The following is a 284549-nucleotide window of genomic DNA, read 5'->3' as shown; positions in this document are numbered from 1 at the left end:
GGGGGCAGTTCTGATGGGAAGGGGGATGCTGCTGTTCCACAGTCTAGGAGCTGCAACCGCAAAGGCTCAGTCGCCCCTGAACTTATGCCTAGACTGCGGGATGGTCAGTTGCCCCAAGTCGGCCGATCTGAGGGACCTGGAGGTGGAGTGGTGGGCAAGCAGACTTTTGATGTAGGTGGGGGCAAGCCCATTGAGGGCTTTGTAAACATAAAGAAGGATCTTGAAATGTATACGGAACCGCACAGGGAGCCTGTGGAGAGAGGCCAGGATCGGGGTGATGTGGTCCCTCTTTCGGATGCCCGTCAGGATTCTCGCTGCGGCGTTTTGGACCAATTGCAGGCGGGACAGGGAAGATTGGCTGTTGCCAGTGTAAAGGGAGTTGCAGTAATCGAAGCTTTAGGCAGTGGTTCTTGCAGTGCCTGCAGTGGTTCACATCTGTGGAAAAGCCTGGGTTGATGTTTTCAGAAATGTCCTGCACCTGATTGAGTCCGTTAACACCGCCTTACCCGTCTGAAGAAAAGACACTCAGCGGGTCAGGCAGCATCTCTGGAGAACATGAATAGGTGACGTTGCAGGTTGGGATCCTTCCTCAGACTAATTGTGGCAATAAGTGTGTGAAAAGGAACTGCAGGTGCTGGATTATACCAAAGATAGATACAAAGTGCTGGAGTAACTCATCGGGTCAGGCAGCATCTCTGGAGAAAAAGAATGGGTGACGTTTCAGGTCGGGACCCTTCCTCAGACTGATCAGTGGTCCTGGGGTGAACTCCCTCACCATTCCACTTTCAATCTGAAGGATGCCGTACCGAAATGCCACCCATCCTTTCCCTCCAGAGATGCTGCCTGACCCGCTGAGTTACTCCAGCACTCTGTGTTGTGGCAATGAGTTGATTGGTAAGAGGCATGATGTATAGGTGATTGATAGATAGGTAAGAAGGTGAGCGAGTGGAGTTGAAATTGTCAGGGTTGAGTTGGGAGGAAATGTTTTTGGAAAGTTGGGTGCATTCCAATGGGAGAATGGAATGGCAATTTGCCAATGAGAGCGTTTCAAGGATCTTTGGAAATCATGGAGGTGAATTGCAGGAAAAGGCCGACTAACTTCTCAGGAACGTTTCTACGGCTGTTTGGGTTCAGTTTAACTGTTCTTTTGGGTTAGAAATTGGGATTTTGTTTGTTGCTGAGACTTAGCAGAATATTAATGCTTGAATGGGAAATAATTTAAGGAGTTCCTGTTCTTTTGGATAAGTCTATCTTCCCATTGAAAAAAACACACAAAGTGCTGGGGTGACTCAGCGGGTTAGGCGGCATCTCTGGGGAACATGGATGGGTGACGTTTTGGGTCGGGACCCATCCTCTGACTGATTATGGTAATATTGATCATTAGTCTGTATGTGGACCCCTCACCATGGCTGAGCAATGGGGCAAGAGACATCCATCCACCTCTTGCTTACACTGCCCAGTGTGCAAGAGGCTTCCTTTCCCCTCCCTCCAAACCCCACACACAAGTGATCACCCTGCGAAATAAACACTCTTTGATTGCTGGAACAGGTTGTGTGATCGGGAAGATGTAGCTACTGAAGGAACTGGAGCCAATTTTGCTCCCGACCTTCTGATCATCCCTTTGGGTTAAGCACAACACCAAGCTGGGGAACGTGACGCAAAGAATGGAATGATATGAAAATGTTTGAGCAGAGATCAATGTAAGATCTACAGTATACAATGCATTAAAGAACCTTCTGCTTCACCTGGACCATGTTTAATGCTTGCTATGCAGGGGCAGGTGGAAACTAGAACCATGTTGGACATGCAACACCTTTACAGCATTCTTCTTCTTCTTGCGTATGGCGAGCACAGCCTAAAGTTGTAGGTCAACTTGTTCTATTTGATTGCATTTGTCGAAACAGGACGGACCACGTGAAGGTTGCAATCTGCCCCCCCCCTTTACAGCATTGATATTAGACAATAGGTGCAGGAGGAGGCCATTCGGCCCTACGAGCCAGCACCGACATTCAATGTGATCATGGCTGATCATCCCCAATCAGTACCCCGTTCCTGCCTTCTCCCCCTATCCCCTGACTCCGCTATTTTTAAGAGCTCTATCTAGCTCTCTCTTGAAAGCATCCAGAGAACCGGCCTCCACCGCCCTCTGAGGCAGAGAATTCCACAGACTCACCACTCTCTGTGAGAAAAAGTGTTTCCTCGTCTCCATTCTAAATGGCTTACTCCTTATTCTTAAACTGTGTGTGGCCCCTGGTTCTGGATATTACCTGATTGAATCCGGTGTGTCATTTATGCTTTCCATTTGATCTATTTGTTTGTGCACGTTGGGTTGGTTGCATTAGTCGAAACAGGGTGGACCACGTGAATGTTGCAATCTCCCTGCCCAATGCTGGAGTAACTCAGTGGGACAGGCAGCATCTCTGGAGAAAAATAATCTAGTGCTGACCCAAAACGTTGACTGTCCATGTTCTCGAGATCAAGTCAAGTCAAGTCAAGTTTATTCGTCACATACACATACGAGATGTGCAGTGAAATGAAAAGTGGCAATGCTCGCGGACTTTGTGCAAAAAGACAAACAAACAAACAACCAAATAAACTATAAACACAATCATAACACACATATTCTTTTACATAATAAATATTGGAAGGAAAAACGTTCAGTATAGTTAGTCCCTGGTGAGAAAGGCATTTACAGTCCGAATTGCCTCTGGGAAGGAACTCCTTCTCAGCCTCTCCATTCTCACCACATGGCAACGGAGGCGTTTGCCTGACCGTAGCAGCTGGAACAGTCCATTGCAGGGGTGGAAGGGGTCTCTCATGATTTTATTGGCTCTGGAGTTGCACCTCCTGATGTATAGTTCCTGCAGGGGGGTGAGTGAAGTTCCCATAGTGCGTTCGGCCGAACGCACTACTCCCTGCAGAGCCTTCTTGTCCTTGGCAGAGCAATTCCCAAACCAGATGGTAATGTTCCCGGACAAGATGCTTTCCACCGCCGCTGTGTAGAAGCACTGGAGGATCCTCGGAGACACTCTGAATTTCCCCAATTGCCTGAGGTGGTAAAGGCGCTGCCTTGCCTTACTCACGAGTGCTGAGGCATGTGATGACCATGTCATATCCTCGCAGATGCGGACTCCCAGATATTTAAAACAGTTCACCCTATCCACAGGATCCCCATTTATCCTCAATGGAGTGTACGTCCTCGGATGATGTGCCCTCCTAAAGTCCATGATCAGCTCCTTCGTTTTTTTGATGTTCAAGAGGAGGCTGTTATCCTGGCACCAGAGTGCTTGATCAGCCACCTCCTCCCGGTAGGCCTTCTCATCGTTGTCTGAGATCAGGCCCACCACCACAGTGTCATCAGCAAACTTAATTATTGAATTGGAGCTGAACCTAGCCACACAGTCATGTGTGTACAGGGAGTACAATAGGGGGCTGAGGACGCAACCCTGGGGCAATCCTGTGCTCAGGGTGAGGGACTTTGATGTATTCCCTCCCATCTTGACTACCTGGGGCCTGGCGGTGAGAAAGTCCAGGACCCAGGCACACAGGGAGGTGTTGAGCCCCAATTCCAGTAGCTTCCTCAATGCTGCTTGACCTGCTGAGTTACTCCAGCACTTTGTGTCTTTTTTTTGTAAACCAGCAGAATTAGGCCATTCAATCATGGCGGATCTATCTTTCCTTCTTAACCCCATTCTCCTGCCTTCTCCCCATAACCCATGACACCAGTACTAATCAGAAATGTTCACCGACCTGCTGACCTTCTACCGCTCGTCCATCGAGAGCCTGCTGACATACTGCATTACAGCATGGTATGGCAGCTGCACCATGGCAGACAGGGAGAGGCTTCAGAGGGTAACCAGGACAGCGCAGAGGATCATTGGCTGCCCTCTCCCCTCCCTGATGGACATCTACACCTCCCGCTGCCTTAGCAGGGCAAAGAAGATCATCAAAGACAGCTCCCATCCTGCGTTTGGACTGTTCGACCTGCTGCCCTCTGGAAGGCGCTATAGGTGCATCAAATCCAGGACAAACAGACTCAGGAATAGTTGCTTTCCGAGAATTATATCTACTATAAATTCAAATTCACACATGCACTGACTACACCGCCCAACACGGACTTCCATCTGTATATATGTATATATGTATGTAGCGCCGCAGAATGTGTGCACCTATTCCCCCCCCATCTCCCTTCTGTTTTTTGTTTTTTCTGTTTCTTGTTTTTTGTGCTAAATTGTATGTATGCACTGAGTACGAGCAGCTTTCAGTTTCACTGTACTTGTATAGTGACAATAAATCGCATATCTATCTATCTAAATCTAGCTATCACTGTATCGATCTATTTCTTGTTTCTATATCTAGTGTTAAACAGCAAGAATGAGCATTTCGGCAAGTTGCCACATGGATACTGTGGAAACTGAGGAACTGGACGTTAGCATGAATCCTGAAGTTTAATTTAAAAGCCAACACTAGGTTCCACTCCACTCCACCATATAGACAGAAAGCCCTGGACCCACACAGGAGACTCCCAGCTTCAGGATCATTGTGAATTAGGCATTGTTTGTCTTTTTTAAACTCTCAGACAAAGGGAGGAATTAGCTCCAGCCTCCACCTAAGGAATGATGTACATTATCCGCTTCTGCCCTGGGTTTCCCAATACATCTGCCAAGACAATCTTTAACCATGAATCAATTCCAAAGCGTGTCTGGTGCCTGATGTGTTTTTAACTTCACCTTTAGTGAGCTCAAAACACGTGGCCCCAGCTTTGCCAATACAATGCCGGTTGCAATCCAAACCGGTTACAATCAGCCGACACCAACAGCATCATGGTGAACTTCACACGGAATCACAAGGTGGTGACATTTCTTCCCCCACAAATTAACAGGTTAGCGGAACAGACTCTGTGCGAGCAGTTAAAAGGTGCATGAATTAACTTGGTTAAATGAGAACTGCACTGATATTGTGATTGAATATTAGAAGAGACTAATGATCATTATCTGGCAAGGTGAAGTGTCGATGGATGGTGTAATGTGCCTCAGGGTCCAGGAGTTCAGCTGTACAGAAAACAGAAACTAGTTCAATCAATCGTCCTGTCTGTAACCAGACACACAGGGTGAGTAGTGTAGCAAGGAACTGCCTGCGTTTGGTCCATATCCCTCCAAACTTGTCCTATCCATGTACCCCTCTAACTGTTTCTTAAACATTGGGTTAGCCCCAGCCTCAACTACCTCCTCTGGCAATTGTTCCATGCACCCACTATCATTTGTGTGAAAAAGTTACCCCTCAGATTCCGATTACATTTTTTCCCCTTCACCTTGAACCTATGTCCTCTGGTCCTCTGATTCCCCTACTCTGGGCAAGAGAGTTTGGTTTGTGGTCTGTAGAACGGCATGCCAGAATAACCCCAGGCATAACCAATAACTGAAGCTACCACCTGGCACAGCTACAATACATCAACCCTGAAGAGAAAAACAGGATGCAGAAACAGCATACAATACCACGACCAGCAGGCTGGATACTCTGAAGACATAACATCTCATTATAAACATTAGGAGGGAAACACGAAAAATAGCCAACAAGCAGAGGAGACTCCAAGGACATCCCCACCCTCAATAATCATGGAACTGTGAATGGTAAGCCTGAAAACATGTGTAGACATTTACAGCCAAGGTATGAAGCGATTCCTCCTGAGCTTCCCACACAATTGGCCACTGGCCAATTAAATTCACAGGTGTCAGAGGTTATGGGGAGAAGGCAGGAGAATAGGGTTAGGAGGGAGAGATAGATCAGCCACGATTGAATGGCCCTGTAGACTTGATGGGCCGAATGGCCTAATTCTGCTCTTATCACCTACGAACTTCAAGTGAAACCAGGAAGTGTGAGAGAGCAGGGGCCAGAGCTAAAGATCCAGCATCACACAACTTGTATGTTACAGTGCTGAAGACTTGCGCCTGAGAATGAGCTGTGTTAAGATGCTCAATACTGCTGGTGCCATTTTAACAGGCAAAAAAACAAACTGTTGGAGGAACACAAAAAAGCTGGAGAAACTCAGCGGGTGCAGCAGCATCTATGGAGCGAAGGAAATGGGCAACGTTTCGGGCCGAAACGTTGCCTATTTCCTTCGCTCCATAGATGCTGCTGCACCCGCTGAGTTTCTCCAGCTTTTTTGTGTACCTTCGATTCTCCAGCATCTGCAGTTCCTGCTTAAAAACTGTTGGAGGAACTCAGCGGGTCAGGCAGCGTCTGTGGAGGGAATAGGCAGACCCAATTTAAGGTCGGGACCCTTCTTCAGACTGAAGGAGATGGGGAATAATGGACAGATGGAACTATACAGGATACTGAGTTGGATGATCATATTGAATGGCGGTGCAGGCTCGAAGGGCCGAATGGCCTACTCCTGCACCTATTTTCTATGTTTCTATTTAGGGGAGGGGAAGGAAGAGGGGTTTGATTTAACAGCCTGTTGTTGTGATGGAACAGTTTACAAGTTACAGGGCACCAACTGATATATATTGAGAACACATTGAGGACATCTCTTGTCCAGAGTTGTGGAACCGAGGTCCAGAGAACATCGTTTCAAGGTGAAGGGGAAAAGATTTAATAGGAATCTGAGGGGTAACTTTTTCTCACAAAGGGTGGTGGGTGTATGGAACAAGCTGCCAGAGGAGATAGTTGAGGCTGGGACTATCCCAACGTTTAAGAAACAGTTCGACAGGTACGTGAATAGGACAGGTTTGGAGGGATATGGACCAAACGTCGAGACCCTTCTTCAGACCCAAAACATCACCCATTCCTTCTCTCCAGAGATGCTGCCTGTCCCGCTGAGTTACTCCAGCTTTTTGGTGGGACTAGTGTAGCTGGGACATGCTGGCAGATATGGGCAAGTTGGGCTGAAGGGCCTGTTTCCACAATGTATCACTGTATGACACATTGGGGAAGCCAATGAGCCCGAAAGGTGCCATCGTTAAGTGTAAGACAGAAACAAAATGCTGGAGTAACTCAGCGGGACGGGCAGCATCTCTGGAGAGAAGGAATGGGTGTCGTTTCGGGTCGAGACCCTTCTTCAGACCCAAAACATCACCCATTCCTTCTCTCCAGAGATGCTGCCTGTCCCACTGAGCTACTCCAGCCTTTTGAGTGTGTCTTCGGTTTAAACCGGCGTCTGTAGTTCCTTGCTTCACTCTTCTCGCACATTCATTGACGTCTGGAAAGTGCCGATGTCAGCTGATTGTGCCGAGCGCAGTCGGACCGTGCTCTATAAAACCGCGCCGAGGCCACCGCGGCCGGGAGCTGGGACTCACACCCACCGACAGCACTGGCCATGGCCACTCGCTGGGGCATCTGCAGCGCCGGCAGAATCTGCCACGACTTCATGGTGGCTCTGAAGACCCTGCCGGACACCGACCACCAGGTACAGAGAGGGGAGAGGGGAGAGGGGAGAGGGGAGAGGGAGAGGGAGAGGGAGGGGAGGGGAGAGGGGGGGGGGAGGGGGAGAGGGGGAGAGGGGAGAGGGAGAGGGGAGAGGGGAGAGGGGAGGGGGGGGGAGAGGGGGGAGGGGGAGAGGGGAGAGGGGAGAGGGAGAGGAGGAGAGGGGGAGAGAGGGAGGGGGAGAGGAGAGGGGAGGGGGGGAGGGGAGAGAGGGGAGGGGAGAGGGGAGAGGGGGGAGGGGAGAGGGAGAGGGGGAGAGGGGAGAGGGGAGAGGGGGGGAGAGGGGAGAGGGGAAGAGATGAGAGGGGGGGAGAGGGGGAGAGGGGAGAGGGGGAGGGGAGAGGGGAGAGGGAGGGAGGGGGGGGAGGGGGGAGAGAGAGAGAGGGGAGAGGGGGAGGGGAGAGGGGAGAGGGGGAGAGGGGAGAGAGGGGGAGAGAGGGAGGGGAGGGGGAGAGGGGAGAGGGGAGGAGAGAGGGGAGAGGGAGATAAGGGGAGAGGGAGAGGGAAGGAGGGAGGGAGAGTGAGAGAGAAGGAGAGAGGGAGAGAGAGAGAGGTAGGGGAGGAACTTACCAATTCAGGAAGATCCAGTTCTAACAGGGAGATGGTGGAGTGGAGAGAGGGGAGAGGGAGGGGAGAGAGGGGAGAGAGGGGGAGAGGGGGAGAGGGAGGGGGAGAGAATCAAAAGGCAGAGATAGGGAGAGAAGGAGAGGGGAGAGGGGCCACACACGCTCTCCCCTCTCTACTGAAAGGAGGGAGAGATAAGGAGAGAAGGAGAGGAGGGAGTCACAGGATGGGCGAGAGCAGAGGAGAGTGGGGAGAACGGGTGAGAGGGGAGAGTCGGAGAGAGGGAGGAGAGAGTGGAGATGAGGGGAGTCAGAGGAGATGGAGAGAGAGAGAGTCAGAGGAGGGCCCAGAACCAGGGGCCACACAGTTTAAGAATAAGGGGTAAGCCATTTAGAACGGAGACGAGGAAATTGTCCCTAGTGTGTGTAGGATTGTGCTGATGAACGGGGCTCGGTTTCCGCGCTGTATCTAAACACCATTTGGCATTTAAGACACTCTTGGCTCACCGCCATCTAAAGACAGCGACCGTGGAGAGCTGGAACTGAGCAGTTGCTGTAATCATGTCTTGTGTAGGAAGGAACTGCAGATGCTGGTTTTCACCGAAGATGGACACAAAATGCTGGAGTAACTCATTGGGACAGGCAGCATCTCTGGAGAGTAGAAATGGGTGACGTTTCGGGTCAAGACACTTCTTCAGACTGATGTCAGGGTAGAGGGAGAGACATAGTTAAGGAAGTGTAAGGTGTGAAAATGACAAAGGGAATGGAGATCAAGGAATATGTAGAATAGATCATGGTTAGCTGGGATTTCCTTTAACCCATTCCCTGTCCTATTTTCGCACCTTACACATCTTCAGTCTGAAGAAGGGCTCTGACCCGAAACGTCACCCATTTCTCAATAGACAATAGGTGCAGGAGTAGGCCATTCGGCCTTTCGAGCCAGCACCGCCATTCAATGTGATCATGGCTGATCATCCCCAATCAGTACCCCGTTCCTGCCTTCTCCCCATATCCTCTGATTCCGCTGTTTTTAAGAGCCCTATCTACCTCTCTCCTGAAAGCATCCAGAGAACCTGCCTCCACCGCCCTCTGAGACAGAGAATTCCACAGACTCACCACTCTCTGTGAGAAAAAGTGTTTCCTCGTCTCCGTTCTAAATGGCTTACTCCTTATTCTTAAACTGTGGCCCCTGGTTCTGGACTCCCCCAATATCGGGAACATGTTTCCTGCCTCTAGCGTGTCCAAGCCCTTAACAATCTTATATGTTTCAATGAGATACCCTCCCATCCTTCTAAACTCCAGAGTGTACAAGCCCAGCTGCTCCATTCTCTCAGCATTTGACAGTCCCGCCATCCCGGGAATTAACCTTGTAAACCTACGCTGCACTCCCTCAATAGCAATCCTCCTCTCCAGAGATGCTGCCTGTCCAGCTGAGTTTCACCAGGTTTTTGTGTCTATCTTTGGTTTAAACCAGCATCTGCAGTTCCTTCCGACACATCCTTATCTATGTATCTCCCTCTCCCCTGACATAGAATAGTAGAATAGTTTCTTTATTGTCATTGTAACATGAACCATGTACAACGAAATTTAAAAATGTCAGCCAGTCAGTGCACCATTCAAACATTTCTAAAAGCTAACGATATATACAAGGTAAAATATTAAAAAAAGATAAACAACTAAAATAAATATCATGAAAATAGCACGCATAAACACCCAACCCTCCATCCTTCTGTCGATTTCACAGTGTACCACAGTCCCTTAGTATGTATCGCCCCTGCGTTCCTTGGCAGCTACATTCAGTGCCTATATAGCAGTGGGGTAAAAACTGTTTTTAAGTCTGTTTGTCCTTGTCCGTGTAGATCTGTACCATCTGCCTGACGGCAACAGTTCAAACAGGGAGTGTCCGGGGTGGGAAATGTCCTTTATAATATTCTGGGATTTTTTGGTGCAGCGGGAACTGTGTAAGTCCTCCAAGGTAAGGAGAGGGCAGCCGACAATCCTCTGGGCGTTGTCAATGGCCCTCTGGAGCGCTTTCCTCTGAGCCGCTGTGCAGCTGGTGTACCATACGCATACACAGTTGGTTAGGATGCTCTCAATGGAGCACCGATAAAAGGACAGCAGCAGTCTCTGAGTGATGTTATTCTTCCTGAGCACCCTCAGGAAGTGCAGTCTCTGCTGGACCTTTTTCAGCAGCGCAGAGGTGTTCACTCTCAGTCTTCAGACATCAGTCTGAAAATGGGTCTCGATCCAAAACGTCACCCATTCCTTCTCTCCAGAGATGCTGCCTGTCCCGCTGAGTCACTGCAATGTCTTATTCTCTCCCCAGGCTGTGGCCGTGGCCTCCCGAGACTCATCGCGAGCTCGCGACTTCGCAAAGCGGCACCAAATCCCCAAGTGCTACGGTTCTTACCAGGAGCTGGCGAATGATCCCAACGTGGGTAAGGACGATTGGGACCTCAGCAATGCCAGAATATCTTAGAGGCCCCAGGGATTTGGTTAAGCACCTTGGGTTTTACTCATTCACCAGCTATGGGAATTGCTCGGGTAAGCCACGGTTTTGTACAGTGGGTGGCTGGAACACGCTGCCTGGGGTGGTGGTCTGGTAGGGACAAATGCAATAGGACTTCAGATAGGCACATGGATATACAAGAAAAGGAGCAGTGCAGACCAAGTGATGGTAGATGGTTTATGGCAAGTAGATGGGTTGCCCCTTCCCATTCCCACACAAACCTTTCTGTCCTGGGCCTCCTCCACTGTCAGTGTGAGGCCAAATGCAAATTGGAGGAACAGCACCTCATATTTTGCTTGGGCAGCTTGCACCCAAGTGGTATGAATAACTATTTCACTAACTTCAAGTCACCCTTGCATTCTCTATCCCTCCTCATCCTACTAGTTTCATTGTCATCCTCCTTAATTTCACTGTCTGTATCCACTCGTTATCACCTTCTCCACAGCCAACAATGGACCATTGTGGGCTCCACCTTTATTTGATCATCGTTGCTGGCTTTGATTTGCTGGCTTCATACCTTTCATTCATTTGTTCTTTGTACCTTTTCATATCTCTAGTCTTCCTCTCCCCCTCTGACTCTCAGCCTGAAGAAGGGCCTCGACCCAAAACGTCACCTATTCCTTTTCAAGAAGGAACTGCAGATGCTGGAGAATCGAAGGTGGACTAAAGTGCTGGAGAAACTCAGCGGGTGCGGCAGCATCTATGGAGCAAAGTAAATAGGCAACGTTTCGGGCCGAAACGTTGCCTATTTCCTTCGCTCCATAGATGCTGCCGCACCCGCTGAGTTTCTCCAGCAATTTTGTCCACCTATTCCTTTTCTCCAGAGATGCAGTCTGACCCGCTGTGTCCCTCCAGCATTTTGTGTCTATATATTTGGGATTAGTTAAAATCTGTACCATAGTCAGCATGGACAATGTGGGTAAGGGGTCTGTCCAGTGCTGTTCAATGTTTTATTGAATATCCATAACTTTGCACTACTTGAGAGTCACCGTGATGAAGCTCCACTTTCCATGATGTTTGACTCTATGGCATAATGTTCCACAATGTCTTTGGCAGACATCGTCTATGTGGGGACCATTAACCCCCAGCACCTGAAGGTGGCCCTGCTTATGCTGCAGGCAGGCAAGAATGTCCTCTGTGAGAAACCCATGGCCATGAATCTGAAGGAGGTCCAACAACTCATCTCTGCAGCCCGGAAATGCGACCTCTTCCTCATGGAGGTGAGCGCACTCGCAACAGCCGCTCAAAAACCGCTACGCCGGAAACAGACGAGGTGGGAGCTAGAAGTTTAGTTTAGAGATACAGCGCGGAAACAAACCGAGTCCGCGCTAACCAGCGATCCCCGTACACTAGCACCCATCCACACGCTGGGAACAATTTACATATTCATCAAAGCTAATTAACCTACAAACCTGTACGTCCTTGGAGCACAGGAGGAAATTGGAGCACCCGGAGAAAACCAACGCAGGTCATTTTAATATCCGGAAGTTCAATAATTTCCCAATTTCTAGTGTCTGGAACTCACTAACAAAGCAGGAATTAGGAAAAAAGAGTAAAATATCTATATTATCCCATCATCCATCCCCATTGTTGGTGCTGCAAGGGGAGATTACATAGCTTCCTTCCTGCCAAAACAGAAATTCAACATGGGTTAGATTAAACTGTCCATTGCTCCCTTGTGCAAAATAATTAAGTTCTGTATCTGCAACATCCTAAACCTATTGTCAATGTCTGTCCCGCTGAGTTACTTTTGCAGAGATGCTGCCTGTCCCACTGAGTTACTCCAGCATTTTGTGTCTATCTTCGGAGTAGCAAATGTTCATACACAGCTGCTTTGTAGATTAGATTCCAGAATATCAGAAATCAGAAAGATTATGTGCTGTATGGGATGGCTGATGGGGTGCAAGACGAGGACGGGGACACACACACACACACACTCTGTCCCTGTGACGAATGAGGGGAGGGGGAGCAAGAGCGGAGCTGCGAGATATCGAGGAACCCCTAGTGGGAGCCTCATCTATAATGGAAGAGGTGAACCCCTGTTCCCTAACGAATTAGGACATCTCCGATTACCTGGTATGGAACGTCACCTTGGGCACAGATGCAGTGTAGATGGAGGAATTGGAAGTAGGGGATAGAGTCTTTACAGGATGGGGGTGGGAAGAAATATCATCAAGATAGCTATGGGAGTCAGTTATAATATACGTCAGTTGATAGTATGTCTCTTGTGATGGAGACGGAGACATTACGAAACGGTAGGGAGATGTCGGAGATGGTCCATGTGAATTTTGGTGTTGGATGGAGATTAGCAGTAAAGTAAAGTCGGTGAGTTCTGCATGGGTGCAGGAGGCAGCACCGATGCAGTTGTCAATGTAGCGGAGGTAGAGTTTGGGGATAGGGTCAGTGTACGCCTGGAACAGTGATTGTTAGAAGTACCCTTCAAAGAGTCAGGCATAGCTGGGGCCCATAGCTACACCTTGGATTTGGACGAAATGGGACGAGAAGTTGTTATGGGTAAGGACCAGTTCTGCTAGTTCAAGGAAAAAACAGAGGTTTTAAGACCGTCCTAGTGGGGCATGGAGGTATTACAGGCATCAAAAGCATCTACATGAGGGATTTCCCCCAGCCAGGCCATGCCTTCTTCTCGTTGTTACCGACAAGCAGGAGGTACAGAGGCTTGAAGTCCCACACACTTAAGTTCAATGACACCAGTTAGCCTCAGTAATCAGGTTCTTGAACCCACCTTCATAATCTTAATAGGTAGACAAAAATGCTGGAGAAACTCAGCTGGTGAGGCAGCATCCTATCTCAGCAAAGGAACACTAGACCATCTCTTGAACTACCTTGGACTAGTTTTCTAATTGTTGGAGTAAAGAGGTCCTTCTGCAGTCGTACAGGGCCCTGGTGTGACCACATCTGGAATATCGTGTGCAGTTTTGGTCTCCTAATTTGAGGAAGGACATCCTTGCTATTGAGGGAGTGCAGCATAGGTTCATGAGATTAATTCCCGGGATGGCGGGACTGTCATGTGAGGAAAGATTGGAAAGACTGGGCTTGTATTTACTGGAATTTAGAAGGATGAAGAGATCTTATAGAAACGTATAAAATTATAAAAGGACCTGACAAGCTAGGTGCAGGAAAAATGTTCCCCATGATGGGAGAGTCCAGAACCAGGGGCCACAGTCTTAAGAATACAGGGGAGGCACCATTTAGTACTTAGACGAGAAAAAACTTTTTCACCCAGAGTTGTGAATTAGTGGAATTCTCTGCCTCAGAAGGCAGTGGATGCTGAAGGTTCACTGGATGCATTCAAAAGAGAGTTAAATAGGGCTCTAGGGGCTCACAGCATCAAGGGATAATGGGGGAGAAGGCAGGCACAGGTTACTGAGTGTGGATGATCAGCTATGATCACAATGAATGGTGGTGCAGGCTCGAAGGGCCAAATGGCCACCTCCTGCACCTATTTTCTAAGTTTCCAAGGTACACCAAAATGCTGGAGAAACACAGCGGGTACGATTTTCCAGCATCTACAGTTCCTTCTTAAATTCTATGTTTCTATGTTTTCTATTTCACAGTAATGCTGTGATTTTTTTCTTGCAGTCTTTTCTTTTGGATTTACATGCAATTTATGTTTTTGCGTGGTGTCTGTATGTAAATGCTACAAGCAAGATTTTTATTGACCCCGTACCTATACAATAACAATGTGCATATGACAATAAACTAGACTTGGGATCCAATTTTCTCAAGACATGCAAGACTATGGCATTGGGATCTGGAACCATGCATGGCTGCAGGTTACAATTCAAATGCTAAAGTAAATTTCACTCGTTAAAAAAGGTCACAGGCTTCCATTTATTACATCTTCCTGACACGGGTCCTTTTGAGTTTTGTCTGTCATGTTTACAGGGTCTTTGGACACGGTTCTTCCCGGTCTCCCACAAGATTCGAAGTCTACTGTCTATCAATAATGTTGGGGAGATTAAAATGGTGAGAGCAGAGTTTGGCACGTGGATGCTGGGAACACCACGGCTGGTGGAGAAGGAGTTGGGTGGAGGAGTACTCTTGGACATTGGCTGCTACTGCCTACAGTTTGTCTGCATGGTGTACAATGGCGAGAAGCCAGACTCTGTCCACGCCACAGGATTCCTCACAGAGAAAGGCAAGTGTGCAATGGACCGCTCTACAAAGAGCAGTTCAAACCAAGCTCTCCCTTCCTCCATCCATATCGCTCTGAATCTGATAGAGTTGAATCTGTCCACTGGGAGCAAGCTTCCTGATGCCAGCTTTCCTTTTGTATCGCTGCAGGTGTTGACGAAACAGTGACCATCATAATAAAGTACTCCAGGAAACGCATGGCCATAGTAACTGTAACAATGGCATCACAGCTTCCCAACCAGGCAATCATCATTGGTACAAATGGCACAATCACGGTAACTCTCTCTACCTTTATACTGTGTACAATACCATTCCTTGCTTGTGATGATGGATCCGTGTTGCTCTTACCCAAAACTGGCAGCTGCAACGTCGGTTGAGATTTGATGTTCTTTTCCCAAGAGATCATTAGGCACAAAGTTCACTCTGTAGGACAGTTTTAGTCAGTGTCTGGACACATGAATGCCATAGAGTCATCGAGTGACAGTGTGGAAACGAGCCCTTTGGCCAACATGTTCCAGCTACACTAGTCCCACCTGCCAGCATTTGGTCCATATCCCTCCAAACTTGTCTTTTCCACGTACCTGCTTCTTAAATGTTGGGACAATCCCTGCCTCAAATACCTCCTCTTGTTCCACACCATTTGTGTGAAAAATGTTACCCCTCAGATTCATATTCAATCTTTTCCCCCTTCACCTTAAACCTATGTCCCCGATTCACCTACTCTAGACAAGACTGTGCATCTACCCGATCTATTCCTCTCATCATCTTATACACCTCTATAAGATCACCCCTGAACCTCCTGCACTGCAATATATAGAGTTCCAACCTACTCAACCTAATTATCAATTACCAACTTGCACGCAGTCCCCAGTTTACAATCGACTGTCTTATGTACAGCCTGTTGATACAATCAAGTGTTTGGGCCACCTGCAGGATCAATTTGCCAACTGCTGTGGGGCTGCAAGTGACTGTTTCTGACACCAACTGAATCTTGCAACCTTGAACCCAGGAAGAATCCATTCTAGTTAACACTTTTACTTCAGAGATATAGCGCAGAAACGGGCCCACAGGGTTTTCACCGACTAATGACGCTACATTTATGAAACTATATACCTGCACCCCTCGTGTCCTGTTCTACAACAGTTCCCAGGGCTCTATCTTTACCATGCAAGGCCTGTCCTGGTTTATCCTACCAAAGTGCAACAGCTCGCATTTATCTGAACCTACCACTTCTTACCCCAGTTGATCCTGATCCCATTGTAACTGTAGAAAACCCTCTTTGCAGTTCACAATACCACCAATTTTAGTGTCATCCACAAATTTGCCAACCATACCATCAACATTCACATTCTAATTATCAATATAAATAACAAACAATAGTGGACCCAGCTCCAATATCCGTGGTACACAGTAAACACAGATGAGAAATATTAATTTAACATCTCATTCAAATGGACTCATTGATCTTCCAGTGCAACTACCCCATTTAAATTGTAATTCACAAAATACTCCAGCTGTGGCCTTAGCAATGTATCAGAGTTTTCTCAATACCTCCATAAAATGTGAGTAGGATATGTGAAAATGGGAAGGCTGTGGCCTAGCGTTTGGAAGAAGACAGGAAAAGCAGACTGACACATTGTGGGCAGACACACAGAAATAAGACAAGACTTTTAGTTATATAGATGGCCAAAGGGCTAGCTTGCATGGGCATCTTGGTAGGCATGGATGGGTTGGGCCAAAAGACCCGTATTTGCTCTGTAAGACCATGAATTCAGCTTGGTCTAACCAATATTTTATACAATGTCGGGAATGCTACATCTTCTGCTCTGCCATTTATATTTTGTTCCAAGGTACCAGGGCACATGTGGTGTCCCACAAGCCTTATGGTCAATGGAGACAGAGAGGAGTTCCCACTGCCAACTCCATCTCAGCCCCTCAACTTCACTTCAACAGTACAGGCCTACGGTACGAGGCTGAGGAAGTACGGCAGTGTCTTAAGAAAGGTAAATGAGCATCTGCCAAATACCACTTGCCAGTGCCACTAAACATGCCGCACATCCTGTTGGATTCCCAGCACACAAACTGCCCTGTGCACCATAGGGAGACATTCATTGATTTAACAGGACACATTTCCAGTGGTTTGAAGAAATTGGGAGGAGGGGGGGGGGGGGGGGAAAGAAGAGAGGAGTGATAGAAAAATGGGATAATATGAATCAAAGCTTCAATATTACTAGTCTACTGAACCACCAACATTATAGAGAGAACCTTTCCCATTTTTACTGAACTACCAGATTCAGATTGCGTTCCCGGATTTGGTGCGAGTTAGTGCTCCCTGCTTGTAAAAGGAACTACGTGCACAAGATATTTTGAGAGCAACTGTGTTTCTGTTGTTTTACTTGCAGGACTGAAGGAGTGCCCCCAGCTGACACTGTCCGACAGCGAGCTGATCATGAGCATTCTAGACGAGGCTCGGCAGCAGATCGGGGTTGTCTACTGTCAGGATACAGCTTGAAGGCAAGAACTCAGCTGTGTAGTCACCAACTGTACTGGGACTGGTGCGCACAGACACCATTAAAAACAGTCACATGTCCTTCATGCAGATTTGTGTTGCAATGCTATTCTGAAGACTGCGAATCTCCTGGCAGGCAGCATTGCTTCAAAGATGTAAAGTTGTATAAAGAAATATCAAGTATGACCTGAAGATTGAATTCATCACAATAAACTGCACCAAACATGCGAACACTGCACTGATTTGATCACCAATCACTGCATCTCACAACAGCTGAGGAAACCGAGAGATGGGTCCCCATCTTTTCCCCATCACTACCAGCTTCTGGTACTTCAATGAAATTCTGGGCAACGTGTGGCATTTTCTCATAAAGGCTTTATTGTAGATGATTCACATTACAGCCACCCTTAAAATTTCTGGAACTGTTTCTTGGCTCCTGCGGCCTTGGTGACTTTGAGGACGTTGAAACGCACTGTCTTACTGAGGGGCCGGCACTCCCCAACAGTCACACTGTCTCCATTCTGCACATCCCTGGAACAAGCAACAAAGCAGTCAGACCAATGAACAAACCTAGCCTTGGTTAATTACACAAAAGCTCAATATCAGGACTAAGCAGAAAGGGGCACGGGCTCATTGGATAAATTATAAACTCATGCCAGCAGGATCGCCACAGTAATCAGGAATTACATCCATTGCATTTCTTCCCCAGTCCATAGACTCTTCAGATGCTATTCTCCCCAAGAGCCTTTAAACTCAACATTCACATCACTAAAGTTAAAAAACAAAACAAATTACTGAGTAAACTTAGTGGGCCAGACCATCGTGGAGAGAAAGGATTCTGATGAAGAACCTCAACCCAAAATGTCACCTATTCCTTTTCTCCAGAGATGCTGTCTGATCCACAGTTTACTCAGTAATTTGTTACTCCAGCATTTTGTGTCTATCTACAGGGAAGTGGTCAGGTGAGGTTTCAGGTTGGGAGCCTTCCTCATACTCAGACACTCATACACAGATGCCGAGTTTCTTTGCTCATGACTCCAGTGTTTGCAGTCTTTCATGTTTCTATTCCTATCACCACCCTTTTGATGACTGGGTTACATTAGTTCCCACATTACAAGTCTACAAACCCTCGGTGCAAAATTAAGTGTGGGGGTGAGAGGGGAAAAATTGAAAAAAAGCTTTTAAGTTTCAGCTGAGGGACCTTTTGGTTAATTGCACTGCAGGATGCAACCAGAGTCAAAAAGGCTGATCCCAACATTAATCCAGTTTGTGGAATTAGGAGATTCCATTCAGACTTGGCTATCCCTGCTTTCGTCAACTACTCAGCATAGAAACAGCACTGTAAAAGAAATGCAGATCTGGAAAGCAACAGGAGTGGAATGCACAGTGCTTGGGCTAACACCAGTACCCCCCCCTCCCCACCACTTAAATGTCTGCCGACTAATTCTCTCTCCTCTAAACAAAAGTATGACCATAAAACAGAAGCAGCAATTGTGCACAGTACAACCAGACAAATAAGAGTGTACCTGAAGCAAGGGGACAGGTGCACAGACATGTTCTTGTGTCGCTTCTCAAAGCGGTTGTATTTCCTGATGTAGTGCAGGTAGTCTCTGCGAATAACAATGGTCCGTTGCATCTTCATCTTAGTGACTACACCTGGGTAAGTAGGAGATGATGGGTAAAACATCCTTAGAGTCACACCATGTATTACAGAGGCCAACAGTATTTAGTGACTTAAATGTAGGATACAGACTAGAATCATAATCAGAACTACGTTGTCCAACAGCTCACAGCCTCAGACTTTTCTCCTTCACCAACCCCCGGGCTGGAGAGTGCAATCACTAAACACAACCCTCTTCTCCAACTACACCAACCGTTATTTGTGATGATCCCGCAGTTAAAGCTCTAGACTGGTTTCCAACAAGAGGAACTTAAAAAACCAAATAACCCTGACAACATAACATTCCCACAAAAGGAAGCAAAAACCAATATACAGCATAGATTCTGATATTTTCTCCCTTGGAGAGGAGTAGTCTTTATGCTTGCTTGCTTATTTCTATCCCCCATAGTTAATGAGCAAAAGCAACCCCACTCAGCACAAGACGTGGATACAAGGAATTGCAGATGCTGATTTCCCTGTACTGTAGTAAGTGCTGGAGTAACTCAGCAGGACAGGCAGTATCTCTGGAGAACAAAGCTAGGTGACGTTTCAGTTTGGAACCCTTCTTCAGACACTCAGCACCAAAACAGATATCTGGGTGACACAACAGGGTATCACCATACCAGAGTCTGCTGGAAAGCACCAAGTTACTCTCCAACCAATCCAAATGACCACCTTTGCATGCAGTTTTCTAACCCCACCCAGAATACAGTATGCACATTGCTAGTCCTCATGGGATGTCCTCAATAGTCGAGATCCTGCATTGAAAGGACCGAGAGTTAAACCAATCCACAGCCAGGGTCAAATTACCTCTTGCATACACTTCCATATCAACTGTTCCATTTCAGATCAGGTACAGGGCCAGTTCATACACCCACATCTACATATTACCAAATAGCTTTAACCTAATATCCACCCTACCTGTCAGGATGCGACCTCGAATAGACACATTCCCGGTAAATGGACACTTCTTGTCAATGTAGGATCCATCAATGGCCTAGGAGACAAAGGATCATGCAACACATTACTGGGGGAGGAAAGGTAAATTGTGCGGCAAATAAGCCCAATTGCAACAAAGTACAAATGTTGCGAATCAGGCCTGCGTGAAAATCAAATGCCAATTGTGTTTCAATACGTAATAGCTTAGGTTAAGGAATCAAGGGACGTGGAGTTAGTGCAGGAAAGGGCAGTGAAATAAAAGATCAGCAATCATCTCACCAAAGGACAGTGAGGCATGAGGGGTACAGGGGCTCAGTCTTGCTTCTTGTAGATGGCAGGAAGAAAATTTAGGTTAAAAATCTGAACATGAGACTGCAGAACAACAAAAAGATTCATCACGTAATTAGAAAGACAAGAGGTACATTGGCTTTCAGTGCAAGACATTAATGGAATCAAGGAATAAATGCTCGAAAATGTCGTTGATTAACTATGATCCTACTGCATGGTGGGTCAGATGGAAATCTAAGAACTGCAGATTCTGGTTTACAAAAACAAAAGGCACAAACTGGTGGAGTAACTGAAAGGGTTGGACAGCCTCTCTGAAGAACATAGGTAACTTTTTGTGTCAGAACCTTCCGAATGAAGAAGGGTTCAGCCCTGAACATCGCTTATCCATGTTCTCCACAGATGCTGTCTGACCCGCCGAGTTACTCTAGCACTTTGCGTCTGACTTTAAAGAAGCAATTGAGATCAGACCAGGCGCTATAATTTAGAATTTCGCCCAGAGTGTTGATCCTAATGTTACTTCTAGTGCGAGAGTGTGCAGGGGCCGCATCAGTGAAGCCATTAGGCTGTGTCTTCAGCATCTCGGTGAGACTCGGAAGACCATCGTGAGAAATACCATCATCTGCTGCCCGGCACCTCTCATATTAATCCCTCTCGAGGAGATTGCGATCAGCACCGCCACAGACCGACCCACCCACCCCACCGACCAAGCCCCCGGCCTCACCTCCCGCGGAGTCTTGAAGCCCAGGCCCACGTTCCGGTGGTAGCGCGGCACCTTCTCCTTGGAGCCTTCGGCCGCCAACACCCGCTTCTTGTTCTGGAAGACGGTCGGTTGCTTCTGGAAGGCGCGCTCGGTCTGTGGAGGGGATGCAGGAGAAAGTCAGCGCGGTTACAGCCTTGGGCCTACACACCTCCCCATACATCCACCCGGCCTTGGCCTTGGTCACCGCACACACTGTCCCGGTCCCAGGCCCGGCCCAAAACACAAAACGCGCCCCGGCCTCGACTACAGCCCAGGCCCCACTCACACACACACGGACTTGGCTGGATCACCAGGCCCGGGGTCCGGCCACACATCCCGTCCCGTTCCCCCCCCCCCGGCCTTGGCCTCAGCTCCAGCCCCACACACCGCCCCAGACTCCCCCCACCACACACACACCTCCCCTCCCGGCTCCGGCTGCCCTCACAGCCGCCCCCTCGCCCCCTCCCCGGTACCTGGTTGTCCGCCATCTCGGCCGCCGCGCGTTGACGAAAGAGAGCGAAGACAGGCCACGGGGTCGCTTAAGCGCCACTGCACGGAAGGAAATGACGCGCAGTGTGGGCGGAAGTTCTCATTGATCTGCTGGAGTTTGGGCAGATTGGGCGCCGCCATGTTGTCTGCCCCGCTTTCAGCGTATGAGTCAAGTAGGCCCAGCGCCCATGCAGAACAAAGATCTCCGCTATAGCATCTTTGATGCAGAAGACCTCCAAATAATCATCATCATCATCTCCAGAAAAAGAGAGAGTCCTACAGCATTACTTAAGGATAAGGGGGAAATCCTTTAAAACCGAGATGAGAAGAACTTTTTTCACACAGAGAGTGGTGAATCTGTGGAACTCTGCCACAGAGGGTAGTTGAGGCCACAGTTCATTGGCTATATTTAAGAAGGAGTTAGATGTGGCCCTTGTGGCTAAGGGGATCAGGGGGTATGGAGAGAAGGCAGGTACGGGATACTGAGTTGGATGATCAGCCATGATCATATTGCATTTCGTTGTCTCTGTACTGTACACTGACAATGACAATTAAAATTGAATCTGAATCTGAATGGCGGTGCAGGCTCGAAGGGCCGAATGGCCTACTCCTGCACCTAATTTCTATGTTTCTATGTCTACTATTTCCAGTGCTGATTTGTGGGGTTTGTGGAAACTGAAGGAAGTGAGAGATTCAGACATGTCTACGGATGAAGCGTGTAAGGGAAGGAACTGCTGGTTTACATCGAAGATAGACGCAAAATGCTGGAGTAACTCAGCGGGACAGGCAGCATCTCAGGTGTCGATGGGACACCTACAACAAAGATACCATATCACACGGGACCAAAAACTGGATAACTCAATAACAAGCAGTTGAAAGACAAAAACTGCCGCTGCAATTACAGAAAATACTGGAAATGTTAATGGATTTACTGATGAAAAATTGTTTTAACTAAATCTCCTTTGACAAATGTTACATGACCTGCTGAGTATTTAGCATTTTCTGTTTTTATATCAGCGGTAAAGTAATTTCACTTAATTGCCCTTTTCATTTTTTCCCCACAGTGGGGTACAACATGGGATAGGTACAGAGTATAGCTTCTACTGTACTGCCTAAACCACTCCCACAGGACGATAGACAATAGGTACAGGAGTAGGTCATTCGGCCCTTCGAGCCAGCACCGCCATTCAATGTGATCATGGCTGATCATCCCCAATCGGTACCCCGTCCTGCCTTCCCCTGACTCCGCTGTCTTTCAGAGCCCTATCTAGCTCTCTCTTGAAAGCATCCAGAGAACCCCTGCCTCCACCGCCCTCTGAGGCAGAGAATTCCAGAAACACATCTCTCTGTGAGAATTTTTTTTTCCTCGTCTCTGTTCTAAATGGCTTACCCCTTATTCTTAAACTGTGGCCCCTGGAGTTGCAGGATGAGTCGGTTACAGAGTAAAGATTTCTCTATAATGTCCCTTCAAACACTCCAATGGTAAAAAGGGCAGGTAGAACACAAAAAATGGCAGGGGGAATCACTTATTCAACCTTTGGTGCCACATAATGACCATGAGCAGTGTCAGCATCGTGACCACTTGGAATTAGTTATGGAAAAACGTCCAGACTCCTTGTGTGCATATATGTAGTGTCAATCTCCCACGATAAATGGATTTGATGAATGTGGTCAGATTGCCCTGGGGCTCAACAATGCTAAATATCTGCTTCCAAAGAATGAGCTCTCAGTTATCCTGTGAGTTTTCAACAAAATACAGACGATAAACCACTTGGATTTTGAGTCGGGCTTTAGTGCAAGATCAAATACAAAGCTACTGTAAACATTAAAATTCATCTCTCACTTAATCATTTCTTCCTGAATAACTCCAGGTCCTTTGTTATATCACACATTGTGAATCCATTCAACATGTCTGCGTTTACAACATTTTAACTGCACATTTTATTCTTTGCTTTATTTTGTTTAAGAAAACAGCTACACATACATGAAAATGCTCATGTCAAGAGTGCCTTGACTTTCTGTTAAAGTGACATTGATATTACTGGTTAATTCAAGTTCAGCAATGGAGCAAATAGTTAAAAGATTTGGTAGTGTTTTCAGTTACATCAGTCTTCAGTTATTTCAATAAAGAAGAAAGGATTAAGTATGCAACATGTGGACTCTGGCCAAATTGAAGCAAACAGTTGAACTGAGAAAAGAATCTCGTTACACCTGTAAGATTCACACGAGGGCATTGATCAGAGAGTCCTGAAGATTAAGAAAAGTATGCTCAGATGACTAAGGAAATTCAGCATTCTTTCTCACTTGACACATCAATATTCTATAGATGCACATAGAAAGCATCCTATCGGTATGCATCACAGCTTGGTTTGGCAATTGGTCTGCCCAAGACAAGAAATTGCAGAGTTGTGGACAAACATAGTGCATCACGCAAACCAGCCTCACCCCAATGACTATTAACACTTCACAATGTCTCGGGAATGCAGCCAACACAATCACATACTGCTCACTCTCCAATCATTCCCTCTTCTCCCTTTGAGCAGACGATACAAAAGCCTGAAAGCACGTCCCACCAGTTTCAAGAACAGCTTCTTCCCTGCTATTATCAGAGTCTTGAAAGCACCTCTCATTAACTAAGGATGTGTTCCCAATCCCTCTATCTATCTTTTTACAGCCCTTAAATCCCTTCTTTTGTTGCACTTTGTATCTGTAGCACTACATTTCTCATGGTTATTTGTATTCATGTATAGATGTTTTACTTGGCTAGCACACAAAACAATGTTTTACACTGTATCTTGGTATATGAAAATGATATAAACCAAACTAATGTGTATGGATACACAAAATAAACCTGGTGTTAAGACATCACATCCTACCACGTTGAAAATCATGGACAGGAACAAACATCTATCTTTAAATATTTTCTTAAGAATTATTTAAGGGTTGTGCACTTGAACAGGAGAACATTCCATTCATGTACCTTGTACTGCATGGGTTCATGTCGTTTGTGGAATGGAAACTTATTACACACAACATTGCAGAATATGCTTGCATGTACAATAACTCCATTCAAATTCTAGCTCTTGTACTCCGTGTAAAAAGATAAATAATCCGATCAGGATCACCACATTCCTCATCTTGCACGGACAGTCAGATTCATGTAGGTTCCCCAACAACTCCTGTGAGATGTGTCAGATTTTATAAGGTTGTATTTCGCAGTCAAACTTTAATTTCCCCACTTCCTTCAGTGCTTGATGTGGCCTTCCCAGGGCTTGGGGCTGTTTGATGAAGTTCAGCAGCAGCAAAGCAAAACGTAACCTCGAGCTCCTATTCCACACCTATCTAGTCAGGAATGGGCATCATGATCAATACACCACTCGCAGACTGACACCACCAGCAAGTGTTGCAATTTACTTAAAAGATAGATGTCTGGCCAGCCAGCCAGAGGCACTGAAGACCATCCCTAACATGGGCAGCTTCACCCCACAAGCTATTGCACATTAAAAAATCCACACACTCATTACTACCAATAGTCCATAGGCAGAAGCAAATGACAATGAGCCAGCTGCATATTACTCTGAGAAAGAAAATTGATCACGTCATTAAATATTTTAAAATCCTCTTTGCGAGTTATAAACATCCAAACCTATGTAAAAATGTTCTCTAAAAAATCATTTGTTCCACAATAATATTACACACATGCTGTCACAAGTGGATTCCTTGCACTGAGGCACTTAAATCATCAACACACACGCACACACACACTCTATAACTGCTTCACAAGCCAATGCTTATATAAACTAATTCTCTGTCAGTCTCCACAAGTTAATTTTTCATCTCTCGATGAAAACATTTGTTCAGCTGGATACTTGTATTTCCCCCCTCTCCCTCCCCAAATATGTAGACATTCCTCTTTGGGGTACAGTCTTGAGGTGCAGTTCCTGACTCTCTGGGGTACAGTCCCAATGGTGTTGACTCTGAGAGATAGTTTTTGTCTCTCCTGGGGGTACAGTTTTTGAAGGTGCCAACTCTCTGTGGTATAGTAACTAAAGGTACAGAGCCTCCCTGAAGTGTTGATTCTCCCCGGAGGCAGTACCCTCTGTCCCTTTTAAATACAGATGTTTATCTCAGCAAATGTTACTGTTTTAAATTTTAAAGCTGAACACTGACATGCTCACATATAATTTTTAATCAGGAATCCGTGCCAGAGAGTGACTGGGTACTGTAATCAGGAGTTGGTAACCCTGGGCAGTGAACAGGATTAGGGATCCCCAGGCAGTGATCATGAGCTGAACTTCCAGGGCAGTGATCGGGAATGGGAATTCCTGGGGCAGTGATGTGGATCAGGAATCTCTGAACCATCTCACCTCCGTCAACCCATACTCTAATGGCAGTTCCATCACTGACAGCTGCCAAAAACTACCCCAAATACACCCTCACCCTATCCCCGCAGTCTTTCTCGCTTTCTCCTCCTACCTGGTCTCCTTATTGGAGTCTCATCCTTGCTTTGGATTCTCCTTTTCCCAACCTAGCTTTGTTTGGAAGCATTCCAAAGCCTGAGTAAGATCCCAGGATCTACACTTGACTTGCAATCTCAGATTGGGAGTTGCAGTTCTCATTAAACAATGGCAGAGGATGCTTTCCAAGTTAAAGTTCATTGCACCCACTCCTTAATTCACCACTGGTTTAATTAGAAGGCTAGCATCAGGTTCAGTTATGACACAAGGGAGAAAATGTAGCTGGGGCAGTCCAGTAACCCTCAATTAATTCTCTTCTGAGTTTAGAATCAAGCTCAATCCAAAACCGCCTTGTCAAGAGGCAGGTTTGCTCAGTTCTGAGCAGGTGGACTGGGAAAGACTATTACTTTCTTTTCCAGTTTGTGAATGAATAGCCCACGAGGGCTGTGCTCACTCCTTACCCAACCCCAGCCTTACTGACACCAGCATATTGATCAATGGATGGAGATTCAGAGTAGATAGCCCAACAATGAACATCAATAAACCCTGCCATTGGATTATTTCTAAAGCTAGAGGCGCATTCACCAATTGAGACAGAGGAGGAAGTTGGTACAATATCTGTGGCGGGATCACATTCTGGATTCAGGATCCGAGAATCTCAGACGGACCAACAAAATGATGCACAGACTGCTAACAAATAGGGCAAGGCAGCATTAGTAGTGAAGCTATTAAACAGATCTCTGGAGGATTTCCTCCCGAGAACTCCTGCAGCAATACATTGCTTGGCGATAAGATGCGCTCCAAGTATACAGGCTTGTATAGCTGAAAATATGAAACATGATAGCAGTGTTCTTGACAGTATTTTGGATCCTTTTGACGAATGATTAGAAACAGGCAGGGTATTTTTTATTTCACAGCACTGCCTGATCCTAAAGAGTCCTACACAGAGTATTCATCTCTTAATAGAATTTGGCTTCCAGAGCACACGGGCAATTGTTCCACCCCACTATTGAACTAATCATTTTTTAATCAACAGTTAGCACTTGACAGGGATCAGTAGTGACTCCACAGAGGGCAGCCACTGTTCCAGGATCGTCAGGTGACACTAGATCAGACATCAAGCTCTACACAGGATTCTGGCCAGCCATCCTACACGGTATGCCAAATCTGGCAAAAAGGCATGTAGTCCCATAGATCAAGATCATCACTAGCTAAAGCAGTAAAAGGAAAGTCAGTTATACATTAAATAACACCCCCTCACCTGTATCCACCTATAACTTGACTTGCCCCCCCCCCCCTCCCTCCCCACCTCTCTCTCCCCCTTACTACAATCAATGTCCCGATCCGAAACATCACTATTCACTCCCTCCACAAATGCTGCCTGACTTGTCGAGTTACTCCAACATTTTGTGTTTTGCTAAATTTTGCTGGGCTCCATATCTCATCAGCAATCTCATGGACACTCTGTTTCTACTGGAGGGAAGCTGGAAACCAGGGTGGTAGCTTGCAATGTTGTGGCTTGCTCCAGTAGCTGGATCCAACTATAATTTAAAGATAACTTCAGCATACTATGCAACCAACATAGGCAAAGATTTATCCCCCCCCCCCCCCCCCCCCCCACCACTGAAAACCAAGTAGGTACAATTTTAAATTCTCTACAATGGGATGAAATTGTCCTAATTCTTGCCACAAGGTCAATTTATGACACTCAGCTTAGTAGATAGCACACTCATGTGTTTGAACCGTGACAAGCTGCTTAATTGCAATAGGATGGGAATAGAGGTGATCCTAGCTTGCCATCACATTGCTTTTAGACTGGGTCCCTGATAATTAATCTGCAGCAGAACACTGTTTGACTTTCATCGCAATCAGGATGCCAAAATGAGCAATATCAGTCTGCACAAGGTCAGCTAATCTATCGCAGCCTACAAACTCCTGGAAACCCTTGTCTGATCAATATTGCCGGTTTGTCTGAAGCTACAAAGAAGCTGTGATAAATATATATTCATGATCTATAAATAAAATATAAAGAAAATTCTTGGCTTTCTCAAACCAGCTTCATCCCAATATACAATGTCTGCATCTTCCTGTGGCCCCAGGTAGGAAATACTGCCAGTCTCAGCCGACATAATGGCTGATCCTGGGGGAAAGGACAGAGAATCCCTTTGGGCTGCCCTGGCTTCAACATTCAATTATCATGATAGGGGACTAGGATTATCTGAGGATGAAGGCAGAATAAGGAGGGCATATCATTGAATGAAGCTCCACTTACACTGAAAGATCATCTGGAACAGTGGTGGGTGATGGAGTTTGGGGAGGGAAGGTATCCTGACACAGTGTAACCACTGTGGTACTACCATCAGGCACAGGCAAGACAAGTAATTATTACAGCAGCTTTATAAAAATATGACATGTGTGAGGATGGAGACATGTCAAGCTACCAGCCTGGATTTCATGCATACAGCAATTATATCCAAGCACATTTTATTAAGTTTGAAATAATTCTGAAATACTTCAGACAGTAGTTAAAAATATTAGGATCTGCATAGCTAAAGCAGCTGGTTGTCCAATTATCAGCTGAATAATAAAATCCATCGCAAATCAAGCCTGGAGGAGGCTGGAAATTGCAGACTGAGTCCCTTTTGCATCTTTAACAAAACATATGATTAGTCGGCTGATGAAAAACGGATCAATGAGAGTGTATCAAATTTAAACAATATCATTAATTAGATTATTTTCAAAGGGGTTGCGACTAATCATTTCAATGCACTATATGTCGAAGATACTATGCTAGTTAGTTTACCCCCACACGACCTTGGATATATTATTCAATTGGGATTCTTCATTCAAGGTGGGCAGAGAAAAAACATGGGTTGTTAACTCATCCACTATTGTGTCTGGAATCCAGAATCTTTTCCTTTATTGGCTGAGCCAAAGAATATAAGAGCCAGAAAGGTCTATGTTTAGGCCACAGCAGGGGTATTTGTACAGATATTGTCACCACACAAAAGAACGAGAGGCTGGAGAGGATATTATGAGGATATTATAAGAGCTGAAAAAATTATGATTATGAGGCAAGTGCGACTAAATTGGGTTAGTTCACTTTGGAAAAGGGGAGGCCAAATGGAGAATTGACGGAAATAAAACAGCGAAAGACCAAAATATGTTGGATAATGAGAACCCACCACACCCTTTAACAGAGTGGTAAGAAGGGGAATAGAAAATACAGGAATAGGCTGAAGGATTAAAAATAATTGCAGATGGTAGTGAATTCACTGCATTTAAATAGCAAAGATAGACACAAAATGCCGGAGTAATAAATAGCAGTTGGCTGAGCATTCGGACACTGTCAGTCTCAGCTGTGGAAGTTCTAGCCGTGTCACTTGATTCTCCTGGCTGGCCTTCCATGTAAAACTGGGCCCTAACTCACACCGACTCAATTCACACTCATCTCTATGCTTGCTGACCCACGTTGGGTCCCAGTTAAGCAACGTCTCATTTAAAATTAACTTCTGGTTTAAAAATCCCACGGTTTTCATTCCTTTTAAATCCCATTCCCTCAAGAGATTTCTCTGCTCCGCCAGTCCTGTCCCTCTGATCATCCCTATATTTAATTGCTCCTCTTCCAGTAACTATGACTTCAGCTGCCAAGGCCTTAAGCTCTGGAATATGCACATCTCGTATGTGTATGTGACAAATAAACTTGACTTGACTTGACCTAAATCATTTTTTGGCTTCTCTCTCCTCCTTTACGATGCTTTGTTGACCAAGCCTTTGGTCATTTGTAGCAAAATTTGCGTATGTGGCTAAGGTTTCAGTTTTTGTTTAAAAACACTCCTGTGAGACACCCTAGGATATTTTGCTCCAATGAAGGCACTATATAAAGGCAATATGCTTTTGTATTGTAATAATACAGAACTCCGGGGCAATGTTCTGTGATACACAAATCAGCTGGGTAGCCCTTTATCCCTCTGTATAGGAGATGATGGGTTGAATAGCCTTTTTTAGTGACTATTTCTGGGGCGGAAGATTGCAACCTTCACGTGGTCCGCCCTGTTTCGACTAATGCAATCAACTCGACGTGCACAAACGGAAGATCAAATAGAACAAGTTGTCCAACAACTTTAGGCTGTGCACGCCACACGAAAAAAGAAGTGACTATTTCTATTAACTGTTCTGGGCCATCACGGCCAAGGCAATCTCATCAGAACATCTACTAATGGCTAGTGCACGCTGCTGGATGTTCCTCTTTCTGACCGGTGGATGTGGACGGTGGCTCAGATTAGTTACCTGAACAGAGACCCAGGAGCCGGGTCTTTCCTGCTCTGGGGTGCCAGAGTGTGATCCAGGCTGATGCAGCCACTCCGAGCCGAGTTTGACAACTACTTGCAGGGTTTGGAGGAAGTTCAGCGGTGGGGCATGGAAAACGGAGGAAGGTTAAGCTGTTCCCACCTTTATGGTGGCTACCTCTACCGCACATTGTGTTCACTCAAAAGCTGGTTCATATTCCTGGCTAAACACTCGTTGGTGCGTGGGGGGGCTTGGGTTTGCAGAGTACGTCGATCTTCCCCAGGCAGAACTGGTGTGGGGCTTGTACGGCTCGGGCTCAGTGCACCGGCAGTTTATACGACGTGTGTGGCCATATGCCTCTCCAGCAGAGTCTTGTGCGAGAATCGCTTGTTACACACGTGGCACTCGAAGGCCTTCTCGCCACGGTGGAGCCGCATGTGCACGTTAAGGGAGCTCTTTTGGGTAAAGCGTTTATTGCACACAGGACACTGGTACGCTCGCACGCCTGTGTGCGTCACCATGTGCTTTATCAAGTAGTCCCTGAGCGAGAACGAACGCCAGCACACGCTGCACTGATGAGGCTTCTCACCTGCGGAGGAGGTGGGGAGAGGAAAGACATCAGTAAATCAGAGACTTCAACTGCACAAAATGAACAGTGATTAAAACCATTCAGTAAGCAGCAAATCAGTGGAAAACTGGTGTGATAAAAGGAGCATTCTGCACACATGTTTACACAACCCTTCGTAGCCTGAACCCAAGGCTTGCAAGCGATATTATTAACTCCAGAGCAAGGGAGAGAGTGAGAGCCAGACAGACCCTGCTCCTGACCACTGCCCTTCACCTCAGTGGGAATGTGGCCATCATTTTAAGTCAGCTGAGAGATATTTAGTAGTTAAACACCGAACTTCAGCATAGAGTAGTGACTCGACTGAATAGACAGTGCTGACTTTATGGATTCCAATGAGACAAAACATCTTCAAAAGAGGAGAGGGAAGATACTAAGAATGTACACAATTAGTACTAGGCAAGACCTGCCAAGAAGCAAACATAGGTAGTTCACTTACCAGTCAACGAGGTAAGTGCCACAAATGTGGACAACTGAATTAAAGGGTGTGATGCCTTCTAATATTTGCAGAAATGAATTTGATTATTTCCAGGAATACATTATTCTATGTGCACATTCAGTTGCATTCTGGCTGCTGCACATTCTCTTTACATCATCCAATGGTTAGTTCTCTCACTTGAGTCAAAAGGTCAGGGATTCAATTCCCACACCTAGAAACATAGAAAATAGGTGCCGGAGGAGGCCATTCGGCCCTTCGAGCCAGCACCGCCATTCATTGTGATCATGGCTGATCGTCCCCAATCAATAACCCGTGTCCCTGGCTTCTCCCCATGTCGTTGGCTAACACTCCAGTGCAATTCTGACGGAGCAGAAGATGGTATCTATAAAACAAAATGTTATGCTGAGGCTCAATATGCTCATCGAGAGGACTGCAAAAGCTCTCATAGAACCAGCTTGAAGAGCATGGTGCTTTCTCCAATATTTATCCTTCAAAGAACTCGGAGGTATGGGGAGAAGTGGAACTGGCTCTGGTAGAGTTGGCGCGGACATGATAGGGCCGTTCAGGACTGCTTTCTAGTTGTGCTCGGATGATTCAGTTGCCTGATAACAGCTGGGAAGAAACTGCGTTTTCACACTTCTATACCTTTTGCCTGATGGTCGAGGGGAGAAGAGGACTTTTCAAAATATTGATTGAGCTGTACAATGGCTTCAGCACTGAAGCAGGGCATTCAGCTCCTATCATGTCCGTGCCAACTCTACCAAAGTACTTTACTCCCATTGTTCTATTTTGATGGCAATTTTCTTGTTGATAGTGCTGTGACAGGCACTATCAAGATGTACTAGTTATTTTCCCACTATTGCTCACGAGTCTTTTCCTCAATCTGAGACCGAGGAACTCCAGTCTGAAGAAGGGTCTCGACTTGAAAAGTCACCTGTTCCTTTACTCCAGAGATGCTGCCTGACTCGCTGAGTTATTCCACCACTTTGTGTCTAACTCCTCACACATTTCCGTCTGTGCTTCCATTCATTCAAATATCAAGTATCCTCTGCTTTCCAACCGACAATGCAGCAATGAATGGTTTCATTGTACTGAGAACAGGAGCACACTGCCAAGGTGGACTCTGACTCATCCCCAGACCATGTGTAGTGCTTGCTATAACCCATTTGTGGCAAGTCACATTACTCCTTAATCATTAATCCTGTCCACTAACGCCGACAGTTATCTCTTCATGTCCGGTTCCAGCCCTATGTTATTTATTGCCATCTGTAACAGGCACACATTACCCAGAACCCTTACATTACAGCGCAGTAGTAGTGAACCTTACAGAGCCAGCTACCTTTGGTAGATATCCACCAACTCAATTTGGGAACCAGATACTTAATGCATAGAAAACATATGGGGTGAGCGATTCCTCAGAACCACTCAAATTACCTCATCTCCTCACAGACCACTGACCAAGAAGAGCAGATGCACACAGGAATAAGGTTTCCAACCCAACTCACATTTTAGTCTTTATTACACAGAGATGTTAGCTGCAGCATAGCCTGGGCTCATGAAGAAAATAGATCAATGCCAAGTGGACTTATACAATAGAATGTCACACTCCAAGGGGGCTGTGGACCTCCAGCAGGACCAAAAACAAGACCTGTCAAAGGGCAGATGAGCTCCTGGCGAGCCAACGGCCATCCACACTTCAGTAGAAGTTGCGATCACTATCGTACACGGCATTGTAAGGAACCGTGCCCGTTAATGCTTTCAACGGTGTTGATGATTAGTAGATGATTGGGTGAGTGCGAGGACAGAACTCAAAGTAATAGGGCAAATTCCAGATGATGCAAAGGCATTGTTTTCTCTCTAAAAATACAGTGATTATGATTTTGAACACAATCTTTAAGGAGGGTGTAAATGGAGGTAATCAGGAATTTTTGAGAGGGAGATATACTTTTGGGGAGGTAATAAATTGCAGTGCTCTAGGGTAAGAGGGGAGATATAGGACTGATTCTTATTCAACAAAGGAATTGGCAAAATGGCTTCTGTTTGTATTATAAAAATGTTATTAAAAAAAGAACCTGAAAGATTGCATTTAATAAAAGAGAACAACAATGTTGAACCTACCGGTGTGGACAAACATGTGCTTGGCATAGTTCTGTCTGGAGCTGAAGGTTTTCCCACACTGCGTGCATCCGTAGGGTTTCCTTTCGGCATCACCGGGATTCGCTGGAACTGCCTGGCTTCCATCTGGGAATAACGGGGCATTCTGGCACGAGGGCTGTGCCGGAATGCTGGACACACACGTCTGAGAGGTGGAGGCCAATGGTGGGAGATGATGGGACTGAGGAAGGCCCATTTGGTAAAGGCTGCGGTGAGTAGTTGCGCCGGCTCCAGTGGGGTCTTCTTCAACATCATATTGTGCAGAACAGCCCTGGTTACGTAGGTTGGATTGCATGGTCGATCCTGGGAGAAAGTCTTGCATGAATGTTGAAGGCCGCGGAAAAGAAGCATCAAGCTGCGACTTGCAGTCCGCTTTGCGATTTTGCTGTACGGCAGTGTCCTTCTCCTCCTTCTCTCCTTGCCAAAAGGACTTCAGTTCTTCTGGTAAGAGATCACTGGCATTGAAAAATTCCATCTCATCTCCTTTGCTGCTCAAACTCAGATGACCAGCAGAGTCTCGTCGGTCCTCCATTGCACTCTGGTTGGGGTTAAACGCATTCGCCTCAGTGATTTCCTCGGTCTGTTCATCTTGGTTGCTTTGCTGTGCGATTTGGTTGGAGACGGTTCGGACAGCGATGCTCTCCCCACAGTAAAGGAGATCATCGTCTTCTTCTTTGATGGTCACTTGACTTCCGTCAGCCATTTGAAGTCTGATTGGCTGCCGTTGCTTGCGGCTGTGACTGCCCTGTGACAAAAGCCCCATCTCGGGCCGCTGGTTGGCTGCAGTATTGTACCAGATTCCACGCACCTCATTATTGCGGCCAGTCTCCATTAGAGTCAGGTTCTCCTGGTCGGTTATGGCCTGCTCTCCAACTCCCTTCTGACGTGCTAATGTTTGTTGCCTGCACAGAATGGGGACCATTTCTTCTGCCTTGTACCCACCATCACCTGTGGCTGTGTTCTTTGAACCTCCCTGTACAAAGTCAAACTCTCTCTCAGCAGTGTGGGGTGACAATGCTGTTTCAATAAAACCCATGGGAAACTTGTGGATCTGGTCGCCAGTGTTCTGGCAAAGAACTGCTTCCTTCTCATCGGAGAGGTCCATCTTTTGTTGGTCCCCCTGAGCCTTTTGTAGGGCATTTTGTGAAATGATCCGTGTGCACTCGTCGATTATGGTTTTAATCTGAAGGACACTCGCTGCCGTGAGGATCTGCAAAGCCTCCACATGAGAGACCATCAGTGAGCCACTATACATAAAATCCACTAGTCGTCGCAGAGTCTGGGCTGAGACCAGAGGTGGGACCTCAATCTCGCTGTAGCCCAACAAGAGTTTATCGTGGAAAAAGGGGCTAGCTGCAGCCAAGACACAGCGGTGGGCTCGGAGAGCTGTGTTATGGATACGTACGGTTACATCGCAGAAATGACCACCCAGGCGCTGCGAGTTCAGCGTCTCCAGAAGGGACCTGCTGAAATTCTGGAGGTTGATGCTATGAAGTTGCTCAGCCATTCTGCTCTGTTTCACTGCACAAGTCAACCTGCAAACCAGAATCATAGAAATCACAGAAAGTTTACCATGCAGGCTATACAGCCCGTCATCTGTAAAATCCATTAAATGTCAGCTGTAAAAGAACTGCCCAGTCTAATCCTGTCCTCCAGTACTAAATCGGTAGTCCTACAGATCACGCCTCTTCAAATGGATATCCAAATTCTTTATGGCTTCTATTTCCATCTTCTTTTCAGACATGGAGTTTCAAATTTTTAACATACTAACATTCCCCAAAGGATATTCTATCTTATAATTCAACATTATCTTACCCAACAGATGAGGAAAGAGGGAGTGGAGCAGGATGGGAACAGGGCAAACAATAATAGCATGAATGGGAGGGGAGATTGTAAATATAGAGAAAGCAGTGGGGAATAACGAATTAGGTGGGAGAGTGGGGCAAAGCATGACACGGAGATGCTAGATATAGGGCAAGGCCTGCGATCACAACCTGCCATCAGATATTAGCAAATCAACTTCACTTCAATTTCATTTGCTGGATGCATTTCCAATAAACACTGCCAATCAACTTAAGCTCAAGGTAGACACAAAATGCTGGAGTAACTCAGCGGGCCAGGCAGCATCTCTGGAGCGTAGGAACGGGTTAGAGAGAAGGAATGGGTGACGTTTCGGGTCGAGACCCTTCTTCAGACTCGTGTCAGGGGAGGGGGCTTTCACAGACATCAGCCTGACCCACTAAGTAAATCCGGCACTTTTTTTTCCTTGTGGATCTTCTGCACCAAGGCTGAGGACTCTTTACTGAGGCTATGGCAGTGCCACCCGTGCCCTGGCTGCCATCTAACAGAGCCTCTCCTGGGCCATTCATGGAGGTTGCAATTGGACAATAAGCTGCAGACCCATAAGGAGGGATAGGGAACATTTAACAGGCCGGTGGATTAAGTAGGGATATGGACCCTTTAACATGTCAGTGGGGAGGAGGTTAAGGTGGGATATGGCTCCCTTTATCAGGGTGGATGGGGGGGGGTTAAGGTGGGACACGGGCCCTTTAAATCCGAGACGAGGGCAGCGGGGCCTCTGATCACGTGTGTGCTGCGGCCCATTGGTGCCATTGACCCCCCTGACCCGCAGAACTACGTACCTCCGCTTTCTCCCGCGGTGAACCGGCGCTACACCTCTGCGGGCGGCCCTCGCAAGCCTCACGTCAGACGTGTGGGGGATGTGGAGGTCCCGGTGCCGCCGCCGCCGCCGCCGCCGGCGCCGATCACCCTCTCGTCTCCTCTCGGCATCGACAACCCCTCGGGGGGGGGCGGGTCGGTCGGACCTGTGCGTCATCACGCAACGCGACGCGTGTGTGGTTCGGCACGCATCCCACGCATGCGCTGTTCACGGCCGGCCGAAGATTTTTTATGGGGGGGGGGGGGGGTTGCGACTGTGTGATGACGTCACGAGGAGCCAATGTGGCCGCCATTTTAGTGAGGTCGACTGGACAGAGTGAGGCAGAGAGCGCGCAGGGAGGGAAGGATAGAGGGAGGGTGGAGGCTGGCAGGAGGGGAGGGGAAGGGAAGGATGGAGAGAAGTGGGAGGGAGAAGACAGGCAGGAAAGGATGTTGGCAGGAGGGGAAGAGAAGAAGAAAAATGGGAGGGTGAAGGATGGGAGGAGGGGGAGGGGAGGATGGGGAAAGGAGGAGGGGGAAAAGGAGGAGGAGGAGGAGGAGGGGGGGGTGGGGAGGATGGGGAAATGAGGAGGAGGGGGGGAGGGGGGAGGGAGGATGGGGAAAGGAGGAGGGGGGGATGGGGGAAAGAATGATGGGGAAAGGAGGAGGGGGGAAATGGGGGGGAGGAGGAGGGGGATGATGGGGAAAGGAGGAGGTGATGATGGGGAAAAGGAGGAGGGGGAATGGGGGAAAGGATGGGGAGGAGAGGGATGGGGAAAGGAGGATGGGGAAAGGAGGAGGGGAGGATGGGGAAATGAGGAGGGGATGATGATGGGGGAAGGAGGAGGAGGGGGGAGGAGGGGGGGGGGGATGGGGAAAGGAGGAGGGGAGGGGACGGAGGGGGGGGGGGGATGGGGAAAGGAGGAGGAGGAGGGAGGGGGGGATGGGGAAAGGAGGAGGAGGGAGGAGGGGAGGGATTGGGAAAGGAGGAGGGGGGGATGGGGAAAGGAGGAGGGGGGGGGGGGAAAAGGAGGAGGGGAGGATGGGGAAAGGAGGAGGGGGGGAAGGGAATGGGGAAGGATGAGGAATGGGAGGAGGGGGAAAAAGGAGGAGGGGGGAGGGAATGGGGAAAGGGGAGGGGGGGGGAAAGGGGGAGGGGGGGGAGGAGGAGGGGAGGATGGGGAAAGGAGGAGGGGGAATGGGGAAAGGATGGGGAGGAGGGAGGGGAGGATGGGGAAAGGAGGAGGGGATGATGGGGAAAGGAGGAGGGGGAATGGGGGGAAAGGATGGGGAGGAGAGGATGGGGAAAGGAGGATGGGGAAAGGAGGAGGGGGAGGATGGGGAAAGGAGGAGGAGATGATGGGGGAAAGGAGGAGGGGGGGGATGGAGGAAGGGGGGGAGGGGAGGAGGGGGGAAAGGAGGATGGGGAAAGGAGGAGGGGAGGATGGGGAAAGGAGGAGGGGAGGATGGGGAAAGGAGGAGGGGAGGATGGGGAAAGGAGGGAGGGGGGGATGGGGGAGGGAGGAGGGGGGGGGGATGGGGAAAGGAGGAGGGGGGGATGGGGAAAGGAGGAGGGGGAATGGGGAAAGGAGGAGGGGGAAGATGGGGAAAAGGAGGAGGGGGAATGGGGAAAGGAGGAGGGGGGATGGGGGAAAGGAGGAGGGGGGATGGGGAAAGGAGGAGGAGGAGGGAGGGGGGGATGGGGAAAGGGGGGAGGAGGGAGGGGAAAGGAGGAGGGATGGGGGGGATGGGGGAAAGGAGGAGGAGGGAGGGGGGGGGGGGGGGGAAAGGAGAAAGGAGGAGGAGGGAGGGAGGGGGGGATGGGGAAAGGAGGAGGGGGAGGAGGGGAGGAGGAGGGAAGGAGGAGGAGGGGGATGGGGAAAGGATGATGGGGAAAGGAGGAGGGGAATGGGAAAAGGAGGAGGGGGGGATGGGGAAAGGAGGAGGGGAGGATGGGGAAAGGAGGAGGGGGGAGGGGGGGAAAGGAGGAGGAGGGAGGGGGGGGGTGGGAAAGGGGAGGAGGAGGGAGGGGGGGGTGGGGAAAGGAGGAGGAGGGAGGAGGGGGGAGGATTGGGAAAGGAGGAGGGGGGATGGGGAAAGGATGATGATGGGGAAAGGAGGAGGGGAATGGGGAAAGGAGGAGGGGGGATGGGGAAAGGAGGAGGGGAGGATGGGGAAAGGAGGAGGGGAGGATGGGGAAAGGAGGAGGGGAGGAGGGGGAATGAGGATAGTAGGGCAGAGACCAGAGCAGGGAGGGGGGCTTGCGGAGAGCAAATTACCCTTGTCATCATCACCATATCTGCCCCTCACCCCAAACCCCCCTTCTGTCTTTGGCCACCCCTCTCTTCCCGTTTGGTGCCCTTCTCCCCCACACCCCTTTGGTTGCCTCTCTCTTTCCCACGCCCCACTTTGCTGTCCTCTTGACTCCCTGTCTATTGCCCATGTCTCCCCTCCACCGTCGCCTTCCCTTTTGGCCCCATGACCACTGTTGTCTCCTGATCTTGGTTCTCTTTAATGGCCCATTTGGGGAATATGGAAGAATGTGGAATGATGATCATTATGAGACTGAAGCCTCTGTGGTTTCTCTCAGGCTGCTCCCAAAGTGCCTGCCATGCCTCGTCACTGCTCTGCTGAGGGATGCAGATCTAGGGACACAAAGGACTCACGAATTAATGGCATCACCTTTCACAGGTCAGTACAGCAGCACCAGCACGCCTGGCCTCATTCCTCCTCAGCATGCCTGCAATATTCCATGTCACACTACTTCAGTATGTTGTTTGATTTGTCTTGGTTTACACAGGTTACCAAAGAAAGGGAAAAGTCAGCGTGAGATCTGGTTGCTGAACTGTTGTCGAAGGAACCCGGATGGGACTGTTCCCTGGACTCCTTCATCGCAATTTGTCTATTTTTGCTCAAAGCATTTTGAAAAACAGTGCTTTGAACTTGTGGGACTGAGGTAATATGCAGCATCAGTGTGACTGCTAATGGCTTAAGTGTTTAAAAAAACGCGGTAGAATAGAGGATTGACTGTTCAAGGGGGTCTGAAAGCTCAATGGCCGTTTCTGGTCGTGTTATTTTAAGTCTTTCCACCTCCACACTGGCTTGTCTGTCCTGTACCTTCTCCGTTGCTACGTAGAGGTCAAGCGATAACTAAGAACAATACCTTAAATTCTGCTTGGGCATCTTGCAACTAAATTTACATGAAAGTGGAATTTTCTAGTTTCAGGCAACGTCCTTTTGTTTCCCTATCTCTAGCCTTTGTCCACCATCCATGCATCCACCTATCACTTACAGGCTTGTCCTGCCCCCACCTCTCCTCCAGCTTTCTGCCTCATACTACAAGCAACCGAGAGGTATATCAACCTGAAACATCACATATCCATGTCCAGAGTAGCAACCTGGCTCCAGCATGTTGATTTCTATGCAAGAATCCAGCAGCTGCAGTTCCTGATGCTGCAGTTCCTGATGTATCCATGCTGCATTACTCTGTTCCTTACTTAGATAAAGATGCGCAACTCTACCTAAGCTGACATATCCCTGGTTTCTGTCCTCTTCCACATCACCTGGAATCTCCTCGTCCCCAGCTCTCATTATTCTCCTCTTGTCCAACAATGGCGTGATAATTACTTTGACCCTGATCTTTCATACTTGGACTATGATGTCTGACCTCTGAGTCTGGCACTTCTGCACCCTCTCGTGCTTGTTGCAGTCCCTCAATTAAACAAAAATCGTCTTGGCGTAATCTGTCCATTTTCAGTCTTGTTCCATGAAGATGACACAAAAGGAAGAAGGATCTCGACCAGAAACGTCACCTATTCTTTTTCTCCAGAGATGCTGCCTGTCCCGCTGATTTACTCCAGCTTTTTGAGTCTATCTTTGGTTCCTTCCTACACAGAAGGATGTTGCAGTGTTGTTGTGTTCTAGCCTGTGACATTCTGGTTGTGGGGAGGTCGGGGTCGGAGTTCATCGTTCACCTTCTGTTTTCGCAGTGGTTATCACCGGCTGCGCGATGACGCGGTCCCCACGTTGTTCCAACCGAGTCCTCGAGGAAAAGTGAAGTCGACCAGAGCAAACAAAGAAAAGGCAGCAGCACCAATGGCCACCGGTGAATGGTGAGGGGTTGGTGCTTTAACACTTGATTTTTCACCAAAAATCTGAGTCCTTTGCTCCCTTGTTGGCTCTTAGTGCTTTGAATGGCAGCAATCAGATGGCCAGTCCATAAGAGTGCGTCCAGTCTTTACCACCACTGGAGCAGAGATAATAAGAACCAATGTCCCCAGGCTGGCTATGTAGCAGATTCAGGTTTTAGTGTTGATGCTTTCTTGAGTGAATATCATTGAATATTTGCTGTCAGATTATATCAGGACTTGAAGGCTTCAGCTTTATTCCATGGAGTGCAGAAGGCTGAGGGGTGATCTTATGGAGGTGTATGAAATCATGAGAGCAATAAATAGGGTGAATGCACAGTCTTTTACCCAGAGTAGGGGAATCAAGAACCCGAGTATATAGGTTTAAGGTGAGAGGGGAAAGATTGAGGGGGAACTTTTTCACAGACAGGGTGGTGGCTATATGGAATGAGCTGCCAGAAGAGATTGTTGAGTCAGGTACTATAACAACAATTAAAAGGCACTGGACAGGTAAGTGGATGGGAAAGAGTTAGAGGAATATAGGTTAAATGCGGGCAAATGAGACCAGCTTAGAAGGAGCATCTTGACTGGTATGGACAAGTTGGGCCAAAGGGCCTGTTCCATCAGAGAAGGGTCATGGGTGAGCTATTGAGAGTGGCTGTGTGTCAGGAATAGCACTTGGGAAGGGGAGAAAGTTGGCATTGTTGCCTTGTGTGCTCACTGTAGCGCTTCCCCTGTGTTTAACTCCCCTCTTCTATCCATCTCCAGTCTCACTAACAATGCTGCTTTACCCGACGCGGATCTCGGGGACCCCACGTCCAGTTTGGAGACGAGCTTCAGCAGTTCCCAGGATGCTTCCACCTTTGTCCTAGATTATTCCGTCCCCCAGGCGAGGGTGAGTGAAAGCATTTGCTCAAGCAATACGCTGCTCACCGAGGCCCCGCTGTGCTCGAGCCAGGCTGAGTTGGAGGCTTCTGTGCCCACTGTAATTTACCTGGTGGACACCGAGTCAGAGCCGGTGGAATTGGACAGCACCGAGAGTGAAGAGGAAGCCTGCATGAGCATCCTGTTGTCTCAGCCCGATGTGTTGACTGACCTCCCGGCCCACAGCCAGGAGGAGCTGCAGGATTTTGGGACCCTCATTCCCATCGCGCTGTACATGGCACGCCTTCCCAGTGCGCCCATGAACCCTGGTGCCCACGTCACGGTCGAGCACAGCTATACCGTGGGCTGCCCGCTGGTTTGGAAGAAGAGGGCGGAGGTCCTGAACGAGGCCTTTGAGAAGGTCAGCAAGGAGCTGCGGGCCAGCAAGAAGCGCGAGAGCCGGCTCAGGTCCCGCATCACCTCCTTCCTGAAAACACGTGTCCGGGGGCGGCGGGTGAAGCTGGGCTTGCCCAACCATCTGGCCCAGCCGGTGGAAGTGTTTGAGGTGCAGGTAATAAACGACGCTGTTGAACTGTGCAACCCAGTGACCAGCTGAACAGAACCAAGCCTCCAGGATGGTGCCCAGAGCAATGAAGGTGAAGAGCCGTCACACACAGAGGAGAGGTAGGGAGGGAGAGGTGTGCTTGGAGTTGAATTGATCTACAATGAGGGGAGAGGACTGAGAATTATGGGGTTTATGGGACGGGGTGGCGTCTGGTGGGGAGGTAATCAGTGCATGAAGAGGAATGGTTGGGGAGGAGAGTGCTAGGATAGGTGGGGTAGGTGGATAGAGGGGATGGGATGGGATCTTCTGGGATGGACAGAATGGGTTAGGGAGAAGCATGAATCCTGACTGAGAGAAGAGAGATTAATGGGAGAGATAAGATGAGGCAGAGAAGAACAGTGTGAGATAAGTGGGTAGGAGATGTGGAGTGGTAATGAGACCAGGGAAGAGATTAAATTAGGTGAGGTTGAAGTGGCTGGGCAGGGAATTGAGAGGGAACTATATGACAGCAGTGTGTGGTGACTGGTGCCATTGTTCTGAGGCACCAAGATGTGCAGGAGGGCATTTGTTCGCAATCAGTTGTTGATGTTTGCCTGACATGAAATGTAACATTTGAATATGCTGCCTTTTTAAAATAAAGTAACTTGGATCATTACTATGGAGCACTTCAGTTCTGTAAAACGCTGTTAATCCCCTTATGTAGTTACAAACTTGACTTTTCCTTGATCAGATCTTTTTTCTTATTTTGATCAACAACGTTCAACATCATTGGGCATCATTGACCATGGCTTCTCCTACCATGTGTTGGCTCGGGTAGGGTCTGACGATGAAGAATAGGATTTTCCAGGGTGGATTTTCTTTTGTTGCTCTGCCTTGAGGGTATCTTCATTATGTGTAAACAAATTGGATCTGAGCACAAAGCTGGATTTGTGCAAGGGAAGATTGGGGAGGTAATGGGCAGAGCTGGCGTGGGTGGGGAGCGAGATGAGAGGAAATATAGCACAGAACAGTAAACAGTACAGCACAGGAACTAACCCTTTTGCCCACAATGTTTGTGTCGAGCATGAAGCCTAGTTAAATTGATCTCATCTGCCAGTACATTAATCCAAACCCCTCTTTTCCTTGCATTTCCACATGCCTATCTAAAAGCCTCTTAAACGCCACTATCGTATCTGCCTCCGCAAATGCTAGAAAACTAGAAAACTATTTTTTAAAACGTGCTGGTGAGCCGCCTTCATTTGGGAGTTCCACCGATGGTGCTGTGCCTCATTGCTGGGAGAAGGATCGTCCTGGCGTCCACCCTGACGAGACTGCACCACCACTCGCCCACTGGGGTCCGGAGAATGTTCAGCCCATCAAAATAAGTCGCAACAAAGCAGTGATTAAAATGTCACAACTCCCCCCCCACCCCCCGGGGAAGAACTTTAATACTTTGCTGTAATAGGAAATATTAGAGCAGATGTCCACAAGTTTGGTCATTGAGGAAGAGTTAAGGAGTTTCTTCAGGGAGATAGAATAGTGACATAGGTTTAGGACTGGGTGAGGTGATGGGCAGAGCTGGTGGCTGGGGAGCATGGTAATAGGAAATAGAACATAGAACTGTACAGCACAGAAATGGGCCCTTTTGCCCACCATGATTGTGCTGAGCATGATGTCTGGTTTAAATTTATCTTGTCTGCCAGTACGTGCTCCATATCCCACTATTCCCTGTACTTCCACGTGCTTATCTAAAAGCATCTTAAACATCATGATTGTATCTACCTCTGCCAACACCTCTGGCAATGTGTTCCAGGTCCCCACTGCTCTCTGTGTGGGGAAAAAAAAACCTTGCCTGCACATCTCCCCCTTCCTGCCTTATAGCTATGACCTCTGCTGTTGGACATTTTCACCCTGGGGGAAAAAGAGGTTCTGACTGTCTTATCTATGCGTCTCATAATTTTATATACTTCTATCAAGTCTCTCCTCAACCTCTGACACTTTAGAGCAAACACTCCAAGTCTATCCAATCTCTCCCCGTGAAGGATAAGGAGAAAACTGGAAGAAAGTCTGGGCAATGGAATGAAAACGGCTGAGCCTGAGGGACCAGTAATGGGGAAAATGAAGTCCATAGACCAAACGGTGGAGGTGGAAGATGGAGGCAATAGTGGAGAAATTTAAAGATGTAGATAATACAAATGAAACAATGTTTGAGAGGGATGATCATGGGATTTGGTCAAGGTGGGGGTTGCAGAGTGATGGACATTACATGTGGGTTGGGAACCTCAAAGGGAAATCAGGAATGGAAAGTTAGAAAAGCTTTAGGAAAAAGAAGTTGATGGTAAGATAAACTCATTGCAACAGGAATCAAAGCACTATGAAAAATAAGGATCAAAGAGATTAATGATACTAATAGTAAATAGTTGTAATCTTATTGCCACTGTGAAAATATGGCTATAGGTTGACCACAGATGGGAACTAAACGCTGAGAAATAATCTTACCACGATAGATCAAGATATACCACAAGAATCAATTTGGGTCAATGCTAAGAAATAGTAAAGGGCTGAAAATACTGGTAAGAGCTAATTATAGGCCAATAAGTAGTGGATGTAATATTGGATGTGGAATTAATTGAGAAATTAGAGGTATGTGTGAGACAGGAGTAATACAGTAATCATGGGAAACTAACCTATATTTATACTGGATGAATTAAATTGTTCCAACAGGGTGAAAGGTGAATGCCTAGAATGTTTTTGAGATGCTTTTCTAAATCAGTATGTTGAGGAGGCAAGTTGGGTAAAGGATATTTTGGATGTTGTTTTGTGCAATGAAAAATGGGGCCCTTTAAGGAGGAGTGACTAAATATGATAGAATTTGACATTGCGTTTGAATGCCATGTGGTACAATGCAAAACTAAGATTTTAAATCCAAACAAAGGAAATTGAGAGCATGAAGAGTAATCGCTGTCAATACGTAATAGAATCCAGGGTAAGTTAATGTGAATGTATAGAGAATAAAGTGTGACTAATATAATATTATTGTTTGTCAGCATGATTTTTTTTAAGGCATAAGGGCCAGTTTTGGTATTATATGAATTTTAAGATGATGATCTCTCATCAGAAAGTGTCATTCTGACAGTGCAGCTTCCACTTGATTCTGTTCTTGAGTAACCAGGTGGAATTTTGTGCTTGCGTCTCTGGAGAACATAAGAAATAGAACAATAAGTAGGCCATGTGACCCTTGAAGCATTCTAATATTCAATAAGATCAGGATCTTATCTTCACTTTCTTTTGCTAACCCAAGAGTCACCGACACTTTCCCTAAATTTGTCTTGAAAAATTGTCTGAGCTTCCACAATTTCAGTAACATTACCTCTTATTTGAATAAACTCTCGAGAGTAGAGGCTCTTCGTAAACCTCCTGGAACTTCAAGTATACTGTTCTCAAGTATGGAACCCAGAACCTGTATACACCATTCTAGGCCATGTGTAACAACCCAAAGAAAAGAGATTTTTTATATACAACAGTCTATTGGTCCAGGGTAGAGTTTGTATGTTATCTTTTTGACTGTTTGGGTTTCTCCATGGGTGGTCTGATTTCCTCCCACATCCTAAAGATGTGTGGGTTGGTAGTTTACATGAGCTCTGGAAATTGTCCCTTGTGAGTATTAGAATCGGAGGGGAGGAATGAATGTGGAACAAATGTAAAAAATCGGATTAATCTAAATAGTCATTAATTACTTAAAATGTATGTAAATTAATGGAGTCCAAAGAAGGGTTCCAACCCAAAATGTTACCTATCCATATTCTCCAGAGATGCTGCCTGACTGAAGAAGGGTCTCGACCCGAAACGTTGCCTATTCCTTCGCTCCATAGATGCTGCCTCACCCACCGAGTTTCTCCAGCATTTTTTGTCCACCATCGATTTTTCCAGCATCTGCAGTTATTTCTTAAACACTGAGATACTCCAGCACTTTGTGTCTATTTTTGGATTAAGATTAATGTGTGAGCAGGTGCTATAGACCTGCACGGGAAGATATACGCTCCAGTGCCCACGAGTCTCGGGCAGATGGGGCTCATCAGCCTGGGAAGGCAGTCCATCTAGGAGAGGGAAAACTGATTCAAAACCTGCTCTGCCTTGTGGCCATATCCAGTCATGGAAAAGGCTCCAGGTGTAAACCTCAAGAAAATCTGGAGTCAGAGCCCCTAAGGCAGTTCGTCGTTGTCTACAACCTCGCTCTGGCAGCTCCTGCGACGGTGCTGCTGCCAAACTGTAACAGCCCTGCTGTTCCTTTGGATCGATCAACGACGTGCTTCATGGGCAACAGCCTGTCCTCCATATGACATCGCCCAGGCTTGCATCTGACCAGGATGCATCACCCATGGTCAGTCATGACCGAGCGGCCTACTACTACTACTACTTGGATTAATGCAAATGAGTGGTTGATGGTCAGCATCAACCTGGTGGGCCTAAGGACCTATTTCCATGCCTTATGACACTGTGACCTTCTGAAAATAGGCGCTCGCAGAGAAACCTAAGCTAGCCGACTATCCAAGAGTGAATAAGATAGATGGTTGGAGAACAAGGAAATCGAGAGATGGGGGTGAGATGAGCCATAAGCTTGATGAATGGTTCAGCAGGCTCGAGGGGCCGCATGGTGAAGGTTGCAGCCTGGCTGGCCTGCAGTGCCGGCTCCGGCCCGTGGCGGCGCCCGCGCTCCAGTAAACGGGGCCCGGGGAGCGTTCTCCCATCACCACGGCAACGGCTCCCTCGTGTCCCCGACAACGAGCCCCTAACCCCGGGGGGCCGAACTTTCCCGAGTCCCGGCCGAAACGATTGAACTCCCGCCGATCCAATACGGACTCGTTATGAGGATCGGAAAAATCCAAAGGGTTTCGTTTTCTTCCCGCATCTGCAGGTCCTTCCTACACCATTTCGTTTTTCATTTTTTCGCCCTCTCTATCTACTCGGTGACATCCCTCGCTCGCCAGCTTCGGAAACACTCGGCTGCCGAAGGCTCCACAGGCAACGAACTCCTCTTTCCCAGCGCGCGCGCGGGGGGAGCTGCTGCTGCTGGCGGCGGGGGCTCGTGCATGCATGCGCGGCGCCGGGCACCAGCACGCGCCGAGTGGGGGCTCGTGCACGCGCGGGCGCGCCAAGCTAGGCCATTTTTTTCAAAGATTGTTTTCCGCTCCCGCTCCCCAGCGTCTCTCTCTCTCTAGCTGTGTTCTGTGTGTGTGTAGAGTGTGAGGTAAAACTCGGCGCCGTCGACCCCGCACTTCTGCGTGAGATTGCCACGCCGTGTTTGGTGTGAAAAGTGGTTGTTAGTTTTTTTTTAAATTGTTAGCCCGAGGGATATATTTTTATTTTTTTTCCCCCCAACCCGCGCGGTCGTCCGGTTTCATCGCGCTCGGCCCGTCCGCCGAGTCCGGGACCACCACCTTCTTCTCCTCCACCTCCTCCTCCTCACCTCGAGTCCCGAGCCCATGGCGGCGGAGCCGGTGGCCGGTGGCGACTTCGGCCCCGGGCCTGGCCCCGAGCGAATGCTCCGAGGTCTGAAGCGGGACGAGCCGGGTGATGAGGCGACGGCCGAGGCGAAGAGACAGCGGCTGGAAGCGAGAGTGAACCCCGGAGAGAACGGGATGAACAGCGAGGCCGCACAGGTAAGCAGGAGAGGCGGACATGGTGGCTGGCGACCCCTACCCCCCCCAAACTGTGACTGGTCTAGAGCCACCGAAGTGACCCCGCCACCCGAAATCCCCCCCCCCTCCTTAAAGTACCCCTCTCGATGTGCCCCATAACCCCCTTAAGATACACACTCTTCCTCACCCCCACCCCTCAATTTTATCTAAATCCCCCCATCCCAAACCCTCTCCACTGGATCCGAGGTTCGGTTCCCCTCGTCCCCTCTCACGGTGTGGCCTCGGACACCCCCTCCACAATGTGGCTCCGGACATCACCCTCCCCCTCACAGGGGGCCCTCTCCAGAATGGGCCTCCGCTCCATTTTGGCTTCGACGTCGTGATGTACTTGACTGCCTCCCACAACCTTCATTCAGTGAGACAGAAACGGTCTTGAAACAGGCGAAGCCCTCAGAGACGCCGCGAACAATACTTAACCCAGCGCCTGTATCTTTCACCCTTATTGGCTACCTCGTCCGCTGAAATATCCCGCTGCTTTAAAATAGTGGGTAAACTATGCCCTGTTCCCTGGACTGAGTTGGAGTTAAGTGCCTTGAAGAGGGCTGGGGTTGATGTTAGTGTCAAGAGTGGGGACAGTGTTGGGAGTAGGACCTACGATTTTCAGAAATGACAGAAGTTCCCATTTCCAGGGATAGGGTCAATGTTATGCTAGGGCCAATTATGGGGATGGTGGCAAATGTCAGGAGTGGAACATTTCTCTGTAACTAGCGTCAGGCTGTGTATGGACTTGGGAATAGATACATTTGTCGAGTCTGGAAGCTTGCGGCGTTTTGTTAGTTAGTTAATGTCTCTTGACTAGCTCGCCATTGAAGCTGTGTCCAAGGATATTGTCAAGGTTTGTTAGTCGTTCTCTTGGATAAGCTGACAAGGACGAGGTGTGGTAAATCCAGCAGTCTATATTATGTGATGTCAAATTTGTTTTTGTTTTTTAAACTTCTATTGTGGCCAGGAAACAAGTCTGGAAATGATAAAGTACTGTGTTGTTTTAGAACTTTGGACCAAACTGAATTGGAGCTGAATATAAGTTGATTTGAGAGTTACTATTTGAATTAATGGAAGTTGACTTCAAATTTACAAAAGGACACAAAGTGCTGGACTAACTCCACAAGTCAGGCAGCATCTCCCTGGAGAACATAAGTGGTTTTGGGTTGAGGCCATTCTTCGGACTCTATTTACCCAATTTACATTGTAGCCAGGAATTATGTTAAAATCAAATCGATAAATGTGGGGAGATGAGTGAAGTAATTTTAATTTATAGGTGACATTTTACTGGTGTAAATTGAATGGCTGTAGTTTCAGAACATTCAAAAGGAAAGTGAATTGACAGACTGCCTCATTTGATGTTGCACATTGTTGATTCCTGCATTCCAGCCAACAGCAAATCCCCCCAATTATCCCACTTTTTCAATCTAGTAAGAACTTTAAAGACAAGCTTTGCTCTGCAGATTGATCCCAGTGTTGTAATTATTGTGCATGCCATCCAAATCGTGAATCGTGTTGGCGATTACACCTTATGAAAATCTGCAGAGATTAACGCAAAATTAATCTTCAGTTTTCAGTGAATTGAGAATATATTGGTTCATGAGAATTAACATACACTAAATGTAATGATGAGAGTGCAAGGTGAGTGACAAAGCAATAAAAAGTGTCAGGGAAATAAGAGCATCATATTGCATGATGTGACACAGCCGCTGTGGCAGAGTACTTGTGTTGCCATTTGGCTAATATAGGAATCTGAGGAAAAACAATAATATTTATAAACTTGCATTTAGATTTTGCTTTATTGGGTGTCACTGAATGCTCCATAGCAAGTTAGTAAAATGTAGTCTCTTATGTAGACATATGCTGCAGATATCTTATGACCGGCAATATTGCTATATCAAAGTCTGGTCAGTCATTTATATTAACATTATTTCATTGTGGTAAAGTAATATTAGAGAAAATTCTCTATCTTCAAAAAATTATGGCTGATATCTAACATTATTTGAAGCCATTAAGATAGAAGATATGGCTTTGGGTTAAATATATGGGAAGGATAGAGAATCGTTGTAAGTGATTTGAAAATGTAAGAGTATTGAGGAATGTGGAACCAATGTTAGTAAATTAATGACACAATCAGCCATGATTGGTTTTCCAAGGGGGAAATATATCCTGGAACCTGGCTTACTTCTGTGACTGTCTGGTCTCAATACTGCAATGCTAGTCCTGTTTATATTATCAAATCCTGGAATGGTGGTTGAATCGACATCAGACTCTTGGCAAAAGTAGGTAAAATCACCTCTTGTGAAAAGTTCTTAAATGCTCATCAGACATGTTTCTTGGTGTGAACATAATCAGTTATATGTGCAAACATTAGCGATTCATCCTTGCAAATGCTGTATTTGTTCAAATTTGCCAAAGCAAGCTGTATATACCAGCTTGTGTTGATATGGTAACTGCAAGAGAGCATCCTTGTAAAGAGATGAAAATTGACTGAACCAATAAAGGAAATAAAAGAGTGATTGACAATTTTTTTAAATTAGATTCAAAAAAGGGAATTTCAGGCCTTGGTCGGTATGCTGTGATCTAGGTTGAAGGATGGCTATCTAGGTAGCTGTGATCCGTGGTATTTACTTTTCATTTTATTGCTGAACGTGAACATGTTATTTCGTCTAAACAAATTTCATGCTAACCATCAAAATTCTGATACAAGAGAAGATCATCAGACAGGCAGAGGAAATTATTCAAGGATGTACTCGGCCTTCTTGAAGGAAAGAACCATCCCCACTAATGATGGGAAACCTATGCCCATGATTGCATAAGGTGGAGATGGAGCATTCATGATAGTATGGAAGGGTCCATGCATCACGTCCGCACCATCTAAAACCCACCTACTTACATGCTCTGCCAGGCACTACCTACCCCATGTGTGGTAAGTCTGCATTCCCAAATTGGCCTCATCAGGCACTCAGAACAGGAGTAGAATTAGGCCATCCTTGAACTTCAGGAACTGTCTAAGGAGAGCCACATTTCCCAGCTCGATATAATATCAAACTATTGGAAGCATTGTGAAATGCAAATCAGTGAACAAAGCTTTGTTTATCATTTAAAAAAATACTCCACTTTATGTTGTAGTGTCTCCAGCAGGAAAATACGTATGGTTAGGTTAACTCAATGAATTAGTCCATTTTTATAATTATGGACTAACTGGACTAAAACTGTTGACTTTTCATGCTATGATGCAATGCTGCATATTAAGTAACAATTTCTGATTTATTTCAGCACAACTGAAGTACTGTTGCACACCTGTGTGGTGGGTAAACGTATGTTCTGCACGAGTTTCTAATACTGATCATTGTCAGGTACATCATTTGGAAGTACATAGGTTAGATGTGGAAAGGATTGCACTGAACTGTCATTCCCATGCACATTGATCTTCATTGTTCTGGTGAAGCTTGCAAGGCATGTATTTAGGTTTGGTACTGGAGAACTATATCCTATGGATAGTTAACACTAAACTTTTTTTGTTCCATAAGCTACTGTACTGTAACTCTAAAAATATAGTAAATGGAAAAAAAATAATTGCTTTAAACTTTGTGTAATGTGTAAACTTAGAGATACAAATGCATCATTGTATAACTTGGAGTGATTTAGGTCTGCAGTTGAGAATAATATAAATTTAGTATCTTGAGAGAAAAACTGTGCTCTCATGTCTGTTGAATTGGAAAGTGAACACACATCAGCAGCTGCCATTGTAAATATTGAGTAAATGCACAATGATTCATGAAAGTGAAAATAATAGGTTTATCAGTCAATTATTTGAAAATACATGTTGTAATTTTCAGAATTAATTTAATGTTTACTCAGATTCTACATGGTTTAGAAATGGCCTGCTGCAATAAATAGTATGTTACTGATGATGGTGAATTCTGTGTATCCTTTTACTTGCGATGTTCCTGTTGTAAGAGAATGCCCAAGAGGAATAGAGATTTCAGCCTCTGGTAAATCAGTTTGATGTGAAAATAGTACTCTAGTTAGATATTCTTTGTAGAGGGCCCTTTGACTTTCAAGATATGGCAGGCACATTTGGCCATTGACGTTGAGTGAGTAGAGTGGAGCTGGAAAAAGGAATATAAGAATTTAAATTCCCTTCATGAGTTAAACATTCAAAAAATTTCTCAAATAAGTTGTCAAATTAAATCTTTATCTCAAAATTAAAAGCAAAATCATAGATATGAACAAAATTAATGAAAAGTAAATTTTAGGGTAAATATTACCTGGTTTACTTGATTTCGAATGATAACAACAAACAGCAATGTGAATGGGTTGAGATGTATTGTTGAGACAAGAAGATGGCCTTCTATGACTTTGGTTTAAATTGTTAATAATTTTGCATACTCGTGAAAATAATCATATACCTGTTTCTACAAACCATAATGAAAAATTCTAATCATGCAATTGACAGTGCATGACCTTGCAGGCTCTTGACGTCTTTTTTAATGCAGATTTTAAATCCAGTGAAATTCCGTATTGCTTTTGGCATTTGGTGCTTTTTCTTGTTATATGATCCTGGATATATTATGCCTTTTTGTTTAGTCCTTGTTTGCAGTTCCCAAAATTTCAGGAAATGGGATAGTGATACTTTGTATTGGAAAATTCATTTTCCACACTATTCCTTAAACATAACCCTATTCTATGTAATTATTATAGGTTACTTTATGATTTATAACTTTGCGAACCTGGTGCATTCTTTTTAGCATTTTGTAGAATCCAGAAACATAGTCTAAGTAAAGAAAAAAAAATAATCTGCTAAAAAAACAATTACATTAGAAGGAATGCTGGTTGGTTTCCTGTGATTTTTTTTTTTCCTTTTAAAACCTGTTAAGTAATTTGGGAGTAGTGTGGCGAGGAGCCTGCCTTGAACATTCTTTATAAATTGGATGAGATTTGCCTCATAATGCTCCTGGGTCCAACAGCACTTAATCTGTTCCAGATCATGACAGATAAAGCTTGTTTCATTGCTGCTTATCCAGTTTAGAATGGACAAAGCTGCTTTAGTTGGATTTGTATAAATCAGATTAGTGATATTGTCATTGGTTTCTGACATTTGTTCCTTCTGCTTAGTCATAAGTTAATTTGTAAAGGTATTTTTGTTGAATGAAATACACTTATTATTTTATACACCATATGTTTCATTTTGCCAATGCTGCTGCTGCTCAATGTCTAATATTTGAAATATGATTAAGCTATTTAATGTTATTCGGAGAGGGGGACTGGTAGGAGCAAGGTAGTAGAGGAAATCAGCAGCCTCTATTGAACAATAGAGAATAGAAGCATATGCAATTTGATTTGGTGCGTGTGTGACCATGGGCTGAAGTTAGTCCCGTATTCAGCAGCAGCGCAATCCTTTGGTTGATGTGACTTTGTTCTCTGAGTACTCGATGGTAGAAATTGGTTTTGTGAAACAAAATGTGTTTTGCTTCCATTTATTCGGCCTGCCAGAACATCTAGCCATGAGGGACACAATTTGATTCATTATGGAAATGCCTTAATCCTTCCTAGTTCTCAGTCCATAGTTCCATAGGTTATGGCACCTCCACATCCACATACATTTTAAATGTAGTGAAAGATTTTGCCACCCTTGCTTCTATCAACGAGATTTAAATCCTCAATTCTCTGGATCGATGGGGGTGGGGGGAGGGTCAAATGTTTTTGACTCTGCGAGCCATGTCTTGAATCTATGTCCTCTAGTTGTTTTTCTATGAGAGAGAAATACAAAAGTTATCCTATAAACCATCGGTTCAATCTAAAGTGATGAAGGAGTGTTATTGGAATGGTATGAGGACATTTTAGTGTAAGGAAACTGAAGAAGTGTTATTGTTATCTGCAGCATAGAAGTGTAAGGAGAAATGTTCATAATTATGAAAGATTTTGATCATTATGAAGAGATTTGGTAGTCAGCACAGTTTTAAGGTAAATGACAAGAAGACCTACGTAACATAAGAAAACTTTTTAATGCATTGAATAATTTCAAAGGTGGTGGATGTTTAATTTGATTGAAATGTTCATAAAATAATAAAATTGTGAACACAAAACTTGACTGTGGGGAATGAACTGAAAAATAGGACTGTTTCGATCTCGTACCATAAAGCCATGACTGGCATCAATTTTCAGTTGCATAATTATGGATTATCTAGGTATGCGTTCACAATTAAAATATTGTACAACTGGCACAATACATTCAGTCACTAATCATTAATATAGAATGTAAATAGTTAAATATTAATCCCACTGGCACATTACAGTTTACCAATGTGTAATTTACCAATATAATCTTTGTCCCCACTGTTCTTTTTCAATACATAACATAATATAGTGACATTATTTGTTGTCAACATTTCTATCTCGAAGAATAATACAAAAATAGTGTTTTTCCATGTACAATGCCCTCCATAATGTTTGGGACATAGACCCATCATTTATTTATTTACCTCTGTACTCCACAATTTGAGATTTGTAATAGAAAACATCATATGTGGGTAAAGTACACGTTGTCAGATTTTAATAAAGGCCATTTTTATACATTTTGGTTTCATCATGTAGAAATTACATTTATGTTTATACATAGTCCCCCCCATTTCAAGGCACCATAATGTTTGGGACACAGCAATGTCATGTAAATGAAAGTAGTCATGTTTAGTATTTTGTTGCATATCCTTTGCATGCAGAGACTGCTTGAAGTTGCTGGGTGTCTTCTCTGGTGATGCTCTGCCAGGCCTGTATTGCTTATGCTTATTTTGGGGGCTAGTCCCCTTCAGTTTTCTCTTCAGCATATGAAATACAAGCTCAATTGGGTGATTGACTTAACCACTCAGGAATTTACCATATTTTAACTTTGAAAAACTCCCTTGTTGCTTTAGCAGTATGTTTGGGATCATTTTCTTGCTGTAGAATGAATCCCCAGCCAATGAGTTTTGAGGCATTTGTTTGAACTTAAGCTGATAGGATGTGTGTATACAGTTCAGAATTCGTTATGCTACTACCATCAGCAGTTGTATCATTAATGAAGATAAGTGAGCCAATACCCTCAGCAGCCATACATACCCAGGCCAAAACACACCCACCACTGTGTTTCACAGATGAGGTGGTATGCTTTGTGTCTTGGGTAGTTCCCTTCAGTTTTCTTTTCAGCATATGAAAGACATACTTTGCCTTTGCCATCACTCTGATATAAGTTAATCTTTGTCTCATCTGTCCACAAGACCTTTTTCCAGAACTGTAGTTGCTCTTTTAAGTACTTCTTGGCAAACTAACCTGGTCCATCCTATTTTAGCTGCTAACCAGTGGTTTGCATCTTTCAGTGTCGCCTTTGTATTTCTGTTCATGATGTCTTCTGCGGACTGTGGTCATTGACAAATCCACACCTGACTCCTGAAGAGTTTCTGTTCTGCCGGACAGGTGTTTGAGGATTTTTCTTTATTATAAAGAGAATTATTCTGTCATAAGGCTGTGGAGGTCTTCCTTGGCCTGCCAGTCCCATTGCGATTAGTAAGCTCACCAGTGCTCTAATTCTTCTTAATGATGGTCCAAACAGTTGATTTTGGTAAGCCTAAGGTTTGGGTGATGTCTCTAACAGTTTTATTCTTGTTTCTCAGTCTCATATTGGCTTCTTTGACTTTCATTGGCACAACTTTGGACCTCATGTTGATAAACAGCAATACAAGTTTCTAAAGGTGATGGAAAGACTAGGTGCTGAGAGCTCTTTTATGCCCGTATTAAGGAGTCATTTAAACACACCTGAGCAATTACAAACACCTGTGAATCCATGTGTCCCAAACATTATGGTGCCCTGATAATGGGGAAACTATGTATAAACACAGCTGTAATTTCTATATGGTGAAACCAAAATGTATAAAAAATACCCTTTAATAAAATCTGACTGTGCACTTTACGTGATTTTTTCCTATTACTAATCTCAAATTGTGGATTGCAGAGGCAAATAAATAAATTATGGGTCTTTATGGAGGGCATTGTATGATGCATCAATTTGCAGATGTTAAAATGTGAAATAAAACGTTGTTGTTTGCGTTTCCATGTACCTGATATGAAAATAAAAGAGAAAAAAGGGAGACATGAGAACTGAAACGGTACAAACTGAAACGGTACAATATTTGAACTGTGTTTTTCTGTGTTTGAAATTGCTGTTTTATATTATTGATATCTATGATGACTTAGTTGTGCGTTACAATTGCACAACAACACCCTTTTAATGCAATTGTGAATTTTGAGGCTTCAGAACGGGAAAGGTGGTGTGAACTACAAATACCTTCTTGATAACATGTAATAGAAGAGAGGTGTATTACATTCAGCAGGTCAACTTTTTTATGAATACCCTTTTATATTCTTCCCCAGCCATTTTTCTCCTTTCTCCTGTAGATTTTCTAATCTGTTTACTGATTTAATCTATTTAAAGCCCTATTTAATAATGCATGTGTTAGTCTTTTTTAAGTCCTTGTAAGTATTGCATTTATCCCAGCTATGATATTCTATTACTCCACCTGGTACATTTGCTTAAGCTCTTTATTCTGCTGAGGTTGACTCTTTTATGCCTAGGTATTGGTTTATCTTGGATCAAGCCAAATTTAATCAGATTATGGTATTACCATCTCAATGTGATTTACTTGATATTTACTAAGGCACTGGGTTGAAATCTGTTTCGCATTACGTTTTCTAGTTCACTTCCTACACTAATGGATGTTTCTTGTTTGTTTTTGTAGAAATAAAGGTAGCTTAAAGTGATCTTATACTTTCTTGAATGAAATTTTGATTTTTCTATGTTCCAATGTAGTCAAACCTTTGCTGGTTCCCACAATTTTCGAATTATATATATAAAACACCTCATTTAAACTAAACCTAAAACTTAGCTGTGTGGGAAAGAACTGCAGATGCTGGTTTAAACCGAAGATAGACACAAAATTCTGGAATAACTCAGCGGGACAGGCAGCATCCCTGGAGAGAAGGAATGGGCGACATTTCGGGTCAAGACCCTTCTTCAGACACTGCTCTTTCTTCCATAATTTTGTTCTTTCTTTTCCCTGACTAGTCTGAAGAAGGGTCTCAACCCAAAACGTCACCCATTCCTTCTCTCCAGGGATGCTGCCTGACCTGCTGAGTTACTCCAGCATTTAGTGTCTATCTTCGATTTGAACTAGCATCTGCAGTTCCTCCCTTTACATGACTGAGGCCTCTCCCTGGCCATACACACATTTTGGCCATACAACATCTCGATAACAAGGACACGTGTTAAAATTCTATTTATTGTCTATAACCGAGCAATTTTGGGCACCATAATCTGAAGGATGTGCTGACCCTGGAGAGGGTTCTGAGGATATTTACAAGAATGATCCCAAGAATGGGTGGGTTAACTTATGATGAGCGTTTGATGGCACTGGGCGTATACTCGCTGGAGTTTAGAAGAATGAGGGGGGGGGACCATGTTGAAACATACTGAATAGTGAAAGGCTTGGAGAGAGTGGATATGGATGTTTCCACGTGTGAGAATCTAGGACTAGAGGTCATAGCCCCAGAATTAAAATACGTTTCTTTAATAATTAGATGAAAAGGAATTTCTTTAGTCCGAGGTGAATCTGTGGAATGTTTTGCTGCAGAAGGCTGTGGAGGCCGTCACTGGATATTTTTAAAGCAGAGCTAGATAAATTCTTGATTAGTTTGATGGTAATCACGTGATGTTGGTTTGGAGTTCATGTGTCTGAAAGGTGCTGAAATATTTACTCTGATTCTTTTTTTCTCGTGCCAAGTGACCCCTCATTTTACATGCTGACTGACCTGCATAGTTTTCTAGCATTTGTTTAAATCACAGGGAAAGAAATTAGCCCATTGCTGCTGACCTTCAGAACAGTTACATTTGTTGTCCATTTTAATGCCCCAAAAGAATGTGAAAGTGGATGCGAAGCCAATGGATGATACAGCTTCCTCAGTTAATCAGAAAGCACGAGAGGTGGTCTCTTGGGATTTGCAGGACAGAGTAGTAATTTTCCCTGGATCAGTAGAATAAATGGTTGGTGTGAGAAAGTCATCTGACAATTGAGAAGTAGAATGAAAAGCCTCTTCACTGTGGATCGAGAATCTTTGGAACTGTCTAGTCCAGAGTTCGCTAGACCTAGAAATTCACAGTGGGTTAATGCCTGTTAATTGAGTGTGTTTTATAGAATCTAGGAGCCGAAGGGGAAGATGGTAGTGGCGCACAGGAAATGATATGTTTACACGGCATTAGCATGCATTTAGGAGAGGTAAATTATACTTGACAAATCTTCATGTGCATTATTGTCTAACCTCTCCCTGTACCTCAGGCCTTCAACTCCAGGCAACATCCTCGTAAATCATTTCTGCACTCTTTTCAGCTTAACAGCATCCTTCCTATAGCAGGGTGTCCAAAACTGATCACAATACTCCAATTGTGGCATCTGCTCCAACCTATCAAAATGTGAGGTCATCCACCTTGATAGAAGAAAAATAGTTCAAACTTTTTATATGATAAATTGAAAGGTGCAGGAAATCCTTGTATGGGAAGCACTTGAAAGCTGATGTGTTTATTAGCAAGCAATCAGGAAGGCAAATGACACACTGGCCTTTTCGTGTTAAGAGGATTTGAGTCCAATTATATAGTGCCCCAATGTGACCCCACACCTGAAATTATGTGTTTAGATCTGGTTTCCCATCTATGGAAGGTTAGACACAATAGGTGATTTGACTACTGGGGCGAAGGGATAGATATTGTATGAGAAGGGTGAAGCAGTCTGGCTCTATAATGTCTGGAGTTTGGAAGAATGAAAGGAAAAATAATTGAAACATAAAATTCATATGTGCTTGACGTGGTTTATGTAAGGATGACATTTATGAATGTTCCTGGGTCAAATTTAACAGACTGGTAAGTCTGGCATGTGAATTAATAATTTTCAAAAGCATTTCTAAATGCAGGGTCTGCTATTTAGATTAAAAATGTCTGAGTTTCATTGATCATGATGCAGTTTGGGGGTATACTGAGGGAAATGTGAGTATGAGAATAATAGACTTGCAACATTGAGGTAAACCAGACAGGAACATCCCATAGATATGTAGACTACAAACTGCATGTTGTGCAACACTGGTTTAGTCTGTATTACCCAGCTGTTAGCTGGATAAATTCAGAGTTATTGGACAACTTGTTCTCGTCAATTGTAAACAGTGTTCTGACCTGAGAACTTAAAACGATTGAATTTACCAGGGGTTGTTATGGCAATCTTGTTCTTGGGATACAAGAACAAATATGGCCTGATAGCAATTGGGGAGCAAATTATTCCACATCAATTAGCTATGTAGTTGACATTTCAGATGAAGAAAATGTGAACATAGCTTGGAAACAGAATAAGAATAGATTGAAGACTGGTCTCTTCAATGTGCTTCCTTTTTAAAATTTCAAGCCAGAATTATCTAATTACTATTTCTTATTCTCTCCTGTGCTAATGAGGACAGGAAAGGATTAAAGCAAGATTGCTGTTTGAAACTTAAAACAAAAAAACCCTGCAGATTCTAACAATCGGAAACAAAAGCATTCACGGAATGTCGAATTATGGAGGGAATGGTCCCTGTGGAAAGCAGAAAGGGGAGGAGACGGGAAGATGTGACCAGTGGTGGGGTACAGTTGGAGGTGGCGAAAATGTTGGAGGATTATATGTTGTATGCGACGGGTGAAAGATGAGGACAAGGGGGACTCTGGCCTTGTTACGTGTAGGGGGATGGGGAGTGAGAGCGGAGCTGCGGGATATAGAGGAGACCCTGATGAGAGCCTCATTTATAGTAGAAGAGGGGAACTCCCGTTCCCTAAAGAATGAGGACATCTCCGATGCCCTGGTTTGGAACACCTCATCCTGGGTGCAGATGCGGCATAGACGGAGGAATTGGGAGTAGGGGGATAGAGTCCTTATAGGAAGCAGGGTGGGAAGAAATGTAGTCCAGATAGCCATGGGAGTCAGTGGGTTTATGGTAAATGTTGGTCAGTAGCCTGTTACTTGAGATGGTGAGGTCTAGAAAAGGTAGGGAGATGTTGAAAATGGCCCAGGTGAATTTGAGTGCTGGATGGAAGTTAGTGGTGAAATGGATGAAGAAAGTGAGTTCTGCATGGGTGCAGGAGGTAGCACCAATGTAGTTGTCAATGTAGTGAAGGGAGAGTTTGGGGACCCTACAAAGAGGCAGGCATAGCTGGGGCCCATGCGTGTGCCCATAGTATTGGAGATGTCACAAATGAAAGTAGAAAAGGACTGAACAATGGGGGAAAAAAACAGAGTTAAGGTTAGAATATATGTGGGGCAAGAACAGGCTGAGATATTATCTATTAGGACTGCCCCTCTGTACATCTTGGGTTGGAAGTAGAAGCAAGATGAGCAGTATTGGGATGATGTCAAGGTTGGAGGGAAGATATCTCCAGGAGTAATTATCTGGGAGACAATGGTGAGAATATTTAGAGAGTTGGGAGCTGAGATTTAGCTTCTGCAAGGTACATTAGGTTGAATGATGTTGTTGGAGTTGATCCTAGCGGATTGAAATGTGCAACTTCAAAGCGAGCATAAAGTGCGCTTTGGCAAAAGTGACGAATAGATCGTAAGTGAGGGAGATGAGTTAGTTTCAGGTTGATTACCTATCTGAATTGATTACCAACTAGAATATTTGGTGTTTTACAGCAGATTTGCTCATCTCCCACTCATTCAATTTTCTCGTTCCCCACTTTCGCTTTTATCCCACCTCCTTCTACTATCCATTGTCCCTTACACCCATATCCCTCCCTCCAGATTTACATTTAATTTATCCTCTTTGCTAGTCTCTTACCCTTTTGTCTCCTTTTCATCCTGACACGTTGTCACCATCTCCACCCATCTCTCAATCAACCCTTCTCCCCTGCCCCTCACCTGTATCCTTCCACAACTTGCCAGACATTGCCTCGCCTCCACCTCTTTCAGCTTTCTCCTCCTTACTCTATATCAGTCTGAAGAAAGGTTCTGACCTGAAACATCACCTGTCTGTTTCCTCCGCAGATGATGTCTGACCTGAGATCCTCCAGCACTGTTTATTGTTTAAAGGATTGCTTAGTTTGTTGAACTGTTTTAATATGTTGCTGTTAAATGTTAATAGTTTGTTAAATGTTAATAGACGCATTTAGATTAATTTCCTAAATATTCATTTTTAAAATCTGAATTGGCTTCTAATAACTGACTTGCTTTAGTGTAAAACCATGTCCCTATCAGGGAATTGTTTTGTAGTAATTAAAATTAAAATTATGGTGGTAGAACATATTTAAAGTACTGGGGGATGATTTGGCTGTGTGCCTTTATTTGAATCTGATACATTATAACTTTATATTTTATAGATGCGAACATTACCTGGTATATATTTCAGCATTTCTTTATTTGTATAGCTTGGCCTGCTTCTAATGAATTTGCAATTAGTATATTATATATTTTTAAAAGACTGGTTATGTTACAGTACATCATGACTTACGAGGTTTCATCTTTCCAAACGCATCGATTACTTAACTAGTCTTCTGTTTACACCAGTCCAGTTTGCCAGATGCTATCCACTTTTTTTACCTCTAGACGGGAGGGGTGCTTTTGAAATTAATCCTTTTCTTAAAATTATTTTAAGCAGTGACTCTGTTGGTACCACTCTCACCCCAGAGAAGTGAGCCCCATTTCGCAAACTTGAACTTATGAACATGATGTTAACCACAGCTTCTATATGATAATAATAATAATAAATTTTATTTATGGGCGCCTTTCAAAAGTCTCAAGGACACCTTACAGAATTTAACAAGAGTAAAAAATATATAATCGGAGTAAAATAAATAATAAAGACATCACCAATACACAAATTAAAGACAGAATTCGATCCAAAGACAAAAAAAATAAAAAACACAATGTGAAGAGAGAGCAGCGGCAGCTAAACCGCGCCAGCGTACACTCTCCTTTCCGACAGCCATCTTGGACACAAACTAAAATAATCACTTACACACAAAAATCATCCCCCCCCCACAATGGTTACCACTGTGGGGGAAGGCACAATGTCCAGTCCCCATCCCCAGTTCTCCCAAAGTCAGGCCTATTGAGGCCTCTACGGAGGCCCGATGTTCCTGGCCGTTCTCGCCGGGTGCTGTTGCTCCGGCGTCGGGAGAGTCCTCTCAGTGGCTGGGCCACCTGGAACGGCTGCTTCCTTATCGGAGACCATGGCTTCCGAAGCCGACAAGGCCACGCCGGTTTGGAGCTCCCAGGCTCCCGATGTTGATGTATAGCATCCCGATGTATAGCATTATCAGTATGTTTAGGCATTAAAAAATTCTGAAATAGGCAGGCAAAAAAAGGCATCATATAATTACAAAAAAGGGCATTTATTGACATAAGGCATTATTTCCACCACCAAAATATGGTTTAAAATGATAATATATACTACATTAAATGACCAAAGTTGCCGTTGCACATAATTACTAGCATTTTTTTCAAATTATCTGGTGTTAAACTATGCCGCCTGTCAGACAGAATATGCTTCAGTTGTGAAAAACATCTTTCTACCTCAGCTGAGGTAACTGGTGCATACCCGAAACAAGCTACAGACTCTATATTCATGTTGATATCTTGTGCATTACAACTACCTTTGAGAACTTTAGCAATGTTTTCTATTTCTTCAAGATCTTTTTTAGCTAAAATCATTCTCTCACATTTTCCTTGTATGTCTTTACCTACATCGCCAGGAACTTTACAAATCTCGTCAGTTATTTTGTTGAAAACCTGCAAGTTATTCACTAATGTTTCGCACGTTTCTCAAGGGAAGTGATAGCTTGTGGGAAGTTTGCAAAATTGGAAGCAATAAACACAAGATCATGGTGGAGGGACTTTTTCTCCATGATTTCACTGACGATCCTGACTGCAGCAGATTCTTCTTCAAAACAGTTGACGATTTATTTTATCTTTTTAAAATTTGCAGCATAGTAGAGTACAGCAGAGAGTCATGTACCCCACCTGGTCAAAACGGGCTGAGGAGGTAGCGGAATCTCGGGTGCCATTTCTTTAAACAACTGTACATGTGACGGTGCTTTGAGGAGGATTTTCTTGACATTGGAAACTAGGTGATTGACATTTGGAAACAAGCTACGTATGTGCTTGACAATTCTATGAAGTCCTTGAGCTAAGCATGTCAAATGCAACATTTTGGGGAATAAAATGAAGTCACAAACAGAAGAACATTCTCTTGTTTTGTACCTTCTGGCCAAAGTACAGCAAGTGAAGATGTAAACAACTGAGCAATAGTTGAGCTGTTTGACTTCCCTAATACTTCCAAATGCCATCAAATACTCCTTTGATGGAGGACCTGCCTCCAGTGCACCGATGACCGCATTGGTAACATAACTCCCCACAGTATCGGTTGTCTCATGTATTGAGATCCATATTTTGTTGCATGCAACTTCCTCTCTAATTTTCTATGCAAAAATGTTGCTGTGGGCAAAGGCACGAACGAATGAATGACTGACGGTTTCGCCCCGGTGGTGGAACTTTTCTTGTTATACTATGTTAACATGTTAATTAAAACATTAATATTAACGTGTTAACATAGAAAACATCGTTGTAAGCACGGTACAACTAGAGAAAATAGCACGACCTTTTAGCAAAACTGCAAAAAAGGCTGATTTAGGCACTCGATCATGAAAAAAGGCATTATCCTGGTGAAATCATCAAAATAGGCATGAAAAGGCACATGGCAATTCCTGGCTCTAATTATCAGCATCATCTTGAGAAGAAATTGAATCATTTAGTCATTACCATATTGCTATCTATCATTGAGCTCGCACTTCCATGGTTTTTAAATGTTCGTCATGTGTCAATACCATCTCTTCTTGGGTTGCTCAGTGTAAGTGAGCAGCTCAACAATGTACCTCGGTGACTGAAATCATGTTCTATGTCGCTCTTCCAGGGAGATGCTAACTGCATTTTGTTGTCTCTGTACTGTACACTGACAATGACAATTAAAGTTGAATCTGAATCTGTAAGACTTTGTTTGATAATTTTGATGCAGTGGGTTGGGCATTTTTTTGCTGTATTAAAGATTTTCATAAATATAAATTGTTAGTTATTACTCAAGATGGCATTTTGGATCAAAATATCAACTGGATAAATTTGGGAAAGACAACTCACAAAGAGCTGCCTATTAACATACAATGGCAACACATTAGTTACTCAAACGGGGGTTGTCCTAGCAGCAGTTTCTGATTTCATTTATTATTTTAGTATCACAAGTGTTTATTCTTTATATTCAAGTCGGGGAATTAGGAGTAGGACACTCGGTCTCATTAGCCTGAATGCTATTTAATACGATAGAACAAATGTGATCATTTAAATGATTTGTTTTACAAAATTACAAAGTAAATTTCAAATTGTACAACCAATGAAGTGTTCCAAATGTCATAATTGATTGGAAGAATATATAGCTAAATTGTGAAATGAGATATAATTTTATTTAGAATGAGTTGTGACTTCTAAACTTTTTATAACAAATTTGTATTTGTGCGAGTAATGTGAATCGTGTGTTACAGCATTGGGCTTCAGGTCAATCATCAATTTGCAATTAGTTAATAATTTTTGTAAAGAAAACCTTCCGCACACAAATTACTCAAGCAGGATTAAGATGTAATCTTGCTATTCTGGGTTGGTTAATTTATAGAAAATTAATGATTGTCAGTTAACAGTGAGGTTTTTGAAATACAATTTTTTAACTGAGTAGAAATTAATGGAAACAATTTGAATTATTAATATTTATCATTTGTTTAATGCCATTGCATGGGTTGCATTACTTGGCAGTCTGCAGGTAATACTGGACATTTTGCGTCATGCAATTCTTCTCATTTATATTATTGGAGCTTACTTTCGAGCTATTGTCTAAACTTGTTTTACACCCTTTCAATCAATACAATACAATACAAATTTATTATCATTTGAGCCCCAGTGAGACTCAAACGAAATGTTGTTTCCACAGCCATACAAACAAAGACACTGTCTTACAGACATACACATAATTAATTTCACACAAACATCCATCACAGTGAAGCCACTGTGATGGAAGGCAAGTCTTTTCTCTCCCCTGTTCTCCGTGTCTCTCCCGATGTCCAAGCCCCAGGCGGGCGATGATGAGTCCCACGGCCATTTTAGGCCGCGCGGGGCGATTTACGGCCCCGCTCCCGGTCTGAAAGTCCAAGGTTGGAACCCCCACGGGCGATGGTGAGTCCCACGGCCACGAAGCCGTGCCGGGTGATGTCCTGTCCCGGTCCGGGTTGTTCCAACCCCGTGACACCGGCTGGAGAAGTCGCGTTGCGGGAGCTCCGGGAAGCGGTCTCTCTCTCTCCTCCCAGACCCGCGAGCTCCCGATGTCAAAGTCCACCGGACCTGCGGCTGCGTTGCTGGAGCCTCCGAGCCCCAGGAGTCGAGCCGCAGCAGCGAGTCACCGCCGCTCCCCACGCTCCGAGGCCGGCCAGCCCCACGATGGTGAGTCCGCAGCTCCGCAGTCTCCCGAGCCCCCGGGTCGTTCAGGCTGGAGGCCGCTCCACGGTGCTAGGCCCCAACGACAGCCGAGACCCGACAGGGAAAAAGTCGGGTCTCCCGGACAGGGAAGAGATTTAAAACAGTTTCCCCCCCCCCCCCCCCCCCCCCCCCCCCCCCCCCCCCCACATTTACACATTTAAAAATACTATTAAAAAACACCAAACACTACATTTAACTAGACAAAAAATAAAAAAAAGACAGACAGGCTGTAGGGGCCGCTGCAACGGGTGAGTCGCGCCGCCACAAAGGGTTCAGAGTTGGCAGAAACACTCAGATTTAATTAAGCAGGACATCATACAGGCTAACAACAGTGTGTGCAATGCTTGTTGTGCAAAAAAACAACATGAGATTGTGACTGTTTTTCCGGGATAAATGCATTAAGTTAATGTTGTTTGCGTAGAAAATTATACTTTGTGTGACATTATCATGGCCTTATGGCTTTTCTGGGGTCCAAATTGTGAGTTGTAAATGTAGCGGTTGATTAACATAAGCCATTGTTTATGCTGCACATCTGGAGGATGTGGTTAACTTTTAAATAGGGTGTGTACTCAAATGAAAGTAAGAGTACTGGAAATATAGAATATGTACACGTGTACAAATATACAGGATGCTCGTATCAATGAAGGATTTAACATCTAAATCACGAAACTGCCTTTGTCATTTTGCAATTGACCATGTAATTCTAGGATTTCTATAGTTATTTTGGATTGTCGTTTGCCCCCGTTTACCTTGGAAATATATATTTTGAAATATGAAGAAGAGATTTTCTTTCCCCTCCAATTTCATTAATGGGAAATGTGAGGAACTTTAAATCAATTTTTTTGGGGAAATTTCCTTTGTCCTTCATATGTTTCATCATCAGTGTAAGCCTGCACTTTAACGTGCCCAGTCTTGCTCTGATGGGAAATTTGCACTTTGATCAGGTCGAATATATGCCTTTGTTCAACATGTTAGTTGTCAGCTGCACAAACGCTGGAACTAGCTTGTTTACAATTAGCTAAGTATGCTATCTCTCTTACAAAGAAGTTTTATGGCCCATCGTAAATGTTTGAATGCCCTAAGGCTTTGAATTCTTTTAGCAGTAGTTAGCCATATATCAGTCTGTGCAGACATCAATGGGGAAAAAAATAGGTTCCATAATGTGACACTAGATCTTTGCTAGGCAGCAGAGAACTAACAATGAGGAAGAGAGCCCTGATGCATTTCCACCTTACCAACCCCCAGATGCCAGAGCCAATTGCAGCATCCCTAAGATTGTCAGTAACGCAGCAAAAAAACAGATATCTATCTTTGCATGTCCTTTTATTATTATCCTTTTATTACATATTTGCAAGTCCTTTTATGAAATTAACCGTTGCAAATCCAACTGTGCAATACTGTCCCAAAGGTTGAAATTACAATGTTATTGTTTGAACCAGGTCGAATGATTCTTTCTTCTTGACCATCCAGTAATGATTTGATCTTGGAGGTAAATTGCACTTGAACAAATGCTAATTAATGAGATGTGTAGGAAGGGACTGCAGATGCTGGTTTAAATCAAAGATAGACATAAAAAGCTGGAGTAACTCAGTGGGTCAGGCAACATCTCTGGATAAAAGGAATAGGTGAGATTTTGCAAGCACTTCCTGACGAAGGAGAGACATTCAGTAACATTCAAAATTGATCTAATTCAATGCTTACAAAAAAACATGCTGAAGCATGCAGAAAAGTGTATTGCTAAATATTTAGTTAGGGAGTTTGAGCAAAAAATCAGTAAAGCCATAATGAAATAATTTGCCTCTAATACTGTGTTAATTTGTGATTTGGCCCATTGTGATTGCTGGCTATCCAAATATTTATTTGTGAATCTGTTTCCACTGTCTGTTTCAGCCATACATTTGCATGCAAAATTGCATGGAAACAAACTTTCTTTTTCCCACTAGTTCTCGTGCCACTTCCATTAAAACTGTTTCCGATGTTAACAATTTCTGCCCTTGAACTTTCAATGAATTCTTAATGAATTTAAATCTAAATAAAAGTACCATCCCAATTTATTGTGAGCATTTATTTCTAATATATATATATATTGGATGAAATGAATAAAATTTGCTTTATAAGATAATTTCTAAATGTTCACAACCAGAATTGTTTTTCCTCAAACCTGTAAAAGAGACTTTGGCAACTTTGTATGGAGAATTCACTGATTCAGACCAAATGTATGCAATACTTTGAAGAATTTTTCTGCGAGCCTTTGAGAACCATAAATTCCTTAAGAAAACATATTTGCTTTGTGTTACTTAGATGACAACCATATGTCTTCCCAGGGTTCCAACCCTTGCGGTGCCTCAGCCAACTGTATTTTAGAATAAAAGTCAATAGCAGTACCCAACTACAAAGAAATAAACTGCAAAAAAAACAAAATTGCTGCAATATTCTAGGTTTAGAAAATAAAGTTAAGCATGTTTTTACTGTATGTATTTTTGATTCGTGTAAATCAGTGTTTATGTATTTATTCTATTACTTTCTTAAAGAGAAGCCATCATTACCAATAGTAATCCACTAGCTTTTGGTAACGACAACCGCTTTGCCGAACACTTGCTATCTGTCCTGCAAGGTTTGCTGGAGTTCCCGGTTGCTGGTCATTTTAACTCTCCTTTCCATTCCCATATTGATATTTTTGTCCTTAGCCTCCTCCATTGCTAAAGACTAAATGCAGTTGGACTTTGGGCTTCTATACCTCCTGCCTATTAGTTGCTTATCAGAGAGGAAGTCATGGGCCAGTTGGTATGGAATCTTGATGATAGATGCCACCATGACGGGATAGCACCTTGTGTAGATAATTCCGATGGTGGGGAGGGCTCATACCCATGACGGACTGTGCAGAGTCCACCACACTCTGCATCCTCTTGTGTCCTGTGTACTGGAATTGCCATACCAGGCCATGATGCAACCAATCAGGATACTTTCTACAGGACATCTGTGGAGATTTATTAGAGTATTCAGCGACATGCTGAATCTCTTTAAACTTTTAAGAAAGTAGAGGTGCTGATTAACCTTTTCGTGATTGCATCTATGTGCCGGGCTGATGAATAGTATACTGACATGGTGTTCTTGTTGTCAAGCTGATCCAGAGCTGAATGTAGCGCAGATGAGCTGATATCCTTCGTAGCCCTATTTTTCCTGTAAGCAAATTGCTGTAATTTTTAAGAAATTAATTGCTTCAGACCTGTGGTGGCCTCATTTATAGTTTATAAAGCTTTATGGAACATTGCTTTACTTGAATTAGTTTTATATTTAATCTATAAACCATATAACATTTTAAACCGCTATTGCTTAGTGCCATCTGAACTTTTGATTTGTATCCTTGGGCTAGGTGTGAACTTGATAGCAAAGTAGGCCTCCATTTAAGTTTGCCAGTGAAGGTTTTATAAACTAAACTATGCTGCTATCACAGAATACTTGCAGAATTGTTTTTCATGCTTGTCCCAGTAACTATATGCTGTATACAAGTAGCCTCGTGGCAATTGTATCCTAACACGAGTCCTTGAATTTTATGATAGTCAACCGATAGGTGTGAGTTATAGAAGCCAAAAATTTTATGAATTGATTATATGTTAATAGCACGAATTATGATAATAGAAGGTAGATGGGGGATTACTGGCCGTGTACAGGAAATACACCATTGCAGATTGATTGTGCCGTGCATCTTGTTGCCATATTGCAATACAAGAAACAAAGCTATTGGTTTATAATTGACATGCGAGATCCTTTGTAAAGGTATAGCTGGCTTTCATTAAATGTATTTGTTGAAGAATTGCTATTTAGCAGTTGTGTGGTCTTTATTTGTTTGGATTAGCGGTCTCTCATGGAAAGCATCTGTGCTCTCTTTAAACTAGTTTTTTACACCATTGGCAGTATTCCAATGCTTCTATGTTATCAGATTCTTTTGGGGTCATGTGATGAATGTTTTTTGCCTTTCTTGCCCTTGTACTGCCTTTATAGGATTATATCCATTTGTACATTTGGAAGCATTGAAGAAAAAAGTATTTGTCTCGCATCTCGTGGTCCATCTTGTGAGTTGTACTATCAAAGCTAGATTCAGCCTGTATACAAATATTCCTTTATGAAATAGGGCCTCCAGAAGGTTGTTAGCTGTAGAGGTATGAAATGTTAATTTAGGATTTAACGGGTGAATTATGCTTTTGAGTGCTTGTGAGTCACTTAATATAATTGATTCCAGATGCTCTGAGAATAGAGTCAAAGGACAAAGATTGTCAGTGTTTACGCTTAGCTCTGAGTCCTGAGCACTTCCTGTGCTGTGTTAGATCAAATATCCCCAATTAGACCCATGCCTTTGTCTAAAGCAATATCCAGTAATATTCACAAGGATTTTTGCATTTAAAATGACAGTTAGCATTTTAACATTTGTAACTTCCTGCGCTTACATTCTGTCTTGCTCATTCTAGTTTTCTTTTATCCATGCTGTTATGTTACCATAACAAATTTCTTTTGAACATTCAAATAATCTACATCCACCGGCTAGAATTAGGAACAGGAGTCCCCAATTTTTTGTGGGGGACAATTCCAAACATTTGTGATGCTCAGAAAAGAATGGGCAGCACGATGGCGCAATGGTAGAGTTGCTGCCTTGCAGCGTCAGAGATCTGGGTTCGACCCAGACTGCAGGTGCTGTCTGTATGGATTTTGTACGTTCTCCCTGTGACCATGTGGTTTTCTCCAGGAGCTCTGGTTCCCCACCACATTCCAAGACGTACAAATTTTGTAGGTTTACTAGCTTCGGTAAGAATTGTAAATCGTCCCTAGTGTGTAGGATAGTGTGTAGTGTACGAGGCTCGTTGGTCGGCATGGACTTGGTGAGCCTAAGGGCCTGTTTTTGGCCTGTTAAATAGCGAATTGATGGGCGGCATGGATGAATCTGACTTGAAGGAGTTTGACTACCTCTTGGAACTAATCACTTTTCCGTTGTTTTGATTCTAAACAGCAATCCCCGCACATTAACACAATCTTACACTCGGGACAATTTACATTTATACCAAGCCAATTAACCAACAAACCAGTACGTCTCTGGCACTGTTCGGCATCAACTCTACCGTGTGCCGCCCCTATGTTTGCTAAATATTTGCTATAATGTAGCCACTGATCTCCAATTGTTCCCACATATTGTTGCTGCTGGTGCTTTCTATAAATTCAACTCCGATTTTTATTTTAAAGTGTAAACACAGCACCTTTTTCCCCCTTATTTGACTACTCTTTGGAATAGTGCTTTGTGCAATTTGTTTTTGTGTCTGCAAATGCTTCTTGCACTAAATATAACAACATTTCCATGTCCCTGAGTCAACCTCTTCTGACAGTCCTAACCAGCTATCTAATTACTTATGTAGCTGTCACTAATAACGGCTTATTTACCAATGACTAATAATGTGAAAAAAATTCTAACTTACTGCTAAGTTTAAGGTCTATGGAATTAGATTACATGCTCTAACAGCACTCAAATTTTAATATATATTTTCCTTTAATAAAGCCGTTTATGATCGCACTTCATTTTCTAATTGCCCAGGAATTTCATAGTTCATAATGGATACCTGCATTTTGAAGAGAATACATGCTGCATCTCTTAACAAGCCCAATAAGCCCAATTTTGAAGTATTTCTTTAAATGCACCCAAATATGTATTTACTCGCAACCTTTTGATCTAATCTCTTAGTCTATCCAAGGTGATGCATCCTTGCACTGAAACCTAAGCAAATGTTTAAAACCGAGCTGTATGTGCTGACAATTGCCAAACATTTTTTTATTTTGGTTTTAAATTCCATTTTCTTAAAACTGGATTTGGTTAAACTAGTCTGAACATTTCAAATGCAAAATTGTGTGTAGCTTAACTTTAGAATTTAAAGTTTTAAATTCTAACTTTAGAATTTAAAATTCTTAAAAATATTCAAAGGATTTTTTAGGCTATTGGGAACATTTGGATACAGCATGTTTTGTGACTAGCATGTTAAATGACAGCGATAATGGATAAACTGTGTTAAAGCAGTGTTCTTGGAAGAAATAAGAGATAGGACTGAAGTTCAGTAAACAAGGACACTATTTATACTTTCCTGCTGTAGTAAAATCAGAAAATACCAGAATCAATTTTATTTCTCTTTCCATAGGTGCCTCCTGAACTAAGTGTTTCTGTTTTTTTTTAAATCTCAGATTTTCAACATTGACAACTGTTAGATTTTCTACTGTTCTTTGCTAACTGCATCAAAATAAGATACTATGGTCACCTAATAACCCTACATGACCTTATCCTCGCAGTTCAAGTTGTGGCAGATGTATCCCTTGGAGGACACCCTCAATGATGCATGTATCCCTTGGAGGACACACTCAATCATGGAATCTAGCACTGCCATTTTGGGCAGTTTCGGAACAGATTTTCTTCTCAAATGTATGGTGCTTTGGATCACCAGCAACAGTAGAAATGTTCATTGCTGTCTGTATTGTATTGTAATTGTTATTGTATTATAATTAATTTATTAGCCAAGTATGTAAAAACATACAAAGATTTTTGATTTGCCATACAGTCATACCAAAAAAGCAACAAGACGCACAACTACATAAAAATTAACCAACACAGCACACTGATGGAAGGGAATAACATATTATCTTCTTCACTCCTTTTCTCCCGCGGTCAGGGCAGTCGCACTACTGTCAGCTGAGATCAACCCAATATCATTAACAACATTCAGGTATGGTCTGATCAATGCTAAAAGTAACAGACAATGACCATCTCCATTTCCACCTGTTCAATAATGTTTCCATTCATGGAAATCTGGGAGGAATGCAGAAGAGCATGCCTGAAGCAACAAGGATATCTAAAATTAAGGTGCCAACTCACTGAAGGTGCAGCACAAGATTGTGTGCCAAATGGCAATGGGAGAACAAAGGGATCTTACAACAAATGACATGCAATTCTTGACATTGTAAGTCATGAATGGTGGTAGGCAGTTAGAAGCTGAAGGGAGGAGGAGGTGGCTTCCAGAACATCATGATCATCAACGTGGCAGGGCCGAGCAAGTGAGTACAGATCCTCCACCGTTTTTCCGGACCAGCAGAGATCACGCAATAATGATGCAATACTCCTCTGACCCACTAATTATACCCGTTCCATATCTCTACAGCACCACGGACTGCTAGAAACTTAAATAAAACAAATATTAAATGTAAATTAATTTTACAGCAAAACGTGCATTTCCTGCATGGGCAACCTAGGAGTCACCAAATGAATTGGTCTCTGTAATCCCGATGCGTGTCGGATCGGTGGTCGACTGAGGTACCACTTTCACGGTTAGACTACCAGACCAACCCCCCCCAACTCGAGAATTGCCAAATTTGTTGAAAATGCGGTGGAGCAGGCATCTCCGAGAGGAGTCCCAACAGTACCGGAATGGTCTGCCTAGGCTGCCAGGGGGCGAGATACTAGCCTACAAAGTTGGCCTCAAAGTTGGCTACGGGAATGGATCTGGCGGCTCCAACCGGGCCAGAGTTCCTGAGCCCTGGCCGCAGGTGGCAAATTGAACCTGCCGATCAGAAGTCGAAGATAGACACAAAAAGCTGGAGTAACTCAGCAGGATAGGCAGCATTTCTTATACCTTTGATTTTTCCAGCATCTGCAGTTCTTTCTTAAACATTTTGTCTACTCCACTGTGAAATCTCTTCACGGTATGCCTACTTTGAAGAAGTTCTCCTCTCTCCGAAGACAGTTTAGCAACCTCCTCTCTCTGAAGAAGGGTCTCAACCCGAAACGTCACCTATTCCTTAGCTCCATAGATGCTGCCTCTCCCGCCGATTTTCTCCAGCATTTTTGTCTACCGTCGAATTTTCCAACAAGTTTTCTTTAAACGTCTCTGGAGAAAAGGAATGTGTGACGTTTCAGGTAGAGACCCTTCTTCAGAAGTCTGGTTGGAGAAGTCGGCAATGGGAATGTATCTGCTGGCTCTGGCTGGACCAAAGTTCCAGAGCTTTGGCCGCAGGGCGTAAATTCAGCCCGCCGATCAGCTACTGGGGTCCTGATGAGGTCAAGATCGGCCACCTTCACGGCTTAGGTGCCACATTTCCAGGGGGATTTCAAGTGGCAGCTCGTAATTTTGGATTAAAGGAGATGCAGCTAAACCATCAGCTGCCTGAAAATCGGTGGTGGACCTGTATTCACAGTCAAGTTCAGCCTGAATTACTGAGTGGGTATTCATTTCGGCTTCCTCTGAGGTCTCCAATGTCACAGAAGCCAGTCTTCAATCAATTTGATACACTGTACATGGTCAAGAAACAGTTGAGTGCACCGGATAACAGCCTAAGGGAGCAGACGACATACCAATGACTGTGCAGTAAACCCTTGCGATAACGAATCTCTACATGGTGGATTTCGGTTTTGAGGCTCCCGTTGCAGCCCCCCCCCCCCCCCACCTCCTCGAGTTACGCAGTAAAATGGCGCCACATGATTTACTTAATAGTTGCGGGAGTGGAGAGAGCGAACACAAAATACAGAAAAAGCCAGTTGTTAAATTCATTCCATAATGTTATAAAGATATTTCTGTGACAACACTTTTACAGTAAGCATGAAAATCTCCGTTCTGAGAATAAAAACTTTTTTTTTCCAAAACTTGCTTTGTCAGGAAAGAGCATTTTGAGCTAAAAATAAATGCAAAACTGTTGGCCTGGATTCAATTTCTTTGGTCCCTTTTGCTGTAATGTTGTGGCACTGAAGACAGACTGGCCAAAACACAAGCCTGATTTCCTGAGCCATGCCCAAGCTGAAACATCTTGGACCTGATGTAACTTTGTCAGTGAATGGGCGGGACTAATGATATGGAAGAAGAAATGGAGAGAAATGTTATACTGTGGATGTACGCTGTTTGCAGCAATTGCTGCCTCAGACCTGTGTACTATCGTCATCCCGTTAATGATTTCTTGTAATCCCTTTTGGTGCAATTGGAATCTGTGTGCTTTGCTCTCATCGTCTTTGATCAGGGTGGAATAATTCACTCTTGTCCAGAAAATGAGTGCATCTTTGAAAAGATGTATATGCCAGAACATGTTGCTTTCTCAATGGTTAATGCTTTGACAACTGTAGAAGTTACAAATAAAAGTGAAATGATGTGTTAAAAAAAAACACATTTTAAAAGTATTACTCATTTCAAAGACATTGGCTTTAAAATGCCTTCCAAGACTAATTTTATCAAACTTTTCACTGTCTCTACAGTAATTTTTTATTTTAAGTTCAGTATGGAAACAAATCTGTTGGCGAATTAGCTATTTAATGTACACTGGTCTTGTTTTTTGCCTTGTGAGAGAAGAGCAACTTTTGCAATTAAAGTCAGACACATACAACGTAGTAAATGACAACAGTGCAATGGAAAGTGTCACGTAAATATCACCTTTCAAGAACATTACTGTCTTGTTCCCATGTATCTGGTGGATTTGTCATTTCTTTAATGTTTTTGTGCTGATGTAATCTTGGTGGGAATGATCTCCCAATGCCCATAGCACATATCCCTGCATAAGAAAGATTTTAATTGTCCTAAGCTTGGTTACAGCTGGAAAGTACATGTACTGTTGAGAACAGGACTGAATTTTATTTAATGTATTTAAATCTAGCCGCCTTCCATATTCCGTTTCTTGGATCATGCATGAGTGGGCCCTTGGTCAAGATATTGTAGAACACTGATAACTATCCTAGCAAGCTTCAAAGAGGACAATTGGTTGAAGATATCGAAAGAGTGTACATTTTTTTTGAGATTCAAAAAAAAATTAATTAGTGTGCTGTTTTAGTTTTGTTTAATTGTTCATCCTGCCTGTTCCATTGACATAATTTCACAACATAACAAAGAATAAAATGAATAATTTTAATCAGTTCAATGGATTAATTATTTTTAAATTTGGAATGGAAAAGAGCCCTAATTTAAGTTCTTGCAATGGTTTGTATTAACCAAAACTACTTAAAATAAAGCTACTGGTTGTTTTTGAAATGGATGAGTACGGTGAGGGAAGATCATGAGAGACGGAAATGCGTGTTATTTCTCTATAGTTTGATGACTATTTCGTCATTCGGTAGTACAGCAGAGGAAGAAGTAAAGAAATAGAATTTGCTAGGGTCACCATGCTTCACCTGCCATTTCCACTCAAGTGTGGTTGTTTCCCTTGCGTAATGAAACATTATTTTTTTGTCTGATTGGAATCATTGGTGCGTGCCTTTTTTACCAAATACTCTGTTTATATTTTACCAGAGCTGTTTGTGGTTATTAATCAATTATTTAATCCCCGGGTTTTCATAGTCTTTCTGTTTTGGTCTTTGATGTGAGCAAATTAAGCACTAATGCAATTAAGCTTTTATTTGGTTTAACTGGATAGATTTGCAGCTTTGTACACCATTGAGCCTTTTGATATCATAATATGATGGAATAGCAATATCCAGATTACTGGTACTGTTATATTTGTTGCTGATTACTTAAAATGATCTGATCTCCACAATCACTGCAAAGAAAGTTCTTGAAATTATAGCAACTGACTACTCCCAAATAAAATTATGTAATAGAAACTCTGAAATATCTTTATGGCATCTTGTTTTCATATTTGTGCAATAACTAAGTTAAATTCTGAAACTCTACGTTAACTTAAGATTATTTTTCCACATTGATACAGCCAAAAGTTTTTCTATAAATGGGAGTTGATTGTTAAGAATTGTTTGTATTTTGGTGCATATGCAGGGTTGAATTTGATTGAGATAATTATATGTGATGCTTGTTGGTGGAACAGTGAGTCTAATAAAGGACATAACACTTTTCAGAAGCACATTGCCTGAACCCAGACATGCTTCTGCAGTGCAATTACTAGTTTCTCTATATCATCTAAATAATACCCCCATCTACATGAAAATGGAAATGTCTTAAATTAGTGTTGGCTTCCAGTTTCTTTCAACTATATTTAGAATGCAAACTATACTTAAGATGTCATTCGACAGTCATGTGCCTTGTACATCTCTCATTGTTCTTGTTCAGAAAATAACTGTACCTAAAAGTCTCAATTTTCTTCACCAGTCATGCCATATAATGTAATAGCCGTGGTATCAATCTGTGAAATCAATGAGCTTTTCTCAATGCATGCCAGACCCCTCATATTAGGCTTGCTTGTCTTCAGCCACTGCCATTCTGGGATCCCGTGTCTGTGGACCCTGGTTCTTGATATGATTTGTACATTTTTGAAGATAAAACAGTGACTTTCTTTGCAAGAGTGTAAACGCCAAAGCTTTCATTTACTTGCATCTTAATGTGAAATCAGCTTAATGTAAGGATATTAATACAATGTTAACAACCTGTTGATTGCAATCCAGCCAGGGAATAAACAGTCCTGTCATAGTTTTCCCCAAAATATGTTGGGAGCATCTAGTCTGTTGGGCAGCATCTGTAGAAAGAGAAAGTTGATGTTTGAGGTTGAAGACCCATCCTCAGAACAGACCCTTCTGACCAAAGGTCATTCACTCTATTTGTTTTTCCACATATGCTGTCTAACCTGCTTAATGTTTAAAACTGGAAATATTGTTAATTTGCAAATACAGTGGTCTCCATAATGTTTGGGACAAAGACCCATTTATTTGCCTCTGTACTCCACAATTTGAGATTTTTAATATAAAAAAATCACATGTAGTTAAATTGTACATTGTCAGATTTTAATAAAGGCCATTTTTATACATTGTGGTTTCACCATGTGGAAATTACAGCTGTGTACATCGTCCCCCCATTTCAGGGCACCATAATGTTTGGGACACAACAATGTAATGTGAATGAATGTAGTAATGTATAGTATTTTGTTGCATATCCTTTGCATGCAATGACTGCTTGAAGTCTGCGATTCATGGACATCGCCAGTTAAAAAACATAGAAAATAGGTGCATGAGTAGGCCATTCGGCCCTTCGAGCCTGCACCGCCTGCTGGGTGTCTTCTCTGGTGATGCTCTGCCAGGCCTGTATTCCAGCCATCTTTAGCTTATGCTTGTTTTGGGAGCGAGTCCCCTTCAGTTTCCTCTTCAGCATCTAAAAGGCAAGCTCAATTGGGTTCAGATCGGGTGATTGACTTGGCCACTCAAGAATCTACAATTTTTTAGTTTTGAAAAACTCCTTTGTTGCTTAAGCAGTATGTTTGGGATCATTGTCTTGTTGTCGAATGAATTGGCAACCAATGTGTTTTGAGGCATTTGTTTGAACTTGAGCAGATATGTCTATACACTTCAGAATTCATTATGCTACTACCATCAGCAGTTGTATCATCAATGAAGATAAGTGAGCCAGTACCTTCAGCAGCCATACATGCCCAGGCCATAACTCCCCCACCACCGTGTTTCACAGATGAGGTGGCATGCTTTGGTTCCTTCTCTCCTCCATATTTTGCTCTTGCCATCAATCTGATATGTTAATCTTTGTCTTATCTGTCCACAAGACTCATCTGTCCAGAACTGTGGTTGCTCTTTTAAGTACTTCTTGGCAAACTAACCTGGCCATCCTATTTTTGCGGCTAACCAGTGGTTTGCATCTTGCAGTGTAGCCTCTGTATTTCTGTTCATGAAGTCTTCTGTGGACAGTGGTCATTGACAAATCCACACCCGACTCCTGAAGAGTGTTTCTGATCTGTCGGACAGGTGTTTGGGGGTTTTTCTTTATTATAGAGAGTTCTTCTGTCATCAGCTGTGGCGGTATTCCTTGGCCTCCCAGTCCCTTTGCGATCAATAAGCTCACCAGTGCTCTCTTTCTTCTTAATGATCCAAACAGTTGATTCTGGTAAGCCTAAGGTTTGGCTGATGTCTCTAACAGTTTTATTCTTGTTTCTCAGTCTCATAATGGCTTCTTTGACTTTCATTGGCACAACTTTGGTCCTAATGTTGATAACTTTGGTCCTCATGTTGTTAGCAATAAAAGTTTCCAAATGTGATGGAAAGTCTAGGTGCTGAGAGTTCTCTTATATCTGCTTTAAGGAGGCATTTAAACACACCTGAGCAATTACAAACACATATGAAGCCATGTGTCCCAAACATTATGGTGCCCTGAAATGGGGCGGAGAAACACAACTGTAATTTTATGACATTGGAATTGTGTCCTGCTTTTGCAATAGAAGTATGGAGTGAGTAGAGCAGGGGGCTGAGCATACAGTCATCAGCAGCCCTGTGCTGATGGTTATCAAGGAGGAAATATTGTTGTCAGTTCAAATTGATTGTCATTTACTGATGAGGAAGTCCAGGATCCAGTTGAATAGGGATAAGCAGAGATTCCCCTGTTTTTCCCCCAATGTTTGGGGACTTTAAAAGTTTTGAATTTACTATTTCACCTTAAGACCAGGTGTGTAAAGTCTTAGAAAACTGTGCCATAAAATGATGAAAGCTGGTTTGCATTTCTGGTCTCTTGTAACATGGTTCTGAACCTGGGAAGACACATTTGGTGCTGCAGCAGCATCTTGCTTTCCCTGGAATGAGCAAATTGTTTGTTCTTTGCAAATTGTTACAGATAGGATGGGAAAAATGGAAGTAAATAAGAGGAAGTTATGAATCTGATTTAGTAAAGTGACGAAAATTTTAAAAAGTGTTCAGAAATGTGATTTGAGTTGTGATCAAAAGCTACAAGTTGAGTGAAAGGTCATGGGATGAAGAAGAATGGTAAATACATTTTGTATTTACTAAGGTCTGGATTACCAGGTTGGAAATGGTTCTGAACAAAATGCATGGATGATCTCTGGGCAAGTTGTTTATTAAAATGAGGCAATGATGATTTTAAAAAAAAAAATTACACTTGCATGTGACCACGGCATGGGTAAGAATTTTAATGTTAAGAGAACTTGCAATAAAATTAAATGCTGGTGGATGTAGACATCTTGTTTGTTTGGCAATATGGAGATTGTCACTCCTGTCAGGCTTGGATAGAGTACCAATACTTTAATGCTCAGCTTCATAATGATAAAAGCATAAAAATAGATCTGGGAATAATTTGATAGGAGCAAAAATATAATTGTATGGAGTTGTTTGTCTTGTTTGCAGCAATGTTCATCCCACATCTCTCAATGTGCATGCCGCATTGGTGCAAATAGGCTAGAGTTGGATAAAGACCAAGGTCGAAATGTCTTTGCATCACTCAAGCATAGCTCTGAATTTTATAGTACCAGGCAACAGAGGCAAAAACTTCCAAAAGACCATAATTAATAATAGTTAATAATGATTAAGATTCCAGCTAAAAGAATATCTGATTTTTGTTGAGAATTTGGAAAGGTTTGATCATTTTCTAATAACCATTATCAAATTAGTTCTTATTTAAATGTGTTCAATGATTTGAATGTGGACCTCTGAATACTTCTATTTAATTCTATATTGTCTATTTAATGCAAGTACAATTGTAGTGATCATTGTGTTCTGCTTGTTTTTTTCCCATTTCTTTCAAAATGAATTACAGTGCTGAGCATGGCAGTAGAGACTGAAGGCTGCTCATGGGAACCTTGATCCCATCCTTTATCGTTCTGTGACTGGAATTTAGGATAGTGAAAGGACAAAATATCGATCTGTTGTCACAATAGCTGTTGCATTTTAACTGCTGAATTTGAAGGACAGTTTGAGGTCCTTGAATATTTGATACTACTGAAAATTTGTATTGATTCTAATAGTTTTTAAATAAATACCAGCGACAGACTTAAAACTAATCTTGGTCGTCAATTTTTTTTTTTTTTTACTTGCCTGGTAAACTGTTTGGAATTCTAGGCAAAATGAAACAACACTATTGTAAGTGTAGATCTGCAAGGCACAGGTATTTGTTTAAAATATATCCTTGTTATAAACAGCCATTCTATTTGACCTCAACGTTACTTAACCCAAATCTACTGGCATTAACGGCTCTTCCACTTTCAGAACATTTGGTAATCTTTTCATCTTCACCCACCTTCCCCTCCAACTTACCCGTGGATAAAAATCCTTATCCGTGCTGTAATTCTGTATGAGAAAAAACTTGCGTTCTTAAACAATCATAAATGTAATACTTCATCCACACTGTGCAGCTCATTTCTTGCATCAAATTCCATTTACCTATTGGTTATTGTTCAATGTCCTTCATAGACTACCAATTCAGAAATGTCTCGTTTTTAATACCTTGTTTTCAAACCCTTCTCTGTCTCATTTCCTAACCATGTTTAGTCCTAAATCCCTCAAAGATCTTTACACTGTTCCTTTCCCGGATTCTATCGTTTTCCTAATGTTAATTACTTGACCGTTGTCAATTCTGTTTTCAGCTTTTGACTCAAGTTGTAGAATCATCTTTCTGAATGCCTTTATCCCTTTCTTTCAAATTGACCATTGATCCTTCACCTTTTGTCTATATTTTCAATCATTTCTCCTAACGTTAACTTAGCTTAGTGTTGAATTGGGCCTAATGAGAGCTTGCATCCTTTTACTATGCTCAAGATGATGTGGTTATGGTTAAATCCCTATTTGAATTTCTCAAAAATGTGTGTGAAATTGATTTTACTTAGGATGAGAGTAGAATATTGAATCCCACTTGATGTGATTATTGGAGACACATGATATCAGACCTCAGACCGTATTCTAACCCTAACTGTCTTTAGCTACTTCATCAATAACATTCACTTCTGCTGCCTTTTTTTTGATTTAGTGGTTGGACTGGGAGTATTTTTTCCATTATTCTATCATTGTTTCCTCATAATCACATCTGTGCAAGAACATTTTTCCTGTATTGATGCTGTTTTCAGTTACATTCCTGAATACCAGCTAACATTCGGAGTGGCGCTGGAAAGTTATTTTTCATGGCTGCTTCTTTGAGAACATTGTGATACTCCTTAGTCATTTCAGTAGGGGTCATAGCCAGTTGTCAGGAGATATTTTCAGTTTCTTACATGATAATACAATTGAATTCTACTTGGCTTTATTTACCTTTTAATCAAAGGCCAGGATCTGAGTTGCCATAAAATGTTGCCATATGTATTTAAACCAATTGTGTCATTGCTTTGAAAAATATACCAGTTCTCTCATGAACTTGGAATGGAAACTTGCCAGGAAATCAACCTTTAGGAAATGGAAGAATGGTGATGTGAATTTATTACACGTGTTTTAATTTATAAGTTGGATTGTTTCTTTTTGTACTTTTGACTTTTCATTAAGCTGTAATAGAATAAATGTTTTGTTGATTCCACCGTTTTGAATGTTATCAGGCCCCATAAGTAGTGATTATTTCCTCAGTCTATTGTAGAAGCTAATGCCACATGCGACGAATGTTAATTTTTCTTTCTTAACCTTCCTGTAAGTATTGACTGGGCACCCTTTTCATGTTTGAGTGACATTGAGAATCAACAACATAAGTCTGAAGAAAGGGCCTGACAATCATCTGTCCATTTCCTCAACAAATGCTCCCTGACCCGCTGAGTTCCTCCAGTACTTTGTTAAATCCAGATTCCAGCATCTGCAGTTTCTTATGTTTCAAACCTATTTAACTGACAAGGACAAGATGCAGTTGAGACAAGTTCAACTTAATTAGTTGCTGAACCTAAAAAACTCTATGTGTAATTTTAGAGAATTTGAATGGTGCGTGATCTCTATCATTTCCACATATATTCTTAATCTCCTTCTCCTGAGCTCATTCTTGTCCATCCCATCTACGATGTACCGTATACCATTTGAAAAAAGCCTGCTGAGGCCCACTGTTATCCCACTGTTACGACAGTGTCTCTGGCATTGATAACAGATATGTGTTCCACTATTTTGATTTATCTTTCACAACATTGTCAGCTTTTTATCAATGTACTGTATAAAAACCTGTAGGTGGAGTTTATAGGAATTAAAGACATGATTCTTTGTTCTGGCACTGTATTATGTAATTTGCAGCACTTTTCTCAATCATACATATTAAACACAGAATATTATTTTATTTGTGAGAAATTGTTTAGGTTCATGAAGGAGTGGTTTGGATGCTTGGTTATCAGAATATCAAATTGTAACAAGAAATATAAACCTCTTTGCTAGATAATAAAATTAGACATTAATAAGAATTCAAATGATGAAATTTCACACCTGAAAGTCTCCAGCCTCATTCTTGTCATGCAAGTTTAAATTAATGTCTGTCGCAGTGCAGGCTCGGTTGTGGATCTCATTCTTGCCATCCAGTCTCTTAATGCTCTGCACCAGCCATTATTTTACAGCAGTACAGCAGTTAGCTTTCTGCATTGCGGTTATTTCAGTTTGTACACAAGACATGATTTCACAGAATTTTTATTTAGTTCATTAAATGTTAGGCTGCGATCTGTTTGAAAATAAAGCTGCTACCTACATTGCATGGATTTTTTATGTGTTTTTATCTGCAATTATGAGCATGAAGTTAAAAAATGGTAGAAAAGATGCTGTCCTTTCAGCCATAACTGCATCTCTGTCAGGTGATATTTGTGATAGTTTAATTCTGTGCTCCAGCAGTACAAGTAGGCTGAAGGACTGTCAGTATATGATGAAATGAAGAGGTGATTTTTCCAGCTTTCCATCGTTCTGCTGACAGGGACACTTGACCTATCAAATAGTTGAGCATTGATCCAGAAAGAAAAGTCTGCAGAATCACATGGATGTTGAATGATTCCGCAGAGGGTAAAGACGAGTTAAGAAATTGAACCCAACAATTAGGTAAGATGGAACAATTATACTGCATGCAGTGATGACTGAGCCAAACCACAGTCTGAAGAAGGGTTTCGGCCCGAAACGTCGCCTATTTCCTTCGCTCCATAGATGCTGCTGCACCCGCTGAGTTTTTCCAGCAATTTTGTGTACCCACAGTCTTACAAATCTTGATCGTACAAGCAGTGAAAGCAAAACCACAGTATTCAGATGTTCTAAAATATAAATGCTGCATGACCAGTGATTCCTTTTAAAATTAAACCATTGCTCAACATTTTAACATCTGATTGAGTTCTTTATGGATAGCTCCACAGTTCTTGTACATTGTTATCATCCACATACAATTTCAGTAAGTGGCTTGAGGCAATTCGATGCACTGCACTGGCCCAAGGCAAGGTAATCGTGAACTGGAGAGTACAGGTTTAATGTGAGAGGACAGAAATGTAGAGGTCTGAGAGAGATGTTTTTTTCACACACAAGGTGGTGAATATCTGGAATGTGGTGCCTGAGGAGATGGTGGAGGCAGATACAATTATGTTTATGTGGCATTTAGACAGCTGCTTGGACGGGTAAGATAGGCATGGACCAGGTGGACCAGAATGTCCTGTTTCTGCACTGTAAATTTTAAGATTCGAAGTAATTTGTTCACAAGATAGGTATTACTTGGAAGTAAAAATGTGTTGTCCTTTCCTAATAGTTTTTTAAGTTGAGTAACTTGCTAGTATATTTCTGAGGATTGTTAATTATAACAACATTGCAGTAGGTGTGGAATTGCACATAGGCAAGAACAGGTGAGGATAGAAAATATTTTTCCGCAAAAAGCTTAATCAAATAGGCCTCCAGAATAATCTTAATGTCTTTTATTCCAGATTATTGAGTTACTTAAATTTAAATTCTCCAGTGGTCATGGTGGGAATTGAAAACTTGCGTCTCTGGATACTTGATAATCTAGATAACGGCATCTGAATTGTTAAAACAGTTTAAAAGATCGTTTCCTGGAAGGACACTAGTTTAGTAATAAAATAAATAATTGTCTTTCCTCTGCTGAAACACTTCTCTCATTATTCGGATTTCTAATTCTTAGGCCACCTTTGCTGATAATGCTGATTTTTAAAATGAGGGTGAAGCAGATTGGATTTGTAATTGTCAGGAAAAAGTGAAGGCAACTTCATTGAGTATATTTAAGAATGACCCAAAGCTGTCTGAGACCAGTGACGTATTTTTTTAAGAGTGGACTATTACATCTCAAGACATACAACATGGAAACCGGCCCTTTGGCTCAACTTGCTCATGCTGACCAAGATGCCCCATCTTCACTAGTTCCACCTGCTCGGATTTGGCCCGTAACCCTCTAAAGCTTCCGTATCCATGGCAACCAATTTGTGCACAGCACACTATCACAAATATTGATGTGAAAAATACCAGACAATGTTTCTGGTGATGTAATTATTTATTTTCTGTGATCTGGTTGTCACAGGCAAGGGTAGCATTTTATTACCCATCCATATATTTCCATGCATTGAATGGCTTTTTTTTAACCATTGTAGCTGGCATCTAAGAGGGATGCAATTCATCTAGAACACTAGGGCGAATTCACATTTTCTTTTGAGTAGGAGTGTTAGATCTTGCAGGTTCATCTAAGACATAGTCTTGCATGATACTCCCTCCCTCTCTTCTCCCCCCTCCCTCTCTTCTCCCCCTCCCTCTCTTCTCCCCCTCCCTCTCTTCTCCCCCTCCCTCTCTTCTCCCCCTCCCTCTCTTCTCCCCCCTCCCTCTCTTCTCCCCCTCCCTCTCTTCTCCCCCTCCCTCTCTTCTCCCCCTCCCTCTCTTCTCCCCCTCCCTCTCTTCTCCCCCTCCCTCTCTTCTCCCCCCTCCCTCTCTTCTCCCCCCCTCCCTCTCTTCTCCCCCCCTCCCTCTCTTCTCCCCCCCTCCCTCTCTTCCCCCCCTCCCTCTCTTCTCCCCCCTCCCTCTCTTCTCCCCCCTCCCTCTCTTCTCCCCCCCTCCCTCTCTTCTCCCCCCCTCCCTCTCTTCTCCCCCCCTCCCTCTCTTCTCCCCCTCCCTCTCTTCTCCCCCCCTCCCCCCCTCCCTCTCTTCTCCCCCCTCCCTCTCTTCTCCCCCCCTCTTCTCCTCCTCCCTCTCTCTTCTCCCCCTCCCTCTCTTCTCCCCCTCCCTCTCTTCTCTTCTCCCCCCCCTCCCTCTCTCTTCTCCCCCCCTCCCTCTCTTCTCCCCCCCTCCCCTCTCTTCTTCTCCCCCCCTCCCTCTCTTCTCCCCCCCCTCCCTCTCTTCTCCCCCCCCTCCCTCTCTTCTCCCCCCCTCCCTCTCTTCTCCCCCCCTCCCTCTCTTCTCCCCCCCCCCTCCCTCTCTTCCCCCCCCTCCCTCTCTTCTCCCCCCCTCCCTCTCTCTTCTCCCCCCCCTCCCTCTCTTCTCCCCCCCCCTCCCTCTCTTCTCCCCCCCTCCCTCTCTTCTCCCCCCCTCCCTCTCTCTTCTTCTCCCCCCCTCCCTCTCTTCTCCCCCCCCTCCCTCCCTCTCTTCTCCCCCCTCTCCCTCTCTTCTCCCCCCCCTCCCTCTCTTCTCTCTCCCCCCCTCCCTCTCTTCTCCCCCCCTCCCTCTCTTCTCCCCCCTCCCTCTCTTCTCCCCCCCTCCCTCTCTTCTCCCCCCCTCCCTCTCTTCTCCCCCCCTCCCTCTCTTCTCCCCCCCTCCCTCTCTTCTCCCCCCCTCCCTCTCTTCTCCCCCCCCTCCCTCTCTTCTCCCCCCCTCCCTCCTTCTCTTCCCCCCCCCCCTCCCTCTCTTCTCCCCCCCTCCCTCTCTTCTCCCCCCCCCTCCCTCTCTTCCCCCCCCCTCCCCTCTCCCCCCCCCCCTCTCCTCTCCCCCCCCCCTCTCTCTCTCCCCCCCCTCCCCCTCTCCCCCCCTCTCTCCCCCCCCCCTCTCTTCTCCCCCCCCCCCTCTCTTCTCCCCCCCCCCTCTCTGCCCCCTCCCTCTCTGTCCCCTCCCTCTCTGCTCCTCCCTCCTCTGCCCCATCCCTCTCTGTTTCCCCCCCATCTCTCCCCCCCTCTCTCTGCCCCTCCCTCTCTGTCGCCCCTCCCTCTCCCCCCCCTCCCTCTCTTCTCCCCCCTCCCCCTCTCTTCTCCCCCCCTCCCCCTCTCCCCCCTCCCTCTCTCCCCCCCCCTCCCTCTCTTCTCCCCCCTCCCTCTCTTCTCCCCCCCTCCCTCTCTTCTCCCCCCCCCCCTCCCGCTCTCCCCCCCCTCCCTCTCTTCTCCCCCCCTCCCTCTCTTCTCCCCCCCTCCCTCTCTTCTCCCCCCCCCTCCCTCTCTTCTTCTCCCCCCCTCCCTCTCTTCTCCTCCCCCCTCCCTCTCTTCTCCCCCCCCCTCCCTCTCTTCTCCCCCCCTCCCTCTCTTCTCCCCCCCTCCCTCTCTTCTCCCCCCCTCCTCTCTTCTCCCCCCCCTCCCTCTCTTCTCCCCCCCCCCTCCCTCTCTTCTCCCCCCCTCCCTCTCTTCTCCCCCCCCCCTCCCTCTCTTCTCCCCCCTCTCCCTCTCTTCTCCCCCCCTCCCTCTCTTCTCCCCCCCCCTCCCTCTCTTCTCCCCCCCTCCCTCTCTTCTCCCCCCCCTCCCTCTCTTCTCCCCCCCCTCCCTCTCTTCTTCCCCCCCTCCCCCCCTCTCTCTCTTCCCCCCCTCCCTCACCTCGCTCTCTACCCCCTCCCCTACCCTCCCTCTCTACTCCCCCCCCTCCCTCCCCCCTCTCTCCCCTCCCTCTCTGCCCACCCCCCTCTCTACCACCCCTCCCTCGCTACCCTCTCCCTCTCTAGGGATTGAAGAGGGAGGGTGAAGAGTAGGAGGAGGAGGAAGTGCTGTGGGGGGATGAGGAGAAATGAGCTGCGCCTGCGCAGTTGGAGGCTATGCATGAGTGGTGCAATATTGCGTTGGGGGAACGGGTGAATAGTGGGGGAGCAGACCCAACGAGTCTGCACTTGGTCTAGTATGACTATAAAACACTCTTGACTCTCTTCTAGTGCTTTGAGGGTTTTTGGCATTAACTGTATACTTTCCCCATACATCCTGTCTTAAACTATAACATTTTGACTCTCTTGAGAATGTTATTGATTGAACCACATCTGACATTGATTAAACACTGCCATGGGATCTTAGAAAAGAGGAATATTCTATGCAATTATATCTCCCTTGGCTTCCTCTGTTCCAAACGAAACAAAGCTGGCTTATCTGATATATCCTCTCAGCTGAAAATTTTCATTTCTGGCAACATCCTCATAAATTTTTTTCTCCGTGCTCTCAGATTCAGTTACATATTTTGTGTAGTTGGTGACCTGAGCTGCATACAGTACTCAAACAGTGGTCTACATTACAATTCTGAATTTTCATATTACATCTCGGCAGAGGCAATTTGGCCTAATGAGTTGAGCAGCTGCACTGACTGCTCTGCCTGTGTCCTGCCCTATTCTGGCAGGAAAATTGGATCAAGGTGTACATATTTTCTGTAGTATATTGCAAATATATAGTTCTGTCGGATATTTGCAGATATTGCAAGTATAAGTGATATACATGGTACAGATTATGTATTCCCTTAGCTAGTCTCTGATCTTCTGCACTATGGAAAGTTCAACTCCATCAAAACTTTGTTGCCCATCCCCGCAGTGCCTACTGCTGTACTTTGGTTCCACAGCTGACAGCTTCTCATTTAAAAATCACAAGCCTTCCATTTAAATCCATTTGTGGTTTTGTACTTTTCTGTTTTCTGCAATCTTCTCAAGTCCTACAATTCTCTAAGGACTGTGTGCTTCCAATTTTGACTGCTTATATGTCCCGACTTGCGTCATGCTGCTATTGGCAGTTGATCACTTGATTGCCCATTCCTCATGTTTGAAAAATGCCTCCCTTCACCTATTGTTCCTCTTTTTTGTTATTTTAGACTTAATTCTAACCACTTGTCCTTGTTTCACAAAGTGGATCAATGCAAGTTTCTTTACAATGTGCCTGTAAAGTGTTATTAGAATGTTATATAATACAAAGGAACTTTTAATTGTACAATATTATTCAATTGTCAAAAAAATAGCCACAGTACATCAAGTAGCAAGTATACAATTGAAGAAGGGGCTTGACCCGAAACATCACCGATACGTTTTCTCCAGAGATGATGCCTCACTTGCTGAGTTAATCCAGCACTTTGTGTTCTTTTGGGTTTTTTACACATAATCATATGATGGGGAAATCTGGGATATGATCTCCACATTTCAGTGTTGACAGAGGTATTGGAGTAGCTTGTGTTCAGTTCAAATTCTTTGTAGAAAAATATCTTGAAGGCTTTTTTTGAAGCACGACTAGTTATTTATGCAATGTGCCCATCAGAGGAAAATAAATTCCACAACTTTGTTTTGACCATTTTTTTTGTTTGTTTTTTTGTTTTAATAAAAGGTAAAATTGGGTTGTTTTCACAATCTAAGTATACCATCACATGATTTGAGCGTGTGTTTGCTGAAAAAAACGGATAAAATGTGTGTCTTATTGCAAAGTACCAGTCCTCTACCTGCATTGAAGCTTTGGACTTTATTTAATTGCAGTTAGTGGCAATTTCCATTATGTTGATGGCAATTTGACATGGGTGAAAGAGAATGCCTGGAGTCCCCTTCTATGAAAATGGCCAATTCCTTCTATCCAGAGATGCTGCCTGTCCTGCTGAGTTACTCTGTCATTTTGTGTCTTTGTTCAGTGTAAACCAGCATCTGCAGTTTACACTGAACTTATGCAGTGTTGTTTACCTCATGTTGTCTATCATTGTTTAGTTTGAGCCTGCATGCCATATATCTTTGCTGTAAACTGCTAGACCACTATCTTGTGTCGTACGGTTCCTGCTACAAACTGCTGGACGACTGAATATCTTATGATTTGAAGCTGCCATTTTATTATTGGATCAAAATTTGTGAATGCTGCTATTACTCTCTACCAAGTTGTAATTTGAGTATCAAATACTGGCTTAGAATACTGCCCTATATGAAAAATCGTCAAATTATAGACTATAAACAAAGCTTGTTAATACACTGCTGCAAACCACAATGGTAAAATTAAATAACGTTGCCAATTTATGATAGTTAGTTTTCTTATTTAATAAAAGATAAGAAAATATGAGATTAATAAAAGATGAGAAAATATGAGATTAATAAAAAAATAACTACTTAGTTACTTTGAAGCTTCAAATGACATTGCAGTCCTATAACAACTGCAAAACAAGTGAGAACATGGGGATCAGTGCCATTGTGTAGTTATTTTAAAACAATCTAATTTACTACTGTTTTAACTTGGGTGGTATTTCATTTGTTACCATGATTTTGGTGTTTGGAAATGACGATTTGGCAGAGCGCATAAATGCTTTTACATGTCTTCCCTGAAGTTTATTTCATATAGTAATTGGGAATAAATGCTCTCCAAAATTATAAACCTTCAGAAGTCCTCAATCTAAACATTTCCAAAGTTTTGTTACACCTAAATATGTTATGAAAACATCCCTTATGAGGCACCATTGAGAAAACAACAAATTAGATGTTTCACTAAATAAGTTTCTGCTGTGAAATGGAACCTGGTTTAGAATGCATATTTTATTGTAACAGTGTTACTTGTTTTAATTAGCTCTGTTTACTCGTATAGCATTGTGAAGTGTTCTGATTTTGTGCAGCTGGTGCTGTGGCTTCAGCATTGCTGCCCTCTACTGTTCATTTACTTTAATTGAATGTGCTTCGTGGAGCGATGTCTTTGACGTATGCCCTTGACTCCATTCTACAGCACACTATCCACTGCAACTTCTGCCCTACCCCAGCCCAGCAAGAGATTGACAAACATTTATGGCTCTGGATCAGCCAAAATCCCTGATGAAGTATTTAATCATTGTAAAGAAGTACTTCTGGCATTAATTTATGTAATCTTCATCTGGGAAGAAAGAAACATGCCAAGGGATCTCGGAGACATCATAATTTTGCCCATCTTCAAGAAAGAAGACCAGTCCAATCGTGTTAATTACAGATGAGTCTTCATTGCTGTCTACACTGGGAAAGTTATTGCGAGAATCCTCTTCAACCACCTTAGTAGTTGAAGAGCTCGCCAGAATTTCAGTGTAGATTCCTCCCATAAGGAGGCCCTATGGACCAGAGTTTCTGTGTAACAGCTTCAAGTGTAGCACGCAACACTGAGCATTGCACATGGCATTCTTTGACCCTATCAATTGAGGGGTTTATGAAAAATCCCTATAAATTGATTATTTCCAAAAAACTATTCTCCTTGTGATAGCAGGCAAGGCATGATCCTCAACACCAGATTCACACAGCCCTAATCTCAATGCAATCTTGGGTTAAGTAAGGCTATATCCTTGAACCAACCCGTTTGTCTAATTATTTCACTGTAATGTTTACTTCACCTCCCCTCTGATGCAAATGCTGCTGGAGTGGTGAATTTACAGATGAAAGGAGATTGTTCTGTCTTAATCACTTCAACACCAGACCGGAGATCTCATCACCCTCATTAAATTAGAAAACATAGTCAGTGATGCTCGAATATGTGAAAGGAATTTCAAACAAGCATTTAAGGTGGACCCTGCATTAAACGTGGGCAGATAAAGGTCCTTCACTATATTGCTCTTGCTATGTAACATTACATCCTGCCGTTATCTCGCCTTTGTATTCGCCTTGGTTTGAATCTTGTTCACGCTTTATGATAAGTGACGTTTTTAAAGTTTCAGTTAACAAACTATTTCTATTAGTATGTGTTAATACTTTTTGTCCGGAGACTGACTGAAGCAGCTCGGAGAGAGTGCAGAGTATCTTGGATATTTCTTCAGCATGCTGCAAATAATTAATTGTGTGCCATTTTATAATAGGATCATGAAGCAAAAATAGGCCATTTGGTTCCTTGTGATTGTTTTGCCAATTTTGAATTTTAACGTGTCACCAACATTTTTTTGTGTTGAAATTTTGGAAAACAGTTGTAAACTTATATTGGCATACTATATTATATGACATGTTTGGTACATGGTCTGCTGGAGATAAAGTTGTTGTACTGTTCTTTTCCCTAGGATTCAGCACTGGAGTTCAAAGATTGCACAGAGAGGACTGACCTTATGGTAAGAAAGCTTTTAGTTTCTACAGGAAACCTTTAATTTATTTACCAGTAATTGTCATCACATGTTTATTTTGCTTTTGACAGTCATATTAAAGAGAGTTTCAGTGTCATGTCTGCTCCAAAACCCATTTCTACCCATGCTGATATTATCTAAATTATCTATTTGCTTATAAAGTTCATATCAGTAAATATCAGGCTTCTAAAAGGTCCTTCCATAAGCTAGAGTACTGTCCCACTCACCTCATCCCCATTATGTACCTTGGACTTTGTCTATGGAACTGATGTGCTGTTGTGCACTACAGTGCTGGGAAATATATTTTGAACTCTGTTATCTTTCCCTTTGCTTTATCTATTGAACGAGTTTGACGATTGTATTTATGTATGGTATATCTGATCTGTTTGGATAGCATGCAAAACAAAACTTTTCACTATATCTCGGTGCACATGACAATAATAAACCTAAATCTAAAGTAGAAGAAATTAATTGGTTTATCAAATTCATTCAAATCCATTGGCCCTTAAAATCTCTTTGACTCTCTATTTAATATATTTCATTGCACAGTAAAGTCTAGGAAGCAACAGATTACAGAATACTGGTTAGTTTATTGTGATATGCACAAGGATCCAATTATATTTTTTGTTCATATTAAGTTCAGAGTAAAAGTATGCATACAGTAATGATAAATACAACAATAATTACGTTTATGCGAAACAGCAGAATGGTCCAAGTTTGTAATGCAAAAACCTAGTAGTGCAAAATAATATAAAAGTACAAGAATAGAATGACCAATGCGGTGAATTTAATGGTACATGGCAGCACCTTTGGGAAAGGAGAGTGAACGAGATGGTGGCATTTTCTGGAAGGTATAGCTTATCGGTAGAAGTTCGAGGGAATCATCATGGAAGTGCCGAATGTTCTGAGACACTTATAAAAGTAAATATGCTGATGAGCTTTCTTGATCACCATTTCAGTGTGAAGAGTCCAAATTAGGTTGCTGGTTATCTGGATGTCTCGGCGCTTGAGCCATTTACCATCTTTACTGCAATTCCATGGGTGAGGGTGGAGTTGTGTTTAACCCCACTCTTCTGTTTTTTTGCCAACCAACCCTTTTGTATTACTAAATCTAGCAAATCTAAATCTATTTCCCTCTAATATGGTGGAAATAAACGTTTCAAATTCACTTGGCAGAGGGTTTATCAATGATCACTGACAACTACATTGCCCCTTAACATTTTTTTGGATTGCTATTTAATTTTATTGCACAATAAAATCTAAGAAATTGCATGTTAATTGTGCAACAAAACTGTTGACAAAAAGACACTTTATTTTCTATAATGAGTCTATTGTCAGGTTTTTTAAATGGATATATCAGTGCCGTAAACATTTAAACATTTCAATTCCTAATTGTAATCATGACTTTTGTGAAATGTTTTTATTTTAAACACAGAGGCCTGGCAAAAATTGCTTTGACATTCCCTTCATTTCAGAGTGACCACAGAGGTTTCCTGCAGGAAATGAGCAAACTTGAAATCATAAAATCTCCGAAATTATCACTTAGAAAAAGGCAGAATTTAACCAACTGTTTGCATTTTCATTGTCCGGAACTCTCATATTTAACTCGCTTCAGTGCTTATCCTTTTATATTATCCTTTTATGTTCTTTTACAAATCTTTATCCAATTTGTTTGAGTAGATAAGTTTAGTTAGTGAGTGAATCAAGAAGATCCTAGACACTGGAGTTTTTTTCTGGGTTCTGCAAATGGCCGTGGTTGCTTTTGACAGTCATTAGTAGGCTTAATGGAGCAGTATGCTTAATTCAGTCACCTCTGCTGGAAATGCACATGTAAACATTGCATGAGCACATAATTATGTTTGACTGAAATCTAATGTTATCCATCAAGCATCTCTATATTGTGCTTGGCGTTGTAGAACAGAGGCAGGGGACAAAAGTGAGGACTGAAAGTAGCAAGACAGGTGAACAGGATGGTGAGGGTGACATTTGTCAAGCTTGTCTGCATTGAAAATGGTATGAGTACAAAAGTTGGGACATCATGATGCAGCTTTAGAAGTCATTGATGACACCACACTTGGAATACTCTGTGCATTTCTGGTTGCCCAGCAGTAGGAAGGGTGTCATTAAGTTGTAACGGGTGCAGAGAAGATTGACGAGGATGTTATCTGGATTTATGGGCTTGAGTAACAGAGAGAGACTGGGACATATTTCTTGGGTGCACAGGAGGCTGAGGGGTGACATTATTGAGGGTGTACAAGGTTATGAGGGGTATGGATAAAGTGAATGCTCTATCTTTTTCCCTCGTGGTAGTGGATTCTAAAACTGATGGGCATGGGCTTAAGGTGAGAGGTGAAAGACTCAAAAGAAATCTGGGGCAACCTTTTTACTCACAGTACTCTGTAACCGGAATGAGCTGTCAGCTGACGTTATTGAAGCGCATACAGTTATAACTTAAAATACATTTGGACGGTATTTGGATAGGAAGGATTCAATATGGGCCAAATGCAGACAATGAAATTAACCCAGAATGCAACCTGATCACTATGGACAAAGTGCACTGAAGGTCCTGTTTCCATGCTGTATAACTCAATAACCTCTTTTTGTTCCCCTTCATGGAATTTCGATTTGTGCGTGTCTGCAGCCAATAATGATGACTAATGATTCTATTTTAAAATGCGCATTTAACTATGCGCATATTCAATGTACCAAATTCAGAAAAGGGGCTGCATAAACACATGTTTTTGCAGGTACGATGTAGGATCTTCAGTTAATTCTTCCAGCATAATGTTGAAATTTTAATGCAGCTGCCAATTTTCAAGAGCAGTGGGTAAGATTTTGCAACACTCACTCGTTGCGCACTGTGATGCCTGCCTCCCTGTTAATTCAGTGTCAAGCACCCTGTTATTGATTTGATATCCCTCTTCTAACCTGCAGATGGTAGTATTCCAATGACTCTGTTGCCCTTGTCCTTCTCGGTAGTGAATGTTGCAGATTTGGGAAATGGTGTTGCACTAGTCAAGTAGGAAATGATGGAATGACGGAGTAGACTTGGGCCAAATGGCCTAATTCTGCTCCAATCATCTGAACTTGGCTGCAGTGCTTTTTAAAGCGAATGAATGTTTAGGCTGATGGATGGGGTGCCAATCAAGCCTGCTGCCTTATCCTGTATAGTGTTGAGTTTCTTGAGAGTTGTTGGTGCCATAGTCATTCAGGTAGGTGGTAAGTGTTCCTTCACAATCTTAACTAATGCCTTGTTGATGGTGGAAAGATGTTTGGGGCGTTGGGAGGTATTTGTGTAGCAAGGCCATAGGATGCCCATTCTCTGACCTGTTTTGGTAGCTTTGGTATTTGCGGAGCAAGTTCATTTGTTTCTGATCAGTCGTAACTGCCAGGATATTGACAGTGGTGGAATCAGCAATAGAAATGCCATTGAATGTTAAGACGCACACATAGAGACTTCCTACACAGGAGCATTCACTGCAGCACACCAACTCCATGCTATCCTTAAAATATTAATTTCTACTAATCTTACATTAACCCTATTTTATTCTTTTCGCTCCTCTATCTGGTGATTTTCAGATTCTACCACTTATCTACACACACTCTGAGAATTTCCCAGTAGCAAATTAACTCACCAACCTGCGCATCTTTGATACGTGAGAGAAAACTGGAGCAATAGGAGGAAGCCCACGTGATCATGGGGCACCAGTGGTCTGGGTTGAACTGGGATGCTGCCATTATGTGGTATAGATTCTCTTGTGAGTAATGCTCATTGCATTGTACCTGTTGCACATATGTTTCCTGTCACATTTTATTCTGTGCCTAAATGTTATTTCGGTATTCCTGTGGGCAGGCAAAGGCTGCATCTTTTATTGATAAGTTTCAAAAGGACTTTGTGCAAACAACTCCACGTTGAAAGAACGTCATTGATGAGGCCATTGAATGTGATTAGGCTGAAGACACTGTGCCCTGAGGAACTCCTGCAGTGATGTGCTGCTGGCATAATAATTTACATCTAAAAACAACAGCAATCTTCATTTGTCCATTCATACATCACCCCCTTCCCTCATTCCTCCTCCCCCTTAATTAGCGCTTAATGTAATGTTAGTATGATGGTGCTAATTTGAGCGGAGTTTGAAAAACATGACCTTAAATTTCCATAATATTTCACCCTCTGATAGTTGGGTCATTTGGATATCGGGTAGAAAAAGCAAGTTAGGTCTATGGTGGAAACTGTAGTTCGGGAATGGAAAACATTAAAGTTAACTGTAATTTGACAGATAATTGGATTCACGGAATGCAGATGGATAAATGAATCGTAAGAGCTGAGATGAATGGAAATTACTTAATTTTGCAGTTCTATTATAAGATTCAGAATACTTATTTAGGAAGTATTTTGAAAATGGTTTGATTGTCTTTCACAAATGCTTTGCTGTTCTTTCTACGCACATGTCGAAGTAGGAAGTTGAGAACATACTGTCTGCTTTTGTAATGGAAGAATTGGTAGGTGGAAATGAGCCACGGCTCGATCTTGTTTATTTCTTCTGTACAGTAGTGAGCACTATGTTAAACGCTATTTTAAAATCAGTCCCCAATTCTAAAGTCTTAAAATAGACCCAATGGCATGCAGTATTGATTCGGATAAAACCTTTAGAGACTTGGATAAAGTTTCTTGATGTCAAGCATGTAGCGCGTGTTGAAGCCAACAGATAAAATTGTAATGTTCCAAGGTCACGATAAACATAAACCTGGGGACTCATTCACAATCCTAATTTGAATAATTGAATGCAAATATGTTGAGTTAGTTAATGTGTCTAATTGCATTAAACTCATCATACAAACAATCAGGCTGCAGCACCCTGACATCTTGCTCTTTTACAGCCTGATTTGCATTGTTATAGGTCAGATAAGCAGTAGGCTGTCGATCCAACTGGCATTTATACTGAACTTGACCAAGTGCAGACCCGTTGGGTCTGTTCCCCCAACGTGCGGTGGGGGGGGGGGGGGGGGGGGGGGGGGGGCGGCATGCAGCGTCACACACACACTACTATCCCCCCCCCCGCCCGCACTCACGCTAATTACCCCCGATATTATATTAATATTATTAATTTGCTCCTTTTACCCCATAACCACCCTATCTACTGACGCATAGCCCCCAACTTGCAGTCACATCTAGAGAGGGGGGGATAGAGAGTGAGGGCAGAGAGAGAGGGGGCAGAGACAGACAGAGACACAGAGAGAGGGGCAAGAGGGAGAGGGGCAAAAGGGAGAGGGGGTGGCGGCGAGGAGAAGCAGAGGGAGGGTGGGTGAGGGGAAAGGTGGGGGTGGAGGAGGGGAGGGGGAGAGGGTGAGGGGAGCAGGGGGATGGAGGGTAGGGGGGTTTAGGGGAGGGACGGTGGGTGAGGGGATGGAGGGGAGGAGTGGGAGAAAAAGAGGGGAGAAAGAGGGGGGGAGAGTAGATGGGGTTGAGAGAGGAGAGGGGGGTTGAGAGAGAGAGAGGGAGAGGAGGGGTGGGAGAGTGAGAGGGGGGGAGAAGAGAGGGGGGGGGAGGGAGGGAGGGGGGGGGGGGAACGGAGAGGAGAGGGGGGGAGAGAGAGTGCCTTTTTTATTTCAACCCAATCCCCCCAAACAACCATTTGCAGGCAGTGCTTTTTTACTTTAACCATATTTTCATTTTCAAACCACATTAAGGGTACTTACTCACAGTTGTGTGGACTTGTGTTCAGTGTTATTCACAGCTCAGAGAAACGTGACCCTCTGCCTTCCTCCAGCTTGCAGACTAATTGAGGCACACCACTTCCTGGTTTTATAGTCCATCCCCCCCCTGCCGTCAGTGGGGTAGCAGAGAGAATGGGGAATTTTGTAAAATCATTTATATCTCTGTCATTTTTCATCGACTGGAAAAATCCTCGGAACACATGCGGCGGAGGGTGGCTCTGAGCGAGGTGGCCAAAAATGATGGCCGTAGGTGGCGGCGTTCTCTCGGAAATTGCAGCACAGATCGCCAAAACCGGTCAAGAACAGACTTTTAGTAATATAGATGTCAGTTTAGTAGTGAATAATTGGTGTTCCTAGATTTGATCCTTTATATCCTGATTGTCAGCAAGTCCTACCGGCCTGCTTTGTATTCATCTTTATATTAGAATTCTCTGGCAATGTTAAGAGTCAAGTGGGTAAGTGTTAAATTCTGATTAGAATGGTTATGTTATTCTGTCCAACAATACAAAATATTCTTCAGGAAAGAGAAAACCAAGAAGACCTTTCAACATATGAAGAGGTTTGATAGCATACAAAATACATAGGAAGGAACTGCAGATGCTGTTTTAAATCGAAGATGGACACAAAATGCTGGTTTAACTGCGGACTGGCAGCATCTCTGGATAGAAGGAATGGCGGCATTTCCATGTCCTTTTGTATATTGGAGGCTAAAAGTTGTGGACGTATACCAAGACAGTCAAGACACATTACTGTTAATCTTATTTCTGCTATTCATTGCGAACAAAATGCACTTAATGGAGGGTGTGAAAAATTAAAATGGTGGCAAAATTTATTTGCTTAAGAATCTTTGAAATCCCCACTCCAGAAGAGTTTGGACTCCCAATTGTTGAATATATGAAAGACTCCGATTAAGATTCAAGAGGAATCTAGAAATGGGATCTTGTGGAAGTAGAGTTGAATTAGAAGATCAGTTTCTATCTTACGGACTGATAAACGATTCATAAAGGCTTTAATGACTTAGTAAGTTGTGCCTTGCAGAAGTGAGGGACGTATGTACAGGTCGAAGCAGATAAAGTATTAAAGGAAAAGCTAGACAAGTGCATAAAGGAGGAAGAAGCAGAAAGATATGACGATGTGTTCAATGAAGTTGGGCAGAAGAGGCTCAAGTATAGCATAGACCAATTGGATGGAATAGCCTGTTCTTATGTTGTGATTCATTGTGCAAATGTTGAACTTCTAATTTAGCATGATCTGTCTGGTCTGCCTTGCTTTTCTGCACAGTTGTTATTTTTAAATGCCCCCTGTTTATCATATACTATTTGTACATGGTACTGTACTACTTAAGAAACGTGAAAGGAAAACCCATGAATTATAGACCAGTTAGTTGAACATCTGTGATCAGAAAATTACTGGAATTTATAATTAAGGATAGAATCACTGAACAGCTTGAAGATATTCATTTAATCAGGGAGAACTAGTGTTGATGTCTGATGAGCTGATTCACATTTTTCAAGAGGGCAACCAAGTTATTTGAAAGGAAATTTTTGTGGACATTTTTCTTTTAATTTATTTCCAGAAGGCCTTTGGTGATACTTGTAAACTGTTTAGCTGAAGTTGGAAACATTGGAATGTAGATATTGCCTTGGTTTGATAGTTTTCTGAGTGATACTAAAATGGCATTCATGGAGTCATGCAGAAAAAGGCCCTACAACCCATCATGTCATCTTGCTCATCAAGTAGCCAGCAAGGCTCCCGGGATGCGTCGCATTGCGGCAGAGCGCTCCCGGTGGGCCGCCTGCTGCCACATGCGGCGGCAACCATGGTTCACCTCAGCGTGAAGCTAAGACTGTACTAAGAACTTTGGGAACTTTGTCAAAGCCAGAAGTGTGACGACTGTGTACTGCCTGGGTGAAGTCTGCTGTATGATTTAACCTGATTGTATACAAAGCCAAAGAATGTCACTGTTCCCACGGTGCATGTGACAATAGAGTGTAATTGAATCATTGATACCAATCCCATTTACCAGTACATGGTCGGGAACCTTCTGTAACTTGGTGATTCGAGTGCTAATCCAGGTACAAAAAAGACACAAAGTGCTGTCATAACCCAGTGGATCAGGCAGCATCTCTGGAGAACATGGATAGGATAGGAACCAAGCGGATATCTTTAACCTATTCCGTTCTGAAGTACTCGCCTGCTTCAAGACGACCATTAAAATCCCGGTGCTAAAGTAAAGCAAGAGATCATGCCTTAATGACTATTGTCCAGTGGCCTTGACATCCGTCATGAAATGCTTTGAGAGGCCGGGTACGACACACATTATCTTTAGCCTACCAAGCAGCCTTGATCCCGTGCAGTTTGCCTACTGCCAAAACAGGTCAAAGGCTGATGCCACCTCCCTGGCCCTACACTCATCCTTGGAACACCTGAATAAGAAGGCCACCTACATCAGACTCCTATTCATCGACTATAGCTCTGCTTTAATACCGTGATCCCAACCAAGCTCATCTCCAAGCTCGTGGAACTCTGAGTCAGCCTGGGAACTGGATCCTCAACCTCGTGACTCAAAGACTACAATCAGTGAGGATAGGTGACACATCACCTTCTATGATAATTCTCAACACTAGTGCCCCACAAAGATATGTTCTCAACTCCCTATAATACCCCTTATACACTAATTTCTATGCAGCCAAATACCAATCCAACTCAATCTACAAATTTGCAAATGACACTGCCGTAATGGGCCGGATGTTGAATAACAATGGGATGGAGTACAGAAAAGAGATGAGAACCTTGTAACTGGGTGCCAAAATTTTGAGTTCAAGTTCACATTTATTGTCACGTGCACCAATTAAGGTACAGTGAAATTTGAGTTATCATGCAGCCACACAATCAAAAAGAACACAATACACAATAGAATTTAACATAAACATCGACCACAGTGGAATTAACTTTCATCACTGTGATGGAAGGCAATAATGTTCAGTCAATCTTCCTCCTTTGTTCTCCCGTGAACCCTCCGTAGTCGCTACGGACGGCCCGATGTACAAGCCCTCTCATCGGGATGATCGAAACTCCGACGTCGGGACGGATGGAACACACGCTCCGCGGCTTGGAGTTCCCGAATCGGCCACATTCTTGCCGGGGACCGCGACATCACGATGTTATAGGCCACAGGCTGGTGGTTGGAGCACTTCAGCACCCTGACATTCTTAGCATGGTGCCGAGAACTGAAAATACACTAGTTGAAGTTTAACAAGTATATTATAAATGCTTAGTATAACTTCCTTGCTTCTTTACTATTTCTTTGTTGATTTGTTCACAGATGCAATAAGTAATTAAGAAAACCAAGTGCATTATTGTAAGTGAGTTGAGAGAATGCAGACGCACGTATGAATCGGGAGCAGGATTAGGCTACTGGGCTCCTCGAGTCTTCTCAGTATATTTAGTAAGATCATGGATGATCACCTTCCCACCAAACTTATTCAGTATGTCAGACAGAAGTTTGTTGACTTCAGTCTTAAGACTATTCTGCTTCTATCACCCTTGGAGGAAGTAAATTGCTAAGGCACTCAACCCTCTTGATTTCATTTTCGCACAACAGGTTTCCAAATTATAGCATTATATTGTTATTCTCAAATTCTTATGACATCTCATTTCCCCAACACTTTCTATTCTGCTTTGGTGAGGCACTTCATTTTGCCTTGTTACTTTTTGTATTGCATTGCTACTATACAATTTTTGAATGAACTGGCTTTTAGTTTGTGATATCATAACATCAATTCTAAATCTTCTAGCTTTCATTCAGCTGCTTGTTTTTGCAATATGTCTTTCCATGAGTCTTTGGAGAGGAAGAACCCTTTGGGGAAAACATACATTACATATTTGTCTATTTCTGTATCTTCTGTTGGGTGCGTAACAACATAAGATGTATGATTCATGGTAATTGTATATCATTACTTTAACGGTTTTATATTTAAAACTGTATGCCGGTTTTGGAAGAACTCATTTAAAATCTGATCCAAAAATCTTAAAGGCCAGAAATTCAATGAGACTCCACCCACATGCAGTGAAATCTGGAAAATATATTTGTAAACAATTGGCTTCTCAATCTTTCTATAGAATGATTGCATCATTTTACTTGGCAGAATGTAAATCATAAAGGTTGAATTAACACAAATGAAACATTGAAGAGTCATAGCTTCTTGGAATTTGAACAAAGGTAGAATCTGAGCTTGTGATTGAGTCCCCCACACATTACCAACATCTGCAAATAAGAGCTGTTGATGAGAGCTGGATGAGAGCTGTCCTTGCTTGTGAATTAGCTTGTGAGCCTCGCTGTAGCCCACTCTTAGGCTTGAGTATTGGGAAACGAAGAGGGCTTTGAAAACTTGTCTACCTATCTGGATATAGAAACATAGAAAATAGGTGCAGGAGGAGGCCATTCGGCCCTTCGAGCCAGTACCGCCATTCATTGTGATCATGGCTGATCGTCCCCTATCAATAACCCTTGCCTGCCTTCTCCCCATACCCCTTGACTCCATTAGCCCCTAGAGCTCTATCTAACTCTCTCTTAAATCCATCCAGTGACTTGGCCTCCACTGCCCTCTGTGGCAGGGAATTCCACAAATTCACAACTCTCTGGGTGAAAAAGTTTTTTCTCACCTCAGTCTTAAATGACCTCCCCTTTATTCTAAGACTGGCCCCTGCTTCTGGACTCGCCCAACATTGGGAACATTTTTCCTGCATCTAGCTTGTCCAGTCCTTTTATAATTTTATATGTGTCTATAAGATCCCCCTCATCCTTCTAAACTCCAGTGAATACAAGGCTAGTCTTTTCAATCTTCCTCACATGATAGTCCCGCCATCCCAGGGATCAATCTCGTGAACCTACGCTGTACTGCCTCAATCACAAGGATGTCCTTCCTCAAATTAGGAATGTAAATAAACAAATATGTAAATAAACCCAAATATCTTATGATGGCATATAATGATATTAGAGCATATCCCAGATATAAATAAATAAAACAATAAATTGCTAACCTTTACTTGGTTACATAACAGCTATGGCAAAATAAATCTATGAGGTCAGTAACCTTTAAAAAAAAATGTCTCCCATTGCATTATTTTGCTTGTTCTGAGTTTTGGAAGCAATCACACTTGCTGCAGTGTAGCTGTTGCAGTAGGAACAGCTATATTATATTGAAAAATATTCAGTTCAAATTATGTACCTGTATTCATCTTCCAACCTTGTATGAATCATAAAGGAAACGTCTAAGACTTAGAAACAGTGGAGAGCAGTGCTTCTGAATTATTGAGAAAGCTAAGTTTATAATGTTGGGTAGACTAATGAATGTTTGTCTGATAGTATTATGTACATTCAGTTTGTAATACAAAGCCAAACCATTAGTGCAGTTCGAGAGTTGAGGCCCAGGTGAACAAAATGTGTGTGTGTGTATTAAGAATCCAGTTGTAGGATGGATTGAATGGGGGAAAAAGTTGAATTATTAAAAGCTGTATATGGTTTTGTGGGAGATTTAAGGTCTCTGAAAAATGAGGAGGTATTCCTAATGGCCTCCTTCATCTGTGCTTTTCTTTTTTACTTCAGCCGAGTATACAACCTCTTATGTGGAGTTTATTTCAGGGAGATGATTGTAGCATATATTTTTACACTGAGACACTTGGTTTGATTCTGCGGGGTAAACAATGATCTAAAGAGTGCTATTTAGGGTCTTTAATCTGTCCTGAGAAATCAGAAGCACATTACCTCTGTGAATGATTAATGGACAAGTGAGAAGATTCCTTAAAGAACTGGTTTGTTTTTCATTGAAGTAATAGGAACGATATCATGTTTTTAGCTGTGTTCCAGACACAACACACATGGACTTTGGGAATATCCGGAAATGTGTCACCGTCCTATGTCCCAGCTTCACATGTTACTACTTTTTAGTTTCCTCAGATACTCCGACATGCCGAGTAATTCCAATAATCTGTGTAATTGTTTCAAGATTTGTAGCATCTGCAGTATTTTGCCTTTGGAGTGAAGTTCTTACATGGACTAATGGCAGTGGCTTTAGTATTCCTTTTGTTTAGTTCAGGGAAATTTAGTCATCCTATTTATTTGCTAAAAATCTTGAAATTTAGATATTGTGGGAAAAACATGAGCTGATTCCTTTTTTTTAATGGTTTGAACACAGAAAGGAAAGAGCTAGTTTAAGGGGACCACAGAGATTACAAGGTGGGATCAGATCCAGAATTCACTAGAACTGGAAAGTTATGAATAAAACCATGTTTCACTCAACTTGTACTGGTGGAGGATAATGTCAACTATGTCTCCTTTTGCTGTAACGATGAAGATCGCCACAAAACAAAGATTTATGCTGATGAATCAGTATCAAAATTGCTTAATTTTACTCTTAACTCCTAACATTTTCTTAAAGTTAGGTAATCAAGACCAAGATCTGTAATGTAAATAAATTCAGATTTTTTTTTCCAGCAGACAAACATTTTTGTTTCCAAATGTTCCAAAACTGTTGAAACAATTTCAGTGGTTTAAAATTATGAATGATTTTTCTTTCTTTTGTGGACTTTGTGTGACTTGATATTGATTTGTTCTGAAATGTAGCCTACAGTAAGTAGGTCAACAAAAAACTAGCATGTGTTTTAAGAGCACTAAGTAATTCCATTCCTTGAACTGGACGCAACATAGCAATTTTTGTGCAACATAAGAGTGGCATTATTTAGGTAGGAATGCATTTATGTGCTTTTATTTTCACATGCATTGGCTGTACGATAATCTAGAAGGTTAGAAATGCCTGAATTTTATTTAAAACTAAACCAAGTGCAGACCCGTTGGGTCTGTTCCCTCAACGTGCGGTTGTGGGGGGGAAGCGGCATGCAGCGTCACACACACTAACTATCCCCCCCCCCCTCCCCAACCCCCATCCTCCGCACTCACGCTAATTACCCCCCTTGATATTATATTAATATTATTAATTTGCTCCTTTTACCCCATAACCACCCTATCTACTGACGCATAGCCCCCAACTTGCAGCCAGACGGAGAGAGGGGGGGAGGGGGGGGGGGTAGAGAGTGAGGGCAGAGAGAGAAGGGGCAGTGGGGGGGGAGAGAGTGAGGGCAGAGAGAGAAGGGGGGCAGAGACACAGAGAGAGGGGCAAGAGGGAGAGGGGGTGGGGAGGAGGAGAAGGGGGGGGGGTGAGAGGGGGGGGGGGGGGGGGAGAGGGGGGGGGGGGGAACCCCCAAACAACCATTTGCAGGCAGTGCTTTTTTCCTTCAAACTAACCATAACCATATTTTCATTTTCAAACCAAATTAAGGGTACTTACTCACAGCTGTGTAGACTATTTGTTCAGTCATTCAGAGCTCAGACCTCCATGTTGTAGAGACTGATTGGGGCACATCACTTCCTGGTTTTATAGTCCCTCCCCCATCCCACCAGCAGGAGCAGCAGAGAGAATGGGAAATTTTGTAAAAACATTAATATCTCCGTCATATTTCATCGACGGGAAAAATCCTTGGCACACATGCGGCGGAGGGGGCTCTAAGCGAGGTGGCCAAAAATGACGGCCGTAGGTGGCGACGTTCTCTCGGAAACCGCAGCACAGATCGCCAAAAGCGGTCGAGAACAGAGTTTTAGTAATATAGATAAAGGAAAGGATCTACTGTGAATTTCCCCATTTGCGAGTTCTTGCCTGTACGATTTTCCATGGACCTTTGGGTTCTTGACCAAAAAGCAATAACTGTGGACAAAATGAAAGTTCCATATACCTACCACTCCCCCTGTATGAAGAAGTTGCCCAAAATGTCCCTTTTAAAAATAATATATGCCCCTTAGGTTTCGACGACTCTATTCTGTCTATTCTTGTCTTTAAGGTGGCTCCACAACCTCCTACACTATAGGGAAAGAAAATCTCAGCCTATCCAGCCTCCATATAACTCGAGCCCTTCAAACCTGATAACATCCTCATAATTTTTCCATTACCATTAAGAAGGCAAAGAGACTTTTTTTCTAAACTGAAGGCTAAGTCATACACTTGGCAACGGTAACAGAGCTTGCATGCCATCACTTTCAACATGTGGTTGCAGCAGATCACTCCAGGACGAGCTCAATGCTTTTAATGCTCACTTTGAATATGCACACAATACGCCTTGTGTGGCCTCACCAACATTTTGTATGGTTGCCATGTAACATTCCAGCTCATGTACTCAATCTTCTTACTGATGAAGGCAAGCATGCCAAAGGCTGCCTTCGCTATTTTGTCTAATTGTGCCTTCTCTTCCAGGGCCATATCATCTACTTGTAGATAGTCTGCTTCATTTACCAAGGAGATATTCATTGTGCAAACATGAACAAACATCCCAAGTTCAGACATTATAAGTGAAGAAAGGTAATTGATGAAGCAGCTACAGATGATTGGGCATAGGAAACGGTCTTGAGGATCTCCTGTGATGGTGTTTTGGGGCTGAGATGATTGATCTGTAACAACTACTGCTACTTTTGTTTCATTGAGCAGTGTAGTCATTAAATGCTGAATGTCCACAGTTTTATGAGAGCTCCTTGATGCCATATTCAGTAAACCTCTACATTGATATCAAGAGCAGTCATTCTCACCTTGCTTCTGGGAATTAGGAGTTGAGTTCATGTCCTACCCATGCGTCTGGTCATCCTCCTCGCCAAAAGTAGGATGTCCTATTGGTGAATTACAGCTCAATCAGCTGACCCACAATCATAAGTTAAGCGATGGAAAGTTCATGAGGAGTGCAATGCCAAAATGGCAGTGGGTTTCAAAAATAAAGAGTTCAGATAAAGTGAAATGTGCAGTTTTATTCACCATGTCAAGATATGTAATTAATTCGATGACCCCTTTTGGAACGAGAGAAACCTGAGGATGTTTGGTTATTTAAAATGATGAGATTTTGCTGTAGATAGGAGGGAGTTCTTGCCATTATTCCTGGTCACAGGTTTCTTAGGTGTGAATTCTGAATGTATGAAGTATTGTATTTCTTCATTAATTTATCACTGAGGTAAGAACAAATGGTTTGGGTGAAAGATGAAAGTAATGTGATTTACTTTGCTGAACTATGTACTGATCTATGTTCACAACACCATATATTGAATACTGGATATTAAATCACTCAAGTCACTGAATGCTGCAAATGCATTAATAGTTTTCAGCTTTGAGAGCTGCTTGGAGATGGGTCAGTTTCTAAATATAGAATCCAAACCATCTGCTCTCTAATTGACTTCAGTAAGAGGTAGAAGGACTCATCCGTTCTGAGAGTGGAGGGAAATGGGAGGAGAATGTGAGTGGGCAATGTCCACAGATGTGACTGCAACATTAGGAACTATAGAGCAGATGAGCCAGTGCTGGCCTTTTTTTTATTTATGAGCATCCTCCTCCGAGGCTTCATTTACATTGTGAGTTTTCCATTAATGAATGTTACTTTTTCAACGAGGGAGTGTTGCTGAATGCAATGGGCACTAGCAGAAGTGACAAGAGGCTGTGGCAATTAATCTTATTAAAACGATTTGTTGGAGGTAGATGTGGTTATAATCATTTGGATGTTGGCTGAAACAGTGAAGAATAGACTGCATCAGTGCAGTGAATTTATGATTACTGAAAAATTATCACAGGCAGTGACATTAACGTGGCATATTTTCTGCATCACTGGGATGTATTCTGGTAGCAGAGAATTGCAACAGAAATCAATCTCTGTGTAACCTCTCCAGCCCAAATTATTGGCCAATTTATTGAGTGCTTACTGCATATTTTCTTGGTAAATTAAGTCTTTTCACATGATGAATTTTAGCAGTATTTCAATCTTACAAATGAAAGATTATTTGATAGAAATGTTGTGCTGCTTTAAATGCCTTGCATTTTTAAATAAATCAGCTCCTACTAATTTAGGTAAGAAAATGCTGAACGATGACATTCTTCCTGCGTTCTCTAATTAATCACAATCACTGTTTCACAAATGTAATTTTCCAAACGTCAAGGTTCTCCTAAATACTGGCTGTGCTTTTTATGTCCTGTTCTAGAGTTATCAGGCCTTTGCAGCATGTTTCATGATCCGCATATTAAAGTTTCATTCTTCCCTCATCTAATATTCACACACCAGCTTCCATTAATGGTTCCTCGATAATAGTTAGAAACATGAACCCTGATCCTGTTGCACTTTCCCTCAATAACTGAGTATTAAACTTTAATTTATCTTTGCCTGAAGTTGGCTAATTCAGTACTCATCAGGAACTGAGCCTGACCATTACTGGTCTTTACGGTAGAGGATGGGTTTTATTTACAGCAAAATACAGAAGTGACATCCATAACATTGGCAATGAGATTTGTGGATTTATATAGCTCCCAATGTAATTACATTTAAAACATTGTAAAAGTAGATGTGGTTATGATCATTTGGATGTTGGCTGACAGTAAATATAGACATCAAAAATGCTGTGTGAAAATGGCGCAAAAGAGGAATTCAGGCCTGGGGTAGTTTGGGCATGATCTTAATAAATTGACAGTCATCGATCCGAAAACCTATTTTCTAGTGTGAAGCATATCTCTCAGCTATCTCCCCTTCATGATTGCCTTTAACATGCCAGCACAGCTTTTGGTTCATTAGGGAAGGGGATATTTGAAGATGAAGATTTTAGGCCTTGAACAAAGTTCATGATGTACTTGACAACAGTGATCCCTATCCTCCTTTGTTTCTGAAACTTCGACTGCCTACATTTGGCATCGCAGGGCACCAAAAAAAAATACCATCAACAACATTGGAAAATCCTCCACATGCAGTGGAAACATGTGAAACAGCTAGTTAGGCTATTACCCCTGCTATTGAGGCCCTAATTACTTTCTGTTCTGTTTCTGTCAGGAAGGCCATGTCATTTGACAAGACATCTGAAACTGATACTATTCCAAGTTTCGCTATGGAAAGTGTTTTTTGGATGCTGGAGAAGAAATTTTTCAAAAATGTTCTCATAGCCTGAAATCAGCATCCCCATTGACTCGTGGTAATCCCTGAGCCATGTCCCCATAAACTTGGACGAGGAGAATTCATGATGGTGCACAGTGAAAACAATGGAAGGGTCACACACTACCTCACATACTATTATTCACTTGCCAACCCTGTCAAGTATCACCTTCACCATCTGCTGAAGGATTTGAAATTTCCATATTGGCCTTATCAGCCATCTCTAAACTTTCAGAACTCGAGTGGAAACAAATGATCCTAGTTTCCGATGAAATCGTTAAGATAAGATTTCGGACATTTGAACACCAGTTAGTGGCAGGTAATTGGTGCAAACTTATGTTTTGCTATATAATATTGCATACCAGGTTTAATTTAGAGATGCAGCATAGAAACAGGCCCATTGACCCACCTAGTCCATGCCAACCATCAATCACTGTTTACACCAGTTCTTTGTTATCCCACTTTTGCATCCATACCCTAAACTCTCTAGGGGGCAGTTTTACAGAGGCTAATTAACCTACAGACCAGCTTCCCTTTGTGATGTGGGAGGAAACCGAAGCACCTGGAGGAAAGCCACACGGTCATCGGGAGAACATGCAAAATCCACACAGACAACATCTGAGGTCAGGATCGAACCCAGGTCTCTGGTGCTGTGAGGCAAAAGCTGTACTAGCCTTTAGGAACTAAAAATAATCTTTCAGGAGGATATCAATCAAGAAGTAAAAACATTAAAATAATTACAAACTGAATAGTCAGAATTTGTCAGATGTGCTGTGGAAAAAAAAATACGAGTAGGGTTAAGGCAGAATTTTCTGGACCCAGAGAAAAGATAAAATAAATAATTGCAGTTTTTACAGAAATTGCTATTGATTTGGCTTGCCATTGATGCTTGATTTTGGAATTCATCTGTATATCTCTGGAATTTTCTATTCAACAGAGCTGTACAGCATGGAAATAGACCCGATAATGGAAACGGTCCGTTCACCCCAACTTGTCATGCTGACTAAATTGGTATTATGGGTTCATCCCATTTGCCTGCATTCAACCCATATCCCTCTATACCTTTCTTATTCATATATCTGTCCATATCTCAATTAATGCAGAAGCACACAAAACTATATTTCAGTTATTAGGGGACATGTTTAAATTTAGGGAAGTCAGCTGGAACAAATTAATTTAAAGAGCAGTAGAGCTGTGGGAATGTTAATGCAGGGTCCTTTAAGTGAGGAAGCAAGATGACAATGGGTGTATTTATGGAAGGAGCTCACGAGAGGATACATTTTAAAATCATTTACATAGAATCGTGCATGTGTAAATAGAACTACTGAAGTTTGTTAATATAAATTACACGACAGTGGCTGTGCTCAGCAGACTTCCATAAAGTGTCACTGTGATATAAATGAATCATTTTTTCTAATGATTTGATTGTGAAATAAATACCATCCAGCATACCTGGATAATTTTCCTGGGCATCTGCAGAATGCTGCATGGAACCATTTAGCTCTGAGAAGGGAGAGTGGGCCTAGGATGAACGTCTGTCTCAATGATGAATCTATACTTTTGATGTGTGGTCACTGATGAAAACTTGTAATATGTGAAATGCTACAGCCAATTTACACATATCAGTGTCTCTCAACAGGAATAGGGTAGTAATTAGGTCACCTTCCTTGGTGATCGAAAAGTAAAAATATTCAGATGTTGTAGTAGATTATTCGACCTCTGTGGAGACAAAACAAGTTGACGTTTCAGGTTGATCAGTTTAAGAATGTTCTGATAACATCAATGTAAAACAATAATTCTGTTTTTCCCTTCACAAAAGCTGTCTGAGTATCTTCAACATTTTCTCTTTTTGATCTCTTTTAGCGATCTTAGTGTGGGAGAGCAGTTGAGGTCACAGTTTAAAGTTTCATCCCAAATAATCCATGGTGGTAGTTAATTGTTCTGTCAATGTTGCACCTGGAGGTGCAGCCTAAATGTTTTGCTTGAATTCTCCAGTACTTAACTATTATGGGTGAATGCATACTTTTAATTTTATAAATGTACCATCTAGAGATTAAACCCAATCTGAAGGGTTGTCGGGCAGATATACCTCTCGTATGGTGATCTGCATTTGTTTTACTTAGTTATATACATTTTTTTAAAGAATTGGGCAATTCAGTTTGGAGAGATTTGAATCATTGTTATAAAAGGACTGCATACCAATACAGTCTCTGCCAGTCCTACTAATAAGTTGTCTACCTTTCCTGACAAGTCACTCTCGGTTCTGAGGACCAATGCTTACATTAGTTTAGTTTAAAGTTACAGCGTGGAAACATGCCCTTCGGCCCACTGAATCCATGCCGACCAGTGTTTGCCCATATACTAGTTCCATCCTACATTTTAGGGACTATTTACAGAAGCCAATTAATTAACCTACAAACCTGCACGTCTTTGGAATGGTGGAGGAAACCGGAGCACCCCGACAAAACCCAAGGAGAAAGTACAAACTTTATACATGCAGCACCCAAAGTCAGGATCAAAGCCGGGCTTTGGTGCTGTGAGACAACAACTCTACCACTGTGCCACAAAACTATAATTTGACAATGTACAACTGATGGTTATTACTATCCCAATTGTTCCAGCTACAACATACACTAAAACAATAATGCAGTAGAATACACTGGATATATGTCACATCAATCGAATAAAACTTTGTTGTATCATTTCCAAAGCAATTATCACCTTGTGTGTGGAGATCAAAAGTGCCCACTGTACTCATCCAGTGGTGTCCCCTAACCTTTTTTGCCAAACATTTTTAAATCTTGTATTCCACTCTCCTTATACCATTTACCTTTCACAAGATTGATGTGCTGTATATACAGTGTCATCTACTCCATTTTTATTTTGGTATCTGCAATAGCTGGAACAATTTACAACTATATGTGTAACTACATTGTGTGGCAACTCTCATGGAAATTTAGTCCCCATGTGTTCGCAAGAAGAACTGAGAGCTATTTTGACCTTTACAATAGGCAACTTCATCGTGTAATTTTCAAACCAGCCAGTCCACATTGGTGCTTATATTCCATATGAGCCTCCTCCCATCTTTCCTCATCTAAATCCGTAGCCAGCTGTGTGCTATCATGTGCTTGTTTCATTTTAATGTAATTCAACACCATTCCCTGTGGTAATAAGTTCCACTGTCTGGGTAAAGAATTTTTTTTCTAAACTCCCTGTTGGATTACCTGGTGACTTGTACGTCTCATTATGATTTTTTTCCACAAATGGAAACAATGTCTCTTTATTTCCCTCTTATAAAATGAACATTTAAAAAATTTCAGTTAGATCGCCCATTACGTTTTTGAGAAAAATACAAGGACCCAGTCTTTATCCTTTACTGAAATGCATATCCTTACATTTCTAGTATCATCCTTGTAAATGTTCTCAGTAGCCTCACAGTCCTTTTACATCCTATTTACCAAATGCCACCCTATAGTCAATGCATTGCACTTAAATGTGGTCCAGCCAGTTTGATATATAATTAACATCAGTTCCATATTCTGAATTCTGCCCTTTCAAAACTAACGCTAATGTTTAGTTTGATTATTGTTTTATGATATTACTGTCATTCAGAGATCCTTTGGTTCTTGCATTACACTCTCCCTCTACTCCTCCTCTCTCTTTCAGATGTGCGTCTTCCTGTTTATTCTACAAAAATACTACACGTCAATTACTTGCCTGTTTTGGGTTTATTAATGTCCCTGTTATTTGTTTGACGACTTCCTCTGTATGGATTATCTGTCTGAAATTTGGTATTGTCTGCAAATGTTGAAATTGCCCAGGTGCACGCTACCACTAAAACTGGGGCAAAACCAATCTGGCTGATTGCAACCTTCTCATCACTTGATCGTCAGCATATTGATCAAAGTATTGTCAACAGCGATGTGAAGCAGCACTTAAATTACCGATAACTCTGCAGTTTAGATTTTCCAGTATGCCTCTGTTTCAGATCTCATTGCAGTTTTACGGGCACACATGAGTTGACTTTGACGTCAAGACATTTGATTGAACCCTGGTAAATGTAATATCAATGGAAATTAGGAGAAATTTTATAATGGATGGAGTTTACATTTTTTTTAAAATTCGAGAGAATACAGTGTGGAAACAGGCCCTTTGGCAATCAAGTTCATGTCGACCATCAATCACATGTAAACTAGTTCCATGCTATCCCACTTTTGCATCCTACACACAAGGTGCAATTTGCAGAAACCAATAAATCTGCAAACATACAAAGTCTTTTTGGAATGTGGGAGGAAACTGGAGCACCCGGGTAAAACCCATGCAGTCACAGGAAGAACGTACAAATTCCACGCAGACAGCACCCGTAGTCAGGGTTGAACCCAGGTCTCTGGCGCTGTGTGGCAGCAGCTCTATTGTCCTGCCCTTTTTTATAGAGATGCAGCATGGAAACATGCTCTTCCTTAAACTAAGTCCACAGTCCACGCCTACCATCGACAACATAATAATAATAATAAGTTTATTTATATAGCACATTTATAGTCAATTTTCATTGACCCCAAAGTGCTTTACAAAATTTAAAAAATCAGTTCCATGCAAAGCATAAAGATGGGTTAACAAAATAATAAAATGCATAAACAGGACGCAACATGTAACATAAACATCCACCACAGCATTCATCACTGTGGTGGGAGGCACAAAAAATTTTGGCCGTCCTCCTCCATTCCCCCCCCCCCCGTGGACAAGACCAGAGTCCAGAGTCCAGTCCAGGATCAGTCTTTCCTCACCGGAGACCGCGGCTTCAAGATTGTGTAGGCCGCAGGCCGGCGGTTGAGATTTAAAGTCCCCGCCGCAGCCAGAAGCACCGTAGACTGCAGGGCCGGCGATCGAAGCTCCCCTCCAGGGGTGATGGTAAGTCCATGCCGGGCCCGCGGTAGAAGTTATCCGCGGGCCGGCAATGGCGGCTTCTTCTTCCCCCGGGTCCCCCGCGAGGGATCGCGGGCTGTAGACGCCGCAGCAGCTGGAACTCTGCAGACCGCGGCTTCAGGCTGCGACTTCAGGCTGCCGGCTGCCCCGGGCCAGTGAAACGGAGCACTCCCCTCCGGCGAGCCCCAGCGAGGGCTCACCCGCTCCACGCCGAGTCCACGCTGCGCCTGCCGCTGAAGCCCTGGGCACGTCTCCGGGAAAGACCTCGCCGATCCTTGATGGTAGGCCACGGGGGAGGCGACCTGGAAAAAGTCGTCTCTCCATGGAGGAGGCGACGGAAGCGGTTTCCCCCTTACACCACCCACACCACCCCCACACAAAACACAAAAAACCCCACTAAATACACACTTTAAAACATACTAAAAATAAAAAATAAAATTGAAAGGCTGACGCGCTGCTGCCATGGCTGCCGCCAGAACAGCGCCCCCTTCACACCTGTACTCTAGAGTTGTACCTTGCACAAAGAAAATTGGCTGTAAATGTTGGAGATCCACCATACCAACCCCAGGACTTTACTAAATGTGTTCTTCAAAACCCTGGTCTCAGCACAATAACATTAGCTGCTTCATCTGAGACCTTCCTTTCATCATGTGAGAGGTGATGATTTTATATTGTTCAATGGGGATGCAAAGGATTGCAGATGTTGGAATTTGGATCAACAATCTTCTGGGAGACCTCGGTAGATTGAACAGCATCTGTACAGGGAAGTGGGCGTTTGATGCTTTGGGTCAGGATTCTTCATCAGAACTGACTTGAGGAGAGATGGGCAGTATAAGAAGGTGAGGGAAGGGGTGCAGAAGAGCTGGAAGATTAGGTGAATCCAGGTGAGGAGAGCTTGAGTGGCCGATGGAATGAGGTGAGGGAAATAAGGGTAAAAATGGCGAAAGAGGCTGGGAGTTGATTGATGGTAACATAGGGCTGGAGATGATGAAATCTGAAAGGACAGGAAGATGAGGTCTAGAAGGGAGGTAGGATGGGCAGATGGGAACATGGGGAGAGGATGCAAAGGGAGGAGTGTGGGTGGGGGGGGGGTGGGAAGCTGGGTAATAGGAGCTGGGGGGTGGGGTTGAAAAGAAGGGACCATGTGAGGATGGTGATGGAATATTCTCTTTTTGCCTGGATGAGTGGGGCTCAAGAAAACGAACATTATCAGATATAAATTAATCCCTTGCCATCAACATCTGATAAATAAGGACATTGTCATTTTTGTTCATCTATTTCTACATTTAACATTCAAAGATGTTCTATACCCACAATTGATTGTGTTGGTGCCCTTGCATAAAACATGCTATGTTGAATTTGCCTTGCATTTATATCAATGCATACATGGTTAAAGGTAGAAAATACTGTAAAGGAAAGTGCTGACCAAAAATTAAGCACACAATGCAGCATGGCTTTGATGCTGTCTGTAATTCTAGCAATTTACTGAATTGAATGAAGGATACCTTGCTGGAAAAGTCTTTATGCTTCTGCAACAAATGCTACCATTTTTATTTGTACCTTTTTCAGTTCACCTTCAGTGCATTGCTTATTCTACGTTTAATTCTCTGAGAATTCATATTTTTGGAATAGACTAATTTGAGTGTAATATGTTAAACACAATGATACAGGTAGAAAAATCATTATTATGTGGTGATATTATTGAACTCAGTTTACCTCTGTACTTGTAAATATGAGATTGCATTCTAACCTACTCAAATATTCAAAGAACACTATTGGAATGAGATGTTGAAGGTTGTTTGGTGTTTAAAAAAAATTGGATTGCAGCCTTAAGATGAATCAGAGAAAATACTTTGGCACAAAGCAACTGAAGGCTCATATCTTTTGGCTGAGTCGATACTTTAAATTTTAAATCTTCTCTCGGTTGAGCAGTTGATTTGCTGCTGTTTCCGAGCCCCACCTATCTTTGCTTTTCAAAATAAAATGCACAGGGCTGTGTTAACTGATGTGCCAGTCAGAAATTCCCTTCGGGCTGGTGTGTTGCTCACAGCAGCGCAGGTGAGACAGGAGTTGCAAGAGATCAAGGGCTGCATTTTAAAACGAGACGAGAAAGGAGTACAAACCTTTCAAGCAACCTTTCTTAAAGTTGGATGACTTTGCTGCAGCGATAATTGCATGTGAATTTATCAAAATGCAAATGATGTACCTGTGGGTGAGTTTGTTTTTGAGCTGGTCGATTCCTTTATATTTGAAGCAATTATGATGCAATACGTTGTAGCTGGTTGCTCACTGGACAATCGTACTAAATATGGTGATAAAATTAATATGTGTGATGTGTGTTACCAATAATGAAGTTGTCAGAAACGAGTATGAAATCATGAGGATTGTACATAAAGTTGTTTCATTTATGTTGGTTTATGTTGCTAGCAAATTTCTTGAGTAAACTGGTAATCTACATTGTAGGGATTTTTGACGTTAAATTTCTGATTTTGAATGTTTACCTGAAAAACGAAAAAGGTTCTTGGGCCTTGACTCCCTCGATCTATAACCAGTTCTTTTGGTTTTATTATTAAATTGTTTCACAAATCTGTCGCTGTAAAGAATGGCTGAGGAGATGCTGGTGATGTTTCCCTCCCTGTGGGGAGAAACACTTTGCCACTACTCACAGTTGATTCTCCTGTATGCCACAGCTGGGATCAGGAAGCTGGCTGATCACCTAGGGACTTGTATTCACAAACACATGTACAACTATTTTGTCATCGTGCTCCCTGGACCGTGATAATTCATCTTGTTACACTTTCCGTAGCTTATTCCTTTACTTTCTCTTCTGTAAATTGATTCTGTTGGCCCAACTTGCCCATACTGACCAAAATGCCCCATCTACACCGGTCCCACCTGCTGGCGTTTGGGCCCATATCTTTCTTAAATCTTTCCTGTCCATGTAGGATCACCTAATGCCACCTAGTACCCCCTCATATGCGGCATCATTCAAATTGAACTGTTCCTCGCTTCTGCTAAACAAACATAGCTCTATATCCCTTGATAACCCTGACCAATGAAAATCGATTTATCTCACTCTTCAAACTTTCAATTGACCCCCTTTATGTGTGTTTCATCTTTTGATGCTTCTGTGTATTTGGCATTGATTTATTTGACGATGTTTGGTGGATCTGCAGGCAGCACTGGAATCTCCAACTACGTGCCTGTGGTTTTCACTCAAATTTGTTTCCCACTCGTTCCTTTTTTTAACCTGAAGCAATGATAAGGTTTTGCGTTAATAAAAGTGAGTTAACAGTGGAACTGACCTTGAGTTTATCCATATACATGGAATTAATATGCATTAACCAGTTCGGTTGCTTAGAAAAATTGCCTAGTGGGTAGATTAATTGGAGGGAGATTTTCAAAATAGGCAGGTGTGCCTTACATTCCAGGAAATGTTCGTAATTATTTGGGTGGGGCACATCACAAACTCACAGAACTTGATTTGATCGTCTACTTTAGTTAATTAAAAAAATAACAACCTGGTGGTACTAGTGTATATTTTGGTATCGTTGGAATTTTAAAACACCGATTTCTAATCAGAAACAATGTGTAAAGTTTAGATGTTGAAAATAAAGTTACTTTTCATCGGCAGAAACATTAATTATTATGGGCAATTTATTATAAAATTATTTTTTAATTAACTTGTTAGTAGGCGAATGCTTCATGTAAAGACAATTTCATTCAAAGTTATATTAACTTGTACTCAAATCCATTAAGTATGAACTGCCAGCAATATGAAATAAATATGTGGATTTTGTTGTAGATTGATCAGGTATGTGCGATCACAACTTGCCAGCTAGACAAAATCATTGTAGCATCGAAATGGTGCAGTTGCTGGAAATCTGGAATGAAAATAGAAAATGCTCTAAATACTCATTACGTCAGCCAGCACCTGTGGAAAGAGCACAATTAACATTTCGGGTCATAACAGAAGTTGTCATAAAATAATTTGATTTGGCGATCTACTTTGAATATTTGTTTTTTATATAAAAGAAGCATTTCAGCAATTTCTCTTTGTTTTAAGACAAAGTTATATGCTATCTGAAGTACATCTTCACACATTGTTCTCAGGTGATTATGTTATTCACTTTTGATTTACAGTGCCCTCCATAATGTTTGGGACAAAGACCCATAATTTATTTATTTACCTCTGTACCCCACAATTTGAGATTTGTAATAGAAAAAAAATCACATATGGTTAATGTGCACATTGTCAGATTTTAATAAGGCCATTTTTATACGTTTTGGTTTCACCATGTAGAAATTACAACAGCGTTTATACATAGTCCCCCTATTTCAGGGCACCATAATGTTTGGGGCATAGCAATGTCATGTAAATGAAAGTAGTCATGTTTAGTATTTTGTTGCATATCCTTTGCATGCAATGACTGCTTGAAGTCTGTGATTCATGGACCACCAATTGGGTGTCTTCTCTGGTGATGCTTTGCCAGGCCTGTATTCCAGCCATCTTTAGCTTATGTTTGTTTTGGTGGCTAGTCCCCTTCAGTTTTCTCTTTAGCATATAAAAGGCATGCTCAATCGGGTTCAGTTAATGATTGACTTTGCCACTCAATAATTGACCAATTTTTTGGTTTTGAAAAACTCCTTTGTTGCTTTAGCAGTATTTTTGAGATCATTGTCTCGTGGTAGAATGAACTGCTGGCAAATGAGTTTTGAGGCATTTGTTTGAACTTGAGCAGATAGGATGTGTCTATACACTTCATAATTCATTATGCTACTACCATTAGCAGTTGTATCATCAATGAAGATAAGTGAGCCAGTACTTTCAGCAGCCATACATGCACAGGTGAGGTGCTTCACAGATGAGGTGGTATGTTTTGGATCTTGGGCAGTTCCTTCTCTCCTCCATACTTTGCTTTTGCCATCACTCTGATATGTTAATCTTCATCTCATCTGTCCACAAGACCTTTTTCCAGAACTGTGGTTGCACTTTTAAGTACTTCTTGGCAAACTGTAACCTGGTCATCCTATTTTTGCGGCTAACTAGTGGTTTGCATCTTGCAGTGTAGCCTCTGTATTTCTGTTCATGAAGTCTTCTGCGGACAGTGGTCATTGACAAATCCACACCTGACTCCTGAAGAGTGTTTCTGATCGGTCAGCTAGGTGTTTGGGGATTTTTTTTATTATAGAGAGAATTCTTCTGTCATCGGCTGTGGAGGTCTTCCTTGGCCTGCCAGTCCCTTTGCGATTAGTAAGCTCACCAGTGCTCTCTTTCTTCTTTATGGTGTGCCAAACAGTTGATTTTGGTAAGCCTAATGTTTGGCTGATGTCTCTAACAGTTTTATTCTTGCTTCTCAGTCTCATAATGGCTCATTTTACTTTAATTGGCACAACTTTGATCCTCATGTTGATAAACAGCAATAAAAGTTTCCAAAGGTGATGGGAAGACTGGAGGAAAGACTAGGAGCTGAGAGCTCTCTTATAACTGCATTAAGGTGGCAATTAAACACACCTGAGCAATTACAAACGCCTGTGAAGCCATGTGTCCCAAACATTATGGTGCCCTGAAATGGGGGCGACTATGTATAAACACGGCTGTAATTTCAACATGGTGAAACCACAATGTTTTAAAACACCCTTTAATAAAATCTGACAATGTGCACTATAACCACATGTGATTTTTTTTCTATTGCAAATCTCAAATTGTGGAGTACAGAGACAAATAAATAAATGATGGGTCTTTGTCCCAAACATTATGGGGGGCACTGTGGCCAAAAGTTTCAAACTCTGAGTGAATTGGAAATTTTTTTGGTTGTGAAACATTTTTTCCCCCACAAACTTTGAATGCATATTCAAATATTCCTAGTGTTTATACATCCAAGTTTAAGCCATCTTATGATTAATAGGCCAAAAGTGACTGGGAAACTGGGTAAAAAATGAACTTTTATCATTTTGTCTCTTTTATGTCAAAATCTAGCCTACAGTGATTGCCTCCTGCATTCTGAAATGTACTTGGGCATTTTTTTAAAAAGGTCTGGCTGGCATGAGCTGGTAGCACATTCTCAGTAATTTGGCATAAATTATTAACCTCACCGAGTTATGTGATCCCTGTTGACTTAGATGGAGTAAAGTCTCTAGGGCTCAAAGAGTACTTTTTGTTAACACGGTGAAGCATTTTGGGATAGAGCAGGTTTTGCTCTGGAGACTGAACAAAATCACCTTGGTGCTAATTAATGCTCCTGCCTGAAAATTGTAGAATGCTTGTCCTGGCATTTGAACAGAAGAAAAAAACAGCATTTATTTAAAGTAAATGTGGAATAAAGCAGCGAATGCTGAAAAAGCTGAGAAAATCAGACAGCATCTGGGAAGTGACATAGGTCAGTGGCATTTAAACAGAAGTTCTCTTGATAGGTTACTGACCTGAAATGTCAACTCTTCCTCTCAACAGATGCCTGACTTATTGCGGATAGGGAAGCATAGTGCAGTTGTGCAGAAATTAGGAGACTCTTTCTATGCTTAGCTTCTATTCTTAGTCCTAAAATGTTGAAATGCCGAGTGATGATAGAGACGCACAAATCACAAGGTATCTGACCTTGTCTATATGAAGTTATCACAGAATAGTACATACCGAGACAGGCCCTTTAACTCTCAATGTTCCTGCTGAACACAATGCCAAGTTAAACTAATCTCCTCTACGTGCATGTAATCCGCATCCCCTCCAGTCCCTGCATATCCATGTGTCTATCCAAAAGCCTCTTCAATGCTACTACTCTATCTGCCTCCACCACCACCCCTGACAGTGTGTTCCAGGCACCAATCGCATTGTGAATGAAAACAAAACTTGCCCCATATATCTCCTTTAAACTTAGCCCCTCTCACGTTAAAGTTTTGCCCTCTAGTCTTTGACATTTCCACCCCTGATTAAAAAATCTGACTGCCTTATCTATGCCTCTCGTCACTTTTTATACAGAGAACATAGAACAGTAGAGTCCTTCAACACACAACGCAAACATGATGCCAAGCGCAACTCTTATCTGCCTGCACATAATAATCCATATCCCTCCATTTCCTGCATTTCCATCTGTCTATCCAAAATTCTCTTAAATGCCACTATCTTATCTGCCTCGACCACCCTCAGCAGTGCATTCCAGGCACTCAATACTGTGAGTGTGTGTGAAGAAAATTGCCCCACTTATCTTAAAGTTACAATATTTGATATTTTCATCCTGGGTAAAAGATTCTGACTGTCTACCCTGTCTATCCCTCTCATAACTTTACATACTTTTATCTCCCCTCAACCTCCAGAGAAAACAGTACAACTTTGTCCAACCTCATAGTTTAATACATAGAAACATAGAAAATAGGTGCAGGAATAGGCCATTCGGCTCTTCGAGCGTGCACCGCCATTCAATATGATCATGGCTGATCATCCAACTCAGTATCCTGTACCTGCCTTCTTTCCATACCCCCTGATCCCTTTAGCCATAAGGGCCACATCTAACTCCCTCTTAAATATAGCCAATGAACTGGCCTCAACTACCTTCTGTGGCAGAGAATTCCACAGATTCACCACTCTCTGTGTGAAAAATGTTTTCCTCATCTCGGTCCTAAAAGATATACCCCTTATCCTCAAACTGTGACCCCTTGTTCTGGATACCCTCTAACCCAGGCAACATTCTGGTCAACCTCATCTGCACCTGCTCCAAAGCGACCACATTCTTCTTGTAATTTGGGCTGCTACACACAGTACTTTAAATACGGCCCACCCAAAGTCCTGTAAGGCTGCAACATGACTTGTACTCAATCCCTGAACAATGAAGGCAAGCATAACATAAACATTCTTTACCACTCTCTCTACTTGTGTGGTCACCTTCAGGGAGCTATGGACTGTGGCCCCAAGGTCCCTCTGTACATCAATACTGTAGATCAACCATATTAATCTCTGTCCCTACATTATGCATGATACACATTCCACCATGTAATCCAGTCCGGGATTTGAGTAGGACTGCAGCCACTGATAACAGCCCGCTGCTCCCTTAGTTTGGTAGTCTGAAAGTAGATGCGATGAGTGTAGAGTACGTATTGTTCTCTGTGCTTGGGTTTTAATAAATGCTTTGTGGTTCACCTAATACTTTGTAATGGTCTGATTACAAAACAAATACTATAAAAAGGGCTCTCCTCTTACTTTCCACCTCCCAAAGTGCAGCAACTCACTTGTTTAGATTAAGCTCTATCTGCCATTTCTCCACACATTTCTGTAGCTAATCTATATTCTGCTCTATATATTGCCAGTCTACCTCGTTGCCCTCAACTTCACCAATTTTGGTGTTGTCAGCAAAATTACCAACGAGCCCATCTACATTTGTGTCCAGGTGGTTTATATATTCATAAACAACAGAAGTCCCTGCTCAGATCCCCATGGAATTACATCGTTCTGCCAGAAATAGCCCCCTTCCACCACAACCTTCTGTCTTCTGTGAATAAAGTCACTTTCACTTATGCTTCCCTATTCTCCTACCATCAATGACATCACTAGAGCTATAGTCCAAAGTAGGGCTGCAGTTACTGAATGTGCTTTAATATATAGATTGATTTATAAAAGTGAGCATTGGTTTGCAGCTCATTTCATTGTGGAGTTGCATGGCAGTGGAATAGTTTCCTGTAATTTGCCCATTTATGACCAGCCAGTTGAATTTAATCCCATTAGGAAGGAACTGGAACATTTCATGGCACTGAGTTATTAGCAAGATTCAGACTAATCTAATGATTAACTCTGCCCAGTTTATTTCCACTGGAGACTCTTTAACCTCGTTTAAAAAACAGATTAAATTTAGAGATTAAAAAGAGCTGTTTGCATCCACATTCTCTTGAAATACTATTGTGTAAATATTAATGGAAGGTTTGGAACTGCTGTGTTTCCCAGAATGAGTTTATGGAAGTGTAAGCAAACATTGTAAGTGAGTAGTGTGAAAATGTGTGTTGTAAATTGCTAACATGATGGGTTCAGGGTTCTTGTACTCCTTAAGAAGAGGAAATGAATGAATTTGCTTGAGGATGTTCAGATCATCTCTGGTTTGAAATCTTTTTGATGATCTAATTATGTGGTAAACATTCACATATTGATATCTAAATGCAAAATAACTGTGAATGATGTCCATCTTCAATTCAATACCATCTTACTGTCACACAATTTTAAATGTAATTGACACCAGTACCTGATGCAGGATACAAATCATTTATAAAATCTGACTTAGAAAATAGGTGCAGGAGTAGGCTATTCGGTCCTTTGGCCCAGCACTGCCATTCAATGTGATCATGGCTGATGTGCCTTCGCCCCATATTCCTTGATTCCACTAGCCCTAAGAGCTCTATCTACCTCTCTCTTGAATGCATCCAGTGAATTGGCCTCCACTGCAAATTCACAACTCTAGGTGAAAAAGTATTTTCTTCATCTCAGTTCAAATGGCCTATCCCATATTCTTAAACTGTGCCCCCCTGGTCCTGAACTCCCCCAACATCGAGAACATGTTTCCTGCATCTAGCGTTTCCAACCGCTTAATCATTGAATATGTTTCTGTAAGATTCCCTCTCATCCTTCTAAATTCCAGTGAATACAAGCCCAGTCGCTCCATTCTTACATCATTTGACAGTCCCGCGATCCCCGGAATTAACCTCGTGAACCTATGCTGCACTCCCTCAATAGCAAGAATGTCTTTCCTCAAATTGGGAGACCAAAACTGCACACAATACTCCAATACTCCAATACAAATCACCAGGGCCCTGTACAACTGCAGAAGGACCTCTTTGTTCCTATACTCAATTCCTCTCGTTGTGAAGGCCAACGTACCATTCTCTTTCTTTGTTGCCTGCTATACCTGCATGCGTACTTTCAGTGACTGATGTACAAGGACACCTATGTCTCGTTGCACTTCTCCTTTTCCTAATCTGACATAATTCAGATAATAATCTGCCTTCTTGTTCGTGCCACCAAAGTGGATAACCTCACATTTATCCACATTATACTGCATCTGCCCACTCACCCAACCAATCCAAGTCATCCTGCATCCTCTTCACAGATCACACTGCCACCCAGTTTTGTGTCATCTGCAAATTTGCTAATGTTACTTTTAATTCCTTCATCTAAATCAGTAATATATATTGTAAATAGCTGCGGTCCCAGCACCAACCCTTGTCGCACCCCGCTAGTTACTACCTGCCATTAATTCCTACTCTTTGTTTCCTGTCTGCCAACCAATTTTCTATCAATGTCAATATCCCAATACCATGTGCTCTAATTTTGCCCACTAATCTCCTATGTGAAACCTTATCAAAAGCTTTCTGAAAGTCCAGATACATCCACTGGCTCTCCCTTATCCATTTTAGTTGTTACGTCCTCAAAAAATTCCAGAAGATTAGTCGAGCAGGATTTTCCTTTCGTAAATCCATGCTGACTCGGACCGATCCTGTTACTGCTATCCAAATGCGCCGCTATTACGTTTTTAATAATTGACCCCTGCATCTTCCCCACCACCGATGTCAGGCTAACTGGTCTATAATTCCCTGCTTACTCTCTCCCTCCTTTCTTAAACAGTGGGATAACATTAGCTACCCTCCAATCCACAGGAACTGATCCAGTATCTATAGAACATTGGAAAATGATCACCAATACGTCCACGATTTCTAGAGCCGCCTCCTTGTGTACCCTGGGATGCAAACCATCAGGCCCTGGCAATTTATTAGACTTCAGTCCCATCAGTCTACCCATACCATTTCCTGACTAATGTGAATTTCCTTCAGTTCTTCTGTCAATTCCCCTAATTTGAGGAAGGACATTCTTGCTATTGAGGGAGTGCAGTGTAGGTTAATTCCCGGGATGGCGGGACTGTCATATGCTGAGAAAATGGAGCGGCTGGGCTTGTATGCTCTGGAGTTTAGAAGGATGAGAGGGGATCTTATTGAAACATATAAGATTATTAAGGGTTTAGACACGCTAGAGGCAGGAAACATGTTCCCAATGTTGGGGGAGTCCAGAACCAGGAAGCCACAGTTTAAGAATAAGGCGTAGCCATTTAGAACGGAAATGAGGAAACACTTTTTCACACAGTTGTGAGTCTGGAATTCTCCGCCTCAGAAGGCGGTGGAGGCCGGTTCTCTGGATACTTTCAAGAGAGCTATATAGGGCTCTTAAAGATAGCGGAGTCAGGGGATATGGGAAGAAGGCAGGAATGGGGTACTGATTGGGGATGATCAGCCATAATAGCATTGAATGGCGGTGCTGGCTCAAAGGGCCGAATACTCCACCCTATTGTCTATTGTATCAGAACAGTGAATATTGGTCTGGCTTTTCCCAAATGCCTGCTAATATATTCTTTGAAACCACTGGTGGTGCTCTTGGTGAGAAAATAGCCTTTTCTCAAGAATGCATTTAATGCTCTTCCACTCTAAGGTCCTTCCATTCTTCTGCAGCTCTCAGTAATTTGTTCGGATTTATCATATATTTGCACAGCTTGTTTGCCCTCCCAAAATACTTTGATCTAGATTGCATTCCAATTACCATTTTTCTGATTACTTGACCAGACTATCGGCACCGTCTTCTTATCTTTTTCGCTTCCAAAAATTGTCTCTGGAATTTATAGTATCACCTGCAAACTTGTTAATCCTGGTTCCTACATCTAAAGCTACCCTTTGTTATTCCGCCAAAGCCAAACTTGGATCTAATTCTTCACTTTCCTTTGGGTTCTTGTTAGATTTTATTTATCTGATCAATTTGCTAAGTGGGTAAATAAAACCCAATATGTCATGCATTAAATGTGCTACCACAGTAAATAAAACATCTCAGACGCAATCATTCTCGATGAAATCCATGTTGATGGTTTTGATGAGCTATTTGTACCCTGGGATCAATTTCAACAGTGATTTAACAGCTTTCAAAAATGGTAATCCTTATTGATATTTTCGATCATGTGGTTGTCAACTAGAATATTTCGTACTTTCCTTTAATTAATTACATTGTTGTTTATGTTTTCATTGAAGAATGTTACATCTTTTATAGTCACACATTGGTTAACTTTTTGATCACTAATAGATCCCTCTACTTCCATGGTTATCGTCTTACTCTTGTCTCCTAGCCGTAAACATCATTATTTAAAACTGATTTTTACCGTCATCTAGTTGTTTACAATAAGCGAGTTTGGTATTCCGATAAACGCAAGGAATCATGAGATTTGTCAAAGGTCATTAGGGGGGATAAAAGTCGAATGCAGCGCCGTATAAACTGTGTATAAATTGTTAACTATTCTACCAACAAATTAATCTAGAATTCTGTCAACTCGATAGCTTCCTTTCTTGTTCTGCTGTTCACACACTACTTACACAGTTCTAGTTCAGTTCATTAATCAGCAATTATGAGATATTCAAAAAGTTAAATTTATTATTTTCATTTAATCCTTAATGTGTTTGCTACTGGAATAAGAAAATATTATCTGTGTTTGAAACATTTTCTTTCTTATCTTTATTCATAATTTATGTGTAAAAATATATTTAATCTGAGGCAGGCAGCGACTGTATCAGTGTGATGTGGGCTGATGCTTTACCTACAGGCCGTGTGAATGTACAGTGAAGGCAGGGGCCTGTAACCTACGGCCCACGGGCCGGATCTGGCCCGTAACCCGAAATCATCTGGCCCGCAGGCGTATTTTAATAGTGACTAGAATGTTGTTCTTGCTTCAGTGGAACCTTGCCCAGAATTGTCCCAGTGCTCGGGCAAGGCAGCTCTCCAGGACGGTTTAGACTGGGATGGTTTTACATTGTGAAGTTCACTGTGCCTGAGCTATTGATTAGAGTGAACACCCTCTCATGTGGACACGTCTCACTGTGGAGTCTGTCACAGACGGAGTCCACCGCCTGTTGGTCAATAATTGGATCAATCTCCAGAACCAGTGGCTGCGGATCTACCAGTGTGTGTTCTTTCTGAACTCAACTCACTGTGGAATGAATCCATTAACAGAGTCACTCTGCTGCCGGATTCTAGGTTTACCCTGCCTTCCCTCTAGAACCCTCCTCGTCCCCATCAGATGCCGAGAGTCCAGACCCCTTGTTAAACGCGGCCGGTCACGGTTAAGTCTGTGAAATTGGCCCCCATCAGAGACTGCGGGCAGGATTAACGAAAGAAAGAACTATTCCGCCTATTGTAGCGGGTGGCTGTCCGTGAGGAGTGAGAGAGAGAGTGGAGGAGTGTGGGGCGAGATTTAATTTCCAGCGGCATGGGCCCACAATGATGGACCCACAAGGATTGACACTGCAACGGCAGGAGCGAGAGTCTGTTTCAACAGTTTGTTTATTTTCAGCGGAGTTAAAAATAATAATACACAAAGCGACCTGAATGCTCACCGATGCCGATGTCCTACATACTGCCATTTATAAAGTTACATTACTATACTGCAAGGAGTGAACAAATCCAAATATATCACAGAAAACTGTAAAAGTTTGTTTGCCGAAGTTCTTTCCAGGCACACCAATAACTGCAATGAGCGTAAAACTGTTATTATACCAGTGTCTCAAACCGAACATAGCAGTTAATTTGAGACTGGTACAACAGTTATACGCTCCGAAGCATAAAGCAATAAAACACTGAAGCATAGAGCAATAAAACCAACAAAATCATCGTAGTTTGTACAAATGAGCCATAAATACACCTAATGAATAAACTTGAAAGCAGTATTTTCTTACCTCGAAGAAGCAAAACTGAAAAATACGGATGAGAAGCAAATCTGTACACACGCAGCAGTTTAGCTGGCGAAAATGTTTATCGTTAATGACCTGGGCATGCGCAGTTGAAATACCAAACTCGCTTATTGGGTATATATTCCACCAAGCGGATTTTTGCCTTTCAGCATCTTTCTAGCTCTTTTTTTCACCATACACTCACTTAGTTTCATTTTAAAAGTATCCATTTTATACAACTCAACCAATTTCTATCTTAGCATGGTCCACATTCTATTTGTCCTGCCTCTACACTAATACTTTGTGTCCTTTTGTGTAAACCACTATCTGCAGTTTCTTGTTTCTACATTATTACAATATTATTTTAACACTCTAGAAATTTTCAGAAGTAGTGGAAACCTCTAGCACTAACGTAAGTGGGACTTTTATGTTTATGTAGATTATGGGACAATATTAAATCCTCTAGTAATAGTTCTTACTTTACCTCATCCCCTCCCACCCATACACACACATGATGCGCACACGCATCTCGGTACAATTATAATCTTATACTCATCATTGGACATATCATACAGATGATTACATTATTATGTCGACAGCTACACTTTGAGGTTAGAACTAGTATATCATGACTACATATGATAAAACCTTTGAGCTGATTTGTCTTTAGAAGTGTATTGTCAAAGAACAACAATCCCATTTTAGGCAGCGTGCGTTTGGGATACTGCACAATACAAGAGGATATTCACAGATCGGTGAATTAAAAAAAATCATCTGTGCAGCATTGGCACATGCAAACAATTCCAGTGTGCGCATGTGACTGCCATCTTCTAAGAGTCTTGTTGACTTTTTGGAGTTTGCATTATTCATAGCAACAAGAGGGCTCAGCTTAAGTGAACATGTGGTCGCATCGGATTCTATTTTTGTGCAAAAATGTTTGGTGCGCTTAATTGAAGAATGACCACAGTTGCAATAACATGTAGGAAAATTGGTTTGAACTTGTAGATGTATTGTGAAACTCAGATTTTGTATCTGCATTCGTTAAATAATCAAAAAAATATTTTTATATACTGAATTCACGACTATCAAACCTGCTCAAGTCTGAAGAAGGGTTTCGGCCCTATTTCCTTCGCTCCATAGATGCTGCTGCACCCGCTGAGTTTCTCCAGCTTTTTTGTGTACCTTCGATTCTCCAGCATCTGCAGTTCCTTCTTAAACACTGCTCAAAGAAAGCCTTGGAGTCTTTAAATTGGAATAGTGATGAATTTAAAAAAAAACAAAAAAACTGTTGACAACTTGAATGCAGAGGGGAAAATATTATAGTAAGGGACACATTTTTCATATTGCTACAAACTTAAACAATTTTGCATGTGATGCAGCTAATCTAGCCCAATAATAGTTGCCACTATCATTGTTTATTTTATTCAGTAATTAAATTGGACCTTTTCTGATGTGTCAATGCTATAAGCTGCATGGCTCTCAACTTGTTTATTTTCTATACAGCCACAAGATCTGTAAATAATCTTCCAGGGGCTTTCAAGTATTTTGCTTTAAGCTCCAAAGAGCACTTATCTGTATGGTGTTTGATAATTTTCTTGAGAATATCTTTATTTAAAAACCCTGAATTGGATTGGTTTAGAACTCAAGTGGCTTGTCATGTTAAATAAATCACACCAAGGTTCTGCCACTGTTAAAATCTATTTATAACATGTTCTCACTGCTGACTCCATACTGAGTAGGGGATTTGGGAGGACCAGGCTAATTATATCACAGAATCCTAATATGGTGTATTTTAATTGAAGCATATAAATCTTTTGGATTATTTGGAGGTAACTGTGCTACAAAGAATTAACAATCCACCATCCATGACTCATTTCTGCTACTTGTATATTATGTGTAAATGAAGACTCATTTCAAAAAAGTCTGAAATTTTGATAAATTAGTTAGAATAATAGCAAGCACAGTTATTACGAGCTGTGTGATTTGCATATAAGCTATTAACAGGTTGCATTGAGATTAGCACAACTAATGTAAAAACAATATGTCGCTGATCTTTGTAGTTGGTAGACTATAAAGAAACAGCTGTAACTGAAATATCGTCAAAGATAATATTGCACTACAATTGATCAGGTTTTCCATAAATTGAACTGTGCTCCATTCTGCTTTCAATGTCTTGATAAAAGATTATTAATGATCTCCCACTCTTCAGTTGTGCAATCATAAACTCACCATAACTCCTGATGAGTAATTTTCTGTTAATGCCATTTGCTAATGTCTTATGATAACAAATTTGGAATATTCAAAACTTGATGATTTAAGTACGAAGAAGTGTTTTGTCCACAAATCTCCTTTTAAGGAATTAAATGTGACATACTTTGTTTGTATGGGAAAACTAGGGATGTAAAGTATGAGATATTTAAAGGGCGTGCAAAGGCTTTATAGTAATGCTGGTTGCAATTTGGGAGATTTCTGCTAATTGTAGTTAAGTACTGGCACATACGCTTGTGTTTTACCAGTAGACAAAATCTATTTGCTTCTGGTGTCTTTTTAGGACCTACTGAGCATTTCAACTGGTGATTTTGAGAGTGGCTTACGGTCCTATTTGTAAATAAAACTCGTGCAGTTTTTGCTTATGAGTATCTTTGGATCCAAGGGTACATCCTTATTGTGTAATTAACCATAATGCAGTACATTTAAGGGAAAGATCTGCCAAGTAAGATCGTCTGTTATGGTAAATCTCAACTATAATTCTGTTGGCTGATGCTTGCAAGACAAGTCCATCGATCTGTCATGTTTTATGCTGCTGCCAGCACGTCTGCACAACTGAAATACATGGTTGCAAATTAATTGAGTGTTTTATTTTACCCCATAAGAATTACATGAACAATAAACATCAGCTACATTCAATCCAAATTGGGAATTGTATTTGCACCAATAGATGCTCCTCAGTAGTCACAAAGACTGATTCTTTGCCAGATAAAGGCACAGGCTATATAAAAAATAAAAATGTAGACAAGATTAATATAGAGGAAGAGAGGCTCTGCATTTGTGTCCATGATCTAGTATGAATGAAACACTAGATTCCAGCTAGATGGGGATGGGGTGGGGAGGTAAAGTGGAAATGTAACAGGAAAGAGTTTTTTGCACACAGGTACTTAATCACAGTAAAAAAAATGAGGATGAAGGATTATTTTATGCACTTTTCATCAAGCAACGGTAGCTTCTAGAAATCTGAAAATAGATAGCTTGTCTTTCTAGCCATCCAAGTCATGAGGGAAACTGGTGTTTGTTATACAGAGAATGAAACTAGTGTAGGAGTAAGAGATCGCACAGAGTTGTAAGGATTGTGATAACAGGTGATTTTAACTTCCCTTGCTGTATGTTGACTATTGATACCATAATGCACAGGGCTTGGACCGAGTGGAATTTCTTTGTGTGACCCGGTAAGTTTTCTTAAACAATATATAAGGGCTTTAGTAAAGTGCAACACTAGATGACATATTAGACAATGAGGCAGAGCTAGTGACTGAAGGTCAGGAGGTGAACACTCGAAGACTAATGACTATATTTCTATTAGTTTTTAATTAGTTATAGAAAAAAAATAGAACTGGTCATCAGGTTAAAGTCCTGAGTTGGAGCAATACCAATTTTGAAGTTAATAGACAGGAGCTTGTATAGGTTAAATGGGAGATGCTGTTTACAGGTAAAGGGATGTCTGGCAGGTTGGAGGTTTATAAAGAAGAAGTGAAATGTAAGGCTGGTGGGAGGGGTAGAAGGAGATGGAAGAGGGGATAAGAGGAAAAATGAGGCTATGGGATGGGAAAAGTGTGAGGGGAGAAAGGAGCAAGTGACTTGAATGCTGGCAGAGATCCATGTTCTCCAGAGATGCTGCCTGACACGCTGAGCTACTCCAACACTTTTGTCTCTTTTAGAACCGTGTCCATATGCACTATGTTAGACTCATTGACCTCTAGTTTGCCAGCCATCTCTGCCAATGGAAGAGACTGAGGACAGAAAGCTCTGTATGGGAATGGTAAGGGGAGTTAAATTGGTTGGCAGCTTGGAGCTCCAGCAGGCTTTGGTGGTCAGTGCACAAATTAGAGCAAAGGCCTTCTGAAGGATTAACATGGCTGTCCATGTTTTGACCCAGAGGAGATGAGCAAGGAGTTAAATTAATATTTCTCATCTGTATTTACTGAGAAGTTATGGAAGCAAAGGAATTGAGAGGAATATGTAGTAATGTATTGGACCCAAATTGAAATTAAAAAAGAGTATATTAAATTTTATTAAGATGAATGTGAATCACCAGGGCCTGATCAAATGTTTCTTCAAAAGTGAGGGGGGGAAATTGATGGGGCCCTGGCAATGATATTGACATGATCTTTAGCCATTGGGTAGGAAGCAGAAGTCTGGAGGGTAGTTTTTGTTGTACCTTTATTTAAGAAGGATTATTAGGGGATTCCAAGCTGGTGAGTCTGACACCAGTGGTTGATATGTTACTGAAGGAGTTTCTCAGTGACAGGAGCTGCCAACATTTTGATCGGCAAGGACTGATTAGAAATAGTCAGAGCAGCTGTGTGTGAAATTGTGTCTCACAAATTTGAAGTTTGTTAAGGTGTCACCAACAGGTTTGACAAGGGCAATGGTGATAAACGTTGTCTATCTGAACTATGTGGCCTATTACTACCTATCTTATCCCTGATGCCCTTCTTGAATAAAGGAACCACATTTACATCTAGTCATTCCGTACCTCATCTGTGGCCACCAAATATTTAAAAAATCTCTGTGAGGGATCAATAATCTCTTTCGCCTTCCATACCATCTTCATATAATTCTCATCGGGCCTTGGGGATTTAGGCCCATTAAGATGCCTAATATCACCTTTTTAATGATAACATGTTTGAGGATTGCAATGTTCCACCTTGAATTCTTGCTTACCTGACATCAGTCTGAAGAGGGGTCTCGACCCGAAACATCACCCACCCATTCCTTCCCTCCAGAGATGCTGCCTGACCCGCTGAGTTACTCCAGCATTTTGTGTCTGTCTTTGAATTCTGCAGGTATGGTTTCTCTTGTTTTCTGATTGACTGCTATAATTCTAGTCCAACCTGATACAGATTCTGCACAATGTTGCACCCCATTGATTCCCAGGCTAGAATAAAAATGGGCGGATGAGCCACAAGTACACAAGAAAATATGAGGATGAGTAAGCCCACAGGTCCTTCAAAATCTGCCTGGACAATAGGATCATGGCTGATCTATGTTGGACTAATTTCTTCTTCTGTGCCCCCATTCCTTAATCAATTAAATATGCATCCACTCCCACTTTAAGTATCTATTATGGTCCAGCTTTCACCAGATAGGGTGTTCCAGTGATTCACCACCATCTCATCCACAACTAAAAAAAGGAAGAGCTATCCCATGGTTCTGTTCTTGTTCTGAATTGGAACTTGGTTTGCGTGATCTTCTGAGGCAGTGTATATTCACTTCTTGAGTAGATGGTTGTAAGGTCAATCTTCAAAACTGCGAATGAATATTTGCCACTATTAATTGTTCTGCGGCTGCAATGACTTCACCTTGCTTCGGAGTAAAATAGTAAATGCTGACTCTTCTGAAATTCGACTCCAGAAAAGTATTGATTATTTGTCTGTGGGCGAGAAAGATGAATTCAGTTTCAAACAATCATGGTTGAAGGTCATGTCTCTGAGTGATGGAATGAGGATGGGTGAGATGCTCTTAGAATTAAGTTAAACATTTACTTTATATGTTAAAATGAACTATTTTATCAATAGTTATCAATTAGACAAAGTTTACATTTTCTTTCTATTCTCTCAAAATCTCTACTTGTCTTATATAATTGTAAAGTTTATTCAGGAAATAATACATAAGCATTTTAACAGTTAATAGAATTGTATATTTTTGAAATCTTCCTGTTCGGGGTGAAGAGATACTGAACACTTATCTCTTCTGCACAACATTAGAAGTAATTACAGTATTAAATCAGAAGGCACAGGATTACAGTCGAAACGGGCAGGGGGATGATGCTGGCGTAATGCAGCTGTTGTGGAGAACACTGATAGTGGTTCATCTGTTATTGGAGAAGTAGAAAATCCTTGGCATGCAGCCAACTGCCGCGCTGGCTAACATATGTCACGCTGCGAGCAAAGATGAAGGCATTTTGAATTTGTATATAAATGGTCTGCAATCTAGTGACTTTTTATTGCAATGGTACAGAGTGGTAAACATGATTACTCAGATAAACTGCCGGCTGGACTTTTTCCATTTCTGCAGAGCATCACAAATATGTATTTGCAATTTGACAGAAAACTGGAACCAGCCTTTGTTATTCAAGATATAAAAAACTAAATTTGGAAGATGCTGAGCACTTGGGCCATCAAGTAAGCTGACCAAACTTAACCACTGCTCAGCTGGGATTGTGTTGAATGTAGTACAAATCATAGGTGATGGTGGTGTCTCTCGGCAGGGTGGAAGAAAGCTTGTTACCTACCAGTCCCATCTCTTCCCTGTGGTGACTCTTCCCAGCGGGCTTTCATGGTAGGCTGTGTTGCTGTTCTTTTAATGTAGGATTAAAAAGTCAAAGGTTTTGTCTGCCATTTTCCTAGCTTAATCTGTTTAGCCATATGATGGTGAGCTCCCATTGAAAATGGATGTTGTGAGATATTGCTCTGGTTATTGGGAGCTATGCATTAGAAAGACACCAGCCAAAGGGTCGTTGGAATTTTGTCATGGCAGTTGTCTGATGATAATAATGCTGACTGATTGTAGTCTGCTTTTTATTTAAGGATTATGCTTTAAGTGACATAGCAGACTGCAAATTTCATCGAGCTGAGGATGTTGTTCTGAAAGACAAACCCTGGTTTGCTAGTGATGTTTCTAATAATTTGAGTTTAGTTTTATTTTAAGGATTAGGGGTTGAATAACAAAGTGAAGGGTGTCAGGCTCTGGGAGATTGGACCAGACTTAGTTTGAGCACTCCTGTTTTGGAATAAGTGCTATTTCTGTAACTGAAACTATATATTTATCTTGTGCTGGAACAATGAGATCAGTCATATGGGGTGAGAAAAATACCTGGAATAGCAGAGCTCTTTTTCTTGAAGTCAGAAGAATTGTTATTATTACTGCCAGCCTATAAATTGCTCTGGGTTGGAGCGTTGGGGTACAGGTGGAGTGGGGGTATTACATAACCCCTATGTGGAACTCATCTACTTCTGCCTCTGGCTTGCAGCAGATTTGGCTTGATGGTTAGCAGGTTGGCAAATGATAGCATGGGAACTTAAATATTTTTAGAGGTATACTACTGACTAGATTCAAGTGTGCTTGACAGATCTGATCTGATTACAGTTAACCAGATCAGAGATGATCTGTCTCTGTCTCAGTTCCTTACTTTAGCCTTTATCCTCAACTTCTACTCAGTTGGGAAATTGAAATGCTCTTTTTTAGGTCCATTCACTCAAACTTCATGCAGTGTTAGAAGTTGAAGTGTTTGTGTGTATGTGTGTATTCTAATTGCTATAGAAGAATGAGAATTATCCAATATTATGGGTGCTTGCATTCTTCATGTAAAATTTTGAACATCCACCTTCAGTGTTCCAACACAAACTTGTCTTCTTCATAGGAATCGATTTTAACTGTTGTTATTTCTCCATGTTTTCTTTCTCGTATTTAAAAAAGATCTTAGTATTATTTACCTCTTGCTTTAAACTACGTCTGAATTATAGTTAAAGTTGTTCATGAGTAAATGTACCATCAACTTGTGCAAAGCGAAATAACTGACATTTCCAAAGCAATATTCTTGACCTTGGTATATCCTCAAGGCAGTTTACATTTTTTGAAGTGTGTTCTTTGTAATTGGGAAAATCTATCAACTGGATAGTGAGCAAATTCCTGTAAAAAAAATCTTGAGAAAAATTACCAGGTCAGTTGTTTTAGTGGTGGCAACTAACTAAAATTAGAATACATTTTTGCCATCGTACCTTCCCTCTTCCTTCTCTTTGTTCCGCTTCATATTAGTGCGATTGAATCTTTGTTACCCATATGACCAGGCTATAATGATGCCCCAGTTTAATCCCCTGACCCGAAGGCTACTCATCCAAAAAAGCAGCACTCCCTCAATATTACACTGTAATATTTACCATGATTGTATTTATCATCCAAGTAAGGCTTGTGCCCAAAATGGCTAACTTCAGGGTTATAATATTATCACCTGAACCTAGTAGTAAAGCCACACATATCCTTTGATTGGGTGCGCAGTTTGCTGTATTATGGTATGTCTCATAATGTGCCTATCCCCTGAGCCACTGATTTTTTTTGTGGTAGATAAAGACTGCAAGTGATACAATTAACCCTACATCTTTAAGAAGTTCCCTTTAAGCCAAGCAAAAGAACTTTCCCAAGAAAGGCATTTACAATTCACACAAACTATATTTAACAATGTTTAGGATGTCTCCAGCAAATAAGCTATCCAGATGTCATTTTAACAGTGAAAACGTTTAATGAAATTTTTTTTTTAATTGAAATATGGTTTCAAAAGTTGGCCCAATCTCACACATGTTTGCAATTCAAGCTAGCAGAAGCTAACGGTTGAATATAAATACATCTTGATAAACTGCAAATGGAAACCTTCACAATCAAAGAAATGGAACAGAATTGACTGTATTTTTCTAAACTGCCACATCAGTAAAAAACACAATATAATGTAAGAAGCTTATTAGAATGTCCCCCTCAATTCTTGTAAAAAGTGACGCTTGTTTGAGCTAAAGTGACAAGTGTGCACCTGTTCATGTCTATTACTGTGCAGACGCATTGCTTTAAAAAAAAAAAAGCCTTCTTGGGTAGGGAAAGCAGATCCCTTCTCTACAAACAGACCCAGTCTTCAGGGCCAGGATTTGAGGGTTAATCTGCAGAAGTTTGATTGCAACAGCTGAAAACGTTACCGGGCAGAAAGCCTCCCCTCCTCACGTTGCTGAAGGCCTGCACTGTGTGCATCACAAATCCTTAAACAGCTGTTCACGATTGACGGATAGACCAATTCACTCACACCCCAGCCATACAGCCCTGGTTCTCCTTAATTCGAGTGTCCTACAGCAACTTGTAAGCATGTTCAGTGTCTACTGTATGGAATATCCTTACCCAATATTACAGGTGAGTACTGGCGTAGAAATCCATGCTTTTCACAGTGTTATTCTCGGCTGAACCAGTGGTAATTTCTTATAAACTGTCCTAGGAATTGATAAAAAGTGTCTTATGTGCTACGGTGTTCTACGTCAACAATATAGAGCCAGCATAGCTTCGTAGACCAGCAAAAATCAGTTTAGGTGAAGAAGCTTTCTGATTAAAATGTGCTCGAATCCTCTGAGGTTATTTCTGTACTGCACTGCAGAGTTCTATATATCTTGAAGCAGCACTGCCACAATTTCCATAGAGGGGAGGCTGTAGTATAGCATTTCAAATTCCCAATTTGTAAGAGTTCTTTTGCTGCATTGATGCACATCATTGTGCAGCCAGTTTTATCATTAGTTTCATACAGGGATGGTTTTGAGACATAATTTCTATACTTGCCATGCTTAAAATTACTTTGTAATGCCAATAATATTAATAAACTATTTTGTAAGGACAGATTAGCTTGCTTGTAAAGCTTGGAAAAATTCCAATAAACTAAACCTTTCAGTGAATTGGCACATGGCATTGTGTAAATTTAGTTAACAACTGACGACCCCTGCGTTAAGAGTGTGTGGTGTTCTTAGATTCCAGACTTGTGATTTTCCATAATTCAAAAACAAGTCATCTGCGCATGCATCAAAAAATGCAAGTGTAAGAAAACGATATTTTGTGTTGATTTATTTCTTTACTCACGTGTTCTGCAAAGATTTTTTGTTGCATATCTCAAATTTTTGGGTAGTGATTTGTGAATTATGTGAGGGCAAACTTCTGTAACATGAACAGTAGTAACATGGAAGTTGCTTTATAAATACTTTTATACAAAGATTTGGAAGCTCTAGCATAGTTGGAAAATGCAACCCAAGAACTTAGCATTACAGAATAAAAAGGTAAAAGATCTGATTTATTGGAGTTTGTGAAACTAATTAGGCTTCAGAGGATTTTCAATTTGCCACAGTGACAGTAAAATCTACCAAATTTTTGCTTTCTGTCCATTGATTGTTGCTGGAACGTTTAAGTGCAGACATGAGGTGAAGAATTGGTTTGGTCTCAGCTGTGACCATTTCCCCTTAATTCCATTTGCTGCTAGGTTTGTACAATGACTACTTGAATAACATCAGCTGTAGTTGAGAAGCACTTTATTGAACATAAAGCGCTTCGAGGTGTCTTGAGGACATGATGAGGTACTTTATAAATGCAAGTGCTTTTGTCACTTGTGTGAGTTAATGTTACTACCTCTCCCAAGTACCATTTGAGATTATAACCACTGAATTAATGAGCAGCTAGAGAAGAGGAAAAAATAAGGTGTAAAACGAAAGGTTTCATTCTTCCCCATAGTTTTTAAACTACATGTTCGTAGTTTCTCTAGCTGCGTTTGGTTGATTCCCAAGTTAAGAATTCACTGTATGTAAGTAACATGGTGCAAATCTAAATCTTGTAAATTATTGGATATCTTTTAGGTACTCTAATTCTAATGGCAATTATGAAACTACATCAAATACTTAAATACGTATATAATTTTGTAGACCTAACCAAATGCATTTTTATACCAAGATTTTACTCTAGCGATATTCCTGTACTTTTTTTCTTCACATATTAAACTCTTCTCTGTCATATTAGCGATCATATGAATATCTTGCCACCTTTGCATAGTGTAGTTTCTACTTGTTTTCTCTCATTACTGGATCACAATCTTGGAATTTTGCACTCATACGTATCTTACCATAAGGCTGAAGTAGTCCCATATGGCTAAGTTGATAAATTATGCAAACATTCGTGGCCTCCTTACGCAAACCTCTTACTTGGTAGAGGCAGGATAGATTCACTGTTATGAATGCATGTAAACGGAAGGGTTTTTTTGTTTTAAGAGTCAATGTAAAGTAAGTGGAGTACAGGGAGCTTATTCAAAAACACCTTTGTATACAACTAATTGCACTTTTAATCTTTGAGTTTTTAAACTTAAAACTAGTTTTAATAAATAGTGATGTTAATAGGATTTTAATCCTGCTGATGCAACTTCTTTCTAAATCAGGTGGAGTGATGGGCACAGATGGACAAGAATGTTTAGCTGCAGGCTGCTCGGACATGCCAAGCTTAAAATAGTACTACTTGCAAGGCAGCAAAAGCATATTACAGTTTGAGATCTTGTTTTAATCTTCTTAGTTACATTAATTTGGATATCATTCTTGTCTCTGGTTGCATCTCTGGTACAACCCTTTGATCCCTTAAGGTACAAAGACCTATAAAATCAAAGATGTTTATGGCACAGGATGAGGCCAATTAGTCCAGCCTAGCCAAAAATGGACAAGATTAATTCACTACCTAGCTCTTGCGATCCCTACCCGGCAGGTTATAAGTCTTCAAACTGATTGACTGTGTTAACCACTTTCTCTACTTACCTTAAGGATATGTGGAAATGCACTCCAAGTCCCCTGTGCCTCTAAACAATGCCATTCTAAAACACACTCTGACTTGCCATTTTCCATAAAATCTCTGACTTTTGTTTTCTTGATCAGTTTGTCATATGGGACTTTTACATCATAAAATGCTCTAATCTTGTTGATTTGCCTTACTAACTCAAAAAAGCTTAATTATACTTGGGCAGGTACCTGCTTTAACAAATTCATGTATTTCCTTCATAACCCATGCCTTTATAAATTCAGGTTTGTGCCACTCCTCAGATGTTTGTCAAATAATTTGTCCCTAAAAGCAGCTATGCAAGTGGGTACATTGGGAAGGTAGATTCTTGATTTGTACGGGTGTCAGAGGTTATGGGAAGAAGGAAGGAGAATGGGGTGAGGAGGGAGAGATAGATCAGCCATGATTGAATGCCGGAGTAGACTTGATGGGCCGAATTACCTAATTCTGCTCCTATCACTTATGATCTTATGATAAAGGAAGCACACGGAATGTGAAGTAGGTTTTGTTTTATACAGCATTAACCGTCAGGAGTAGTGATAGCAGATATGATTGCAACATTTGAGAGAAATGTTGACAGTCCCGAGAACAGGCAGCGAATAGAGGGAAATGGACCATATTCAGGCAGTTTGTGGAGTTTCACACACCCCCCCGTGGTGGAAGAAACTGCAGGTGCTGCTTTTTATGGATGGCGGGGGTGACTGAGGGTACGGGAGGGATTGGGGGAGGGGAAATCCTGGGGATGTGAGGAGGGAGGGGGGAAAGTGGAGGAGGAGGGGGAATGGAGGGAGAGGAGGGCAGTGGGGGTCAGGAGGGATAGGGGGAGGTGAGAAGAGGGGGATAGGGAGGGGAGAGGAGTTATGGAGGGAGGGAGTGACAGGGTAGGGGAAAGGGGAGGGAGGAAGGTGGGGGGGAGGGGAGGAGGAGAAGGGAAAGAAGAGGGAAGGTGAAGAGGAGTGGAGGGAGTGTTGGGGGATGAGGGGAAATGAGCCTTGCCTGCGCAGTTGGGGGCTATGCGTGAGTGGTGCAATATTGCGTAGGGGGGACGGGTGAGTGGTGGAATATTGCATTGGGGAACAGGTTGAGTTGGGGAACCAGGCCTCCCATGTGACAGGGACCCAATGGGTCCCACTTAGTCTAATAGAAACTTAAGAGATTGGACAGGCTAGATGCAGGAAAAATGTTCCCGATGTTGGGGGGGGAGGGGTGTTCAGAACCAGGGGTCAAAGTTTAAGTTTAGGCCATTTGGGACTGAGATGAGGAAAAAACATTTTCACCCAGAGAGTTGTGCATCTTGATTTCTCTGCCACGGAAGGCAGTGGGGACCAATTCACTGGATGTTTTCAAGAGAGCGTCAGATTTAGCTCTTAGGGCTAAAGGAATCAAGGGATATGGGGAAAAAGCAGGAACGGGGAACTGATATTAGATGATCAGCCATGATCATATTGAATGGTGGTGCTGGCTCGAAGGGCGGAATGGCTTACTCCTGCACCTATTTTTCTATGTTTCTATGGTTTACCCTTCCATGAAGACTGCAAAGTAGTCATTCAGAACTTCAAACTCAGGCTGACATTTTGGGGTCCAAATCCTCTTTCCTCTTCGTGTTGTTGATGTATTTAGATACTTACCATCAAATCTAGCTTGATAATATAAACATTATCAGGTCTTTCTCACTGTTGACCAAACTGATTCAAAAATCACTTTCAAATGCAATGATTTTAGCTGCAAGCTGTCACTTTAATCACATTCTGCACTTTGTATCTTTTCCCTTTGTTCTACCTATTGTACTTGAGTTTGGCTTGATTGCATCTTTGTATAGTATTATCCAATTTAATTGGATAGAATGTAAAACAAAGCTTTTTGCTGTACCTTGATATACATGACAATAATAAACTTAAACCATTTCTCCTGTCTCCTCCATGGATACGTACAACTCTGATTCTAACTTTGTTTAACTGCCACTTTTCTCCCTTACCCTCTCAAAGTGCAACACCTCATACTTGTCTGGATTAAATTCCACGAACTGTTTCTCTGCCCATATTTCCAACTGATCTATTACCTGCTGCATCATTTGACAAATTTCCTCACTATCCTCAACTCTGCCAATTTTTGTGTCGCCTGTAAACTTAATAATAAGTTCATTGTTGTCCAAATCATATATTACAAACAACAGAGACCCTTGCGTTCCTCCCCGTGGTACACCACTGGTCACGGCAGTTCAATCATAATAATACACTTTCACCACTCTCCTCTGTGACCAAGCCAATTTTGAATACTATCTACAAAATCCCAGTGAATCCCATGTGCCTTAATCTTTTGGATCAGTCTGCAATGCGGGACCGTATATTGAATGCTTCGCTAAAGTCCCCTTAGACAGCATCCATGGCCCTACCCTTGCCAGTCATCTTTGTCACCTCAAAAAAAAATCAATCAAGTTTGTAAGTCAGGACGTTCCCTGCACAGTCATACTGACTATCCCTATTAAGTCCATGCTTTTCCAGATGTGAATAAATTCTTTCCCTAAGAATTCCCATAATTTCCCTCCACACTGATGCAAGGATCGCTAGCATATAATTTCCTGGTTTGTCCCTATTGTCCTTATTAAACAAAGGAATAGCATTGGCTATTCTCTGGTCATCTGGGGTTTCACTTATGGTTAGAGAGAATACAAAGATCACTATCAAAGCCCCAGTAATCTCTCTTGCCTCTCACAATAACCTGGGATAGATCCCATCAGGGATCTGGGGACATCCTCCTTAATGTTCTTCAACATCACCACCAGCTTGACATCAACATGCCCTACAACATCAGGATACCTCTCCCTATCACCCACGTCCTCCTCCTTGTAAATACAGATGTGAAGTACTTTTAGTGTCTTGCCCTTTTCTTCTGTCTCCAGGCATAAATTTACCCCTTTATCTTTGAGTGGTCCTACCTTCTCCTTAGCTACCACCTTGTATTTTAATGTGTGTATTAAATACCTTGGCATTCTCCTAAATACAACCTGCCATGGAAATTTCATGACCCCTCTTTAAACTCTATTTAAATTATTTTCTGTTTCCTTTACATTCTTTAAAGTTTAGCTTCCTAAACCTCATATGCTTCCTTTACTCTCTAAAATTATAATATCTCCTGCTGTCGGAGGTTCCTAAACCTTGCCATCCATGTTTGCCTTTCACACAGGAATATGTTGGTCCTGAGTTTAACCAGAATTCAAACGAATTCCACACACACAGAAGCTACTGCCAAGAAAACATAGCAAAGCCCCCTTCCTCTGTAGACTGAATACGTTTGTCATTTTACAGTGACTCTTATCAACTTCTACAGATGCACCATAGAAAGCATCTGGTCACAATGCATCGCAGCTTGGTATGGCAACAACCCTGCCTAAGAAGTTGCAGAGCGGTGTGGATGTAACCCAGTCTATCACATAGAGCCAGTCTCCCCACATCGACTATCTTCACTTCACGCTGCCTTGGGAAAGCAGACAACACAATTTTCACCCTGGGTCATTCCTTATTCTCCCCTCTCCAAATGAACAGAAGATACCAAAGATTAAAAGCACATACCGGCAAATTCAGGAACAGCTTCTTCCCCATTGTTATCAGATTACTGAACGTTTTCCCATAAACTAGAGTGCAGTCCCGATCCCCCAAAGTCCAGACTTTGAACTTTATCTTTGTAATTGTAATGCTATAATGATGTAACACTATATTCTGCATTCTGGTAATTTTCTCTTTACATTACCTGTTGTACTTATGAATGGCTTAATTGTACTTGTGTATAGTATGATTAGATTTTACGAGATAGACACAACCAACAGATTTTCACTGTATCTTAGTACACAAGACAATGATAACCAATACAACTATCTGAAAATTTAGGCAGTTGTGATCACTCTTCCCAAACTGATCTCCCACTGAAACTCTGATCACCTTGCTAGGCTCATTATCCATACCAGTTCTAGTCTGGTCCCTTCCCTACTTAAACTATGGACCTCTAAGACTTGTCTGTCTTCTTCCTCGTGTCCGGCCATCTTCTATATCATTGGAGGAACAGCACCTCATATTCCGTTTGGGGAGTCTGCACCCCGGGGGCATGAACATCGAATTCTCCCAATTTTGTTAGTCCTTGCTGTCTCCTCCCCTTCCTCAGCCCCCCTGCTGTCTCCTCCCATCCCCCAGCCTTCTGGCTACTCCTCCTTTTCCCTTTCTTGTCCCCACCCACCCCCGCCCCCGATCAGTCTGAAGAAGGGTTTCGGCCCGAAACGTTGCCTATTTCCTTCGCTCCATAGATGCTGCTGCACCCGCTGAGTTTCTCCAGCTTTTTTGTGTAACCTTCTATATCACGTCTTTCTGGTTGGTCAGTGACGGTTGACAGAATTGGCTACTTCAGTCAGTAACTGTGGTACAGATTCTGTCGTCAGCATTGCCCGGGATGCGCCACGTGGAGGCTTCTGCTTGCATCCCAGACTTGGCTGTTACAATATATTCTTGCCTGGTCACCAACGCTAACCCCACATCGTCATTCTTCTCTAAACTTGAGGTCATCCAAAGCTCTAATGCCCAGAACCTAACTTGCAAATTTTCCCTTTTAAAAAATGCTTAACCCACTAAATAATGCATTTGGTGTTTAAAATAATTTCCCCTGTTCCATAAAGGACAAATAGGTTCTCTTGAACAGGGTCCTATTAATCACCCAAGCAACGTTGCACTTGCCCTAGCTTAGTGTTTCAGTTCTAATTTTAAAAAAGTGAGGAAGTGAGCAATGTTATTTGTGCAGGTACATGTTTTATTTCACTGTAGTACTCGTGTATTTTAGATAATGTAGTTATGCATTCCTCTAGCTGCATGTGGTCAAAGTGATGCCAGTAACTGGGACAATTTCACAAGTGTTATCACACTTTAAAGTTGTGTCGCACAGTGAATTTTGCCATTGCGTTGACTATAAGGCTAAGTAGAATTGTTTCGGCATGAACCTATTGACATGTGTTGCAGTTTAACTACACTGCGCAACAAAATCACCAGTTGCTCCCTGTATCTTTGGAACAAAGGCCTTACTGTTAGTAAAATGATTTCATGAGATGTAAAGAACACATTATATCGCATACTCACAAAACCTGATGGCTAAAAATTCTAAGTTTTGGACCAAAATATTTACTACAGCAAAGTGCTCATCTTGATTCAATCATCTTTTTCAAATTGTGTGTAACATGAACTTCAACTCTGGATGCTTTTTAACTGCAACTTAAAGCAGAGATATTTTTCCCTACATGGTAATTGTTAGCTTGCTGTGCTTCTAACACTTGTTGGACAGGAAATTTCAATGCTAAATGAGATATATTAAACAGATGCTGCATAGTTTAATATTAAAATGCCGTGAAGAATTTGTTTACATGAAAGATGATCTAAAGCTGTGTTCAGGGGGAAAATGGTCATTCAAATGAGAGAAAACCAGCCGTAAACCTTCAGTTGTGTAACCCGCTAGTAAGAGAGAGATCTGATATCTGATAAGTTCTTGATAGCCATCCAATAACTAATGAAGGATTATCTAGTTGTGAGGATGAGAGTGGGTCGGAGACTCAATTGCGCATTCCACAGTCTAACATCACTCCCAGTCTAGACATGTACATGAAGAATTAACCTCTTGGGGTGGTGTCTGGAGACTGCCAATAACTCAGAAGTAGTCCCCAAAATCAGGAGAGTGCAAAAATATACCACTATATGTTTATGTTTTCAATGTTGATTTATCCAATTAAGTTAACTTCTACTTGAACAAATTTTACTTGGCGTGGAGAGCAGTATAGTTCGTTAACCTAATCCTTGGATAATATTGGTAATTGTCGTGATTTAATTATCTTTATCGTAACTAACAGCTTGGCTTAATTGGTCACATTCTTTTGTCCAAGTTTAATATCGAGATAGGTTCAAGATCCATTTAAGAACATATCCCTGACCTAATACTAAGGCTTCACTGATCTTTCCAGTTTAAAAAACATCTCATTGTTTCTTGAAAAGGGACTTCTTAATATGTTTTTTTTTTCAATTGAAAATAGCAGGACCATGCTGTGTACAAAATGGCTGCCAGATTTGCCAATGTAATAAATGACTGCACTTGAATTAAATGTGATATGCCTCGAGTGGTTATATGATGATGGTTATATAAATAAATCCTATCTTAGCACTTTTGGCTTCAGTTTAATGTACTATTTGTGTTGTTTTAGCAACACTTTATTGTGAATCAAAAAGAAGAAATCAAAAGAAAGGTTTTTTAAAAATTGAACAATTCTGCTGATTGTAAACTGTTCGTTTAGGTAGTTTGTTATCTCCAACTTTTACTTGAGTTACACTAGATATATTTGCAGCAAAACAAAAACATTTTTTGACATGCCAGATTTCAATTTTTCTACAAGAAAATCTGCAATTTTCATTTAAATTCTGCAAGTTTACTGTTTAATATGTAATGTATCCACTATTTGTATTCTCACATATCTATGGTATAAACTAAACGTTTAAGAAGGTACTTCTAGTTATTTGATATATCCTATGTAGACATCGGAGTATCGGATATACAAATGAAAAAGTGAGGTATACAAATCAAGCCCAGTTTAGGTGCCATTCAGTTGTGCATTATGTTCTTGAAGTATGTGCATTTATATCTCTATCTTTCTGTAGCTTTTGTTACGATTGACCACACTGTCATCCTCCAATTTTCTCTCTGTTGTCTAGCTCAGTTATGACTGCTGGTAATTAATTCCAATCTTACATAATTCATAGCCAGAGCATCCCTAGTGCATTCAACATTGAACTATTTCTCTGGAGGTGCTCAAGAATTCTGGGGCATACACTCAAACTCTGTATCTGTTCACATAGCCAGTTGCTTCTGTAAACATTTAGATTACCTGGCCTCGCCCTGTCAGAGAAGTTTTCTTTGTCCTGTCAACCGCTCGCTCCCCCACCCTCTCTGCAACTTTAAACAAGCTTGTTTTCTTACTTTCCTGGTTCTTTTCTTTAACTGGCGCTGCCTGCCCTGCTGAGTGCTTCCACCATTCTCTGTTTTTATTCTTTATTAGCACTCCTGCTACTTTATTCCACCTCTATATTCTACTGGAGCCTGAAAACTGTAACGCCCAGGTTCAGGAACAGCTACTTCCCTACAGCCATCAGGCTATTAAACACTACAACCTCAAATAAGCTCTGAACTACAATTGATTAGATTATTATTACTATTATTATTGCACTACTATTGTTTGTTTTTTGTCTGTTCGTACGTGTGTGTCTGTGTGTATGTATGTGTGTGTATATATATAATACACACACACACGTATATATGTGTGTGTGTGTGTGTATATATATATATATATATATATATAGTGTGTGTGTGTTCTGAATTATAGAATGTGTGATGGTAAAATTATTTCTAGACTAACAGAATATTACTTCATTTATGATATATTTAACTTCATTATTGCGCAGATTATAACCTGGAGATCTAAGAACTAATTATTCAGTACTGTTGCTGTAGACATGCCTTCCTTTATTTCACTGGTGACTCACTACTTGTGTAAGTGCTAACAGCTTTAAGATGACCAAGGAGCACAATAATATTCATAAAATTGCTGAAAATGAAATTGATTCTATTTATGATTTTTGTGCTCACTTGTTCTTCTGAGGTGTGCGCGTATTTTAGGAGCAAATAGGTATGATGAAAGAGTGATATAGGTTATGTACAAACCCTGTGGATTCTGCGTTGAAATGAGTTGTCTTAGCCGATTGCTTTATGAGTCTGCCAAATTCTTCAGGGGGTTTGACTTTGTGGACCCTCGAGCTGCGTTGTCTTTTCAATAAGATTATGGCTGATCTGATCTTTTCATTTTCCTGCCCAATCCCCATAAGCCTCGACTCCTCAAGTTCTAAAATCTAATCTATCTCCGCTTTATCATTCTCCAGAACACACGGAGGGGCGGGGAGGGGGATCCAGTGTGTGAAATGTGTAGGTTGTAGATGGATGCAAATGGGTGATGGGGTCTGGAGGGATGGTATGAATAGCAGAATAAAATTGGGAGGGCTGGAAGCATATCGAAATGAGGGAGGGGGAGCCTTTCCCAGTGCCAGGGTGAGGATCAATGCAAACCAGAGGTCTGATCTCATAAACCAATATCTTGTGCAGTAACTTTTTATGTGGCACCTTCTCAAAATTGGAATGGGGGGGACAATCTCAAGGACTGGGTGTATAAAGGTTGGAACACAAGATGCTCCACCAATCACAGATACCTCAAGACTGACTTCTCAGATCCCAAGATAAATTCTTAGTATAATCTCCTATGGGGGAAAATGGCAATATTCAAGACCAACTTTCTGGATTGTACAGATTTGCTCATTTCGTCTGTGGCATTGGAAAGAAGAATACTACTGATTGTCCTTGAGTGCCTTTTGAGTTCAACATAACTTGCGATTTGAGTGCACATCATTGGTGTCAAATTCATTTAACCATAGGTTTAGTCTTTGTCAATCAATAAGAAACTGCTTTAAGTGTAACCTTGATGTTTAGATTTTTTCAGCACAGCAAAGGTTAACAAAACATCTTGTTTACTGACCTACACAAGATGGAATCTAGTTTAAATACTTAGTTACACATTTTCCATGAACAGTGAAAGAATTACTTGTTCATATATCCACAAATTGTATAGTTGTTGAATGGACTACATTGATTGCATGATCAAAATGATTCTGTACATTTAGTTAGTGGTAACATGTGGCATAAACTATATGTGGATTTACTAATACATTCTGATCATTTGGGGTATCCTTGTATTTCACAGAAAAACGACAATTAAAGTGCCTTTGGCTGTGCCATTCAATAAGACTTAATGATTGATGTAAACGCTACTGCTAAATATTTGAATGTCATGGGAAGTCAGTCACAACATGGAAATGCACCCTTTGGCCCACCAGGTCATCTAGTGCACTAATCTTATACTCATCTCATTTTATACTATTCCCATTCCCATTCCCCTCAGATTTGCCACTCACCTGAACACTGAGGGCAATTTACAGTGGCCAATTAACCTACCAATTCCCACAACTTTGTAATGTAGGAGCAAATCCACATTGTCATTGAGAGAATGTGGAAACTCCATACTGGAGAGCAGAAGCAAACCTGGGTCACGGGAGCTGCGAGATAATACTCCATGAGCTGAACTCGAGTTCAAGTTCAATGTCATATGCATGAGATTTTATCATGTGCCACCCAAAGTATCAAGGAAATAATACAATATTGTGAAAATTGCTTTGGTGATCGCGGTTGTGATATGGGAGCGGTTTCATTATGATATCATGTAGATACTATATTGTTGGTTACCATAACCCCAACCAACTCCACACAGATCCCAAAACAGTTTTGGTGTGGATAACAGAGAAGAGAATTAGTGGGTTCCTGTCCATTTTCTAGTGAATCTGCACGTTTAACTGGCAGTTACAGCCTCCTGCAGTCAGGTTGAAGCTGATGCAAAATATGATTGTACAAGGGCAGTATTGGAGGATGAGCTGGGAATATACCGAAATATGTAATTATCCTCAATTGTAGGAGGAAAAAGTATGGGAGATTCCTTTGCTATTTTTAACTTCTTTGCATTTTCTTTTGCTTGAATCTAGAAATTTAAATGGGCAGCTGTACCTTGTCTTGAATCTTCCTTTCTCCAAAAGGTTAATCTGCAGGAGTCTGGGACTTCCAGAATGATCTGTCAATGCTTAATTTTTAGCCATGCCTATAATGATGGACACTTGGGCAAATTGTCTAGAGATTCATACACCTATGCTTCAAGAAGCTGCGTCATAGCAACATTTGAGGAAAACATTTAATCAGACAGTACACATGATCTGCATAGTATGAACTGCAGTGGTTTGACAAACCCAGTTAGATATCAACAGTAAATGACAAAAGATTCTGCTTGAAGGCTTTTTTCTCTTCCCACATATGCTGTCTGGTTGTGAGTGTTTCCAACACTATCAATTTTTACTCTAAATATCAGCAATCCCAACTCATCAATCAGAAATAGCACTTTTCTGTGCTCAAACTGCTACATTCTACTATAGTTGAATAGGAATGTCAGAAAGGATCTAATTTTAATATTTTCACAATGTTAGAATTCATTGGAATTGTAGCTATATGTTTTGGAAGTATTAACTGTTGTCGTGAACTTAGCAAACCTACTTTAATGAATCGTCTCACTTTTTTGTTTGAGTTAACAACATTTTGAATGCCAGTTCCTTTCCCATCTAATGATAATGCCCTAAGTTCAAATCCAGGTTACTTTCCCCATTAGTGTGTGCAGCTATTTATGTGTGAAATTTTTAATTTAAAACATGGAGGAATTTGGGGTTTAATATCTACGGTTCAAAATAACTTTCATAGTTGGTCTGAAAGTGATAAAAGACAATTTTAAACAATAAAATAAACATAAAGCTACAAATGTATTCTTTTCAAGGATTACCTGAGCATACTAACATATTCCCAGACATCATTTTAGAGAGAGATAGTTAACTCTTTGATTTGTGTACATGGTGCATTTCTGATCTCTGGTGTTAAATAATTTGTTGATTTAAAAAAAATCCCTGAATGATATTGTGATAATTGATGTAGTTGAATTAAACGATAGGGACAGGAGCGGGCGAGGTGGTTCAGTGAAATCATGACTGAGATCAATTCTAATTCATCCGCTTGGCATCATGTCCCTTAATTAAGGAATGTGTTGCAGGGGTTAAATTGTTGGATTTATTGTCCAAAGATCTGGATTAGCAAACCAGAGATACGAGTTCAACTCCTAACACAAAATGGGGAACTTGAATCTAATTAATTATGTTCCTTTTTAAAAAAGACTAGTTTTATGGCGATGGGACAGCTGAATTCATGAATTCATCTAATTTCAGCTTGTGATATGCTTTCCAAACTAGGCATAGATCAATAGCAATGTGATTTACTCTTTTAATTGAGATAGCATAACTGTTTATTAAAAAAAAATGGCGCGTTAAAACAAAAGGAAGAATAAAACCATGCAGAAATCCAGCATTGACCAAGACATCTGTTTGGACATAGCAAAGTCACTGCTAGGACAGTTGACCTTGTAAGATCTTCATGACAAATGTCCGGGGACTGAAGTCTAAATTGGGAGAGCTGTCCCTCAATCTAGTTGAACAAATGTCTAACACAGTTGTTCCCTTGAAAACATTCCTTAGGTTAACATTCTAAACTCCTCCTTCACAGTTGCTGGGCATGTCCCATCCCACCAGCAGGGTAGATAAGAAGAGACCCGACGTCTTTGATGCTGACTGACTAATTCAGAATTCTTATGGAATGTAGTCATACATTGGAAAGGAAACCTGCTGGTTACTGTCTACTGCCCTAATTGAACTGATGAACAATTGGAAGAGACATCGCAGATGGTTAAGGTGCAGAATGTATTTCAGATGAGGAACTTCAACGTCCATTATCAAGAGCAGTTCAGCAAAACTACCCTACACCTAGGCAACTAAGTTATGAAAGAGCAAAGAAAAGAGGGAGAGGGAAAGGTCTGCTTAAACTGATCATCACCCATTACAGAGCCATCTGTCCATCATAATAGTGTGGGAGCAATCCTTGATACAAAAAAGCCGGACCTAACCAAGGACATCCTACATCTGCCATGTAGCACTACTGATCATGGTAAATGAGTACTTCAGAATAGATCCAGCAGCTCCAAATCAGCCAACCATGAGATATTGTGAGCTGTCAGTAGCAGCACAATTGTATTCAACTGCAATCTATAATATTTGTGATCTGCTACATCCGCCATGAATATGCATAAGGAGTGTAAAAAAGCATGCTGCAGCACCGCCAACTGTATATATTTTTAAAAAGCTGTCAACTCTTTAATACTTCAAATTCATAAGAACTGCATGCTAAACAATAACAGTGATAGATAAACCCAAGTAATTCCACAATCAAATGACCAGATTAAAAGTCTACAAGCCACTCAAGTTGTGTAAAGTTGGGGCACAGCTAAATTTGCGGTGAGGAAAAGGTTCCACTATCATTCGATTCAGTCATAGAATCATACAGTGTGAAAACAGGCCCTTCAGTCCAACTTGCCCATGCTGACCAAGATGCCCCATCTACTCAAGAGTGCAACCTCTGAGTACAGAGTGGCACAGCTAGTAGAGCACAGGCCCAGCAACCTGGGTTCAATCTGATTTCCAGTACTTCTGGTAACCGCATGGATATCCTCCTACATCCTGAAGATAGGGGATAGTAGCTTAATTGGCCACTGATAATTTCCATTGAATGGTAGAATCTAGGGAGAGTTACATTGAATATGGGGAAAATAAAGTAATTTAAGAGAAAAATACTATAAATGCGTGTTTGGATGGTTGATAATGATTTTGTGGGCTGGCAGACGTGTTTCCCTGATGCTGGGTACATAACACGCCTCGCTTTATACTATTAAGGACAAAACAGCTCACTTGATTGTCATCCTATCCACCACCAAGAACATGTAATTCTTCTACTATTGGCAAACAATGAATGCACTGTATACATCTATAAAGTGCCATGTAGACAATTGCTTGGTGGCTTTGACGGCACCTCTCAAATTTGACATTGCTCATTAAGAAGGGCAAGGAAGAAGGCATGTAGGAAAATGTTCTCCAACTTCCTCACTGAGTGGCACATCATCCTGAATTGAAAATATATCACCATTCGTTTTTTACAGTCTCAGTTCTGAAACAGTTTAATCAACGATGTTTAGGCTGTTCCTTCACCCCAACAGGACAACAGCAGTTCCAGGATGCAGCATGTTATTAGGTTCTCAAGGGCTGTTAGAGATAGACAACAAATGTAGGCTTACCAGTGATGTTCTGTTTTCAGTAAATGAAGGAGGGAATGCTCGGCTATCAAAAATCCATTCTTACATTAAAAATAATTAGTTGAAATAGCATATATCTTATTTGTTGCAATGGCCAGAAGATGGCCCCATAAACTGGGATAGGAAGACATTTTACTCTTGGTTATGATTCTTTAGAATTCTTTGCTTTGGAGACCAGTGGGTGCTTGGCCATTGATCTCAGGCATGTCTATAATCATTGTGGATTTATACACTGAAGGAGTTAAAGCTTATGAGAATAAGAATTTAAGGAGGTAAATCCGCTTAATCTGATTGAAAGATGGAGCAGGTTTACTAATTGTCTTACGATATGATACAACTTTATTCATCCCCGGAGAGAAATTGGTCTACCAACAGTCACAACACATAACAAGGTACACGAAAACTTGAAATTAAAATTAAATTAAAAGTGCGGAAAAAAAAGAAAGAAAAAGACAAGCTGCCGTGTCTTAACGGGAACGAACGAACGAACAAACAAATGCAGAGTTATCCCCTGGGCAGAGGATTCTAAAACTAGACTGCCCTCCCTCCCCTTTTAAAATTTCTATCTTGAGTGACCTGGTTTTGATTATTTTTCTTTGTTGTCCTAGACTCAAAACTAATGGACAGAGTTTTTATTTATTAAGTGTTAGTATTTCAGGGAATATAATGTTAATGTAATATCTGATCAGAATCTAACCCCTAAAGTAGGTATGTTGCATAAACATACCTGAAGGTCGCTGAAAATCTGTCCCAGCCCGTGTGCGCGATTTTGGCGCCGTTTAGAGGGGGGCGGGTTTAAAACGCGATTTTCCCTAGGCTGTTCAAATCGAGGTTTTTCAGCCTAGTTAATTATTAACGAAAAATCGCTGGAAGATTCCCTCGCTTGAGCTATTATTCATTTTAAGGGCTTTATTTAATTGTTATAGTAGGTTAAAAATTATTCTCTAAACCCGCGACCGCCGACAACGGGCCGGATCGCATACAGGGGAAAACGGAAGGTAGGCTGTTTATTTTTACGTTAAAAAGGACTTCTTAAGATCCCTTTATACAAAGTTTAATGTTGCGAGTAGCTAATTTGGGGCCCATTATATCCCGCAGTATTTTTCTGGGCATTTGAGGGCACAAATCTACTGCAATGTGAACGTTCTAAACCAGCGCGTTCACAGGATCCCACTGGAAAGCTGATTTAAATGGACATTAATTTACAGCAATTGAACACTAAATTCCTTCCATTTGCCTATAAATTAATGTAAATGAGATTTAAAAATCATGTTTTATTGTGAATTATTTGTGAATATTATTTGGACGCTTAGGCTATTTAAAAATGTTAATCATTTATTAAGAAATGGATAGATGTTTAGATCTAGTAATTGAAGTTTGGAATTAGCTACAATTGGGTAACTAATTATATGCTTTAATTTCAGGTCATCCAAGTAAGATTATTTTATATTTGTTTCAGAATGTTTCAATCTATTATAACTGAAAATTTCATTCAGTTCTCTTAATTTTTAAGAAAGCTATGGGCTTTTGACTGTCCACGATCACAGCTTTTTTGTTATGTCCATAGAAAATCAATAGGGAACAAGATGCTAATTTCCGAGTATGAAAATGGCCATATCTTTTTAAATACTTGAGATATGAAAGTGAATTAGGTGTCAAATTAAACTTATTTTTATGCTTTATCTGATGGGATAAATTGCAGACTTGATTTTTAAAATCTCAAAATTTTGTAACATTGCTACCTAAAGCTCTGGTAACATTCTGATGAATCTTATACACACTTAAAAGATCATTGCATTCAAGGTGTGATGCCCAGAACTAGGCAGACTATCAGTGATATGATTGAACCAGGGAATATATAACTGTAGAAAAAGTAACTCAAGTTTATTTTCTAGCCTTTTATATTTAGTGATTACCCTTTCTGATTTTTTTCTTATTCCATATTATTATACTTGTAATGCATGGACTCTGAAATCACTTTGGAATTCCACTGTGCCTTGTTTTTCACTAAACGAAGAGGAATTTATTGATGCAAAATGAATAACTTGCCTGCATTGAAATGCCTCTGCCAGAGTCTTGGCCTCTTCACTGGATCTGTTTATTCCTGTCATTTTATGCTGCCATCTATAACATTTATAATACCTTAAGATTTTGTGTAATTGCTGACTTGCTCATGCTGCACTTCAGTAAATTATGTAATCAATAAATATAGTTTATTGATATGGGTCCTTGTCAGGCATCTTAATTTTCAAAGTCTATTCCATACCCACTCAACAAACTCCATGTTTCAAGACCTAACCAATCTCCTAACCTGCACGGTTGTTTGCCCTCATTCATAAACTAACATTCTTATGAAAACCTTTATGGTTAGACTTTAGGAATCCATACAGACTATGTCCATTGACTATCTCTGGCTATTTGACTGTTTTTGGGGGGTTTTATTTTTGAGTGGTGGCGCCATTGAGTGTGGCTGCCTTGCCTGCAGCTGTCTGTCCTCTCATCCTTTTTGTTATTTTTAGTCTGTTTTAAAGTTTGTTTTTGTGGTCTTTTTTATGTGGGAGGAGGGGGAAACCGTTTATCTTAGTCACTTCCTGGTCGAGGATGCGTCTATCCTCCGAGCCGCATCTTCGCCCCATCATCGCGGCCGGAGTCCGGCCAGAGCTTCGGCTTTAGCTGCGGCACAGCACGGGATTCCATCGCGGAGCGCGCCATGCCTTGCTGGGAATCGCTGTGTTGGAGCTCCGGAGTGCTGTGACTGCCGACTTCAACACCATGGAGCTGTGGTTTGTGGAGCTTCCAGCCACGGGCGGCGGGAGCTTCCAGCCACTGGCGGTGCTGAGTTTTCTAGCCGCTGGCGGCACTGACTAACATCGCAGAGCCTGGGATCTCTCGCCGAGGTCGCTAGCGTTGAATCACAGTTTAAGGATAAGGGGGAAATCTTTTAGGACCGAGATGAGGAAAACATTTTTCACACAGAGAATGATGAATCTGTGGAATTCTCTGCCACAGAAGGTAGTTGAGGCCAGTTCGTTGGCTATATTTAAGAGGGAGTTAGATGTGGCCCTTGTGGCTAAAAGGATCAGGGGGTATGGAGAGAAGGCAGGTACAGGATACTGAGTTGGATGATCAGCCATGATCATATTGAATGGCGGTGCAGGTTCGAAGGGCCGAATGGCCTACTCCTGCACCTATTTTCTATGTTTCTATCTCTGCCCAGCTCGGACTGTGGACTTCAGGAGCCGCGGTCTCCGGTAGGAAGCGGCTGATTCGGAGGCTCCGGGCTGCTGAGAGTGTTCTTCCGTTCGAGGGCCTGAAAACATCGGGCCGGCGTAGCGGTGACTGCGAAGGCCTCAATTGGCCCCGACCACGGGTGAACAGAGGACGAGACTGAACTTTGGTGCCTTCCCTCACAATGGGAAATGCTGATTCTGCCGTGGGGGAGGTGTTTTTTATGTTTTATGTTAAATTCTAAAGTGTGGTGTTTATCTTATTTGTGTGCTGCATGTTAACTCAAATTTCACTGCACCATTTAGTGTATGTGACAATAAATGTCCTTTGTTTTGCTTTTAAAAAAATCAGTTTTATTTGACGTAACCTCTTGATTTCCATTAACTCAAATGCTTAATCATTTTTTTTCCTTATGGGTTCTAAAAACCTCCCATGCCAAATGTTGGTCCAAAATAACATGTGCTCACTGTCAATTATGTCTCTATGTTCCAATGAAGCAATTAAAAGGTTTTGTATTTAAAGTCAAGTCAAGTTTATTTGTCACATACACATACGAGATGTGCAGTGAAATGTAAAGTGGCAATGCTCGTGGACTTTGTGCAAAAAGACAAACAAACAAACAACCAAACAAACTATAAACACAATCATAAACACACACATATTCTTTTACATATTAAATATTGTGGGCGGAAGGAAAAACGTTCAGTAAAGTTAGTCCCTGGTGAGATAGGAGTTTACAGTCCGAATGGCCTCTGGGAAGAAACTCCTTCTCAACCTCTCGGTTCTCACAGCATGGCAACAGGAGGAGTTTGCCTGACTAAAGGTACTAAATTAATGAAAAATTATTTGTGTTCAACGTCGCCTATTCCTTCGCTCCATGGATGCTGTCTCACCCGCTGAGTTTCTCCAGATTTTTTTAATCTACCTTGCCTTCAATGCAGAATCACCTGTGGAAGCAACAGTGGTTAAATGAGTGCCTTGCACTTTCTCGCCTTGCCTCTTGGTGAGGTGTTACTGGGGGCTGGGATTTCGGAATTCACATGCTAATGAGTATAAGCGTCAGGAAGAGAAAGTTGCAAAACCTGCTTCTCTATTTTGCAGATTCAGAAGTGATTAATCAATGGGTCATAAATGTAGAACATGTGCAAAGTAAATGTGTTCTTTGTCTTATGAGCAATCAGAAATAAACTGCCCTGGGCGTCAGCTGTCCCTCCCCCCATCTTCTCCATGCAACCCCCCACCATATGGGTGAGAATATTATACTATTTTCCTTTAGAGGCACTTCAATGCAATTGGGAGTTTAGATATTGGATCTAAGAACCAGTATCTTTTTTAACCATTTAAAACCGTCCATTGTATGTAAGTGGGTATCAATGAGGTGCTTTGGAGAGCTGCTCTTTGAGTACTTTTTAATGAATTGCATTTGGAAATGGTTTGTGATTTCGCCTCAGTATATTGGTCCACTAAATTGTTTGCCATCAAGCCTTTAAAAAGTAAATGGAAGATACCATTTAGGTGTCGAAAAAAGGCAAAGTAATCAGATATTCATATTTGTGGGGAGATTTTCAGTGAACAGCTTTGTCATATGCCTTTGAAGTACTTCAGGTTGTTATAAACCTTTTAACATTTTTGAGAACGGAAAAACTTAGTGCTCCTAAATGAAGAAAGGAAATGTATTTTTTTCCATAAGGTTGGTAAGAAGTTAAATCTTAACATATCTGGGCTTGGCATAATAAGCGGCTGCGTGGAGAAATGTCGTCTTAATTCACCTCGGGGAGTGCTGGGAGAGTGCAGACATTGGGCTGGCTTTCCTGCTTTTTCTTTCTGTGAGGATCAGGTATCAGGTTCGGAGACTGGGGGTGGGGGGTGGTGGGGGTGTGGAATGGTTGGTGGGGGTGTGGCTAGTTGTGATTAATAGCCCATGGCATGCAAGGCGGAGCCCGCACGAGCCATCTGGCCAAGATCTGGGAGTTGCTGTGGGGAAGATAACAGGAGAGGAAAGAGAGGGGCCAATCTGTGCAATCTGTGTCTCAAAGTCAAGCTAAATCAGAAATTGCTCACATTTGATTTGCTTGGTTTATGGAGAGAAAGACGATGGTTTCACAGGTATACCTCAGTATTTTTAGCTGTTGTCTCTAAATGTTTGCGGAAAGTGTGAGTTCAACCATGTGCCTGTGCCGTGCAGTTTTATTTGTACAGAATGAATCATTGCTTCTATTGTCTGCCGAGCTCTCTGCTTTCTGTTGGTTATCAGGGAGACTGCTTGCATTACTTGTGTTTTCCATATTCACGGGCATAAAGACTTGTAAAATGCATCAGAAAATCAAATTGCTTTAAAAAATATATATAAACCAGTTCCTGTGACCATGTCACTGAAAACTGAATTCAGTTGAATTAACTAAATTGACCGGTGAAGTAAAAATGTACAGATGTTCTTGTCCTGTGTAAAAAAAAAGGAGGTTTGGACGTCTATTTATTTAAAGAACCCTTTCTCCTTGCTGTATACTGCAGTAATCGAGACAAAGCACAGGATATTTAACCCTATGCATGCTGAACTTGCTTCTCATTTTAGTACGTGTATGCTATTTTGTGCTTTTCCAGCAGTTCTGTTAAATAGAGATGTAGGGAGCCATAATCAACCAAAAACAGCTTTTCAGTCTGAATCATTTTCACTGACCTACAATCAAATAATTTTAAGATTGGTGGCAGCTCCCATCTTCACATCCATATTTTAGGGTTATAAATTATTGTGGTCATTGTGGTGACTGAAACATGTGTACGGTTGTGTTGGTTCAGTAATTTATTTGATTTTCTTTTTAACTTAATTTACCTATCTAATAACTGGATTTAAATTTGAGCAAGTGGGTGTAGGCCTTCTCCTGATCTTTAGCAAACAAAAGGAATCAGCTATGGAATTAAATATATTAAATATATATATATAAATAGGATATAATTATGCATGATATTTTAGACTAAAGCTATTAACATCTTTCAACATAGATTTAATTTTACATAGTTTCATTATTTTTGGCGAATGCTGCATGTGGGTGGTTTTCTTGTACTTCTGCGGAGAATACCACACACCTAATGTTATTATATCAATTACACAAAGAAGCAGCAATGGCTTTTGCAGTCTGGGGAATGTGGTTTAGAACATATTTTGTACGGTGATATAGAAAGTGCCTGCAGATTGTAGGTTCTTAATGGAAGCAAGCAGAATTTGCGACAGAATTGTGCTGTCTCTGCAAACAGTACCTCTGCCTCGAGTTATGTAGTAATTTTTGCATCCTATATGAAAGAAAGGGGTGATAATTTGAGGTTGTTGGCTTTCTGATGAATATTTTTGAAATGAATGCCATCCACTTTGATCGCCTTCATTCCAATGCTCCTATTTTATGTAATTTCTAATTCCTATCTCACCGGTAATATTCTACTGATAGTTTGAATTGACGAAAGCACTAACTGAATTTCAACTGACACAAGATGACGCTTAATTTAGACCTTAAAGCACTGAGTTTCCTTAAAAAGATTTGTGTAAACTATGAAACCTCTGTAAATATAGAAACTGCATTTAATTGCATCTATATCATTATATACCCCACTTTGGAATTTCCAAATATCGGCCTTAAGATTGATAGGGAAAGCAAAAAAAATTGCTACAGTTTTCACTCCTGATCATTTTCAGCATTCCATGCTGGAAATGTATGTGTACTTCAATTGAGTAAGGCACTTGTGTCTCTCTGCAGTTAAACAGCCTGCGGATGTCTTTCTGGGTTCACACAGGAAAGATGGATATTTAGAAATGTTAAAGATTGTTGATACATGAGAAGTTAAACCATTGCAAAATATTACCTTTCCAAACAAGAGCAAACTAGAAGGAAGATTACTTATAAGGGATACATTTCATTGTTATTGAAGCAGCATTTTTGTGAATTCAGAACAAACATTTTTTGATTTATTTTTGCACTTATAAGTCTGAACAATTCTTGCCTCATGGTATGCTCGATGACAAAAATATGCTTATATTAAAATAATTTGTTCATTTAAGAACTTTTTAAAATTATGTAATTGGAAATTAATGATTAAGGATGATTGGCTTGGTTGCTGCAGGTTATCTACGTGAGATTTGGCATAATTAGTCAGGTGAAAACATTCTTTGGATGTTGCATGGTCAATAGATGCTTCTGTGCTTTTGTCTAATTTACAAATACATTGAATGAAGGATCAACAAATATAATACATGTCGATAGTTGAATATTTGTTGGGCAGTCAATTCAATTCAAATTCTCATTGTCCTCTAGCATTTCCTAGTGAGTTGCTCAATACAGGAATAGTCAGTCACCAAGTGTTACTGAGGTGGCAAAATTATTACCCCAGAAGACTAATTCTGCGGCATTATAGATCTTATAGTGCTTTAAATAAAAGGAAAAACAAAATGTTGCAACTATCGGATCAGGGAGTATCTACAGAACATAGCATATGAACATAAGATAGACACATAAAGCTGAAGTAACTCAGCGGGTCACCCAGCATCTCTGGAGCGAAGTAATAGGCTAGTCCCTTCTTCTCGACCTGAAATGTCACCTCTTCCTTTGCTCCACATATGCTGTCTGACCCGCTGAGTTACTCCAGCTTTTTGTGTCTATCTTTGATTTAAACCAGCATCTGCAGCCCCTTCCTACTCATATGAACATAATATATAGCAGAGTTAGGATACTTGTGCCTGTCCCACATTCATTATGGCTGATATTTTATCACAGTGCCACTTTACCACACCAACCATATATCCCATGATTCTCTTCGTGTTTAAAATATAGTTGATCTTTGAATATACTCTGTACTCTTGGGTATTGAATTCTAAAGATCCATCGCACTCTGAGTAAAATTATTTATTATCACAAAGGGTCCTAAATGGCTAAATTCTTGTTTTCAGGCTGATTCTAACACTCTAGCCAAGGGAAACATTAACTCCACATCTATCCGCTGAAACCCATTATAGTCATAGAGAGATACAGCAAAGAAATGAGCCTTTCTGTTCACTGAGTCTGTGTTGCCATGAAGCACCCATTTTTACACACAATGCTGAGTGTCCCGGGTCCCACTGAGCTACTCCAGCATTTTGTGTCGTATCTTCGGTGTAAACCAGCATCTGCAGTTCCTACCTACCCATTTTTTACACCCTGCCCTAACCCATTTTACTCTCCTCGTATTCTCAAGATTACATGATTCGTCTAAATATTAGGGCCAATTTACAGTGCTCATTACCATAGCAATCAATATTTTTTTGTGTGGTTGGAAGATGCCAGAAGGAAACCCATGCAGTCACAGGGAGAAGATGCAAATGCTACGCAGACTGTATCAGAGGTCAGGGTTTAACCCTTGGTCACTGTGACGATCACCAGAATTTATTTATGTTTCAATTTAATTATCACTCATTATCCTGAACGTGGAAATATAGACCCACTCTCACTAAGTATTTCTTATACAGAAAGCTCAACATCCCAGCAATCAGTTTGGCGCATCTTCACTTTGTTTTTTCTATCCTTCGTCAGGTAGAGATTAGACCTGCGCACACTGTTCTCACCAGAACTCTATTTAGTACTTGAGGAAATCGCCTTGAAAATAAAGGCCAATTTGCCTTCCGAATTGTTTGCTATAACTGTATGTTGATTTTCACTGATGTGTATACAAGGTTCTCCGGGTTTTTGTGAATACATACACCTATCGGTTTCTCATAATTAAAATAAAACAACTTTTTTTATTTTAAACACTAACGAATGACCTCAGATTTTCCCACATTACATTACCATGTCCATGCCTATTCTTAAATCTCTAGGGTGCCTCTGTGCATTCTTGTCAAGGGCAATGCTGACACCTAGTTTTATGTTGTCAGCAAAGTTGGATACATTGTACTTGATTCTCCCTTCTGTATCATTGAAATAGTTTGGGAACAGCTAGGATCATCACAATGATTCCAGTGACAACCCACTAATCATGTCCACCCAACTCAAATGTATGTTCCAAAGTTGTTTTCTCTCCATTATCAAATCATCAATCTGTCATTTACAACTTATCACTGTGCACTTTAATTTTGTTTAACCATTCTTATTTGTTACCTTATCGAAAGACTGTTGAATATCCAGATACACAACATTAACTAATTTGCTCTTTTCTCTACTGCTTATTAAAGCCAAAACAAAACCTCAAATCTTACAAAAAATATTTCCCTTTCGTAAATCCATGTTAGTTCTATCCAATCCTATTATTATCAAATTTCCCATTGCCACACCTAATAATAAATTACAACATTTACCCGTCAGCTTTTGTCAAACTACATTCTGTATAATTCCAGGTGTTTTTTCCTCTCCTGTTCTAAAATAATAGGGGTCTGTTTGCTACCTTCAAATCTGAGCCGTTGTGTTAGCATTCATGAAATTCTAGTGGCTGTACCAGTTATCATCTTCCATTTCCGTAGCTATCTTGCCCAAAGCCCTTGGATGCAGTTTGTCAGGTCCAGGGAATTTACTGTCCTTCAGTTCCATCAGTACAAAACAAAAGAACAAATTAAGATTAATTTCTTTGAACTTTATTCATTGTGGACCTTTTAATTCATTATTATTTTCTCTGTCTTCTGTGAAGATGGTCACAAAATATATGTTTATTTTCTCTTCTACTTTTTGATTCTCTAATAAGCTCTTAACTCTGTCACTAAGGGACTTTCATTGCCTTTGGCAACATTTCCTTTTTACATATCAGTAAAACCTCTTACAATATGTTTTTCTGTTACACTCTAATCTACTCTTGTATTCTTTCCTTTCTTGATCAATTCCTTGGCCGCTTTGCTGAATTCTCAAATGTTCCCAGTCCTCAAATTTACTGATACTTTGCAACGTTATGGGCTCTTCTCTTTTGATATTTTAATATCTTTCCTTTCTGTTATCCATGCATGGACTACGTTTCCTATTTCTTTGCCTTAAATATATGTAACTTGTAAGCTATGCATTAATTCCTTAAATATTAGACATTGTTTGTTTACACTCATACATGTTAATATAGATTCCCAATTTGCCATCGCCAATGCACACCTCATGCCTACTTTGGCTTTATTCGGATTGAAGACTTCAATTTCAGACTGAAGTAAACTACTTTCAATTTTTATTTACAAATTTCATATTAGTATCACTGTCCTCTAAATGACCTCTTAATTATAATATTGTCAATCAATCCTTTGTCATTACACAATAATAAATCATAATTAGCCTATGGTCTTGGCTCCTCAACATACCAATCCAATAAAACATTGTAAAAACTATATGGATTTAATTTTTCTTCCATGCCATTATGGCGTATTTGATTTGCTGATTTTGTGATTTATATTTTACCGCCACTGTTTGGGATGGGGAAGGGGGTATTATATATAACTCCCACATGTTTTTCTATTACTTTCTTTTTTCTCAGTTCCACCAAATCTCCATCGGGACTTCTTATTCCATTTCTGTTTTGCCTATTTGTTAAAAAAACAAAATATTTGATTTTTTTTGTTCCCAATCTTTCTTATTTTCTGTCTGGAATGTCTTTAAGATCGTACCCATTAATTTCTATTTGTGCCATTAATTGATTTAATGGCTGCCAATGCTGTGTGTATTCAGGTAAAGAGCTTTCATTTTTTAAATGTTTTGCCATTCTTCCTCCCCACCACCCCACTGATGCTAATTTGCATTATGCTCTGTTTTGTACACTGCTTCTTCCTGACAGAGTGTTCGGCTCCCCTTTTCCTTCCTTCTCCCCCCTCCCCTTTTCCTTCCTTCTCCCCCCTCCCCTTTTCCTTCCTTCTCCCAGCTCCCCTTTTCCTTCCTTCTCCCAGCTCCCCCTTCCCTCTCCCACCTTCCTTCCTTCCTCCCCCCCCCCCCCCCCCCCCCCCCCCCATCAGTCTGAAGAAGGGTTTTGGCCCGAAACGTCGCCTATTTCCTTTGCTCCATAGATGCTGCTGCACCCGCTGAGTTTCTCCAGCAATTTTGTGTACCTTCTTCCTGACAGACCCTAGTTGTCATTTTACTATCCTGTATTATTGTTTTGTACTTTCTCTCTAATTTTCTAACTGTCCTCGTGTAAGAATTCTACCCTCCCCAAATGACAGTAAATGCTGGAAATACTCAACAGATCAGGCAGCATCACCTGAAAGATACACTGAAATTCACTGAAAGATACACTGATATTCAGGTAACTTTGTCAGTGCTAAAATTCTGAGATAAGGTGGTATGGCAATTTGTGGTAGGAGGAAGGCATGTTGAAAATCTACAATCTTATCACCTATTTTATATCCAGACAACTAGCCACATTAGTAGTCTACTTGACACACTGGCATGGTGCATTGAATTGAATAATTTAACATATTCCTTTCCAATGTTTCATGGCTGCTTAATTATTGAATTGTTTACATGAGGATATTACGTTCTTCTCGTAAAGTTAGATAATCCAGAGGGGATAGTAGGCCACCCAATTACCACTCCGGAACAGGATTTTAGCAAGAATGTTTGCACGCACAACTTTCAGTGCTCACTAATATGTTCTCAATCTGACATCACACAAAGAGCAAATATGACAAAAAGAAACATGTTGTTTTGAGCTTTCCATGGCAGTCAGATTAAGAGATATTGACATTTAAAAGAGGAGTCTGGTGTTATAATCCTTGTAAATTCAAGAATAGGTCATGTTATCAGCCCCACCCCACCCCTCAATCACACCCCAGCAGTATGAACATTGACTTCTCTAATTTCAGTTTGTCCTTGCTTTCTCCCTCCTTCCCCTCTCCTTCCCAGCTCCCGCACAGCCTACTGTCTCCGCCTCTTCCTTTCTTCTTCCTGCCCCTCTTCTTCCACTCCCACATCAATCTGAAGAAGGGTCTCGACCCGAAACGTCACCTATTCCTTCGCTCCATGGATGCTGCCTCACCCGCTGAGTTTCTCCAGCATTTTTGTCTCCCTACTGATTCCTTGCCAATCATTGGTCCTACAGTTAGGAAGGTGGGATAGCCTGTTCCAAGAAGGATGAATGTTGGAGTGGAGACTAGTATTTGTTTTTAATTGACTATAACTGTCCAACTACACAGTCCATAATATCTTATGAAACCCTTTTTTAATCTTATACTCTCATGCAAAAAAAAGTTGGTAATTGCCAAATAACAGGGCAGGGATCCGTTGAAGTATTTGTGCATTCCTCCACCTTTCTGATCCTAAACAAGGAGCACTGAAACCCATTGCATGTCCTGGCTGGCATAAGTTACTTCACAGACGGGGGGGGGGGGGGGGGGGGAGGTAGATTTTCAGCTTCATTCTGCACTAGGCATTACCTTTCAGACTGGATGACAAACTGAAATCTGCAACACTCTCAGATTTTGGAAGATGTTTTAAAAGACACAATTTTACGTCAAGTACATCCTACTGATGAAATGAAACTGTCATTTTTTTTTTAATGACAACTCTTTTTGTTCTCCATTATTTTTTAAAGCAAATCAATTGGATTATTTTTTTCGAAGGTAGACACGAAATGCTGGAGTAACTCAGCGGGACAGGTAGCATCTCTGGAGAGAAGGAATGGGTGATGTTTCGGGTCAAGACCCTTCTTCAGACTGAATGTCTTACATTTAATTTTTGGAACTGTTGTTGGTTAGTTTGCAGAGAGGGAAATTTAAAAAGAAATATCCTGGATATAATCTGAAGCAATTGAAATAAAATTCCTTGAGCATTGAGTAAATTAATTATAATGAACTTAGAGCATGGAACAGACCAATTAGCATTGTTGCTTGTGCTGATGTTGGTACCCAGAACATGGTTAGATAGAGTCAGTAAATGGAACATTGTGTTTGAGAAGTCTGGTTAAGTATTCTTAATATGTAACTAGCAGGAGCGAAAAGTGAGTTTGTGGGTGTGATATATTTTGATTTTTGAACAATATTTTTTAAATTTTCATATAAAGATTGACATAAAATATGAGCTCAGGGCGTGGAATCCGGAAACAGGCATTTTGGCCCAACTTGCCCATGGTGCCACATCTACACTAGACCTTTCTGTCTGAATTTGATCCATATCCCCCTGAACCTTTCCTATCCAAGTCTCTTAAATATTGTTATGGTACCTCCCTCCTCTGCCAGCTCATTCCACATATCCAACTATGTGAAAAGGTTGTTCTCAGGTTCATATTACATTTTCCCCCTCTCAGTGCATGGATAGAAAAGGTTTAGAGTGATATGGACAAACGCGGCAGGTGGGATTAGTGTAGATGGGGAATCTGTTGGCATGGGCTGTTGGGCTGAAGGGACTGTTTCCATGCTGTTTGACTCTAGAACTCGCCTTAAACCTATGTCCTCTGGTTCTTGATTTCCCTACTCTGGGTAAAAGACTGCATTCAGCCTATCTATTCCCCTCAAGATCATATTCACTGCTATAAGATCACCCCTTAGCCTCCTGGGCTCCAAGAAATAAAGCCCTAGCCTGCCCAACCTTTCCCTATAGCTTAGGCCCTCGAGCCCTGGCAACATCCTCGGAAATCTTCTCTGGACTCTTTCCAGCCTTACAACGTCCCTGCAGCAGGGTGATCAAAGCTCAATACCATATTCTAAATGTGGCCTCACCAACATCTTGTTCAAGACGTAACATATCAGAATTGACAGACAATTGTTTAAAGGTTAAAACAGACTAGGAAGAAACAAGTCACTTTCTGATTGGCTGCCTACTAAAAATATATCACAGGGATCAGTACGGGCTCCTCTCAACTGTTCACAGATTATATTAGTGACTTGGCTAAATTGCACTCTTGTCTTTCTATCTAAGTTTGTTGATTATAAGATCCACACACAAGTTCCCACACAAGAGATTAGTGTGCAAAATTAGAGCACATGGTATTAGGGGTAAGGTATTGACATGGATAGGGAACTGGTTGGCAGACAGGAAGCAAAGTGTAGGAATTAACATGTCCTTTTCAGAATGGCAGACAGTGACTAGTGGGGTGCCGCCGGTACTGGGATCCTAGTTATTTACAATATATATTAACGATTTAGACGAGGGAATTAAAGCTAGGTGGCAGTGTGAGCTGCGAGGCGGATGCTATGAAGCTGCAGGGTGATTTGGATAAGCTGGGTGAGTGGGCAGGTGCATGGCAGATGCAGATGTGGATACATGTGAGGTTATCCACTTTGGTGGCAAGAACAGGAAGACAGTTTAAAGTCTGAATTATGTCAGATTATGAAAAGGGGAGATGCAACGAGACCTGGATCTGCTTGTACATCAATCACTGAAAATAAGCATGCAGGAACAGCAGGCAGTGGAGAAAGCTAATGGCATGTTGGCCTTCATTGCAAGAGAATTTGAGTTTAGGGGCAAGGAGGACCTACTGCAGTTGAACAGGGCCCTGGTGAGACTACACCTGGAATATTGTGTGCAATTTTAGTCTCCTAATTTGAGGAAGGACATTATTGCTATTGAGGGAGTGCAGCCTAGGTTCACCAGGTTAATTCTTGGGACTGACATATGATGAAAGAATGGGTCAACTGGACTTATTTTCACTGGAATTTAGAAGAATGAGAGGGGATCTTCGAGAAACATATAAAATTCTTAAAGGTTTGGACAGGCTAGATGCAGGAAAAAATGTTCCCGATGTTGGGAGAGTCAAGAACCAGGGGTCACAGTTTAAGAATAAGGGATAGGCCATTTAGGACTGAGATAAGGACAAACTTTTTCACCCAGAGAGTTGTGAATCTGTGGAATTCTCTGCCACAGAAGGCACTGGAGGCCAATTCACTGGATGTTTTCAAGCGAGAGTTAGATTTAGCTCTTGGGGCTAAGAGATATGGGGGAAAAGCAGAAATGGGGTACTGATTTTAGATGACCATTGAATGGATCAAAGGGCCAAATGGCCTACCCCTGCACCTATTTTTCTATGTTTCTATACAAAGCTCTAAGTGGAAGTGAGAAGGATTCAGATAATCTGTAAGCAATAAAGACAAGTGAGCAGATAAGAGGGAGAATAATATAAGAAAATGTGATGTGCATTAGTTGAAGGGAAAAAACAATACATTTTAAATGGTGAGAAATGAATAAAAGTTGTCAGACAGATTTTGGATGCTGGTTCATAAGACGGGAAAAAGGCATATAAAGCAAGCCTTTGTTCGAAGAGTATGGGGTCCAAACGTAAGAAAGTCAAGTTGAAATTCTGCAGGATTTTGGTGAGAATTGATTGGTGTCTTGAAGAAAATTTACAACGGCATGCAGTGTAGATGCACTTGACGGTAGGTTGTCCTCAGAAGAGAGCTAACCTGACATTTATTTATTGAAGTATCCAGGAATGCAAGATATTGAATATACAAGATTTGAAAAACATTGATGAGATTGATGCCAGAAAACTCTCCTCCCAGCTGTTAAAAATAAAACTTGGAGGACATAGTCTCTGGTATATCCACTTAAGACCAAAATAACACATTTTATCATGAGTTGCGAATCTTTGATGGATGTTCAGTGCTTTGAAGAATGGCTGATCATCTACACAGGAGTGTAGTTTAATTGGAATTAATTTAGAGATCTAATGTAAGGCAAGCACAGTCCTACTTGCCTTACATTAGATCTCTCAACAACAGTCTTTTATTCAAACGATAAGCACAATCCTACTTATCGTTTGAATAAAAGACTGATGTTTAGAACAGTCCTGAAGAAATTCCAGTAATGATATCAGAATGGTGTCAAATGTTGAGGAAACTGTTGTCAAAAATTGATGCTCAGAAAACATAGAATCGAAGTTGAATTGTTTCCTAGGTATTAATAGAAGATAACCTCCTTGAAGAAGTGATTTATGATTATTTTAACCAGTCTGAAGAAGGGTCCTGAGCCAAAATGTTATCTGTATTTTGTGTCACTTAGAATTATATTTGTTTGAAGAGGAGTAAGGACAGACTTTTTTTTCCTCAATAGGTTATCTTTGTCGAGTGGGTGAGATACTGGACTAGTATCCTTTGAATTCCACCACATCATGAAATTGAATCAGGGACCACTGATAGTCTATTAGGAAAGCCAGTTTAGTACCTATATGTGATTCTCATTCCCTGGCACTCAGTTGAATTTTTGGTATAACGGAGTTGCATAGGAGCAAAAATCAAACAGCTGGAGAAACTCAACTGATCAGGCATCATCTATAGAGGGAAATGGACAGTTGACGTTTCAGTTCAAGACCCTTTTTCAGACTGACGGAGTAGGGGGAATAAAGCTGGAAAATAAAGGTGTGAGTGGCAAATGATGGGTAGGTGAAGGTGAGTGATTGGCAGATTGATGGAGTGAGTGGCTGGTGAAAAGGAAACAAAATGGTGTCAGAAAAGGAAAGAGGAGGAGTGAAATGTAAAGCAGGTGGACGGGAACAGGTGAGGGGAAAGAGGGTCATTGCCTTGTCAGTTACATACAAAAGCCCAGGGCACGTTTTAAAGATTTAAATTTTAATGGTGTATCTTGATTCAATTTACATTCTAGTGGTATTATTTTGTGTACAATAAAGGAACACCAATATTTTTTTGGGAAGGACCTCTGAATGTAAGAAATCTGGTTTGCAGATAAAATTTCATAACTGAACCTAGTGTAATGAAAGAGATGTGTGCAATCTCCACAGTATGTCTAACAGGATATCCAAAAGACCATGGTAATGAATGGAATACTTAATGTAGACTTGTCACTGTTATGCAGGAGGTAACATAACATCAGGTTTATGTATCAGACATTCATACAAACAGCATGTGGGAAAGATTGGGCAGTCTGTTCACAAGTGATGATCAATGGTCACTTGGTCAGAACCCCAGAGGCAACACCTGGTCTTTTTCTAAATAGTATCATGGGATTTCTTGTTTCCACCTTATGCAGTTTCACATATTGCACTGATAGTATCACTCAGTATTGCATAAGGGTGTCACCCCAGATGTTCATGTTCCAGACTCTCAGGTGAAACTTATACCAATAAACTCCTGAATCAGAAGCAACAACCCTAGAATAAGTCTGAGAAATGTATGTTTAACAGTATATTAGGAATATTTATTTTTGTAGAAAAAAGAACCTAATGTTGCTTCACTTGACGGACAAGAAATTTGATATTTTCCTTTGTGTTAAGCTAGGATGTCCAGTACATGAATAATGTCACAATACAAAGATAAATTGTTTACCTCTCAGGATCTTAAACTCCAGTCATATTTACAGTGGGGAGGACTAGCCATTGTTAGCACAGCTTTTGCAAAGTTATACGTACTGTTGTCAACATTCACCCTTTCTTCATTTCATTTTAACATGATAAAAGATCAGGCAAGAGCACAAAATTAATTGGATCCAGTTTAATTTTCCAATCTGCTTTAAAAAAAAAACACAATAAGCTGCGGTCCTTTTCAAATTTCTGGGATTCTGATGAAATTGTAGGTTTCCATTGGGTAATGGTGTCAAAACAATTACTTGTACAGTGTACTTCTTGGCCATCCAACATCCATGGGGAATGAGGCAAGAATAGGATGCCCATTGCATGAGAATTGCAAAAAGCGTGTAAATAATTTGCCAATTTATATTTAATTTCCTAATTCTTTTAAATAACAATGTTTTGCACTGCAGTTCTTTAAGGTTCCAGAGTATTAATGTAAAGTTCAGAAAAACAAAATCAAAAGATTGCCTGTACTCGCCATTACATAAAGTGCCAAATCTCCAAAGAGAATGGTGCCTATGACTGCCTTGTGTAAAATGTAAATAAACTAAAATATCCTTTCACCCTTTTGCAAGAAAAAATAAATAAATCTGAAATTGCTTAATATTCTTAGAAATGCAGACAGCTGCATGACAATTTGGGTGCATAAATATTAGATAAACAAGTTTTATTTTTTACCATCTGACATAAACTTTAAACTTAAACTTGGTTTAACGCCCAGGGCACGTTTAGGACATGGAATGTTGAGGACATGGAATGTCTCTCTTATGAGTTTTCCATTTTAAGCTCTGTTTCATAATCTGCATCCCAAACTGGCTAGTGTAAAGCTCTGTCAGCTTCTGAGGCGATTGGGTGAAATAGTCTTTTGATGATTGTAAATTATGGTTACAGACTAGGGCCATCCTCCTGGTCTGTTAGCAAATTAGCGGCAGACCTCTGGATTGGTGTGGGACTATGGGAGGGGGGGGTTAAATTAAGATGACATGTTAAAAGAATGTTTGAGGGTGTCTGTATATTCCCAGTTGATTTATTCAAAAGTGTCTGCTGCAAATTTGGATATGTGTTGTGCATTTGTTTCAAAAGCTTCTTCTGGATGAGTATAGCAGCAGTGTTAACATTCCCAATGGAGCAAGTCTACCCTAGACTACTTGTGTTTGAATAAAGTTTCGTCCAAGTTTGCCTGAAACTCAGGGATGCTGGAAACATAAATTTTTTTTTTTGTGGAGAGATTCAGATAGGGAGAGTGGAATGGATCATGGCTGTTTTTTCTTTTTCATCTGGTTGAAATTAATCTCTTTGGTTACATTTTTAATAAACTGAGTGGCCCTTTTAATTCAGGTGCATGGACAAAAATAGTTATCTTGCAAAAATGCCTTGTATTTAGATTAGTAACAAATTCATTATTTACTGAATATGTGGTTTGGATTTGAATCTTTAATTGCCTAAGAAATTGTAATCAGTTCTTTATTTGAATGTTTCTGCCTCAACATTTCCAGGAACAATTATTAGTCTTGTAAAGCATCTTAAATGAAGATGGCCCAGTAGTGTAGCTAATTCTGCATTGTGCTGTGGAGATACTAGGATCAAATTGCAGCCCCTGCTGTCATTTACTCTAAACCATTCCCTTGAAGATCAACAGCATCAAGGAGAAGGCTCAGAGTAAACGATAGCCCGGCAAACAGCACTCGGCATAGCCACCTAGTCAGGACTTCAAAAAACAGGGAAACATTTATATAATTCAAATTTGAATTGATGATCGGACAAACCTTTGTTAGAAAGATTTATTTTTAAATACATTTTTTTAAATTAACTTTTCCGATTTTCTTTTCTGTGTAAAAAACGAAAAGAATTAAAGTGGAGTTGCTTGACAGGCTGGTGAGACACGAAGATTGGACCTTTGCAGTCTGTTTGTTCCTGATTAGATTGTCTGGCATTCTGAATGGGGTGAATTCACCAAACATAGTTGCCGCCTCTAAATGCTCAAGGTTACATTCTATTATACAGCATAAATGAGTTACAAGATAGTGGTTACTCTGAGCGATACGAGTGTGCAAGTACTTAGTGTCATTGTGACACTATAAAAATCTGAACTTCCCAGTAGAAAATAGGTCTAAAAATGATGAACCTTGTGAAATCCAAAGAAAGAAACCATTGCTGTATGATAAATTTAGCATTTTATACTCTTTGGCGAAAGTACTATGAGCTCTAATAAGATAGGTCAAACTCCAACCTCATTGAAAGGCGGAGATTAATTGATACAAATTTCTGAAAATGCACTGCATTTTCATGATCTAGAACAAATGGATCTAACTCTTGATTTTAATAAATTATTGGTAGCTTGTCTCTTAAAACCAAAGACAGTGGTTGAAGTGAGGTGACCCATTAAGTTCTATCCAGGAAATTTTTTGATCATTTAAAAGTTGAATGCATATGCTAATTAGGTGAGATGGTCTGAACCAAAGATCCTATAGCAAAGCTTTGCTATAGGATCTTTGGTCTGAACTGAATCCATCAAGGCAATATGATCATAAAAAAATATAGGATAATCTTTGATTTCTAAAATATAATAGTATTCTAGAATACTTGTGATGCTCCCACTCTGGAAATTTTTGAGTTAAGAAAGCTAAACATTAAATATAATTCTTCTGGAAACGTGGAAAAAGTAATGGGAACGAATGGTATGATTCATCAGTCATGCAATCTTGCAAGCTTCTTGGTCTGGGATGTGGTTACCATGTGCTATAGTTGACTGGTGTTCCTTAAAGTTTGCAGTCAACCTGAATGCTGCCTGGCATTTGCATGCACTGTAATTGACTACTTAGTTCCTTGGTATTTGCAATAGTTTACAATTGACCTAATTGTTCTTCGGAGTTTTCTGGGTGCTGCAATTATCGCCAGTGTTCCTAGGAGCTTGCAGAATACTTTAACTGATTTTATTTCTGGCTGAACAGCACCCCTGATTATTATCCAGCAACTTGCATGGGAGTACATTAACCAGTGTTTTGACAGAATATTGGAATTGGCCAATTTGGACTTTGCCATCCAATTGAGTGTTAGCCTGTATAATGCAGATTCATTTATGAAAATTACCCACATAAGTGAAAATATTAGGATGCTAGTCTGAGCGATTATATCCTAGTCTGGATTAATGATCCCAAGTCTATGGGTGCCAGGTCTATTAGAAAGATGTAGCTCTATATCTCCCACTCTGCATTATCTGAGGTTTAATGATTATTTTGTAAAGAAATTAAATTAATTCTAGGTGAAATAGTTTGATGGCATGAAAGCCTTAGACTGCTATCAAACAATTCATGGAGGATAGCGCCGAGGCCAGGGTGTGACTGCGGCTCTTGTCCTTGTGGCCGATGCATAAGCAAGAATTAACGTTTGTTTTAAACTGATTAATACCTTTCTGGGAACAATGGCAATGGTCTTGTGTATGAATATAGCAAAGATCTGACTGGGGGACCATATATTCTGATGAATATATCTCTCTCGTATTTCTTTTTTGTTCCACTTTTTCCAGGTGTTCTTATTAAAGTACATAAATTAGGAATTGTGTATCCCTGGAAAAGGTATTTGCCGTGGTACGTATGAAGCAATTTCTTTTGCAGTAAAATCTATTCTAAATAATGAGTAATTATGGCACAGGATTACTGCAATAGCTTGGTTGTAATAGTGGTTTGTCTGCTGCCACCCACATACTGGTACAAAACGATAAGATTAATAAAGTTTAGAATCTTCATTAGGGGGGAAAGGTAAGGTATATTCAACTAATATTGGCACTAACATTTAGAAATAAAAAACTTTTATTACAAAGAAGCCAATATCCCTAAAATTGAATTTTGTGCAAAAAAGATTTAGCATTTTAGTAATGAGTGCTCCAGACATCTTGGAAGTGAATACTGCAGCAGTGGAAAGTTCTGCATGACGCATGCTGAAATGTGTTTTTCATTAGTGACTGCCTTTGGCAAGTGCTGTGAATTTCTTTAGTGTTACTGATGGAGTTTTTTTTATTTAGTTAACTCCATATGCACCAAATGTTTTATTTTCACTTTGATTTCTGTAAAATGTAAGAACATTAAACTATATTTCTTTAATTTTCAGAAAATTATGGCATCAATTAAGTTGAAACTCTGTCCCAATTAAGTTAAAATTCCAGTGAGTGAGTTTCAGCTGATCATTGGAATTATCACTTTGGAATCTCCTGAGATGGAATTCAGCACCAGTAACCACCTATCAATCCAGATTAAGTTATTTGGATAGTAATGCTTGGAACTAAATACAGATACTGCTTGTTCATCCCAATATATTAATAGGAAAACATCACTGCAATACAAATAAACGACACAAGATATTTAAAGAGTATTTGATGCATTAACTCCAAATTATATTCGAATTTGATTTCAATTTGTAAATAAGATATTTTGCTCTCCCATTGTGCCTTAATGAGCAAGTCCTATGCCTTGCGCGGCACAAAGCTCTCAGCTACCTTATTTCTCCCCCTCCCCCACCAACCAATCAAGGCAGTTAATTTAAGATGGCCAATATTTAAATTGCCCCAAGTGCCCTGAAGTCTGAAAAGCCAGATGACCATCCAGATGACCAGATGACCATTATATTAAAAGTGAATTGTGAAATGCTAATGACATTTCTGCATTACTCATTTATTGAGTACCTGTCACTTGTCCTGTTCAGATATTCACTCTCTGAAAAGCAACACATTTATTATTAATATTTACATTAGTGTTGTAGATGGCAATATTAAAATAATTTCAAGGCCTTGTTCCTTTGTAATATCTGTAAATGGAAATGATCTCTACGTTTCTCTGCTAAATTGAATATTTATATTGCGCTAGGTAAATATAGTAGGTTTCTGAAGATCTACACATAAATGCAGGCAGATGATGATAAATGCTTTGAATCTATTTTTCAAAATTGAAATGGTTATTTTGAGATTTGACATCAGAACTCTGCTATGCATCAGTATGCATCGGTCACGATGCTGCTTCTGTTAAACTGTTCACCACATTTAGTCGTCTGGAGGGAAACTGGGTAATCCGGTGGCAAAAGGGCAGAGTCTCTGGTCTGCACCACATTGAACTACTGACTTTCAGGATTTGGGTTGTCAACCTATTTATAAAAGGTTGTATTTGTGTAGCTTTTCTCACATTTGGGATGGAACGCTGGGGCAGTGCAGTTGGGTGAAATAATTGTTCATCGAAATAGTAAGTAGAATAAGGGGGAAAAAAGAGTTGCAATTTATACCTTTCAACTTCACCAACTTTTTCACAGTCAATGAATTATCAGAACACCCGTTTAACACTCCCTTCAAACCAGTAAATTAGAGAATTAACTCATTTTGATTTTCTTTGCTGATAAATATTTCCAAATAGGATATGAAGAAATAATGCCTGAATGATAATAGTTTGAACATTAGAACATTTTCTACATTTTAAAAATGAAATAGCAAGCCAGTTCTGTTTTGAAGTTACGTCGGCACAGTGGTGCAGTTGTTAGAGCTGCAGACTCGCAGCCCCAGGGATCCGGGTTCGATCCTGCGGTTGGATGCTGTCTCTGTACAGTTTCCGCATTCTTGCTGTGACCGTGTGGATTTCCTCTCGCATCCCAAAGACATGTGGTTTTGTGGATTAATTGGTCTCTGTAAATTGCCCCTGATGTGTAGGTAATGGATTTGAAAGTGGGATAATATAGCATAAGTGTGAACTGGTGATTGATGATAAGCCTGAACAGTGGGCCTAAGGACATGTTTCCGTGCTATACCTCTAAATTCTAAGTAAGGGGGCCATACGCAATTCCTTCCCGTAAAAGTGAAAAAAAAGTACAATTTTAATAAGAATAGACACAAAATGCTCGAGTAACTCAGCAGGTCAGGCAGCATCTCTGGAGAAAAGAAATAAGTGATGTTTAAGATCGAAACCCTTCTGCTTACACAATTTAAATAAATCTATACTTAAAATTCAATATGACCAATAAGAAAGAATGCATTCTGCCTTGACTCCAGTAAATTAATTTTAAAAAGCGCACAAATTGGCAAATGTGAGCTGATATTTACACTGGGAAAGATGAATGCAGGGAGGGTACATAAATGCTGGCTTTTTGCAGTTCTATATATAACTCTCTTCCAATATTGGACATGTGAATTTGGCTAAAATTAGTTTGTGGATGACATCATGAAATACACTTTTACCATGAACTTATCAGTCATTATTTTTGGAGGAGTGTACTTTTCATAGATCTGATTATGTAGAGCTGCTCAGTATTTTTTTTATGCAGCTTTATAAGCTTAACATGGCTACGATTTTTGGCATGGCATCCTTTGTGTCAAGCCTTCATTTCCATCTATCTCCCCAGGACACTGAGGGAGAAAGAGAATGGATCTCTCATTTAGGATGACTCTGCTAATTATTATAATGCTAAAGTTGAATGGACTTTGAGTTTGGAAACATCACTCACTTCTGGCTGTCCATTACTTTTTTTTTCCTTTTCATTACTGGTCGGAATCTCATAAATAGCTGCTACCAGAGACAGAAATTAATACAGGTAACGCCCCAAAAAAGTAAGCCACGATGGTATTGACACCAAAAGAGACGGTGTAAACCCAAAGAGATGATAGTAAATTTCTCTATTTACCTTGGGGATGCACTGTAACAAGTGACAGATTTATAATGTGCATAACTCAGCAGGTCAGGCAACATTTCTGGAGAACATGGACTGGTGACATTTGGAGTCGGGTCCCTTCTTCAAACTCTTTCCCGACCTGAATGGTTGCCTATCCATGTTTACTGTTGCCTGATCTGCTGAGTTACTCCAGCATGTTGTTTCTTTCTTTGGTAAACCAGCATCTGCAGTTCCTTGTGTTTATACTTAACTGCCCTCTAATCACTGCATTTTCTTAAGATTGCCCTGTTTTTAATAGTGAAAATTGTAGCTATTTTTCCTCTGCCCCTTAAATCAACTGTTTAATGAGAAATTTGATTTTGTTTGTTGTTGTAACTGAGTCCCACAACCTGCTCCACCTCCAATTAGGTGGCTGATGCTATTCTTTAATGTTGTGTGAAACTTGCAGTGCCCCTATTGTAGCCCATCCAGCCACAAAATGATTTACAGCTTTGTAAACTTGGTTAAATTGGTAGCTGTTTAATCCAACAATGGTGTATATTCCTTGTTTTTTACTATTTATACGTTCCTCAATCCATACTAGCATATTATTCAGAATCTCATGTTCTTGAATTTTGGACACTAAAATCTATAGCCATTTAACAATGACCTTCTAAATGTCCAAATATACAATGGGCACTGTTTAAAAAGCTCAGATTTGTCCAATATGATTCTGTGAAACCTAGTTAACTACTCCCTATCCTATTAATGTTTTCAGTATGCCATGAATCCACTGCATAATAATTGCAACTGTTTTCCCCACGACAGACGACTTTCTCCCTCAAGTAGATATACCACTTTGCAATCTGTGGGGACTTTCAGAATAAATGTGATTTTGGACGATGACAGCCACTGCATCCACTATCTCCATAGTATCCAACTTTAGATATGCGTCATCAGCTCCTAGGGATTTATTGGCTTATAGTCCTGCTAGTTTTACTACAGATCTTTGCTGTTACAAATGTGACTGGACAACACTCTAAACATACATTGTTTGGCAGGATGGATGTGCCCGTTGCTGCAGGGCTATAGGCATTTTGGGCTGGGTGGGAATGAGGCATTTCTGCATGCCTTCTCTTCCCATCACCCATTCACCCGAGCTACAATAATTGGGGGCTGGGTAGAACCAACCAGAGCTGAGAGTGTTGAGGAGCTTCACTCACCGAGTCAATGAGGCACCTGCTCATTCCCCTGTACCTGCTGTCTCTATAATCATTTTCTTATTGAATTGTTTCTGTTCAGTTCCATCTTTTAAAAAAAAAATTGAATTAGGAACGGTTCATAAGTGACAGGAGCAGAATTAGGCCATTCGGTCCACCAAGTCTACTCCACCATTCAATCATGGCTGATCTATCTCTCCCTCCTAACCCCATTCTCCTGCCTTCTCCTCCATAACCCCGGACACCCGAACTAATCAGGAAAGGAACCATGTTGTAATCTGGTGATTGCCTATATTGATAATTTCTTTCAGCTTCCCATTGACTTTGGTCGAGTTGGCCACTATTTGTAAGAGATTCCGCCTTCTGTGAAAGCAAAGACAAAATATTTATTTAATTTCTATTCAATTTCCTTATTTTGCAATATTTTCTTTTCCGACAATCTGTAGGAGATCTATGTTGATTTTTTTTCTAACATTGAGATATGTTAAGGCTTTTATGTTTCTTGATTTTTTTTGTCTTATTTTTGTTAGTCTTTGAATTCTTAAATTTTTCATTCGTTAAATGATGTAAATGCTCTATTGCATGCATTAAAAAGTTAGCAGCTAGATCCAATAACTAGTAAGGAAGACAAACAGCGTGTTGAGCTTTTTTGCAGAGAGGTTGAAGTTTAAGAATAGGGAGGTTTTGTTGCATTTGTATAGGCAATGGTGAGGGTACACCTTAAATACTGCATTCAATTTTAGTCTCATTACCTAAAAAAAGTTACAGAGTAGGATTGGAGATAGTCCAAAATACATTCACCAGACTAATTCCTGGGATGAGACCATTGTCAATCAAGACTGGCTAGACTGTCAGGTTTGTAATCCTTGGAGTTTAGAAGAGTGAGGGATAACTTTATTCAAATGTTTAGGATCCTAGGGGGCTTTGGCAAGGCATATGTTGAGATATATACATTACTGGGAGAGTCATGAGCAAGCTACAACCTAAGGAGTCTGTAATCTTAAACTACGGTGCATAGAAATGTATTCTGTGCAATTCTTTGCCACAAGGGTGGAGGAAACCTAACCACTGGATATTTAAGGCATTTCGTTGTCTCTGTACTGTACACTGACAATGACAATTAAAATTGAATCTGAATCTGAATCTGAATTAAGGTAGAAATAGATAAAATTGAAATCATGGGGAACTGGCACAGAAAAGGAATTGAGGACTGCATAGATCAACGCTAATCATTTCGGATGGTGGGCCAGATTTAAGCAAGAAAGTGGCCTATTTTCATGTGTACTTTTTGCCAACATCCTTTTGTTTTAATACTATTTTCATCTTCCCTTGTTGGTCATGGGTTGTTTGTGACAAGCAGAATGAAAAAATCTAAGTTATGGACAGTAAGGAAATAAGGTTGAATATCTTTTTTTAAAGTGCAAAAAATAAAAAGTAAAATTCTAAGAAATGTCTCAAAGATGAGCAGTTACAAAGGCAAATAGTAAAGTGTTTAATAAATACCATGTAAAAGGGAAGGATGAAACTCAGAGGTAATTAGGAATAAAAAGGAAATCTAATTGAAGGATAAGCTTATTGGATAATTGTTGTGTAATGGAGAATACTAGTAGGGAGGAAGAAGATCAATAAGAGAAAAAAGTAGAATAATGTAGTTGTGGATAAAAATAGGGTGTGTGAAACCATAGGTGGAAATGTCATCAAATCCTGATGGTTGCATTTAAAAATGAGAGAAGTGAGACATCTTAGCTGCAATCATATTTTTTGTCTGTGAGTAGTATCCAGAGACTCAAAGACTGCCAATGTACAACACCTGTTCATAAGGTTACGGCAGACCAGACAGCATATTAGTCATAATTTAGATAACAAATTATGATGAATTAAAAGTTACATGCTTTCGTTTTACTTCATTTTTATTGCACCCCTTCCATAATATTTTATATTAAGTTCTGCCTGGAGTACAGTAGCTGAGGCCAAAATAATAATTTGCATCCATGTCTATGAGTAAAACACCATAAATTCCTTTTTTTTTAACTGTTGCATAAGTGTACTCCCACCTTAAAAGATTCAGGAATTTCTGTTTTTGGATCACCTTGTTGCTTTTTTTGAGAGTACTTAATTTCACTGTTATTTATCCCAAATTGTTATACTTTAGTTTTCTCTACATTGAACAAATACTTCATAATTTTATTTATAACATTCATATCCTCTATTTTCTTTTATTTCATCAATAACTTCAGTTAAATTATATATGCTGACTTATTTTTCCATCTAAGCTGATTATTCCTTGCTTTTCTAACCATTCAATTATTTCAAGCTGTATTATGGATGAACACTGTTTACTCACTGAGGTCTGCCAAATGTGAGCAGACTTTTTCCTTTAGCGAATATTCAGTTGCATTCCCACATTGGAAGAACTATCCAATGTGGAAAAAAAAACATTGATGTTAAATTGTTCAGGCTTATACATATATAATGTCACATGATAGATGATGAATTGTATTATAGCTAATACAATTCAATATTTTGGTACCAGTCCTCGTCCTTGCATCTGACTTAGTGGGGGTGGGATGCAAACGATGGAGGTGGAATACTAATGACCTCTTCACTGACAGTTACAATTTGTTGAATTGTATGCCCACCTCCAATCCATGACAGACCCGTGTATTTTCATATTTTCCTCCTGAAACACACAATTTAGAAGTAGACACATGAGATTATTTTAACGACGGTCATTAAAAATTCTGTTCTGAAGTTAGCTTTTCACATATTAGTGATTTTATTTTGTTGTCTTACGTGAAGTGAAAGCATTGTTTTTCAACCTCGCTGCCTGATCTTTCAGTTCTTCAGTGATCCAGCCCAAGTGCATTACACATATTCAATGACCAAGACCAAAGTTTATTTTGACAAACTGGCAGGAATATTACATTGTTTGATCTTATATTAATCTGGCCATGCCATCAGATACGTATTTAAAAATTAAATTTAAGGAGAGAAAATGTACAGGGTTTTTGTGGATTCGGGCTGGAAATTGAACTTCACACAGTCACGTTGTTGCCACTTCATGGCTGCCCTTGGCCCAGTGTTCTCTACTCTTTAGTCATGCTCTGCTCCCTCCCCAATTTTGGATCCACATGGATTAATGCGCTGTAAATCTTAGACTCGCACAACATAAAGACAGGCTACAGAATCCATGCCAGCCATCTTGAATCGTATATCATACGAGAGTGATGAGAGAGCAAAATATTTTTACCATTGCCATATGTCAGATATAGGAAACTTCTGGAAAATGTTGCGTGTTTTTTCAGCTGTTAGTCATCAGGAAATGGACTAATATTTGCAGGGATCCAACACTTTCAAAAACCAGTGCTTTGTTGCACATTTTCCATGCAAAATATTGTACTCTTGTATGCAATTATTCCATAGGTATTGGTCATTCAGTCTGATATGATACTGCCATTTGAAAGACATTAATGAGCAATGAGGCTGGTGAACTCCAGTTACCTACATTGCTTTGTACATCTCTAATGCGTGCACGTTGAGTATAATCAAAGGGTCATTATTAAGAGCAACATTCGTGTATCTGTCAATCTGAAATGCATGCCAGACAGTTGAATGATTCTTTTGCTATTTCCTCTTCTACTTTTCAAAACCAGAGACTTGAAAATGGATTGATTTTCAAAGAGTTTTTAGTCCCATAAAAGGTGCTCTATTATATTGCCAATCTAAATCTTCGGATTATCTTCTAAATCCATAGAAAATACTCAGGATGCAATGTTTGCCAGCATTTAGAAAAGTCATTAAGAAACCAGGTTAAGGTTTCTAAGGCTTAATTACTAATGTCCTCTTGGCGTCATCATGTCAATTCCCTTCTTAGATTCAGCAGGACTTTAGTATTTCTGATATTTTCCAGTGGCAATGTAGATGGTCAGAATTTGCAGTTTTTGCCTTTGGCTTTACAGGGAACAAGTCATTATTTCTAATATTTCATTTTTTTCTAAAATAAATTCAGGTCTTATAAATGAGCAGACATAATGTTGCAGATATCTAGAGGGAACAAATCTTGCAGAATTGTTGTTAATGTCTTGAATGTGTTCATATCAGTCAGGTCATTGAATGCTTCACATTTATGCCCTGTCCAAGTATGTCATAAGAAACGTTCCTCAAATGTCATTTTTCATTCATCTTTCTTCAGGGTAGCCAGGAGCCAGCAGCCACCCCAGACGCTATGGTACAGCCGTATGCTACAGTTCCATTCCCTGCCCCCCCTCCTCCTCCTCCTCCACAGAATGGAATTCCAACAGAATACACTGTTCCACACACTCAGGACTACACAGGTCAGACGCCAGTCCCAGATCATAGTCTGAACATCTACGCATCCAGTCAGACCCTTGGGGAACAGAGTGGCACAATTGCCAATGTGCAGCCTGTATCTGGAACCGCCACAGTAAGTTAAAATCCAGGCTTTAGTCTTCACCCTACACGGTGATAAATTGCAAAAAAAGTTCAATTTTATATATCGTTATTATTTTAATATCCTTATATTATAGCCACAGCAAGAATCAAATATATGGTATGCTTGTTTTACAAATGGACAGCCATGACATATATGTATATAATTTATAAAAAATAACCTCATAATTGCCTAATTCCAGCTAACCCATTATATATGGAAACAATAGCCCAGAATTTGTATGTTTGGAGTTCATGAAGAAGAATTTAAAGCAAATGTACTATTAATGGGAAGGCTAGCTTTAATAAAAGTGCATTATATTTGTATGAATTCCCTTATCTATTGCTAAATAAAAATAAAAAGTACATTTTGTTCCTGCCAAAGGAACCTGTATAACCTTTCTGTTGGTGGAAGAAGTACCCCTGCTAATGAAAGATTTACTGGGTTATAAGGTAACCAATGTAAATCTGCTGATATTTGCTGCCATTTCCCACCAGGTGTTTGCAGTCATGAGGAACCCAGCCATTAGTTCAAAGGTCCTTTATTTTTAATCTGGAATCCCTGTTATAAAATATTGGAAAGATTATATTACAAAAAGCCAGAGTAAATTTGGTGGGAGCAAGCTCTCATAATTAAATGAAAGTAGTTTGCACCCAAATGAGGTACTCCACTACAGCATCTAATTCTTTACATCTGCTTATACTCGAATAATTTAAACATTGAAAATTTAGTTGTATATAACTTTTTTCACTTTCTGTGCCATTTATTAATGTTCGAAAGCACTAAGAAATAGATAGCACCGTGGTGATCTGGAGGTCCCTCTGCCAAGCACCCAATGGAAAGGAAACAAAATGTAAAAACTAAATTTAACAATTTTTACAGTAAATTCAGATGTTTCAGAAATCAAGGCACTTAAATAGAATTAAGATATAGGTCAACAATATTATAATTTAAATGCATAATGGTTTTGAGGCACTGGTGGATTTACTCTTGTTATAATAAACATTAGTTTACTATGCAATTACTATGCAGTCCAGTCTCCATTGTTTCTGACCTAAATGCCGTGAACTTTCAGGCTTATCAAGAAGTCTTGCCAAGTGGTCAAACTGGGCCAATTTCAGCTTTGCCCAACTCTTCATTTATTTTGCACATTCATCTTATCTTATATGTTTATACAACAAATTTGAGATTATACTTGTATCAACACACAAGGCCCATTGTTGAGTCCATGCCGGTGGTTCCCAGGGAGTAATTCTATAGTTTAATTCCACCTCTTTTCCCAGTCCTCTTGCAATGAACTCTGTTGCATACATAACAATCAACAGCCCTTTGATTCATTTATTTTATTATCTGCCCACATGGGTTGATAATCTACAACAGCCAATTGACCTTCTAGGAAATCTTTGGAATTTGGAAGGCAATGGAATCACCCAGGGAAAACCCATGAGGTACAGAGAAAATGAGTAAACTGCACAGATAGCACCCACGGTCAGAATCGAACTCACGTTCCTGGAGCTGGTAGGCAGTCGTATTAATTACTGTTCCATCTTGCTGCCCATGATGGGTCATAATTAACTGACATGAATTAAAACTAAACTTCTCACAAAGTTATAGTCTTGAGCTTTTTAGCTGTTGACATATTAGAAAAACAACTGATAAATTCACAGGTAGACAAAAGTGCTGGATAAACTCAGCGGGTGCAGCAGCATCTATGGAGCGAAGGAAATAGGCAACGTTTCGGGCTGAAACCCTTCTTCAGACTCTTCAGAATTTGATAAATTCACATAGTCCCACAAATTATTGCAATGTAGTGAATTCTCTAACATTATTATTACAGCTCTCAAGTACAGTAATTGATGGCCTCAGTGTAGATGAACACTACTGACCAGAACATTAACTAGTGAGATGATCTGTAGCTTTTTTTTGCTCCTTCCAAATTTTTAACTGTGATGTCCTGACTCCACCCAGCTACAAATATTTTATATTGTGGGTTTGTTCTAGATTTGTTTGTCCACCATGAAATATGTCCATAAATAAGCTTTTAAAATGTATATTTTGCAAAAGCATTTGAACTTATTGTCCTGTTGACTAATCTGGGTAGATGTATTGACTAATTAGATTATGTGTTTAGAATTCTCATATGGTTTTCTGGGTGGCCTTATGTATGCAGCAATCTCTAGATAACTTGAAATGAAAATATAATTTAAAAAAATTAAAATGTGATTTTACTGGAGCTCACTAATTTTGCTACCATGCTCCCTGCCCTGCTTTTATCAGCCAGATTGATGGGAATGTTGAAACAGTTGCTGTGCCTGTTTGAAGGGTCTTTGACCAACAGTGTAGTGAGAAGCCCCACTGTTGACTGTTGACGGCTCGCACAGCTGTCAAACCAGTTCAGCATGTTCTGTCCTTTCACCCTAAACTCTAGTGCTGACGATTCTGGACAGCTGTACACAGGAGACCGCATAGAAAAGCTATTTCAAAACTGCCTTTCCTTTGTTTTTCTCTCGTTAAGATGCAGCATTTAGTAATGAAATAAAGTAGGAAACAGTTGCCTTGGCAACCCTGGAGGATTGTAGTTGTACACTTCAATATCCAAACACACTACCCCATCAACACCCATTCTGTCTGATTCGCTTGCTGTTTCACAGTTCTGAGCATTTTCAGCTTTTCGTCGAGTCATAGAGTGATACAATGTGGGAATAGGCCCTTAGGCCCAACTCGCCCACACCGCTAACAATATCCCAGCTACACTTGCCTGGTCCATATCCATCCAAACCTGTCCTATCCATATCCCTGTCTAACTGTTTCTTAAACGATGGGGTAGTCCCAGCCTCAACTACCTCCTCTGGCAGCTTGTTCCATACACCCACCACCCTTTGTATGACAAAGTTACCCCTCAGATTCCTATAAAATCTTTTCTCCTTCACCTTGAACCTATGTCTTCTGGTCCCCGATTCCCCTACTCTGGGCAAAATACTCTGTGCATCTACCCGATATATTCCTCTCATGATTTTGTATAGCTGTATAAGATCTCCCCTCATCCTTCTGTGCTCCATGGAATAGAGACCCAGCCTACTCAACCTCTCCCTATAAGCTCACACCCTCTAGTCCTGGTAATATCCTTGTAAATATTTACTGAATGCTTTCAAGCTTGTTATCTTTTCTATGACATGGTGCCCAGAACTGAACACAATATTATAAACATTTTGTTGCCTAGGCTCAACAGAATATTCATTTTTTTAATTGGAGATTGCTAGCTCTACCAGCAGTTCTCTCCCTGCTTATCTATATTAACCATTGGAATATAATTCCAGAAAAATATCTGAATTTTTGAAGCAGTGAAACATTTCTAAACATGCATTTGTTTTTATTTCTAAGCTGCTGATATTTGGTGGATAATATTCTCGGTAGTGTAGAAGTATTTTGTAAAAATGTAGTTGGAGTCCTTCACTGGCCATATGTTGTATTCTAGAGATAGATCTGCCGTTGTACAGTATTCATGTTTTTGGGGAACTTGGAACAAACTCAATTTCTACAATAAACTGATTCTACAAATGCCACGTACTGAAGAAAAGTGATGTAGCTTTGTTATTCAAATACTTTTTAACAGTTTGAGGTTTGAGTTAGAAAGGGACGCTACTGCGCGGCAGGATTATGAATTAACTTTGCCTTTCTTATCGGCACAATGACACTCGTAAATGTGTCATCAGAAAGCAGCTGAGCCCAGGAAAGTGTGTGTTCATCTTTCACACCTGTGGGGTTGCTGGTGCTCTATAGTTACATACACAGTTCATCTGTTTGGTGACATTCAGTTGAACAAGAATGGAAATTAAATTGCAACTCCGGATTTGGAGGAAAAAATACCAGTGGGATTGACAAGTTCCTCTTTAGCATTCTCTGTTATGTCACTGTTGCTAGTCCTCTAGACCTATCAATATTATGTCTTTACATCCTGTGTACTTCATACCACTCTTCCAAAGTAAACTAAATCTAAGCACATTCGGGTATCATCTTTTCAGTGAGAATCTTGATAACTACCAGTCAGTTTCGAGCTGATCCAAGTAATTATGTTGGTTCAAGATTTGAATGCTGCTTTAGAAATAATTGAATTTCTTCTTAAATTGAGTTGTGTTCATGCATGTATTGGCCCAATTAATTCATGTTGTTAAATACTTTTTGTTTGTGAGTATGTACGGTGTGTCTTTAGGGAGCCTTGGCCATTGCAAATTTCACCAGGTCATCTTTGGTAGCTTGATATGATGAAACATGAAAGTGACAGTGGTGAAGTAGGCATGTGCATTCTTCGTCGTTTGGGCCAGTAAAGTAGGAAAGTTTTGTTGCAACTGTATAAAACTTTAAAGGAAGGATGTGGAAGCTTTGGAGAGGATCCAGAAGAGATTTACCAGGATGTTAGTTGAATAGGAGTAGTGTATTGGCTTAACCGAGTGGTTGAATAAACTTGGATTCTTAGGCTGAAGTGTCAGAGGCTAAGTAGCAAACTGATAAGTCTGTAAAATTATGAATAGGGTAGTTAGTGTAGAAAATAGTGTAGAGAACTTGAATAGGGTAGTTATGCAAGAGTTTTTCTCTCAAGGTGGAAATGTCAACTATTAGAGGGAAGACAAAAATGCTGGAGAAACTCAGCAGGTGAAGCAGCATCTATGGAGCGAAGGAGATGGGCAACGTTTCGGGCCGAAACCCTTCTTCAGACTTCAGGTCCTCAACCATTGAGTTTCTCCAGCATTTTTGTCTACCCTGGGTGTTTAGAAATGGTCAGCAGCGATGTTTTCCAATGTCTTGTTAAGCTTTATATGAATAATGGTTAGTTACGCTAAATATGGTTCAGTTTTCACTTGATTGCAGGCACTTTACACAGGGTGTTGTCCAAACGTTTTGAAGGTGAGCAAGGCTAGGCATAGAATCCCTCAAGTGGGCTGCACAGAGTTATATGGAAATTAAAATGAGGTTCCTTCAGGTAAAACGCTAAAGTTCTGTGTTTAAAAATCAAGACTTTTCATATAGTATATGGAAATAACTTGGATATAGCAATATCCCAGGATTTCTCCCCTCCTCGTATTGTTAGCGTTCACAGTAAAACATGTCATTGTTAAGAGTCAGCATTCTTAGAACATAAAGGAAGGGGGGAATTTGTGCAAGTGCAGAATTTTTTGAAGAAACAGATGTACCTACAGACCTGTGATAAATGGCCCTGTTGTAAACCAGATACCAATTTGTAGTTCCTGACTGGCTCAAGATAGTTTTGTAACTACAAATATTGTTCATTTGGAAATAAGAAATATTTAATTATGCATCCATAATCATTTACTGTATTAACAGAAATGTTTTGATTGAAATATTCAGCAGCAAAATTGTCTTCTTTCCTTTTTTTCCTATTCTTTCAGCAGACAGATGAAGCAGCACAGACAGATGGACAACAAACACAAATCACAGAGAGCAGTGAGAGCAAACCCATACCTAAACGGCTTCACGTTTCCAACATTCCCTTTCGATTCCGTGATCCCGACCTCAGGCAAATGTTTGGGGTAAGAATGAGCTTTTACTGGAACTCTTTTCAAAGCTTCATAGAAAAAAATATTTCCCATTAATGTTCCCTCAGAAAAGGAATTTATGAGCAATGCTTGGTGCAAAAAGGTTGGTGAAAGATTTTTAAAACGGGGATTGGAATACAGGTGCACAACCTTTTATCCGGTGTTCCAGAAACCGAAAAGCTCCGAAAACCGGCCATTTTTTCCAGATGTCGTCTGCGCACCAAAGCTCGCGTTTGGCGCCAAACTTGACCCAAAACGACCCACGGTCAACCCAGGTCTGTACTACTGTAGCGGCTGCCTCCTCCCTGGAGACCGGGAGACGCTTAAACATCTGTAAATCATTGCTTAAATGTTAGTCAGTTAGTTTGGAGGGCTTTTATGTGAAGGGGGGTGAAGGGGTAAACTTTAATTCTTAGTCCCCTACCTGGTCGGAGAGGCGGGGAGCGGTCAATGCCTTACCGGGTCGCCGTGCAGTAAGCTCCGCAGCGCTGTGGCCGGTGGGGCTGTGGGCGACGCCGGTTGTAGCTCCGACCCCGGCAACTCTACCCCTGGCTGCGAGGCGCTCCAAATCCAGCGCGGCCCGCGGCCGGACGCCCCAGCTCCGCGAATGTCGGGAGTCGGCAGCGCGCAGCGCTGGGACACCAGCGGGAAGCGGGCAATGCCTTACCGGGTCGCCGTGCGGCAAGCTCCGGAGCGCTGTGGCCGCCGACACACAACATCGCGGAGCGTCGCTGGATTTGGAGCCGCGCAGCCAGGGGTAGAGTTGCCGGGGTTGGAGCTCCAACCGGCGCCGCCCGCGGCCGGACGGAGCCCCCAGCTCCGCGGCTCCAAATCCAGCGACGCTCCGCGATGTTGTGTGTCGGCGGCCACAGCGTTCCGGAGCTTGCCGCACGGCGACCCGGTAAGGCATTGCCCGCTCCCCGCTGGTATCCCAGCGCTGCGACGCCGCCGACTCCCGACATTCCCGGAGCTGGGACGTCCGACCGCGGGCCGCGCTGGATTTGGAGCCGCGCAGCCAGGGGTAGAGTTGCCGGGGTCGGAGCTCCAACCGGCGCCGCCCGCGGCCGGACGGAGCCCCCAGCTCCGCGAGGTTGGGAGTCGCCGACCAGGTAGGGGACTAAGAATTAAAGTTTCCCCCTTCACCCCGACTCCACCACCACCACATAAAATCCCTCCAAACTAACTGACTAACATTTATGCAATGATTCTCCCGGTCACCGGGGAGGAGGCAGCAGCTCCAGACTTTTCAAGCCGCCCGCGCTACCTACCTAATCTACGCTAAAAATCTTCCATTCTGAAATCCGAAAATGTCCGAAATCCGACAAGTGTCTGGTCCCAAGGCTTTCGGATAAAAGGTTGTGCACCTGTAATATAAAGAGTAGTTCCTTATAACTTAAATTTCATCTCTAGAGCTTGGGGTGCAGTCTGCATGGGACAGCGAAATAAGAGGGGGAAAATGGAAATTAATTTGGAAGATATCTTTCCAATTCTGTGCAATTGAAATTCAACAGTGCAAAATAACTGGTTATCGATTTGTTTATATGTGAACTTTAGCACTATTTCTGACCCTTTGATTTATTCCTATACAATTTACTGTATGTTGATTGCACGTTAGTTATTAAATTAACAAGTGCGGTTCTGAAGCTGTTTAGTGTAACAATACCAAAATGCTAGCGGTATGTTTGCATCTGCAGCTATCTTCTGTCGCAAACTTTGGGAGGTCTCATGACCTCCCAACAAATAAAAATGAAAAGTATAATACATCATTCAATGTCAGTGATTATTCTCCTTTCTAACCCTATAGCTGAAATCCCTCATGATTGGGATCATCACCTATGCACCACTGATATTTTTTAATTTCTTTAAAATTTGATTTTGCCGCATTCCCTTTTCCTACTCTGTAAGATTCTGTGGGTGTCAAAAGCTTTCTTATACCCCATCCAACTAGGAATAGACACATGAGCCATTGTATTATTGGTAAGTGAGATGGACAAGGGGAAGAGCACTATATAATCATTTTGGCACAAGAGATCGCTGTTCAGCCCAGCGTTTTGCTGTCCCTGTGTGCAGCAATTTATTCCAATTCTTTCTCTGCAATTCTTTGAAAGCATCGGTTAGTTCTGTTTCCAATATTCTTACAGCAAAGAGATCCAAATTATAACACTCTTAACATATAAAGTTGTCCCTAACCATCTTTCTTGTAGCTTGTAGTACTTAAAATATATGCCCTGATGCTTGACCTATCCATTAATGGAAACAGACTTTCTTTATACCCTCTCATGATAAAAACAGATCCATGAAAACTCCCTTCTAATTTTGTTGCTCTAATAACAACCCCAGCTTCTCCAGTCTAAAATACTGGTAAATCAGGCCAGGGTGAGAATACTGTATCCAGCTTTGGTCCACACCACACAAAGTAACTCTATTTTGGAGAAAAAAAGAAGATTCACTAGAATGATCCCCACTAGATTTTTAATTTCTGTTTTGAGATGAATATAAAAAATTGCTGAGCAAAATCATCATGATTGAAATTGTATTTGATGCTCAGTTTTACAAACAATGAACTTTAATATCAAAGGATACAGTGAGGCATGTAAGATGGTCTTAAATGTTTGATCTTTCCCTCCAGCAGTTGAAGTGCATTCAAGTAAATTTTTATTTGCTATATTTGAATTTACATTCTGGATAGCCAGTGGCAGTGAGTTGCCCTATTAATCTAGCTACTTAGCCTAGCAGCAGATTCACAGACCCATGAAAAGTTTGCTGTTGGAATAATGGAACCACATTTAGCAGCATGAACCCCATGAACCAGAATGCCAGTCACCAAGAATCTGAATCAAAGTGGAGACAGTGTAAAACAGTAATTTGCATGTATTGTGCACTTTCAATGCATGAAAATGTCACAAAACGCTGACAGTCATAATCAGAAAAGGAAAAAAAAAAGATAGCCAGGGCAAAGAAAGATGTAGTGCAAAACTGTGTTGTCAATGGTGGGAAGAAAAAGTGCGGAGTCCAAGCAGTAAAGTAGTTGGAAGAACAGCATTCCGTAAGCTGAAGGATGGTTATTAGAAAGATGAAAGAGCAAATAAATGAACATAAATGTTGAAATTATACTTTTGGGACCAGAGGTTCAAGAGTCCATTGTCAGTTAACATATTTTCATGTCCGTTTGTGCGTGGTCTTCTGCCAGTTTAGTAGAATCCATGTATCAAAATCTGAGCAAATCAGTGGCGCATTAACATCATATATGGTTTGAATTGCACATAGCAAGGAATCTTAACCATTATGATTTTACATCAAATTAAACACAATATGGGGTGAATTAAAGTTTTAATTTTGGCCCTAGAAAATTCCAAATAAATTGGTATCCTGTGCTGCCTTGGTATCTGAGGGGAAATTTGTCACTGCTGCAGCAGAAATAAGAGGAAGGCTGGGTAGGCTTTGCAGTAATGTTTTAACCTTGGAGATGAATTAAAATCCATAATGAAAACAAAAAATACTAAACGGATCTATTCCCATCTGTGGGAAGAGAACCCGTCAATGCTTCAGATCAGAGATCCCTCTTCAGAAGCAAAAAAGAGACAAATGAAACTTGTTAAACTGCAGTGGGGGAGAGGGATGACTCTGATAGGGTAAAACCAGGGTGGCCGTGGAGAAAAGCTGCAAACAAGGTTATCTGGTCAGTGAGTGAATGGGAGCAGTTAGAGGGTGAAAAACTAACCTGGACAAAAAAAATGTGGGAGTTGGGAAATACAGAACACAAGGACAAGCCCAGCAAGTTAGGATGGACATTTGATCCATGCTCAGAGAAAAATGGGAAGGGAGTAAAAACAAGCTGGGCTGGTATTATCGGTGACAGACATAGATTCGAGAAATAAAGTTACTTGAAGTTGTAGAATCGTTATTGAGTCCAGAAGGCTGCAATGTGTGCAGATGGAAAATGAGCTTGCATGGGACTCACAATGCCACTAAAGGAGGGAGACTGCAAAGCAATAGGTCGCAGTGGAATGAGGAATTGAAGTGGCAAGCATTAGGATGATTTTTGTCGCGGATTGATTTTCAGGAATTAAAACCTGTGCCCGATTACATCAGTTGAAATGAGGCCATGTTACAAAATTGTTTGATTCCCAAATCCATAATGGGTTCAGCCTCTGATCTGTGCAGTGGTGAGTTGCTGCTGGTCGAAATAATAAGTTAAGTTTGGTACCCTGAAGGGCCCTGGCACCGGTCACTTTCCAGTAATTCCACTCAAAAGTCTATGTCCGTGAATAAGATGCAGGATCAGGTTTCTCCCTTGGGGTCATATAGCCATGAAAGCTTGCTGAATAAATCTTTCAAAAAGGCTGAATAGTGAGTCGTTAAATATAGCCAAGGCCAAGTTAGACCTATGGATTATAGGTAATGAAAATTATGGGCATCAGGCAGATAAGCGAACTTTAGAGTAATTACCAGATTTGCTATGATCTTATTGAATGGTGTAGGAGATAAGAGAAGCCATATGGCTACTCCTTTATCTTTTAAGTTACTTACGGAAATCTGATATTGACATCTATTCCAGTAGGAGTCAGCATCTTTAAGTCAATGTATAAAGTAGAACTCTGAGCAGAATTTTGAACTGACATTTGTACTAATAAATTCTTATTTTATTTTCTCTGCAGCAATTTGGTAAAATCATAGATGTAGAAATTATATTTAATGAGCGTGGCTCAAAGGTAAGCACATGTTTTTTAATATTTCTATGGTTATACTAATTGCTGTATATAATTGCTAAAGTTGAACTTGTTGGCTGTTTTAAACTATTTCCAGCTTGTGGCATTTTCCAAAGTTGATCCTTTTCACTGATCATCTTCATAATAGGATAGGTTGTAGTTATCAGCGTCTCCCCGTCCTCGTAATCATCATTGTATATAATGGCAACATTTTCTCAATGATGTATCCATGAAGCATTCTATTGTTTTTATTTATCCCCCTATTTGTCCTTTATTAATTTCACTTCACTGAAACAATGTTCACAATCCAGAATTGTGGTTGTTTATCGAGTCTTTCACCTGGTTGCCTTTACTAATTATTTAGTAATATGTGCAGCCAAGGCCCTATTTATTTGGCAATACGTGATACCAACGATCAATGTGTTGATTCCATCTGTGCGTGGAAACGAATTGGTCGTGTTTAATGGTGACAGAATTTGGAAAATGATGCTTGGCTGGAATCAGTTTCAGATCACAAAACTATGCTGATTAAGTAAAAATACTTAAAAATAAGTTTAAGATTGTTTTATTAATGTCCTATTCTACTGCCATTATTCTGCTGCGCCTTCTTTCCCTTAAAGTAACATTTATCATATTACCCATTTATATTTACTATTGTGGCGTAGAATTCATCTCTCTCCTCATTCCTTTAAAGACTGCTAATTTTTAAATTATATACTACTCTAATGTCAAGTTCCCAGTTTTATTTCAATTCTCCAGTTTATCTGGAAAATTTTCAGAAAAGAAATTCTCAAGGTGAACGTTCTTCTTTTGTTCTTTTGAGAACTAGCTGACAGGCTTTTTAATCATAGAGCTGCCATTAAAAGCCTTTTTAACTACAGAGCAGTTTAGAGATGCTCAAAAAAGAGAATGGCTCTGTGCTTTAAGGCAACTTAATTATTCTACATTGTACTTTTTTTTTCCATTACAACCCGTTTTAAATTGATAGATGAGCACATGCTCTTGGTTCCTGCAAACCTTGAACATTGCAGCAACACTGGAAATGAGGGTCACTGAGGTGGGCTGCCATTCAGTAAACAACGTGGAAGCTTCATCTAGTTCTCTATCCCTTGCCATAATTGAACTGACTAGAAAAGGAAAGGTATTAACCTCCAACCTAATAAATGGCTTTGTGAAGACTGCAACTACTGCAGTTTTCTCACATTTACTTTATGAGCAGAGTGAGAGCGGTGGCAGCAACCCTGCAACAACTGCAGATGCAGCAAATCATATGTCACCTTGTTAACCTTGTGTTTCTATTCATGGACCTTCAGTAGTGTTGAGGGAAATACCATATCAATAAGCAACGTGATAACTAGCTCAGCATCAAATTCCAAACTTGCCTTTGGTGCTCACAGCCCACTGAATGTAATATTAAATGGATCTCTAAAGATGTAAGCTGTATTTTTTAATTGGTAAAAGCTTAAAAGCAAAACAATGGTGGTCTTCTGAGCTAGCCATTAGTAGGAAAAGAGTCACGGTGGTATGCCACTAGTTAACAATAGTGTCATTTTTGAGGTGATGGGCTTATGGTGTGACAATCCTGGGATACATCTGAAAGTATGCATGCCCACTGGGAGAACTAGGAATGCTGTTGATTGTCATGAGCCATCAGTCTGCTTGTATTTGTAAACCAGGCTTAAATTTAAATAATTGTTGTAGGAAGGAACTGCAGATGCTGGTTTAAACTGAAGATGGACTCAAAATGCCGGAGTAACTCTAGCAGGACAGGCAGCATCTATGGAGAGAAAGAATAATGTGCTGTTAAATAACTAGTGCAGATAAAACAGTATACTAGAAAAGGGAGCAATTTCACTTGGAATAAGGACTGAGTATTAAGTGTATTTAATATATTTGTAATGCTGGAAAATCAGCTTAATGTTTCTTAATGATCTATCACAATTACCATTGCAGTCAAACAAAGGTTTGGGATGGAGAGAGATGACCATATGTGATATCACTTATGATAATCTGATTTATTATTTATGAAAATGTTATGATTGCAGCATTTCATGGAATGTTTTTAAAGAGAGAATCTTCCATTTCATTGTCCTTTGCAAGAAGTTTAAAAACAAAATGTAAATACAAATTCACTCCAAAAAAAAAGCTGCAGATGCTGACAAAAGAACAAAATGCTGAAACTACTCAACAGGTCACGCAGCATCGTGGATTTTTTTTTTTTTTAAATCAACATTTCTGGTTGATGGCTTTTCATCAGTACAACCTTCTCTCCCCACACATGCTGCTGACCTGCTGTAGAGTTGTTACCGTTTTTAATTTCTTCTTGCTTGGTTGTTTATTTCAATTCAAATCAATTCAATGATTTCTGGAGTCCACTGCTGAATTCCCGATCTGCCTTTTCCCATCAATCCTACTAGACTGTGCTTGTGAACTATCTCGTAATAGTCAAAAGCTGAAGCAAATAGATTCATTTTTCTAACAGTAGATGCCCATTTTTTGGAGGGGGGAAGGGGGAGATCTTGCCGTTTTCTTCTGTGACGTGTTTAGGCTCAGTCTCAGTAGAGCTGTTACAATCATTGCAGACATTCTGTTGTTCTACCCAGCCTGAGCCACAACCCTCTGAGCTGTCACAGCTTTAAGTGGAATAGCATGGTTTTGAATGTATAAAATTACTTGTGAATTATTCTCTCTCCCAACATTCATTTTCCATTCTGATCTCATACTAAATTTAATAATCACCTTTGCATTTACCAATGATTTCAAGTGACTGTACAGGCCATAAAAATGGGATATTGCCTTTTTTTAAATGACATCGCATTGAAATATATTTTGATGTTTATTTTCAGTATGTTTAGGAAGGAACTGCAGACACAAAAAGCTGGAGTAACTCAGCGGGTCAGGCAGCATCTCTGGAGAGAAGGAATTGGTGACGTTTTAGGTCGAGGCCCTTCTTCAGACGAGTTAGGGAAAAAGTGAACAAGAGATATAGACAATGATGTAGAGAGATAAGAACAATGAATGAAAGATATGCAAATAAGTAACGATGATAAAGGAAACTGGTCATTGTTAGCTGTGAAAATGAGAATCTGGTGCAATTTGGGTGGGGGGGATAGATAGAGAGAGAGAGAGGGGGGGGGGGGGAATGCCGGGGTTACTTGAAGTTCGAGAAATCAATATTCATGCCTAAACCTCCTCCCTCGACTGTCCATGGACCCCAACATATTATTCAGGTTAGCCAGAGGTTCCCATGCACCTTCTCCAACCTCATCTATTGTATCCATTGTTCAACATGTGGACCATCGGAGAGACCAAACGTAGACTGGGCGATTGTTCCGTTGAACACTATTGCTCAGTCTGCCTGAACCAACCTGATCTCCCGGTTGCTAAACACTTTAATTCTCCTTCCCATCCCCACGCTGATCTTCCTGTCATAGGTGCCCTCCATTGTCAGAATTAGGCTAAACACAAATTGGGGGAGCAGCATCTCATATTTCGCTTGGGCAGCTTACAGCCCAGCCCAATGGTATGAATGTTGATTTCTCTAACTTCAAGTAACCCCGGCATTCCCTCTATCCATCCCCATCCAAGTCGCACCAGCTTCTCATTTTCACCCAACAAACAGCTAACAATGGCCTATTTCCTTTATCATCGGTACTTTTTTGCATATCTTTTATTCATGGTTCTTATCTCTCTACATCATTGTCTATATCTCTCCTTCCCCTTTTCCCTAACCAGTCTGAAGAAGGGTCTCGACTCGAAACGTTGCCCATTCCTTCTCTCCAGAGATGCTGCCTGTCCCGCTGAGTTACGCCAGCTTTGTGTGTCTAATATCTTGAAGTTTAATTTCTTTCTGTTTCTGACATTATAGTGGGTGGGAGCTATATTTAGCAGCGAAGGAGTTAAATTGTGATTTGATTGGTTATGTTTGTGTTTTTCCAGAAATACAGGGGACCAATTCGCCACACAGTATTCTGATGTTTTATATGATTAACTGTCTCACTAAAACCACTTCATGCTTAAAAAGGGTTAGGAAAAACAAGTTTTCTTTCATATTCCTTTGATTTCATGACTAATGAAGCAACATTTTTAATACCGAGATAATATTTCTGGTGAAGGACTTGGCCAGAATCCTTTCGACCTCACACCTTTTGCTTATATTCGTCAATTTCACAGCTGTCTTTGCCTAGTTGCTATCCTTTACAGTGGGTCCTCAGAGTCGGCCACAGGTATCCAGCTTATGGAGCCTCACCATGCATTGGTGTGCTTGCTGTGTACGGTATCTGGGAGACCACTGCTAACCATGCCCAAACTGCCCGAATTGGGAGAAATCAAACTGAACTGATGATGAGGAGTGGCTTGCAAGAATGTCCAGGGATCTTTAGTCAGGGCATAATAATTGATGGAATGGGCACCACGATAACACTTAAGTTGTTATCACTCCATTATTTAAAAAGTTAGAGATCTGTAATTTTATTAGCTGGAAATTAATATTCAGTGTGCTGCTGAATGTATATTTATTAGGCAACATATTTTACCCCATGAAGCTGTTGATGAATTGTTCCATGCAACTTCTAAAGTATTTTTAATTCCTGTTTGAGCATAGAAAAAGAGTATGAGCAAGCTATTCAATCAACATAGATGTTCAAAACATCATTGGCATTGATTTTTTTTAAACAGTTTGCAAGTGTTTGTGGCATTCATTCATGAAAACTCAAATCACTATTTCCTGATGATTTCTTTGCCTTAAAGTCTAAAAGATCTCATGTTGATGCTCGAACAGTGCCATGTGAGTTAATTTCAATCGGAGCAGCTGTAAGGGCATAAATATCAGCAGTACTACCCCATTGATAACGGAGTAGAACAATTGCTGCCCAAAGATCATTGTACAGACATTTGATGACAATAGGATCGGACTTGCCTATAATGTTTATCGTCACGCGACCAACTCATTGCCAGGGCCTATGCACAAAGATATGTCACTTTGCCATGTATTAGAGGGCAGCCAGCAGCCAGAAGCATTTTATGTAGAAAATTTAGATCATGGAAGAAAATTTAAATAAATTGGAAAATAGTAAGATGCATCACAATGCTGGTGTCTTCCCATGCTCATATATTGAGGAAAATTTTTAAGTTGCCAAGAGGTCAAATGATTTCAGCAGATAGCACAATGTTTATAGTGTGAACAGAGACCTTTGATTAACAGCTCCATTAATTACAAACAAATACTTTTCTCACACTAGGTTATTTTTTAATATGCTCGTCAGAAAATCACGTGATTTTGAGTTAACGTTTTTTTAAATGGAAGCAATATGAATGTCAAATGCTGAACTTAACATTTTTTTTTCCATCCAGTTAATCAGGCTTAGAATATGAGCAAGAATGTGAGTTATATTATATAATACATAAACCTACAGTTAACCAGGATCAGACCAGCCTGTTTTTTGTTCTTCACTGAAGGGATGTGTCCCAGTGAGGATGACACGGGGCAGCTTAATTCTGATTTTCATTGCTCCTGATAGTGGTGGTTGGCAGTGTCACCTGTGGGCTCGAACTGGGGAACTGATTCTTGCAAAAAGCTTCACGTCATTCTTAGTTGATGAATAAGGTTTTAGATAAAACTCCTCTAACGCAGCATGAAAACAACTACCCTCGACCAATCACTTCAAGCATGATTGTTTTTGCTGCTGAAACTGTGTTATTATGTGCACTGTGGTATATTGGGGATATGGTGCATGTATTCTTATGGGTTAAATTGTGTTTTCTGTCTATGAACACACATAGGAGTATTGCCTTTTTTATTTCTCGTTTTTATATTTGTATCTAGTAACATTTATTTATCATTCTTCTGCAGGGGTTGTTGATCTACTTTTTTGACACTGCTCATCTGTTGCTTGTATTTATTGCAGTTCTGAGGCCAGGTTAAAACGACGAGTTACTTGGGCTATCTCCATCACACTTCCTTTCTATAATTATTTACCATTAATTTCTTTAAGCTTTGATAAAACCCTGTATATGGTCCATAACTTTAAATGCAGACCTACCTACATTGAGTTACTATTTTATTTTCAAGTGCCCTAGACTTCCATACCCACATGTCCAAATTTGGCTGTGAAACTGTGTGTGTGTGTGTGCGCTCCCTGCCAAATTGAGGACAGATGACTTTAGGAATAGCTAGAGCAGAATAAGATTGAATTTCTGCCCTCTACACTAAATATGGATTTGTAAGGGCTGACACAGCATTAAGTAAGAGTGTTGATTTTTATGGTTGTAGAGAGGAAATTTTATTGAGTTGACCTTTCATCGTTATGGAACATTATAAGCTACCGTACAAGAAATTTTGGAACTTGAGAACTTTTGCATTGTTCCTTTGTCTCTGTTCATCCTCTAATTCTGTAGTTGTCAAATCTTGATAACTGGTTATTCAATGTTACACAAAAATTGGGAAGTTAGATTCGTTCAACCACGAGGCCTCACCGTGATTCATGGCCAATGAACTATTTTGGAGTATATTCACTACTGTATGGGACAAACTATGATGATTTTGTGCTCAGCATAGCCCCATCAACAGCAAAAACGTCCGTTAATTCCTGTGGCATTGTTGTTTGAGGAATGTGTGTGGACAGGAACATCAGACGAACACTCATATTCTTCAGATCATACCATAAGGAAGAAAAGAGATCTGTTTAATGTCTCCTTTGAAAACTGAGCATGCACAACTGCATTGAAATTGCTCAAATTACATGACCAGGTCTAGGAATAGATTTGGATTTTCAGACCTTCTGACTCGGGCAATGATCCAATTGTTGAGGCAATCTCAGGTTTAATACAAAATACATGTTGCAACTCTATCATCACAATATTTTCCAAAATATTTGTCCGTTGTTGATCGCACTTTAGGATGAAGCTGGCATCACCATTGCAAAAGATTTAAAGTGTTTTTTTTGTGAAGAAACTTGGCCAGCTAGAGCAATTTATGGAAGGAAAAATAAAATGGAAAAATCAATCATTTGATGAGAATTGTAAGATCAGTGCATTTGTTCAGGATTGGGGTAGAATGAAATTGCAGAGGACAGAAAGAATTTTAAGGAATGGATGATGGTTTTGATTGATGGGGAGTCAATAAAGACAAAAATGGTAAAAGTAATTTGTGATAATGTTAGAAATCTTTAATTAAAATTTAAATGATTAATATGTACCCATTTGCCATTAATTTCAGATATTGCCAAATCTTGACCTGTTTTCCTCCGATCATTCCCACCTTTTTTTGTTGAAACGTTTATCACAATTCTAATATTATAGTGTCTGCACTTAACAGGGAATAATTTTCTAAATTGCTGAAATTTAATGTAATATAAAAAATACTGCAGGAAGAAGGTGGTTTAACAAAGTATTCACATATACTTCACAGTTGGAGTTTTGTTTATTGCAGCAGTTTCCTTACTCCACAGCCAATATAAAATGAAATGAGACTAATTAGGCCATGGTAACAGTAAGATAAAAATAGATTTAGTAATGCATAATGCTTAGGAATGGTCATATCCGATATACAAATAACTATTTACCAAACACTTTGAGAATTGAGCATCATATTTAAATTGGCTTTAAAATTTTAAGTACTCCATGAAGACTGCTGAATGATAGCACATCACTATTGATCTAGAAATAAAACCCAAGATCTTCATTAAAACAATATCAAATATACAAGAAGGAGATGGTGTTGGGGCACTTGAAGAGCATTAAGGTAGCTAAATCCCCAGGACGTAATGAGATTTAGCTCAGATTATTAAGGCGAGACAGGAGATTGTGGGATCCTCAATAAAGACCGTTGCAACTTCTCAAGCCATGGGCGAGTTCCCGGAGAACAGCTAATGTCCCTTTATTTAAGAAGGGGTGTAAAGAGAATCCAAGGAATTATAGGTTGTTGAACCCCACGTCAGGATTCTTTGGGATATGATTTACTCATATTTGGAGATGGGTTAATTCGAGGCTGTCAGCATGGCTTTGAACATAGCAGGGCATGACTTACTAACTTGATCGAGTTTTTTTGAAGAAGTGACAAGGGTGATCGATGATGTTAGGGCAGTGGATGTTGTCTACAGATTTTAGTCAGGCAGTTGATAAAATCCCCCTTGGCAGGCTGATCCAGAAGATTAAGATGCATACTATTAACATTGACTTGATCATATGGATTCAGAACTGGCTTACTGGTAGAAGAGAGAGTTGTGGTGGAAAGATAATACTCACGCTGGAGGTCTGTGACCAGTGGAATTCCTTGGAGATATGTTCTGGGACTTCTGCCGTTTGTGATGATGTATAAAATGACTTGAACGTAAACATGGACGGATTAGTTTGTAAGTTTACGGATGACACCAAGATTGCTGGAGCCACAGTCTGCGAGGAAGGCTGTCAAGGTATACAGTAGAATATAGACCAGCTACAGAAAAGGACAGATAAATGGCAGACGGAGTTTAATCTGAGCAAATGTGAGGTGTTGCACTTTGGGAGGTCAAAGGTAAGGGGGAAATATATAATTAATGACATTACTCTTAACAGCATTAATGCACAGAAGGATCTTGGTACCCAAGTCTATAACCCCCTGAAAGTGGCAATGCAAGTAGATAGAGTGGTGAAGAAGGCATATGCCATGCTGGCTTTCTTTCATAGGTCGGGGGATTGGATATAAGAGTCAGGATACAGGTTTATAGGTCATTAGTTAGGCTGCATTTGGAGAAGTGCATGCAGTTCTGGTCACCCCATTAATGGAAGGATGTTGAGGCTTTGGGAAGTGTTTACCAGAATGATGCCTGGATAAGAGGTATTGACTAGAGGTTGGACAGACTTAGATTGTTTTCACTGGGATGCTAGAGTTTGCAACAAGACCTGATAAAAGTATATAAAATTATAACAGGCATATGACTGCCAGAACCCTTTTCCAAGGATGGAAAAATCAAATACTGGAAGGCATAACTTTAAGGTAAGAGGGGCAAAGTTTAAAAGAGATGGGGCAACTTTATTTATACACAGGATGGTGAGTGCCTGGAACGTACTGCTGGGGTTGGTGGTGGAGGCAGATATGATAGTGAGAGTTAGGAGACTTTTAGACAGGCACATGGATATGCAGTTAATGGAGGGATATGGATTATGTGCAGGTAGATAAGAGATGGTCTTGACATCATGTTCAGCACAAACATTGCGGGCCGAAGGGCCTGTTCCTATGCTTTACTGTTCTATCTTATATAACCCCCTGCAGAATAGAAATGTTTAAATATAGCCGCATGGTTGCCTTTAATTATTGTATTATATCTTAACCAGGTCTCTCTGTTGGTTAAAAGAACAAGATGATTATTTAATCATCTTGGTGAAGAGTCCAAGTTTGAATTGGAACATTTTCAATTTTGGTTTGAGTTGAGGTTTGTTTCATTGGACATTCAGTGTTAGAGAGATGCTGAGTCGGGTTACTTATTGGAAAATGCTCCTCTGTTACAGCACAGCGTCATAGTACCCATTGAGCTTCAACATTCAGCATGAGCAGAATAGCCAGTATTGCTTCATTTTAACTTCTCATTTCCTCTAATCAGCATCCTTATGACCTCTGAGTACGATTGCTATTTAGTGCTGAATTACACTTCATTTACATTGTAGACTTCTGCTATTAGAAACTGCCAAAATTAATTTCTCTTGGGACTATTATGACTGTGAGTGGAGACTTTCCTGCCATCTGTCTCTGCTGGCTTGAACCCAGATTTCGGAGTTGAAAAGGACAGTGTTCTGACTGTGCCACCCATTCCCCCAAAAAACGACTTCTTACAATGCAATCCTACAAAACATTGAAATGCATTCCCTGTTTAAAATATGTTATGGTTTGGAAAACTCAGGAATTGATTGGTATCAAAAGTTGATTGTGTTAATTAGGATTAGTTTGGATTCTATGTGTCCATGGGTTTATACTAAAGCGTTAAAGCCCAAATAATTCATGGGTTGGCTGGCAAACACACAAAAGCATTTATCCACTGACTGACTACATAATTTATCTCTATGACCAACTCCTTTCACATGACCAAAAATTGCATTCTGCAAAGCAAATTGTCTCAAACTATCTCACACTTGATCCATATGCTTCAAATGTGCAGCCGGAGATTTGCGTTTCTGAAGGCTTTCGTAGTTGGATCATTTTCTTCGTCCATTTGGCTCACAGAATTCTAGCTTTGATGTGGTCAGTTGTTTTTCCATTGGCTCCTTTCACAGTCTAATAAGTGGCAGCTGAAAGTCATCTCTCACGAACACACAATTAAATTTAATTAATAGCAGTATTCCAGGAATCAACTGACATGAAGTTAGGAAAAGGCAAGAAGCAGAAAGGCAGGGAAGTAGCATTTTGGCAACCTGCGTGTCAAAACCAGAGAGAGACTATTAACTCAATTTGATTTATTTCATTACGAGAATTATATTTTCAGCAAAAAGATAGGTGCGTTTGCTGTACAGAACTTACAAAAATGTACCCGTCAATTCATCTCATGTGTTCCCTACAGGCCAGACTCTTGCTCATATGTGGTTCCACAGTTTCTGGCAGCTCTGGAATTTTTCCAAGGGATGCAGACACTCACTGCTGCAGCTGTGGTTGAAGCTGTCCTCAGTAATTGGAGTTTTCAGCAGAGGTCACTGGAGAATTATAAACAGCAGGACACTGACTGATTTTCCAGACCCCTCCCCATCTATTGACACCACCAATCCTTCAAAGGTTTGAAATAAGGAAGTTACCCACCAATACCTCAACATGATAATGGGTTAGACACACAGTGCCATGGTTGCACTGTTTGCATGTAAAAAAATATAGCATGAAACTGACAGTAACAGCCAAATAAATGTGTTATATTCTGGGTGACTGTAGCTCATAAGATTTGACTGTTATAAAGTTATAAAACTCTATACATTTACTTTCCTTAGGGACCTGGACAAATAGCATTTAGAATTTTCATTAGCTAAGCAAAGTATATGCTTTAGAAGCCAGCTGCAAGAACAACCCTGAAATTGTTGATCAGCATAAATACTAATTATAGATAACGCATAGGAACACCTAAAAACATGAATTTGAAATTGCAATGTTCCTTCCGACCTCTGCTCACTAAAATTCTATATCCTGCTCTTTGCTGCTTTCATCCATCACTTTCCTTTACCCACAAAATGCTGCCCCAAACTCCCGATTACTAATGATCAGCCCAAGTAACGAGTACAGTTTTGTTTGGCCTCGCCGCTTACCTTTTTATTTATTTTTAATTTTCCAAGAAACATGCATGAGGATGAGAGAGAAGAGTATTGCTGATTGTGGTCATGTACTTGTTCTATTTATAATGATGTGCATGTTGTTCTCCCCCCTTCTCCCGCCGCATGCAGGGATTCGGGTTCGTAACTTTCGAATCTAGTGCTGATGCCGACAGGGCGAGGGAGAAATTACACGGCACGGTGGTTGAGGGCCGTAAAATAGAGGTGCATGTCTTAAAAAAAATTGTTTCCTTCTATACATTTAATTTAAATGTCTTGCCTCACTTTTTATTTTATACACTGGTTGTTCGATGGTCATCTTTTGTGCGTCATTGTTCTAACTCCTCCTTTACCCTCCAATCTCTTTTTTGCACTCATTAATTTACACAGTAATTCCTCCTGCCTTGCTGACCAGAATTATGTTTGTTTTTTTTTTTAATTTGGCCTCTGTTGTGCAAGGCTCTCTTCTGTTTTGTTTTTGCAATGAGAATGTCCAGTTTTACCTCCGTGTCTTTCAAAGCAGGGTGCAAATAGGTTCCCCTTGGTTTTATGAGGTAAAACTACCGAAACACAAAATGAAATGAGTCAGTTTTCTCCAATGCAGTGCTGAGGGGTGAATCCATCAGTGGAGGTGGCCTCTCCTTTTGTAAACAAGAGGTTGACTCGAGCTTCTTTGGACTGCCTTTCCAAGCAGCTGCAGATGGCCTTAGATCAATGCTCTGAACTACTTGGAATGTGCATAACAAAATTATGTTTATCACATATTATTAAAAGATAATCAGTTAAAACATAATACGTTATTCATTTACTCTTATTTTTTGTTAAAAACCTTCTATAAATCCAATTGTTTCCTTGCCTTTGGCCTATTACGAGCCAGCCAAATCTGCAGACGGCTTAGAGTGCCTTTGTCCAAAGAGGATCCGAAGCCTGATTAATGTTTCATAATTTTGGTTGGAATTTTCTCAATTCCCAAGGAACTTTAGGTCTTAGATTTCCTCCTCAGCTCTGCCTTGTATGCAGACTGGTCTTTATGAATCATTTAAAGCCTTTTGAGTAAGATGTTTGCATATTTTGCTTTTTTTTTATATTTCCCTCCTCGATGATGTAGCGTTTAGGGCCCTTCACTTGAGTCACAGTAACCATGGTAACTATACATGCTGGCGATGGTACGCAAGGGGGTAAGTGAACCAAAAAAGGAAAACAAAACAAACGAACACAAACAAAAAGGAAACCCATCTGCCATTTCACGTTTAACGCTACGAATGTGACTTGACTTGTCGTTTTCCCCTTTTCCAATGCTGTTTTTTGGTGCTGCCTGTACTGGAATGTACATTTTTTTTTTTTTTTAAGCAGCCTGAGCTATATTTAGTGGTTGATTGATGGTGACTCCTCCACATCTTACTCAGAGTTTTAACTACAGTTTTGCTGATTAATGCACCCTTTCTTTGTGTTTGTTTGTCCTTGTTCCCCCTCTCTCCCCCTTTCCTTGTATGTCACGCCTGTGAATGGTTACTCTGTTTCTCTGGGATTGTGCCTCTATCTCTATTGGCTCAATGTGTGGCTTCTCCAATGGTTCTTGGCCCTTCTTGGTGCTCATGTTGCACACTGCTGGAAAACTGACTTTTGCCCTCACTTAATGTTTAAACCCCTTCACTACTATCCTTTTAATTTTTAAGATTTCTTTTGGCATGTTCCTTGTTTCATTGTTTTGTCCCATGGTTTTTAGATCTGTTTGAGTGTGGCCAAACAAAGGTAAACCTAGTACTTCTCAGGCTAAAAACTGTGTAGACCTTCAATGGGTGAGAGTGTATTTTGCGAAGTGTTCTGATCAAATCTATTGATTCTAATAGAGTCCCTGATCAAATATCACCTACTAATAATGAGTTTTAATTAAATATTAAACTGCTTTTTATCTTGACTTTTATATTCCAACATAAAACAGAGTGGGATTTTTTTGAAAAACACTAGTTCTCCTTTTTGTTGAAAGCATCCTTTAAGTGAGTTTCCATTGTCTCAATTTAAAAAAAAAAATCTTCTGGAGGTGCTGATTCATGCTAGCTTACGATTCCATTGCCACCTCCTGCATCCTGGTATTCCCACCAAAATGCCACTTATTCATTTGTGGGACTAGCAAGTGAGTGTCATCAGGCTGTTCAATCTTGAAGGGACATCACAGTTCAGGTTGAACTTCTTGTCACCTAACATGCTAATGCCACTGGAAGTGAAGTCAATGGAGCTTTTGTTCATTTGCCCTAATATGTGGCCCACTGACAGATTTTGCTTGCCACTGCTCTGAAGTGCCTTTGAATGTTTTGTCATGTTAAAGGTGCTATATAAATACAACAGTTGTTGTTCAGGTTAGCATATTAAAGAAATATTGGTTTTCTTTCAATGCCTCCCCTTTTAACCTCTATGACATGATTTACTAAAGCACTGTTGCTGTCAGCCTGGCTTAGATTGGCACTCCTTGACCCTGGAATTGAGCATGTTCCCTCCCTGCTCTGTAGGGCTGCTTTCTGTTTACCCATTAAACCAATTGGTATGCCTCTTATTCATTCTAAAATCATTAGCAGTAACCACACTAGGTAAGTCTTCCTGACACTGAGGGGCAAGTGTGAGTCTTAACTCCAACGGGAAAGGATAAAATCTGCCGATGAATATTCAGCTGGACAGTCAACTTCTGTGAATTGAAGGACAAGTGTTAATATGTCATGTTGATAATCTTTTATCAGAAACTGGCCGAAATAGGGCAAAGATAACATGGGAGTTAAGGTGATAAATTAGGGTAGAAATAAATTCTAGTCGATTTAAGAAATAATTTAACAAAGATGGACTCTAAACAGCTACTTGAAGCTAACCAATCAATCTGAGTACTGACATGCATTTAGGAAGGCGATTCAAGCACTCCAGGGTCCACATGTTTTCACAAAAGTAAAGGATGGGACTGCTGAAATGTAAAACTACCGAGATGACATGGGGCATAAATGAAAAAGTGAGACTGATAAAGAGAACTTTAATCACAAAGTTTAAGACTGACTAAAAGCTGAGAAAAATATAGAAAATGTGAGGGTGAAATTAATAGAGATGTTGGGAAAGCCAAGATAGGGTATGAAAAAATAACGGAAAATAAAACCAAAGAAACCCCAAGATATTTTATAAATGTATAGAGTTAGAACATAATTAAGGAAAGAGTAGGGTCACTTAAAGATTAAGTTATGTACGGTAGAAATTAATGTGAGTCAAAGATTGTCCTTTGGAGCTATCTTCATAAAAAAGGGAGATGATGCCAATGTGGTGGATCAGGAAGAGAGTTATGCAAAATTACATATAAAGCTGCTAGGACAGGAAGTGAGGGGATATATCACCAGACCCAGATGAAATTTATCCTAAGCGTTTTTTTTTTAAATATGGAGGAAAATGTAACGGTTCTGAACATCATATTCCAATCCTCTCTAGCTGCCAGTGTGATGCCAAAGGATTGGATCGTTGCTAAAATTATACTATTGTTTTAAAAGTAGGAGGAAAAAAAACAGAATAATTAATACAATAAATTCTGAGCAAGAAAATGAAACTTCAATTTGAAAGATGTAAATTAAGCAAGCAAATAATACATGCATTTGTTAATGTTGACTAACAATTAGGTCAAATGAGAGTAATTTATTTTATATAGTCCATCTTGTTTTTTTTAAGCGTCTTTTTGAAAAGCTCCCGCATTATAGGCAGGTTAAAAAGGTAAAAGCCTGTGGGTTGCCAGAGGGAGTAGCAAAGTTGATCCATAGACCCACCCAGTGGCAAGAAGCAAAGGAGTATTGTCTTTGGGATAGGACAAACTGTTTCTACTGGTGTTGTATATGGCTCAGTAGACAATCTCTTACTTTTTGGAGTTAGACATAATTGTAGGGCGCATGACAAAAGTCTGCAGATGTTCCAAAACTTGCCCATTTGGATAGATGAAAAATTAAACTCCTAGAAGTTACAGATGGCCAGGTTGGTCAGGAAAGTTGCAAACCGAATTTTACACAGTGAGGTGCAGAAGATGCACCAAGGCGAGGCGGTGAAGAAAGACTGAGAAGTGTGAAAGAACAGGGGAATCTTGGGACGTATGTACACCGATCCTTAAAGATAGCTGTACAGATTGATGTGGTATAAAATGCATGGAGGATGATTTGTTTTATTAATCCAGACAGACTAAAAGTAGCTATATATTGACTGCTGGAATCCTATTCAATGTTAAATTAAAGAGAAAAAGTTTGGGCTGACATTTCAAGTTAAACTATAATACATGAGTTAGCCCACAGCTTGTGTACTGTAAGCAAAAACGATGTAGTTGCAATGTGGAGAGTACTGGGAAGATTTCTAAGGATGTTGCCAGGACTGGAAAATATTAGTTATATAGACTAGATATTTGTCTTTGAGTGGAGACTTGACTTGAGGTGTATAACATTGAGGAGCCCGTGTAAGAGGGACATTTTCCCTTAGTAGAAAAGTTATAAACTGGTACAAGAATTTACACTGGTTGGTTGATCTGAAAATAGCATCTAGTCTATACGTAGTCTATAAGGGAGAAACAGGGTGACAGATCTGGGTGATAAGGGTGACAGACTTTCAGCACCGTTTAAAAGTATTTGGATATGTTCTTCTAGCACTTGGCTGCAGATCAATTGTGGCAAGGGTACTCCTTTTCAGCTTGCATGGACACAGAGGGCTAAATAGATTCCTGTTCTATCATGCAGTTTTGTATGACCTCCATATAACTGGACCTAGGAAATTTGAAACATTTTTACATTGATAAATGTTAGTTTCCCACTTTCTTGCTTGCTAGTTTATTGAAAGACAGACTTTTAAAATGTTTTTTTGGTCTAATTTCATAGCTAAACAGAACACTTGTAATGTTCCGGAGACTCATTTGCAATCAATAAATATTCAGTTCCTTTGCATAAATGAAAATGATCAAATACAGATAGAGTCAGGTTAGCTACAGATCTGGAACCCACCAGAATAAATTCACCTTACAATGAATACCTTGTTTAACTTGTTACTCTTTCATGGAGGTACTGGTAGCTAATGCATTGAACTCATCAGTGAGAATCAAAAGATCATCAGCAATGAAGGATTTTATGTGGTCTGATTGCTGTCTTTGTGTCACTTTGAAGGCATTGTACACATGTGTTGCAAGAAGGCTTGAAGGAATCAGCACCTGTACTGTAGTGAATATTGAGAGGTAAATTTCTTGGGGCTTAAATAAAATGAGTTCCTCAGAGGCTCGTCAAAAATACACGCAAATCCCTTTTGGTTAAACTGAAGCTTGGAGAAGTGGACCTCATTGAACCTTACAGGAGTGGGTCCATTTGGTCTATCGCACTTGCCTAGCACTGTGATAAACATCTAATAGTTCAACCCTGTTAGGTCTCTTCAAGTTTTTTTCCTTTCCAAATATACATTGAAATCCATTTTAAAAGTTACTAAACCCATGCACCCTATTATGCATTGCATCCCAGGTCACAACATATGTCAAAACAAAAATTCCCATCTCTTTTTTCAAAAAAATATTTCAAAATGCATCCTGTGCTTCCTGCTAGACTTTTTTCCAACATTTTCATCATTTCAACACCACTATTAACTCTCCTCTATTCATATCCTTTGTGAGTTTTGTCTCAACTTCTGCATTCTTCATGTGCTTTAGGTGCCTCATCTCATTCCCCAACCCAGTACTGTTCTCGTCAATCTCCTCTGTCCTTTCTACAAGGGACGTCTGGGCATCCAGTTTAAAATATGGTGGCCCAGACTTGAACACAATTCTCCCCTTGAGCTCCAACCAATGATTTACAAAAACTGATTTAGAAGAACTTTTTTTTGTCCTCAGTTTCCTCTTTAATATCTGCCAGTCAAGTTTTGCAAAGGCTATTTTTAATTCTTAACTTTTCCTGTCATCTTGAAAGATGTACATCCTGAAGGTCACAAGGTCCAATACACCACCCCTCCCCGTCGCAAACACACTGCTTTTGAATTATATTAAAGATAGTATATTGTCTCCCTTATGCTAAAAAAAAATCAATTGCTGTACATTTGTTACTTTCTCCGAAATGTCTATATTTTCCTGATATTTCATTATCCTCAATGTTTTATAACATTTTCAAACATTATTGTTTTGTGTCCACCCTTTCTATTGAGCAGTTGAAATGACTTGCAATAATTTCTGTCCAGCCTTGTACTCATCTCCTGAAAAGAGCATACCCTCCTTGATGGTCATCTGAACTGAAGCCAAGAGAATACGTTTTTACAAATCTAACAGAATAAATGACCTCTTATTTACAACCATTTATTTGGCCTCATAAATGCATCACAAGCAAGCAAATCCATATATTGCAGTTAATATGTCCTCTTCCCCAAAGAAACTCCAAGCAAACAAATTGTTCAGGGTTTGATTTGTTATTTCGGTGTAAGCTCATGTCATTTCGGTTTTCAATGTGGACAAAATATGAAAAGAGCTTGCCTGAGAAATAATGGTTTACATTTGAGTGTCCTTGTTGAAAATATTTAAAAACATTTTGAATTTTATTAATAAATGCTAATATGTATATTGAGTTAAAAAGTAAATTGTAAATTTTATTTCTAATTCAGATAATGCTATGACCATAATAATTAAGAGTAAATCGTTCTTGATTGTGCTAGTCTTTGCATGTTCTGTATTTTAAACTCAATTACCTTTTCCTTGTTTAACGTGCTGGTTCTGTGTCGATCTGTGAACCTCAGGTAAACAATGCCACAGCTCGTGTGATGACTAATAAGAAGATGGTGAGCCCTTATGCAAATGGTAGGTATTTCAAGGATTAAGCGTATACAAATTTAGCAACATTTTTTGTACATGTTGTGACATATTGTTTCAAACTTTAGTGGAAGCAAACCAGTTCTGCATAAATGCTATCATTTTTCAAACGCAATTTTTTTTATAGGTGCTTGAACAATTAAGCTTGATTGAGAAACTCCTTGAAGTTTGACCTTAATGCTTGTATTGCCTCTTTTGTATATACAGCATCCCACAGATTAGGCCAACCCGCATTAACGAGTAAATACAGTTATTTGTCGAAAAGTGATGAACCAATGGAAATATATAGCCCCTGGAACTGTAGCCTAGGAATTAGAAAATTGGTGAAGGGCCCTGTTCATAATCTCTCCCAGTGGTGCTTGCGCATATCTGTGAATTAACTAGGGTGGATATTTAGAATTGACTGCCAGGAGGCTCTCACCTCCCCACCATCGAAGGGATCTATCGCAGTTGCTGCCTCAAAAAGGCTGCCAACATCATCAGGAACCCACACCATCCTGGCCACACACTCATCTCTCTGCTGCCATCAGGTAGAAGGTACAGGAGCCTGAAATCTGGTACATCCAGGTTCAGGAACAGCTTCTTCCCCACAGCCATCAGGCTATTAAACTCGCCATCAAACAAACTCTGAACTATAACAGCCTTTGCACTTTATCTGTTTATTTTTATATATATATATATCTATGCTATATAGTCTATGCTATATAGACGCACTGAACTGTTCTATATTTATGCTTATAATATTCTGTTGTGCTGCAGCAAGCAAGTATTTCATTGTCCTATCTGGGACACATGACAGTAAACTCTCTTCTTGACTTGACCAAAATATTAAAGCGAGTTGGGTACTGAACGGAGAGATTTCCAGTACAAAAAGTACAGGCATTGATTGATTGACCTTTTCTCATGGACTGTTATGGTCTGATGGAGGCTGCAGCTTCCAAGATTGGGTCTGTTTGTAATAAGCCTACAGTGAAATTAATGTTATTTCATTTGAAGGTCAACTGTGAAGAAATGCCATTTAGGCAAAGTGTTGAGAAGCTGCTACATCTCCGAGAACCTTTTCTCTATAATCATGTTTGCCTTCTGGCCAAATGTTTCTGAAACTGTGCTACAAAAGCTTAGTTTTGTTACTGAATTATTGAATGCAGTGTTTTTAGCGAGGAAAAAATATATTGCACTTTTAAGTAGCAGAATACCTGAAGGCACATAACGGGAACATTATCAGGTAAAGATGACGCTGAGTCACATTGCAGATGTTAGGGGAGATGACCGAAAGTGCGGTCCAAGAGGTTTTTAAAGGAAGAAAAAAAGATGAAAGGGTTTATGGAGGAATTCCAGAAGTTGCATGAATGCCAAAAATGAACCTGCATGAATGCCAAAAATGAAGCAACTTTTGAAAGAGTGAAAGTATCTTGGAAGGTGTTTTAGATGGATGAAGATTTGAGATTTGGAGGAATTAGAAACGTTGTGAATTTTAAAATCAAGTCTTTGCTTAATTGGGAGCCTGTATAAATCAATAGAAGGCAGGGTTGATCAGGAAGGTAGCAAAGAGATGAATGAGGTTTTCAGTGGCAAATAAGCTAAAGGACAGCTAGAACCGTGCAGTATTTCAAGCTGCCCAAACTATCTATTTGATGGCACTGATTTATAGTTATCTCATATCATATTTGAGATCAAAATGGAAGCAAAAATGTTGTTTAGTTCCAGATATATGCAGGAGAGAAGTGGAGTTGTTGGCTGGGAGTTTGCAGAGAGATCTGAAAATGATTCTCAATGCTTCATCCATTTCTGTTCATCCATTTCAAGACATTTAACAAGTAATGTGACAGTGAAGAAATAATTTTCTAATTTTGTATAACCCACTCCCACCATTACATTCAGGGTCTCTTTCATCTTATTCTTTACCCCCTACCCCAACCATTAGCTTGGCATCACCCTCCAACACCCGGTTCCATGAATCAATCACTGGCATATCTGTTTATTTGTTTTTCTTCTCCCTTGGTTCACCTTTCTTTTCCCTCCAGTGCCTGCTTCCATCTGCTCAACATTACTCCCGTATCTGCTTCCACCTGTCACCTACCATCATCTTTCTCAGTTTAGACAGTGTTGCAGGTTGGCTGTAATACATTCAGGTATTTTGGATAGCGAAGTGAGATTGGAGTAGGAGTTTGCAAAGACCAAGGAATCAATGGGTGTTTTGATAGACGGGTGAAATAGATGAAAGACACAAAATGCTGGAGTGAATCAGATGCTTGTCCAGGGATGCTGGACAGCATCCCTGGACAACATGGTTGGGTGCAGTTTTGGGTCAGGATCCTTCTTTAGACTGATCGCAGGGGGAAGGGATGGCAAGTCATAGGAAATGGGGAGGTGCTGGACAAAGCATGGTAGGTCATAGGTGAATACAGGCATTGGGGGGGGGGGGGGGGGGGGGGTTGTTTGATGGTTGGACAAGTACTAGAGATGAACACGCACCAGGTTGTGAATTGTCTAGGAATGTTGGTGGGGAGGGGAGAGATAGGTGCAAGGTCAGCCAGAGCTCAGGAGAGGGGGGAGGCAAAAGAAAGAGGGGGTTATAGGGGAGAAAGAGGATGGGGTTGTTTTATAGACGGTACCCAAAATTGGAGAATTTGTTGTTCGTACCGATGGGTTGTAAGCTACCCAACTGGAATATGAAGTGCTGTTCCTCCAGTTTGCATGTGGCCTCATTCTGGCAATGGAGGAGACCAAGGTCGGTATGGGAAGGGAGTTATAATGGGTAGCAATCGGTAGTTCCTGCCAGCCTTGGCAGACCAAGCGTAAGGTGTTCGGCGAAATGGTTGCCAAGTCTACGCTTGGTCTCGCTGATGTACAGGGGGCCTTATCGTGAGCATAAGATGCAGTAGATGAGGTTGGAGGAGGTACACGTGAACCACTGTCACTGGAAGGGCTGTCAGAGTCCCTGAATGGATGCAAAGGAGGAGGTATAGGGACAGGTGTTGTATCTCCTGCGGTTGTAGGGGAAATTACTCAGAGTGGGGGTGGTTTGGATGGGAAGGATGAATGAACCAAGGAGTTCGGGAGAGAGCAGCCTCTGCAGAAGGCAGAAAGGGTGGAGATGGGAAGATCTGATGGGTGGTGGGATCACATTGGACGTGCTGGAAATGTCGGTGGATGATGTGTTGGATGCGGAGGCTGGTGGGGTGAAAGATAAGGACCAGGTAACAGTATTTTTGTTGCTTCTGAGGGGAGGGGGAGCGAGAGCAGAGCTACGGAACACAGAGGAGACATGAGTGAGGGATCCATCCATGACAGAAGGGGGGAAATCCTGTTTTCCATAGAAAGAGGACATCGGAGATGATGCATTTTGAATTGAAAACCTCATCTTGGGTGCAGACATGTCGGAGACAAAAAAAACCCAATGAACACGGGAACTTGAAAGGAATACTGAATGATCAGCGGGTTAATAGAAGGGAGCAGAAGGTAAGGAGGTTAGAGGGAAACTAAAGAAAAATATAAATTCTAAGCCTGGGCTAGGGAAGGAACATTCTTTCATCCAGCAGGTTAGGAGAAAAGAGGGAAGCCATAGAGACAGTGGACAGTGTAAAAATAAAACTCATGACGATTAGACATCTGAATGTTCGCCTTGAATGTAAATTATTCTGAGCATAGCTTCCGATTGTCATTTGAGATGCAGCAATTTAACACATCAATATTTGGAAAACCAAAGCTACATGACGGTTTTGCTGTGTTGTGGTGATACCCTGGTTTGACACCTAGCTGAATTCTAGTTACTATGTTAAAAAAGCAGTTGCATGTGACAGAGTGCAAAGATGATCCCACGGGTGAAGGGAACTGAGGAAAAATAAGAATAGCTTGAATTGAAAAAAGGGGTTGTTAAATTTTATCTTATCATGGCATTGATTATACTAGTACATTTTCAGGTTAGACCAGAAATATTCAAATAACCAAGTTGTATAGAACCGGTGGACCTTGCTTTACATTGGGGAAAATACCAAAAAGGGTTATGTTACTGTTTGAGCAACAACCTGGCAATTGAGACTTGTGGATGCAGAGCATTAGGCACCGTGCATGTGGATCTTCTACTGCAGTAGATATCGGACATCATCCTGTAGTTAATTTTAATATAAGAGTTGAATCGGGGGCAGACATATAGAAATCTAAGTACACTCTTGTGGGGGTGGGGGGGGGGGGGGGAGGCGACCTTTTCCTCGTCTTCCTTTTAGTACTTTTTTAAAGGAACTCTATGCCTCTGATATTTGACCCCTTGCTTAGGGAAGAGGCCTCATTTATTTCCCCTCTTTTTTTAATAAACCTCAATTCCCTCAGCTTCCAAGAGAACAACCGCAGCTCATCCAACCTTTCTTCTCGGCTGAGTTATTCCAATCCCGGCCACATCCTTGTAAATCCCCGCACCCCCTCCATTGCAATCACATCTATTCTGCAATATGATGACCAGAAGTGAGCCATCATGAAATCTGTGCTCTTTTTATTTTGTGTTTGGCTAATGAAGGAAAGTATCAAAATGCCTTTTCAATCGTCCTATTGATTGGTTTTGCTTATTATAAGGATCTATATACTCTATGGTTGCTCTGTTCTTTCACGCCACCACTCTGTGCCCTCGTATATTGTGCATTCTCTTGCTTTCTTGTCCCCAACACATTACCTCACACTTTTTTGAAATTAACTTTGCACTTTTTCTGCCCAGCTAGCCAAACTATCAACATATTCAAGCTTTCCTCGTTCAACCATGCAATTAATTTGATTATCATCCTCAAACTATTAATCGTGCTCCTATAATTACGTCTAAATCATATGTATTACACAATTCAAGATTTGAGTACTAAACCCTGTGGAAGCCACTGGATTTGCTTCCAGAAACAAAACCACCCATCAAGCATACTCTGACATGCCAATGAGCCAATTTAGAATCCAAATTTCCATCTTCTCTTCAATCCCCCAGATTCTTAGTATTCTCACCTGCCTGTAATGTAGGACTTGCTCAAATCCATATGGACCACATCAAACCTTCATCAACCCTTTTGTTATGACAAAAAAATCCAATTGTTCCTCAAACATTGAGTATGAATTTATTAATAATTTGTTAACATCCATTATTAATGTACGCCTGTCCAAGTGAAGCTTTATATTATCCTTTAGAATAGATTCTAGTTATCTGCCACAACCAAAGTTAACTGTCTACCTCCAGAGTGAAATAGAGAGCATGCGATAGAAGCTAGTATTAACACAAACAAAAACTAGTCTGATTATAGGAAGTTCGAGAAAATGAACTTGATCATGACAAAGCATCAGAAGAGACTGGCAGCAAACAAAAGGTGGAATCGATGGGGGAATATTAGATAGTATTAGACAAAAGGCATCAACATTTCCTCCGTAATAAATATCAGCAGAGGGGCACCTCAAGGCTATTTGCTTAGTCCCCTATAGTTGTAACTCTATCGTTAAATTCGCCAATGACACCCGCCATTGTTGGATGAATTACGGGTAATGATGAGTCAGTTGAGGAGGAAAATCGGTTGTCTGATCTCAATGTCATTCAGACCGAGGAACTGATTGTTGAGTTTAGAAACGGAAGTCCAAGGATCCACAAACCTTTTTTCATCGACAGGCAGGTGGTAGAGAGAGTCAACAACTACAAGTTTACTTTAATATATGTTAGAGATACAGCGCAGAAACGGGCCCTTCGGCCCACAGAGTAACACTATCCTGCACACTATTTTACAATTTTATCAAAGCCAATTAACTGACTGACAAACCTTCGCGTCTTTGGAGTGCGAGAGGAAACCGGAGCACCTTGAGAGCACCTGCCTTCATGAAAGTTATAGAACACCCCCCCCCCCCCCCACAGACCACACACAAATTGTGATGACCTAGCAGTATGGTGTTAATGAAGAACTCAAATTAGCTCAGTAAAAATAATTAGCATAAGAGAAATTAATGGGATGGAGAGGTGATAAATCTCCATTATGAGGTGATTTGCATTCTTGAAGTGGCTATGGAGATAATGAATTAATTTAACCAAGATAACCAAAATCATCTTCCAAAATTCCAGATGTTTCAAAATGGTTTCCATGGTTTGGAAGTTGCAAATGTAATCAAGCTCCTTCAGAAAGAAAGAAGAATAAAAAGAGGACCATAGAACAAGTTAGCTGATATCAGAATGGAGGAAATGCTAGAATCTATTGCTAAGAAGTCATAACAATATTTGTTTGAAGAAAAATGCTCACAATAGAATTAGATTCATGATAGGAAAATCAAGACAAGTGATGGGAGTGACTGCAGTGACTATTGCTGGGGCTCCAGCAGTTCACAATCTATATCAATGATTTGGATGGCGGGAACAAATGTAAAACATGGAAGTTTGCTAATGATACAAAACTAGGTAACAGTGTCTTGTGCCTGTGAAATAAGATAGCTGTCAAATTGTCCTCTTTAGTTCAAAAATGTAGTGTGGAGTTTGGTCTTTGGAGGGATAATGGAGAAATAGGTGGCAGACGGAAAAATATGTGTTGATTCACCTTGTGGTAAGAATGGAAAGATGGAACAAATTTTGAATGGTGAGAGATGCAAGTGTCCTTGTATGTGAATTGCAGAATACAGATACCTACATGCAAGCAATAAGGAAGGCAGACAATTGGTCTGTTTCCTAGTTAATTTGAGTTAAAGAGGTTGCACAATTGGTTCACTGCAATTTTAGGGAGATCTATATCCAGTAGATATGGTTGTCTATTTACATCACCTCTCAGTGCAAGGAACTACAAACACCATTGTATTTTGCTTTTGTGGATCTCAACAACGCATTTTACACCTTGTACAGGAGAAAACTCTCAGACACAAAAAGCTGGCTGCCCCCTAAAACTTCTCGGTCTCATTCATTCCTTTCAAGACAACAACCCTAACACTGCAGTTTGATGATGAGTTTATTTCTAATTGTTTTGAGATTAAAAATGGAGTGAATCAAGGATACGTCTGCCTGACACCTGTTTTTCTGCATTCTTGACTCGCATTGCATTCATGCCCACGTGAAAAGTGTAATAATTAATTAATTGGCTGATCGGTGAATCTGATGAAAGAATAACAAACTTGCACTTAAGAATAAAAACTTGATCTATAATCAGGCTGAAGAAGGATCCTGACTCAAAAGGTTGTCTTGTGTATAATGTCTATATTCTTAACATATTGCCATACGGTAGTGAAACATGGTTTACGTGCTACTTTCTTCTTATCGAGTCCACATCACAAGATTAGAAATTGTTCCGCCAAAGCTGAACACACTTCTCGGCATCTGCATACAATGGCATCTTGTGCGTAGTGGTGGAAACAGGGCCGCGACGTGAACATTCTTTCCTTGACCCCATGCTACTTTCTGACCTAAGCTCTAACACAGCATTGGTGAACTTGCTATTGATTGCATAAGTCTCAAGCACACTCTGTTGTACCTGTGTTTCCGATGGCTTTAAAGGTAGCATCAGCTGCACACCAGAAAGTGACCAAGCAGATTCAGATTCAATTTAAGATTCAGATTCAGATTCAATTTTAATTGTCATTGTCAATGTACAGTACAGAGACAACGAAATGCATTTAGCATCTCGTTTCGAAATGCATCTCGAAATGCATTTAGCAAATGATCAGCTTGTGTGAACCATGATGAGAAAAGTTCGTAGGCAGCTCCTGTATTTGCCACTGTGTTCACTCACAGCTTCGGGATTGGTTGTCTCTGGTTCATTTAACCCAACAAGAGCTAAGAGCACGTGTGTACCACAAATATTGTGCATAACATTTTTCATTCGTTTGAATAAAGTTGCTGACCTATTAGGAAACAAATGTAAAATAGATTAATCTGTTGCAATGGTGTAGCTTGAAAGACCAACATCTGTCAGACTCTTGAGCAAAACACAAACTACTGAAGTAATTCAGCGGGTCAGGCAGCATTTCTGAGGGAATGAATAGGCAACATTTTGGGCCAGGACCCATCTTAATTTGAAGGATGAGGGAGGACCCTGATGTCTCTGGTCCTTTTGCGTCTGTCAGAATCTTGGTATTCTCATTTGTTTCCTGTGACCATTTTTTGGATACAATGTTGTTCAAACCAAGGCTTGATGTTGCCACCATTTAATAGTATTTGCATTTGATTTTCAGGCTGGAAACTGAGTCCTGTGGTTGGTGCTGTCTACAGTCCTGAATTTTACGCAGGTAAAGTGTTTCATTAGCTTTCATTCACATATTGTAACAGTTTAAAGATAAACAATCTCAACCACAGTTCCATATTTCCTTACAACATTTCTATTTTACAGTTTCTGTATTTGTCAATCAAATTATTCCAGTCAATCAATCTGAAACATTTTCTGAATTTGAAATGTGAAACAATTTGGAACTGAGAAATAAATTATATTGTTTCTCATTTTGAGAAGTTGGTTTAATAATAATATTAATATTAATTAATTATTAATTAATGATGTTATGTAATAATGTCGTTTACATTTTTTGGAAGTGGATCTGTGGCAGTCTGTCCCCTAGGTTGAGATGCGGAGATCAGCACACTGAACCGATCTGGGATCTGCTGGTCTGCATGAATTACTCTCATACTGGAATTTGTAACTGAGTGTCTGGTAGCCCTTCAACCTAAATAGGATTGATCTAGGAAAATTTGTGTTTGCTGCTGATATCAAAAGAACGTTTTTTGTTTTCTCCAGAGATACTGTCTGAGTTTCTCCAGCTTTTTGTGTCTATCGTTTTATTTTTTTTCCTTTGACTCGATGACTCTATTTCGCTCCAAGAAAATTATCTTAATTTTTGCGCCTGTAGAAATTGTCGCCCTCTGCCACAAAAGGAAATATTTTTATATATACTGGGAATCTTTTAAATGGAGGAAGTAAAGTGATCACATTTCGGATGTGAAGAATAAAAAATAAAATAATAAAATTCTGGTAGAATTAGGAAATCGATGATCTGAATTATTGAATGGTCTATTTTTGTCTATGGAAGGATACATAAAACAGTGAATTCTTGGATAAGAGCATTGATTTAACATACAAAATATCATCATGAAATATGCATATTATATTTAATGCATTTTTGCTGCCAAAGAAAATAAATGTTAATGCTGTTTTTGACATTTTTTTACATTAGGTCCAGCATCACTATCATCTTTACCCTTTCACCTACATCCTGTTGCGTCCACAGCACTCAGTCCAACACACAATGGTAAGACCAATTTTAAAATCTTCTATTCAAATAATTTATCTTGTAATATAGCAAATGAATGGTTCAGTGGTTTCTTTATTGTTATGTATGCATAGCACAGTGAAATTATTTTGCACAACCCACAAATGCACAGTCACCATATTTAAGTGCCATTTACAAAGAAAGTTGCTGGCTTCTGAGGTCCTAATGTGTCTCCATATATCTCTTAATGAAACACAGAAGGGTTTCGGCCCGAAACGTTGCCTATTTCCTTTCTAGTTTGGCTTATCCAATTTGGCATGTCTTGTGAACTCTTCCATTCCTTCCAATTCTACACTGAATGTTCATCCCCACACCCCTCAATTCATTACAGGCTCCACCAAGATGAATTTAATGGTTAGGGTTTGAACATCACTTGGTAATAGTCAAAGAGTCATACAGTTTGGAAACGGGCCCTTTGGTCCAACTTGCCCGCACTGGCCAACATGTCCCAGGTACATTAGTGCCACCTGCTTGTGTTTGGCTCGTATACCTCCAAACCTGGCCAGATTATTTTGTTTTGGAGAGGCTTGATAATGTGCTTTAATTTTGTGTATAATTGTGCTATGGCGTGGATGATGTGTAGAGTCAAGCTATTTGTACATTTGTTTAATAGATTCCTACCACATTATCACAATATTACCATAGCATGGCAAATTGAACCAATATTCTAAACATTCAAAAGGGAACCAGCTAGTCTATTCCACTCAGCCATGGGGTCATATCTACATGTCCCCATCTCAACCTATATCCAATCTCTCCCCTTGTTTCAAACTGGCTAGTTAATCACTTTTAGAAGCTAAGAGCCAGAGAAAAATATCCATGAGTAAATTATGAGCAATCTCTCCTCAGCTCGTTAAGACTAGCAAACTTTCCACTGGGGATCTGTATTAGGACATAGCCTGTTTATATTGTCTGATTCATAAGCTCCTCAAGGTTATTTTTGATGTTTGTTGTGAGTCTGTAATTATTGCACATGCTGGCAGCTTTTTTTCATTGAATGCCTCTGAGGGGTGGACAGGGAAGTGGGGAGGGGGGTGGGTAGAAACACCCTTTGATATTGAAAGTGACATTACACTTGCTTCTTTTCATTCTTACTCTTTAATAGCCAGAGAGAGAGAGAGATCTCAAAACAAAAGACATAGGAGATCCACCTCCATTGTATTGAATGGCAAAGCAGACTTGAAGAGCCAAATTGCTGCCTTCCATCTTCTGCTATGATTGCTTTTACACAGTTTTAATTGTTTCATGATTTTTGATTGATATATGAAAGCCACAGTTGATGATGCTCAGCTTGTTTTGTTTGTTATTTTGAACAAATGTTTGTGACAGTGATCTATGTCTCTCCCCTTCATTCTGCACATCTTCAGTTCCCGGATTCCCATATCAAGCAGCCACTACTGCAGCTGCACTGAGAGGAGCCCTGAGAGGACGAGGCCGCGCAGTCTACAGCGCATTCCGTGCAGCAGCACCTCCCACTGCCATCCCAACCTACGGAGGGTAAGCAGATGTATTTGGAATTGAATTAGAAATCTTTGCATGTAAATAACTTTCACTATATTCTCCCGTTTTCTTTGCATTCCTCATATTGTACTTAATGTCACATCATACTGTATTGCTCTAGCCAGGACATAGCATGACCTCTAATTGACCCCTTTCCGCTCATTCCTGCTCACAGTGGAAAGTGAAAAAATCTGCTCATTGTTTTGCTCTAAATTTGGGGTTTTTATATGGAACATCTTGGATGCTGTACAAAATTCATGGTTTGGAGATCATTCCACTGTACCACATGCCTGTCTTATTTGCCTGCTACACAAAATGTTCTTTCTGTACCTGACAGTCGATCGAGTAGGGAACAATTTAATTAGGTTATGCTACATGCTACGTCTTCAGCTAACTTTATAGATCAAACTATTATGGTTGCTTGTCATACATTGGTACGTCATTTGCTCGTAATTAAGTGGATATATTGTATAATTAAACAATGTATAAAAGGTATTAATTAAATATAAATTAAACAAGGTATAAAAATGGTTATCATCGAGTCCAGTATAATAGTTTGGTATTCTTAACTGAATAAAGGCAGATTGCAACTCCAATTTCACCTCTTATGCAAAAAGGAAACTTATGTGAATATTTTTTGTTACTGTTTTCAGGTTCTCTTTGCCAACCTTCGTCCTACATTTCATTTTTTTGGCTGAATTGAGCCAAGTACATTTATGTACTTTTATAAAATGAAAAAGATGTTGTTCCCTCCCACAAATATGCAACTGCTACCACACCGTTACTATACAAGTCATTACTTGGCAAATTAACTATGCCAAATGTTGAGCTTATCAATGAAACTTTATTTGAGACCTTGTACAAGAAAGCTGATTGAGCTGACGTCAGTTGCTTATTGCCCTCTTTCCACTGTGTGCCACACACGGGGGATCTTCTGCCACAGCACAAGTTCAAGTGCTTGGAATTTTATCCCTATCTTCTCTGTTTACGAAGCCTGTTATACCACTGGTTCTCCAATATTTTGTGCTGTGGTCAATAGTTTCCATTCTGAGGACTTCTGTTGTGAGAACCATTAGTTTACCCTAGATATCACCACATAGTATGTCTCTTGCCCTGCATGGGTTCAAAGACTCGAGCATGCTGAGTGGAATAAATGGTTGTTGCATTGTAAAACAGTGTGTAACCCATTACTTCAAATTACTTCGAGCAGGTGATCTGCCTCCCTATCAGAAATTGTCAAGAAATGGAGAAAAGGGCAGATGGAGAGAGAGAATAGTTGTTTTAGAAGTTGGCAGCAAAGATCCTTGATCTACTGCAGAAGAATGTTTCTAATTTTTGTGTTTACCAAATATCTTCAACCACACTGTTCTGAAAATAATCTTTAACACAAGCATGTTTTAACCAATGTAGATTTTTAAGACTGCTTAAGGCATGTGGATAATTTATGTTGGCTAACATTGTCACTGATGGCTGAGAAGGAAGGTTTGTCTCAAGTAAAAGAGGAGCTCGGGAATATTGGATTTTTAAAAATTGCGAGGTGCTGAATGTTGGGCTAGAGACTCTTAAATCAATGAAGTGCTCGTTTCCAAATAATGTGCATTGTATATTACCCTATACAAAAACCCTCACCATAAGTGACTCTTAAGAACTCCTAACTCAAATTGCATTCACAATTGTTCTGAAATTGTAATTAATTTACTGAAACTAATATGCATTTCTGAAATGTTGAGTCCATCATTAAGCAGGATACGGCTGGAGCTAGGAATTTTAATGTAGAGCAGTGTGCATCTCCTCAGTCAAATACCATTCAGTCCCACAACGCCAGCCTTATTCTGCCATAAATATGTGGGCTTATTCACCACTTGTTAGAATAAGCCTCCATTGAAGTAGAGGTAAGGTATCCTGGTCCCTATGTTTATATAGGAACAATAATAGACTTGCAGCCTCTCAGGCTTTTTCTGCTGTTCAACACCAGATTTTAACTTTGACTCTGACCTATTTGCCTTAATTCCATATCCTTCAGTATTCTTAACACATTTTTCATGTTAACAAATTTATCAAAAACTTTTTCATTCCCTTTGACCCAATATCCATCCACAACTTCTACAGTGAAATTACTTTTATGTTTTCATTGCACTTTCTATGCACAGTCTGCTTCCAGATTTTGCTTTTATATGACCAAGCGCACATTTTTAAATAACGATTGGATCCTTATCATTTTGATCATTTATTTAATCACCCCATGTGTACTCATGGGAATATAATCCAGGTTATGCTGTTTAACTCATAAACTCAGTATCATTCTGGTAAACCTGAACTGCAGCCTTTCCAATATATCTTTTCTGAGATGGAATGCCAAAAGTTGAACATAGTACGCCGTATGAAAACTGACCTTTGTTCCACATAATCAAAGCATTGCTTCCTCATTGGATATTCCAGGCTTGAAATAAAGCCCAAGATTGCATTAGCTTTTTGATTATATTTGTGGAACTCTGCTAAACACTACAACCAATTCCTGTGTGACCTACAAATAAGAATGGAAAGAAACCATCAAGAAAATCAGAAGCTAAATTAGTTGAATCTTCCTGTAAGTTTCAAATCCTTCTTATTCACGTGCTGTTCAATGCCAATTAGGTAACTCACTTAGCTGTAGAGTTTTGGTAGTACCAGGTTGTGTTCTGTAACCTGTGGCCCAGTCCTCTTGACTGTGCAATCATATACTTCAAAATAGCAGCCCCAAAATGGCAGCGTAAAGATTTAATGGAAAATGTAGCTTAAAAAGTATCCCATGCATATTTTGAAAGAAAGAAAATGCCTAACTTCAAAGCTTTTGAAGATTTCTCGTGAGGATTTGCTATACCAGTGCAGTTCTTGTGACAAACCTTACCTGTATTAGCCCCTGCATGTTGGAATTGCAGTAATAAGAGTGTTTCTGTGTGCATCTCTGCAGTGTGGTTTACCAGGATGGATTTTATGGTGCCGATATTTATGTAAGTATAAATATTATTTTACACTGTCTCCCTTCTGTTGATGAAGCCATTCTTTAAATCAGTATGCTAATACTTCCTCCAGCTGTGTGTTTTTCCATATCTGAGAGGTGTTAATTTCATAGTTTGATCCAGTTACTTAAACTTAAAACCAGTCCCCTCAGTTTTGTACCCTGCTTAAGCTTTGTCAACTGTAAAGTTGTGCTCCTTTGCTAATCATTGCAGTGTACAATATTCTGAATCCTTTGAGCATTGCACACTAAAAGAATCAGAGTTTCATTTGGAATATCGTATTCACTTCATTGCTTTTGTATTGAGTAAACTTGACCTTTGCTGCACTGGTTCTGATACTGCATGCAGGTTATAAGGAAACCCTTGATAAAAGTTGCTCAGGCTTACAGTATTGCTCACTAACTCTTCTGCTCTTTTTCATTTCTACTTTTAATTATGCTGAAATCTATTGGAAAAACATTAGTCTGTCGAGTGTGCATTTGCCTTTGAAATCATATCCCTCACCTTTTGATCTATAAATAGCAGCTGAAGTTGGCGAAATAAATGTTGTGACAGGTGCTCTGAGAGTAAATTTAACAAGTGTTCAACCTTTTCAATGTATGTAGTTGTGCAGCCTGTGACGACCTCTTATTTAAAGACCAAGTGTTAAAGGTTTATCAGTTTAAAGCATCCTCCAATAATAGAATGGCTTTATCCAAGGAGGGTCTCTCTCTCTCTCTCTTTGCGGTTGTTTTTTTTTCCATCCTCGTCGCCAATGTTCTTCCCTGTGTTTTATTATAGAATAGTGTATCAGGAACCAGTGTATAGCAGTAAGTTACCGCAGGTATGACAGAAATGTGTGAAGAAACCAATCGCACAGATTGTGGATTGCAGTGAAAATCCTACTAACAGCAAAGACTGCAGTTAGGGATGGGAGCAGGCATCATATGGAGATAAAGCATTCCAGCAGAGTGCTCTGATTTCAGCAAGAGCTTAACACAAACGTGAACAAAAATCTCCCCTGCTAATTAATATAATTGATAGGTTTATAACATGGGTTGTGTCGATTACTGACACAATGCACTTAATTTTGAATTATTAAAAGTGCTGAAGGAGAGCCTATCATTCTTTCAGTCCGATTAAAGGTTAATGCCGTGCAAAGGCTTTGTTCAGTTTGATCAGTCTGAAGAAGGGTCTCGACCCGAAACGTCACCCATTCCTTCTCTCAAGAGATGCTGCCTGTCCCGCTGAGTTACTCCAGCATTTTGTGTCTACCTTTGATTTAAACCAACATCTGCAATTCCTTCTTGAACATCTGCAATTCTTTCCTACATATAATCCGTTTCATCTCCTGTTTGGGTGGAACCTGGATATTCGAGGTGAGAGAACAGTTTTCCAATGTGGCACTTGAGTGGATCACTTAGCAGATTTTATTTATTACCTTATTTGAAGCAAATCTCCCCCATATCCCATTCCATGGAAAACATTTTAACAGGAAATTGTTTTTTTCCAGACTTCATGGAACCTTGCAATAGGGACTGTTAAGAGAGACCCAGAGTAACACTAATTCCTAATGTTTTCCATCCCTTACAGCTAACCTGTTGCATATATGAATGGGTTTTTTAATTATTTTTTTTCCCCCAACAACCCATTTAATTGACAGCTGAAAGGTTGCAATACTGTATCAGTCCATTTCACCTAGTCACTGAAAATAGGTAATTATAATAGTTTTGTTTACACTGGGGCTGGGAAGAAATCTTTGAGGACACGTGTCTGTAATAAGGGAGATGAATGAGGTAATAAAAATTCTCCTTTGAAAAGAGTGGAAGCAATATCATCTGGAAATGTGAAACCAGCCTGCAGTACATGAATCATGCAGGAGAGTGCAGATAAAACCTAATGGGATCCCAGCATTGAATTCCAATGAACCAAGTCACTCTTATTCACTCAAATACATCGTGGCATAAACACCACAGTATTTTCCCATTAATTCACGCCTCACTGCATTTGTGCAGTCTCAATTGAGTGCCTAACTTCAGATATTTGGGAATTTCTTGTTCATAAATATTTAAATGCACTTCAAGTAGAATTGTTGCCTTCTGATCACTTTTCACTTGCAGCCTGTACAAGAAATGTTCAAGGCCTCTGAGGTTCAGTTTCCATGGAGACACAATTATATAATGTGATCACCAAATCTCTAGTAAAACACAGAATCTAATCTAATAAAAACTGAATTTGATTCATTGATGTAGAACAATGGCTCTGATAAAGCAGACAGAATAGAGCTGCTATATATTTTATCAAAAAACATCCATTAAGTCTGCCGTATTTGTTTTGGAAGTGAATACCTGAAACAGTACATCCCATTAATCCCATCACCAATGCCTTTCTGTGCATGACACCGAAGGGTGTGCTGTTGGAGTCAGAGTCATTCTGCACAGAAACGCACGGAGAGTCCATGCCAACCAACAACCACGCATTTATATTAATCCCATTTTATTCTTCCTGCATTCTCATCCACTAACCCCTAGATTCTACCCCTCTACTCCACATTTGGGATAATTTAGAATAGCAAATAGATCTACTGTCCCACTAGCGGGAGGAAACTGGAGCAGCTGGTGGTCACGGAGAATGTACAAGTTCCACATAGTCAGTACTTGAGGTCAGGATTAAACTAGATTCCTGGAGCTGTGAGGAAACAGCTCTGCCATTTTCAGCACCACCGTGTCACCACCTTTTATACCAATTCTTTCTTCAGAATTGCAGATCTCTGCTAGATTGTGGTTTTAATATGTTTTCAGCAGCTTGCCCAAATGGCTTTATTACTTGTGGATCTTGGCAGTGAATATCGGGAGGCTATTCACATGCGGCATACTCACTAACTGAGCCAGATCCTGCTTCCCTCCACAAACCCTTCCCATTGTTTAGAACATAGAACCAGCATTTCCCCTGTTGAGGGTCATTCCAGCAATTTGTCTCCCTACTTGAGACCTCTGTCCCAGTCCCACCCTCCCAACATGATGTCCTTTCACTCAACTTTGATTGGAAAATGAAGCTAGGGCTGGTGTTTTTGTCTTATTTTCTTACTGAGCCATGAAATGCCCGCTCCTGCTTTTCGCTACCCCTTGAAGAAGATGCAATTATCTATTATCTAATCTTTTTACCAAAGTTGCAAAACTTATTCAATGAGTGCATCAAATTCTACCTCCTCTCCGCCTCTAGATCTACTCTGGACTACACTTTCAATTGAAACTAGAGTTCATGAAATTCATTGTTAAAAATAAAATGTTTTTTAGACCATAACTATGTCAGTAGGGAGATAAATGTAGATGTATTCAAGATTTTTATTAAATCCTTTTGCTGGTCAGTAATGAAACTTAAAAATAAAGTCAATTCCCACAGGCAATTATCAGAAGTAATTTATTTTCCATATATGCCTGACAAATATGCTGTAGAGTTTGGTTAGTATCTCAGCTCCCACCTCTAACTGCAGCAAGAACTCTTAATGTGGTTTGCTTGACGTGAACGTTAACCTCTTAGGTATGCGGGAGAGGCTGCAATGAATGAATGGTGATCGTGAATGTTTATTATATTTTCATACATACATATGTATATAATACTGAGAATTGTGGCTGCACGCTCTAGTAATCCAGGCTGTTTCCTTCACTCGGCTTGCCATAGCAAATAGGGCTCAGGGCCGTCCACTGGAGAATGCTGGGACGGCCAGAGTTAGTCTGTGGATCATTTGGTTGGTGATTGCTAGTGCTGTAGATACGAACATTCGCATGCTCCAATTTCTCCTGATTGACAGATACCACAGCTTGACTGTTTAGAAAATAAAGATTCATTTGTAACTGCATATTTAATCTAATGTTTTAAAACTGCATTTGTTTTAATATGATCTACTGCACTTGGATTACAGATGGCAATTATGCAACACATCTTTTTGGCAGTGCTGCTAAAGTAAAATTCCAAGTCGGGTTCAAAATCTGCTCTAGTTTTGCACATCTGTTAGACATTTCCTGTTCAACAGACTGCATTTCACCCACCCCCAGGAGTTCTGATTATAAAAGCAATTTATGCACGATTACTATAGGGGGGAATGGCAGTGAAGGCAATTGCACTTGGCCAGCTTAATGCTTCTTGGCTCAGTTCATGAAAGGCTGACATTTGGTGGGGGGCTGGGGGGATGTTGCAGCCCTTCAACTATGCTGCAAAGTCCTGAAGAGAAATGGGGACAGGAAAGGGGGTGTTGTGCTTGAAGAATGGAAATTTATAACTAGTCCTTTTCATTTTTTTGTTTATCCCTATGGTATTAGGATTGGCAGCACTTGATATTTCTTTTCCCTTTCAGTCGCTACCTTCTGTTGAGAAGATCTAACCTTAAGATGGATGGATCTGTCTATCCTTTCACCATATGTGGAACTGAAATCAACAGCCAGTTACGTAGGGCAAAAATGCAATCCAGACTCTTGGTTTCATAATGGTGTATAATATGTAGCATCAGCAGATTCCCAAGCTACTTGCATGTTAGCCTATGGGTTTAATGGGGCATAGGTCTGATGGGCAGCGAGTGTTGGCAGATGTAATTTGCCAGTGAGGGCCCGAGAGAAGTCTTATAGCTAAATTACTTGTACATCAAAGATGAAAATCTACCTGCAGCTTTCAGCACCTCTCAAATTATCAGACATAATTCTTTGATAATTATACAGCCAGATATTTAAATTGTCACTAAAAATCGTTTCAAAAAAATATTTAAAGCAAAATTTGCACTGCTAATAATGAATGGTACACCCATTAAATGTTATTTTAACATACGTAACGTATGAAACAAATGCAGTTTTCCCTTCATTGCGTCGGTGTGTGTGGTGTGCACATGTTGCAGTGTACTGAGATATCTTCTTGACTGTTCCCAGGGTGGATATGCAGCCTATAGGTATGCGCAGGGTGGGCATATGCTACCTATAGGTATGCGGTAGCCTTTGTTTGCTTCTGCTTTGTGCTTATGAACTACTGTGCTGGACTATCGTGCAGTTCCAGAACCTTTTTTTTTTTATGATGAGAAACTATGTGTGTGGCGGCACCAAGGGTCTGCCATTATCTGTGCTGGATGCTATCAGTTGGTGCGGCCCTCAGCCGGAGGGTTTAAAAGGCAGGGTTTGGGTGCCATCTTCCTCTGGTTTTGTCTTCCCTTCAACCGGGAGGAATAAAATAAAGGTGCTTCTCAAACACTGGACTTCGTGCCTCCTTTTGAGACCCACACACCACAAGTGCATAATTTCTCAGATTTCTGAAATGTTGGTATAATGTGGGTTGCATTGCTGAGAGCATTGTATGGATTGCCCATGAGTGAATGAACAAACAGCAATACTTTATATTAGAGACGGTGTCATTCTTCACCACCTTACCATTAGAATAAAATCATGGTCAGGTCAAAGACAAGAAAATAAGAAAAGAACCAGAAGGGGTAAAGGCACATTTAAGTTATTTCATTTCTCTCAACGGTTTCATGATTATTTTTTTCTCCGAGTTATTCTCCGGAAAGATATTGCCAAATGAGATATTTTTTCTAAAGGCAATATCTTTGCGTTGCTTTTTTGAACTAACCCAGTCTTAATGGAGAATCCCTTGACTTGAAGCCTACAGATGAACGAGTTAAAGTGTAGCTGGAAGGTTATAAATTAAGCCAAGAAAGCCTTCCATCTATTAAGTGGTGACATTTTGACATCGTCTCAACCCTCACTGCTGGCAGGCACTATTGTGATCTTTAATGCTTGTTCTTCCCTATCTCCATTACCCAGTATTTGAACATTTGATATAAAATAAGGCAGGCAGTTAATACAAAAAAAAAATATTTTAATAGCCTTTCCCAGCACTCTATAATAATGTGTCCTCACTGAATCACCGAGGGGCTGCCTAGAATTTAGCAATATTTGGGAGGGGATTCTGATATACTCTGACATCTTCAGAAGATTCTCGACTTGAAATGTCACCCATCCCTCACCTCCTTGATGTGTTGGATTGTTGGTTGCAACACCAGTGATAGAACAATCTGACAATGAGAGCAAAAAGGTTTCCTTGCCTTATTTTGTGGACTTTTAAAATGTGACTACTTTCACTATTTTTGGTGTGATTTGTTTCGTTTTGAGAAATGCCTTATTTTTCAAAAGAAGCATATCGAGTTGTTTATATATGCCATGAATTTCACAATCCGTGCACCAGATGATTGATTTGATATGGTCAACCTACAATCCCTTGAGGTGATCCTTCAGCCAATTCCAGACCTATAGAGAATTTCTGTATTAAAAGGGTTACTAAGCTTCACTATTGTATTCTCAGAGTTTAGATTCATTTTTCATCTGGAATAATGTAGGTAGCCAGCAGTGGTGCTGATGGCATGCAGTCTCTGACCCCAGCTCAATCCTGACTGAATGTTTTCACCGTGACCTCACGTGTTTCCCCATGATGTTCCCGTTTCCTCCCACAAGACGTGCTGATTGGAAATTTAATTGGCTACCATACATTCAACTCAATGATTCCATGATACTTTATTGTCACACACGTACCTAGGTACAGTGAAATGCTTTGTTTTGCAGCCAAACCTGGTAAAATCATAGATAGACACCAAATGCTGGAGTAACTCAGCTGGATAGAAGGAATGGGTGACATTTTGGGTCGAGACCCTTCTTCAGACTGAGTCAGGGGAGAGGGAGTCACAGAGATAAGGAAGTGCAAGTGATCATACAGCAGACCTTACCTAGGCAGTACACAACTGTACTACACCACAAGTGTATCTACGTCTTGGTGTAGCAAGGTGGGAGAAGATGCGAGAGAAAGAATAGGTCACATGGAAGTAAGTGCGGGAATGGGATTGTGATCGTGATAAATAAATAAGGCATTTCCTGAATCTTTGCCAATGACATCATCTCACCTCAAGCTTGGTGATAATGAGCTTTCTCCAATTTTCAAATACTTAACCAATTGTATAAGACTGGTGCTTTTAATGTAAAGTCACAATGCTCCCTATTTAGTAATCTACGTAATTGAAATCCCCCTTGCTATAATCCTATTTCTCAGTTTATTTCTGTTTGTTTCCAATTTGCTAGCCAGAGGGCCATTAATTCATTTTATATCCTCTTAAAACTATTCATATTTTGAAACCATTAAATCCACCATTAATCTTCCTCATTATAGTGAAAAAATAAATGTTAAACCCTTACCTTCAATAAACTAGTCCTGATGTCTTTGATTTCATGGAGTTCAAATAATAGCCTTCTTTCTATATAGCATATTCAGAAATCCTTGCAGTACACTAACTATACCCTGACCAATACGCTGTACACATTCAAAAACAGACCATGTTTAATGTTAAAAGACTGGCCAGGCTGCTTCTATGAACAACCAGTGAGAGTATTCGAGTTACAGTATCTGTTTTTAAACTCTGCACAGGCAACATTATAAAATCGAATGTTCTTGTTCTTTAGGATGTTTCCCAAGTGCTTCCACATTTAAAGATTTATGTTAATTTCTACAACAGGAAATATTACGATGCTAAATAATACCATTTGTCTTTAGTGTTGCTGTCCTTGCTTTCTTTGAAATAGAAAAACCTAAAACCTGGTCATGAGTCTCTCTCTCCCTCTCTCCCCTCCCCCTCCCCCTCCCCCTCCCTCTCCCTCTCCCTCTCCCTCCCTCCCTCTCTCCCTCTCCCTCTCCCTCTCCCTCTCCTCTCTCCCTCTCTCTCTCGCTCTCTCTCTCTCTAGGTCTCTCTCTCTCTTTAGGTCTCTCTCTCTTTAGGTCTCTCTCTCTCTCTCTCTTTAGGTCTCTCTCTCTCTTTAGGTCTCTCTCTCTCTCTTTAGGTCTCTCTCTCTTTAGGTCTCTCTCTCTTTAGGTCTCTCTCTCTGGGTCTTTCACTCTGGGTCTCTCTCTCTGAGTCTCTGTCCCCCTCTCTCCCTGGCTCCCTTTCTCCCTCTCTCCCTCTCCCCTCATTATTTTCGGGGCGGAGAGGGTGACCGTTGTGAAAATGCTTTTTGTTGAAAGGGTTAATATGAGCAACAAGTAGAAAATAGACTCAAACATTGTTGTTTATGCTTAATACCATATAAGCCAAGCATTTCTGTTTTTACATTGCAAATAAATGCCTTGCCTCTTTTCAGCTATGGGCGTGTGTACACGGCAGATCCCTATCACACACTTGCTCCTGCGCCTACCTACGGAGTCAGCGCTGTGGTAAGTCAACCATTATATTTGTTTCTTTAAACAACAAATTGGTGAATTACCGTCTTTAACATTAAACACACTGCAGGATTAGAAAAGATTGTAATGGGCACCAGGTCAAATGTCATGTCAGGGAGGCCTGGATGGCTGAAACGGTAGAAAGTGGTTGATGCAACCAAGTGACAAAGATTCCTGCTGGAGGGGATGACACCAGGCACAGCATTACAATCATTGAAAAATAGGCCGTTGCAGAAAATGCTTATGCTACGATTGGGTGGGTAAAGTTAGAACCAAATGAGGGCAGACCCATGAAACATCACAACTGAGAAGAGACGTTGGGAGACATAGGTGTGACAAATCCTGTCATGAACTGCAGAAAGATTCATAGAGGAAGGAGTAAGTTGCCCAAATTGTCAGTCATTGCTGTGACAAGATCGGAAACCAGTTAGGACATTGAAAAGTGGAATTCTGGCCTTGGTCGAATTCAAGGAATTTAAGAAAGAAAGAATATTGAATATAATACAATGGTTTGATGTAACAGAAGATTAGATCTCTTGTCAACATATGAGGTTTACTTTAGAGGTACAGTGGGGAAACAGGCCCTTCGGCCCACCGAGTCCATGCCGACCAGCGATTCCCGCACACTAGCACTATCCTACACACACTAGGGGAAATTTACAATTTTACCAAACCAAGTAGCCAACAAACCCGTATGTCTTTGGATTGTGGGGGAGAAACTGAAACTCCTGGAGAAAACCTACGCAGGTCTCGGGAAGAACGTACAAGTTCCATACAGACAGCACCCGTACTCGGGATCGAACCCGGATCTCAGGCGCTGTGAGGCACCAACTCTACTGCTGCGCCACAGTGCCTTGGGTTTCATAGCTACAAACAAATTCAGTTTCACAGCTAGTCTTGATGAGAATTGATTTCAACTTTTAAGCTGATAATAAATATATTCGTTGACAGTACTTCAAGGTCAGTTCTATACCTTATTTGAATCTACCTCGAAGCATGTTTTGAAATTTAATTTGTGTGTGTTTTACCATCAGGTCTGTAGATTCCATGATGGTTATTGAGGCAGAGTAGGACCTGTGCACACTGCCACAGGTGGTGCAGGAGGTGTGGTGGCTTGGCAAATGGTGCATTCACTCTGTCATATGCATTGGCCTTTTTTGTTCCAGAGTATCCATTTGCAATCCAGAACGCTGCTGCTCCATTTTGAGCAGCCGTGAACCAGGGATTCCCATGTGTCATTGGGCATGCTGCGTTTTTACAAGGAAGCTAAGAGCTTGTAGAGCTCTTACAGGAGTTAAGAGTTAAGTTACAAGGAGTTAGATAGAGCTCTTAAAGATAGAAGATGTCAAGGGATATGGGGAGAAGGCAGGAACGTTGTACTGATTGTGGGTGATCAGCCATGCTGGCCGGAAGGGCCGAATGGCCTACTCTTGCACTTATTGTCTAAGTTGAAAGCCCACTCATCAAAGCTGGCTGAGTGTAATTAGAGTCACAAGCTCACGAGAGGAAGCTGACATCTATCCTGCCAATGCTTTTGGAGGATGTTTCCAAAACAATGAACCTTCCTCCCACCTTCTCCCTGTAACCTTGATGCCTTTACTAATGAAGAACCCATCAATCTCTGCTTTAAAAAACACCCAATGTCTTGGCCTCCACAGCTGTCTTTGGCAATGAATTTCACAGATTCCCTAACCCTCTGACTAAAGAAATTCCTCCTTGTCTCCATTCTAAGAGCAACATATTTGCTCCTGTTCTTTAGAATGTGGAAATACAAAGAAAATTGTTTTGTTTAAAAACATTTAATCAGTGAGGTTGAGTAAATGATTGTGGTCTTCAAATTAATAAAAAGCAACCACCTTTCTGGTTTGAAACTCTGGGAAGTAGGAAGGCGATAAAGAATCAGGGCATGAAACCGTTCGAATTGTCTGCAGATATATTCACACTGTTAGTGTTATCAGGGAACCTGCGAAATGTTTTAATCTCACCTTGTCTGTGAGATTGTGCACACTCAACTATCTCTGGAACATGCGTATAGGCGCTAGGTTCAACTAAAGTGATTTTTTGATAGTTATTGCGTCTATCCAAGTTTCAATTGAATTCCTGTACTGCTGATTGATGAGGAGGCCAGGTACAAAATGTTTATTTCTGCCTCGCTCCACAACTAGCAAAATAAAACTGGCCAGGCTTGAGAACTTCTCACAGACGTACTTCTCAGTTCTCTGCTGATTCTTTTATTGACTTAATTTTAACTCTCCCGACTGAGCACAGACTGACTGAACAGTTAACCAGCTGTTGACGCTACACCTGAATCTACAGGTCACGGGTCAGGGCAATTGAGTTTCTTACCGACGGTCTCCTATGTTAATCCTAATAGTTTGAAATGAGCAGCGGTAGAGTTGCGTCCTTACAGCGCTTGCAGCACCAGATACCCGGGTTCGATCCCGACTACGGGTGCTTTTTCTACGTTCTCCCCATGGGTTTTCTCCGAGATCTTCGTTTTCCTCCCACACTCCAAAGACGTACAGGATTGTAGGTTCATTGGCTTGGTGTATGTGTAAATTGTCCCTAGATTGTGTAGGATAGTGTTAATGTGCGGGGATCACTGGTCGGTGAGTACTCGGTGGGCCGAAGGGCCTGTTTCTGTGCTGTATCTCTAAACTAAACTAAACTACATGGGAGATTTCGTGAATGTGTTGACTTGAGATGAGATTGAATAGAGGTATCTTGGAAAGTTTAATCACTCATTTCAGCCAGGGCAACAATTGATTCACAGTGCAGTTCACAGGAGGGGGGAGATATCGAGCACCTATTCTCAATCGCTTTCCATGCTCTCCACACGAGAGAATACATACCCGTTATCAAGTGTGGGCAAGATTACGTTCTGGTGTATGCTCCAAAACACCTAAATAATCTGCCAGCACTCACCCGCACGAGTTAAAGCAGCAGTACTGAAGATAGGAACTAGCATTCCAAACTGTATTGGAGAAGAGATAGTCACAGGTCAAATAAAATATCAAATCATTCATTGCACTTTGTTTTGCAGTTGTTACAGTCCCTGGAGCTTTATTTTAATGCAAGTAGATTAAAAGATAGTTTCCCTCTTTCATCTCTTCAAATTGTAAATCCTGCTAATATATGGTTCTCTCTAATGGTCCCCTGGTCATTAACTCCAGGCGTTAAGTGTTTCCAGGCTATTCAAACATGGCAACAAGTTTGAGCCTGTCCTTATTTGGCATGTACAGTGCCCTCCATGATGTTTGGGACAAAGACCCATCATTTATTTATTTGCCTCTGTACTCCACAATTTTAGATTTGTTATAGAAAAAAATCACATGTAGTTAAAGTGCACATTGTCAGATTTTAATAAAGGCCATTTTTATACATTTTGGTTTCACCATATAGAAATTACAGCAGTGTTTATACATAGTGCCCCCATTTCACGGCACCATAATGTTTGGGACATAGCAATGTCATGTGAATGAAAGTAGTCATGTTTAGTATTTTGTTGCATATCCTTTGCATGCAATCTGCTTGAAGTCTGCGATTCATGGACATCACCAGCTGCAGGGTGTCTTCTCTGGTGATGTTCTGCCAGGCCTGTATTACAGCCATCTTTAGCTTATGTTTGTTTTGGGGGCTAGCACCCTTTAGTTTTCGCTTCAGCATATAATAGGCATGCTCAATTGGGTTCAGATCGGGCAATTGACTTGACCATTCAAGAATTGACCATTTTTTAGCTTTGAAAAAATGTTGCTTTAGCAGTATGTTTGGGACCTTTGTCTTGCTGTAGAATGAACCACTGGCCAATTAGTTTTGAGGCATTTGTTTGTACTTGAGCAGATAGGATGTGTCTATACACTTCAGCATGTCAGGATGTGTCTATACACTATTCATCATGCTACTACCATCAGCTGTTATAGACAATAGGCGCAGGAGTAGACCATTCGGCCCTTCGAGCCAGCACCGCCATTCACTGTGATCATGGCTGATCATCCACATTTAGTACCCTGTTCCTGCCTTCTCACCATATCTTCTGACTCCGCTATCTTTAAGAGCTATATCTAACTCTCTCTTGAAAGCATCCAGAGAATTGGCCTCCACTGCCTTCTGAGCATAGAATTCCACAGATTCACAACTCTCTGGGTAAAAATGTTTTTCCTCGTCTCAGTTCTAAATGGCCTAACCCTTATTCTTAAACTGTGGCCCCTGGTTCTGGACTCCCCCAACATCGGGAACACGTTTCCTGCCTCTAACGTGTCCAATCCCTTAATTATCCTATATATTGCAATAAGATATCCTCTCATCCTAAATTTCAGTATATACAAGCCCAGTTGCTCCATTCTACCAACATATGACAGTCCCGCCAGTTGTATCATCAATGAAGATAAGTAAGCCAGTACCTTCAGCAGCCATACATGCCCAGGCCATAACCTCTATGCTTCACGGATGAAGTGGTATGCTTTGGATCTTGGGCAGTTCCTTCTCTCCTCCACTTTGCTCTTGCCATCACTCTGATATGTTATTCTTCGTCTCATCTGTCCACAAGACTTTTTCCAAAACTGTAGTTGCTCTTTTAAGTACTTCTTGGCAAACTGTAACCTGGCCATCCTATTTTTGCGGCTAACCAGTAGTTTTCTTGCAGTGTAGCCTCTGAATTTCTGTTCATGAAGTCTTCTGTGGACAGTGGTCATTGACAAATCCACACCTGACTGCTGAAGAGTGTTTCTGATCTGTGAGACATGTGTTTGGGAATTTTTCTTTATTATAGAGAGAATTCTTCAGTCATCAGCTGTGGAGGTCTTCCTTGGCCTGCCAGTCCCTTTGCGATTCGTAAGCTCACCAGTGCTCTCTTTCTTCTTAATGATGTTCCAAACAGTTGATTTTGGTAAGCCTAATGTTTGGCTGATGTCTCTAACAGTTTTATTCTTGTTTCTCGGTCTCCTAATGGTTTCTTTGACTTTCATTGGCACAACTTTGATCCTCATGTTGATAAACAGCAATAAAAGTTTCCAAAGGTGATGGAAAGACTGGAGGAAAGACTAGGTGCTGAGAGCTCTCTTATACCTACATTAAGGAGTCATTTAAACACACCTGAGCAATTACAAACACCTGTGAAGCTGTGTGTCCCAAACATTATGGTGCCCTGAAATGGGGAAACTATGTATAAACACAGCTGTAATTTCCACATGGTGAAACCACAATGTATAAAAATGGCCTTTATTAAAATCTGACAATGTGCACTTTCACCACGTGTGATTTTTTTCTATTTCAAATCTCAAATTGTGGAGTACAGAGACAAATAAATAAATGATGGGTCTTTGTCCCCAACATTATGGAGGGCACAGTACAAAGGCACTTTCTCATCTGAGCATTTGTTAATGACGAGCTATGAGAAATGTGATTCTTTTCTGGGCCTGGAGCATCAAGCCAGATGCTGTAAAATCTTTAACATAATGTGCAAACTATTCCCTCCACACCTTGCCAGTTCCTCCCAGGCGCCTCTTCAGCTTTTGGCCTGGGCTTGGAGGTTTTTTTTTTAAATGCTTGAAATCTTCTGCACCCATCCAACCAAATAAAAAGCTAAGATAACAACATTTAGTGAGTAATCCGTCTTATGCCAGTTAAGAGAAATTAACATTGAATGGGCTATGGTGGACAAAAATGCTGGAAAAACTCAGCGGGTGAGGCAGGCAGCATCTATGGAGCGAAGGAATTCAGCAACGTTTCGGGTCAAGACCCTTTATGTGCTACGTTCCATTTTCCTAATTTAGACAGCTTCTGGTCCCACAAATTGTATCACCAATTGAAAAGCTGACAAAAAGCAGCAAAGTACAAGTTGTGTCACACACAATGTATCGTTGAGTTGAGTGGGTATGGTCAGCAAAGGATTTATAAGCAGTTTTGCAACAAAAGTCAGCCATGTCTGCAGGATCACGCTACAAACAAGCTTCAAATTCCAGCTCGTTTTTTTTTTAAATCAACTTCAGCTCTGCTAAAATAAAACATCAAGTCTCTTGTGGGCAAAGTCCATCCAGGTCAAACTGCCTGTATATTATATTTCCCACCGATGAAAGTACTGGCTCATAATTAGCTGCATTTGTGCATTAGCTGCCCAGCAGGTCAGGCAGCATCTGTGGAAATAGATTGGTATCAGGTAGTCAGCCAGATCATAGACAGTTGTGGATTCAAAAATCTACAGATGCTGATTTAGAGGAAAAAAATAATGTTGGAGCGACTCAACTGATCAGGCAGCATCTCTGGAGAAAATGGATAGGTGAACCCTTATTGTGACAATTATGCGTTGCTACATTTTTAGACCTATTCTTCACATATAAACATAGAAAATAGGTGCAGGAGTAGGCCATTCATCCCTTCGTGCCAGCACCGTCATTAAATATGTTCATGAATGTTCACAACAGCCATAAGATAGTAAGGGCATGAATTAGGCTGATATTTTTTTAATATGTTTTTCTTTCACTATGCCAGTGTGCCCAGCCACAGTATGCCCAGTAGATGAGTGTGTGCTGATGCCTATGCCGCAGCTGAATGTTAAATGTTTATTTTGCTTTACACACTGAATGTTTAGTTTGCTTTACATAGTGTTCTTTTGTTTTTCCAGGCTAGTTTATACCGAGGTGGATACAGTCGTTTCGCTCCCTACTAAAAGTGATGTGAACTCCTGCAATGGGAACAGCCCCTTCCCAAGGCCTGGTTGTTGCAATATTACAAGTAGTGGAACTTTATAGCAACTCAACACGAAAAAAAATACACGAGAAAGAGAGGAAATCATTACACAAGAGACCTACTTTTTTATACCTCATTATGTTCTTCTAAACATGTATTTTTTTTCCTTATGTTTATGCCTTCATTTTTTTTTGTTCCAAAGATTGTGCAGACAGTTTTTAACTGTGGTATAAAAGTGCATTTCTTTGTGTGTGTAGTAACATTTATGAAATCATTTGACTCAAAAGACAGTCAAGAAATTAAAAAATATTAGGCACAAAAGCAGTAGTCAAAACCAAAAGTGAAATTGGGTGCTCATGGGAATCTGGTCCCAATGGTGTGTGTGTATGGAACAGCAGCGCCAAAGGATTGTGGTTATAAAGAATCTTGATAGGAGAGAGAAAGGCAGACATAATTGCCACTGAATGGGATCAGTCCAAAATGAGGAGGAGAGGTAGAGGAAAGCTGGAAATTACCCAAATGTGAGTTGATGGAAACAGTTTTATGTTGTGCTTTGATTTTTGTAGTGAGGATAGCAACAGGTTCCATCTATTCATCATTTCCAGAGGTAATCAGCATGTTAATTGTGCCTGTTTGTACCCAACTAAACGATAGCAACAAATGAAATACAGGTTGCTATCAAAATGCAAAGTGGCTGCAACGTTAACTTTTTGTCCATTTTTATCATTTGTTTAAGACACATGCCACCTCGTCCTACCCTCCTCCCACTGGTATGTAAATTTATCTGAACAAATTTGTTTTTAAAATGATCTAGACTGAATGCATTAGGATCCCAGCAAATTCCAAATGGAGGTTTTATTGGAACCTCCTGGTGTAAATGGGGCAGGTTTACACTGCACTGTCAGGTAGCACCATTAAGTAAAGTGATACAATCCAGAAGTGTTGGCACTAAATATATGCATGTTTTAATTGCATCAGGTTAATTGAATTGTATTACCCAATTTATTTGTTTTTTTTTTAATGTGACCGAGGATATTGCTCAGACTGGCTGACACTTTTGCATTCAGCAGAATTACATGCAAATTTAATGCAGTTTCTAAATCAAACTTTCTGTTAACTCTAATCGTCATCATTGGATTTTGGCTGCTTTGTGATCTTTGTTTCATTTACCTCTGCCTTCGGTGAGTACCTAAACGAGCAGGGAGATGCTGCACAGAAAATGGTCATCTGGCGAAAGACGACTCTAGCTCCACCTCTGCCTGGGGGGGTGCGAGCTGGAAGGAGCGATGTGAATAGGCTAGGGATTGAGAGCTTGCAGCAGCAAACGTGTGGAAGGATGGTCAGCCACACAGTAGTATCATGTAAAAAGAGGTATGAATTCCACAAAATGTCAGCTGGCATTTCACAGGAATTCGTGTTGTTATTTCAGATGTTAAACTTTTTTAAGAAGTTAGCTGAGCAAATGTGTGAGGGTTAGTCACTGAGGCTGCAGGTCAGATTGATTTATTCTGCACATCTGGGGCTGGCGTGGACCTATCCATTCTGCTCCGATGTTCCTGGGGCTTTGCTGTCTGTTTGAGAACCCTGTTATATCTCCACACTGGGAGATCTGGGTTGAACGAAGTATACTTCCACAGTTCAGACAGCACAGTTGTTGCCAGAGCTTCTGATCATGCAGTATCCCCCCCCAACACAGTGTACACTGCACCGGCTTAGTAAGCTATTTAAATAAAATCAATCTTTGTTAAAAGAAAAAGGGACACTAGTCGTAGAAACCACACTGCCGCCCTTAAATTATGATTTTTTTTTGCAAGCCAAAGCATGGTTTGTCGCTGTATGACAATTATGTTTTTTGTATATAAAATATTTTAGTTGTCGTTATAATGGGGAAACATTCACAGAAAAGTCTCATCACAGAGGAAGGAAATTAAAATGGGAATGTGGTGTGGTGCTTGACAGCATCTCCTGATAGTGCTCCAGTTAGTTTAATTGCGCATATAAAATGCTACCATAGAAAGAAAACCTAGAAATCACAGATGGCTTGTATTAATGGGAGTTGCTATTCTGTGTCACACCAGATTCAATAATCGCTTTCATTCCTATGACTACAAATCATATTCTTTTACTTAGGTTAACTTTTATATTATAACCAGTGAACATGTTAGTAAGTTAGTACTGCAGCTGCACTCTACTCTATTGACTACCAAGTAACCCAAGGGTATTGTTCTCTATCCTTGTCTTTGTTTTGTAAAAGCCTCGGGGCAGTTGTAGAATAGGCAGAATGTTTGGAGGGAACAATTTCTGAGTAGAGTAGATGTTTTTTTAATCCTCTTTTTATTTGTCAAAAAGACCTTCTTGCTTCTAGCAGGAATTGGCCATGTCCAGTCAACAGCTTGTCGCATGGTAAAAGTCCAACAGCCCGTCCATCAGATCAGTTTCTATGGGACAGACCCGTTTTATTTGTTTTGTGTTGTGCATGCGTGTGTGTGTGTGTGTGTGGTTTTTTTTTTTGGACGGGACCCATGGCTGTATCCCGACTGGAATAGGAAACCCTTGGTTGTTAGCAGTAGGAGTCATTATCACAGCGGCATGGCTGATGCAGATACTTGAACCTTTTAATCATTTCAGCCTTTTTGTAAACAACATTTATTTCTTTCCATTTACTTCTAATACAGTTCACCCGACACAATCACAATCCCTTTTCCTCACCAACACCCCCATCCTCCTGGCCCCCCCCCCCCCCCCACCCCAGGTAATCAAGGATAGGCTTCATCTCCCGCAGCTGGAGGGGTGTATGAACCATGTAAGAGAAGAGAACTTGCTCTCCGAGCTCCGATCAGAGGTGAGCGGTGGGATGGGGGATCTGGAAGTTGTGCTGTGGTGCAGGCGTGGGAAAGGGAATAAAATAGGAGAAAACACTAAACAGAACTTTCTTTAAAAAAAACATGTGCAGGTGGTATTTAATCTTGCTAGAAAGCTAGCATCAACACTGTCCTGACCCTGATCCACCTTGTTTGTGAACGTTTCCCTGGAAGGTATGGTATATCGTATAGTAGCTTCATCACCGAGCAGTATTCATTGGGTTATAATTAGATATAATCATGAATGTTAAGTAGATAGGACATGGACTATTATTCCTTTTGTATTACTTCCCATGTATAAATTATTGATCTTGTTGCTGGCTTTTATAAACTCGAAGGAGGGCACACCCTTCCCAACAGTAATAAAGCACTGTTTTTAAAATAAAACAAAAATGGTGAGAACACGTTCCGACTCTGCTGTATTTGTGCGTGACATAAGTTGGTGATTGATTTGATCTCATTGGGTTGTTTCCTGTATAATCATATCTTCATTCAGCAAAGTTGTCTGTGGAACAGGAACTTGTGCTGCAGCCAAGAAGGATTTGTGTGGTGTGATCGGCAGTGGCTTGCTACGTTAAAGATGTACAGCTTATGCCCCTGCAATAGTACAAGCTGCTGCTTATGCAGGTTGTGTCTGTGTGCTTGCAGCACTTCACCTCTCTCCATCTATGCAGCCTTCCTCAGATTAGGTGGACAAAATGCTGGAGGAACTCAGCGGGTGAGGCAGCATCTATGGAGAGAAGGAATAGGCGAAGATTCAGGTCGAGACCCTTCTTCAGACTGATGTCGGGGGGGGGGGGGGGGGAGGGGGGAGACAGTAGGCTGTGGGAGAGCTAGGAAGGGGGAGGGAAAGGAGGGAGAAAGCAAGGACTCTGAAATGCGAGAAGTCAATGTACATACCATTGGGGTGTAAACTATCTAAGCGAAATATGAGGTGCTGTTCCTCCAATTTGCGCTGGGCCTCACTCTGGCAATGGGGGAGGCCCAGAACAGAAAGGTCAGATTCGGAATGGGAGGGAAAGTTGAAGTGCTGAGCCACCGGGAGATAAGGTTGGTTAGTAGGAACTGAGCGGAGGTGTTGGGTGAAGCAATCGCCGAGCCTGCGCTTGGTCTCGCTCAGATTAGGGATGATTTACTTTCACTTCAGTTCTGGGCTCAGAGACCAAAATGGAATCTACAAATTGGATGGCACAGTGGCGCAGTGGTAGAGTTGCTGCCTTACAGTGCCAGAGACCCGGGTTCAATCCTGATTATTGGTGCTGTCTGTACGGAGTTTGTACGTTCACCATGTGACTGCATGAGTTTTCCACGGGTGCTCCGGTTTCCTCCCATATTCCAAAGACGTACAGGTTTGTAGGTTAATCGGCTGCGGTAAAGTTTGTAAGTTCCTAGTTTAAAGGATAGTGCTAGTGTACGGGGATCATTTCTCGGCGCAGACTTGGTGGACCAAAGGGCCTGTTTCCGCGCTGTATCTCTAAAACTAAACTAAGATGGGATAGGTCTGAAGAAGGGTCTCGACCCGAAACGTTACCCATTCCTTCCCGTCTGAAGAAAGGTCTCGACCCGAAACGTCACCCATTCCTTCCCCACAGAGCTGCTGCCTGCCCTGCTGAGTTGGTGTTTGGAATGTTAATTTAGGGAGAACAGAGTAGCGTAAATGAAGGGTCCTGACCCAAAATCCCACTTAGCCATGTTCTCCAGAGCTGCTGCCTGACCTGCTGAGTTAATCTAGCACTTTGTGTTTATCTTGGGACAAGATATTCTTGGCTGAGTGGGTGGGTGCAGAGCTGGGCACTCGTTCCGCCATTTATTCTGGGCTGTCGCATGGACTCGAAGTTCTCAGTGCTATCCTGACAGCTACTTCTCCACTTTGAGTGGTTATGAGCTGGTGATACCAAGGAGGAGGAGCGGGGTTACATATTTTTTCCAGGTGTCCGGAAAACATCATCGAATATGCTATCCGTTTGATGATTCTGAATTCTGTTACAAGAAGTGATTGAGTGAGTGTCTTGCTTTGAAATCTGGTGTCAAGCATGCAAATGGCATGGCTGCAATTGCTAACGTAACAGAGTGTAATTAGGTCCACAAACTAGTATTTGCCTGAATCCTCATAACACCCACCAACACCAGGAGCAATTTACAGAAGTCAATCAACCTACCAACATCTTTGCTTTATAAGAACAAAACGTGCAGCATGAGAAGAATGTGAAAAGCCCACACTGAGAGCACCCAAGATCAGGATCAAACCATTTCCCTGGAGCTATGAGGCAGTAGTACTAACTAAGCGCCTCTTTAACAATGTACAAAATTGTAACTGGAATAGATCGAGTAAACGCACAGTGTCTTTCCCAGGTAATTGAGAACCAAAGTTTCAGGTGAGAGGGGAAAAATTTAATAGGACATTGAGGGGAGATCTGGGTTGAACGAAGTATACTTCCACAGTGCAGACAGCACAGTTGCCAGAGATTCTGATAGTGGAATGATCTATGGTCACACATTAAATAGACTAGGCTAATAAATGGCAAGTAACATTCACATCACCCTCGCCCAAGAAATGACCATCTCCACTAAGAATAAGCCAGCGCACCTCCCCTGACATTCTTGTGAGAGGTAATGGATTCCGGTGAACTGGGTGATCGCTGGTTAGCACGGACTCGGTGTGCCGTGGGGCCTGTTTTTGTGCTGTATCAATAAAATTGCATTGTTTATAATTTGTTTATCAATTGTAAACAAGGTGTGACGCGGCAGTTAAGGAGCAGTACGGAGAGATCCAGGTTCTTGGTTCTGGCAGCCTTGCTGCTTTTAAGCAGTCTGTAGCTGATTTTCTCCAACCTGCCAATCTTGTGAGGTAGTGGATTCCAGTGAAGCAGCCAGAGGTACTTGAACAGTGTTTGTAAATAGGTGGAGCTAAAATATTTATAATTAAACACAGAATAAATGTTTGGTGTTGACTGGAGAAATAGCTGCTTCTTGGAACAAGATAAACTGGAGGAGAAAAAAAATTGGAAATTATAGATGCAACATTCAGGCACTCCGGAGTATATTAGGCAGAATGCTAAAGAGAACTAGAAATGTCAGGAATACTCAGCAGGTCAGGCAGCATCTGCCAATCTACCTTTCCTTGACTGGATTCACATGTCAGGACTGTCTTATGAAGAAAGACTCGATAGACTTGGTTTATACTCTCTAGAATTTAGGAGATTGAGAGGGGATCTTATAGAAACTTACAAAATTCTTAAGGGGTTGGACAGGCTAGATGCAGGAAGATTGTTCCCGATGTTGGGGAAGTCCAGGACAAGGGGTCACAGCTTAAGGATAAGGGGGAAATCCTTTAGAACCGAGATGAGGAGAACTTTTTTCACACAGAGAGTGGTGAGTCTCTGGAACTCTCTGCCACAGAGGGTAGTTGAGGCCAGTTCATTGGCTATATTTAAGAGGGAGTTAGATGTGGCCCTTGTGGCCAAGGGGATCAGAGGGTATGGAGAGAAGGCAGGTACGGGATACTGAGTTGGATGATCAGCCATGATCATATTGAATGGCGGTGCAGGCTCGAAGGGCCGAATGGCCTACTCCTGCACCTAATTGCTATGTTTGCTATGCTATGCTATGTCACTTGCTAGTTCTTGCCCCACCCTCTTCTACAATCATTTTCCCCTCCACTCCTTCAGGCTGAAAAAGTTCCAGCCTGAAACATTGTCTCTCCATTTCCCTCCACCGATGCTTCTTGACCGTCCTGATTTCTGCCAGCAGTTTGTCAAAAAAGACACAAAGTGCTGGAGTAACTCAGCAGGTCAGGCAGCAGCTCTGGAGAACATGGCTAAGTGGGATTTTGGGTCTACTCTGTTCCCCCTAAATTAACATTTCACCCTACACCGAGGCACCCATGCAGAACTCGTTGATTTAATTAGCTTCCCCGCTAACTTCCACACTTCCTCAAATTCATCTGGCCTACCTACCTCCAACACCTCTCTCCCATTTCTTGATCTCTCTTGTCTCCATCACACGGGACGGACTATTGACTGACGTCTAATACAAACCTACCGACTCCCATAGTTATCTGGACTACACTTCCTTCCATCCTGCTTCTTGCTAAGATACTATCCCCTACTCCCAATTCCTGTCCCAACCACATCTGCTTCCAACATGAGGCTTGTCATTCAAGGATATCTGAGATGTCCTCATTCTTTAGTAAACATGGTCCCCCCCCCCCCCCCCCCCCCCCCCCCCCCCCCCAAGTGCCCCCCCCCCCGGCTGTCATAGGTGGCTCCCTCACCTGTGTCCCATATCTGAAAAGAAGGATGTGCTGGCTCAGGTGAGGAGAGGAGGTTTATGGGAATGATCCCAGGAATGAGTAGGTTATCATATGAAGAGCATTTGACGGCACTGGGCCTCTACTTGCTGGAGTTTAGAATGGAACTCATCAAATAGTGAAAAGCCTGGATAGGGTGGATGTAGAATGTTTCCATTAGTGGGAGAATCTAGGACCAGAGGTCACAGCCTCGGAATATTAGGACATTCCTTTAGGAAGGAGGTGAGGAGGAATTTCTTTAGCCAGAGAGCAGTGAGCCTGTGGAATTCTTTGTCACAGAAGGCAGTCAAGGCCAAGTCAGTGGATATTTTTAAGGCAGGGATAGATTCTTGATTAGTATGGGTGGCAGGAGAATGGTGTTGGGAGGGAGAGATAGATCAGCCACGATTGAATGGCGGAGTAGACTTGATTACCTAATTCTGCTATGTCTTATTAACTTATGATTCACCAGATGGCTAAGAAAAAAAAATACATAGATAGATATGCCATTTATTGTCACTATACATGTACAGTGAAACTGAAAGCTGCTCGTACTCAGTGCATACATACAATTTAGCACAAAAAACAAGAAACAGAAAGAACAAAAAACAGAAGGGAGATGGGGGGGGTGGGAATAGGTGCACAAATTCTGCGGCGCTACATACATGTATACAGATGGAAGTCCGTGTTGGGCGGTGTAGTCAGTGCATGTGTGAATTTGAATTTATAGTAGATATAATTCTCGGAAAGCAACTATTCCTGAGTCTGTTTGTCCTGGATTTGATGCACCTATAGCGCCTTCCAGAGGGCAACAGGTCGAACAGTCCAAACGCAGGATGGGAGCTGTCTTTGATGATGGGGTGGGGTGGGAGAATATAGAGGAAAGTGAACTAGCAGTAATATAAAGTCTAGCAGCTATTAAATATCATGCAGCATGAATATCTCTACATGTGTATAGAGGGGGGATTGAAAGCCAAGGTTGGCCTTTGGGAGGGGGAGGGGGAGGTGGAGGCAGCGCCCCCCGGCGGCGACCAGCTGCATCGCACCCCGATCTGCGCTCCGCCATCGATTGTGCGGCCTGGTAGTGTGGAGGGAAGATGGCGGCTCCTCCATGGCGGGTGTTGCGGGCGCTGCTGAAGGAGCTGAGGTACCTGAGCCCGGAGAGCGGCCATTACCGCCGCACCGCCGCCTACAAGTACATCACCGAGCAGTTCCGCAAGAACCAGGTGAAGGGCCGGAGCAGCCGCCGGAAGGCTGGAGCCGTTGCCGCCATGGCTGGAGCCGTTGCCGCCATGGCTGCCGCTGAGCGACGGGGCGGCGGGAGGGGGAGGGGCACCCGGGGGGGAAGGGGGCGGTGCTGCTGCCGTTATTGACGGGCGGCGCGACCAATCACAGCGGCGAGCAATGACCCAGGTGGGCGGGCTTTGGATGACCGACGGCCCGATCCACCAATCACTGTAAAGGGGGGCGGGCGCTCTGGTTATTGACGGTCCCCTCTTCCACTCAGTGGGCGGGTTTTAAGTGTCGGTTTGGCCAATCACAGCGGCATGAGGGCGGTCGAGGTGTTAACGGACGGGCCGGTCGACCAATCAGGACAGCGGCTGTTGAAGCAGGGGGCGGGCTTTAGGTGTCGGTTTGGCCAATCACAGCGGCATGGGGCCGGTCGACCAATCAGGACAGCGGCTGATGAAGCAGGGGGCGGGCTTTAGGTGTCGGTTTGGCCAATCACAGCGGCATGAGGGCGGTCGATGTGTTAACGGACGGGCCGGTCGACCAATCAGGACAGCGGCTGATTCAGGGGGCGGGCTTTAGGTGGTCGACGGTCCAATCAGAGCCGAGGGTACCAATAATAGGGGCGGGCGTTAGGTGATGGACAGTCGACTCCGCCAAACGCAGCAGAGATTCGCCAATGTGTGGGCGGGCTTTAGCAGCTCAGCCAATCAGGGCGGTTAAGGGGGTCAACATTAGATGGAGGGGCAACAGACACAAGTTATGACACCAACCTCAGTGTGTCAGGGTTTCCAGCAACATTTGATCAGTACGGGTGTCAGGCTACGGGGAGAGGGCAGGACAACGGGGTTAGGAGGGGGAGAGATAGATCCGCCGTAAGGTCATGAGTGATAGCAGCAGAATTAAAAACCTTAATTTTATCCTTGTTATATCATTGCTGAGGTGACCCGTTGTCTTGTCAAACACATTTCATTGTACCGTTGACCCTGCGTTAACCTACATATGACAAATAAAACTGAACTGAACTGAATTAGGCCATTCAGCCCATCAATTCTACCCCGCCATCCAATCATGGCTGATCTATCTCCCTGTCCTAACCCCATTCTCCTGCCATTTCCCCATAACCCCTGACACCCGTACTAATCAAGAGTCTATCTGTCGCTGCTTTAAAAATATCCACTGACGTGGCCTCCACAGCCTGGCAAAGAATTCCACAGATTGACCACCCTCTGACTAAAGACATTTCTCCTCATCTCTTTCCTAAAAGAATGTTCCTTTAATTACCTTTAGTCCTAGACTCTCCCACTAGTTGAAACATCCTCTCCACAACCACTCTATCCAAGCCTTTCAATATTCTGTATGTTTCAATGAGATACCCCCTCATTCTTCTAAACTTCTAAACCATGATTGAATGGCAGAGTAGACTTGTTGAGCCGAATGGCGTAATTCTGCTCCTATCACTTATGAACAGCAGAGTCGGGGGTGTGGGATCTTTGGTCAAGGAGCGAGGTAATTCAAAATCTGGTCATGGTCAGTGGTCAAGGAGTCAGAGCAAAGGCAGAGTGAGGTCACTGGGTTAAACCCTGAGGTCAGGCTTGTCTGAGGGCAGAGAGAAATACAGTTTCTGAAAATGGCTGGCTTGATTTTCCCACCTTGCATGAAATGCAGCGTTGCAGTGTCAGGACGTTCAGCCCGTCAGTAACCGCTCGCTCTCTGGTTTCTTGGCAGGTGACCAGTGAGAAGTTGTGCCGAGCCCAGCAGGAACTGCTACACCAGGCCTCCACCTACCTGTGCTTGCTGCAGAGTGTGCGGCACCACCAGGCCTTGCACCAGGCTTACCACAGCAAGGGGGAGCTCTCGCACCACCAACTGGCACAGCAAATCGGATTTAAGCTACCGCAGCAACCCGGGGGCAAAGGCTGGGAGGAGTGAGGAGCACAGAGAAGGTGCCAGCAAGCTGCTTCATTCCGTGTGGTCCCGGTTTCCGGAGCGCCCTGTTCCCCAGAAGTGTGGCTGACGAAATAGATGTATGACAATGGAGATAGACACAAAATGCTGGAGTAACTCAACGGGTCAGGCAGCATCTCCGGATAAAAGGAATAGGTCGATACACAAAACGTCACCTATTCTTTTTCTGCAGAGATGTTGCATGACCCGCTGAGTTACTCCAGTATTTTGTGTCTGCGGGTTAAACCAGCATATACAGTTCTTTCCTACACACTTGGGCGCAGTTACTGAATGAATTACGATGTAATTAAAGTGAAGAGTTTAAACCCCTCTTGTGACCATGTCGCTTGTTAAAACTCGACAACCATGAGGAGCTGTGGGCCATCAATCACCATCTGTAACCTCATGGCCCACACATACCTTACGCTACCCTTACCATCAGCCCTGGATCAATGAGTCAAGAGTTTAATTGCCACATGTACCCCAATGACATTTGAACTTGCAGCAAAATAACACAATATTTATAGATATATATATATTTTTTAAATTAATGTATTAATAACCTTAATGCTAGTGCAAAAAGGCCCAAGTCCTTAGTGCAACTAAGACAGTTCATTGTTTAGTTAGTGTTTTGTAGTATTTGAGATCCTGATAGATATTGGTAAGAAGATGTACTTGATTCAGATTCAGATTCAATTTTAATTGTCATTGTCAGTGTACAGTACAGAGACAACGAAATGCATTTAGCATCTCCCTGGAAGAGCGACATAGCAAACGATTTGAATAAATAATAATAAGTGTCCGGGGGGGGGGGGGGGGGGGGGGTGGTGATTGGCAGTCACCGAGGTACGTTGTTGAGTAGAGTGACAGCCGCCGGAAAGAAGCTGTTCCTCGACCTGTTGGTTCGGCAACGGAGAGACCTGTAGCGCCTCCCGGATGGTAGGAGGGTAAACAGTCCATGGTTGGGGTGAGAGCAGTCCTTGGCGATGCTGAGCGCCCTCCGCAGACAGCGCTTGCTTTGGACAGACTCAATGGAGGGGAACGAGGAACCGGTGATGCGTTGGGCAATTTTCACCACCCTCTGCAATGCCTTCCGGTCGGAGACAGAGCAGTTGCCATATCATACTGTGATGCAGTTGGAAAGGATGCTCTCGATGGTGCAGCGGTAGAAGTTCACCAGGATCTGAGGAGACAGATGAACGTGGAGGTCACAGTTTTCAGACTCCTATACCATCTTCCCGATGGCAGGAGTGAAGAAAGAGTATGACCAGGGTGGTGTGGGTCCTTGATTGATGATGTTGGCTACCTTCAGACCCGTGATGGACCGGAGATTACTTTTTGTAATCTCCTTCATTTCTGGGCGTTCGAGTTGCCGAACCAGGCCATGATGTACCCGGTCAATGTGCTCTCTACCGTATACCTGTAGAAGTAAAGTAAAGTAGCCTTTATTGTCATTCAGACCTTTCGGTCTGAACGAAATTTCGTTGCCTTGCAATCATACATACAATAAAAATGACAAAAACACACAATAAACACAAATCAACATGATGGTGATATGTGAATCAAGTTCAAGAAGCTTGATTCAAAGCATGCAAAGAGCAGCTCCAGGCTTAACTAAGAATGATGAGGTGCGCAGTGGGCTGTAACGCAGCATTACACATGCGCTAATTAGCAAAGGTAACTTGCAATAGGTAGAAGAAGCTCACAACCACAATGGAGCAGTTTACAGCTCTGCAATCCAATATGACCACATCTAGTCATGAACGGTGGTGGTCAATTGAATGGCTAATAGAAACATAGAAAGGTGCAGGAGTAGGCCATTCGGCCTTCGAGCCTGCACCGCCATTCAATATGATCATGGCTGATCATCCAACTCAGTATCCCGTACCTGCCTTCTCTCCATACCCCCTGATCCCCTTAGCCACAAGGGCCACATCTAACTCCCTCTTAAATATAGCCAATGAACTGGCCTCAACTACCCTCTGTGGCAGAGAGTTCCAGAGATGGTCTGTGACAAAAAAGTCTTCTCATCTCGGTTAAAAGGATTTTCCCCTTGGGAGGAGTAGGCTCCAAAAACAACCCCACCCTTAGGGGTAGCAGGGCCCAGCACATGTGAGCAATAACGACAAGGCTGAAGCATCTACCACCGGGATGAACCAAAGTGCCAACATGATGGTGATATGTGAATCAGGTTGGCTGAAGACTGGTGAAATAACCTCTGTAAACATACATACAGATTCACTGCATCCATCCAAACATGACGGCTGAACTGTCTTCATCCAGAGTTTTTCTTTGCTGCTGTTAATGTTCTGAACATAAATCCTGTCAGATTTTTAGAGTCATCTTCCATTCAATGGAACAACACAGATACAAATACTTGTCTGACCACTTTAAATTGGAGACATTCTGTAAGTCCTTTGTTTCCCTGGGACGTGAGTTCACGCTCCGGTACCTGATAGGCCAACAACAAAAATACCAAAGCCTGATAAAGAGTAAAATCCAATACAACATAATCCTTTTTACTGAAGATTGACATGAAATACTGGAGTAACTCACCGGGACAGGCAGCATACGATACATTAGAACTTTATTTAACCTAGGAGGGAAATTGATCTGCCAACAGTCATAGAAATATAGAGTACACGAAACATGAATTTAAAGTGACGAGTAGAAAGACTTGGGGGATGTGTAAAGATTGGGGAGTGGGGGAGGGCGTCAGTCTCAGTCTACCCCAAGACAGAAGGGGGAGGAGTTGTAAAGTTTGATAGCCACTGGGAAGAAGGATCCCCTGTGGCGTTCTGTCCTGCATCTCCCGAGAGAAGGAATGGGTGACGTTTTGGGTTGAGATGTCACCCATCATTAAACTTTTCCTCTCTCACCTTAAACCTAAGCCTTCTTTCTATTCCTTGCCATTCACACTCAGGGTTCTGACTACCTTTTTTGATTGATTGATTGGTTTGGAAAAAGCTCCATCCAAAACTGCAAGAAATTGTAGCAAATTGTGGACGCACCCCAGACCGTCGCACAAACCAACCTCCTTTCTCTTGACCCCATTTATACCTCATGCTGCCTTGGCAAGGCCAGCAGCATAATCAAGGTCGAGTTGCACCCTTGCCACTCCCTCCTCTCCCCTCTCCCCTCTCCCATCTGGCAAAGGTGTAGAAGTGTGAAAACGCAAACCTCCAGATTCAGGGACAGTTTCTTCTCAGCTGCAGGTTTGGAGGGATATGGACCAAACGTAGGCAGGCGGGACTAGTGTATCTTGGACATGTTGGCCGGTGTGGGCAAGTTGGGCAAGTTTCCACACTGTATCGTCCGATGACTCTATAACTATGGCATCTCTGTGTGGTTTCTCAGCTGCACAGAGGCAGAGAGGAGAGCTCTTCAGCGCGTCGTCCACAGAGCATAGAGGATTATTGGGACACAGTTACCAGCCTTGGAGGGCATCTACCACACACGGTGCCTCAGGAAGGCCGTCAGCATCCATAAAGACTCCTCACACCCTTGTAACGGACTGTTCGAACTACTTCCCTCCGGCAGACGTTACAAGGCCTTCTACGCCCGAATCTCCAAACTCAGAAACAGCTTTATTCCCAGAGCTATAGCGGCTCTGAACCGGCCCTGCTGAGTGCCCCCCATACCCCCTGGACTGTCTCCCTCAGATGGTCACGTCACACAGCTTATTTATTTATTTTACTTTTCTTTTACATCGGTTGGAAGCTGCATACTAAATCTCGTTGCACTGATATGCAATGACAATAAAAGATATTATTATATTATAACTGAATCACCCTACCACAACCAGAAAGCAGTGCTGAACTACTATCTACCTCTTTGGTGCTGTCCTTGATCAGACTTTGCTGGCTTTACCTTGCACTGAACGTTGTTCCCTTATCTATACTCTGTAAACGTATCGATTGCAATCATGCAAAACATGCAATCATGCAATCATGCAATCATGCAAAACGTATCGATTGCAATACAGTGAAAAGCTGTATTATTGTGTGCTATCCATTCAGCAGAAAGACCATGGTCTTTCTGCTGAATGGATAGCACACAATAATACAGCTTTTCACTGTACCTCAGTACACATGACACTAAACAAAACTGAACTGAACCTATCTATGCCTCGATTTCCCTGGCGAACAGATTTGTAATTCTGGTTTACTCTCCCTGCGATGGAGTGGACAAGGAGGAAGTTAGGATACTGAAGGAAAGAAGGGTTTCACCTCCACGTTGCATTTGCAAAAAGGATATTAGTTTGGATAAAACAGTGATGGCAGCGGTGGGATTCGAACCCACGCCCCCGAAGAGACTGGAGCCTTAATCCAGCGCCTTAGACCGCTCGGCCACGCTACCGGCTGAGGGATAGGTCGCCGGAGCCGAGCTGTGAACACGCTGCAAAAGTCAGCAATTCCACAGAGTTGTTTAATTCCGAGCAAACGCCGCAATATTAAAAATCTAAAGTACACAAACAAGCTGGAGAAACTCAGCGGGTAAAAATCTAAACGTGGTCGTGTAGTGCAGCAGCGGTGGCCGGGAAGCGGCTGGAAGTAGGCCCGAATGGAAGCCTCGGCCTGGCGCCGGCTCGGCCCCGGGTTGTGGCGGCTGTTCCGGGGCTGGGAGTTGAACAAACCCCCCGAGCGTCTCCGCTGCCGCTTCAAGTGTGTGTTTGCGGCACCGTGCTCTCACATTGGTAGCGTGGCCGAGCGGTCTAAGGCGCTGGATTAAGGCTCCAGTCTCTTCGGGGGCGTGGGTTCGAATCCCACCGCTGCCATCATCTTTTGATCAGGATGAATGAAACATTTATATTCACAAATGTATCAGATTCAGATTCAATTTTAATTGTCATTGTCAGTGTACAGTACAGAGACAACGAAATGCATTATACAATATAACAGTATACAATTCTGTTTTATTTATGAATGGAAATTGAATTATCTTCTATATTTACAGTACAATTTATTTTATGATTGGGCGTGATAGTATGGAATCTCCACAGATTTATAGAATTATACAATAATATTTAAAAATATCTGCAGTACTGTTTTATTTATGTTTGGAAATTGGATCCTCTGTGGGAGTATGGAATCTCCACAGGTTTGTTGATTTTAAACTTTTTTTAATCACAACATTCCTGCTGCAAAACATCCTCAGATAAAGCTGCTGCAATTGATCACCAGGTTCAAAAATAACTTCTTCCCAACAAACATTAGGCTCTTGAACACGACACAACACTTTCCACAACCATGGACTGTCTATGGTTGCACAAAGGGGGGTGGGTACATGGAAAGAGCTGTCAGAGGAGGTAGTTGAAGCAGGTTTAAGAAACTGTTAGACAGGTACATGGATAGGACAGTTTTAGAGGGATTTTGGTCAAACAAACTCCAGAACAAGGGGTCACAGTTTAAGGATAAGGGGGAGATCTTTTAGGACCGAGATGAGGAAAACATTTCCACACAGAGAGTGGCGAATCTCTGGAATTCGCTGCCACAGAAGGTAGTTGAGGCCAGTTCATTGGCTATATTTAAGAGGGAGTTAGATGTGGCCCTTGTGGCTTAAGGGATCATGGGGTATGGAGAGAAGGCAGGTACAGGATACTGAGTTGGATGATCAGCCATGCACCTATTTTCTATGTTTCTAGATGGGCCATAGGGCATGTATCCACACTGTATGACTTTATGGTCCTAAGGGGCCTCAATATTTTTGTCCTACTGCAGGGGTTTATTAAATATTGTTTATATGTATTGTATTTTGCAGACCTTTTATGCTGCTGCAAGTAAGAAATTAATTGTTCTGTCGACGGTATATGTGACGATTAAACACTCTTGACTCTCAACTCTTAAACCAATTATGTGTAGGAAGGAACACATGCTGGTTTAAACCGAAGACACAAAATGTTGGAGTAACTCAGCGGGACAGGCAGCATCTCTGGAGAGAAGGAATGAGTGACGTTTCGGGTCGAGACCCTTCTTCAGACAATTAGTTCCCTCTGCTTGCAGAAATCTGCCTGTGTTATGTAAGTGTGATCAATTATTATTTTCTGCTCCCACTTTTGTCCTTTCATTCCATAAAGGATTCGACTAATAGTCTGAAGAAGGGCCCCAAACGTCACCTATTCCTTTTTCTCCAGAGATGCTGACTGACCCTAATGCTACAATCCATTGCCTGAAGACTCACCTGCTGCTCAAGGCATTCTTTGATTCACACATGGGCACTATGATTCTGCAAAATTGTCTTCAGTGAGCTGATACAGTGCAGAAAGAGGTAATAAGATCAGAGGGGATATGGATCTGTTTGTAGTTTGTTTGTTTGTTTTTTTGCACAAAGTCTGCGAGCATTGCCACTTTTCATTTCACTGCACATCTTGTGTGTATATGTGATGATAAACTTGACTTGACTTGGCTATATTAGGTGAATGGGCAAGAAAATGCAGCTCTCTAAGGTGGGAAATGATCACGGTGCTGGCTCAAAGGGCCGAATGGCCTATTCCTGCACCTATTGTCTATTGTCTATTGACCGCGTGGGTATCCTCCGGGTGCTCTGGTTTACTCCCACATCTCAAGGGCTTACAGTTATGCAGGTTAATTGGCTTCTGTAAATGGCACCTAGTGTGTAGGGGGGAGTGGCTGGGGGAGTGGGTTAACATAGAAACTAGTGTGAACGGGTGATGGATGGTCGGCGTAAGCTCAGTGGGCAGAAGGGCCTGTTTCCATGCTGCATCGCTGAACTAGAAACACTCTGACCCGAAAGGTCACCCATCCGTTTTCCTCCAGAGTTGCTGCCTGACCCGCTGAGTTACTCCAGCATTTGGTGTTGGACTTTTGTCTCAAACTACATTTAGGGCCGGTGTTAGGTCAGGGACGGAGTGACTCCACCCAGTCTAAATCATTGGCTCTACTCTCGGCGTATGTCTGCTGGAGGTTCCTGTGATCTTTGATTTCAGTTGAGCAATCCGTTTAGAAACAAAACTCCCAAAAGACTCCTCCTGTCCTTGCTGAGAGCGGGGCCGAACACAACGAGTCACGCGTGTTTCCATTTGAGTTGTGTTTAGGATTAAGAACTGCAGATATGTTTGGGATGATAAAAAACTCGCTGTTAAGCCAGATTGAACACAGACCGAGTCAGACGCTGAACTCGGAAACCAAGGTAAGGGACAGCCAAACATTCAGCCTGCGAGCTTTATTCCAGCGTCACCGACAGCTGAACCTATCGACGCTGGATTTGGGGAATTATTGGCCTCTCTTCCTGGTTCTCTTGTGTCTCTGAGCGCTGGCAGGAGTCGTGGCGCTCCACTGTGTGTGTGTGTGTACAAGGGGCTGTGTCAAAATTGGTGTGATTTGAGGAAAGTAGCAATTCCTCCGCCTTGTGCTGATCTCCGCGGGGAAACGAGTCAAGAGTTTTATTGTCATGTGTCCCAGAGAGAACAATGGAATTCTTACTTGCAGCAGCACAACAGAATATGTAAACATAGTACACTGCAAACAATATGATAAACAAGAGGGGGAAATAGTTTAGTGTGTGTATATATATACACGCATACAAGTACACACATATATATACAATGTATATATACATAATATATTTATATATATACACATCCACACATACTCAAAAAACAAACAATAGTGTGTACATGAGTGCCTATAAGTGTGTGTATAAGTGTGTACGTGCATGGGTGTGTATAAGTGTGAGTGTATAAGTGTGTACGTGCATGGGTGTGTATAAGTGTGAATGTGTAGGTGCATGGGTGTGTATAAGTGTGAGTAGGTGCATGGGTGTGAGTGTGTGTAAGTGCATGGGTGTGTATAAGTGTGAATGTGTAGGTGCATGGGTGTGTATAAGTGTGAGTGTACAAGTGTGTAAGTGCATGGGTGTGTATAAGTGTGAGTGTGTAGGTGCATGGGTGTGTGTAAGTGTGAGTGTATGAGTGTGTAAGTGCATGGGTGTGTCTAAGTGTGAATGTATGAGTTTTAGGGGTAGACACAGACCGGTCCCTCTTTAACCCAGGAATTGCTGGACACGCTCATTGGATCAGGCAGCTTGCTTGGTCAGAGCAGCCCGGAGCTGAAAGATAATCTCCGTGTATGAAGGGACGGCAGATGCTGCTTTAAACCAATCTCCGTGTCCTCTCCACGGGTGCTGCGTGTGTCCGCATTTTCTGTTTTTATTTCAGATTTGCAGCACCTCCTCCCCTCGCTCTGTTGCAGAATGCGTCCGTGTGTACAAGTGTATTGACGTGGCCAATTTATCTGGCTACATGTCCCATCCATGACTCAGCAAAACTATGCATAGAAACATAGAAACATAGAAATTAGGTGCAGGAGTAGGCCATTCGGCCCTTCGAGCCTGCACCGCCATTCAATATGATCATGGCTGATCATCCAACTCAGTATCCCGTACCTGCCTTCTCTCCATACCCCCTGATCCCCTTAGCCACAAGGCCACACATCTAACTCCCTCTTAAATATAGCCAATGAACTGGCCTCAACTACCCTCTGTGGCAGAGAGTTCCAGAGATTCACCACTCTCTGTGTGAAAAAAGTTCTTCTCATCTCAGTTTTAAAGGATTTCCCCCTTATCCTTAAGCTGTGACCCCTTGTCCTGGACTTCCCTAACATCGGGAACAATCTTCCTGCATCTAGCCTGTCCAACCCCTTAAGAATTTTGTAAGTTTCTATAAGATCCCCTCTCAATCTTCTAAATTCTAGAGAGTATAAACCAGGTCTATCCAGTCTTTCTTCATAAGACAGTCCTGACATCCCAGGAATCAGTCTGGTGAACCGTCTCTGCACTCCCTCTATGGCAATAATGTCCTTCCTCAGATTTGGAGACCAAAACTGTACGCAATACTCCAGGTGTGGTCTCACCAAGACCCTGTACAACTGCAATAGAACCTCCCTGCTCCTATACTCAAATCCTTTTGCAATGAAAGCTAACATACCATTCGCTTTCTTTACTGCCTGCTGCACCTGCATGCCTACCTTCAATGACTGGTGTACCATGACACCCAGGTCTTGCTGCATCTCCCCCTTTCCCAATCGGCCACCATTTAGATAATAGTCTGCTTTCCCGTTTTTGCCTCTGCTTTCCCGTTTTTGCACAGAGTCAGCATTGCTAAGGGTTTTTAATGACATCCTCCTAGCTAATGATTCTGGTGATTATGTGGTTCTTGTCCTGCTGGACCTATCTGCCGCCTTTGATACAGTGGACCATGGTACCTTACTATCTCGGTTACAGTACTGTGGGCATTTGTGGCAGTGCCCTGGGATGGTTCAGGTCTTATCTGGCAGACAGAACTATGTGTGTAAGCCTTGCTGGTTTTGAATCCTCCTCCGCTCCTCTGTCATATGGGGTTCCACAGGGCTCAATTTTAGGGCCCCTGCTTTTCTCACTGTACTTACTTCCTCTGGGTTCCATTCTTAGAAAGCATGGCATCTCTTTTCATTGTTATGCTGATGATAGCCAACTATATATGCCGCTGAGGAAGGAAGATGCATTCTCCGTCAAATCACTTCTGTCTTGTCTTGAGGACATTAAGTCCTGGATGGCCCTAAACTTTCTAGGATTTAATGAAAAGTAGACAGAGGTGATATTGTTTGGTCCCAATGGCTGCCGTGAACCTCCCCCTGTTGACTTGGGTCCCCTGGCATGGTATGTGAAGCCAACAGTTTTGGACCTGGGTTTTAGGATGGACAGTGATTTTAAATTAGATCATCAAATAGGCACAGTGGTAAAGTCCAGCTTCTTTCACCTAAGACAGCTGGCAAAGGTGAAGCCCATTCTCGAGTGGCAGCATTTTGAAACAGTAATCCATGCCTTGGGTAATGTTTCTGGTCGGGGCCCCTTCTTCAGGCTGGAGGTGTCAGCAGGAGGCAGCAGCGAGCTGCTTTTTTCCCCTCTTCACTGGTCCCTTCTGATTCCTCCCATTCACTCCATCAATGGCCTCTCCATCCAGTCTGAAGAAGGGTCTCGACCTGAAAGGTCACCCATTCCTTCTCTCCAGCGATGCAACCTGTCCCACTGAGTTACTCCAGCATTTTGTGCCTATCTTCGATTTAAACCAGAATCTGCAGTTCTTTCCTACACACTTGCTAGATTAAAGGTGAAGGGGAACAGATTTCATAGGAATCTGAGGGGTAACTTTTTCACACAAAGGGTGGTGGGTGCATGGAACGAGCTGCCGCAGGAGGTAGTTGAGGCTGGGACTGTCCAAACGTTTCAGAAACAATTAGATGGGTATATGGAGGGGTCATGTTTGGAGGGATATGGATGAAATGCGGGCAGGTGGGACTAGTGTAGCTGGGGCACGTTGGCTGGTGTGAGCAAGTTGGGCTGAAGGGCCTGTTTTCACGGTGTGTCACTCTATGACTCTTGTTCCACACATGGGCTGACAGCTTTGACGTTCCTCGCAGGGAGAGCTGAGCTACGAGGAGAGGAGATACGAGCCGGGTAATTACGCCAGTGTGACCATCAGTGGAAAGCCATTCGACGAGGGATCGGGTGAAGGGGCCGTAAAACTGCTCAAGTATCTCGGAGGAAGCAACGAGGAAGGTACCGGCAGCTTAAAGAGCGAGGGGGGGCATTGTCCCTTTGTGAATCACTGAATTCTCCATCTCCCCGTGACCAGAAACCAGATACCAGCAGCTTGCAATACCTCGAGTGCTGCAAAATATCTCAAAGCAGTTTCCCAAGAGCGTTATTGTTGGGATGGCACAGTGGCGCAATAGTAGAGTTGCTGCCTTACAGCGCCAGAGACCCGGGTTCAATCCTGACTGCCACTGCTGACTGATAGGAGTTAGCACGTTCTCCCTGTGACCGCGTGGGTTTCCTCCGGGTGCCCCGGTTTCCTCCCACACTCCAAAGACGTACAGTTTGTCGGTCAATTGGCTTCGGTAAAAATTGCAAATTGCCCCTAGTGTGTGTAGGATAGTGTTAGTGTGCTGGTCGGCGCGGACTCTGGTTCGAAGGGCCTGTTTCCGCGCCAAATCTCTAAATTAAATTAAACAAAACATATCTCAAAAAAAGCATGATACAAATCATCAAAATATCAAGAACTATTATTTTGGGGGGAAAAATCAGTGGAATAACAGGTCTAAGGAGCGCCAAAGGGAGTGAGGTACAGGAAGGGAACATTAGAGTTTTGGATAGACACAAAGTGCTGGAGTAACACAGCGGGTCAGGCAGCATCTCTGGAGAACATGGATTAGTGACATTTTGAGTCGGGACTCATTAGTCTGAGTTACTCCAGCATTTTGTGTCTATCTTTGGTATAAACCAGCATCTGCAGTTCCTTTATATTACATTATATCAGAGATTAGCACCTCACTAGCTGGAGGCACTGTGACTGGTGGTGAAACAAAAGCAGGGACCTGGGTAACAGTGGGCAGAATGGGAGGAACTCATTGAGATGTAGCACTCCAACAGATCAGCGGCTCGGAAGGAAATTGCACCGTGGACTCCTGCCAAGAACTGCTAGTCTGTTTAAGTTTACTCCTTGGAATGTTGAACAACGAGGGGAGACCTTATTCAATCTTGTAAGATCTCAAAGAGGCTGAAGAAGGGTTTCGGCCCGAAACGTTGCCTATTTCCTTCGCTCCATAGATGCTGCCTCACCCGCTGAGTTTCTCCAGCACGTTTGTCTACCCTGAAGAATTTAGATGTTGGGAGGTTTCCACTCATCGTGAGCAGGAGGACATGGTAACTAAATAAGGGGCCTGTCATTCAAAACAGAGGTGCACAGAGATCTGTATGTGTGGGAAGGAACTGCAGATGCTGGTTTACACCGAAGATAGACAGAAAACGCTGGAGTAACTCAGCGAGACGGGTAGCATCTCTGGAGAGAAGGAGTCGGTGACTTTTTGGGTCGAGACCTCTTCTTACATTCTAACGTAAGGTCTCAACCCGTAACATCACCCATTCCTTCTATCCAGAGATGCTGCTCTGTCCCGCTGAGTTACTCCAGCATTTTGTCCCAAGAGATCTCTTCTCTCAGAGAGTGGTGAATCTCGAGAATTCTCTGCCCCAGATGATGATGAAGACGGGATTACTGACCATATTTAAGGGGGAGATAGATAAATATTTGTAAGGTTGAGTCGGCTAGGACTGCACAGTCCGAATGCACTCAATCTTTTGAAAAACTTGCAGTAAATATTAAATGATTGAATCCCAGAGTGCCCAATGCATTTTGCAGATTACAGAGCTGGGACACTAGTATCGTGTTCAGTTCTGGGCACCATGTTATAGGAAAGATGTTGTCAAGCTGGAAAGGGTGCAGAAAAGATTTGCGAGGATGTTTCTAGGACTAGAGGGCGTGAGCTACAGGGAGAGGTTGAGTAGGCTGGGTCTCTATTCCATGGAGAGCAGGAGGATGATGGATGATCTGTTAGAGGTGTACAAAATCATGAGAGGAATAGATCGGGTAAACACACAGAGTCTCTTGCCCAGAGTATGTGAATTGAGAACCAGAGGGCACAGGTTTAAGGTGAAGGGGAAAAGATTTTACAGGAATCTGGGGGATAACTTTTTCACACAAACCAACCTCCCTTCCATTGACTCCATCTACACCCCGCGCTGCCTCAGCAAGGCCAGCAGAATAATCAAGGACGAGTCGCACCCCGGCCACTCCCTCTTCTCCCCTCTCCCATCAGGAAAAACTTATAGAAATGTAATATACACACACCTCCATATTCAGGGGCAGTTTCTTCCCAGCTGTTATCAGGCAACTGAATCATCCTACCACAACCGGAGAGCTGTCCTGACCTAATATCTACCTCATTGGTGACCTCCGGACTATCCTTGATCGGATTTTGCTGGCTTTACCTTGCACTAAACATTATTCCCTCATCATGTATCTGTACACTGTAAATAGCTCGATTGTAATCATGTGTTGTCTTTCCGCTGACTGGTTAGCACGCAACCTTTCACCGTACCTCGGTGCACGTGACACTAAACAAAACTGAACCATCATGGCGTTGGGGTTGGTCTGAGGGTGGCGACTCACACTGACCGCTCTCTCGCAGGCCTGCAGCTGGGGATGACGGCTCCGGTCAGCATGAGCGTGCGGCCGAGCGAGGAGGGGGGCGGCCTGCAGCCCACTGTCGAGGTGCAGGTTCGCATTCCCGCCCAATTCCAGGAGAAGGTCCCCAAGCCGACGGACGAGAGCATCGAGATCAAACGTGTGGAGGGGTTCACCGTCTACTCCACGTGAGTCCGGGCGGTCATCGATGGCCGGGAGCGGGTCTGACCGTGATGGTCAATAGTGCTTTATCTGTCACTGATGTGACTACACGGTGAAAATTATTTGTGCGTTAAAACACACGTGGGCGCCAACATTTTTGGCGCCATTATTCAAAGTCCAACGTCTGATCGGGCCGCGCGCTCGACGTGCTGGAGCTTTACCCGCCAACTAACGTTCCTCGCCTCTCCTCGCGCGCCCGTCTCGGTCGGCCATCTTGGTGTCCAGGGGCGCCCCCTGCAGCCGACTGTGAAGGTTGCATCTATTACACATGCGGTTCACCTTCCTCTCGGCCCTTGTTCCCCGCGCCCAAACTCTAGGTAGAGTTGCCGCCTCACATCACACAAGAGACCCAGGTTCGATCCTGACTACAGGTGCTTGCATACTTGTGTGTTGTTTGCAAAACAAAGAATTTCGCTGCACCAAGTACAATTGGCAAAGTATCAATCCATCTGTGACCGTGTGGGTTTTCTCCGGGTGCTCCGGTTTCCTCCCACAACCCAAAGACATACAGGTCTGTAGATTGTTAAAGAAGGAACTGCAGATGCTGGAAAATCGAAGGTAGACAAAAGTGCTGGAGAAACTCAGCTGGTGCAGCAGCATCTATGGAGCGAAGGAAATAGGCAACGTTTCAGGCCAAAACCCTTCTTCTTTCGTCTGAAGAAGGGTTTTGGCCCAAAACTTTGCCTATTTCCTTTGCTCCATAGATACTGCCGCACCCGCTGAGTTTCTCCAGCACTTTTGTCTACCTCAGGTTTGTAGATTAATCAGCCTCTGTTAAATTGTAAATTGTCCCTAGTGTGTAGGATAGTGTATGGGGTGATCATTGGTCGGCACGGACTCGATAGGCCAAAGGGCCTGTTTCCGCGCTGTGGCTCTAAAGCCTAAAGATTTGCCCTGGATGTCAGGCAGGAGTTGACAGACTCTTCCACCAAATCACCTGAGCTGTCGACACAAGGAACTGCAAGTGCTGGAATATTACATAGAACACAAAGTGCTGGAGTAACTGAGAGGGACAAGCAGCATCTGTGGAGAACATGGATAGGTGACGTTTCGGGTCGAGAGCTTTCTTCAGACTGCTCCCAGAGAAGGGACCTAACCCGATCCGAAACATCATCTGTCCATGTCCTCCAGAAATGCTGCCTGATCCACTGACTTACTCCAGCACTTTGTGTTTTGCTCTGTGCACAGAGGACACTTGGATTGGTGCTTGTTTGGGAGATGACAGATGCAATTAGTTTCATAGAATCATACAACATGGAAACAGGCCCTTCGGCCCAACTCGTCCATGCTGACCAAGATGTCCCATCTACGCCAGTCCCATTTGCCCGCATTTGGGACATGTCTTTCTAAACCCTTCTGATCTGTTTACCTGTCCACAGGATTTTACAACATTTACAAAACACCTGGACAGGTACGCGGAATGGAAGGGTTTAGAAAGATACGGGCAGGTGTATTTTAAAGTTGTAAAAGCCTCTGGACAGGTACATGGACCGGAAATGTGTAGAAAGATGTGGGCCAAAGGTCACGGTGGGTAGGGGCATGTGGGCCAAAGGTCACGGTGGGTAGGGGCATGTGGGCCAAAGGTCACGGTGGGTGGAGGGATGTGGGCCAAAGGTCACGGTTGATGGAGGGATGTGGGCCAAAGGTCACAGTGGGTGGAGGGATGTGGGCCAAAGGTCACAGTGGGTAGGGGCATGTGGGCCAAAGGTCACGGTGGGTAGAGGGCATGTGGGCCAAAGGTCACGGTGGGTAGAGGGATGTGGGCCAAAGGTCACGGTGGGTAGAGGGATGTGGGCCAAAGGTCACAGTGGGTGGAAGGATGTGGGCCAAAGGTCATAGTGGGTAGGGGGATGTGGGCCAAAGGTCACGGTGGGTGGAGGGAGGGGGCCAAAGGTCACAGTGGGTGGAGGGATGTGGGCCAAAGGTCACGGTGGGTGGAAGGGTGTGGGCCAAAGGTCACAGTGGGTGGAGGGATGTGGGCCAAAGGTCACGGCGGAGGGGCTGGTGCTTTACTCATTTCCTGTCGTTGTAACTGCAGGCAGTTTGGGGGCTACGCCAAGGAGGCTCATTACGTGGAGTACGCGGGAAAGCTGCGGGAGGCGCTGGGAGAAACCGAGCGCTACCAACGTGACGTTTACCAGTGCGTGGGCTACGACCCCCCCATGAAGCCCATCGGCCGCAGGAACGAAGTTTGGTTCCTGAAGCAGGAGGATGGGGCGCCGGTCGCAGGGACCGGATCGCAGTGAGCGCTGGCCGCTTCTGTGCCGACAAACGTCCCAGCGGCACTTGCCGGCACCTCCTCCACCCACAAAACCATCTCCCGAATCTCTCATCTGCCCGCAACTCACAGTCGTAGAGTCATTGTCACACAGTCATGGGGCACGCAAACAGGCCCTTCAGCCCAACCTGCCCATACGGACCAACATGTCCCATCTACACTAGTCCCACATTTGGCCCATATCCCTCTAAACCAGTGGTTCCCAACGTGGGGCGTACGCCCCACAGGGGGGCAGTTTGATTTTTAAGGGGGGCAATTCAGTGCGACTGAGGAGGTCTGGGTCCAAATTTTCGATTTTAATTTTTTTGGATTTTCCATCAGGTAAACATATGTAGTTTATGTTTCAGATGTTATTTTGAGTAAATAATTTTTTTGGGGTAAAAAAGGTCTTTATTGTGTAGTTATTACAAACATATGTGTGTGTGGTTGTATGTCAGATTCGGCCTTATCACCACAATGTTCTTTTGAAGCTTGTTTAAACCAAGGTATTGGCGTTTTAAGCTTCTTCAGCTGAAACGGAGTTCACTTTTTAAATGATAAGAATTATATATCACCACATGGGGGGGGGGGGGGGCATCAGGATTTTAGAGGTGATTAGGTGGGGCATGGCCAAAAAAAGGTTGGGAACCACTGCTCTAAACCCATCCTATCCACGTACCTGTCCAAATGTTGTTTAAATGATGTCACAGTCCCTGCCTCAACTACCTGCTCCAGCAGCTCGTTCCATACACCCACCACAATTTCAGTGGAAGAAGTTGCCCCTTAGGTTTCTATTAAATCTTTTCCTTCTCACCTTAATACTATGTCCAATATGTTGCGGTCTAGTCGCCCTGGGGTTAAGACCCTAGACCAGGGTTCCCTGGAATGCGAGGATTCTGCGAGAGGTCGCTAGGGGTTCTGATCATATGTAAATGTATTTTTGTGTTTAATTTCATATCTGTAATTTCATTATTACACGTGCGGCATATTCTTGGGAAATTCTGGTGCATGAAAATAGGGCATTATAATAATAAATAATAAAGATATATCATAATTTTTAATGTTGGGGTTCCCTGAGACATTCCAAGGGTTCCGCAAGGTTAAAAAGGTTATGAAAGGCTGCTCCATGCATTCACTGTATTCCCCCTCATGATCTTATATGCTGTCTTACCCGCTGAGTTGTTCCAGCAGTTTTGTGTCCATTTTAACTGCAGTGGACCCGCATTTTTGCTTCCAATACTCTGTTGTGCTGAAGCAAAGCAAGAATTTCAATTGTCCTATCTGGGACACATGGCTCAGCACTTCAACTCCCCCTCCCATTCCCAATCCGACCTCTCTGTCCTGGGTCTCCTCCATTGCCAGAGTGAGCAACACCGGAAATTGGAGGAACAGCACCTCATATTCCGCCTGGGCAGCTTGCATCCTGATGGCATGAATGTTGAATTCTCCCAATTTTGCTAGCCCTTGCTGTCTCCTCCCCTTCCTTAACCCTCGAGCTGTCTCCTCGGGCTCCTCCTCCTCCCCTTTTTCCTTCCTTCTCCCCTCCCACCCCCCATCAGTCTGAAGAAGGGTTTTGGCCTGAAACGTCGCCTATTTTCTTCGCTCCATAGATGCTGCTGCACCCGCTGAGTTTCTCCAGCAATTTTGTGTACCTGACAATAAACTCTCTTGACTTGACTTGTGTTCTTCACGCGGTTTGGAACAGAACATATAGGCCATCCAACAACAAATAATATTTTTTAATTATGAACAAGTATAAAACGGCACATGCTAATATTTCTGGATTGGGATGTGAGATTGACAAGACGTGAACAGGCAGGAGTTATTCAGACAACTCACGAGATACAGTCAGTCAGAGTTACACAGGAGCTGGAACTCAAATAATACCACAGATGAAAGAAAAGAAAAACAGAAAAGGCCGGCAATGCTCAGCTGGTCGGGCAGCGTGTGTGGAGGAAGAAACACTGTTTCAGGTTGAAGACTCTTTGTTGGAACTTTGGCAGAACTCTTTGGCTGGACTACCCAAGGTGTGCGGTGGGTTCTGTTCTTGCGGACGGGACGGATCTAAGTTATTGGTTATAGGGAGTTATACGGATCCAAGTCAGTCCTTCAAGTCTACCCCACCATTCAATCATGGCAGATCTATCTTTCCCTCTCAACCCTATTCACCTGCCTTCTCCGCAACCCCTAACACCCGTACTAATCAATCTCCACCTTAAAAATATCCGTCTGTGGCAATGAATTCCGCAGATTCACCACCCTCTGACTAAAGAAATTCCCCCTCAACTCCTTTATTTAATTTAGTTTAGAGATACAGCCCGGAAACAGGCCCTTCGGCCCACCGAGTCCGTGCCGACCAGCGATCCCCGCACAGTAACACTATCCTACACACAGTAGGGACAACTGACCTTTATACCAAGCCAGTTAACCTACAAACCTGTACATCTTTGGAGTGTGGGAGGAAACCCATGCCGGTCGCGGGGAGAACATTACGTCCTTTTATCTTCATCACCGATGGTGCAAGATAAACAGTGGTGGCCCAGCCTTGGGGTCTGGAATTCCCTCACTAATCCCTTTACTTCCAGTTCTCTTCCCCCCTTTAAGCTGCTCCTTAACTGACCCACTCTGGCTTGGCATCAGATACTGTTGAATGATTCTCGTCTGAAGCTCAGTATGTCACACTTGCTGTTGCAATTTTCCTCGTCAATAATACTCTGTATATCCATGCAGTTTCTCGCTATTCTTTCTGAATAAGTGTCAAAGATTATAACAAATATTTAAAATTCCCCACATTGGTTTGTTCTGCCATGTATCGAATGATGCAAGGGTCGCCGCTCGTCATTGACCCCTGACCCCTTCGCTGACCCTTGAACCCTTCGCTGACCCATCACCCCTTGACCTCTGCCTGTCACTGACGTTGGCTGGTCTGCGGTGGGCGGTGGTGAAGGACGGGGACCACGGTGAAACGCGGTGGGAGCTGCCGTGAGCCGCCTGCCTCCGCGGCACCTTCTTCATCACCACCCGTCTGGTCTTCACCGGCTTCCCGTACCCCACCTGGGCGAAGGCTCGCTCCAAGGCCGCCAGGCTCTCCGCCAAGGATCCCAGTCGCCTCTTCAGTGCCCGGGCCTCCCGAAACAGGTCGTCCAGAGCCTCGGAGAATGGCTGAATCCTGGAGGGGGCAATAGGGGCAGGGATCAGAGGGAGGGGTGTGTTTAAGAAGGAACTGCAGAGGCTGGAAAATCCAAGGTAGGCAAAAATGCTGGAGAAACTCAGCGGGTGCAGCAGCATCTATGGAGCGAAGGAAATAGGCAACGTTTCGTCCCGAAACGTTGCCTATTTCCTTCGCTCCATAGATGCTGCTGCACCCGCTGAGTTTCTCCAGCACTTTTGTCTACCATCAGAGGGAGGGAGGCAGGTGGGAAACTAATCAGAGAGATCGGAGACAGGAGGCAAGGACACCGTCTGGAATGATCAGCAAGATCCCAACTGAGAACGGGCAGTAGAGCTCCGACTGGGAATCAAGGGCCCGACTGGGCACGAGAAGCAAGGTCCCGGTCCCTTGAGAGTGGAAGCAATGTCCATCCTTGGTCAATCTCTCGGGCTGGGATGTCTGCCCTTGAACCTGTGCCGGATTAAACCTGCCCCAAGCTACACATGTAGGATGAAACTGCAGGTGCTGGTTTACACCGACGTTAGACACAAAATGCTGGAGTAACTCAGCAGGTCAGGCAGCATCTCTGGAGAGAAGGAATAGGTGCTGTTTCGGGCCTGAGGAAGGGAACTACTCAAAACATCACCCATTCCTTTTCTCTGGAGATGCTACCTGACCTGAGTTACTCCAGACCTCCTGGTGAGTTACTCCTCTAGCAGGACAGATTTGTATAAATGGCAGTCTTCAAGGCAAAAGTCCTGTCTCCAAAGCTAATCTGTCCTCTCAATCGCCAAGGACTGCTCTCACCCCAACCATGGACTTTACCCTATCCGAAGGCGCTACAGGTCTCTCGTTGCCGAACCAGCAGGTCGAGGAACAGCTTCTTCCCGGCGGCTGTCACTCTACAACAACGTACCTCGGTGACTGCCATAGATTGACACTATTTTTTTTAAAATCGTCACAATGATATCTTTAATATATGCGACATGCATTTTAGTTCTTACTGTACACTACAATTAAAATCGAATCTGAATCTGAATCTGAAAAGTGCCTCTCTCTATTTATTATTTTTTAAGATAGTCACAATGATATATTTAGTATATCGACATGCAGTTTAGTTTTGTTAAACTCTCTCTGTCTCTCTGCCCTCTCTCTATCTCCATCTCCACATTATTTTCTTTTGTTTCACTTGCTCCTGCTCTACTGTCCATTCCCAGTTGGGACCTTGCTGATCATTCCGGACGGTGACCTTGCCTCCTGTCTCCGATCCCCTGTGCACTGACCCCCCTTCCCTTGCCTTTGCCCACCCTGTCCCTACCTGGAGTAGTCGGGCAGCATGTCCTGCGGGTGGCTGAGCATTGTGTCCTTCAACTGCTTGAAGATCCTGTTTCCCCACAGATCCAGCAGGCGGGTTACGCTGCGGACTCCCCCGATGTTCACCTTGTCGGCTGGGCCAGGGCAGGGATTGTACAGTGAACATAAGCAACCGCACCGCCACTCAATCACACCTCAATGTTCTCCGTACCACGTTATACAGCCCAGAGTAGTCAACACCTCATTACACAACCCAATACACCCGACCTACACATCATTCCCAACACATCACCGGTTCCTCGCTCCCCTCCATTGAGTCTGTCCAAAGCAAGCGCTGTCTGCGGAGGGCGCTCAGCATCGCCAAGGACTGCTCTCACCCCAACCATGGACTGTTTACCCTCCTACCAACCGGGAGGCGCTACAGGTCTCTCCGTTGCCGAACCAGCAGGTCGAGGAACAGCTTCTTTCCGGCGGCTGTCACTCTACTCAACAACGTACCTCGGTGACTGCCAATCACCACCCCCCACCGGACACTTATTATTATTTATTCAAATCGTTTGCTATGTCGCTCTTCCAGGGAGATGCTAAATGCATTTCGTTGTCTCTGTACTGTACACTGACAATGACAATTAAAATTGAATCTGAATCTTAATCTGATTCCCCATCACACACCATTATACATCCCCATTCAACAGTTTAGACCAGGGGTGGGGAACCTGTTCATGTTGGAAGGCCGCATTAAGTTAGTTGTAATCTAACAAGGACGCATCCAAGAAACTTCAATTAGATATAGGATTATTTTGTTGAATCTTCTTTTACTCTTTGGTATTTTAAATACGTTCATTTTAAGATTAAAATAAAAATAATAAAAGACAAACAAAAACATATGAATAAAAATAAAAGGATTTGTTCTACAAAATTAGGATCCATTCAAAAGGCTTGAAGGCCGCATGCAGTTCCCCACCCCTGGTTTAGACTTTAGAGATACAGCGCGGAAGCAGGTGTGTGTGTGTATGTGTGTGTCCTTGTGTACTGTATTGTATTGTATTCAAATTGATTGTCATTGTCTCAATTTGAGACAACGGAATGAATTTCCCTTACAGGCAGTATCATAAAAATAATAAATTAAAAAAAAACGTGTGTGTGTGTGAGCGTGTCTGTGTGTGTGTCTGTGTGTGTGTGTGTGTGTGTGTGTGTGTGTGTGTGTGTGTGTGTGTGTGTGTGTGTGTGTGTGTGTGTGTGAGTGTCTGTGTGTGTGTGTGTGTCTGTGTGTGTGTGTGTGTGTGTGTGCGTGTGTGTATGTGTGTGTGTGTGTGTGTGTGTGTGTGTGTGTGTGTGTGTGTGTGTGTGTGTGTCTCTGTGTGTGTGTGTGTGTGTGTGTGTGTGAGCGTGTCTGTGTGGGTGTGTGTGTGTGTGTGTGTGAGAGCGTGTGTGTGTGTGTGTGTGTGTGAGAGCGTGTCTGTGTGTGTGTGTGTGTGTGTGTGTGTGTGTGTGTGCGTGCGTGTCGATGTGGTGATTGCGGCTCCTGACCCACCCCCCTGGCCATCCTACCTCCTTCCCGGTAGTTCCACCTCCAGTGCTGGCTGTCTTGCTGCTCCTGACCCAGGGCCACTGCGAGGAGCAGCAGCAGCAGGAGTGTCAGGGCCATGCTCGCCCTCGGCATTGGCTCAGCCTGAGGAGCAGAAACAACTGGGGTTAAAAATGTAAGAGGCACAACGTGCTGGAGTAACTCGGCGGGTCAGGCAGCATCTCTAGAGAGAAGGAATGGGGACTGGGGACTCGAACCCCCACCGGTTTGTGAGTTTGGATTGAGGACCCGTGACATTTTATTAAAGTAACGAGTTTGTACATTTACCCCCCACCGCCCCTCAATCCGGCAACATGGCCCATTATCCAACATAGTACTGCAACATCTTCTAGATAAACCGCTACCCTGATGTCCCAATGCGATCGCCACTGCGATGTTACTGCGCAGTTTGTACTTTGACCGGTTTGGTCGCTGTTAATTTTAATTCTTTTTTTTAACCCAAAATAAATGTGATGAATTATTTACAATAATAATCCGTGCAGTCAAAACTGCAGCAACAACCCCACCACCATGATACAAAGTAAAACTGATATCCTCACATAGCAAACATATTGAATAAGTAACATCACAATCCTACCTTTAATTCCTCGCTTCCTCCAACCGTTGAATGTGAATTGTGTAGGAACGAACTGCAGATGCTGGTTTAAACATAAGATAGACACAAAATGCTGGAGTAACTCAGCGGGACGGGGTTGAGTTGGGGCGTCCAAGTGGCGCAGAGAGAAAGAGAGAGGCGTCTCTCCCAGTCCTGCTCGTTCCTCTCTCACTCACTCTCACTCACACTCTCTCACTCACGACTCACTCACACTCTCTCTCTCACTATCTCTCTCTCTCTCACTCACTCTTTCTCTCTCACAGACAAACTCTCACTCCCACTCTCACTCTCTCTCTCACTCTCACTCACACTATTTCTCTCACTCTCACTATCTCTCTCACTCTCACTATCTCTCTCACTCTCACACTCACTCGCACTCTCTCTCTCTATCACTCTCACTATCTCTCTCTCACTCTCACTCACACTATCTCTCTCTCAGACAAACTCTCACTCTCACTCTCTCTCTCACTCTCTCTCTCTCTCTCTCACAGACAAACTCTCACTCTCTCTCTCACAGACAAACTCTCACTCTCACTCACTCTCACTCTCTCTCTCTCTCTCTCTCTCTCTCACACTCACTCTCACTATCTCTCTCACAGACAAACTCTCACTCCCACTCTCCCTCTCTCTCTCTCACGCTTCTGGTCGCTCCCCCTGGGTTGCCTGCACTGAGTTATATACCCAGTGACGTGTAGAGCGGACTTGGCTTTCAACTCCAGATGGTACAAAGATGTGCCGGTGGACGGCGATGGAATAATGGATAAGGCGCCGCCAGCAGCAGGTGAATGTATGTATGTAGGGAGCAGCGATCTCCTGCAGACGCACGGAGCCGCACATGTTAGTTTACAACCAAAAAAACACACACTGAGTGTTGGAGTAACTCAGCGGCCAGGCAGCATCTCTGGAGAGCATGGTTTGGACTTTAGAGATACAGAGTGGAAACAGGCCCTTCGGCCCACCGAGTCCACGCCGACCACTCGTTCTACCCTACACACACTAGGGACAATTTACAGAAGCTAATTGATCCACAAACTGCACGTCTTTTGGAGCTGGGAGGAAACCGGAGCACCCGGAGTAAACCCGCGCGGTCACATGGAGAATGCACAAACTCTGTACAGATAGCGTCCGTAGTCAGGATCGAACCCGGGTCTCTGGCGCTGTGAGACTTTGCGCCCCACCCAAGGTTTCCGTGCGGTTCCTGGAGGTTGCAGGTGGTTGCCGGAGGTTGCAGGTAGGGAGACTGACAAAAACCTCCGGGAACCTCACGGAAACCTTGGGTGGGGCGCAAAGTCTCCAGAGGTTTCCGTTCAGGTTTCCTAAGTGGGACAGGGGCATTACTCTACTGCCACTGTTCATTAATGAAACAATTTACAATTAAATGGCAGAGTTAGTGAGGTTGGCCTTGAAACTGGTGGCCATCGTGGCCAAATAGCTGAAATGGGTCTCGACCTGAAACCTCCCCTTCACAGATGCTGCCTGACCCGCTGAGTTCCTCCAGCACATTGTGTCTTAGACAAAAGGTGTTTCCAGTTGACCCAGCCTTCTGGCCTCGCCAGCAATGCTGACACGTGGAATATAGGTGTAGGAGTAGGCCATTCGGCCCTTCGATCCAGCACCTCCATTCAACATGATCGTGGATATATACACAAAAAGCTGGAGTGACTCAGCGGGACAGGCAGCATCTCTGGAGTGAAGGAATGGGATCTACCCCATATTTCTTGATAACTTTAGCCCCCAGGGCTGTTCCCAGCGAGAGAAGTTGTAAAGAAACTTCAATGACTTCCACGCACAGAGAATTGAAGCCGGAAGAGATTGATTGCTGGAATTCCACGCCGGCCTCCTTGATCACACACATGTTCTGACTGACTCGCTACTTCCACGGTTATTACATCCCTATTACATTCCTTAACCGGTCCCACACAGGCCAGGTCCACCTCAGCATCTCTGGATAGCGGGAATGGGTGACGTTTCGGGTCGAGACCCTTACGCCAGCATTTTAGAAACATAGAAAATGGGTGCAAGGAGTTTCTTCCCAGAGGCAATTCGGACTGTAAACGCCTATCTCACCAGGTACTAACTCTACTGAACGTTTTTCCTTCCATTATTTATTATGTAAAAGAATATGTGTGTTATGATTGTGTTTATAATTTGTTTGGTTGTTTTGTTGTTTGTCTTTTGCACAAAAGTCCGCGAGCATTGCCACTTTCATTTCACTGCACATCTCGTATGTGTATGTGACAAATAAACTTGACTTGACTTGACTTGACTTGACTTGCAGGAATCGGCCCTTCGAGCCAGCACCGCCATTCAATATGATCATGGCTGATCACCCAGAATCAGTACCCCGTTCCTGCTTTCTCCCCATATCCCTTGATTCCGTTAGCCCTAAGAGATAAATCTAACTCTCTCTTGAAAACATCCAGTGAATCGGACCACTGCCTTCTGTGGCAGAGAATTCCACAGATTCACAACTCTCTGGGTGAAGAAGCTTTTCTTCGTCTAATAAAGCTTCCTGTTTCTCCTCAAATGCGAACCTCCACCCCACACAAAGGCCTGGCGAATCTCTGTACCCCCTCCAGAGCAATCACACTTGTCCCAGCATCGCTACGACTAGAACTGCACACAACACTCCAGCAACAGGGTGTGTGGAACAGGTACAGGGTGTGCGTGTGGTACAGTGTGGGACAGGTGCAAGGTGCCTGGGGTCTCAGGTACAGGGTGCAGTGCGGGTCTGGTAGAAGTGGTAAACCATTTGGCAGCCCGTCACAAAGACCCACAAGTCAGGACCATGGACTCGACACAACGATGACATCCCAGCGCTGTTACTGAGTGAGTGGTGCCGGTATTTTCCAATTGAAAATTGATCCCAGATTGCAAGGTAAACTGATTCTCTGAGCAAAACGCAAAGTGCTGGAGTAACTCAGCGGGTCAGGCAGCATCTGTGGAGGGGAATGGACAGGCGATGTTTCGTGCCTGTTCCCTTTACTCAGCAGGCTGAAGAAGGGTCCCGTCCCGAAATGTCGCCCAATCCCCTCTCCACAGACACTGCCTGCCCCGCTGAGTTACTCTAGAAGGTAGACAAAAGTGCTGGAGAAACTCAGCGGGTGCAGCAGCATCTATGGAGCGAAGGAAATAGGCAACGTTTCGGGCCGAAACGTCTACCTTCGATTTTCCAGCATCTGCAGTTCCTTCTTAAACACGAGTTACTCCAGCACTTTGTCTTTGGCGCAAGATACCAGCGTCTACTATTCCCTGTAAATCCAAATGATTCTCAGTGGAAACCGCAACAAGCAAAATATGTCCTAATTCAATGTGTAATGAACTGTATTTGTTCGTTAATAATCGTCTGAAGACGGGTCTCGACCCGAAACGTCACCCATTCCTTCTCTCCAGAGATGCTGCCTGTCCCGCTGAGTTACTCCAGCTTTTTGTGTCTGTGTCCTAATTATACTTGTCTAAGGAAGGAACTGCAGATGCTGGTTTACACAAAAATGCTGGAGTAACTCAGCGGGCCAGGCAGCATCTCTGGAGTGAAGGAATTGGTGACGTTTTGGGTCGAGACCCTTCTTCAGACTGAGAGTCAGGGGAGAGGGAGACAAGGGAGACGTCGCAAGCTGAAGAAAGTCAGAATAGGGGGGGTCCTGACCCGAAACATCACCCATCCCTTTTCTCCAGAGATGCTGCCCGACCCGCTGAGTTACTCCGGCACTTTGTGTCTATCTTCCTAATGCAACTTATTAGGCGAGGGTACAATAGCACAGCGGTAGAGTTGCTGCCTCACAGCGCCAGAAACCCGGGTTCGATCCTGACTACAGGTGCTTGTCCGTACAGAGTTTGTACGTTCTCCCTGTGGCTGCGTGGGTTTCCTCCGGGTGCTCCGGGTCTCTCCCACACTCCAAAGACGTGCAGGTTTGTAGGATAATTGGCTTCGATAAAATTGTAAATTGTCCCCTGTGAGTGGGATAGTGTTAGCGTGCCGGTCGGCACGGACGTGATGGGCCGAAGGGCCTGTTTCTTCCGCACCGTATCTCTAAAGTCTAAACTGTTATATGGTTCGGAGGAAGGAACTCAGTTTCTCTCTTCACAGATGCTGCCTGACCGGCTGAGTGTTCATCAGTTATATGAGCAGAATTAGGCCATTCGGCCCATCGTCTACTCTGCTGTTGTCCATAATTGTGCTTGTAAACTGTGTTTACATCATGTGTTGATGTTTCTAAGTCCTGTTTTTCACCGAGTGCCTGTTTCCAATTTGGAATTACGTATCTAATATTACTGTATAAAAATAACACATTTCCGTGCAAACGGCCAAAAATGACTTTGTGATGTGGGAGCTCCGGGCATCTGGCCAGTTGTTGGTTAAAGTGAGGTCCCATCTGCCAGGAACACAAACACTACACAAATGAGCGCAAGAAGAAGAAGAAGAAGACAGCACCAGAGACCCGGGTTCGATCCTGACCTTGGGTTGCTGTCTGCGTGGAGTTTGCACGTTCTCCCTGTGGTTTTTCTCCGTTTCCTCCCGCATCTCCGAAGAGACGTGCGGTCAATTGGCCCGCTACAAGTTGCCCCTAATGTGCAGGGAGTGGATGACGGTGCTGGTTCGAAGGGCCGAATGGCCTACACCTGCACCTATTGTCTATTGTCTATTACCTACCTGCATGTCTTTGGAATGTGGGATGAAACCAGGGCATCCAGAGAAAACCCACGCGGTCACAGGGAGAAACGTACAAACACCACACAGACAGCAACCGAGGTCAGGATCGAACCCGGGTCTCAGACACTGTCAGGCCGCAACTGGACTGCTGTGCACTGTGCTGCCCTACAAACTTCCCGACTGAAGTGACACCGTCAGCCACCCTCACACTCAATTGCCTCGCCTCCTGTTTACTCACTGACTCCTTCAGCCACCGACCTTGCTTGTTGATTCCTCCTCTCCCCGCCAAAATCTGTTTTCTTTTTCTTTTTCCACCCAAATTAACATTTTCTGTCAGCATGTTGGATTTATACATTTTGACGCTTTCCCCAGCTCTGTTGTGAACAATAACCATAGCTCGTAACGACGCCAGTTTACATAACCCAGGTCTGACTCACTGCCTGGCTTCTGCAGGGGCCAGCAATATAAGGGACTTCAAACACAATATGTTACACGGGCCATTAACACCAGGAGAGGCTACAAATCTCAATTCAGAACTCGAGATCGGGCAAATGCACGCAGTCTTTTACCCAGAGTAGGAACATCGAGAAGCAGAGGACATAGGTTTAAGGTGGGGGGGGGGGGGGGGGGATTTAATAGGAACCTGAGGGGCTACTTTTTAACTGTGGTGGGTGTATGGAAAGGGCTGCCGGAGGATGTATTTGAGGCAGGTACTATTATAATGTCTCTGAAATATTTAAACAGATTTTTGGATAGGATAGGTTTAGAGGGATATGGGCCAAATAGAGGTAGATAGGACTAGTGTAGAATGGGCATGTTAGTTAGCAAGGGCAAGTTGGGCTGAAGGGCCTGTTTCCACACTGTAGAACGCTGTGACTACTCTGTGCTCCTCTCATTCAGCTGCTGTTGTTGGGGATGCTGCCTGATTATGAGTGTATTATGGGAAGAGGACCAACACAGCAGCTCTTAGGACATGTGAGCACACAGAGAAGTGGGCTGTTGGATGGGTGACAGCCACAGGAATAAGTTGGGGGACTGGGACTATTATAATGTCACTGAAATAAGGTACAGTGGATAGCTATAGGTTTAGAGGAATATGGGCCAATAGAGGTAGATAGGACTAGTGTAGAATGGGCATGTTGGTTAGCAAGGGCAAGTTGGGCTGAAGGGCCTGTTTCCACACTGTAGAACGCTGTGACTTCTCTATGCTCCTCTCATTCAGCTGCTGTTGTTGGGGATGCTGCCTGATTATGATTGTATTATGGGAAGAAGACCAACACAGCAGCTCTTAGGACACCTGAGGACACAGAGAAGTGGGCTGTTGGATGGGTGACAGCCACAACAATAAGTTGGGGGACTGGGACCTTTTATTGTCACGCATACCAAGGTACAGTGAAAAGCTATTTGTTGGTAAAGTCCAATTAAAGATAGTCCGAGCATCTCCACTGAGGTAGATAGTAGGACAGGGCCGCTCTCCAGTTGGTGAGAGGATGGTTCAGTTGCCTGGTAACAGCTGGGAAGAAACACCCTGAATCTAGAGGTGTGCGTTTTCACACTTCTGTACCTCTTGCCTGATGGTAGATGGGAGAGGGAGTGAGACTGGTCCTTGATTATGCTGCTGGCCTTGCTGAGACCGTGATGGTGTCATCAAAGTGTGATGGTGTCATCAAAGAATGATGATGTCATCAAAGAATGATGGTGTCATCAAAATGCGATGATGTCATCAAAGAGTGATGGTGTCATCAAAATGCGATGGTGTCGTCAAAGTGATGGTGTCATCAAAGAGTGATGGTGTCATCAAAGAGTGCTGGTGTCATCAAAGAGTGATGGTGTCATCAAAGAGTCATCAAAGAGTGATGGTGTCATCAAAGTGCGATGGTGTCATCAAAGAAGGATGGTGTCATCAAAATGCGATGGTGTCATCAAAGAGTGATGGTGTCATCAAAGTGCGATGGTGTCATCAAAGAGTGATGGTGTCATCAAAGAGTGATGATGTCATCAAAGAATGATGGTGTCATCAAAATGCGATGGTGTCATCAAAGACTGATGATGTCATCAAAGAGTGATGATGTCATCAAAGAATGATGGTGTCATCAAAATGCGATGGTGTCGTCAAAGAATGATGATGACATCAAAGTGCAAAGGTGTCTTCAAAGAGTGATGGTGTCATCAAAGGGTTGGTTGGGTGGTTGTGGAGTGGATCTGCAGTTTGTTTACAGATCACTTGCTCTGGGTTACATTCTGCAGTCAAGCCGAGACCCTTCCATCATTGTGCCTTGAGTCTCCAGTCTGGGTAAAGCCGTTGTGTAGAGGCTGGTGCAGGTCTCAATGGTGCCTCCAACTTGCCGACTAACACAGTTGTTTTCCTGTCATTGAGAAAACATTGTTATTCCAGCTGTTTTCCAGCACATGGAGGAGTATAAATAACTCAATGAGACCTTTTGCGTAATTAGCCAAGAGGCTGAAGGACAGATGTGACCATATGTTTTCCGATTGAAGGGGAATCACTCGGATATCCAGCAATCAGCATTGGGACCATTGTTTTTCCTTTTTTAAACAAATAATTTGGACTTGGATCTGGGGGAGTTTTGTATGACACAAAATCAGTAGCGTGACCATAATTAGTAGCGTGGCTAAGCGGTCTAAGGCGCTGGATTAAAGCTCCAGTCTCTTTGGGGATGAGGGTTCGAATCCCACTGCTGCCATCACTGTTTGGGGCTGCACAGCTGTTGCCTCACAATGCCAGAGACCACAGTTCAATCCCAACCTTAGACGCTGCCTGTGTGGAGTTTGCACGTTCTCCCTGTGACCTCCGGTTCCTTCCGGGTGCTCTGGTTTTCCCTTGCATCCCAAAGTTTGTTGGCCTTAATTGGCCTCTGTAAATGGCCCCTAGATTGTAGAAAGTGCGATGACATCGAACTGGTGTGAAATGGCAATCGATGGTCGGCATGGACCCGGTGGGCTGAAGGGCCTGTACCTTCCAATCAATTAATCAATCAAAATTTTACAACCCAGTAAAAATGGATCAGAATGAATCCACATATAGATGTTGATAGACTCGTTGGAGATCACATTTATTGAGAAAGGCTGATGTAGTTTCAGAAGAAACAGAAAGATGAGGAAGAGTATTCTCCAAGGTGACGGTTGAAGGGGGCGGACAGTGTGGGATAGAACGCCATGCGATACAAATCCACGGGTAGCTCCAGGATTTTGTGTCCATCTCCTCTAAAAGAAGGATGCTCGACAGTAAACTGTTCTCCCTCTCCAGTTATGAAAGTAGGCCAAAGGTTGGGGAGAAAGCCAAGAGCGTCTTCCTGAAGATTAATGGGAAAATCTCCCAGACATGTTCAGAATAATGAGGGGAACGGATGAAGCAAGTTTGTGAGGAATTGTTTCCCCTGGCAAGTCCGTTGGCAGCTCGGACCCCAACGATCTCACCGAGGGGAGCCTCAGGAGGCTGTAGATTCTCAGATCAGGAGCAAACATTTTTCAGACTGGATATTTTTAAGGCGGAGGTTGACAGATTCTTGATTAGGACGGGTGTCCGGGGTTAGGGGGAGAAGGCAGGAGAATGGTGTTGAGAGGGTGAGATAAATCAGCCACGATTGAATGGCAGAGTCGACTTGATGCGCCAAATGGCCTAATCCTGCTCCTATAACACATGAACTTATAAAAACAAACTGCTGGAAGAACTCTGTGTAGAAGAGAGCCACGGCCAGACATGTTGTTTATCCCTTTCCCTCCACAGATGCTGCCTGAGTTCCTCCAGGTCTTTGTTTCTTGTTCCAGTTTCCAGCATTTGTAGTTTTTTGTACCTCTTGAGTTTTTGGTGAAAGAACTCAAGGGGTTCAGGCAGCATCTTTGTAGGCAAAAAGGGGTGGTCGACGTTTTGAGCTGAGACCCTTCATCAGGACCTAGAGAGTAGAGGGAAACCGCTTGGATATGGTGATGAGAGGGACAGGGCCAAGGAGGTGATGAGTGGGGATGATGGTAGATGGAGTCAGGTGGTGGGTGGGAGGGAATGTGGTGCGTTTGGTCTCAGCGTGGCAGTGGAGAAAACCAAGGACAGACTTGTCAGTGCGGGAATGGGAATGGGAGTTGAAATGGCTGGAAACTGGATGATGGGGTGGGGAGATTGCAACCTTCACGTGGTCCGCCCTGTTTCGACGAATGCAATCAACCCTGGCGTGCACAATCAAGTAAGATCAAATAGATCAAGTTGTCCTACAACTGTAGGCTGTGCACGCCACAGGCAAGAAGAAGCAGAGAAACTGGATGCATTTCGTTGTAATGCATTTCGTTGTCTCTGTACTGTACACTGACAATGACAATTAAAATTGAATCTGAATCTGAATCTGAATCGGATTGAGGTGGCCCATTGCGGAGATAGATCAGTTTCTCTGCTAAATGATTGCCGATGCAGTCTTGTCGATGTAGAGGGGGCCACATCGTGAGCATCAAATGCCCTAGACCAGGTCCGAGGAGACGCACATCAACCTCTGCCTCATCTTGAAGGGTTTGTTTAGGTCCCTGAATAGTGGTGAGGGAGGAGGTGAAAGGACAAGTGTGGCACCTCCCAGAGAACCAAGTGTAGGAGGCATTCACCATAGTCAAGTCAAGTTTATTTGTCACATACACATACGAGATGTGCAGTGAAATGAAAGTGGCAAAGTGGCAATATCGTTACCCCTCATGAGTTTATACACCTCTGTATGATCGAGCAAGTGGCCCCAGGGAGATGGGAATTGGCCACAATGCCTTATCCCCAACTCACTCCTTCTCTGGATGACAACCAACTAGTTGACCAACCAACTGATTCCAACAGTCTGAAGAAGTGTCCCGACTCGAAACATCTCCTATCTGTGTTCTCCAGAGATGCTCCCTGACCCACTAGGCTGCTCCAGGCCCTTGTGTCATTCGTTATTAACAGAGACTGTTCCATCCAAGGCCTTTCTCCAGACACACTAATCCTATCTCACCCACACATACTGTACATACTCACTGACTTTAAGAACAAGATGCAATCAATCATTACATAGAGGTTTTTTTTCGCAGCAATAAAACAGTTTTAACGTCACCTATCCTTGTTTTTCCAAAGATGCTGCCTGGCCCGCTGGGTTACTCCAGCACTCTGTGTCTTTTTTATGTTGTAAACCAGCATCTGCAGTTCCTTGTATCTACTGTTTATATCATCCTGTCCTGTAACTTGCTTTTTTTCCCCATAAACTATTTACTTTCTTGATGGAGGTGGAAGTAACCTCTGTAATAGAAACATAGAAACATAGAAAATAGGTGCAGGAGTAGGCCATTCGGCCCTTCGAGCCAGCACCGCCATTCAATATGATCATGGCTGATCGTCCAACTCAGTATCCTGTACCTGCCTTCTCTCCATACCCCCTGATCCTTTTAGCCACAAGGGCCACATCTAACTCCCTCTTAAATATAGCCAATGAACTGGCCTCAACCACCTTCTGTGGCAGAGAATTCCAGAGATTCACCACTCTCTGTGTGAAAAATGTTTTCCTCATCTCGGTCCTAAAAGATTTCCCCCTCATCCTTAAACTGTGACCCCTTGTTCTGGACTTCCCCAACATCGGGAACAATCTTCCTGCATCTAGCCTGTCCAACCCCTTAAGAATGTTGTAAGTTTCTATAAGAGTCTTTACAATATTCTATAATGTCTTTACAATATTGTCTTCTCCATGGGGAAATACTTCTAACGTCGCCATGTGGCCCTATGCCGCAGAAAAGAAGCAGCATCTCATGCCTTATGATCTTGGCCAGGAATGAATGGCCATTCTATACAAGTCATGTTCAGGAAGGGGAGTGAGCACTCCTGATCATGTCGCTCTCACTCGCCATCTAGTGTTCAGCGGTTGAAAGACACATAAAAAACTCATCGACCTTGCGTTAAATATAGAGACATGGGATGCTGGCCCGTCAGAGGGTGGTGAATCTGTGGATCTTCAGTTAGAGGTTGGCAAATCTGTGGAATTCATTGCCGCAGAAGGCCAGCGAGGCCAAGTCAAATGGATATTTTTAAGGGAGAGATAGATTCATTCTTGTGTTCAAGAATTTTGCTAGCCCTTACTGTCTCCTCCCCTTCCTTAACCCTTGAGCTGTCTCCTCCCACCCTCCTATCCACCCGCCCTTGGGCTCCTCCTCCTCCATTTCTTTCCTTCTTCCCCCCCAACCCCCCATCAGTCTGAAGAAGGGTTTCGGCCCGAAACGTTGCCTATTTTCTTCGCTCCATAGATGCTGCTGCACCCGCTGAGTTTCTCCAGCAATTTTGTGTACCTTAGATACATTCTTGATTAGTACGGGTGTCAGGGGTTATGGGGAGAAGGCAGGAGAATGGGGTTGAGAGGGAAAGATAGATCAGCCATGATTGAACGGCGGAGTAGACTTGATGGGCCGAATGGCCTAATTCTGCTCCTCTCACTTCTGAACTTCTGAAGATGCTGGAATCTTGAGCACAATACTGCTGTAAGTGCTGGAGGAACTCAGCGGGTCAGGCAGCAACTGTGGAGGGAATGGACAGATGATGTTTCGGGTCGGGTCCTTCTTCAGACTGAGTTACTCTTCAGACTGAGCTCTTTAAATAAATGATCCCACTGAATGGCGTTCATCTCCATGATAGAAACATAGATACATAGAAATTAGGTGCAGGAGTAGGCCATTCGGCCCTTCTAGCCTGCACCGCCATTCAATATGATCATGGCTGATCATCCAACTCAGTATCCCGTACCTGCCTTCTCTCCATACCCTCTGATCCCCTTGGCCACAAGGGCCACATCTAACTCCCTCTTAAATATAGCCAATGAACTGTGGCCTCAACTACCCTCTGTGGCAGAGAGTTCCAGAGATTCACCACTCTCTGTGCGAAAAAAAGTTCTCCTCATCATCTCGGTTTTAAAGGATTTCCCCCTTATCCTTAAGCTGTGACCCCTTGTCCTGGACTTCCCCAACATCGGGAACAATCTTCCTGCATCTAGCCTGTCCAACCCCTTAAGAATTTTGTAAGTTTCTATAAGATCCCCTCTCAATCTCCTAAATTCTAGAGAGTATAAACCAAGTCTATCCAGTCTTTCTTCATAAGACAGTCCTGACATCCCAGGAATCAGTCTGGTGAACCTTCTCTGCACTCCCTCTATGGCAATAATGGCCTTCCTTAGATTTGGAGACCAAAACTGCACGCAATACTCCAGGTGTGGTCTCACCAAGACCCTGTACAACTGCAGTAGAACCTCCCTGCTCCTATACTCAAATCCTCTTGCTATGAAAGCCAACATACCATTCGCTTTCTTTACTGCCTGCTGCACCTGCATGCCTACCTTCAATGACTGGTGTACCATGACACCCAGGTCTCGCTGCATCTCCCCCTTTCCCAAATCGGCCACCGTTTAGATAATAATCTGCTTTCCCGTTTTTGCCACCAAAATGGATAACCTCACATTTATCCACATTAAACTGCATCTGCCAAACATTTGCCCACTCACCCAGCCTATCCAAGTCACCTTGCAGTCTCCTAGCATCCTCCTCACACCTAACACTGCCCCCCAGCTTAGTGTCATCCGCAAACTTGGAGATATTGCCTTCAATTCCCTCATCCAGATCATTAATATATATTGTAAATAGCTGGGGTCCCAGTACTGAGCCTTGTGGTACCCCACTAGTCACTGCCTGCCATTGTGAAAAGGACCCGTTTACTCCTACTCTTTGCTTCCTGTTTGCCAGCCAGTTCTCTATCCACATCAATACTGAACCCCCAATGCCATGTGCTTTAAGTTTGTATACTAATCTCTTATGTGGGACCTTGTCGAAAGCCTTCTGGAAGTCCAGATACACCACATCCACTGGTTCTCCCCTATCCACGCTACTAGTTACATCCTCGAAAAATGATGTGTCAGTTCCGCTCATCCTCTGCTGACTGTGGCTGTGTGTTTACAATTATTATCTGTTTCTGTGTCTAGTTCCTTTTCTGTCGCTCTGTGCATTCAAATATCTCTGATTGAGTTCCTTTTATTCACTGTGCAAGGTGGTTTCTTCATTGTCACTTTGCAAACAATATTTGTTTTGCATACAGCTCAGCAAGACTATCCTTATGCATACGCACATTCATCCCACAGTGAGTGCAGTATGCACAGAACTGCCCACCATCCATGTGCAAGAGGTACTATTTTAGTCCCAGCTGCGGCATAAAGTCCATTGCACCCAAGATAGATACAAAATGCTGGAGTAACTCAGCGGGACAGGCAGCATCTCTGGAGAGAAGGAATGGGCTACATTTCGGGTCGAGACCTGTCTTCAGACTGAAGACAGGTCTCGACCCGAAATGTCACCCATTCCTGCTTGCTGCAACAAATATTATTTTGCACAGCTAAAGTTACTTTACAATAATAGTTGTATTATTATATAATACATTTATATAATATAATAATTATAGAATAATACAGCACCGGAAATTGGAGGAACAGCACCTCATATTCCGCTTGGGGAGTCTGCATCCGGGGAGCATGAACATTGAATTCTCCCAATTTTATTAGTCCTTGCTGTCTCCTCCCCTTCCTCAGCCCTCCTGCTGTCTCCTCCCATCCCCCAATAAGGAATGGGCTACATTTCGGGTCGAGACCTGTCTTCAGACTGAAGACAGGTCTCGACCTGAAATTTCACCCATTCCTTCTCTCCAGAAATGCTGTCTGTCCTGCTGATTTACTGCAGCATTTTGTGTCTATCTTCGGTTTAAACCAGCATCTGCAGTTCCTTCCTACACACAAGCCGATTGCACCCATCGCCTCCATTTCGGTCGTGTCAGGAGATAGCACATACTTCAAACCAACAACAAAGGCACTTTATTGTAAAGTAATTTATGGTACACACAAATGCTGGAGAAACTCAGCGGCTGCAGCAGCATCTATGGAGCGAAGGAAATAGGCAACGTTTCGGGCCGAAACCCTCTTCAGACTGATCGGGGGTGGGGGGGGGCGGGGAGAAGAAAGGAAAAAGGAGGAGCCCGAAGACTGGGGGATGGGAGGAGACAGCAGGAGGGCTGAGGAAGGGGAGGAGACAGCAAGGACTAATAAAATTGGGAGAATTCAATGTTCATGCTCCCAGGATGCAGACTCCCCAAGCGGAATATGAGGTGCTGTTCCTCCAATTTCCGGTGCGGTATTATTCTATAATTATTATATTATATAAATGTATTATATAATAACACAACTATTATTGTAAAGTAACGTTAGCTGTGCAAAATAATATTTGTTGCAGCAAGCATTTAATGGCCAATCATATCCTTCAAATGATTGGGCAGTCTTGTAAGGGGAGGTGGAGCTGAAGGGGTCTACACTCTCCGAGTTTGGTCAACGGGTGTTAATCTGAATGTGAGGTCCTTGAAAGGAGTTGATGGGAGAGATGCAGAGGGAATGATTCTTTCCAAATGGGGTTATCTAGCAGTCAAGCTGAGTTTAAGTGCGATGGGAGGGTGACAACGTGTAGATGGGGGAAGGGGACACAATTAGAAAACTGGAAGTGGATTTGAAGGAGAAAGGATGGTGGGGGTGGGGGGGGGGGGGGGGGGGGGGGGGGGGAGACACAGGGGGGTGTGAGGATTACATGTAATTAGAAAAATCAATGTTCATACCATTGGGTTGTAGATACGCAGGTGGAATATGAGGTATTGTTCTTCTATTTTGCATTGGGTCTCACCATTTGGGGTGAGCATTTGCTGGGGTCATTTGTAACCATTGATGGTTTTCGGAGGGTTGTAAAAACATGTGGTACATAGTCATACAGCGTGGAAACAGGCCCTTCGACCTAACTGGCCCACACCGACCAGCGTGGCTCATTTACACTAGGCCCACCTGCTGGCATTTAGTCTACACCCCTCTAAACCTATCCTATACATGTACCTGTCTAAATGTTACTTAAATGTTGCGATTGTGCCTGCAATTTCAGGGACAGTTTCAGGATTGGGATGCTTTGTGAAATGCAGGTGATTTTGAGGTAAATGTTGCCATATTCTGTGATTAAGAGACATCTCGATTGGAATTGGATTAAGTTTCAAGTGAAGGCCAAGGTTAGCTTAGGGTTGGGTACTGATCCTTCTGCCTGCAATCCAATCAGAATCTCCTTGCCTCTGGAACTCTCCCAGTGACCGCGTGGGTTTTCTCCGGGTGCTCCGGTTTCCTTCCACCTTCCAAGGACGAGCAGGTTGGCTTCCATAAAACTGTCCCTCGTGTGTAGGATGGAACAATTGTACGGGGTGATCACTGGTCGGCACGGACTCGGTGGGCCGAAGGGCCTGTTTGCAGC

The 284549-nt window shown here is 42.2% G+C and overlaps 7 protein-coding genes and 3 non-coding genes across 17 annotated transcripts; 6 read left to right on the top strand and 4 right to left on the bottom strand.

The window, feature by feature from the left end:
- Positions 1-7235: 7235 nt before the first annotated feature.
- Positions 7236-17695, top strand: LOC129713835 (trans-1,2-dihydrobenzene-1,2-diol dehydrogenase-like). The gene is given in 8 exon segments (XM_055663165.1): positions 7236-7408; positions 10315-10426; positions 11554-11717; positions 14404-14656; positions 14803-14927; positions 16503-16595; positions 16598-16655; positions 17055-17695. Coding segments are annotated over 8 exon segments (1005 nt in total). The 5' UTR covers positions 7236-7318; the 3' UTR covers positions 17165-17695.
- rps11 (ribosomal protein S11) lies at positions 17517-21417 on the bottom strand. Its single transcript, XM_055663166.1, has 5 exons — positions 21261-21417; positions 20770-20901; positions 19743-19818; positions 18688-18817; positions 17517-17692 (listed from the first exon to the last, which is right to left on the bottom strand). Exons 1-5 carry the CDS (start codon positions 21273-21275, stop codon positions 17569-17571), a joined length of 477 nt encoding a protein of 158 aa, XP_055519141.1. The 5' UTR covers positions 21276-21417; the 3' UTR covers positions 17517-17568.
- LOC129714016 (small nucleolar RNA SNORD35) lies at positions 20586-20672 on the bottom strand. The gene has a single exon (XR_008726310.1). It is a non-coding gene; the product is annotated as a small nucleolar RNA SNORD35 (small nucleolar RNA).
- A 5926-nt stretch (positions 21418-27343) lies between the features above and the next one.
- LOC129713833 (zinc finger and BTB domain-containing protein 20-like) lies at positions 27344-36083 on the bottom strand. 2 transcript variants are annotated; one of them, XM_055663163.1, is made up of 3 exons: positions 35884-36081; positions 33206-34776; positions 27344-30612 (listed from the first exon to the last, which is right to left on the bottom strand). In XM_055663163.1, exons 1-3 carry the CDS (start codon positions 36075-36077, stop codon positions 30356-30358), a joined length of 2022 nt encoding a protein of 673 aa, XP_055519138.1. In that variant the 5' UTR covers positions 36078-36081; the 3' UTR covers positions 27344-30355. The 2 variants fall into 2 exon arrangements, with proteins under 2 accessions (XP_055519138.1, XP_055519139.1); XM_055663164.1 differs by lacking the exon at positions 27344-30612 and adding an exon at positions 30625-31469 and having other exon boundaries at positions 35884-36083.
- A 75-nt stretch (positions 36084-36158) lies between these two features.
- Positions 36159-42110, top strand: thap7 (THAP domain containing 7). 3 transcript variants are annotated; one of them, XM_055663162.1, is made up of 5 exons: positions 36159-36236; positions 38490-38590; positions 38700-38855; positions 39889-40011; positions 40795-42110. In XM_055663162.1, the coding sequence occupies exons 2-5, from the start codon at positions 38511-38513 to the stop codon at positions 41504-41506; spliced, it is 1071 nt and encodes a 356-aa protein (XP_055519137.1). In that variant the 5' UTR covers positions 36159-36236; positions 38490-38510; the 3' UTR covers positions 41507-42110. The 3 variants fall into 3 exon arrangements, with proteins under 3 accessions (XP_055519137.1, XP_055519135.1, XP_055519136.1); XM_055663160.1 differs by lacking the exon at positions 36159-36236 and having other exon boundaries at positions 38151-38590; positions 38669-38855; XM_055663161.1 differs by lacking the exon at positions 36159-36236 and having other exon boundaries at positions 38154-38590.
- Positions 42111-46528: 4418 nt separating this feature from the next.
- LOC129713831 (RNA binding protein fox-1 homolog 2-like) lies at positions 46529-240382 on the top strand. 3 transcript variants are annotated; one of them, XM_055663159.1, is made up of 15 exons: positions 46542-47094; positions 90484-90531; positions 179870-180121; positions 185533-185673; positions 190338-190391; positions 201780-201872; positions 208401-208461; positions 216634-216687; positions 217624-217698; positions 219087-219216; positions 222999-223041; positions 227114-227165; positions 229485-229494; positions 230351-230426; positions 237052-240382. In XM_055663159.1, exons 1-15 carry the CDS (start codon positions 46918-46920, stop codon positions 237094-237096), a joined length of 1311 nt encoding a protein of 436 aa, XP_055519134.1. In that variant the 5' UTR covers positions 46542-46917; the 3' UTR covers positions 237097-240382. The 3 variants fall into 3 exon arrangements, with proteins under 3 accessions (XP_055519133.1, XP_055519134.1, XP_055519132.1); XM_055663158.1 differs by lacking the exons at positions 229485-229494; positions 230351-230426; positions 237052-240382 and adding an exon at positions 222170-222209 and having other exon boundaries at positions 46529-47094; positions 185536-185673; positions 227114-227143; XM_055663157.1 differs by lacking the exons at positions 229485-229494; positions 230351-230426; positions 237052-240382 and adding an exon at positions 222170-222209 and having other exon boundaries at positions 46551-47094; positions 227114-227143.
- Positions 240383-245337: 4955 nt separating this feature from the next.
- On the top strand, positions 245338-247772 carry fmc1 (formation of mitochondrial complex V assembly factor 1 homolog). 3 transcript variants are annotated; one of them, XR_008726283.1, is made up of 3 exons: positions 245338-245491; positions 247224-247491; positions 247658-247772. XR_008726283.1 is itself a non-coding variant. In XM_055663155.1 (2 exons), exons 1-2 carry the CDS (start codon positions 245363-245365, stop codon positions 247425-247427), a joined length of 333 nt encoding a protein of 110 aa, XP_055519130.1. In that variant the 5' UTR covers positions 245338-245362; the 3' UTR covers positions 247428-247772. The 3 variants fall into 3 exon arrangements, 1 of the variants encoding a protein (XP_055519130.1); XR_008726282.1 differs by having other exon boundaries at positions 247224-247555; XM_055663155.1 differs by having other exon boundaries at positions 247224-247772.
- Positions 247773-251719: 3947 nt separating this feature from the next.
- On the bottom strand, positions 251720-251801 carry trnal-aag (transfer RNA leucine (anticodon AAG)). The gene has a single exon. It is a non-coding gene; the product is annotated as a tRNA-Leu (tRNA).
- Positions 251802-252137: 336 nt separating this feature from the next.
- On the top strand, positions 252138-252219 carry trnal-aag (transfer RNA leucine (anticodon AAG)). Its single transcript has one exon. It is a non-coding gene; the product is annotated as a tRNA-Leu (tRNA).
- Positions 252220-254286: 2067 nt separating this feature from the next.
- LOC129713829 (heme-binding protein 1-like) lies at positions 254287-264615 on the top strand. The gene is made up of 4 exons (XM_055663154.1): positions 254287-254591; positions 257858-257996; positions 260465-260648; positions 262721-264615. The coding sequence occupies exons 1-4, from the start codon at positions 254514-254516 to the stop codon at positions 262926-262928; spliced, it is 609 nt and encodes a 202-aa protein (XP_055519129.1). The 5' UTR covers positions 254287-254513; the 3' UTR covers positions 262929-264615.
- The last annotated feature ends 19934 nt before the right edge of the window (positions 264616-284549 follow it).

Source organism: Leucoraja erinacea, chromosome 37 (assembly GCF_028641065.1).
Source record: "Leucoraja erinacea ecotype New England chromosome 37, Leri_hhj_1, whole genome shotgun sequence".
NCBI classification, from domain to species: Eukaryota; Metazoa; Chordata; class Chondrichthyes; order Rajiformes; family Rajidae; genus Leucoraja; species Leucoraja erinaceus.
The sequence above is the reverse complement of the archived record's forward strand: the minus strand, read 5'-3'. Positions and strand labels throughout refer to the sequence as shown.

What these genes read in the sequence shown, in the direction of transcription:
- rps11 (XM_055663166.1), bottom strand. An exon ending in TCGAGGTCGCATCCTGACAG is followed by an intron (nt 18,818 to 19,742) that starts GTAGGGTGGATA and finishes CTACTTACCCAG; the next exon opens with GTGTAGTCACTAAGATGAAG. An exon ending in CACCTGTCCCCTTGCTTCAG is followed by an intron (nt 17,693 to 18,687) that starts GTACACTCTTAT and finishes TGCTTGTTCCAG; the next exon opens with GGATGTGCAGAATGGAGACA.
- LOC129713833 (XM_055663163.1), bottom strand. Translation starts at nt 36,077, where the DNA reads ATGACGCACAGGTCCGACCGACCCGCCCCCCCCCGAGGGGTTGTCGAT. An exon ending in CACCGCGGGAGAAAGCGGAG is followed by an intron (nt 34,777 to 35,883) that starts GTACGTAGTTCT and finishes TCTGGTTTGCAG; the next exon opens with GTTGACTTGTGCAGTGAAAC. An exon ending in GCACATGTTTGTCCACACCG is followed by an intron (nt 30,613 to 33,205) that starts GTAGGTTCAACA and finishes CCTCCTCCGCAG; the next exon opens with GTGAGAAGCCTCATCAGTGC.
- thap7 (XM_055663160.1), top strand. Translation starts at nt 38,341, where the DNA reads ATGTCTCCCCTCCACCGTCGCCTTCCCTTTTGGCCCCATGACCACTGT. An exon ending in AATGGCATCACCTTTCACAG is followed by an intron (nt 38,591 to 38,668) that starts GTCAGTACAGCA and finishes ACACTACTTCAG; the next exon opens with TATGTTGTTTGATTTGTCTT. An exon ending in TTTGAACTTGTGGGACTGAG is followed by an intron (nt 38,856 to 39,888) that starts GTAATATGCAGC and finishes CTGTTTTCGCAG; the next exon opens with TGGTTATCACCGGCTGCGCG.
- LOC129713831 (XM_055663159.1), top strand. Translation starts at nt 46,918, where the DNA reads ATGGCGGCGGAGCCGGTGGCCGGTGGCGACTTCGGCCCCGGGCCTGGC. An exon ending in CAGAGAGGACTGACCTTATG is followed by an intron (nt 90,532 to 179,869) that starts GTAAGAAAGCTT and finishes ATCTTTCTTCAG; the next exon opens with GGTAGCCAGGAGCCAGCAGC. An exon ending in ACTCAGTCCAACACACAATG is followed by an intron (nt 217,699 to 219,086) that starts GTAAGACCAATT and finishes GCACATCTTCAG; the next exon opens with TTCCCGGATTCCCATATCAA.
- fmc1 (XM_055663155.1), top strand. Translation starts at nt 245,363, where the DNA reads ATGGCGGCTCCTCCATGGCGGGTGTTGCGGGCGCTGCTGAAGGAGCTG. An exon ending in AGCAGTTCCGCAAGAACCAG is followed by an intron (nt 245,492 to 247,223) that starts GTGAAGGGCCGG and finishes GTTTCTTGGCAG; the next exon opens with GTGACCAGTGAGAAGTTGTG.
- LOC129713829 (XM_055663154.1), top strand. Translation starts at nt 254,514, where the DNA reads ATGTTTGGGATGATAAAAAACTCGCTGTTAAGCCAGATTGAACACAGA. An exon ending in CGGAGGAAGCAACGAGGAAG is followed by an intron (nt 257,997 to 260,464) that starts GTACCGGCAGCT and finishes GCTCTCTCGCAG; the next exon opens with GCCTGCAGCTGGGGATGACG. An exon ending in GGGTTCACCGTCTACTCCAC is followed by an intron (nt 260,649 to 262,720) that starts GTGAGTCCGGGC and finishes TTGTAACTGCAG; the next exon opens with GCAGTTTGGGGGCTACGCCA.